The following is a 272583-nucleotide window of genomic DNA, read 5'->3' as shown; positions in this document are numbered from 1 at the left end:
CTCTCCCTGCTCTTGTTCTTAATCAGGTGCAGCTCCTACTGTCTCCATCTGCCAGCTGGAGGGCGAGGAGAAGGAAGTCTATGACTACTTCTCGGCCTTTCTCAACAGCACCAAAAGGGTAACTGCAGACTTTGTCAGCCAGGCTCTGCCTGCAGCTCCCAGATGGGTGTCGCTGTGTCTGCTGCCTGCACGTGGGCTCTTGGAGGGCTGCTGGCTGTGCAGAGCTGCTTCCCTCCCAGCCCGCCATGCCGTCACTGCAGCCCCTTGAGCCCCTGCTCCTGCTGGCCATGCCTCTGCCCCTTCCCCCTCTCTCTCTCTTCTCCCCAGCTGTCAGGAAGAGGCCTCGAAGCTGAGGTTTCTGGCCTCCATTCACACGCTCTGCAGAGCCTGGTGGCAGGGCAGGTACCTGCCTGGTTTCAGATCAGCATGTGAGCTGGTGGAGAAAGTAGGGGTGAGGGCCCTCCCAGTGGGGCTGAGGGAGGGGGCAAAGCTGGCCGAGCACTGGCTCAGTGGTAAGGACAGTACTTGGCATCTGTGCCCAGGAAGAGGGTGCGACAGGCCTCCGTGGGAACAGCCCTGCCTGCCATGGGGCCACTGCAGAGTGATGGGCCACTCTGGGTGCCAGTGCTGGCCCAGGGGCAGCAGGGCTCTGCCCGACCTGCAGACTGGTGCTGGGCAGTGGCAGCTCCTGTGCCCCATCCTGGCTGTGTTCTCCCTCTCCAGGTACTGTGGCAAAACGAGCTTCCTCGCAGCGTAGATGCAATGATGTGGCAGTAAGCCATGCTGGCTATCACTGCATTGAGGTACCTGCCCCAGATCCTGGCCGGGCCAGGGCCTCCCCAGGGCATGGGCCTGATGGAACCAGGCATCTCCCATCCTGGCAGGACCCTGGTGGCACTATATTCAGGCATCTGCTCTCTCTCATGCTTGGGTCATGGGTGGGCCAGATGGGAGGGCAGAGGGTTTTCCAGGGCTCCCCAGTTCCTCTTGGCTTTTCCCCTGAGGGGAGAGGCTAGAGACAGAAAGGGGTTCAGGCTTCATTGGCCAGGATTGCCCTCTGTCCCTGGCTCAGCAGCACGAGGGAGGGAGGAGATGCCTCCACACATCCCTTCCCCACCTCATATGGGTACCACCCTGGGGACTGCCAGCTCCGATGTCTGCAGCCACCTTCCTGGATGTGGAAGCCCCAGCATCCCACTGGCACCTTCTCTCCCTGCAGTGAAGACAGTGAAGACCTGTTGGACCAGCACCTCTACCCCTGCATCCACAGCATCCTCTGTTTTCCTTCAGAAAAGAAGATGGGCAGCCAACATGCTTCACTCAATGCTCAGGTAAGCATGGGGTGAGCTACAAAGAGCCTGCCAGTCAGTCTCTGTGTAGGTTTTCCCAGTTGGCTTTGGCTGCTGGAAGACAACAGGAGAAGAAGGAAGATCAAGGAGACCCTGAGGCCTCTCATGAGCACCAGAAGGCAGCTGAAGCCCCCCTCAGGTGGAAGGCATTCAAGCTAACTTCCTGCAAGGAAGAAGGGCTGGGGCAAGCGTGCAACCTGCTGTATCCCCTTACATATCCTGAAAACTCTGGACAGCGGGCTGGAGGTGGTGATGCATGGTGCTTTGCCAATATCCAGCATCCTGAGAGGGGAGAACATCTTGAAGGTCAGGTGTTTTCCACAAGCAGAGCTCCCTTCCTTGCCTGACCCTAAAGAGACATGACTTTCTGGAGCATGCACGCCCCCAGCCCAGAACCAAAGCACTGGCAGGACTCTGAGTGTCCTTCCCAGGCCCACTGCTCTGGCAGCTGCCCCTGCTGAGCCACTGCCCTCACTGCCTGCCCCATTCACGCTCTCCTCCCCAGATGGCAGCAGGGTCAAGATCTGCTGGGATGTGGCCAGGGTGCTAGGGGAGCCCAGCTCTAAGCCATCTTCTTCTGGCCTCCCCATGGGCTGCAGCGCAGCCGCCCTGGTGCAGGCCGCCATGGAGGTTCCTGTCCTCCTTGAGAGGGGACATGTAGCCATTTTTAGAGGAGTGTGTGGAAAGGGGCAGAGGTGGCTGGGGGAGTGGGATCCAGCTACTTCCCTGACTGCAGCAGGTCACCAACTTTTGGCAACAGTCCCCAAGGTCACAAGGCAGCCAGACCCTGTTCCCAGGCCTTCCTCCTATTCAGGGGAAGCCTTGGCGGCACGTTGTGTAAACCCTGCCAGGCACTTGGCAAAGCCACCGCTCTGGGACCCACCATCATTTCCCAAGGCACACTAGCAGCTTTTCCCTTCTCAGGCCCTGCTGCCCTTCATGGTGTCCTGGGAAGTGGACAGGCGCTGGAGGGCTGTGGGGAGGATTGTCAGCCTGAGCCAGATCCTGATGCCCTCTTCAATGCTGGTGGTAAGGGACCTGCAATGCAGATGACCTCTCAGCACCCCTCGCCCCTTCCTCGTGCCCCAGAGTAGCTGGTAGCTCTGGGCTCCCTGCGAGGGAAGCCTGGGTGCAGGACAGGGGATTCAGCAAGGCTCAGCCCTGTGCCAGTGTCTTTGCCCCTGTCTCTGGGAGCTGCTGTCTCCCATCCCTTTTGTCTTGGGAGCCAGCTCCATCCCAGGCCATGGGAGCATTTTGCAGGCCTGGCTCTGGCAGCCCTCCCTCCTCTGGGTTGCTGCCCAGCCGCTTCAGAGCTAAGGGCCTGCAGGGCTCTCAGGCCCTTCCCCCACTGCCACTGCCCACTCCCAGCCCCTTCCCCAGCCCACTGGCCCCAGGGCTCCTGCTGCAGCCCCGCAGGCCCTCCTTTCCCATGCTGTGTAGAGCTGGGCAGGGTGGTGCCAGCCCACCAGAAGGATCTGGCAGGAGGGGAGAGCATGTAGCTGCACCCTTTTGTGGAGATGGGGAGTCCCAGGGTTCCGTCAGCTAAATGCAGGTGTGGAGGACCAGCAGGCGCAGGGGCTCAAACCTCCTCCAGGCAGCCCAGTCCCATGGGCTCACGGGGAGAGAAAGCAAAACCCTTCCAGGGCTCCCTTCACAAGGAGGCAGCATACTCCTTGCCCTGGCATGGCTGGTGCAGGCTGGGTCTGCATGGGGTGCAGTGCAGGGCGGGGCCCTCCAGAGCTCTGGCTCATGCTGTGCTCGGCCCAGCACCTGGTCTCGGAGGTTAGGGCTTTTGTCCCATCTGCTGCAGCTTGGCCCTGTTACTGCTCCTTCCTCTCTCCCACAGGCCTTCAGAGAAGGCAACCCCTTCTCCAAAGAGAAGCCTCTGAAATTCCTGGGGCAGCTGATAGGGCACCTCACCCTGTCCTGTGCTGAGAAGTACCAGGAGATCAGCTGCGCTGCTGTGGAGGCACTGCATGTCTTCCATAGGTTCATTCTGCTGCGACAGAGTAAGAGATGCTGGTGTGGGCTGGGGCCTTCCAGTCACAAGGGCCCAGGCAAGGCACTGCACCACCTTGCTCCCCCTCCTCTGCTAGAGGAAGGAGCAGCAAACTCCTTCAAGGCTGGAGCAGGGGAGCAGCCATGCTGTGCCAACCCTGGGGCCCAGGCAGCCTGCCTTGCAGCAGCGACTTGGGGCCTGGCCTGAGAACCCTTGGGCTGGAGAGCCTGTGGCAGCAGCACCCCTGAGCTTCTCTCCTCCCAAGCAGAAAGCTGAACCAAACCCTCCTGCCCTTCTGCAGCCTAAGAGGCAGTTTCCCCTCCTCTCCATGGAAGTGGGCGCACTGCCACCCTGGCACATCTCTGGCTCCCACAGAACAGAGAGCCAGGCACAGACCTCTCCTTGATGCCCTCCCCTGCTGTCTCCAGCTCTCTGTTCCTGCCATTCACTGTCTCTTTCCCCTCTTGCCCAGGCTGCCAGGCAGCATGTGAGGATCCAGAGCTATGAATGGAGCAGGAAAGGGCTAGCACCTTCTGGCCCAAGGAGCCTACTGATGAAGCAATAGTAATGAGCTCTTCTTTTGCTAGGTGTCTTGGCCGTGAGGCTGGCAGGACACTCGGATGAAGCAGTGCATCAGCCATGGGGGGGGGGGTGGGGTGGCATGGCCTCCTGCCAATCAGACTGTAGGATCCCACCACCTCTCCACAGTGAGTAGCCAAAGGCTTTAACTGAGCACCCACGCAGCAGCTCCAGCCATCCTGGCCACCAGCAAGCTCTGGCTGCCAGCAGAGCCAGTGCACCATGACCCTGTCCCTTTGCCCCCTTCCTTCAGTCAACAGGGCAGCTCCCTCTCCACACTCCCATGGCAGCAATCACCCCAGACCAGCCTCAGCTGTTGGCACCTGTCCTGGAGCAGGGGACCAGCACTGCCCTGGGTTTCTCCAGAGCCAGCCCCGCTGCTCAGCTGTGTCCTGCCAGCACTCAGTGAGACACCCCTTCCATCTCTCTCTCCCTCAGATATTTCGAACCTTCCTCCTCCAGACTGAGAGAAGCAACTTCATCCTCACGGTCATGAGGAACATGGTGTACCCAAGGGTCTCTGACCCCCAGCTGGTTGCCTGCGTGCTGGAGGTGGTCTTGAGAGACTTATGCTCAGACCTGACCAAGGTAGGCAGCACACAGCCAGATTGCTCTGTGCACGTGCACTCTGGGGGCTGTTCCCCCCACCCCGATTCCGGGGTTTGGAAGCACCTCACAGGCAGCCTTTGAAGTCAGCAAAGAGTGATGGGAAGGAAGCAGTTCTTGGTGGCTGCTGGGGCCATGGCTGCACTCCACCCCACTCTATTCCCCTGCCTCCGCCAGGTGGACGAGGTTGTGGAGAACATCCATTTGCAGCTGGCGTGCATCAGCCAGAGGCCACTCCGGGACATCCTGGGGAGGACCCTTTTCCAAGTGGCCCGCTTGTCCCATGAGGAGGTGACCACTGGCCTGCTGCAGGCTTCCCTGCACTGTGGCAGGTATGTGACCCGTCAGCCTCAGGGGCAGCTCAGGACCTCTGGGGCCTGCCCAGGCAGAAAGGGTGGCGGCCAAGGTGGCCCTACTGACAGTGTGCTCTGGCTCTGCAGCACTATCAAGGCCATGTGGACCATGTTGGCCTCTGAGCCCTGCCTCGTGGACAGCATGCTGAAGATGCTGCTGCTGGCCCAGCAGCAAGACGCCAGGAAGCACAGCTTCATGGGAGAATACTGCTGCTGCCACCATTTCCTGGCTGTGAGTGTCTGGATGAGGCCTGCTCGCCCTGCCTGGGGCCACACGTCTCTCTCCAGCCCCTCCTCCTCTCCATCTGCAGCCAAACCTGGACCTCCCTGGGGTGCACCGCTTGACCCTGTGGCACACAGGCAGGCAGCCTGCCCCTGCTGCCTTCAGTGGTCCTCCACCCTCCCCGCTGCCTCCTGCCTGCTCAGCAGCCAGGAAGCCTGATGCATGGCAGCTGCCTGGCCAGAGCAGGCTGTGGGACTGGGCAGGGCCCATGGCACTGGCTGGGCTGTTCCCTCTAGACCGCAAAGCTTCACGTGCCTGTGCTACAAATGGGAGCCGAGCTCTGAGACCCACCACGGGTTCTGCCCTGGCACCTCCCTCAGCTCAGCACCCCACCTGAGCCCCCCCAGGCCTGGGCAATACCGCAGGGACATCTCTGCAGCGAGAGTGCTCCCTGCGTGTTTTCTGCAGGTAGCCTGTGCCATGCAGGAGATTCCTGGTGCCCTCCAGCAAATGTGGTTACTCTTCAACAAGCTCTTCATGGCAGTGGTCTTCCGGCTTGAAGGGGCCACAGCAGGGCTGCTGCAGCTCTGACACTTGGCACAGGGAGACCCAGCATCCTCCCGTCCACCTCCTCGGGTGCTCTGTCCATGCTCCCTGGTCTCTGCCCCAGGCCCAGAGCCAGGGCTTCACGTTTGACCACAATTTGCTCTGCGTGCAGGAGTGTGGTAAGCACCATGCAAACTCTGTTCCATTCTCTGGGTGGTGCCGCCCTGGTTGAAGACATCAGGAGGCACGGTGCCTGGGACATGCTCATGAGCCCTGAGACCTACCACACTGGTATCACTGTGCTGACTAGGTGAGAGCCTCTTCAGTCGTCTTTGTCTCCCCCAGCATTTCTCCCTTGGAGAGGAAGGGCCTCCTGCACGATCCCCCTCCTCGTGGGTGGTGGGGTGCAGGGAGCCGATGCAAGGCACAAATGCAGCCTTGCCCTGCATGACTGAGAACCCTTGGGCTGGAGAGTTAGGGCTTCTCAGGTAATGGCTGGGGCTGGCAGGCCCAGAGAGGTTTGCCTGCCCAGCTCAGTGCTGCCAATGCCTTCTTCCCCCAGCCAGGGTGCTGTGGTGTGAAGGACTGGCCTTCTGCACCTCTGTGTTTGAACAGGCAGTCATAGGCCTCCTCCAGACACAGGACTACCAGGACATCGGCACCATGGCTGTCTTCACTGAGGTGGGCCTGGTAGCAAGGGCTGGGCTGCATGCATGAGGCAGAGGGGAGGCAGCAAGGGCCCTCTGCAGGCCCTGCTGCCCCCCATCTGGGCTGTGACCAGCCCTGGTGCCTTGATCTGAGCCGTCTGGGAGTTCTGCTGGCTGTGCTGGACTCTCACTCTGCTGCTGCTTGCGTTTCAGCTCCTGGACTGCACCAACTTTGAGCACGCTGATAGCCACGTCCTGTACATCTTCAAGTTCCACCTGCAGAGCAAGAGCTTGGTGCTGCACAGGATGACACTCAAAAGCCTCGGCATGCTGTCTGGGAGACCCAAGCAGGTGAGCAGAGGCAGCTGGGCACAATGAGAGCATCCTCTTTGGGCAGGGCTGCAGGTGGTGGTGTATGCAGCAGCTTGCTTGGGCTTTGCCAGGAATCGGGAGCAGCAGGAACGGTGCCCACTGTCCCCACTGCCCTGTACAGCAGCCCCTGAACACTTCAGCCTGGGCCCTAGGCTGCATTGCACGCTCAGAGATCTTTGCCCACCTGGTGTGGCACCCTCTACATGCAGAGTGGTTTTGCCCATGTGGTCCTTGATTGCATCACAAAATTAAATTGTGTCTTTCGCATAAGCAACGACTCTGCAAGGCCTGCTGCCAGAGGTCACGCAGTGACTGAAGGATGATGACTGTGATAACATCAGGACGGCAGTCATGACTGTCCTCAGCAATGTGCTCTGCCTGGTGGACAGGCAGACAGCTGTCCCCATCGCTCTGCAGGTGATTCAGATGCTCCTGCCACTCTTTGAAAACATAAGGCAGCAGGAGAGCAGAGGCTTGGTTAACATGCCTGGGGGGCACATATGCGTGGTCCAGGGGTGGTGCGTCCATTTCCACGTGTACCCACTGGCCAGTTAGGAGTTCTCGCTGCAGAGGGAGAGCTGCAAGCATTTGTCTCCTCACCGTGGGCTTGGAGGAGCCAGGACTGAGATCCTCCCCTCTTCCTTCTCTCCTCCTAGGAGCCCAGCTACATGTGAGAGTGCTCCATCCTCCTCTTCAGAGATGTGATGGAGATTGCACCCACAAAAAGCAGATGAGGAAGGGCATGCGGAGGAGCCTGATGCTCCTGTTCTTCCACCTACATGACAAGGACCAGAGCGTGGCTCAGGTGCGGATTTCTAAGCCCTTTGAATGTGTCTCTGAGCCCTGCTCAGAGCCCCTCCCTGCTTGCAGCTGCAGAGCTGGCAGCAGCTGAGAAGGTGGGCAGGGACATTTCCTACACCTGCCCTGCCTGATCCAGCAGACCCCAGCAGCAGTGGGCAGCCACAAAGACCTAAACACTGGAGCCCCCATGGGCTTCCCAGCAGCACCTGCAGGTGTCTGAAGCCAGGGTTTGGATCCCCAACCCTTGCCGCCTCCCTGCTCTGCCCAGGGACCCCCAGGTCCTGTCCCCTGGGCAGCAGTGCCATCTCCCAGTCTCTTCCTCTCTGCAGGCCTCTCAGGAAGCCCTCCCTGGAGCTGCCAAGTTCCTGAAGCGCAGGCAGCTCAGGAAGCTGCTGGAGACAAAGCAGACATAGAGGTTTGGCGAGTGCCTGGTAAGGATGGCCCCGAAGCCCCACACCCAGCCTGGAGAAGCCCCTCTCCCCCAGTGCCCAGCACATGGGGCTAACAGCTATGCCCCTGCCCACTGCAGCAGCCCGTCGCTGCCTGCCTGCACCACACACAGGCTCCCTTTCCACCCCAGAGCCCAGGGAGCCCTGGCCTAGCTGGGCCTTGGAGGCAGGTTGGCACCACAGCACCCTGGGGAGCACGCTGCCCTCTGCTCCCTCCAAACCCCAGCACCAGCCAGCTGCTGGCTGGTCATCCTGGGTGTCCGGGCAGGGCAAGGCAGGGGAGACCAGTCCTGGGCATAGGGAGGGGGTCTGCGCCAACCCTGTCCCCTTGTACTCTCTCCAGCTGGTGAAGGACAGCAGCAGTGTGGAGGAATACCTGCACCAGAACCTGCCGTACCTGCAGAGCCCACAGGAGCCCTTGCGCAAGGAAGCCGTCAGGTTCTTTGGTGAGTCACAATCTCGCCGAGGGTCCCTCCCTGCCCCACTGCAGCTCAGCCCCAGCTGCAGCTGCTGCCAAATCCATTGGGCGACTATAGAACCCTGACTGCCTGATGTGGGGCTGGGCACCCAGAGGGCTCCCTGCTGCCCTCTCCCACCCCTGCACAAGGTGGGGCTGGTGGGAGCCTTGTTGGGTCCTTCACAGGCTTCTCAGGCTTCAAGCTCAGGGAACTGCCCTGGGCTCAGCCTTGCCCAGGGGAGGAGGGCATGTGGCCAGGCCTGTGTGGCTGGTGGGGGGGAGCTGGGCTACTGGGGTGGGCAGGCCAGCGGGATCTGACAGGTTGTGTGTGCCTAGGGCTCACCAGGTGGCAGCTGAGGGATGGGCACCAGGAGAAGCTCCAGGTCATCTACAAGGGTGAGTGAGGGCAGTGGGTTGTCTGTGGGGGCTGGCAGGGAGGAGGAAAGACCCTGGGTAGAGAGCTCCAACCCCTGCCCTAGCCGGGGAGGGCTCTGCTCCCTGCACAGTGAGGAGCAGTGTAGGCAGAGCAGAGAGAGATTTCAGGGGCACACAGAGCATTGGTGAGCTGCGCCTTCTGGCTGATCCCGGACCCCCTGCCTCCTTCCTGGTGTGGGTAGAGCTGAGAGGCCGGGGTGGCACTGGCTGAAGGGGCTCCTGAGGTCCCTGCAGATCTGGGCTCTGACCTCAGCTCTATTCCTTTCTGTCCCAGCCCTTCGAGGCATGTAGAATGACAGCAGCCTCTCAGTCTCTTCCCTGGTGACTCAAACCCTGCTGATCCTGTGCAATACAATGGCAGTGGAAGAGCCTCCTTCCAGATTCTGCCTGAGAGCGCTGTGCCACCAGCTCCGCAGGGCATGAAGGAGAAGGAGCTGCTGGCTCACCCCTCCCCACAGCGGCATGGGGAGAATGGGAAGAAAAAGATAAACTTTGTGGGTTGGGATAAGAACAGTTTACTGGGACAGCAGAGGGAGAGGGAAATAACAGTACTTGTAACAGAATATACAAAAGCAGGTGATACACAAGGCAATTTGCTCACTGCCAACCAGGTGCCCAGCCCCTTCCGAGCCGCCACTTCTCCCCAGGCCAGCGCCTTTTATATGCTGAGCACGACATCATACAGTATGGAATACCCCTTAGGCTGGTTTGGGTCACCTGTCCTGGCTGTGTCCCAAACCAGCTTCTGCTGAAAATTAACTCTATCTCAGCCGAAAACCAGGACAGCGGGCCATGAAAAGCAGCCAAATACTGAGGCAGGACAGCAAGAGGAATGCCTTGGATGGTGGCCCAGGAAGGGAATGGGCATCTGCAGGCCAGAAGCAGAGGCCTTAGCACAGCCAGCCTGCCTGTGCCTCCCACCCATTAATTAAAAGATGGTGCTGTCTGAGCTCTTCTTCCCCCTCCCTCACTGCCCTGCTGCCCCCCAGATACCTGTAGGGTACAAGGTGCTATATGGCCTTGTGGAGCCCTGCTGTTCCCCAGGCCGCTGGAGGGGCTCTGCTGGGCCCCATGTGGAGCCCTGGGTAGCCCTGCCATGCCACCCCCACCCACACCAACCCCCTCCCCCCCACTTGCAGCACCTTCCATGGGGCCCTGCAAGGCCTGGGAGAGCCCCTGGGGCTCTCTGAAGGGGTGCTCAGACCATATGTGTCCCCGAGGTTGTGAGAGGCCATGGGGTTCTCTGGAGGGCAGCAGGGCCCTGCCCAAAGCCCTAGCCAAGCCCGGCAGCCGTGTCCAGCTATGAAATCAGCCACGGCAGACCCTGTTGCTTCCCCACCTTCTGCTGACCAGAGTGGCAGTTCCTCCCCCAGGGAGGTGTGGAGAGTGGGCCCCACCGCTGGGTGCATGGACGGGGCAGAGGCCACCCACACCAAATGGAGCCATAGTCAGCCATGTGTGTGGCCTGCCATGACAGTGGCCTCTCAATGGCACATGCCACCTCACTGCCCATGGTCCCCAGGACAGGATCGGGACCCTTGGGGGACAGGGACAGAACAGTGTCAGAGCAGTGAAAATATATCTAGATGCCATGAGTAGTCCTGAGTTGCAGCTCAGAGAAGCCAACTGTCCCCAAGACACCTTCTCAAGAGGGCATGGCAGGCAGAGCTGGCAACCATCAACAAGCTAGCAATTGCCCACAACGCTGAAATTGCACCTGCAGGTCCAGCTGCTCTGCCACTATTCCTGAACACTCTAATCCACCTAAAATGCGTACCAGTTCAATTACTTTTAGAATTACTATAAAGCTCAGTTTTATCAGAATTTCAGAAATAGTTGGTGCCAGAAGCTCAGGGCAACATGGTTTCATTGCTTTCACTGCTGTTAAGACTAGTAATGCTCAAATACGATGAGCTTGTCACTCCACTCCAGGAGCATTAGTGTCCGGACAACTGGACAACGCTTACACGCATCTCTGTAGCGTAGGGCAGAAGTGAGATGTTCAGAGGTTGATAGCCCCATTGCCTGTTTTCCCAAGTGCCCAGGGCCTGGCTGGGGTGTGGTTAATTTTCTTTGTAGTGCTGTGGTTTAGACTTGTGACCACAACAGGGCTGATAGCAACACGGCAATGTTTTGGGTGCTGCTGAGCAGTGTGCGCACAGCCTCAAGGCCTTCCCTGCATCTTGCTTTGCCACCCCAGTGAATAGATGGGGGGTGCACAGGAGTTTGGGAGGGGACACCAGGCAGATGACCCCAACTGCCTGAAGAGATACCCCATGCCATGTCACACCGTGGTCAGCAATAAAAAGGAAAGGGAGGTGGTTTGGGGAGGTTAGCCAGCTTTTGCTTGGCAACTGGGTGGGCAGAGGTCTACCCCATGGGTGGTAGTAGGTGCCTACCTCTTGCCTTCGCATGACTGGCTTTGTTTTGCTTGCTTTCTCTCTTCTTCCACTTCTCCTTTGCTTGAGCAAGGACTTTAACCTTGACTCACTAGGTTGCACGCTTTTACTCCCCCCTTCCTCTTCTCCTGACCCACACGAGCAGCTGTGTGGAGCTTCACAGCCTCAGCACCAAGGCATCCCAGTTGTTTCAGTTAATACCAGCCATGAGCTACGCTTGCCTCTCCCATTCTGCACCTTTATTCTGTGACAGTCCTGCAGAGAACAACTGAAAATACAGGAATGGAATTAATCAATGGTTTTCCTTGCAAGTGACTATAATCATCAACACACAAGGAGCTGTTAATTGGCTGATGCAGAATAGAAGATGACACCCCATGTAGAAGAGAGGACAGCCCTGTTGTCTCTCGCCAAAACATCCTGGTTTTTTTTTTTTATTCAGGAGAAAATTGAACCTTACTCTTGGAAACGTAGCTCTGTCTCTTTATTCAGGGAAGATTTAATCTGTCTGGGAGGATGGCAAAGGAGAGGCAGTGTCTAGAAATAACCTGTTCCACCTTTTATTTTTTTTCTCCTGTTTTTGCTTGTGGCTTTAGGTTTGTGACACGCAGAAAGGCAAAAGGCCTGGCAGGGGATCGGCCGGCCGCAGCACAGACAGACCGGTCAATCCCAGCCTCAACAGGGCAAACCCCGCCTGTCCTTTCGCTTCACCCGCCCGGGGCGGGGCCAGCGCTGGAGACGGCGGCGTGAGGCGGGAAGCACCCCACATCCCGGAAAGCAGGTCCCCGTCGATAACGGCACCGGGCACGACTGAGACCGAATCCTGCCATGGCGATACCCGCTACGCCAACTCCGTCTCGACCTCCCTCCCGTTATGCACGGCGCGTCCCCGCCTATTCCGGTCAATCGCTGCGCGGTGATTGGCCCTTCGGCCGCCCTGGTCGGAAGCGGGTGGTGCGGCAGAGATTTGAACGGTAACGGCTGCTATCGGTGAGTGTTGCTGCTCCGGTGCCCGCTACCCCCCCCGCCTTCCCCCTCGCCCTCCACCCGGTGCCGGATCGCTTCAGAGGCCGGGTGGCCTCTCACCGCTCCCCTGGTGGCAGGGCCCTGGGTAGGCCGGGTCCGCAGCCGAGCTGGGCTGCAGCTGGCGTGGGAGCAGCGCGGAGAGCCGCCTGTTCGCTGGGCTGCCGCCGAGGCGCAACCCGCTGGAGGAGGAGGAGGAGGAGGAGGAGGAGGCCGCTGCGGCGTCCTCCCGGGTCCCGGTCCTTGCCCTGTGGAGAAAGCTGTCGTGGTAATTGCAGCTTCTGCCCGGCAGCCGCCCGCTCTCGCCGCTAAGGGTCCGCGAGGAGCCCCCGGAAGATGCCGGCGGTTTGTGCCCGCGGCGTTACGCGTCTGGTGAATTTACTGCTGCGGGAGTGCCCTTGGTAATGACAGCAGGTCGCCCCTGCGCTGGGTTGGGCTGGAGTTAATTTTCTTCACAGTAGCCGGTACGGGGCTGTGTTTTGGATCTGTGCTGAGAACAGTGCTGATAACACGGGGATGTTCCCGTTCCTGCTGAGCAGTGCTCGCACAGAGCCAAGGGCTGTTCTGCTCCTCACACCACCCCACCAGCGAGTGGGCTGGGGGTGCACAAGGAGTTGGAGGGGACGCAGCCGGGACAGCTGACCCCCGTGACGAAAGGGATTTCAGACCGTATGGCATCATGATCAGTATATAAAGCTGGGGGGGGGGGGGTGTTGGTGGTGGGGCCACTGCTCAGGGACTGGCTGGGCACCGGTTGGTGTTGAGCAATTGTTTTCGTTTGGATTGCTTGTCTTTCTTGGGTTTTATTTCTCTCTCTTTGTTATTTTCCTTTTCATTACATTTTTTAATTAGTATATTTTATTTCAACTATTAAATCGTTCTTATCTCAACCTACAAGTTTTCTCACTTTTACCCTTCCAATTCTCTCCCCCTGTCCTGCTGAGGGGGGAGTGAGCGAGCGGCTGCGTGGTGCTGAAGTTAAACCACAACAGCTCCCGACACTGGAGCTGCAGCAAATGCGCTTTCCAGTTCTACGAGTCTGCTCAGAGTGGAAAAGCGTGAACACTGGCTGCACTTTCTCCTTGCAGGAGCCGGAAGAATTGCAGGTCCCTGTTCCTCTCAGAATGGCTGTAGGTGACTATGAGGAAATTCTCAAGTACTACGAATTACATGAAACGATTGGAACAGGTAAGCTTAATCTGTGAATGCGAACAGATGTGTGCGATGTGTCTAATCACTGCAGTATTTACCTGAGTATAGATTAAGCATTACTGCAGAACCTGAAGGTCAGGGTTCAAGTGTGTATTTTGGGGGGCAGAACTCTGAAAATGTAACTGGAAGTCAGTAGCAGTGATCACTTCTCCCTATAATGAAGACATTCCATACTGTGCATACTACGTACTCCACTGTAGCTCTGAGATTATAGGCAAGAAAGCACATTATCGTGCTGAGCTTTAAACATCTCTCTTTTGAATTCTAGGTGGGTTCGCAAAGGTAAAACTTGCGCGACATCTTCTTACTGGTGAAAAAGTTGCAATAAAAATCATGGACAAACTTGCTCTAGGGGTAAGCCAAAAGATACTTAAAAGTTGGTAGCATGTCCTGCTGTTCTTGTGGCGTTCTCAAGAGCACAGGGGTGCGACATGTCAAAACCCTGCCTGCTTGTCCTGTCGGGTATTGACCGATGCTGTAGACCTGAAAAAATTTTAACAGATGACCACAAATCTTGCACCCTCTTGTGGAGAGGGCAGTGCTCTCTGGCTGTAAAATGGAGGACGTTAAAGATTATTGCAGTCATTAAAACAGAATGCCAATGAGAATACTAGCTGTTTCACATCTGCCCCTCTGGGTTTTGCTGATCAATGTACCAGAATTGTAGAGGAGTAATGGTAGAGCTGTTGCTGGGTTGGATTTGAGCAGTTGCATTATGTGCTGTCATATACGTGCTGTGAAATTTTGTGTTGCATGGTAGCCTGATGCTTACTGTGATGTACAGGCTGTCAAAGTGGTCGGCAATTTCATAGCTTGCTGTTGTGGTCTCTTAGGATGACTTGCCTCGTGTTAAAATAGAAATTGATGCCATGAAGAACTTAAGTCACCAGCATATTTGCCAGTTGTATCACGTGATAGAGACATCCAAGAAAATATTCATGGTCTTAGAGGTAAGAAATGGTGTTTCTGCCAAGGCGAAGGTTCCTGGTTTTAGCTGTAGTGGTAGATGATAACATTTAAAGATTTGTTTCATTTGAACTCTGTTATCTCGATGATGAGCGTGTTTAAGATGCTTTAGTTTAGAAATGAATCTGTTAATATGTTCTCTGTCCTTGTAAAAGCCACTCTTTGCTGTTTACCATAAGTGAAATACCTTTAACTCCTACCTTGCGCTTCAGTTATTTTAAAATAGCGTCAGCAGGATACTGGAACTCCTGTGTGGTTGTCACCTTCTGGGCAATTTCTGTCATCTGTGATGTATCCATTGCAACACATTGGGCACGAGTCGGACTTCTCTGCTTGTTTGGTCTCCCATAGCACTGTGCCAAGGCAGACTTGGGGGCACCTGGGTGCTACTGGGATGAAGCAGAGGGAATGGAAGAGTGTCCTCTAGTTGCTGGCTAGTGCTCTCGTTGTTTAGATTTCATTACTGTATTCTAAATGTATTCTCTTTTTCCTATCTTTATTCAGTACTGTCCTGGAGGAGAGCTGTTTGATTACATCATTTCTAAGGACCGCCTTTCAGAAGAGGAAGCTCGTGTATTTTTTCGGCAGATTGTTTCAGCAATTGCTTATGTTCACAGTCGGGGATATGCCCACAGGGATCTCAAACCAGTAAGCCTGAATAGCAGTCAGACTTGCACAAATAATGATGAACATCCACTTTTATTTCCCCATTAGGAGCTGGAGTAAGTTATGCCTTCTCCATTCTCTTGTGCTTAGAGCTCTTTATCTAACATCTTATGAAAGAGCATTGTTTCTACTTGCAACTACGTTCCTCAGCTGAGCTGGATGTTGCTATATCTGAGGAAGGAGCTTCCTCTGAAAGAGGAGCAGAACAGCACGCTCCAGCTTGGAGTGGAGCACAAATCTAGATTTGACTTTGAATGTTGCTTAGGCGCTTTTGCTGTCCCTTTTATTTCCACTTGGACCTGGAGAGAGACTTTGTGGTGCAACTCTGTTGTGTAAACCGTTCTGTTTTCACACCCAAAGGAAAAAGTAACACCAATATTTTAAACAAGTGGTGGCTGCACAGAGGATGCCAGGTGAGATGCACGCTACTGGACCCATCCTGTGGCTTTGCTGTCACTGCAGAGTTTAAGCATAGGTTTAGGGAATGGAAGATTTGGGTCCATTTCTCCTTTAAGGAGTTAGAATTTTGCATTTTTCTGATGCTGACATCTCTGAGAAAATTCTTAGTGCACAAGCGTTTTCCTAGACCGCTCATGAAATCTTTCCAAAGAACTTCTCCCCAAACAAAGCGTTGTATGTCCTTTTTGGAAGGCGTTGGCTTGTAGCTGGAGAGCTGAGGGATTCATAGGATCAAGTGATAACTTGGGTGGGAAGTGACTGCTGGAGGCTTCTGCTTTGAACCTCCTCCTCAAAGCAGAGTTGGACCAAGTTTCTCAGGACTTTATCCAGTCACATCTTTGACCTTTCCCGAGGGTGAGGCAGCACAATCTCTCTGGGCAACCTGGTCAGCTCTCACTGTCCCTATAAGGAGAAAAGCTTTACCTTCTTTCCAGTCTGAATGTCTCCTGATGCCCGTTGTCTGTTATTGTCCCACCATGCAGTGCTCTGAAGAGACTAGCTCTGTCCTCATGCCCTCCTTGTAGGTATTAAAAGGCTGCCATGAGATCTCCACTGAAGCTTTCTCATCTAGAGGCTGAACGAATGTCTTTCCCTCAGCCTCTCCTCACTGAGCAAGCACTCCAGCCCCCTCAGCAGGCTGGTGGCCATCCCCTGAATTTACTTCAGTTTGTCTTTCCTGTGTTGGGGGGACAGAAACTAGGTGCACTGTACTAGCTGTGCTGAACAGAGGACTAGAGTAACTTCCCCCAATCTACTAGCTGTTCTCCTTTTAACAGAGTCTGTGATATTGCTGGCCGCATTTTCTGCCAGAGCAGACTGCTGCCTCACGTTCAGCTTGCTGTCTGTCAACACCGCACCCCCCACCCCGGCCCTTCTCAGCAGATAGGGACAAGCATTCCCCATCTGGAATATGGGTTATGTTCATTAGAAACCAATGAAAATCTCCAGAGAAGAGCTTTAGATAAATTCTAGCTGCTGATGACAAGAAGAAATAAGGTGAATAAGAACATGGTTCCTTGGATACTTAGGTTATAGACACATTCATTACTGCCTTCTCTTTTACCAGGAAAATCTACTGATTGACAAGGAACATAATTTGAAGCTGATAGACTTTGGACTTTGTGCAAAGCCAAAGGTAAGAGTGCCAGTAGCTTTTCACAGAGTAGAGCCAAATCAGCTACTGCACACACATAAAAAATGCATTTTGACTTCAGAGTGCGATGCAGACCCTAAATTCAAGCTATTCGCGCAGTTGTCATCCAATCACTAACTGCTTGGTAGGGCCTTAACTGTGTGAGAGAGCAGTTAACCACATGTTATAACAAGGCTGTTAAATTATGATGAAGTGTAAGAGGAGAAAATGATCTGAGGCAGAGATCATCTTGTATGTATAGCAACCTGCTGTCACATATGAAGGCTTGTAATATAAAGCTTATGCTGGTGTACATTTTTCCCAAATAAGTTTCACTGGTGTATGGCTTTTTAAAAAGATTTGTACTTTTGTTGATTGAATCAAATAATTTATTCCAGTGACATTTAGAAATCCTCTGGTTCCATATGCTTGTGCTGAGTTGTTTAAAATTGGTTTCTAGCAGCCCTTTCTATTTGCCAGTTTAACGTGTGAGGTGGCTGCTGTTAGGAAACAGTTTAGTGGGAAGAGGGTCTCACTCATCCAAAGACGGTTACTTGCCTCAGATCATTTTGCTTGACTCAAGTTAGAACATTTTGCAGGCGATCAAGACTATTAGACCATCATCTTGGTGGTATAATGTCATCTGATCTGCTTAGAGCAAAGCCCAGGCAAAGGAGTAACAGGGTTTTAATAAGTAAGTATTCTTAGTGGTTCTTCATGAAGTTATTGCATTAAGTATTGGTATAAACAACCAGCTAGCCTCATGCCCAGTAGCTCTTGGATGACTTCTTCCGAAGTTCCATCTCTCTTCTCTTCGCAGTCGCAAAAGGAAGTATTTTCAGAGGAGGAAGAGGAGCTGTGGAAAAGGCTGCTGGGACAATAGATGAATGAGCGGTTTGGGATCTGAATGTTCATAGGATACTCGTGGTCTTAGACAATTTTTGTCTAGCAAAGCCATATATTACACCAAAGCAAAATATAAGGTGGATGTAGATACACAGCAGAGGAAAATGAAGCCTCTCAAGCTTCTAAGATGTCATTGCTAGCAGACTTAAGCTCTGTTAAAGCCAATGCCTCTGATGGTTCTCTGTGTTATTCTAGGGTGGCCTTGATTACCATCTGAACACATGCTGTGGAAGCCCGGCTTATGCAGCACCAGAGCTGATTCAAGGCAAAGCATATATTGGCTCAGAGGTATGTAGCACAGTTTCGGGTTAGGGGTTTTTTTTAATTACCCCCTCCATGTACTTAAAGGTGGTGAGGTTCAAATTTGTTCACTTGTTTTTTCTCTCGAATATGACCAGATAACATTGCCTAGGTAGTTCTCAGAAGCTGTGTGGCTAGCCTCAACGGCACAGCCTGGAATAGCACATAGTACTTTTGGCCACAGATCGTGTAGCTGGCTCTTTCATCTCCGATTAATCCTTTGCTATCGCCATTTGTTGCTCCATGTTGTAGTGCCCTACGAAAGAGTAACTTAAACTCCTTCCTTCTACTGCAGGTTCTTTCAAGCAGTGATTTGTTCTGTTAACTAGCCAACACACGTTGCAAATTTTGGTGCAGTCTCAGTATCTTGTATGCTTTACCAGGTCTGTCTTCAGCTTGAAATTTGTGTATGAAACCTTGTTCTCTGTACTGCGTGGTGTAGTAGAATTTGAGAGAACAACAAATGTGGAGTTTATCCACCTTTGATTCCATGCTTAGAACATTAGAACCCATTTATTGCCTTTTGTCAATCCATCCAAAATGCTGTAATTGTGATCCTCTCAAACTTCCTAAAATGCTGTGCTGTTGGATGGACTGAGTCTTTTTTCCTTTTACATATCTTTGCACCACTGTTGTTGGCCTCTAACTCCTGCTTGCACTTTTGTTTTGGTTTTGTTTTCCATGAAATCCAGTGCTTTATGCTTAATTCCCATCTAAGTGGGAATTACAGTATGAGGCAGTGAGAGTTGCGTGGACCTTGTTGTACCTATATGAAGAGAAGAAGCAGTAAGGCTTTCAAATTGATTGTAACTGTGCTGACAGCTGTTGTAATCAGTAATACGTTACCGTATGAAATCCCTTGTGATGAGTTTGATTTCATTCTGCCAGTGAAGTCCTTGTAGATGGAAGGTAATGCAGCAATTTGGCAACCGAAGGAGAGGATATTGGTTTTACTAGTGCTTTAGTGAATTGAAAATTGAATTTGGGTTGTGTGCTTTCACTTGGAATACGAGAGCTCTGTCCAGAATTAAGGGGCCTGCTTTTCATGAGTTATATATGGGCTTTGCCAAAGGGGGACAATATTACCTGTCTCTAAACCATTTTAAATAGGTCAGGTTTGTGAACTTCCACTCACTTTTATTTTTTAGGCAGATATTTGGAGCATGGGAGTACTGCTGTATGCTCTACTGTGTGGCTTTCTTCCCTTTGATGATGACAATGTCATGGCTGTCTACAGAAAGATAATGGTAGGTATTGATGGTGCCAGAATACACAAGGAACAGACATTGCTAAGCCCTATCAGAGGCCTTTGCTTTTCTTGTGGCAGAACCTGTTAGGTTCTTCCTGGGCAAAAAGGAATATCTACTGAATTTTGTTACACTTTTGTAGTTTTCCTATCAATGTTTTGTGGGTTTGTTTCCATCTTCAATCAGCCTTTGTGGTACTCTAGGTTGGTCCTATAACATGATAGGAAATAGAGTTTCAGGAGAAGTGTTTTCTTGTTAGTGGGCTGGATTTTTGTATCTGAGCCTTTATCTGACTTCTGCCTGTACTGTATGAAAGAGAATTGCAAATATTTAATTTGATTTACCAAAAATAATGGTCTTATGTCAGCTATTCTCTTGGCTAGGAAAAGCAGGATTCTGCATTTGCTGTTAAGCTTTTTCCCTCCCAAATGAGGAGGAAATGTTAGACAGCATAATCAACAGGAAAAGTTGAGAAAATAGTAAGTAATAGAATTCAGTACTTGGTTCTACTGCCATAAAATTTATGCTAATAAAGCTTCCAGTAAGCGAGTAGGGTAAAGAGTAGCTGTGTTGGGTAAGGACTTTGGCTTCCTCTACCTCTTTCTCCTTCTCTCACCCAGAGTCTGATAAGTCTAAAAAAACCCAAAACCAACCAAACAAAAAACCACAACCAACAACAAAAAAACACCAACCAAAAAATCCTTGAGAGTGTTCGAGGACTACTCTGGTAGGAGGGAACTGACAGCTGATCTGCACAGGGGGTGTTTTTGGGGTGGGAAACTATCGGAGCTCTAAAGTGCAGGACTAGTTCATCAAACGGCACAGCTTTTTTTTTTTTTAGTCTGGAATTGGAGTGGACTTGAGTACCTTGACAGAAGATCTGTAGGAAGCTCAGTCTGAGTTGTTGTAAAGAACTTAAAGAAGCAAAGGCTAACTGATCCAGGGAGAGTATGTGATGGTGCTGATGTTCAGATGAGTCACCGTTAAAATTATATGACTTTCGTACTTGTATAATTACAGAGTATCTTGAGTTAGAAGGGACCCATAAGGCTCATTGAGTCCAAATCCTTCTCCTGGTAGGAGTACCTCAAACTAAACCGTATGACTAAGAGCATCATACAGATAATACTAGCAAGCACTTGCATTTTCTCAGCAAAATCGCTATGAAGGGTAATCAACTAGGTCATCAATCAGACTCGAGCTACCTTTCCCTCTCTGCTTGTGGTGTGAACTGTGTTGTCTGCCCATACATTCAGAACTTGTCCTTTTGTAAGCGTATTTTTGTAGGATGACAGAAAATCCTTACGCCAAGATGCAGAACCTGGGAAATGATTTAACTGCTTAAGATATTCTCTTAAACTTGTCAATAGTTGAAATGTGAACAGACAGCTTAGATGTGGAACAGAGATCTTACGATCATCAAAGATGCATTAGTTGTGGTTGTGTAACACGCCCAGGAACTAGGAGCTGAGTAGTTTGGACTGACAGAATGCTGGCCAGTGAAACTTGTTTAAATGAACTGTGAAGACATTTAAAACTTAGTCTGGGTGCAGTCGAAAACCAATAACATCACAGGTGTTAAGAGGCAGGTTTGCTATTTCCACTCCTAATTTGTTTTAATTTTATGTGGTTGTGAACTGAAAATTGCTTGAAATGAGGACACTTATGCACTGTTGTGGAATTTAATTTCACACATTATAGATTCTGAAATTTATTGTAATCTCAACCCAGAACTATTGTTCCAAGGCGATGTAATAATCTGCTGCTTGAATCTAATTAGGATCGTATGACTTACATGCAATGTTTCTTTCCCTGGAATGTTCCACATCTCTTCATTTGGGAATACCTGAATAAATGCCTTTACTTTTTGAATGAAAAATTAAGCATGTAACGTAACTTTTGTTAAAAAAACCCGTATTTCTGGTGCGATCTCATGCATCTGGTAGCTATTGCAAGCTATTTACCTTCCAGCATTGCCCTCAGTCAAGTAGGTGCTAATTTTGTTTTTCCTTGTCACATGTTCTGTAGGAATGTATTAAAACCAAAATGCAGATTACCTGTGTTGCTTGACTTGGCTTAGTTTCAGAGTAAAGCTGTGCTGTGAAACAGCCTACAAACTATTTATAAATAGCTCATTACTAGTGTCTGTAAAGGCGTAACTTAAATTTCTTAACCTGTGATGTCAAAGCAATACATACTGTGCTTAGAAATGTGTGTTGCATATAATATGAACTGTTTTGTTATTAAGGCATTTGTAGAAATAACACTGCCATGACAAATTGATAGTTATGTTATTTCACAATGGCTATTTGCAGATTTCTATTTATATTTTTTCTCCATTTTCATTGAGAAGTAAATGATTCTTGATGGTGACTTTGGTTTAGTTTTTAGCTACTGTTGTTGTACCTCAAATCTGAAAGCCATTTTCAATTTTCTTCTAATCAAGAATTCAAAAAAATAAATCATCTGAATGAGAGAAACTTACCTGTTGGATCTGTAACCTTTTCCTGTCTGCAGTATGAGTAGAGATTGCAACTCTAGCATTAGATGTAACTTGTTTAAAAAAAGAATAGCTAGATATTGAAGATGGTTTTTTAGTGTCTGAAAATTAGTGATTTCAACGAATATTCACATTTCAAAGTGCTAGTATCAGTGATTCACGCTCCAACCCGTTTGCACTTCTAAAACTTCAGTATCAGGTTGATATAATGAAACAATGTGATAGGTAAGGGACAGTTGTGATGGAAGTGTCACACAAGCTGAGTGGGTGAAAACTGCACCTGATAATTCAAACATAACATTTTCCTTACTTAATCCAGCTGAGTTTTAGTATTACCATTAGACTTATTCAAGTCATTCTTAAAGGTAAGTTTACCTGTGCCTGCTGTTCTTACTTTTTGACTGAATACAGATATCACTATCATCCGAGTAACACAGCGGTTTCTTTTGAGCTAACTGTTCAAGGTTCATTCTAAATACTCCTTGTTTTTCTGCAGAGAGGAAAATACAGTATACCAAAGTGGCTCTCTCCTAGCAGTACACTGCTGCTTAACCAAATGATGCAGGTAAAGCTATTGCTTCTATTCAGTAGGTCTATAAAGTACAATTGCATAGGTCAAAACATTATGTTGATGAAATACTTTAAAAATATTCAGTGTTTAAACAAGAAGCTTAATTCTTACAAATTTTTGAAGAAAAAAACCATATTGCATCCTGCTGAAAATTCTTTGAGAAGAATGGGTGTAGAAATAGTTAAGCAAAGTTTAAATGTTTAAGCAAAGTCTCCAAGCAGCCTGCATTTGGTTGTTCTTACTTGTGCTATGTAAATAAGAGCTGTTTTGTTAGTGAAGCTCAGCATACTGAATATGCATTTGGGCTGCATCTAAGTAGTCTCGCCAATGCTAAATAGTCCCGAACACTTATTGTACCTGTAGGTTCTATAACTGCTCTTCACAGCTCACATGTTTGACCTTCCTTTTGGTGAAGCTATGAAACTATTGTTTGCCATTTCAGCTTCTAACCACCCTAAAATTCTCGGTAGAAGGCAAATTGTTTCTTCAGATATTGTCAATGATTTAAGTATCAGTTTGGTTTTTATTGCCCACTAGGTGGACCCAAAGAAGCGGATTACGGTGAAACATTTATTAAGTCATCCTTGGCTCATGCAGGGTTATTCTGATGCTGTTCAGTGGCAAAGTAAATACGCAGTAAGTACACTTGCCAGCTGAATACTGAAGTATATAATGTACTGTCCTCGCAGTATGGGGGTGTGAAGACGTTTCTTCAAAGATGAACTTTGAGATGGCCCTGGTTCCCTTCTGATTCTTCTTGCTGTCACAATGATACTACTTTTGATTTCTCTTGAGGAGGAATTTCAAATGTGTTTGCATTGTATTCTGCAGCTGATGCTTAATTTGCATAAAAATAACTGACTTCTCTTCAAAATGTGAAGTATTTCCACGTACGAATGACCAGTTGATTCTCCAGGCTGCTTGGTCAATACTTTAAGGTGCAAAATTCAAATGTTCTGGAGAGCATATTAGGCATGATTATGGTTTATCTTGTATCTAGTACTCACTGAAAATCGCTGCTTTGAATAAAATTTGACCCCATTGTTTGTCTTGTCTCTCTATCACTTGTTTTACTTGTGTGAGAGACAGAGGTAGTGTGGAGAGGAAGAAAAATAGAATACTCTATCTGTCAGTAGTAAGTACTGAGGAGAAGTTCCTGCACCTTGCAGCCAGTGCTTCCCTTGGCCACTGGATGCCACTGTTTCTCTAGAAACAGGACAGCTTTCCTGTGCTTGACGCATCAGTCTTAACTGGCTGTAGAAAAGATGTGCGTGTCTGATAGCTTTGAATATTTATGGAGAGATGAAAGTGCAGGTTCCGTTCTAGTAAAAATCTCATCTGCTGTCAGGCTTTCTTACTTGAATTCACAGCCTCTCACCAAGGAGGGGCCAGATTGAAGTTGTTGAAGTTGTATGACTTTTTCAGTCTATTCCCTACAATATTTAGCTATGATGTTAACTATTTAAAATACAAGGTCTAAAATCGACTCAGCCCACTGGGTTTCACAACAGTGTCAGTCAGATATGGATTATGACACAACTTAAAAGCCTCATGCTTCATTATCTGTCATGTTCTTGCAGCTGGGACATCTTGATGAAGACTGCGTAACAGAGCTTTCTGTGTTTCATAAACAGAGCAGGGAGAGTATGTTGCAATTAATATCAGAGGTAAGAAGTATATATCAGTAATTTATAGTAATTAATCACAGTAATAGAATAAATAAACTTACTGTATTAACAGACCAATGCTCGCTTATTCTCAAGTATGAAATTTTTAATACTTTCCAGATTTAAGGAGCCCCCTGCAGAACTCCAGAATCTAGCTGTAGCTTATAACTACAGTTCTGAAGTTCAAATTTGTTGTTTTTTTTTTTTTTTCCTTTTCCTCCTTTAATTGTGCTTGTGAAGTTTCCTAAACCTTACTTTTACTTCCTACCATGGTAAAATCCTTCTGAATCTCTTGAAGTCAGAGTAGACTTACAGAAATTTATAGCTGAATCACAGATGTGATTTGCTGAGTTAACTCTTTGCTTTGAAATGGTTCAGTAAGTAAGAGGAAAAGAGAGTAAGGCAAAAATATCAGAGCATCACCCAGACAGACTATAAAATGCGTTCTTTGGAGTTGCTAATCACATTTTTTTAAAAAAGTGGGTATGTTTTGTCACTTTAGAATACAAATGACAAAAGTTGAACTGACTCCTTCTAGAACAATTGTACAAATGTTACCAATGACATTGCAAGCTGTAGAAGAGACTTAAAACATGATGTGTACTCCAGCTTTAACCTAAATCCTAAAATTCTCCCTTGAAATTAACTTTTTGGACATGATAGCGGTGACATAGTTCTTTGCTTTGGAAAAACTGTTACGTTTTCCACATAACTGTAGTAGAAATGGACTTTTAAAATGTGTGTGATACTTAAGATGGAATTGTGGAGTTAATGCTACTTGTTCTTTAATTGTAGAAAATAATCTGAATGGCCTGTCTACAGAGGGAAAAGTCCTTCCAAATAGGTTTGCGGCATTAGCATAGTCCTTGACTGGAGGATTTCTAATCCCTTATAACTAATTCATACTAATTGTGCTATGCTGCAAACCTGTCAAGCATTGTACCCGTGTTCCTCACACAGAGTTACTGAAAATCATGCAAAAATTTGGTGTTGCTTGTGGGGGAAGCATGGGGGGAACTTCAAAAAAAATTGAGAGTCTAGTTGAAATATTAGCTAGACTGAATTAATAGCTTTGCAAAGAACAACAACCGTAGTCTCTTTCTTGATCTCAAGCACATAAAGTGAATCAACTGAAGTCTGAAATTACACTTAGCTGATCAAACATTAGGGTTGTGCATCAGGTAGTAAAACTTGCAGAAACACAGAAATTTTCAGAAGGCTGAGCTTACTATGTTTCCAAAGAGGAGATTAAAATAAATACTCTATTTTTACTTTTTACCTTTTTCTCCTAGTGGAAATATGACCAAATATCAGCAACATACCTCTTGCTTCAATCCCTGAAGGCTCGTGGTAAGCGTGTTCGCTTAAGGGTTCCATGTCTAACAGGGCATGCCAGTACAACGCAATCAGCAGACCTCGAGGTAAGCTTTTGGATTCAGCAGGACAACATACTGATTAAAATGCTGCTCTGCATTAACAAAGCTCTGCCTGGGAGAACAGACTGTTTTCCTAACATCAGTAAGAGAGCATGTGTGCGGTCTTGGTCATTAAATAGTTTGGTCTCCTCATGTTTTGGCAAGCTGGGCTGCTTCTATGAATTGTCATTATGGGAATAACTATTGGGAGGACATGGTACATTATGAGTACAGCACAGTCTCCCCTTGGCTAGTCATGGAAGTGGACTAAAATTGCCCATTGTCTGGCCTACCTCATCATTCCAGATCTTCCTCTGATGCCGAACTTCTTACTGCACTCTTTCACGTTTGTCTCTAAGTATTTTTGTACTTTGCCAGTTGTATTTAACATGGCTTAGTAAGGAAAGTCTTCTGAAACATCCTGGCTTGTCATCCGGGCAGTCTACTTTGAGGTGACATGGACACTACATGAGCTGATGGTCAAAGCAGAAAGACCCATTCCTTCCTCATCTGTTTCCTTCTAGAGCAATCTCAGAGAGGATTCTATTTATTTTGGGTAAAGGAAACATGTTGCTGATGTTTTTCTGATGAATTGGATTCTCAAGCGGTTTTGTATATCTTATGGCAGTAATTTCTGTTCCTGTGGTTTGGTAGCAAAGTGCAAACAGGACACTTCAGAACTTGTCTAAAGTTGCTAAATTGCTTGCAATACCGTATGTAAAATGTAGCTGTATGTGATCTCAGTGATATTCACCTGTGTTTGACAAACTCAAAAACATTCAGTAAAATTGCAGACTTCCTATTAGTCCTTCTCCCTTGAACTGTAATTGTTAACTAGCGATCTGAATGTGCTATTCTCCGCATAGAGACATGCATTCAGAATAAATACTTTCTTATGCATCTGATTCAATTGCATGTAAATCATCTCAGTTCACTCATATAACTGCTTTGAAATGCAGATGAGAATTCTAAGATTACCAGTGCTGCATAACAGATCATGAATCATAAGTGTTGCTGAATATGCATAATGTGATTTCCATGATCATGGTGGGTTAGTCTTCAAACTCAGATGATTTTTAAGGTGGAGGTTCTCTAGGTTCAGTAATGCTGATGCTGTGAAGTTACTTCTTGTCTAGTGCAGTCCTAGGTAAATTGATCTGGCTAATGCCACTATTTAACATATGCATTATGCCTTCACAGATGGTTGTGAAAACCATGTCTGCACAACACAACAATCGATTAGTCCTTCTACACCGCTCAGGACACGTTTAACTTACCTGCATGTAGATACTGTGAGTGAATATCAATGAATTTGCTGAAATACCCAACTAGGGAAGCTCTCTAGTTAGACCTGGTCTAATGTGAAGACAACTAAGCAAACAGAACCTTTAACTTAGCCAGTTTCTGAATTTGGTGGCACAAGCTTGTACGTAATACTGCCGTATTTGAAGCACTTTGATGTAGAAGGATATTCTGAAAAGCTCACCATGGCATGAATTTCATCCGGAACACAGTAGCCAAGGAATCCTATGCAGACATTTGTATTGTAATGGAACGTGATTTCAACTACAGCATCGGGCTGTTAGCTTCTTGGCTGTAGCTATCAGCCCTCTGATAAGGGCTTTTTAGTAAGGCATCATAGTAGGTTTGGTAGCGCACCAGGAAGCTCTGTTTCTGTTCCAATAGTAATGAGACATCTGATCATTGCAATATCCTTGATCGTACGCCAAGAGAAACTTACCTGCCAGCAGAACATAGCTTCCTAAAATGGTATCCATTCGAGCTGATGACTGGTAATTTAAAATAACTGTATGCAGTTTCACTGAAGTGGTATGAATCCAGTCCTTGGGAAGAGTTTCCTAAAAATAACAAAAGATGTTAGAAACTAAGGATACTGATTGCTACCTTCATGGCTCGCACAACATCCAATCTTGGCTGAAGTTATGGATCCTGTGATTTAATAAATGACAACTTTCGGGGAGATAGCAATTAGATTAAAGGTTCTGAATGCTAGTTCAAGTCCTGTTGTAGATTCCATAATCATGTCTTTTGCGTGTAATGTGTTTACCTTTATCCAGCCCCCTTTCAGACTCTACTGCATTCTTTTCTTGGGTTCTTTCCAGCTTATTATTTGGCTTGTGGTCCAAGTCTTGAAATCAAAGGCAGGTATTCTTTGAGTTGCTTTTCTTGACACAGGTCATGAAAGATGACTTGGTAATGGTGGTTTGAGAATAATTTGACATCTGCTTTTGATACAAATGACAAATCCACAATGACAATATTAAAGTCATATTATAAATCTTAGGTCACCTACATGGGAAGTCCATTAGCTGTTAATCATAATTAGGAACTTAGAAAGAAATAAGATTTATTTTTTAATGACACTTTTCTGATGAAATCTGTCTTTTAATCATGGAGTGGAATCTCAACTGAATCTTTCTTTTCAGTCTGAAAAAACTGTGACGTGCGAAGATATGCCAGACTGCAGTGAAGTGCCGCTTGCATTTGGATCCATGGAATTTTCTGATGCAGCACAGTTTGAAGAATCTCCCTTAGAAGAATTTATTCTAAATGCTCACAGAACAAAGCAGGTGTTTGAAGAATAAATACTAGTTCCTTTTAAAAAGAAAAAAATTAGTAATCTTAATCCAAAAGGTCTTATTCTCATTATACATAAAACTTATTACATATTTAAATGTTTGGTTGACCCTGGCCAAGGGGAGTTACAAAGTGGGTAAACGAATGGTTTAAATATATAGCTGAAGATAAATTGTGGCTTCTTCTAGGTGCAGGTCATGATTCATTTGATGAGAACTTGAGCTTTGACATTTGATTTGCATAAAAACAGTGTCTAGGGAATGAGTAAATGAGGCAATAAGGATTTTAAAACTGACGGGAAAACAATAAGGTACAGCAAACAAGAGCTCAGAGCTAGGCTAGAGGCGGACAAGTCTTTGAAGAAGTTCAACCTGTCTGTATTGAACCAGAAAATCCAACGAAGCAATTAAAATTATACAATTAAACCTACTGAAAATTTTTAGCTGTGTTTCAATGAACTGGTGAGAAATAGACTTTAATGTGCAAGCTGAGGAATTTAGAAGTACAGATAAAGAAATGGCAAATGACTTGAGATGTTTATTAGCAAGTTATAGAGGGAATCAAAAGTCTTGAAGAGTTTTTAACTAGCCTGTTCAATAGGCAAGCGTAGCACGGTACTTTTAACCTGCTTCAACTTCAGAATTTCTTTGTCTGTAACATTCCTGAATGTGATCAGAATACAGCAAAGAATCTCTTTTTTTTTTTGTTACATCTCGTAGCATTCAGGGCATGATGCTCAACCGGATGATTTGGAATTCACACTGTCAACTCCAGTGACAAGAAAAGTGGCATCAAAGAAGCATGAAAACAAAGAGAATGTTGATAGAGAGCCAGCTTTAAGAAATGAAATGCCCTTTGCGCTTCCCACTCCAAAGACTCCTTTTGCAAAGAGTCAGGTTGAGACGCAAGTACAAACCACGCCCTTCCAAGCACCCACCTTCAAAGGTACATTGAATGTCACTAATGAAGACTTAGAACATGCACGTTGCTTAGGAATTACTGTAAATTCAAATATGAACACAATACTGGTGTATCCGACACATCTGTTTCTGGAAGACTTAACTTTTTTTTTGCCATGTTCACTGGCCTGGTTCTAGTACATCTGGTAAGGTGCTGAGTTACCAGATATTTCTGTCTTCAGCCTGTGTAGTCCATTTTTACAAAAAGACATGGATCTTGTATGTACATTACCATTCCCTTCAACCATTAACATAAAAGCTTTTTCTGTTGATACTGTAAATGCTAACTCTGCCCTGCACATGCCAAGGACTCCTTACAATAGGAGACCTATCTGTTCCAGTTGTTCAGAAACAGTAAGTCTTTGCAGGCTGGTTCAAGTTATAAGGGATCTCGGACATACTGCTGTCTAATGACATCCTTTGTAAAGGATTTAAGGAAGTGCAATATGAAGACTAGTTATTCGAGTTTGATTTTTATCTTAAGATTGTGTGTGGTAACTTGCAAAGTTTGACTTCGTGATAAATTTAAAAAGCAAAAGTAGGTACTTCTGATATGGGAAATTCAGAAACACTGTTTCAGCTCATTTTACTAAGATATTTCTGAGAATTAAACAATTAAAAGCTAATTCTTTCTTTCATTGAAAGATCTTTGATTCGGGAAAGGTGGTATTATACTTTCTTAGAGATAGAAAAGTGGAAGTATCCATCAGAAATTTCGTGATCATCATTGTCTGGGTGCAATTCTGTAGAGAGCTGAAACTTCTAAGATTGAAGTTGGGTTTAATTGTAGCAACTCATATGCTGACTGTTTCACTTGGTGTTTGCTTCTGCACACTGAAACTATGCTCTGCAGAACTGTCACTGTGCGAGTAGTAGAACTTTTTAGGCTGTTATGTGCTGTTTATTATTAAACAGGGCTACATAAACTCACAGCCTTCATGTAAGGGAAATGGCTTGGTGAAGAACGCAACTATTCAACATAGTGAATTGCTCAGGATTTATTCTGGGACCAGTGGCAGATCAAGAAAGCAATTCTAATCCTCTTCCTTTCCAAATTTCTAATATTGAACTGCATTGGTCGCTCTAAGGCTTGACTTGTAGAGCCCTGGGGAAATCAGTCACAGTTTTTTTCTATGTAGAGTAGGCATAGTATTGTTATTATATTAAAAATATATTTTATCATTCTGAAGATACAGACCTGAGATAGAAAAGGGGGGTGGTTTAAGAAATAAATTATTAATCATGAGAAATCCTTGCTGAAGAAAAGAAAATCCTTTATGCAAAAACTTGGATGCTTTCTTTCAGAGAACCAGTTCACCACAGTCACCCCAATTAAGAAACCCACAAACCCAACAAACACAGATGAATTGACGACAGCTGAGGCTCTTCCTGAAAGAAGGTAAATGCCCAGTTATTTGTGTACACTTGTGATTTAGTGCAGGACTACCTTAATCCATTTACCATCTAGGAAGCCTTGTTACAACAGCAAGCTGTTATTTCCATTCTCTTGGTAAAAACCTTCCTAAACCCTCTTTCTACATTCACTAGAAAACACTGAAGGCAGAGAAAAGTTTTAAAACTATGCAACTCAATTATCTTCAAAATATATTCCTGTTTTCCATAATGTAAGTTCCTCCTTATTCCAGTTCCCCAGAGGGCTGCAGTTTCTATATACATGTCTGGGCTTAAATCTCAACTGATTTTAAAACAGAAACTCTCATAATACACTGCACTTGCTTTGGTTTTCTTCATTCTGTCAGGTCTGGTAATATTTTAGTGACATATCTGAAATAACTCATTTCTAAACACTGAGGAGAAATAACTGATTGATTTGTTCATGTAACAGGTGTCATCCTGTGGAAGTGGATCTCAACCTAGCTCACGTGGATAGCAGCCAAAAGAAGAGAAAAGCCAAAATATTTGGAAGTCTTGAAAGAGGCCTAGATAAAATGATCACAATGCTTACGCCAAGCAAAAAGAAACGAACCACTAGAGATCAACCAAGGAAACTTAAGGTATGGTTGCTGGAAAAATCTTACATGAAAAGAAGTATAATTATTGAAAACGTACAATGCCTTTAGAAATGGTCTTGTGAAAACTTCTGTGCGCTTTACCGCAGGCAAGTCAGATCAGTTGTTCTTACTACATCTCTGTTTACATAACCATCCCAGTTATCGGCAAGAGACGTCGTGCTAGTTTGGGCTCAGGCCAGTGACCAAAAGATCAAGGGAGGAGTTTGGCCATTGCCATTTGTATCCCATCCAAAGCAAACATGAGGGAAGCAGGGTGGTTTGAAAGGAACCCTAGCTGAAAATTTTTAATCATGTTATTTGTATAGAGATAATGCTAGCTCTCCCACTAAAAAAAAAAAAAAAAAAAAAAAAAATTATAACATTCCTGTCTTAGGTTTCTGTAGTCCGGGAGTGATATGTCTGTTCCAAGATAGTCAAATCTCAGGTTCTCTTGACATCTAAACTTAAAGCCTAAAGCTACACCTTATGAAACAATTTCTGACACTGTCAGCATAATTTTGATTTTTAAAGTTTTTATGTCACTGTGTCTGAGCCAGTTGGCTACTTATTCTTCTTTAACTAGCCATAGAAAAAGCAGTTCCTCAGTTAGTGCATTGCAGAGCACTTTTAAAATTACATTAATAATTTGTACCTACCAAAGTTGAGTCACGAGGCTAATATTGGCTTTGTAGAATGCATGTCAAATGGCATTAGCATAATACTAGTGTAGTGAACAGAATGGTATACATCACTCAAAAGCAACTAATACTCTTCAAAAGTTATACGAGGAGGAATTTATACTTGAGTCCGTAGAGGACGTGTTTGAAAAACATGATTAGCATGAAAGAGGCAAGGCTGTTACTGAGGCATCAGCAGTTTTGTAGGGATAAGTGATGTATGCCTTCAGCTGACTGGCTCCTGGAGCTGTGGCTGTAGGACACCTACTGTACAGTAAGAGCTGTCTATCTGTAAAAGGACAACTTTGTGTTTTACAGCCTGTGTAAATGGAATTCAGCTACTGTATTCCAGTCGGAAGCTTTTCCGAGAGGCACTTGTCAGAGGCAAGGTGGCAGACTTACAAGTTCAGGACATATGTTGGGCTACAAACCTGACCATCTCATCAGACAGGAGTCCAGACTGCAAATAATTCAGGAACCTGCACAATTGGAAACAAAAGCTAGATCTTCTGTCTCTAGAAGCTCTTATCCTGCATCAGTTTCCCATGTCCATATTACTGATGCATGCCTAGGGACACTGGAGTACAGTAGGGGAAGATAGAACTTTATTTCACAGTGTTGCAGTGGTTATGGCAGGGAGTTGCCTACATTTTTGGGCTGAATAAGCACTGTAAGAACCGGTCTTCTACTCTAACTTTGCATTCTCAACTGATGTACATTTCTATGATCTTGTCTTCTCGCACCTGCCTCTGTGACTTCAGAAGCTAGACAGAGTGTTTGTGGACTATTACAGTTGGCATATGCTGCTGCTTGTTACATATGGGTGTCTGAAAGTTGTTCAAGACGTCACTTACTGGAGAAGCCCATTATATGAAGTATTAGCTGTGACATAAACCCCCTATAACAGCAAACTTAGGACTTGTAAGCTAGCTTTTTCTTTAAACATGGTGATGCTTTAGTCCTAGAAAAGCCACATGGCGCCACGCCTATTCCTTGATGTGCTCAGCCTCAGCAGGCAACGCACCAGAGGCAACCTCCCAAATGTGGAGTGTGTTGTAGGGTGCTCTAAGACACCGTAGTCCTCTGCAGGAATCACCTCTGGCTACATACAAGACTTCTGATAGCCTCCGTGCTGCCCTGGCCCATCACTGCTACTTTGGGTTTGATGATGGATTATAGTTTGGATGGGCTTTGATATTGATTGTCCAGCAGTTGTTGTTTAGTGTTCCTGTTGCTACTACAATGTCTTAATTATGATAATACTGGGAAGTTGAAGCATTTCTCTCTATGGTTAGCTGTTCTGAAGCTTTCTTTATGAAAACTTTTCATAATGTCTTCAGTTTGAGGAGAAAGATTTCTTGCCTTTTTTTTTTAACGAGCTCACTACTTCTAGGCACACTATAACGTTACCACCACTCAGCTACTCAATCCAGACCAACTGTTGAATGAACTAATCGCTGTTCTTTCAAAGAAGCATGTGGATTATATTCAGAAGGGGTAAGTGTAAAATATAACAACTTCAAATTGTGTTTGTCTAAATAGACAATGCTCCAATCCTTGATAAAGTGAAATATTTACACTTACTTTCTCAGCCCCACATTGTAAAATCCAATAATTTTATAGAAAGTGTACAGGCCACTAAATGTGTGCAATAAAACTTGCCCACACAATGCAAAACAGTGTAAAGTCAGTTCTATTAGAGCTCTTTGACAGATATGAACTGATAATAGTGAGGTAGCTCTTAGAGGCTGATGGGAATTTTGTCTATCTCTTGTGAAACTGTAAATACAAAAGGTTTGTTAGCATACAGTCACGTGACCAAATCAGACAATTTGGGGAGATAATGTGGCTACCTTTCAACCCTCATTCCTGGCAGTTAAAACACATTAGCATTTAGCCAAGAGATTGGTGTATTTTAAAAGCTGCACAGAATGCACGCGCCTTTGTGTGGATTATTTTAATTTGTAGGATTTGCTAACTAGACTAAAGCACTGAGAGTAGGATCGGTTCCTATTTTTGATCATAGCTTAATGTCTGTTTCCTAATTTCCCAATGCATTAAAGAAATGTGCTTGCTTATGAATATGCATTTTCTAAAGTTTTCACTATTTAAATGATAGGCATTTTACGATGTTGGAATATCCTTCAACCTGTAATGCATTTCTAAGCTCAAAAGCTGGAAGGATACTGAATTGCACAGAAGCACCTTCTCCCATTGTAATGATTTAAACTTCACATTCAGTTTTTCCACTTTTCACACCAGCTGAGCTGTAACCGGCCTCTCAGCAGCGGTGTCTCCGCAGAGGAGTGTGGCCTTGTCCAGGAAAAATATGGGAACATCTTCCCCCCCTGTTCCAGCTCTGCACTCTGAATGGGGGTCTGTGGTTAGTGGTGCTTCCTATGGCGGGGTAGGATGTTGGTGCTACGTGCTTGTACCTGGGCGTAACGATAGTGTTCTGGGACCGAAGTATGCAAAGCTCTTGGTTCACTAAATTCTGGGTTGTTTCCCAATATTCTGAATAGCAATAGGGTAGTATCTGTAAAGTGCTTTTACTAATTAAAAACTGTACCGCAAAACAAACATTAAACAGTTCAATGATTATTCTGTTTTTCTTTTGTTTTGTACAGTTATGCCCTGAAATGTCAAACACGGTCAGATTTTGGCAAAGTGACTATGGAGTTTGAGTTAGAAGTGTGTCAGCTCAGTAAGACTGAAGTGGTGGGTATCCGGCGACAACGGCTTAAAGGTGATGCCTGGGTCTACAAGAGACTGGTGGAAGACATCTTATCTAGCTGCCGAGTGTGACTGGCTGATGCATGTGCTGAGAAAGCAGCAGTCTTGTACTGAGGCTTTAATCCTACTGTTTTAGGAAGGTCTGTTCAGAAAAGTAATTCTTTGTCACATTCACAGCTGTATTTCAGAAATCCGTCACCTCTCTTGGGTTTTTAACCATCCCTCTTTGTACATATGACTTCTCTACATTTCCTTTAATATCAAGTTTGTAATAAATGTTCTGCAACTGCAACTCTCCTGAAATAAAATTCTGTAAGCTTTTCCCCCTCTTGCATATTTTTCACGTATGTGGGTTAAAAAAAGTATTGATGTTTGTATGCTGAAGATTATCTTGGTATGTTTTCAGTTATGAAGTACATGTGGTACAGAAATAGTAATTTGCATAATTCTCTTCTTGTCTCTGCTTTAAGTAGGATTTATTGAGATCATTAATGAAGTCACAGCTGTGGTTCCCAGAGTTACACTATATGCCTAATGTTGTACAAAATAGCACTGTCTTCAATAAATGTGAAGTCAGGAGTGCTAGGATTTAAACTATGATCCCATATAAAATATCACAGTATCTCATTACTAAAGCATCACTGAGGCTAACAAGCGTATGTCCTTTCTGATGCTTGTGTTAAGTGATCATCAAAAGGGTGTGGTAAGAACAATAGCACCTTTGAGCTGTGGTGAATGGAAAGGCACTTGTAACCCTGACACCTTCAACAGTACTAGATGCGGAGCTTCAGCACTAGAAATAAAACCTGAGATGTGCAGAAGTAGTAAGTACAGATAAGAGTTGGTTGGGGTGTTGATATGACTACCTTGGGAGAAGGTACATGTCTCCCAAGCGCTCGTGTTGTCTGTCGTGTGTCAGTACTTAGCCATTAGCCTTGCCTCAGTAGCAACCACACCAGGATAACCCCAAGCAGCAGCAGTGGGAAGACATATGTTGAAGCCTTTCTCCATGCAAAGATGTCCAGTAATATCTAGACAAGCTGACAATGCGCTGCAAGTTTTTGTTGATGTACATGAAGGCTACGGTGGCATATGCCATATGTAAGCCCCATGTTATTGCCCGTTTAACTAAAGCCGGAGGGTTTTGTTGGGTAGGTAGATAGTTGAGTGTTGTTGGAAACTTCCAGCCACAGACATGATATAGCTGCTAATTAAAACTGTCCACTTACTATCCATGACCCTTAAAGCAGTAACTAGAGGGATTTGTTTGTTACTCAGTAACTGCTTTAAGGTAGAAATGTCTACCCGACAACATGCACTGGCAGCCCAGAAAGCCACCCGTGTCCTGGGCTGTATCACCAGCAGCGTGACCAGCAGGTCGAGGGAGGGGATTCTGCCCCTCTGCTCCGCTCTGCTGAGACCCCCTGCAGTGCTGCGTCCAGCTCGGGGGTCCCCAGCACAAGAAGGACACGGAGCTGTTGGAGCGAGGCCAGAGGAGGCCACGGAGATGCTGCGAGGGCTGGAGCACCTCTGCTGTGGAGACCTCAGGCTGAGAGAGTTGGGCTGGTTCAGCCTGGAGAAGAGAAGGCTGCGGGGAGACCTCAGAGCCCCTTCCAGTCCCTGCAGGGGCTCCAGGAAAGCTGGAGAGGGGCTGGTGCCAAGGGCAGGGAGTGACAGGCCAAGGGGAATGGCCTGAAGCTGCAGGAGGGGAGATGGAGATGGGATGGGAGGCAGAACTCCTTCCCTGTGAGGGTGCTGAGGCCCTGGCAGAGGGTGCCCAGAGAAGCTGTGGCTGCCCCTGGCTCCCTGGCAGTGTTCAAGGCCAGGCTGGATGGGGCTTTGGGCAAGCTGGGCTAGTGGGGGGTGTCCCTGCCCATGGCAGGGGTGGCACTGGGTGGGCTGGGAGGTCCCTGCCCACCCAAACCACTCTGGGATTCTGTGATAATTTTTTTCCAATGCCAAGATGTCGCTTTGTGCTCTTTAGACAGGTAAAAGAGTAGCGACATTTACAGTGAATTTCAAGAAAAAATAGGAATGTTTGCAATGGTATGTGGAAGGAGAGGGCTGCTGCTCCTTGAACCGTTTCTGGTTAAGAACCTTTTAGATGCAGAAGTGGATAATAAGAAAAGAGGGACAACATGAACAAAGCCAGGAAATGACACAAACCTGGCTGACAGATGGTAAGAGAGGCAGTAATGACAACCAGACCTGGTTGGTCACATTAATTGATAAGGGTGTGTGGAATGTGGTAAAGTTTATTTCGAAAGGGTTTGTGTTAATAAAAGCATACCTAACCTTTTGTTCTAACAAATTAGTGCTTAAAGCTTCATATCAGCATTTCAATACTTTCTGTACCTGACTCCTCTACCTGCAATATTAGACTCTCATTTGGTTTTCACATGTCGAAATTTGAGTCTGCTAAATATCAGGTGGAAATCAGCTAAAAATGCTGGCAGTGCAGGCGAGGGCTGTAGCTGATACGTATCTGGGGCGCTGCAGTAGTGTACAAGCTCTGTTTTTTTGCTCACTTGCTTGTTGTTTGAATACAAACTTTTCCACAAGAATTTGGCTACTGCCTGGAACTTGATCTGAATTGAAATAAGGGTAGAAGATGGAAGGGCTGATTGAATGAGGCATATTGATAACAGTCTAGCTAATGAATAGCATGATGTGTGTTTTTAGATCACCAATCACAACTGCAAAGCCCAAGGGCTGAAGAATTGAAACATTCCTTGAGGTTTAATTTCAGGATTGACTACAGAAATATCCTGAAATACCTGAACTGCCGTTGTTTAGAAGCACATTCTGTGTGAGTAACTATCTCCACCCTATGGTGACAAGACTGATGTTACGAAAGGACAAACAGTAATTAAGATATCTTGTTTCTTCCTTCTTTTTAGGCTAAAAACAACTGGGACATAATTGATTCAAGTTGTCTTACAAGCTCTGATGTGTGAAATAAGGTTCCTCTTCATAGGCTACCATCCTGACTTTTTTTGCTAATATTCCTTGCTGTGAATGAATGACATCTGGTGATAGCAATCAGAGAATGGGCAAGCAGCAAGATTCATTTGTGCTTTTTTTGAAACCAAACTGCTTCTACACTATCAGTAATTTTTTTTTTACTGAGATTGCTGGAAGTCTATTTCAGCTGATTTCAGGTGGAACTCAGAGGGAGGCAAAAATAAGGGTCAACAAATAAAGAAGCTGTGTGGATAACAAGGAGCATGGGTTGTGTGCCAAACTTGTGGAAGCCTCTGCGCAGAGGAACACAGGTCCAGAAGGTTTGCCTTGCTTCCCTGCATTCAGACTACTCTTTGCAGGCAGCCAGTTGTATGAAGTCATGCATATCAGTCAGTCTTGAAATCAACAGGTATGCTACACCTGGGAGGGTGTCGTAACTTCGTTTTCTTGGCTAGGAATCTCTTTCGGAGTGTAAACTTAATTTATGATGTTCATTGTACACAAATGCGTTCTTGGCATTACCACCAAGCTTAAGTCTTTTCTCTCCACGACGCTACCGTTCGTCCAAGTGTATGAGTAACCATGACTTACTGACACGTGTTTGGTAAGGTTGAACTAGCCAAGCTCATGGGGCCTCTGTTGGCTTTCCATTTCATCATCCTGGTGTTGAGCACTCCCCTGCCTGGTCTTGGTTCATCTTCCTTTTAAAGCAGGTGATCAAATGGTCGCTTTTCTTGTAAGTCCCTGTATGGACTTCGTGCAATAGCAACACTCTTTGTCCTCTTTCTACCAGAATTATAGTTCCTAGTACTTTGTGCTACAGATATTCATGTCCCTTCCACTGCACATGCTCTTGGTTCCTCCCTTCTGTTCCTCTTTGTTCGTCTCTAATTTTGTGTTATCAGCAAATTTCTGTAACACCTTCTACAGTTTGTGTCCAGGCCATCAATAGAGATATTTAACAAGAGTAGTCCCAGACGAATGCTTGAAAAGCCTACTAGAAGCTCTGCAGCAGATCACCTTTCATCTCTTTGATTCCCTTATCTTTACAATTCATGGAGTAATCCCTATCCTTCCCAGTGTAATCGTATTTCCTATCTGTTGCAGTACGAAGTGCCCTTCAGAAGTGCAGATCAGTTCTGCCATGTATTCTTCAGAAAACCAGCTCCCAAAGAAGGACTGGACTAGTTTTGATGTTTTAACAAAGCTATGCTGTATGTTGAACTTATTTTGAGGAACAGACAGCAGCGAACCCTCCTGCTTTACCCCTGCAGCCCATCTGTTCACATATTTAAATTATTTTTCCATTCAAAGGTTGATGTAAAGATCCTTTCTAAAGCCCCTGCTTTAAAGCTATAACACAGAAGGTATTTTTCATAGAGAGTATCACCTTCTCATTGCTTTTCTTCTCCCTGCCTCTTTTCTTCATAACTTGTCCTGCTGGATGGTTTTGTGGAGGAGCAGGCAGGTGGACGGTTCGGGTGTGAGGCTGATGATAGGAAAACGACAGAGAAATTGCAACTGGCCTGTGTTAACGTGAGCTGCCTCTAAGAAAAGTGAGGAGGTAGCTCACATTCTGCACGTATTTCAACAAGGGAGAGAGTGCAAACTGCTGCTAAAGGAACAGGAGAAAAAAAAACCCTACAAAGACTATCTCGAGCTGTATTCAAGATGAAAATAGTGAAGAGTTGAAAAACAAGCAGTAACGCCATATGGAAAGCTTATGAAATGTCTAAATGCCACCAACCTTTGTGGGAGAGACAAATAACAAAACTTTAGTTGCTTTATTATAATGTATTTGGCAGTAGCTGCCAGTCCCTAAAGCTTTAAGTTCTGGGTGCTTGAGAGCAGTAATAGTAAACGAGCTTCAAAAAAGCTTTGCATTACACTGTCCAGTCCCCAAAGCCTGCCGAACTCCTGGGAGATGTTTGCCATGACCTCAAAATAACCCCAGACGTGCCCTGATGGGTTCTGCCCTCCATCCCTCACACGGGTGCAGGCAGACTCGGGACTGCGTGGTGCTTGTTGGCGATCCACACCGATCTACTAACGATGGCACAAGAGGAGAGACCTCAGGAACCAGCCACCAGCTTGGCCTGACAGGTGTGGAGGCACTCACAGACCGGAGATTGGGTGGATTCCTTTACATTTTGAGCCCAGAGCAGGGGGCGAGATCCTTCCCTTTGGGAGCAAAGGCAGCACCTCTCCCTGGGCTGTGCTCGGAGGAGCAGGTCGAGCGAGGGGATTTTCCCGTCCCTGGGCACACTGAGGGCCCCCCGGCGCACCGGGGGTCGGATGGGGCGAGCTCCAGATTCTTTGTGTTTCTCTGAAATCAATCCAAGTAGGGTGCTGGTGAGCAAAGCAGGCAAAACATTGTCCTGTCCTGGGATAAACCTGGCTTTCAGTTCCAGCAGAGCAGCGTGCCGCTCCCGGATCTCAAGTACGTCAACTGCAAAAGCCATGCAGGTCAACGTCACAGCTGATTTTGGTGCATGGGTACATTTTGTTCGGTCAGATCTTCGAGTTTAGGTAGACTTGAATAGTGACTCACTAAAAACCTCTCTTTTTCTGAAAACGTTTTGCAGTGGTTAAAACTTTGACTAACCCAATTTTCCCAACATCAGAGATACTGGTTAGACCACAGCAACTTACTCCGTACGTTCTAGGAGAAGGAGGGAAGATTGCACTGTTAGATAACACCGTCATAGTTAGTGAACAAGGTATGCAGCAAAATTCACACAGGGGTTCGTTGAGTTAAAAAAATATATTTTTGTCAGTCAGCTCTGGGAAAACCACGTAGGCTCAGACACCCTGTGAACTGTTTCTTTGGTTTAATATGAGGGCTGCACTTCGTTAGAGAAAATAGAATAATCCACTGTCATTTTTGTTTTTATCATATTAGGATTTTGGCAGAGAATTTATTCAGTTTCCAATATATAGTTATTTATGTGCTACTAACTAGCTTTTCTGCATTCCCTAGAGAAAGCTCCATTAAAACTCTTAATGTGACACCACATATTTTTAGTAGACTAGAAAATAGTTACAATTTTAATTTAAATTGAAATGACTGTGTAATGGCTGGACAAATCATTCTCAGATCCCTAGAGCTCTTAATTGTAATTCTCCATTGTTTCTATGCATAAATTTTCTTTTCAAGTGCTCATTCTGAAATACTTACTAATTTTTTTAATGTTCTGTATTCATTTAATAGTTTTTTGGTTAACAACTTCATGATTAAACTTTAATGTTAAATATAAATGGTGGAAACAATAAGCCTATTCAAGTGTTGGGAAAATCAAGCGTGTTTATATTTTGAGATTATTTTAATTCAAGGAACTACTTTTTGCGGAAGGAAAGGGAAGGAAAAAAAGGTCTTACAGGGAATAATGAGCAGATTTCATGTGTTTCCAGAGCAGAGGAGCAATAACTGTGCTTTAACGAGCAGCTCTTCTTCAGCCCTTCCTACTGCCTTGAGTCGTCGTGACATGAAACAGAGCTTCACCCAACAACCCCCCAGAAGCCATCGACGCCGATTCGTGTTGGGCCGCCCCGGGGCACGGGGAGGAAGGGCGAAGGCAGCTCCTGCCTCCCGGCAGACTGCACCGTCCCAGCCCGACACCCCCGAGGGAAGGCGTCTGTCCCGTCTCACACGGGGTTACCACGGTTTGCGAGTCCACCTGAGACACATACGCCCGCAGAGCCCTGTCCTCAGCAGTAGCTCTTGGGGTTTGCGGTGTCTTCACTGACCACAGCCCCGGAGAGGCCACAGTCTGCCTTTCTCCACCTCTTTTTTTTACCTGTAGAAAGATTTCCTTCCAAACACATCCTGCCCCACAGCCTTAAGACCTTCCTCTCATGAGCAACCTATGACCTTCCTCTTCCTCCTCCTCTTCCTCCCTGCCTGCTCCACTAGTTCTCCCTTTTTTCCAGGAGTCTTTGACCTTCTCAGTCCCTGGAAGCTCCAAGTTCCTTTGCTTCCCACCCAAAGCCCCCTGCGTGCTCCATTCCTGCGTGCTCCTTACATCCCACATCCCCTCTGGGTCCTCTGCTGCTTCTCACAGATTTCAGTTTCCCAGGCTCTCCTTCTCCTCGCGCACACCCCTGGCCCAGGCTTGAGTCTTCTGAAATAATCGCCACCTTTCCTGAAGATGACACAAACAAAAAGTGAGATAATAACCATCTTTCTAGGGCAAAATTGTCGGTTTTATCTGCTGATAGGAAGAGAATTAGCTGTTTCAGACACTGTTGGCTTCAACAGCAAGATGAGGTTGAATCTTGGTATCATCAGAAGACATCACAATCCCAGGGAAGGACTATAAGTCATAAGAAGCTGTAAAAAGGAAACCAAATACCCCAAGATTCCCTACAGGAGACAATTCCCATGTCACACTGCTGGACAGTATTACAGCTTCGTTCTGTGGTGTGTGCCACCACGCTCGTAAGCCCATGTGTGAACAGCACTGTCCACCCCAGGGTGGGATGCAGTTTGCTCATACACACAGGAGATGAATGCCAGTGGAACTGGCGAGGTGAGGTGGAGCAGCAGGTTTGGGACCTCCAGGACTGGGACCTCTCTTGACCTACACCCGGCCTTGCCCTGGTGTGCGGGACTGGGGTCTGCCCGCAAAGGTCTGGCCAGAGAGGGGATGCCCTGCGCTTGGGCTTGCTGAAGGTGCCTGTCAGCGCGGGGCACGGAGGTCTCGGAAACCCCGGGGAGGTGCTGAGGATTTTCCAAGTTTGAGGAGGGGTATAGGAGCAAGCAAACTGAGACAAGCACGTAAAATTGCTCCTGCGGCAGAAGGAAAAGCAATATACCTTCTCTCAGGGTGAGAGGTGATCGAGATTTGCCTTGCAAAACGATGCTAGCAATTGTGAAAATTAAATTTTCATTTGCAATTTGAAATTCCCCATCAAAACTGATTCTCTTGAAAACCTTTAGCTATCTGGGAAAGGAGGAAGTAATGGAAAACATTCAGCCTTGCTCCAGTAGCCATTGACAGGGTCTGGGCTTCACAGGCAAGCTGGGAAAACGTAACTGAGTTGCTCGATGTGTCGGCCTTGAGTGCTAGCAAGGGGAAGTTTAGCAAAGCTAAGCTTAAGCTCCCAAATGGGGAACAGTGAAGTAGCTTCCTGCTGTTGGTCGTAGCATCTTCATTTTGAAACGTGGAGATCTGCAGTCAAATCTCCCAAACTCTCTCAGTATCACTGTGCAGTGACACTTTACAGCCTCTTAATGCAAATGTTCAGGGTAATACAGGTTTTCTTTTAATTAAAAGCTCAGCAGTTAGAAACTCATCCATTTTTAATTAATTGTGCAGTAATGGATTTTCAGTTTTGTTTAACTTGTGGGATAAAAAAGAGGTTTAACTTTAGGATCTGGGCTGCTGACATAAAACCTGTTTGGTACACACCTACGTAATAAAAAGTAAAGCAAACCATAATGCCACCGCAGAGACGTACTCAGTTTCAGAGAAAAAGTCCCGTGACAGGTGATTGCCGGGTGCTATGGAAAGCAAAGGGAAGCTGAACTGAGAGGGGGTCTGACGGGGTGCCGGGGGTCCTGACCCACTGTGGCGGACCCCCCCGAGGGGCAGCAGTGCAGGCGGGGGGCACACAGTCTGGTGTGGGATGCTGGACCCAGGGGCTGCAGTGGGGACGCCCCTCCTGTTCCCTCGTGCGAGCTCGTGCTAGAGAGGGGAATTTGGGAGGCTTGGGTGTTTCCCCCTCACTTGGGGGCTGACAGACGTTTTAGGAAAGATGGTGGGAGAAGGGGGTGCTCCGCAGCTGGGAACAGGCTCCTGCTTTTCTCCTCGCCGGTGCCATGCATCACCCTCCGCTCTCCCCCATTGCAGGTGCTGGCTTGGGAGGAAAAGGCTTGTGCTGCTGCTGGGGACAGCCGGGCTGGTGGGGGTTCCCAGGCTGGGGAGAAGGGGGGATGCTGGAGGGCAGAGCAATGGGAAGGGGCCGGCCCCCCCCCCCAGCAGCGACGGCGCTTCAGGCCAATGCCGCACGCGTGATCCGGCATGGGCTCAGCACCTGCACGTTCAAATCACAAGGCGTGTCCGGGCGTGCGAATTGGGAGGCTGGGGAAAGGATGTGCAAATGCACTCGGCGTGCAGAGTGGGCAGTTTCAGTAGCCCTAAGCCCGGAATCCTTGGCCCCTAATGCTGTGAGCCCACGGCCACCCAGCCGTGCTGATGCCTGGGCTGCGACCGGCGGCGCTGCCGACAGCTGGCGTGAGGACGGGCTTCAGGCACGTGGTAACTAACGTGGAGCTCACAACCGTCCCTGTGAGCCTGGGGATGGTGGCAGCCGCAGGGGATGTAGCCTGCACGCTGGTCGCTTGGGCTCTGGTGGGACGGAGGGGGACCAGGCGAAGTGGCAAGCAGTGGTGAGCGGGTTTGCAGGTCACTGGGCTCCTTCGGTGACAGCGCTGGCTCCTTGGCAGGGGTTTTCCCTGTGCCCTGGCGCGGTCCAAGCCCGTCGTCCCGGGGCAGGAGCAGCTCCACACAGCTCTTCTGAGTGCTTGGTCTGCTGGTCTGCCTTTCCCATGGAAAGCGAGCCAGGAGCCACCGCAGATCATTCTGGGTGGAAGCAGAACATGATTCTTCCTGACTTTGTTTTCAGGGTCAGGGGAGATGTTTTGTTCAACCTGAAGCGAAACACGTATCCTGACTTTCAGACAGATTTCTCTGCAAGGAGCTGATGCAGTAGCAGGGGGAGAGAAATCATTTCAATATACCTACAGTGGATGAGTTAAAAAAAAAAAAGTCAAATAACCCTAACACTTGAAAGACACCCCCTCTGCAACAGAGTGCCTTGCAGACCTGTGTTCCTCCAGAGGCGGCTGTGACCTCTGTGGCGGGCGGAGGGGGCGGCAGGTCTCCCTTTGGAGATGCTGCTGTGACTCCTCGGGGAGCTGCCGGGAGCGGTGCCTCGGTCGCCCAGGTTGCTTGTGAGTCCCGTGTCCCTCTGTGTGGATTTTTCTAATGTGCTGACTTACTTTGCCATTTTGATCAGATTTTAAGCTTGCTGGTTTTTTTTTTCCTTTTTCCTTTTTTCCTACGATTTTTCTGCAACCAGTTTATAAACTCGAGGATCAGTGGTGTATCCCCATCACCGTCTCATGTTCCTGAGTCAGAGATCTCATTAAAAATGAAGTGGTGGAAGCTCATGAGCTGTGAATCATAGCTTAGTGGGAGAATATCCAGATAAAATCTTAATGGAGTGGCTGCCTCCTTGTTATACTCCTCCTTGGACATCCCATACTGGTCACAGCCAGGTGGGCTGAATGGACCTGTGTGGCTGCCCTTTTCTTCCTTTGCTGGGAGAAGTTATTCTAACTACTTTTCATGTATATGGTTTTGTCTTAGAGAAAAAGCTAATTTCTTCTTAAAAAGACAAACTCGAGAAGTTTTACAACCGCCACACAAAGTGTTGGCGGTTGTAAAACCGCCACAGAGTGGCCATTGAGGTTTTTTTGGTGTATCAAATGGAATTGGTTAAACCTGATATCAAGGACTGTGTAAGGTTAATTAATCAAATTGATTAAGTAGGGCTCAGGTGGTCATGGGCAGGTCACGATGATCTCCAGGTTGCTGCTGGCATGCCAAGGTTTATTAAAATGATAAAGTTACAAAAGGAGAAGATCCTGCTTACTATGCACAGAACGGAAAGAAAGAAAAAAAGGTTAATCAACAAATCATAATCATATAAATGAGCACAAGCTCATCCTGAAAAGCAATTACTTTTCTGGGCAATTTCATTCAACAATGGTAGGCTGTGCTCTTGAATCATGTCTCTAGCAGAGACACAATTAGCACCAAAATGGCCTCATTATGTCCTATCAAATGTAAACAAAATAAAAAAAAAAAATCCCTTGCAAATACATCCTGTTTGGTGATTTTCCTGTATTAATACATTTTATGTTAATTTAATCATAGAATGGATCTTTAAGGATATGCCTTGTAAATAATTAGTAGAACTCCATTTAACAGCAGCGCTCCAAACCTTTCCCCCAAAGGATGCCGAGAAATGTGTTGCATTTTCTGCAACCAGCTACCTGAATATTGCTTTGGATGCAGCTTCTCCAATCTCACCATTGATCCTGCTGCTGAAAGGAGCCAACCGAGATGTTGTGACACTTGAAGTTATGATGGATTTACCTTTTCCGTAGGGTTTTGCACTTTCAACAAGACAAAAATCAGCATCTCTGCGTGCTCCGTCCCTTCCTGGCCTCGGAGGTGTGAGATGCTCGTCCTCCACCGTGGCCCTTCTCCCCGCTGCGCAGGACCTGGGAAGCTCGAGGCTGGAGCTGCCCCTGGTCCCCTGGGGACCACCGCAGTGGGCAGGGGATGGGGGACGACCACGCGCACCTCCTGCTTCTCCGAGAGGCCTCCCCCGTGCTGCTGGCTGCAGCTGACCCCATGGCTTCTCCGGGGCAGGGGCTGCTGGCCCTGGGGGGCTGAAATCGGGCCCTGGGTTTGGGGTGAGCTTCAGGGGGCTGCTGGGGGCTGTGAGTACCCTCATGGCCCTGACACTGAGCTCTCCGGTGAGCAGGACCACATCTGCCCAAGATCCCCTTTCAGAACTTTTCTCCTGTCTGTACTATATCTTGCTTTTTTCCCCTCCTTTCGCCTTTCGTCCCAGCGTTCCCCCCAAGAGGCGTTTCCCTCCCTCCGGTGCTGTGGGAAGCCCTCCGCAGCAGCGACTGTGGTGCAAACCTTCTCACTCTCGCCACCCATCTCGCCCTTTGCACGGAGCTGGGCACCTTCTCTGACTCCGTTTCCCTCCTGCGCGTCAGCCGGAGGTCGCTGGGACGGGATTGCAAAAGCCCACAGTGGCCAGAAGGGTAGAAGTTGTGATTTTCTTCCATGCAAATGGTTTGCAATGATCTCTTGCTCCTAGGAGCTGTATCTGTGCCAGAATCCAAACGGTAATGCAGCTCCTACACCCTTTGCAAACTCTTCTCCTGGAACATAACTTTTTTTGAGGGGAGGTTGTTTGGTTTTTAGTATTTCTCTGTTCCTTTGAGGTTCACTCGGGGCTGGTATGGGCTTCTCTTGGACTAGTCCTGAAAGACCAACCTTAGAATCACGGAATCATGTAGGTTGGAAAAGACCTTTACGGTCATCGAGTCCAACCGTTAACCTAACACTGCCAAGCGTTAAGTTCTTGCCATTTCCTGGCACCAGGAACTGCCTCAGGTTTCAGCTCAGAATGTGCACAGCAGAGAGGGTTTGTGTGCAGGTCTGTGGATGGAGACACCAGCCAAGGTCCATTTGGGAGAAGCCACTTCTCCGGACATGTCAGTTTTTGGGAAACCCATACAGCTGGGACCCCTCTTGGTGCAAAGGGTAGAAAAATGCTGAAGCTGCCTGTTTCACACCCTGCTGGTAATACACACGTGCCAGGAGGTCTGGTTTCTGCTGTACTTCCTGGGTGGTCAGAGGGATGCTCCTCAACACCCCAACACGCAGACGATGGCACCAGCACCTCCTGGCCTGGCCTGACTCCTTCCATTGAAACCAAGCCGGCTTGGCTGCCGGTCTGCACTGATGGAGGAAAGAGCACATATACATGGAACGTATATCACAACGGACCCAGAGACAGACAAGGCACTGACTGTGTACTCTCCATGTAGGAGCACATGTAGTTGTGTGCTCAGCACATGCTTTTATGAGTGTGCAAATTGACACTTCTCAGCCCATCCTTACAGCGTTGCCTCTCAGGTAAGACCATCTCTGCATAGTTGGCTGCTGCAAACACAAGTTCCAGTTATTAAATCCTTCTCTAGAGATTTTTTTTTTTTTTTAAATCTGGCTAGATGTCAACAGGCTGGAACGAATTGGTGGAGAGAAACCTCACGAAGTTCAGCAAAGGGAAATGCCAAGTGCTGTGCTGGGGAGGAACAACCCCAGGCACCAGAATATACTGGGGACCACCCACCTGGAAAGAGTCTCAGAAGATATAGCCCTGGGGGTCCTGAGGACACCAAGTTGACTGTGAGCCTGCGAAGGCGACCAACATCATCTTGGGCAGAGAGTCTACAGAAGGTTGAGGGAGGTGAGCCTTCCTCTCTATACATCTGGAGTGTTGCGTCCAGTGCTGGGCCTCCCGGAACCACAGAGGCGATGAAGGGACTGGAGCATCTGTCCTACGAGGACAGGCTGAGGGAGCTGGGACTGCTCAGCCTGGGGAGGAGAAAGCTCAGGTGGATCTTATCCATGTGTATGAATACCTGATGGGAGGAATGAAGATGAGGGAGCCAGGGTCTCTTCAGTGTTGGTCAGTGACAGGACCAGAGGCGGGGGGCACGCACAGAAACACAGGAGGTTCCCTCTGAATGTCTGCAAACACTTTTTCACTGAGCAGCAGGCCGAGCAGCGGCCCAGGGAGGTTGTGGAGTCTGCATCCTTGGAGATGTCCAAAACCCAAATGGACCCCATCTCTAGGTGACCCTGCTTGAGCTGGGAGGTTGGACTGGGTGCTCTCCAGGGCTCCAACCTCCAACCTCCAGCATTCTGAGATCTGAGTCTGAGACATGAGATTTTTCATGGAAAGAGCAATTTACGGAAACTTTTACTTTTTTCTACAAGAAAGGCCACAATATGGCTGGAATTTCTAAGGCAATGGAAAAACCTTGACTCAGACAGGAACAGGGCAGTGTGTGGGTAGCTGAGATTCGTGACAGAAAGCACTCGTGTACAATACTCGCTAGCTCTATGAGAACAATGCGTGTCATGGTGCCCCCCACCCAAAACAAAGAATGACCAAGTATCATGGAAAAACTGCAAATGTGAGACAGAAACCAGGAGCCACTCCACGTCTTGTGTTCTTGGACACGCATGCTTTCGTGCTGGAATAATTGGACTGCTGACATGTGTTTTCTTTTATTATTACAGCCCTTACTTGGAAGCTGTTCAAATATTTTCAGAGAGGTCTGGAAGGGGATTTGTGTCTATGCCCTGACTAAGCTTGTTGAAGCAAGAGTGCCCGTTTCTGCGACGATGCCATGAGTGCATTTGGTTTTTTGTCCTCAGCTCTGGTGCAAAATGGAAGGCTTATTTGCTATTTCAGTGAGGTGCAAGGGGACTGAACAGTGGATATGTACTAAACAGAGCTTTTTTTTTTTGCCTTAAAATTGTTTGGTACATTACCGTTGAATAAATTATTAGTCTGCTCTGACATGGACAATCGTGCATCAGGAGAGCTCTTCACTTGATTTCATTGCATGCAGCTGCATTGCATGCAGCTAAAATCTTCCAAAAAAGACCAAAGAGACCTCACAAAAGAGGCTTTGGTTCAGGACAGCACCCTGTAGCGGTAGAGGAGATACAAAGTCTGCATTCACGCATGGCTGTAGCCATATATAAAGAATTCCGTACTTGTTACCCGGTCAGCAATTCCCATGAAAATAAAACGTAACAGATTTAAGATCAGTTAAGCTAGATTTGGGAGACTGTGTAGATCTTGTAAGCTTGCGGTAAGTCACCCTGCCTGCAGGAAGGACGTGCTGGCTATCGGCGTCAAAGGGTTAAGCCTTGTCTGAACCCCTGACAACGCCAACGGGAATGTCTCAAGCGCGGCCAGAGATTAAACGAATTTGGTTCTAAAGGAATTGAAAAGTGAAAAAAAAACCCCACACCAAACAAGCCTGAACCGTACAATGTTATAGAGAGATATGTCCTTGGCTTTTTAAAACTCTTCTAGAAGAGCGATATAATTATCTGGTAAAACCTATTGGTTATCATTTTCTATTAGTTCTATAGGACACTTCCATTATGGAAGGTCACTTTTCTCCAGCTACTATATTGCATTTTGTACAACAAAGTACTCATAGGATGTGACATTTGGTGTTCTGCAAAATAAATTACGCTTCTTGTCCTGCGAAAGCCGCTAAAAATAGGCAAGAGAGAGCAGACAGTTACCTTGCAGCATATGCCATCTTTAAATGCAGGCAGGGACCCCGACTTCATGGGGGTGGGAGTCCGAACACCCGTGTCCAGCCAGCGCTTCCTGACTTGCTGATGCATGTTTTTATCTCCCGAGGGTGTCATGGTTAATAAATACCAGTTTCCACACACTGTAGTGGCTATGTCTGCCTGCCTCTCGCACACAAATGAGAGATGGAGTGGTCAGCCCTGTTCTACAGACATGGTTACACAAGGCAAAACTTTTTGGTTTCATTTGGATGAAATTTGGCATTTGGCTGGCTGATTGGCTTCACTGGGAAGTAGCTTCTTAAACTGCCGTGGTCACTGAACAGTGCCGTGCTCGTGCTGTGAATGCCTTGGAGGCACACGCTGCGGTGTGACCTGGCTCCGTTTCACGCCCAACGTCCACGTGATGTTGCGCAGGTCCGTGCTAAGCTCTGCACTAAAATCTGGCTTTGCAGAGCTAAGCAAGCGACAGGAGCTGCCGACTTCCTGACACGCGTTTCCAGGAGAAGCACTTCAAATTTTTTCCCCTAATAAGCAGATAATTGAAGGACTTCCCCTGACGCCTACTCCTATCTCCTTGCCTAGAAAGAGCCTGATGAGTAAAAAGAAGAGTCGGCAGCTTGCTCGCCAGCCTAAGTGGAATATTTCCTAGGCGGGGCTCGCAGATCTCTCAGTATCTTTGAAGAGGTGGATGCTCTCGCCTTCGGTCCCCTTTGTTTGTGTTCTCTCCCCCGGTTTTCAGGTCCGAACTCGCTTCACGGTGTTGCTGCTGGGCCCGCGCCATTTGTTAGCCCTCGCACAACATCCCGGCGCTGCACGCGGCAGATACTCATTTCTGACTTATTACATATGAATAAAAACTTGCATTAATAGTTAAAAGTAGAGTATTAAAGCTGTGCTTTACGCAGGGGTGATTGATGGCTTCCATTACACTCCATTAGATATTTTATTCTTGTTAAATGAAGAGCAGCCAACTTTGTCAAGTATTTTTAGTTCCCTCTGGTCTTATTGGCTCCATCTATTCTCAGGGATGTCCTGTAAATGGCCACATATGGCTTTGTGTCTGTAGGAGTGATGACCGTACAGCTGGCTTTCATTGCCCACCAATTTACTGGAGCCCCCTTTATTGTGAGCCTGACAGCACCAGGGAGCTTTGTAGAACTAACAAAATATATCTATTTTCTAATTGTCTATTTATCACCTTCCAGGGATTGGTGGGCCTCTCATCTGAAAGCAAAGGGGGGACGGCCTTGAACAATGATCCTTGTCAGGGCAGTTGCTCACTTTAAATTAGGGTCTCATTGCTAAATAACTAATTTAGTCCTGCTATCAGACTGAAAAAGTGGGTATTCAGTGCAAAGTGCCAACTGGGGAATTGATTATGTCTCCTCTTAGTGTGCATGATAAAAGCGCCAGACCTGCAGGCAGTAGGTAGCTCCCCCGAGGCCGGCAGCTTCCTGGCACCGAGGGTCCGCACTGGACCACCAGGCAGGGCTCCGCGGGGTGGCCAGACCCTGGCGACATGGCGCGTGCGTCGGGACCCCTGCGCGGTGCCGGAGCTGCATCCCGCTCCTCGGGCAGAGGGTGGTGAAGGAGAGAGGTTCACTGCTGCTGCTGCTGCCTCTGGTCTGGAGAAGGACGGGGAGGGAGGCAGGGAATGGAGCTGGGTCAGGAGCAGGGACAGAGAGAAGCTGCGGGGGGATGGAGGCTGTTTGTGTCATCCCAGGTTTTGTCCCCCAGAAGCAATTTGCCTGACGTCCGTGCCCACTGTGAGACCTCTTCTCCCACCAGCATCCCAGGAGAACAACCTCAGTGACCCTCATTAACAGCCACATCTCTCCCGCGTGCCCAGGCTGCCCTTCCCCGTCAGGCTCAGTCCCATCGCGGAGCTGTGGCTGGACCAGGATTTGTCACCACGGATGAACAGAGCACACAGTCAGGTCTGAGCACCGAGGAGCCTTTTCCCCAGCTGTAGCAGGGGTCTGGGCTCGCTCCAGAGGTGCCTGGGGATGCTGAGGTGCCCCTCTGAGAGATGCTCTGTGGGGGACCTGAGGCAGGCTGAGGGACAGAGGGGTGCGGGTGGGAAGGGCAGCGTGCGCTGCCGGCTCCAGGGCGTTTTAGACAGCAGGGAGTGCATTAGAAAATTTTGTTGTGTGAAACAGAACAGAATAGGCTATTGATTATCAAAATAATGTTAACGAGAGGAGAACACGTATTGACTGTGTGTTGGAAAATATCATCACACGCAAATATCATCATACAAATATTTATATAAATATATATTTATATATTTGATATGATAATACCATACATTATATATTTATAAAACATAAATATTTATGTTAAATAACAAATACCTGGCTATTGGTCTTGTAACTTTCTCCCATGCGTCCCTTTTCACGTGCAGCCTGAGTTGCCATACACCCACCTCTGCAAGTCCTGGGGACAGTTTGTGAATTCCCCGCTGAGGACTATGGTACAGACGCACAAACGCACGAGCACCCTGCAATGTACTTAGGGAACTTGGTTTTGAACTGCCAAAAACCACCCGGACCCCAGCCAAAATGTAAACCCCAGCATTGACCTCATTGAAAGGAAAATTAACTCTGAAGGCATGCAGGGAAATTGCCAGCCCCTGCCCGAGGTTAAACTAGGTAATGCTGCAAGAACCCACTGGATTTGCAGGCAACGGAAGCGGGAAAGGTTGGCCTGCTAAACTAGCAAGGCAAAAACCAGGAGAAACCAGCGGGCATGACGGAGGGTGCAAGGGCAGCAGGGAGGGTCTCCCCTCCGGGAAAAGAGACTGAAAGCAAATTGCAGCGTGCCAGAGCCATATGGGCCAAAATGACCAAATTCAGGTGTAAAATCGGCAAAATAGGGACCAACATGGAAAGAATAAATGGGGATAAGTTGTTTATTTGGGAGGGGGGCAGAAAGGTTGTACAAGACACAGCAAAGCACTTGGGGCTGCCCTGCCCAGCATCCCGGCACGGCGCAGCTTGCGGCAGGAGAGCCAGTGGTCGCCTGTGCCTGAGCAGCCCCTGGGGCAGGAGGCGAGCCCCGAGCACCCCACAAGAAGAGGGAGGATGGAGGAGAACAGGTCAAGGCCAAGCTGACAGCCATCAGATCTTTGGGTACCCATTTGCATCACTGGTGGCATCATCAGGACAGATTTCCAATGCTTTCTCCTTGGGAAAAACCTGCTAACACAGGCACTGACAAAGATGTGGGAGAGACCTCCTCCACTCCAAGGGAGTTTGCAAAGAACATCCATCAGCTTTATTCCAGCTACATTAAATGTTCAGCATAGGTGAGGAAACAAAAGGGGTTGAGATCTGTTCCTGATCAACATTATAGCAAGGGAAAAAACACTTGTGCTTATTTCTTTTCAGATATAAAACTCAGAAACTATTTGCCCAGCACTGAGCTGAGCAGCCTGCGTAACCTCAGTGCAGTCTGACTCTAAGAACCCCAGGCTGTTTCCAGTGCACAACAGGGATCCGACACATCCAGGATCCCAGCCTTTGCCTCTCCTCTCCCCTGCCCCAGCCCAGGCTTATCAACTGCAGAGAGAAAAAAAGACTTCACTGTAGCAGCCGAGAGCAGAAATATTTCACTTTGTTCTGCCTCTGCAGCACCTGGACATGGTTCCCCAGGAGAGGGACCCGTGGCACGAGCACACGAGCACGAGCATGCACTGATGTATGGGGGACACACGTCTGCCCCTTTCTCTGCGTGTCTTAGGCTGGTGCTGGCTCTCCCCTGCCTTTGGTCCAAAGCCCAGAGAAGCAATGGGCAGAGGCAGGGTCTTCCTCGCTCCAGGTCTCAGGCTCACCTGATATGTCTCAGATTTCCTTTTAATGCTGGAATTCATTACTCCAGGGAGGGAAACGGTATGAAATGGAAACACCTTTTCCTTCCTGCTCCCAGCAGTTAGCGGGGCTGGACTGCACCGCGGCTCACCAGGTCTGTCCGCGCATTCTCTGCGTGCTCACCTTGTGCTGCGCGACCCCCATCACGTCCCCCGACAGCAGCTAAGGAACTGAGCGCAGCCACCACCGTCTCCTCGACTGGCCTGGGCAGGACAGGCATGAAGGGGCAGGTCCGTTTTCCTGTGAAGCTTCAGCCTGGCAGGGCACCTTGCACTCAGCCACGGCGTCTACCATTCCTGTCCTGGCTTCGGTCACTACATGCTCTTCTATTAAAATGCCAGGGGGTTTCAAGGAAGCTGAAACTTTTGCAAAAATTGATGTCCACTTTCAGCAAAACCAGCAACCCAACACAATGACAAGCTTCTTCCCTGGGACCTGCACGCAGCAGCACCAAAACATGAGAACTCCTCTCCCCCTTCCCTAAAATACTGGCTTTGGAGATGATTTTTGCAAACCTGTCTGCCATGAAAGGCTCTGTTCCTTTCAGGATCCAGGTTATGCAAGGTCAGATTAGCAGAACACAAAGTATAACTTTCCCATTTAAAACACATCCCCATTCCAGCCCGGGGGAGTCTCAGCGTTGTGGAGGGACAGCAAGGCACCAAGTCTCCAGCGCTGCTGGAAAGCGCACGGACACCAGGCACAGAGCAGCTGCCGCGCACCGCGCTGGACTTGCAGCTCGGGGCAGCCACGAGAACAGGAAAGAAGCACGCAAGCCCTATGCTTGGTGTTGCTGTCAAAGCCATACGCTGTCATCACTCACCAGGACACGCCATGGGACACGTGGTCTGGGCAACCTACTGTGACAAAGGCAGCAGTTCCCCATCAGCCACCCGCCGCTCGCTGTGCTCAGCCCGCAGCAACGCAGCAGTGCCCACGCCACCGCTCCAGCAGGAGGAGAGCAGGTTAAGGACATGGCTGTACCCATCCTGCACAGGCTTTTCAAAAGGTGCTCCGTGGTAATAAGCTTTTTTTAATTTACCTACATCTTCTGCTCACATTGCTGTTGGGTGGCTGGTGTGTTCTCAGCTGTGAAACAATTCATTTCTGGTCTTTCAAGAATGCTTATTTCCATCTGGTGCTTTTATGTGTTTAGTAATTAAAACCAATAACCAGACTTATATCAGATACCCATTAGAAACTAGCAAAGTGACTTGTGCTGGTGACGCAAAAAGTTAGTGGAGGTGTTCAGATGCGCTTGAGTGTAAGGGGCTGGCGGAGCTGCCTTTGGCGAATGAGGATGACCCCGCTACGCCAGAGCCGGAACAGCCAGGGGATGCTTGTGGGGATAACGGCTCTGCATCGTGTTCCCACCCCCATCTGTGCACCAGCAGATCGTTTGTTTTTCCCGTGGGACAGCCAAACCATCCCACTATGCGCCTCGGTGCCAGGCTCTGCGTACGTGTCTCGGGGCAGACAACGGGACTGGATCCGCGCTAGCGAGAGGGCGAGCGTGACACCTTTACTGTGGAGCACCCGGCAGTGACCGGCTCTCTGCCCACCACGCTGGAGTTACGCCATCACAGCCTCTCCACTGAGTGTATGACCTCACTAAGCAATAAACCATGACCACGATGGACAGGGGATGACTGCATGTGTGCAGCAGGCTGCAAGGTGCTGTGCCAAAAGTCTGGCGTCACAGTTACTGTGAAAGAGAAACTGTGGAAAAAATTGCAGCAGCTCCATTTGATGTGGTCACCAGCCACGTAGCCCACCGGATACCTGAGTTTGTCCTGGTGGTGGCATGGCTAGGAGAGCTACTGAAGTCTGAGGGAGCACGTTTCAGAGGGGAATCAGCTACTCAGAATCAGGACATCAGGTGCAGGGACTGGAAACAAGTCCATTCATTATGGTCTTCCTGGCAGGAAGAACTTCATTCCACTGTGAATCCCTTTCAGCTAGATAGCACGGCAAGCCTGGCCACTGGTCCTGACTGCCTCACCACTCTGCAGGGCAACAGAAGCCCATGGGCTGCACATCCTACAGAGGCAATGCACGCAGCAGTGATCTCACGGTCTTGCTAACCAACCTTCAAAAATTCACTGTGGTGACGACAGGACAACCTACTGCCTTCAGAATACCAGTTCCTTTTCTGGGGGAAGCAAGAGAAAGTCTTGGGATACGCTACAGGATGCAGATGTAAGGAAAGATCTGTCCTCTTGGCTCCGTTGTGTCTCTCTGGCAGGTGGCTGTGAGACGTGGGAGGTGGCTCTGGGGACTGTGGTCAGCAACAGCCTCTTGCAGCTGCTTGGGCAGGAGTGTTTGTGGGTTTTGCTAAGCCACATCTCCAGATGTTTCTCTAGACGCAAGGTCAGGAGAGGGTGTGCAGCAGGTGTTACAGGTCCTCACAGTGACACAGAGACTTAACTGAAGCGGATGCTATCTCTACCTACAATAGTAGGAAAGAAACCAGGAATGAGAACGAACAGACCTCCAGCACACTCCAATTCCTGTGGGGAAAGAGTCCTTCACTGTAGCAAACCTTGGTCTGGTAAGAAGCATCCCTGAGCAGTTACAGTGTTAGTCCTGTCTATGGGTTCAGCCAAGCAGAACGATGGCCGTCAATATGCCCATGTTCCCATGGAAGGGTCTTCGGAATTTACCTATTTCCCAGGATAATTGAAGTCAGAAGGGACCTCAGAAGGTTTTTAGTTGTTTTGGGTTATGTGGCAAGGTTTTGGTAGTGGGGCGGCTTCTGGAGGACGCCAGAAGCTTCCCCCATGTCTGAAAAAGTCTGTTACAACCAGCTCCAAGACAGACCCACCACTGGCCAAAGCTGAGCCCATCAGTGATGTTGGTAGCACCTCTGCAATAACAGATGTAAGAAAGAGTAAAAACTGCTGCGCAACAGCAGCCGGGAGTGAGACTACGTGAGAGGAACAGCCCTGCAGACACCAAGGTCAGTGAAGGAGGGGCAGGAGGTGCTCCAGGCGCCTGTTGTGGCTTAACCCCAGCCGGCAGCTCAGCACCACGCAGCCGCTCGCTCGCTCCCCTCCCAGTGGGATGGGAGAGAGAATTGGAAGGGTAAGGGTGAGAAAACTTGTGGGTTGAGGTAAAGACTGTTTAACAGGTAAAGCAAAAGCCATGCACACAAGGAAAGCAAACCAAGGACTGGTCTGGCAGGACTTGTGACCCCATGGGGGATCCACGCTGGAGCAGTTGGTGAACTGCAGCCCATGGGAAGGACTCACATCAGAGAAGTTCACAGAGGACTGTCTCCCATGGGAGGGACCCCACGCTGGAGTAGGGGAAGAGATTGAAAAGGAAGGAGCAGCAGAGATGTGTGATGAACTGACCACAACCCTCATTCCCTGTCCCCCTGTGCCACTTAGGGGGAGGAGGCAGAGAAGTTGGGCCTGGGAAGAAGGGAGGGGAGGAGGGAGGTGTTTTATGATTGTTCTTATTTCTCATCATCCTGCTCTGATTTAGATTGGCAATAAATTCAGTTAATTTCCCTGACCCAAGTCTGTTTAGCCCATGACAGTAGTTGAGTGATCTCTCCTCATCCTTACCTCGACCTTTCATCTTATTTTCTCTTCCCCGTCCAGTTGAGGAAGGGAAGAGATAGAGCAGCTTTGGTGGGCACCTGGCAGCCAGGCAGGGTCAACCCACCACACTAGTCCAACCTCCTGGACTCAAAGCAGGGTCAGCTATGAGAACAGAGCAGGTTACTCAGGATCTCGTTTGGTCTTCTAAACATCCAAAGATGGAGACCACACAACCTCTCTGGGCCAGATGCTAGATGTTCTTAAGGGGAAGAAGGTTCCCCTTAAATTCTGCTTTCAACTTCTTCTTTAAACTTACTCCTCTCATCTCTTGTCCTCCTACCACTATGCTTTTGCCCATTAATGGCCTCCTTGCAGGTATTGGAAGACTGCTACTGCTATAAACCCCTCCCCAAGACCCTCCTTTTCCAGGCTGACCAACCCAGTTCCCTCTGCCTCTCCTCATTTTTGTCAGCCCATTTCTTCAGCTTGTCAAGGTGCCCCTGGACAGCAGCATGACCCTCTGCTGAATCAGCCACTCCTCATAGTTTGGTATCATCTGCAGATGTGCTGAGGGTACACTCTGCCCCCTCATCCAGACTGTTAATGAAGATGTTAAACAGGACTGGACCCCTTGGGTAGACTGCTACTTAATGGCCTCCAACTAGACTTTGTGCCATTGATCATCATTCTCTGGGCCTGGCCATTCAGCCAGTTTTCAACCCAAATCACTGTCTACTCATCCAGCTCATGCCTCAAAACCATGTCTAAGAGGATCTTTTGAGGAAACAGTGTCAAGGCCTTACTGGAGCCTAGATAGACAATATCCACTGCTCTCCCCTCATCTACCAGGCCAGTCACTTTTTCATAGAAGTTTATCAAGTCGGTCAAGCATGACTTCCCCTTGGTGAAGCCATGCTGACTACTCCTGATGAGGTTTTTTGCCCATAATAATCTTGGAAATCATTTGCAGGGATCAAGGTGAGCCTCACTAGCCTGTGGTTCCCTGGGTCTTCCTTCTTGAAGGTAGGAGCAACATTTGCTTTCCTACAGTCTTCACGGCACTTTGTCAATCACTGGAACAGGCTGCCCAGGGAACAGGTTGAGTCACCATCCCTGGAGGTATTTAAAACACACATAGATGTGGTGCTTAAGGATGTGGTTTGGTGGTGGACTTGGCAATGCTATATTAACAGTTGGACTTGATGATCTTAAAGGTCTTTTCCAACCAAAAAGATTCTACAATTCTACAGTTCTCCCCATCACCATGATAGATCAAAGATTATTGAGAATGGCCTTGCAATGACATCTGCAAGCTCTCTCAGCATCAGCTCCAATCAGCACTGGACTTATGTATGTCCAGTTTGCTTAAGTATTCCCTGACCTGATTCTCTGCCACCAAGCATGTATCTTCCTTGCTTCAGCCTTTCCCCTGGTCTCTGGGACTTGGGGGAAAATTCCTGAAGACTAGACTTGCTAGTAAAGACTGAGGCAAAGAAGGCATGCAGTACCTCAGCCTATTCCATGTTCTGTATAACCAGGTCACCCATCTCATTGAGCAACTGGCCCACATTTTGTCTCCTCTCTACTTATAGAAACCCTTCTTGTGGTTTTTGACATCCCTGACCAGATTCAGTTCTATCTGGGCTTTAGCTTTCCCAACTTTGTCCCTGGATGCTCAGACAATGCTTCTATATTCCCCCCAGGTTACCTGTCCTTGCTTCCACCCTCCATATGCTTCCTTTTTGTGTTTGAGTTTAGCTAGGAGCTCTTTGTTCATCTACATAGACCTCCTGGCACTTTTGCCCACCTTCCTACTTGTTGGAATGGATTGGTCTTGAGCTTGGAGGAGGTGATCCTTGAAGCAGTTTTCTTGCACCTCTCTTCTCTCCAAGGCCTGATCCCACAGGACTCCTCCAAGTAGATCTTCAAAGAGGTCAGAGTCTGCTCTCCTGAAGCCCAGGGCTGTGAGCTTGCTTTTCAACCTCCTCCCTGCCTTCAGGATCCCTAACTCCACCATCTCATGGTAACTGCAGCCAAGGCTGCCTTTGCCCTTCACATTCCCAACAAGCCCCTCACTGTTGGTCAGTATGAGAACCAGAAGAGCTCCTTGTCGGCTCCTTTGTCACCTGGAGGAGGAAGTTATTGTCAATGCACCCCAGGAAGCTCCTAGATTGCTTATGTCCTTCTGTGTTGTCTTTCCAGCATCTATTGGAGTGGAATGATTGAAGTGCCCATGAGGACTAGGGCCAACAAATGTGAGGCTGTTCCTATCTGTCTGTAGAGGTCCTCATCAGCTTGTTCTCCCTGGTCAGGTGGCCTGTAGCAGTGTCGTGGTTTAGGCCCAGCCGGCAGCTGAGCGCCACGCGGCCGCTCACTCACTCCTTCCCCAGCAGGATGGGGAGGAGAAGTTAACAAAAGGCTCGGGTCGAGATAAGGACAGGGAGAGCTACTTATCATCACGAGCAAAACAAACTGAACTTAGAAAAAGGGATTCATCTAATTTATTACTAAACAGAATAGAGCAATGAAAAAAAAAAAACAAAACAAATAACATCAAGCCTTAAAACACCTCCCCCCACCCCTCCCCCCTTCCCGGGCTCAACTTCACTCCCGGCTTCAACCTCCTCCCCCTCAGCAGCGGGGGGGGGGGGGAGGGGGATGGGGGTTGCGGTCAGTGCAGCGCACGTTGTTTCTGCCGCTTCGTTGTCCTCGGGGGGAGGACTCCTCTCATCCTTCCCCTGCTCCAAAATGGAGTCTCTCCCACGGGCTACAGTCCTTCCCGAACTGCTCCGGCGTGGTCTCTTCCATGGGGTGCAGACCTTTAGGAGAAAACTGTTCCAGCGTGGGTCTCCCACGGGGTCACAAGTCCTGCCACCAAAACCTGCCCTGGCGTGGGCTCCCCTCTCCACGGGTCTACCGGTCCGGCCAGGGACTTGCTTCAGCCCAGGCTTCCCACAGGGTCACAGCCTCCCTCAGGTGCCTCCACCTGCTCCAGCGTAGGGTCCTCCACGGGCTGCAGGTGGAATCTCTACACCCCCTCATCCTCCCTCCATGGGCTGCAGGGGGACAGCCTGCTTCCCCATGGTCTTCACCACGGGCTGCAGGGGGATCTCTGCTCCGGTGTCTGGAGCACCTCCTCCTCCCCCCTCCTCCTGCACTGACCTTGGTGGTACATCTCCACACTTCCCCCTCCAGAGGTAAAAAAACTTCCCACCTTCTTAAATATGTTATCACAGAGGCGCTGATTGGCTTGGCCTTGGCCAGGGGCGGGCCCATCTTGGGGCTGGCTGGCATTGGCTCTACCAGACACTGTGGAAGCTTCTAGAAGCTCCTCACAGGAGCCACCCCTATAGCCCATGCCCCCACCCACTACCAAAACCTTGCCACACAAACCCAACACAAGCAGACATCCACTATAATGTCCCCTGTACCTGTCCACTCTTTAATCCTAACCTATAAACTCTTGGTATGCTCCTCATCCATCTGCAGGCAGAGCTTCAGCTGCTCTCTCACATAAAAGGCAACTCCCCCTCCTCATTTTCCCAGCCTGTCCTTCCTGAAGAGCCTGCGTTCCTCCATTGCAACAGTCTGGTCATGGGAGCCATCCCACCATGCCTCCGTGATCCCATCAAGATCATAACCCTGCGGCTGGACGCAGATCTCCAGCTCATCAGGTTCATTCCCCATACCCCATGCATCAGTGTACACACACTTTAGAGAGGCACCACAGGATGCTGATTTCCCAGAAGGGATTTTGGGTATTTCTCCGTAATGATGCCCTGTAGGCACTTCATTACTTACATGCAAGTGCTGGAGGTGACCTTGCTTAAGCCCTGTCTGGTTTGTGCTCTGTTCCTGTCCCGTCACCCCATGCCCTTGGCTCATCAACCCTGCCCATCACTCCCTTGCCAAGCTGCTGGTTACTCTCTGCCTCCCCCATCATTTCTAATTTCAAGCTGTCCTTACCAGGTCAGCCATCCTGCTGGCAAAGGTACCTTTGCCCACTTGGTGAGGCAGATGCTGTCTCCCCCCAACAGATGCTGACCTTTAAATAAGGTCCCACGGTCACAGAACCCCAAACACTGTCACCAGCACCAGTTCTGCAGCCAATTATTGGCTTGTCCTATTATTGCCCTTCTCGCAACCTTTCCCCTCACTGGTAGGATTGAGGAGATCACCACCTGAGCCCTTGACTATCTCCCCCAGAGCTGTGCAGTCAGTTCTGATACTGCCTGGGTTGCTCCTGGCAGTGTCATTGGTACCCACATGGAAGAACATTTTGGGGCAATTGCCAGACAAGCTCTGGCAATCCCTCCACAGCATCCCAGAGCCAGGCCCCATGTCAGGCAGCAAAACGCTCTAAATGATAGATCAGGTCAGATTCTGTCCCCCACAGCAGGGACTCACCCACTACTGTCACTCACTGCTTGTTCCTGGTGGTCTTGCACAGTTCAGGGTTAGGTGGCCCAGATCCTTTGCTTGAAAGTACATCTGGCTCCTCTTCAACTTTGAGGGCAGTGAACATATTTTACAGTTGTATGTTGTTAGGTGGGGCAGGAGCCTTCCTCTTGGTGCCAGAAGCCACCAGCCTCCATCCTTCACCTTGTCCAGAGGTTTCACTTACCTTGACAGTGGGAGTAGACACTGCCTGCTTCTCCATTGCAGGTGGGGACTGAGGATCTCCAAGCTGTTGTGTCTCAGAGAAGATGCTGCTTATCTCCCTTTGATGCTGTGTAACCTGCTCATAGCTCCATCACTTGGCAGCACAACTCCACCAAGATGTCACACCTCCTGCAGGACAGGAGGACATTGCTCCTGGTCCCAGAGTGAGTCCCAGGTGGTCCCTGAAGCCTGGGACCTACAGGCTGCATCCAGCATCTGAAGCTCCATCTGCATCAAAGCCTCTGCCCTGGCCAGGGCAACAGCAGAAACTGTCTGAAACTGGTTAAACTGGTATAAATTCAGCAGAGTACACCTTCTTTACAATCTTCTGCACAAACTACTGCCTCTAGGAGCTGTGCTCTGGGCCTGGCTCTTATACACGGCTCTCCTGAGCACCAGCTGAAGGGTGATGGACCCTCCCTCATCAGGGGTAGCCGCAACACATGCTCCAGGCACCCTGGATCAAGGGCAGCTCGTTATAAGCTGCTAGAGCTTCCTCAGGCCCACACCCCTGTGGCTCCCCTTACCGTGTCCTTGCCTGACAGCAGCAGGCACCTTTGAGTTTCTTGGGCAGTTCTCGGGCATTCCCCAAAATATCCTGGACATTGTCCCCAGGGTCCAGGATCTCCCAGAGCAGAGCCCAGAAACTGCTGCACGAACTGCTGCCTCCGTTAGCTGCTGGCATGCAGAAAGCTTTGGGGAGCTTGAGGATAACCATTTGATCATTCAGGAGACAGCGGCGAGGAGGACAAGTTCTTATGGAACTAGTGAGGGTTGGGATTTGTGTTAGCTGTATAACGAACCACATCAGCAAACTCGCAGCCTCAGGTAATTGGAGATGAGCTTTGACAATTCGCAGACCTCACCCTTACCCAGAGCTGGGCACGTCATTCCCACAGCCGGTCTGGCAGGACTAAACGACTGCAGGAACGGGACTGGCAGCAGTCAGCCCAACTACCCTTCCTGCTCCCAGCCCACACGCTTTGCTGGGGCTGTGCTATGGTGTACCTGTGGGAAGAATCATCCTTGTACGCGCCAAGCAAGGTAACAGAAAAGCTGCTTTAGTCCAAGGGCACCAGAATACCCTGGAAATCCTCTTGTGAAGCCCCCGTGCCCTCCATGCAATGTTGGGCGTTTCATAGACCGCTTCTGGTTGCCACACCAAGACACCTCCTGCTGCAATGGAAGGAGAGGGAGAAAAAATACCCCAGATCCGTGAAGCCCTCACAGCTCGGTTGCAGAGGCTCACACACGTCATGGGAGGGAAGACGTGCACCTGGAGGTTATGTTCACAGGGCATGCTTGATGTTGACTCTACATTTAATTATTCCCAAGAATGTGGGGCTAAGTGGCTCCAGGGAGCAGTAATAGGAAACAAATCCTTTAACTCCTGGGTCACTTGCTGAAGTCCAGCCTAGGGCACTAGTTCCTTAAAGGTATTACTGTCTCCATGCTAACCTGTGAGAGGAATTAGTGTCCTTAAAAATGGTTGCTAGCAGACAGCTATCTATGCAATGACCCTCTAGAGTGAGTTTGCACCGCCAGTGCCAGGACGGCAGTAATGCTAACATGTATTTTGATCCCAAAAAAGAGCTTGGGCCATGAGTAAACCTCAGTCTTTGGTGCAGGTTTAGTTGCTGCCAGGTTACCCTTCTCAAATGCCAAACTCATACTGGAAAGTAACAAAAGATGTTAGGAATTTGCTTTGGTTTTTTACCAAAATTCAGAGGGTGATCTGGGAGTGGAATACTAACTGGATTGATCTTCTTAGGGGTGGTATATATTAACATGCCATCAAAGAGCACAACAAAAATCTCAGAGAGAGAATTCCCTTGAGTTATCAAAATACCAGACAGCGCAGCTACAACCAGCTCTGCAGTCGTGCAGCGATTTGATTTTGTAGTCACTCTAACTCTTCTCAGAAAGACAATTACAGTACGCAAAATCAAAAGGCTGGATTGATTAGTTGAATGCTGTCTTCTAAATATTGTGAATAATTTGCACATTCCGCCATTTTAATGGCTGCTGTTGCTCACCAGCTGAAGCTGTTGTGCTTACACTTAGTAAGGCATGATCTCATAAGTACGGTGCAGTTGGCTTCTTTGCAGTCTGCTGATACGTCTCTGGCCACCTCTACCCCACTGGCCAGAATTTGCTTAGCACCTCAATCAAGTCATGGTTTATGAGCAGGGCTCACTCGAGTTCCCAAACCAGTGCAGCCTCCATCATCAAGGTACTAGGCCTTCTAGAATTCCACTGTGTTCCATATCCATTTTCATGAATCTGTATTAATTTTTTGATGTGTTTTACATTGAACATAAAGTAAATGGGGAAAACAGACAGCACCCAGGTTGTGGCCAGCTTATCCATGTCTCAGTTCAGGTTTTGAATCAAAGTGCGGTATCTTCCATGATCATGTTTTCAATTTCTGCCAACCAGTGAAAAAAATCATACATGGGAATTAATTTAAAAAGTTGGTTTTTTTCCCCCTTGGCATTTACGTTGGCACTGCTGTGTGTAAGGATGCCTATGAAATTATACAACGGTTATGAATGGGTGTCAATTTTAAGGTTGAAATAACATTAGTGACGAGTACCTCCTCGTAGTAGTCACAATTGTCATGATAACAAGGCAGCTACAGCGTCCCACGTGCAAAGGGACCTGACCTTAAATTCAGGCTGAGCTATGCACGGTGTGCTCACAAGCCTTGCACCTGCGCTGCGAAGGGGCTGAGCTCAGCACGCTCCTCCCAGCTCAGCTGATGAAAACTTGAAATAATGCAATGACAGTCCTTGGCTTTTGGATTTCTGAAGTATCTGAAGTATTTGAAGAGGAAGATTATGAAGTGGTAAGCAGAAAACTTACCATATATTTGTTGTTCTCTGCTGCTATTCCAGAACTGCTAAAACCCAACAACATCAAGACTTTCTGGGACTTACCTCTCTGCCGCTGCAGTATACTAAGAGAAAGTGGGATTTCACTTGGCACACCGAGCACTCTGGAGTGCAGATGCCGTCGCCGCAGAGCAAACGGTTGTCATGGGCACCCACAGGATTTTAAATTGCAGTGTGCAGGGCTGTTACTGGCATCTTCCTCAATAAAAGGGCTTGCAGTTTCTACCTGGCAGAAACAAAACAGGTAGGAAAAAACCTACGGTAGAGCAGCAGCAGGCCTACCAGCGGAAGAGGCCCAGTTGTCCCAAGCCTACAGCACGCAGAGAAGTGCTGGAAATACAGAAAACATCTCTACTGCTACCCTTTTTTCGCTTCCTCCTAGCTATAGGCACAACTCATGACTGTCAAGGTGTCCAGAAAGCCAAACTTCCCTTGCTTCATAGGTCACCACCCAATGCTCAGCACCTCCTAGAGCCCCAGCTTACAAGTCTCCCTTCAAGGGGACCACAAACTGCAAGGTCTGTGCGTGGGAGCACACGCGCAGGGACGGCATCCAGGCACAAACCCAACTCTCCAGACGGCATCGTGCATTTGAGGCAACTTCTGTTAGGGTGGCTCAGTATGGGGAAGAAATAGAGGGATCTTTGCTCAGGGGAGAACAGGTCTCTCTAGCCATAATTTTACATTATTTGGTGTTTATATAATCTAATCGAGTTAATCGAGTTAATCAGACACATGTTTCATTCCTTCTGAGTCATTTACAAGTGCATTATGAATGTGCCAGGCATTTGAACAGCCTGAATGTTTCTGGCGCGTGGTCGATACTGGGATGCTGGAAGGTTCTCCCCAGCCCAACACAGACTCAGACTTTGCCTCTGCATGCTGCCTAGTGAAAACAAAAGCTAGAATCTCACAGTAATATTTTGCAGCATCCCAGCCTGTGATTCTGCATTCATTAACTTTTTATCTTAAACAACAAAGGATATTGGTTTTTATGGTCCTTTCATGTGGTGGTCGAGTCTAAAGCCACAGCAGCTTAACAACCTGGAGGTTTTTTCATTGTCTTGCTGCATTCAGCCCTTCTCAGGCTGCTTCCCCTTAGCTCTCCAGAGGTCAATTCAAGAAAAGAATTTAAGCTGTAATTTATTTATGCATCTTCTGTACAGATATTATAAACCCCACAGTTGCTGCCTTCTAATTTATTCAGGCAGTGTCCTTCACGACCTCATTGCAAGTAGATGTGTTAGAGCAGAAGCCTGTCCCGCAAGCAGCGCAACGCAAACTCTGCATGGTTGCATTACTGTAGAGCAGGCAGTGCCCGTAGCCGGCTGGGGAAGCCCGGAACGCCGGCTGGCAGCACACATATCTGCGGAGCAGAAATGGCAGAGCCAGGCTGATGACTGAGAGCCCAGGGATGATAATTACCCTTCCTCTTAGTCCTTCCGGCAAAGGCATTGCACGTGTTTTCAGCGGCAGAGCCATGGCGCGGTGCCTGCGATACGGTGTCGTGTGTCCTTTCCTCAGGCTCGTCCCTTAACGTGGCGGGTTGAGACATGAGCGAGGATGGTCCTTCCACTCCGTTTGCTGGTGGGGGTGCCTATCTTCCCAAAGCAGGGGCTATTTTTTCACTTGAATATGTAACAGCTACCTCCACCTGGGTGACAGGCACCTCCCGTGACTCTCCGGGACGACATGACAACAGCAGAGCTGCAATTTTAATAGACTCCAAGTAGTTTTCGCGGAGCGAAGCCTTAAAAACTCCCCAAGGAGAGATCATCAAGCGGAATGGTCCCCGGTGCCAGATTTATTAGCAGGCAGGACGGGGAGGTTGATGAGCCCGCGCGGCTGAGCAGACGCGCTGTCAGACAGGACTCTTAATCCAATCAGTTACCTGTCGGAGGGGACCGGTCTGCAGCTTCCAGCGCAGCACCTCCGGGGAGCACTGTGCCGCGGCCCGCCACACCGGCCGCCCCCGAGTGATGCTCTGGGCGGGGGCCAGGGGTCCCTGGGGGTCCCCGTCCTGCAGAGGAGGGGGCACGGTTAAAGCCGCACGCAGAGCCTTCTTCCCCTGAAAGGCACCGATTCTGTGTACAGGTCAGGTCCCGCTCGGGCGCAATGGGAAGACCTTGTCAAGACACAATTAAACCTCTCTGAGGTGTTTTGGTGATTTTTCTTGGGCCTCTTCACCTAGGCAATGACCTAGCGGGGCTGATGAATACATACAAAATAGCATTAGTGTATTCAAAACTGATGACCTAGATTGCCTCACCTGGGGTCTGGTGAAGCTTTTTTGCAAAGAAATTAATCCTCTAAGTGTTTTTATTGCTGACATTTTTACACAACGCTGTCAAGAAAAGCTGCTCAGGCACCCAGAATTCCTTGAACTTAGTAGAAAATTGTTTTGATTTCAGTGACAACTACTTCAGGCTCTTACTATCTAAGGTGACCAGAAATCGACGGTTCTGCTTTACAGAAAAGGCTGAGGTTTTACGACTTTTGCCTGAGTAGGACAAAGAGAGTTCTCACAACAGCAGAGCTGCCTGATAGCCCAGTGTCTTGCTAACTGGCTGGAAAACATGAGGAGTTCGAGATCCTGCCCTTTACGAGGCAAAAGTGGAATTCTTATCCCGCAATGCTGCAAAGGAGGCAGCAGAGGCTGGAAACCCAGCCCAGCACCCAGCTGCTGTCGCCGACGACAGAACCCCTGCTGAAAGTCCCAAGGAGGAGAGCCAGATGGATGGAAACGGCTGCGGAGCAAAGTCCCGAGCCCACCTCATCTCCTGTGAGGGCAAACAGAACCCACGGCTTTGCTCAGGCGTTCTGGGACAGAGCAAGTCTGCCCGCAGGTCAGGTGTTGAACTACGCACCATGGGGATGGTTTTACCAAGGAAGACTGGGAAGACTCCAATAGCGAACAACTCTGAATTGAAATAGGCTCTTGCAAGGCTCTTCAGGCTTGCAAGCCCTATGAGTAACCTTAATTGCAGTCATTAGAGGGTAAAAAAGTGTGTGTGTGTGTACATGTATATATATATACATACATATATTTGGTTTGTGCATTTTAGGGTTTTACTAGCTGCAGTGGCTAAGCCACCTCATTCTGGGAAACAAGAAAACTACCTGGGGACGCTCCCTTTGTCATGAAGCAGGCAGGTGACAGGTCCCTGCCCCTTTGTGACCACTGCTCGGGCATGCAGGGGCTCTGTCCCACGGCAGCTCTTCTGCCTTCTGGGGGAAAAGCATTAGACAGAATTGACAGCACATCTGCTCCCCCTTCTCTTCTCCATCCTACCACTCCATCCTGAAGAGGTCCATGGAGGCAGAGCACATCAATTTGAGCTCTGGGGATGTTTCCCATCACCATGTACTCTACCTCTGTGGCTCCAGTCCCCAGTTTTTATGACGGTCTGTCCATGGGCTTTTCCTCCCATCAGTACAGGAGGGTTGTCGTCAGCTTCAGCAAACTCCTGAAGCAGGGACGGCTGCACTGCCAGCTCTGCACGCTGTCCAGCCTCTCTGCACGGGCATGATGTCAGACGACTTCAGGCCTGCCGCTGGCGGTGAGGTCTGGGTGCTCAAAGCACTCACAGTTGACAATTTCTTGCAAGTGCAAGAAATTGGTCTCTCATGCTTGAATAACCCCAGGACGACATGGTGGATGGAGGGTCTGCAGAGCCCTCACTGCTTTGGGAGGGGTAGATCGCATGCGGGGGGGTGGTCAGGACTGCTGATCCCCGTGCTTTGAGTGCCATTGCCCGGGTGGGCAGGACGTGGGCACGGCTGCACTGCCGGACCGCAGCGCGGGTGCTCCGGAGCAGGAGCCGAGCACCCGGCAGGATTTACTGGGTGAAAAGCCTGGAGCACGCCAGGCACGAGCGAGCACCGAGGTGGAAGAGCCCTCCCCCGGCACAGGGACCCCAGCCCGGGGCCGCAGGAGTCACCGGGTCCCTCCGCCACCCGCTGCTGCAGCTGCTCTGGGGCTGCTCTGCGCCTCGGAACCACCCGCGCCCCCGCCGGCCCGCGGACCCCGGCCCTGCCCGCTGCCCTGCCCGCCCTGCCCGCTGCCCTGCCCGCCCTGCCCGCTGCCCCGCCCGCTGCCCTGCCCGCTGCCCTGCCCGCTGCCCTGCCCGCCCTGCCCGCTGCCCTGCCCGCTGCCCCCTGCCCTGCCCCCTGCCCGCTGCCCTGCCCGCTGCCCGCCCTGTCCCCTGCCCGGCGGGGCGCCTGGAGCTGCCGCCGGCGCCTTTCCCGGCTTCCCCCGGCAGGTGGTAGCGGCGGGCAGGAGACGCGCCGACCCCCGCACGGCGGGCAGGGCAGGCAGGGCAGGGCGGACAGGGCAGGCAGGGCAGGGCGGGCAGGGCAGGCAGGGCAGGGCAGGCAGCGCGGGCAGGGCAGGGCAGGCAGGGCAGTCAGGGCAGTCAGGGCAGGGCAGGGCACGCAGGGCGGGCAGAGCAGGCAGGGCAGGGCGGGCAGGGCAGGCAGGGCAGGCAGGGCAGGCAGGGCAGGGCAGGCAGGGCAGGGCAGGGCAGGCAGGGCAGGGCAGGGCAGGCAGGGCGGGCAGAGCGGGCAGGGCAGGGCAGGCAGGGCGGGCAGGGCAGGCAGGGCAGGGCAGGCAGCGCGGGCAGGGCAGGGCAGGCAGCGCGGACAGGGCAGGGCAGCGCCGGCGGAGCGAGCCGAGAGCCGCTCTGAGCAGCGGGGAGGACGGGGTGGGGCTGGACCGGGAAGAGGCGACCCCCGGCCAGTCTGAGAGCTGCAGAGGGAACAGCACCGTCACGACAGAACTAAACCGACCCGATTTCTTACTTTTCCTTCTTATTTGGCGAGCGTCTCTGTCCCACAGGTGCGTTACCCTTTTCCGTTTTCACGGCATCTTTCGTGACCGAAGTGCGGAGGAGGAGGCTGGACAGGGACCGGGGGCTGCGGCAATCACGGGTGACCCACCGTGGGCACGGCACTTCTGGGGCTGCACCCCGAAAAACGGGAACTGCCGTCCTCTGCCCTTTACGTCTATTGGGTATTTAAATGGGGAACCTTATTAGCTGTGGCTGGGTAGACAGGACATCACGTATACAATTTTAGTTGGGTCCAATAGGTAATTCTGGGGTATGAATTAGGTAGAATACGGACCTCTGCCTAGAAAAAACCCCACATAGCTCAGAAAACATAAAAATATTTTCCTTAGAATAAAACCAAGTTTTTCCTTAAAATAAATAAAAATCCTGCTTCATATTACACAATTTCTGTTCAACAATCATAAATTGAATATGTGAATTTGTTATTTTTCTGAATATATGCCAATAGCAATTTCTCTGTTATTTGTGAATGATCATTTCCAATGTTTTGTTTCCTGGTCCTTTGAAGAAAACCACAAATGGTTATATTTTATGTGTATATGACTCTTCAAATTTAAACAGGATTAATGACTCTCTTCTCTCCATCTGCTAGAGAACCTGCCAGGAACAGGCAGTGGTATTGCTCTTTTTCCTTCTAGTGGCCAGTGCCATCTTTTGATCAAGGAGACAATTTTTAACATGACTGAACTAATATTTCCACTTACACCAGAAAGATTTTTCTGTTTGAACTGTTCTTGAAAGCAACATCACTGGGCTCTTTCAAAGGCTTATGACAAGAGGCAGCAAGCTGACTACAAGAGCGTGGTTTGCCTGCAGTTTACATCTGATGGCTGTAAAGAACCTTGTCATGGTCTCTGCAAGAATAGAAAGCAACTTCTTGGGGTATGTTGCTGTTCTGATCCCCTGTATTCACATCCAAGGGTGAACCTCATGCACTGGGTGGTTGTTCAAGTACATGTTCGAGTAATACATTTGACAAATGTAGCAATATAAATCTGGGAAAACAGTAATATGTATCAGTTTAACAGTATTTCCAACTAAATGAAGTGACAATAACAAACTCTCCAGCACTACAAGCACAAAATCCAATGTGCAGGCAGACTGACTTTAAGGGAAGTTCAACTGAAGTGAAAACATGATTCTGAAGGATGCCAGAGATACCTAGAAACTCTGTAGTTTACAGCAGAAGCCTGGGGGCACTCTTTGCGTAATTCCAAGCTTTAGAGAGCATGGACCTGCAAAGCGTAAGTCAGCCAGTACTGCTTCTGCCTCTGCTCCTGCAGACATCCCGTTTTCCATCTATTTGTGCCTACCCTTTGCAGGGCTTGGGTAAGTGAGCCTGCAACATGTGACTTTGCAAGGCTTTGCAAGACTCCGCTCATCTCACATTTGCGTACAGTACGGTTTCATGCATTTTGTTGAGATTTCAGAAGGGCACAGGCAGTACGTGTGGGGTTGTGTAGGAGGTGCAGCTTGGACTTGCATGGGCCTCGTTTCCCAAGAAAGATGCCGCTGCACCCCGGAGTGGCGGTGTGCTCTCCAGGTCGTCCGGGTGGCCGGTGCAGGCAGGACCCGCTGGCCCTGCCTGCCGCCGTGATGCAGGGATGCTGAACTCTCTGAAACGGCGTGGTTGTGCTGCTGACGTGCAGGGCTCCACACCACCTTGCGCAGGAGCAGCTACGCGCAGCCACTTGCCGCAGCTGTTGCTAACCTCCAGTCTTCATTTTTCTGACTGTGTTCGCTGGCACAACGCCACTCTGCCCACGGCACGTGCCTTCAGCAAGCCACGGCACCTTCCCGTGGCTTGTCCTGCTGCAGCAGGCTCCCCCGAGCACCGGCCAGGGGGAAGGAGGGGAGCAGTGCCAGCACCGCAGCCCATCAGTCTCGTGGGGATGAAGGAACCCTCTTCATCAGGGCCTGATGCAAAACTCAGCGCAGTTGCTGGAAGACCTGGTTTCACTGGTTTGGGCATTTATAATGCTCCGCTCTAATTAAGGAGCCCACATTTGAAGACAATTAAGGGAACGTTACTTTTCTGTGCAGAGGTGAGGATGACTGTAGGCTCACAGACATTTTTTGTGACATGGATGTGTCTTTTGCCTTGTGCATTAATTGCTCATCAGCTTCTGTCAGGCACCATCCTATCAGTTTCCTCATTTTCATTTTTGCATTGTCAAAATCTTTCCCAAGTGGGGGGGGGGGTGTGGGGTGTGGGGTGGGGAGGGAGAAGACTAGGAAGAGCTGCCCAGGAAACATTTCTTAGCACCTCACCTTGCATTCTCCATTTGCATTGGTGGGTTTGTACCATTTTGCAAATTAAGAGCATCAACTCCCTGATCAATCAGGAACATCTCAACTGCCCATAAACACCCCCTGCCCCAAGCCAAACAAAAAATAACACGTTTTTACATTTTACTTTTGGGGGGGGTCATTTATTTAGTAGAATTCTACTTTTAGGGATATAGGAAGCAGATAAAAATGGCAGGTTTTTAAGAAATAAGTATCTTCACAAAGTAAAATATAGCGCTCAAACTTTATGAGCAGTGCAGCAAAACAGTCACAAAATGTAAGGCTCAACAAGACATAAGCCCACTTTATTCCTGTTTTCTGGCTTGAGCCAGGCAGTGCCTTTGTTCAGAACCGGTAATTTTAGGCTGAATTCTGCTGCATTTGATGTCAGGTTTGACATCCCCATGAATTTATTATGGAAGAAACAGGTTTGATGTGAGAATAGCCAAAACGCACACCACCATCCTGGGGGAGGAACCCACCCCTCCACGCTGCTGGGTCCCCATGTGTGAAGACCTAGTGCTGTCTCAGAGGACCTGGGTGGACCTTAATTAGCAGTGCCAATCTGTGCACAGCCTCAGACTTGCGTTTTGTGTAAAAGACGACTCATTGGGTTTACTCCAGTAATTAATTTTTCATTGGTTATATTGTGTAGTACATATAAATTACAACTCATTTCTGACTGTCTACCTGGATTTGAGGATTGTATTACAGAACTTCAGTTTTGTCTAAGTGGTGTTCAGGGGGAAAAAAGGAGAAATGAACATATTATGCATTTTTCCATTAATTGTGAAGACACAAAGTAAGAGATCCAGATATGTTTAACCTTACGATGTCCTGAAGTGGTTCAGCTATCTTGAGGGGAAAGGAAGGTAATTAAAAAAAATGTCACTTAGTCACAGTGTGATGTTGCTATAGAGCAGCGCACTGTCACTTTACAGGTGTTACATGACGCTAAAGTTACAGGCTTTTTACATAACTCAGAGGCTTTTTTACATGTAATTCACAAGGTATAAGCTGCTAGAAAGGGCAGACACAGAGAAAAGAGAATGTTCCCAGTTTTCCCTTTTCTTTATAGAGCAACTCAGGAATCCAGGTCTGTGGGATTCAGGCTCCCTGGGATACTTTCAGAGCTGCCTAGGGGCAGACATAGAAGTTAACTCAGAGGGGACAGGATCTGGGGATATAATCAGGATGCAGAATTTTCCCGAAGCACGCAAAGCATTGCAGAAAATGCGTGGTGCAGGTTGGGGGGGGCGTATTGCTGCCTGCCGCCTGTACTGCGTTGCAGTCCGAGCGTGATGGGGGCTGTGTGCTTGCTGCATTGGGCCAGTGCCCCAGATGCTTTCCAGACTGCTCCGGGTCAACTTCCGAAGTCAACTGCTGTCATCGTAGAGGTCTGTGCTGGTCAGGAGTGCGATGGAGTCTGACACATGAGCAAAGGAGCTGTGTGGGTGGGATGTCCTCATACAGCAGGGTTTATTTCCCATCAGGTAAGCACCAGGAGCACCTGGTCTGACACAATTTGCTTCTCTACCAGCATGCGATGTGTGCACCACAAGTGTTGGCATGGATAGGGCTCGTGTTGCCAGTCGAAGAGAGGACCGAGCCTTTGGCATCGATCTCAAGATCTTTGAGGATCATATGAACACTGTCTCACTGTCCCTGGGCATGTTTAGTCTGAGCCAGCTCCTTAAGGGACGGTGTCACCCTTGGGAGGTGGTCTGCCTCCCCCCGATCCAGGCCACCAGCTTCGACTAAACACCGGCCTTTTAAACAGCTGGAGTGCGAAAGAAATCCTGCAATGAAGAGGCTCTCCAGAAGTCATGCAATCTCTATATGTATTGGCACTTGAGCATCTTTGCAAATCTAAACCAAACTTCTCAGCTGCTGAAAATACATCTTGAGATGTGTTAAAACTTCATCCTATGAGCTGTTCTAGAAAAGTGGGATGGGAACCTTTTAAGGATGTGGCTCCAATGCTATGTAAAGAGACAAATGGAGAAGTAAAGGTTGCTGAAAGCCTAGGGATGGATAGGACAGCAAGGTCCAAATTACAAATCTGCTTTGTATAAATCTGTTTTTCCAAGATGTTATTGCTTAACAGGAGGTAGAACAAAGTGATTCTGGCATGCCAAAACACGGCGATCCCGAGAGTCCAGAGACTGGCTTAAAAACATGGCATTTCATGGGAAGAAACCAATTGGCTTTATATGCTTTCTGGGTTTATAAAGTCAGTGATAAATTGAATTGCTAACTCAATCGTCTGAAATGCAGGCTTCAGAGACTAAATGCGGACACTTATTATGGAGAAAATCTTCCCCTTATATGTCCAAATGCAGAGTGGAAACACTGTCGTTTCCCTTGGGGACATGAGAGGCATTCGGCCAGGTTGCATTTTTCTCCTGCCAGCAGAGTCAGCTGCAAGGACAAGACCAGGAAGGAAAGCAAATCAGGCTGGGGACACGGTGCCTGCAGTACCAGACCTTCCCTGCAGTAAGCGCAGCCACCCAAGGGCAGGCACTGGTGCACAAAATCTTCAGGAATAAATACCGTTCGTTTGGACCCTTGCAGCATCCAAAAATAAAAGCAATCAAGGTGGTGACGAGATCTATCTACTGCGTCTCAGCCATCAGTACATCTGAGACACCCACCCTGAAGCAGGTGGACCTCTTCGATGATGACGGATGAGAGCAGTGACAGCTCTCAGGGGACTCTCGGGAGCTGGCAGTTGTGCGACAAGTGATGACTTGCCTGGAAGGGACTTGACAAGAGCAGAGCAAATCTGCAAAGTTTGGGTTTCTCTGGGCTTTCAGTTGCCTACAGCTGTCTGTGCGAGTGGTGTGCTGGGGAACAGGCAACAGTATGGAACAGCAAGAACAAGCTGTAAAATCCCAGTTTTGTTGTTTTGTTGTTGATTGACATGTCACTGTAAGAAGGAAAAAGCATGAGTTGATTCAAATTGCCCAGCAGCAGGCAGCTGCTAATTCTCCACCTCGTCTTAACGAATGAATTCAGGAGGACCACCTCCAAATCTGTCCTGGACAGGGCCTTTCATTTGCAAAACTCAGGGACTGCAAGAGCTGCTGCAGCCTGGTGCAGAGATCGAAAGTAAGGATGCTTCAGCTGTTCAGCTTCATCTCAGAGCCCTTCAGGAGACCTCACACAGAGGGAATCTGGAGGCTGAGGTTACCCCAGGACACGGGAATTAAGAATTACAATAACATCACTTTTCAGCTTTAAGTTGTAGATGATCTCTCGGAACTGTTACTTTCAGAAAGAAAAAGGAGGAATACTTAATTGGGACCCATCACAAAACCAACATCCTTCAAGCTTTTCTTCATTCCGCTACAGCCAGTTGTTGTGGTTTAGGCCCAGCCGGCAGCAAGGTACCACACGGCCACTCGCTCACCCCTCCCCCAGCACGATGGGGAGGAGAAGTGTAACAAAAGGCTTGGGTTGAGATAAGGACAGGGAGAGCTCACTCACTAATTATCGTCAGGAGCAAAACAGACTGAACTTAGAGAGGAGATTCATCTAATTTATTACTAAGCAAAACAGAGTAGAGGAATGAGAAATAAAATCAAGTCTTAAAACACCTCCCCCCACCCCTCCCATCTTCCCAGGCCCAACTTCACTCCCGGCTTCAACCTCCACCCCCCCCAGCGGCACAGGGGGACGGGGAGTGGGGGTTGGGGTCAGTTCATCACACGGTGTTTCTGCCGCTTCTTCATCCTCAGGGGGAGGACTCCTCACACTTGGCCCCTGCTCCAGTATGGAGTCCCTCTCACGGGAGACAGTCCTTCACGGCCTTCTCCAACGTGGTCTCTCCCACGGGGTGCAGACCTTCAGGAGCAGACTGCTCCAGCGTGGGTCCCCCACGGGGTCACAAGTCCTGCCAGCAAACCTGCTCCGCCGTGGGCTCCTCTGTCCACGGGTACACAGGTCCTGCCAGGAGCTTGCTCCAGCGTGGGCTTCCCACGGGGCCACAGCCTCCTTCAGGTGCCTCCACCTGCTCCGGCGTGGGGTCCTCCATGGGCTGCAGGTGGAATCTCTACACCCCCTCATCCTCCCTCCATGGGCTGCAGGGGGACAGCCTGCTTCACCATGGTCTTCACCATGGGCTGCAGGGGAATCTCTGCTCCGGCGCCTGGAGCACCTCCTGCCCCTCCTTCTGCACTGACCTGGGTGTCTGCAGAGTTTCTTACATCTTCTCACTCCTCTCTCTGGCTGCAAAAGCTTCTCCCAACTGGTTTTTTTTCCTTCTTAAATATGTTATGACAGAGGCGCTGATGGGCTCAGCCTTGACCAGCGGCGGGTCCGTCTTGTAGCCGGCTGGCATTGGCTCTGTCAGACACAGGGGAAGCTTCTGGCAGGTCCTCACAGAAGCCACCCCTGTAGCCCCCACCCACTACCAAAAACCTTGCCATGCAAACCCAACACACCAGTTCAATCCACCTGTCTGAATGTCTGTGGTTTTGCAGTACGTGAGTAAACATGTGCTTGTGATAACCCCTAGTTCCCCTCACAACTTGGAAGGGAACTTGGAACTGCACTGGTCTTTGATACATCAGAAAACTTAGCAAAAACACATAATTGGGAAAAAATGAGTCTACTTTATGAGTCCCTATCTCTTCCAGCCCTTGCATGGACCAGTCTTCTGCAATCAAGTGATTGATGTGATGCAAGTCAAGTTACTTGCTGTAAGAAAAGGCAAAGTCTGTCCCAAGGGACCAGGGTTGCAGCATTAAGCATCCCTCCCCTTGTATTTGCTTCAGGGGTGGGCAGATGTCCTTGGGTCCAAGCCAGGCAGCTTGGGCACTGCACTGAGAAGCGTGCAGCCTTAAGTCATGGCATGCAGTGGGATTTAAAGCCTCCTTTCAGCAGATCTCTTATGTAGGGATCTGGAAAACTAATCTCCATCACTAACCTGAACCCAATTGTACCTCGTTGCACGTTGTTCAAGTATTTTGCAGGTAGAGACAAAGCCAATTTTATATTCATTACTTACAAAAAGTTAATGATAGTTTATTGAAACCAACAGAAAACTGAGGATGTGTTAAATATTTTGTTTATCTCAATAAATATTTGGTCAATTATGCTATTTTAAATATTCTTAACTTGTTGTAGATTCTCTTCAAAGACTACTAGGAGGACTGGAGTGCTAGAGGGGTACAAAAAGAACAATGGACCTATTTTAATATCAGTTTGAATTTTACTGCAAATTTTGTAGTTTATTTGGGCGAGAAGACCTGTGGGTAATTCCAGAGTCAGTTTGGCTGGTGATGAGGCTGGGACTTGGTGCCAGACACACTGCAGTGGCAAACGAATGTTTGAGCAGTAACTGCAAGACCAGGCTGTGCTGCCTGTTGCCCTGCGTGCCTTTTCCCCTGCTAATTCCACGGTCTGACCCGCTGGGGCCAGGAGCGTGAAGCTTCCTTAACATCAAAACACTCTTAGTAAATGGAAAGGAAAGGCAAGTCTTGATTATTTTTAGCTGCTTTCCATCGTGAAAGGCCCAGGAAAAAAAAAAAAAAACCAACACAAAACAAAACAAACCCCCAAAACAGGAAAGAAAAGTATCTTGACTTTGGGTCAAACAAAATCTTTATTTTCAGATATGACCATTTGTCAAAGACTTCTTTAAGCAAAGAAAATTTCAAAACAAAACAAATGTTCAGCACAAATTCAAAACATTTTTTCATTAGAAAGCCTCAATGGGCTATTCCTGAAGCTTTTTGGCTCATGGTTTTTCTTACTGGGCAGCACACACAGGATCTTCTTGGAAAGGGATACGTAATTTCTGGCATTCCTGCTATTGTGCAATACAAATGAACTGTTTATCAATAATTCACTAATGAGAGAGCTCTCAAGGAGCAGCCATCATTATTGTTGTGGGTGGATGTATGCTGCAATAACCCAAAGGCAACAAGATCTCATACGCTGAGGTCCTGCACAAGCCTATAGCACAAGGGGATCCAGGACCCTATGGCTTTATGGTCTACGAAATCACTCCCCGCAGACCTCCTCAGGCGGAAAAACCAGCCAGTGCTTGTTGACTCCCATGCCGCAGTCCAGATCAGAGTCCAGGCACAGTTTCTCCCGCCTGGCAAGCGGAAATCTGGAGAGCAGCTCGTTTGTCAGGACGTGACCTGGGAACTTTACAGTGTCTGTTTGCAGAGGCTGCATGCCCAGGGAAAGCATGGCCCCTGCAAGCTGAGTAATGGAGCAAAATCTATGTGCTAAACCACTCTTGACTCTTCACAATTCTGAGAGCGACTGTTTTGGGGGTGTCTCTGCTCAGATTTAGAAACCCCTTCTCTTTTTAGAGTCCTGCTTGCAGAGGGGCTGCTGCTGTACATGCCACGCTGCGCATGGGCAGACATTGCGACGTTGCCCCTGGTCCGTCCGGGGCTGGGTTTGCCACTTTGCTCTCTGGGTGCTGCCTCTTCCCCTGGACCAACCCAAACTTCTGACGCTGTGCTCAGCTTTGGAGGTTTCTGCCCATACCCTTGAGAAGATGTGGCAGAGAGGCTTCTGGTCTGGGTAACTTGTGGAGAGCAGCAGGCATGGTTGTGCGTCAGGAGAAGGTTCCAGGAACCAACCCACTGGGTCTGTGTCCTTGGCCATAGTATGACTGTTCAGTAACAGCATGTGGGAGGAAGAGGTGCCAATGGAAACGTGCTTGTTTGGGGTGTAAGATTTTTCATTGCCATCAACATTGACGGTTCAGTGTAGACAGATGGAGACAGAATGGGGGAAGAACCCCCCCCCCCCCCAGGTTAACCTGACCATCTGCAGGACCTGGAGCAAAGCCCCTGGCCAAGAAGAGCCCCCAGGCATGGCTCCGTTGGTGCTCTCCCCATGGTGTTGTGTCCTTGCGGGCACCCCTGGCTCCACAGCCAGTGAGGAAGGACCCCTGCGTGGGCATCCCCTTCTTGGCTGGGGGTCCAGGCACAGGTTTTGGCCTCAGCTACCTCCTGGTCCCCCCACGAGGCTGCTGTGGGGACAAACACCGTGGGCACGGTGAGCCTCCGCATTTTCTGTGTGTTTTAGCTGCAGTGCTGCTCCCTCCAAGACCATGCTAATTTTACACCAGCTGAAGATGTGTCCTGAGGCTCTCGCCTTGGTCATGTACCCTTTTAGCTTCTAATTTCATGGATTTGTCACACACCCTGTAGATTAAAACATAGTATTTTATCTCTGAATCATTAACTTTTGTTGCTTTCTTATGCCCGTTTGGATCTTTTTCTGCTCCAGACAGCACCGGTAATAAATAGTTCAATAACACATGTCCTCCTTATTTTAAGACTATCATTTATATGACTGGAAGTATGAATGTGCAGGAAGTTAACAGTGATACCATAAAGAGGCTAAAATAATTAATCACTTTGCTGTAGTTAATGGATTCAAGGGCACAGGAACGTGTACATGAGCTCCTGCTGCCGGTTTCAATAACATGCCCACGAGACAGCAAAAAGCAAAGGCGTAAGCAAGCATTCGGGATGAAAACTTTGGGGAGAGGGTATGCAAATGCCTGCGCCTGTTGAACACCAACGATACTGGTCTGGGAGCGTCTCCCAGCCTGCAAGGACCGGCAGGCAGCAGTCGGTGGGGAGGGATGCCTGGCAGAGCCAGGACCCAGCCAGCGGGGAAGGACCGGAGCAGAATGGCTTTGCCGGAGGCAGTAACGACACTAAGGGCATTCCTTCATAAAGAGAGCGCACAGCATGCTTCCTGCACTGCTGCTTGTAGATGTCCAAACTACAGGCAAGGCATTGCTAACTCATGCAGCCTGAGAAACCCTGCCTTTGCTGATGCAGTGCCACGTGGGAAATGAAACCCATCTCAGCAGCTGGGGGCAAGCTGCGGGCTGGAGCTGCGTGCCGTGGGTTTCGATGGTGCAGCTGGTCTTGGTGGTTTATGAGGTGCAGGGGGAAAAGTCTTCTGCAGTTCGTCTTGGGTCAAAGTCGTCAGCTCACCCTGCGCCTCAATGAAATGGTGTCCCCACAGAGCCCTGACAGAAACGCCCTGGGGGACGCAGACGTTGGGTGGTCGGGGACTTCAGTTTCAATGGGAGGTGCAGCCTGCAACGGGTTTGCTCACGGCGTGTGGGTACGGACGTAGGTACCAAAGTCAGCTGCAGAAGTGAGGTTAAACATCATGAAATCTGCAGCCAGCGGTGCAGTGTGTGCCTTCCACGTCCTTTCCCTGCCACCCTCTGGGACAGCTGTTGGGGACAGTAACGGGGCGGTTGCCTCTGCTGCCCCGTGGCTCTGCGGGGACAGCTAGTGAGGTGTCCCTGGTAAAAGCTTAATGGGAAGGAAACTGCCGGACCCAGCGAAGCAGCACAGTAAGTCCAAGGGCTCCAACTCCTGGGCAGCTGTGCCATCCTGGCTTTGGTGAATAAGATGTACTGATTTGAGGGGAGATCCGTGCCAAGAGCTGAGCTGAGCCTCCAAATCAAACCAAATTCCGCTTTACAAGAGCACACACTTTCCCAGGAGATGCTCGCTTCTGTAAAAATGCAACTGGGGAGGGGGAGAAGGGACCTGGTGACTAAAATTGCATTTTTGGCATGTTGAGACCGACATGCACCAATTTTAAGGGTTATTTTGGTGTAGAAAGATGGAGTTCCTCAGGTTTCCCCCTGCTCCTTCAAAGCCAACTCCCAGGTACCAGACGCAGCTACAGACATGGCCAGACCAGTCGCTGGCACGGGCACTGATGTCAGTGGTAATTAGTAGTTAGTTATCCGGATTTAAATGCTTCTCAGGAAAGATGATACTGTTATTCCTAGGTAGCTCGCTTTCTCCATCATCATCCTGGGGCTGAACTGGTTTACGACATGACTGAGCCCTGTGTGAAACCAGGCCCCCGCGTGCCACCCCCCACCTCGCTTGCCAGATTTTGTCCGGCTCACACAAGACGCCACATGCATCCTTTCTGAGCCTCAGAAAAACCTTTGCACAGCCCCTAGGACAAGGAGGTAACCAAACACGGGCTCTTCTCTACACCCCTGGATGAAATTTTACCCTAAAGCAAAGGAATTGGTGCACGGGAGGTCGGGGGGAGTGCCATATCCAGAGATAGCAAAGGAGCAGGTAGACAGAAACATTTCTACTTGTTCATTATGTGACTTGTCAGTGTTTGATTTTCCATTGTAGGACTGACTTCTCCCTTTTTCTTTTTTTTAAAAGACATTTTTTTCTGTCTTTTTTCCAGTCCACTCAGCGTTGAAGCAATGAGAGTGCTATCACGGATTACAGGCAGGTCAGAGAGGGCAAATTACTTGCCAAAATAGTCTCTCTGCAGGGTCTTATTGGTGTTATGTGCTAAGTTATGTGATAAGTCAAAGTTAGTGTTGCATAACATTCTCCCAGTACTTCTTGTAACCGTTTTTGCAGTACATGGAGTGATTCACTTTCTGCAATGCTGCTGCTGTTTTATGCCTGCTGAAACTTTCCAAATGCACCAGTTCCTGCTTCTTGTTGCTGCCTTTGTGCCAAATGCATGCCTGGTTTCACTTGACCGTATTTCTCTCAGTTATGACTAAATGCAGGTTCAATAGAAGGGTGTTCTGTTTACGCTTGCTGAATTTATGGCTCTTTAGATCTTTGAATCACAGAAAAGTCACTCTGAAACCCCTAAAAAGGGTGACTAATACTGAGCCAAGAGACCTAAAACTGTAGAGCCTGCAGGACCCTTCCACTGAGGTCTTGGTGGAGGGCACATGTCTGGGACTAGGCTGGGCAGACAGGGTAAGGCGTGCCACAGGTGCAGCACCAAAAAGCCAAGACTAACTGTGGTGATGTCAAAGAATATCCCTGTGCATTTGGGAGGGCCATGCTGTGGGCCAGTGGGACGATTTATCCTGGATGAAGGTCATGCTGGTGCGCGGTGGCAGCCCTCATGGTCTCGCTCTGCCAGGTCAAAGACAGGCGTGAAGGTTTTCTGCTGGCAGTGCTAGGTCTCGGTGGTGTAACCAGTGAGGACGAGGCAGGCCTTGAGATACCTGCAGTCCCTGGTATTAAAAAACAATCTTTTGGCATTTTGTCCTTCTCCCTGCTAATGGAGATGTTCTTGGAGAGGTCTTTGCCTCCTTGCCTTGAGTCACAGCCTTCTGGTGGCATCACCACTGATGAGGCTGCTCTGTTCACCCAGTGCGGTGGCTCAGCCACAGATATTATGTAGGTTATGGAATGGAAAAGCATAAAAACCAGCAGGCTAACCAGGCAATTACCGCTTCTGTTCATTTTTTAAAGGAAAAAAAATGTGAGGATACATTTCTGAGACTTTATGATAACCATTTCTCTACAAGTATCAGCAGCTGCTGAGGGCCACGTGCTAGGCATACGCAGGCCTACAATGTTGAAAACAGCTCTTGCTTTGTCTGTTTTAGGTGCTACGACATCAGGAGCCTTCCCTTCTTCCTTCTTGCCTGGTTCTCCATCCACTCTCTCCTCAGCTGCTCCAGCGATGCGGCCGCCTTCCTCTGGCTGCGTTCCCTTCCCCTGCACGTGTGCAAGAGGCACCAGCCGCGGCGTGTGGCCGGGGACGCTGCCCGGTGTCTGTGTTCAGCGATCGTACGTTCCTGCACTACGGATACGCTTCCTGCAGTCCCAGATGGAAAGGCAGAGCACCGTCAAGCAAGGATTCAGATTAAAGGACAAATGTAGCTGGCCAGAGTGAACAATTATATGAAACAAAGGGAAAATAACGACTAAAGATCTTTCATTGCAGCCAGCTAATTATCATGAGTTCTGGACTTAACTGTTCAGGCATAGAATTAAAAACCTTAATTATATTGTCACCTTTGTCTCTCAGCTCCCATTGCCCACAAATGAATCCATTTACTGTAACTGCTGCTGATGGGAAGAAATTGATGGCAGTCCCAGTGAGGTGGGAGAGAGGAGCTGGAAAAAAAGAAGCACGAGGCAACATGGTGATGGCTGCGCAGCTGGGTGACAACTACATTCCAGGACATTATAAATTAAGAATACTTTTAATGATACAAATACAGGTTTGATGGATCTCGTGCTTTCATTCCGCTCCCTCCTCCCTTCCCATGCTCTTGCTGCCACCAGCGTTGCCTTTTTAATTTTAAGTCGTGCCTCCTGTCAGATCATTCCCCCTCCTCTGCCCCCGGCTCCCCGGAGAACCTCGTCTGTAGCCCCGTGACATCTCGGGCGCACTCGGGCTCTGGAGGGGACGGGTGCTGCTGGAGAGCCGTGGCGGTGGTCCCTGCCCGGGGAGGGGGGTGTGCTGGTCGCAGACGGCAGCGTTGGATGCTGCTGGCAGCCACGCAGTGTCGGTGAGCCCTCCTTGCAGATAATGAAGCAGTTTGGTGCTGGCCTGAAGTCTCGCTATTTGACTGAAGACACTAGCTTATTTTTACTTTTTTTTTTCCCCCTTGGTTCTGGCAATTTTCTTCAAGACCTCTCAAATCCACAGTCTGCAAGCAGACGTGTTTCTGATGAACAAAATTAAGGGGCCTTATTAGCTGTTTGCTCCCCGGGCGGCACACACGCCAGCACCAAGCTCGGCAGCGCCGGGGCCTGCAGGCGCCGGATCCGGACCTGGCGGCAGCAGCGGTGTGTTTTTCACACACGTTGCCATGGCTACGAGGGATGAGTTAATGTGACGGAACCGGCGCGCGGAGCAGAGGGCTCGCTGCAGACGCGGCCGGTGCACATGGCCGTGTCGGAGGCAGCGCGCGTTCACACCGGTTTATTACCCTCGTGTAGCGGCAAGGCTTCCCGCTGTGGGTTTGAAAGCTTCGGCTTCAAACTCTATCCAAGGTCAGCGGTTGGGGCTGCGCTGCTGCCGCCTCGTCCCTCCAGCTACCCGCCAGCCCCCGCATTCGCCGGAGGGGCTGCGCTCGCACCCTGCACCCCGTCCTCTGCTGCGGACGTCAAAATTAAGGTTTTTGAGGAGGAAAAGTGAAATTCCCTGTTGGGCTGCCCAGACCCTGCAGCAATTGCCATGGTGTTAAACCTGGCGTTAAAACTGGCTGGCGAGGCTGCAGGGTTGCTTTCAGACAGTTTTACCAGCACCTTACTGATCACTCACAAGCATCCTGCTTTGTAGTCTGCTTTCTCTGGTATTTTGTGGCTAATTTTTTTTCCTTCCAATTTTAATGTGGAAAACTGCTCTCCTCTCTGAATATTTTCTGTAGCACCTTGTCTCATTTCCTGCAATTGCAATACATTGCACTCTGGATTTTACAGCTGGGCAGGTCTATGTTGATTTATATTGTGCAGCTCTATCTCTGCTGCAAACATTTATGTGTCTATCCCGGCTCCTGCCGTGGATGCTGACAGCTGAGCCACATCAAAACTAGTCAAGTCATTACTGCTCGATGGTTGTTGCCATAAAGCCAAAAGACCAGCCTCGGTCCAGGGGTATAAATGACGTTTACCGTTAGTGCTGCTAACCTGGGACAGACCCACGCACTTGTGCTCACAAACTCCCCGTCGGCGCCAATATGTTCCTGTGCCAGCAGAGATTCTGGCAGCTTTGAGAAACATGTCATGGAGGAAACCGGGACGGGGATTTCTGGTTTGCTGAAATTCTTTTTTTATTATTCTTTCCAAAGAGTGCAATACAAGCTACAACTTTGACAGGAAGAAAATCCTTTTTAAACCCTGCAAAAGTCCAATAGCATCTAGTTGCAATAGCTGCAATAGCAATAGTTGAAGATGTCCCTGCTCCCTGCAAGGGGGGCTGAACTAGGTGACCTTTAAAGGTCCCTTCCAACCCAAACTATTCTATGATTCTATCAGAAAGTTGCAAAAGAGCATTATAAATGGCTTAGCAGAAGAAGAAAACCTGAACAATGTGAATGAAACTGAGGAATTGAAAACATATCATTTTTACCTCCTTTGAATTACATAAATCCAATTGATTCAGTTCCACTCTTTCTTTTTATGTTATTTTTATAATGGATCAGCTCTGTGATATATTTTAATGTTGTAATAACTGCATTTTCTGGTTGACAGCTCCTATCCAGACTCCTGGAACTTTTGGAAAGCCCCCTTAGTTGTGCCTCTATATGGAAGAAAAAGTTTTAAGAACCTTTAGAACTTGTTCGGATTGCACAAGTAGTCCTCTGGAAGAGCAGCCCATTGCCGCAGCAGCGTGCAGGAAGTCTATTGCTACCCAGCAGGCTGCTATGAAGTCCCCTGGATGTGCTACTGTGTGCGAGAGCTCCTCAGCCCCTTGGAGCTCTCCTGTCCCAGCTCACCTTTGTGGGAAGCTCAGCTCTCTCTCCATCCACCTCCTCCAGCCCAGACATGCAACTGGCACCAAAGTTGCTGCCGGGGTGACCTGGAAAGTGTCAAGGGTGACTACATGGCTCTAGGCTGATGGTCAGGAGGGACCTGGGTGGTTTTCTCCTGTCACTGAAGGGCGAGAGCTGGAGGAGGAATAGGTAGATCTTGCAGGTCAACAATTGGTTATGCCCCCAGTGTTGGCAACGGAGTTTTGGTGTTTATGACAATGAGACCCTCTTAGAGGACTGAGGCTTGCTTGGAAGAGGTGGAATCCACCTGATCAAGCATGGCAAAAGGATCTTTGCCAACAGACTGGCCAGCCTGGTACAGATAGCTTTAAACTAGGATCTTCAGGGTGGGGAGATCGCCAAAACCAGGTGAGGAAGTGGTAGACCAGGATGGCAAACAAAGGGCGCAGGGTAAAGTGAGCAGGAGGGAGCTTGTAATCAACAAAACAGAGCTAAAGGGGTCTGCCCCAAGGATATCCACGTAAAGAAGGAAGGCCCTACCAGACAGAGTTATGGGGAAAGTTCTCATACCCTTTCTGGGAAACCAGCATGCAGGGGGCCCTCTCTGAAATGCCCATACGCAAACGCATGTCACATGGGGCATGAGCAGGAGGAATGAGGGGTCTGAGTGTACCATTGCAGAGTTATGATATCATTGGGACCATGGAAAGGTGGTGGGGTAGCTCACATGACTGGCATGCTGCTCTGGGAGGGTACAGGCTCTTTGGGAAGGACAAGCTGGGAAGACAAGCGGGGGGAGATGTGAGAGCAGCCGGGCTCTGTCTCGACATGGGTGAAGAGGCCAGTGGGGAAGCCACGGCAGGGCATACTTCTCCTTAGTAAGGGGGGCTCAGGTTAGGGAATAGTTAAACAGTCTGGATACATACATAAGTCTATGGTGGCTGATGGAATGCATCCATGAGAGCTAAGGGAGCTGACTGGTGTCATTGCAGTACCCCTCCTGGTTATCTTTGAAAGGCTGTGGTGGCAGGAAGAGGCTCCTAAGGACTGGAAGAAAGCAAATGTCGCTCCTATTTTCAAGAAGGGCAAGAAGAAAGATCCTGGGACCTACAGACCTGCCATCCTCACAGTGATCTGTGGGAAAGTGAGGGAGCAAATAGTCCAGGAAGCCATTTCCAAACACACGAAGAAGGTGACTGGGAGTAATCAGCATAGATTTACAAAGGGAAAGTCATGCCTGACAACCCCGATAGCTTCTGTGATGAAAAGGCTATCTCAGTGGAGAAGGGAAGAGAAATGGGTGTTTGTCTTGACTTTAGCAAGTCTTTCAATGTTGCCTTCCATAAAACAGACTAAACAACCCCAGTTCCCTCAGCCACTCATCAAAAGACTTGTGCTCTAGACCCTTCACCAGCTTTGTTGCCCTTCTTTGGATATGCTCCAGCACCTCAATGTCTTTCTTGTACTGAGGGGCCCAAAACTGAACACAGCACTTGAGGTGCAGCCTCACCAGTGCTGAGTACAGGGGGGTGGTCACTGCCCTAGTCCTGCTGGCCACGCTGTTTCTGATACAAGCCAGGGTGCTGTTGGCCTTCTGGGTGACCTGGGCACGCTGTTGGCTCACATTCAGCCAGCTGTTGACCAACACCCCCTGGTCCTTTTCCTCCAGGCAGCTTTCCAGCCACTCTGCCCCAAGCCTGTAGTGTTGCCTGGGGCTGTTGTGACCCAAGTGCAAGACCCGGCACTTGGCTTTGTTGTACCTCATACAGTTGGCCTTGGCCCATGGATCCAGCCTGTCCAGATCCCTCTGCAGAGTCTTCCTACCCTCAAGCAGATCAACACTCACACCCAACTTGGTGTCATCTGCAAACTTACTGAGGGCACACTCAATCCCCTCGTCCAGATCATTGTTAAAGATATTAAATGGAACTGGCCCAGTACTGATCCCTGGGGAACACCGCTTCTGACCAGCCGCCAACTGGCTTTAACTCCATTCACCACAACTCTTTGGGCCTAGTCTTCCAGACAGTTTTTTGCCTAGCGAAGCCAAGTCATGAGTAGCCAGCTTCTCCAGGAGAATGCTGTGGGAAACAGTGTCAAAGGCTTTACTAAAGTCTAGGTAGACAACATCCACAGCCTTTCCCTCATCCACCAAGTGGGTCATCTTGCCATAGAAGGAGACCAGGTTAGGTTAGAAGTCAGACGTGAGCCAGCAGCATGTCCTCACGGCAGAGAAGGCTGACAGTCCCTGGACTGCATTAGGAGCGGTGTTGCCAGCGGGTCGAGGGAGGTGATCCTGCCTGCTGCTCAGCACTGGTGAGACACATCTGGATTGCTGGGTCTGTCTCTGGGCTCCCCAGCTCAAAAGACATGGACTTTCTGGAGGAAGTCTGGTGCAGGGCCGCTAAAATGATGAAGGCACTGGAGAATATAGTCATATGAGGAGAGGCTGAGAGAGCCGGGACTATCCAACTTGGGAAAAGGGAGGTTCAGGGGGGATCTTGTCAACGTGTATGAATATCTTATGGGGAGGAGTAAAGAAGCCAGAGCCAGGCATTACTCAGTGGTGTCCAGTGAACAGATGAGAGGTGATGGACAGAAGTTGAAAGAAAAGAAATTTCATTTAAACATAAGAAAAAACTTTTTACACTGAGGGTAGTCAAACACTGGAACAGGTTGCTCAGAGAAGTTGTGGAGCTTCCATCCTCAGAGATACTAAAAACCTGACTGGACAGGGTCCTGAGCAACCTGCTGTAGGTGACCCTGCACTGAGCCAAGGGGGCTGGACAAGATGACCTCCAGAGGTCCCTGCCAACCTCAGCCATGCTGCGATCCTGAGATCTTCCTGAGAAACAGCTGATAGAAGACCTGATCCCTGAAGCCTACATCCTGCTGACCACAGTGCCATAGGATGGGACCTGGAGAAAAAATCCTCATGGGCACCATCCTGCACAAGAAATGGCCAGCACTGACAGGGTAAAGCCTTTCTCATCCGGGGGAAATCCTCTTACCCCTACACCTGGACTAGCAGAAATGACCTTTCTCTTGTAAAAACACCCAGAGCTACCAGGGAGGGTCACTATTGATCAACCATAGATCTCAGCTTACTAATTGCAGAGTCTTGTTCTGCACACGAATGTGTAGCAGATCCTCTTTCTTTTTGATTATCTCTGTGTAATTTAGAAATAGCTGAAGATCAGATGTGGACCAGTGCACATTATTATTGCCAATATGAGTTTAAATTGCTCTCCTTGAATTATTTGGCTTTACTTACCTTCTTCATCCTTGCTTTAATTTTTTGCGGGTTTAGGGTCAGATGCTGCCATTCGCACACAGGGCGAGCAGGTCGTTCTTACAAGAAGAGCAGGTCTGTGGAGTTCATTTAGTTGAAATGTTACAACAATTAGGCTGAAATGACAAAGTTTAAGAAAAGTCATCTTTGCTTCCCTGTGAAGATGCTTTACAAGCATGTGCTGGCCTTTACCCCAGGCATTTTCATGACTTTTAAGAAGAAAACCTCACATGTAAATCAAATGCCAGGGGCAATGCACACTTGGAAGAGGTTTCACCTCGCCAGTCCTCAGCTGCCTCAAAACATGGTGCCCAGCAAAGCCAGTTGTTCCTAAACTGGCACCTGCTCTGCGGTGGGTGGCAGGAGGCCGTGCAAAGGGACCGTCCTTTCGACTCCTCCCTGACCCTGGCACCTACAGCCTGGAGCAGCACGTGAGACACAGATCCTTCTCTGCTCAGGGGAGCTGGTAACGCAGCAAACTGAAACGCAAGTTTTTATCATGCCATCCACTGCACGCCAGACCGATGCCGATGTCCACCAGTGCCAGAGGAGGAGGCCTCTGTAATGAGGGGGTAGGAGCACACATCAAAGTCACTAAGGAAAAGTGAGGCTCTGAACAGGACTTCCATGGCTCTGCTCCTGTAGGTACCTGCCTCTGGTTTTCCTCCAAAGTGTCTGAACTGGGAGAGTGTCCCAAGAGGGAAGTTTCTGCTTTTCTCTCTCTTTCTGCCCAGCTCTGTGGTGATTGTAAACCAAACACCCAGCAGCAGCTGCCTGTGCCCATTTCTAATCTCTGCTGCATCACTGGGGCACCCTGTACACAGAGCTTTGTAAAAGAAAATACATTCACTGGGCTCTTGATTTACCTTCTGGTTCTTGAAGTATTCTTTGCTGCCAGGGGGAAGAGTTTGTCCCTTACCCTTTAAGTGAAAACTGATCTGATCATTTTCGCTTGTAATTCTAGGACATACAAGTTTAAACCAAACACTAACATACAAATTTAAGCAAAAAACTAAAAGCAATACTGGTATTGCTGATGCCCTTTAAGCAATGCATTTTAAATCTTTTATTGCAAGAGCAAGGAAGCAATGTCTTTTAGTGACTCTACAGCTGCTGCCTGAGTGCCCTCCTCAGATCTATCAGTTCCTACTTCTGGCTGATACGGACGTCCTGGCTTTGCCCTCAGAGGTGACTGTGGGGCTCTCTCCGGATGAAGCTCCCTCCATTTTGTGCTGCTGGAAGCGATGGGTGAGCTGGAAGCCGTGCAGTGCTGCTGGACCTCAGGGCTACGGCCAGGCTGCCTGTGCCTGCCTGGGGCTGCCCCGGCGGGGACGGAGCTGGATGGTGCTGGTCACCCAGAGAAGGGGATATTGCAGAAGTTACCAGAGGGAACGTGTAGCCATGTCTTGTTCATGACGAGAAGAGTATGTCTGGTTATTACCCAGCCTTCGCTAAGTGTACCAACTAATGGAGCGAGAGACATGAAAGATTTCCATAGCCCACCTGAAGTGTAATTCAAACCTACCCTGAGGGAGGTCATGATAAGTAAGATGAATTTCTGTCTTTCCTTTCTTTTACAGTACCAACCTTTGGCTTCTGAAAAGTTACATAAACAGTGATGGTAGCTGGGTGCCTTGATGAACTTGCTGACTCTCCGAGGGCTACAGATGTGTAAGATCTTGCCGGAGCCGGTAGAGACAAATACATATTTCTTGGTCCTTCTGTTTGAATATAACTCTGGGTTTAAAAACTGTAGAGAAGTGAAAGCATTTTGTGAAGCTCTTTGTGATGGAAACTGAACTGTTCAGTTATAATTACAATAAGGTCATGTCATTGCTGCTTTTTTTAAATCTCTGTTTTCCAACAAACGTTCTTCTAGCTTTCCATACTGCACTCATTACTACCTGCAGACAAAATGATGGGATGTCAGCCTGTAAGAAATTCCCTGGAAGAAAGGGGCAGATCAAAGAACTTCCATTTTTTCAGATCAAAGGATTGGTTCTGCATGTGCAGATATGCAGTCCCTTATGTCAGAGAGGATGTCACTTGAGAAAGACCTGTGGGACCAGACTTCCCAAGCCCACAGGAGTATGTCTCGGCCCCTTTTCCCAATTCGTCTTGCTCCAGCTTTCCTCCAAATGTCTTTTTCTTTTTTAACCTCTTACTTTTCCTTTTGGGATCTGAAGTGTCACTTCCTCAAATATCACGTCAATGCTGGTTTTGCAGCACAGCTCCCCCGACCTGAGAGACCAAGCGGGTTTCTTCTGCCAGCAAAAAGCTGTGGCCACCGTGCATCCTCACTGACTTTGGAGACTTGGGGGTGAGACCCTGAGCCCACAGAAGATCAGACCAAATGGCATGAAGGACACCTGAATTTTTTCTTTAACTCTCTGCTCTGAAGCTCCAAGGGCAGAAGATGCTGGCTTTTCCCCAGGGCTCTCCCTCACAAGCCAGTCTCTCTCCCTGGTGTTCGAGCATCCCTCCGTGCCCGGTGGGTTTCTCCCTCAGCAAGGCTGGGAGAGGAACCTTTCCAGAAAATCACCAAAGGCAGGCAGGCAGGCTCGGGGCCATCTCCCAGCTCAGCACTTCACTTCAGCTTCCCCGCTTCTGAATAAAGCTGAATTATGGGACATTTTACAGCTCTTGGTCGTGGAAACTGCCTCTGCCTTCCCGGGAGGTAAACGTAATGTTTTCTTCCATTACAGACTGTGGGATCATCCGAGGGTTGGGAGAGTCAACAAAATCTCAGATTCTGCAAATGTTTTGAAACAGAAGGTATTTTAAAGTGTTTTTTAAAGCCTTGCACAGTAAGGTTTTAATCTAATTGAGCAATTCTGAAATAAATTTTGTTGCCAGTAAAATGTAACCCTAAATATTCAAAAGCAGGAGATCTTTCCAAGTTACAAGCAGCTCATTAATGTCCTTTTAATAGGCTATGTGAGCACAGCCTGAGCACCGGAAAGATACGTGTGTTCCCTAATAAGGCCCTTCCTGATGACAAATAAGAGCTGCGATCCTTTGTGTTTCAATTCCCATGCCTTAATCGCTTCAGCTCCGCGAAGAGCTCCGTTAGCGGGCTGGAGAAATTGTCTCCCGTCAACAGATGTCAGTGTGCTCATTCCCACCGAGCCCGGCGCTGCGTCCGAGCCCGGCTGACCATCGCCGACCAGACCGAGCGCCCAGGTCTCCGCCGCAGAGATGGCACTTAGGGCTGGCACCACACCGTCTCTGCCTTCGCCTGCGCCACAGCCAGGGAATTCATGGGACAGAAGTAATAAGGGACTGTCGAATAAGGGAGCGCTGCTTTTTCAAAGAGTGCAAATTTTATTGCCGGAGTGAAAAATTATGGTTTTTTCTTTGATTGGATCAGCTAAACAATCTATTTTAGAGATATAACAGGAAACAAACTTTTTGCACCCTACTGAAAAAAAAAAAACCAAACCAAAACCAAAATTTACTAAAAATCGATGGATACGAAAGATAATTTTTTTCCAGAAGTACGACTGTTCACAAAAAATTCCAAATTAAGCCGTCTGTTAAACTTTAATCTAGTAAAATATGCAAAGGTGTGAAGACACATTTCCCTCCAGAATTACAGGATATGTCTCTGACAATGTCTCTCCACATCTGGATCCGTAGTTTTTAGAGGAATCTGGTCAAAGCAAAGTTTCAAGAGATTTCCAGGGAGTTTGGCCCTGGAGTTGTTCTGGCAGCAACACCTCCGTGAGCGCCATGTGGCGTGGAGCCAGCGAGTCCCTCCCAGGGGTGGGCAGCAAACGAGCGTGCGTGCAATTAACCAAATTCCCCTTTCCCTACTTTGCGACCAGTGGTGGTTGAACCGTTTTTAGTAAGCCTTTCACACGCCGTGCCTGAGCCAGCCATCCAGCTGGAGAGGATTCACCCATGGACGCTCCTAGGAAGCTGTGGAACCGTTAACTCCTGGAGACCCATGGCTGCACTCGCATCCTGTGTCTGGAGCGGCCAACTTCCCAGCCCTGCGCTTCTTGGGACCGACACTTTCCCTGGCTGTCATTTCTCCTACCCCAAAAAATGCTATCACAACCAGAGGCTGCTTTAACTGGTGGGGGTTTTTTCCTCAGTTTTTCATCTTCAGAGTTTCTAAAGACATTAGCACCGTGCAGGGCTGACAAGATGAATTCCGACAAAAGATAATTGCATGAATTCTTTGTAGCTGAGCGCTTGCAGCGCCTCGACACTGTCAGTTCCCATTTCGTTCAAACGTGTGTGTCAAAGCTGGCCGGCACACGTAGGGTGACGGGGAGTGCTCGGCCAAAGCTGTTTTGAGGATTGGAGCCCATGTGTGCTCAGGGTTTTTTTGCAAAACAGAGGCGGGCGGATGGAAATTTGGGAACCAAGGTGCATCTCCAGGACGTCAACGCCGCACGTGAGGGACCAGTGTGGACACACCAGAGTCAGAGCAGGGGCAGTGGCCATAGCGAGGGGTAGCAGGAACTAGCTGGTGGGACACAGCCATGTGTTCCCCGGGACGGGGACAAGCTCGGCTGGGGGAAGCTGGCTGCTCTGGCTGCACCAGCTCCTGGTGCTCTGCACCACGGGGCTTGGCACAGGACAGGCCTCCACCACAGCACCACTCTTCCTGCGGAGGAAAAAAACACACACACCAAAAAAACCCAAAACCCCAAAGAAATGCAGTGCGTGTGTTTCCATCCGGAGGCGCGGGGGGACGAGGATGGTTTTCTGCTCCTTCAGAAGAGCATGGCCGGGATGGGAGGCCAGTGCCCGAGGCATCACGCTGCCGTGTCTGAGTCAAGACTTTGCTCTCAAGATGTGTGATGTCTCCCACAATGGAAGTTTCCCAGTTTTACCCAACTAAATATTTTTAACAAAATCCATTGTCCATAGCCTTCTCATGGATGTGAGTGGTCATGCCCTGCCCCCCCCCGGGTTGGGGGATATTTCTTAATGCTGCTAATCGATGGTTCTCCACCCAGCAGCACGATCCTTGATTAACTCTTGGTTTTAATGAGAACATGTCCCTGTACCGTGGTTCTGTTTGCTTGCTCTGGCTGTTAGACACTTGAAGCGGATCACAGATTTTTTCACTGTGTTTTGTTGGAAAACACCAATTTCACCCAGACAGGAAGCTCTTAACATATGTGTTCATTTTGAGAAATTTGGAAATTTCCGCATAAGAAACTTCCAAAACATATTTTTAATTTTGGAATCATAATTTTAAAACATTCCAGAGCAGCAGTTTGGGATTCCCCCCCCCCCCCCCCCCCCCCCCCCCAGTTCCATTATTTTTGTTCTTGCCAAATAAGCTCACAAGATGTTGTGAAGTGATATCGAGGAATAGAAAATAATTGTATTTGAAAACACTCCAGTTCCCCCATGAAATGCGATGGTTGTGGAATGCCAATTTTCCTGAGCCAATGGCTTTACATGGCACCTCTAGAAATATTCAATTTCACTCTGAGTCAGGAGGATGACAAGTTTTGAAACCCCGACATTTCCCTTAAATCAGAAATTCCAGATTTCGCCCAGCCGAGCAGCTTGCCATGCTCCACCCGCCGGGGAGCCCGTTTGCATTAACGATGCTGATCACCGCCTTCACTGCCAGAGAGGAGCTGGCGAGGGGCTGCTCCAGAAAAACATCGTTCCCACTTCAAAGCAAAATGTCACTTTACCATTTAGATTTCCATGTTTTCTTATGTTGTCTCAGGATTTCCTCTTTTAAAGGTCTGCAGCCCCTTGCTGCTGCTCTGAGCCCTGGTTCAGGGCACCCAGCTGATTCTCAGCCCTCTGCTAAGCAAGGCTGGACCTGCTGCAGGACACTCCGTGTGTTTTCGGGGCTGTTTGCTTCAAATAATGTTGCTCTGTCCTTTGCGGGGCGCTTCACTGAGTCTTTGTTATTGCAACTCCAGCGTACTACACAGAAACATTTGGCACAGAGTGCCAATCCAGGAGGGAATACTGTAACTGTAAATATTAAATTTATTAGTTCATGTAAGGATACAGCTACGTATTATCTTTTTCAAAATACAGTTACAATTTATGATCTAGAAGCAGGTGAGAAGCAGGGGAGACCTTTGGACACCCAGAAAAAAAAGTAAGTGCGTAAAAACTTCTAACTCTGAGACAGGGAGTTTTTAATCTAGCTTGCTGACTGTCAGTCAAGCACTTCTCTCTACGTGTAATAAATGCTAAAGCAGCTAGGTTCTGGGAAGTGAAACAAGTATTGGGTTGTCTTCTGTCTTGCATAGCTCAAAAAAAAGGCCAAATTAATTGTGCACAATAGAGTGATCGCACGGACTTTGTGCTGGGGAAATCCCCCTGATGGGTGACACGAGAGCTGGCAGTGCTGCACAGCGTGCAGGAGCACGAGCTCGCTGCTGCAGCCCCGTCCCCAAGCCAAGAGAAGCTGTGGCATTGAGACACCCACGTTGAGAACCGCAGGAAAGGTATTTGAGTGGCTGAGAGGTGCGAACCCAATAGCTCGTACTCTGGCTGCAGGGTGCTGTGCTTTTAGCCAGGTTAGCAGCTGTGAGATGCACCACGGTGGTGATGCTCGCAGCCAAAGCCCAGCCCTGCCCTCGAAGCTGGGCTGCCTGCAGGGACCTGCAAATCTGCCCGTCCCTCGATCCGTCACTCCTGCAGGCCCTGCAGAGAGCACCCCTCTCTGGTGGGCACCCTTCTCCCATGGGTCCCCCCTCTCTGGGGAGTGCCTCATGCCTGCAGCCGGTGCCTGGATTTGCAGCACCCACCGCCCGAGGACAGGGATGCTTGCGCCTGGGGAGAGCCAAGCCTCAGCAGGACATGGGGCTGCCAGCAGCATGGGGCCGAGCAGGGATGGAGCCAAGCTGCAGAGCGCAAGCGTGGGGTTCCAGCTGAGGCAGAGGCTTGTGCACGATGCAGAAAAAAAAACAGAGAGAGGAGGAAAAAAAAAACAAAAGAGAGAGAAAAAAAAAGAGACAGCTTTCAATCAGCTGAACTAACTGTTGTGCATCCCTCTAGGAGGCTGAAATGAAACGTGTCGGTACAACTCTCTTGTGCTTTCCGCTTGAAGCCCAAGAGAGTGTTTTCTGCGCAGCCGGTAGCTCGGATCTGCTGGGCACATGGAGTGGAAAAGGAAAATCAGTCTGAGCTCGACCTGCAGCCTTGTGTTCATGCTGCGTAACCTTCATCTCCCCAGACCAGCGCCGTTGTCCTAGTCCCAGCCAGTGCTGGGGAAGGCGCAGGAGCGAGGAAAGCTGCTGCTGGTCTGGAGGTGTTCCCACTGCCCGCGTCCCCCCAGCCCGGCCGGGCAGCGCCGTGCCGGCCCAGCCTGCCCTGCCACCGGAGCGAGGGATGGCCAGCTCCCAGGGGTCTTGCTTCCTGCAATAATCCCGACTGCTTGGTGATGGGAGAGTCGACACCAGCAGCAGGAGCTTTGGCTCGTTCGGTTCATGGACACCCCAGGACGAATGCGTAATTGCCGGTTTCTTGCTTCAGTAAAATTTGGAAAAACAGGTAGAAGAAACACACGGCTTTTTGCTTTCCTCTGCTATCATATTTAGTCAATTCATTAACTTTACTCTCTCCCTTGCCTACCTCCAGTTAGCCGTTAATTTCAGGTGCTAAAAATGTAATTTAGTAACTGCACGAAACCAAGAGGGAGAATATAATTCACTTCTCTGCCTCTTAGGGGACCTGTTCATAAAGTAAATGAACCCAGACTTGCAGTTATATAAAAGTTGGTTTTAGTAGGGGGAAAAAAAATCAGTATAAGCAGACAACTGGCAAACTCAACTATCAAAAATTACGAGCCCTAATGGACTCAGTCAAAGACACTCTATCTCCAGTTGAAAGGGCTAGGAATTTGTCAACCAGGCGTAATTAGAACTTGATGAAGTGCTGCGGTGCCCCAGCATAATGCATGCAACGATGTGGCCTTGATATAAAGCCCTTTCTCTTCCCCATTGAATCCCTTCTGCATCCTCAGATTTATGCAGCGGCTTGGCCACAGGCAAGCGAAAGGAACGGTTAAGAGCTGACAGAAACACACCCGATGATAACTCCAGGTTTAACCCAAAAAGAAGGAAAATCTATGGATGCCCATTCAAGCTGAAACTCTAAGAAATCATTAGTAAGCCAAGTTCAATGATGATGACAAAAGAAATTTAGGGACGAAATGGAATTATTGGCATTTGCTTAAATTTGCCAGTTTCGACAGCACAGGAAAAGATCTGTGCTGGGGAGCTTCCAAAGCAAAGTATAATTTAGGGGATGCATGCAGCAGTGGGCTGCCAAGCACTGAAATGGCAGACACGGACCGATCCTCTGCCTGTGCGGGCTGCGCTCAGCTCTGCTGGTCACGGGCGGCTCCTGGCCGGGGACAGGGGTGAAACCTCCATCCTCTAGTTGATGTGCCCAGGAGCAGTAGCCACCTCCTAAGATGTCTTGAACCCGGGGTGTCTGGGGGCTTCCAAGTCCCCCCTCATCAGCAAGCCTGTGGTGGGGCCAATGCGACGCAGCTGAGGGACGTTGCCCATCTCCTGACACAAGATGCGATCCTGTCTGTTGGCCCAAATTTTCACCATCCTTCCTCAGATCAATGAGGTTGCTCTCGTGCTTCTGCTGTGTGAATGCCTTTGTGTTGGGTTGGGTGATCTCTGTTACTCATTTTGCTGAAAATTAACAGTAGAATGAGCAGGGTGCTACGTTGAAGTTCAGCCCAGGTGAGATTCATGCACAGCTGTGTGCTTCCCTGTTTTGGCACTTTTAATAGCCTAATGTATGGATTGGCTTCCCCAGCAAAGCAGGAAAACCCTGTATCTCAAATCCTTATAAAATGTCAGGCTTTGGCTTTATTTTAAAGTGGATTTCCCAAAAGCTATGGGATGGTCTGCAAAATCAGTTGTGCATCTATGAGAAACTGAGCAAAGAGAAAATCTTCTGTCTGATTGTACCCTTTCTGTTTTAGTTTCAGTTCTAAATTTTTGAAGAGCTTTTATTTGCTCCATATCAAATGATAATAAAAAAGGTACTTCAAAATGGCATATAGATTCATTTAAGCCTTATTGATAAAGTATTCTACAGCTCTTCCTGCAAAAAGAAATGCTTTGTCATTAAGCATTTTAATATTTACCAAAAAAAATTACATCATTATTATTACATTTACTTGATGTGTAATGTTGCATCTTTAATTTGTTTAAGCTAAAGCTAGTTAGTTTTAGAGCTAAGGCTTTTGACTGACCCAGAAAAATCTGTTGCAGTTGGGAAGCCCCTTTGCTGACCATTACTGGAGGACATTGGATCGGACAGACCACTGCCTGGAGCCAGCCTGTCCCTCTCTTCCTCCTTTGACTTCGTTTCAAGTGCTGTCATCCTACATTTTCCCTCTGTTTCTCCAGGGATGGTGTGCGGAGGCTCCGGCAGGGTTGGTAGGACCGTGCTGTTGCAGAGCAGTGATGGGCAGATGCAGACGGTGATCCAGCCAGCCAGCTCTGCAGGGATGCGGAGGAGGCAACAGCTGCCCTTCACCCTGCCTCTGGTTGCACATCACTCCCTCCTCGTGATTTCGGACATTTCTTTTGATCTCAACCAGGATTATGAATTACAGAGGGCATCTTATCTCGTAAGGACACTTGCAGGGTAAGGATGGCAGGGAAAGGCTTTTCAGTCTATTTTCCTTTTCTTTAAGGGCCATCAACCATTCAGTCAAAGTGCCTGTACAGGAAGGGTCTCACACTGACGCTCCTCCTCTCCTCCTGGCCCCAGGGACAGGCAAGACACTAAAAATGATGGATTGTCCTCCCACTCAGACATCAGACGAGCTGTTTACAGTGCGGTGTAAAGCCTCGCACCAGGGGAACACTTGTCGGCCCTGGAAGAGAGCTGGACAATGTAGGGCCGTGCAGGGGGACGGGAGCCGGGGAGGGGCAGGGAGCTGCTGGACGGACGAGGACCTGGCCATCCTGGGGCTGCAGGAGGGTGGAGGTTGGGATGTTTGGGTGAGGACACGTCTACTGGGGCAATCCTGGAGAGCGTTGGACCTCTGCAGCCCATGGGGTGGGTTCACCTGCGGAGGTGTGTACATACACATGTATACACATACCTCCAGGCACACTATCTTATCACCTAAATTCTCTGCTGCTTCTCATTACTGCCTTACAGTGGCAAAGCAAGCCTTCTACTTGCATCTTCCTGCTAATTGTCTTATTTGTACAAAATTAACAAAACTGGGAACATTTAATGAGCAATATAATCCCTTTCTTACAAAATATATTGGTTTTGTTCCTCCTTAATCAGCAGAGTAACCGCTTGGTCTTTGTTTCCCTGTGATTTTAAATCCTTTCCCTTGTTTAATTCAGTGAAGGAGCTGGAGCAGACTTGAGAAACTTAAAAGTCATCAAAACAGTTCATTTACTTCATTTCCATACTTTGAGCTCAGTCAAGAGCTAGCCAGCATCCCCTAATCTGTGATCCACCCAGAAGACATTCTCCTGCTCTTCATCAGCTGACCACCACGCACCTCCCACAGCAGTTTGCTGGTCTACATGCTCCTGTCCTATAATCAGATTTAAATGTATGTCTGGTGCTTCCTGCCTTTCTTTGGCAAGGAGCGATGGGGACCATCTCAGTTGTACTAGTCTTCTCATGAAGGCTGGATTTATAAAGCCAGAGTGGCTAGTCTAGGGACCAGCCCTTTGCAGAGCTCTGTGCCATGGGGCGAGTGCACTGAAAAGCAAGTGTGCACATGCAGAGCTTCTTCAGTTCAGCTGTTGAGATTGCTCAACAGACTTCATTCCATGGGGCATCAAATAGCCCTGCCATAGGACACAGTCGTGTTTGTCCACTTTGCAGGTCGCTTACTTTACAGAAGCCGTTGGGTGGTGTTTTTAGCTGGGCCCCAATTTTACTGGAAAGTATTAAGGTGGCGCTCCAAGGTTCCCCAGGTACATGGGGCATCACCTCACCTAACTGCAACTGTTCCATGAAAATTGTACTACAAGCTTAAACCCGTTTCTTCTGGAAGAGGGGCCATAAGCCAGCACCTGTGGCAGGCTGGAGGAGTGCTCCTCTTGGGGTAACAGGGCACCTCATCAGAGTGTGTCTGCTAGGGTCCGGGATCCCAACCGCAGACTTACTGGCAATGTCGTATATTCTTCTCTAAACCAGCAGCAGCAGCAGGAACGGTGCTTTGGAAATCTCCAAAGGCTCCACAGCCTGACCTGAACACTTCTACCCTGAATGTCAGGTGCTGGCGTTAATAAGGATTAGAATCATAGAATCATACAATCATTTACGTTGGAAAAGACCTTTAAGGCCATCGAGTCCAACCATAATACGGTGTTACCTCAACCAAATTTGTTCGCGTGACTCCTTCTCGAGTTTCTCAAAGGTCTGTGTTCTTGTTGGAACACCTTCATCTGGTTGGCAGAGAACTTCTCCCACACTAATAAATAAAAAGAAGTTCATAATTCATTTTAATAAAAGAATTATTCTTTTTAATTAAGATAAGCATTACACACATTCGCTAGCAGTTCCTCTATGCTTATCTGAGACCATCTTGCCATGAGAGACTTCTATCAGAACTGACTTTGCAACTAATAATGTGGTCTTTGTCACTTAACTCAGAAGTCCCTATTGGCATTAGCACAGTGAAGCATTAAGGAAATGAAATATTTTTAAAAAATGCATACCCTGAAGTTTGATTTGTTGAAAGCATTTCTTGAACTGACAAGCTACATGCCGTGTCTACGAAACCCACTGGGAACTTTCAAAACTTGAGCAGCAGTTTCTAATCACTGACTATCATTAGCATTTTAGTGAATAGATTTTTGATAAGAAAAATCTTTGCGCTGTGAAAAAAAAAAACCCCACCCCTGACATTTTTAGTGCAAACAGAGTTTCTCTTTTAATTATTCCTTTAGCTATCCTCTGGTGCTGGGTGCCACAGTGAATGATCCTGTTGTGCCCCAGCAAGGGAGCACAGCGCTCTGGCAACAAATGCTGCCACTGCCCCAAAACTTTACAGTGTCACTTTTACACACTACTGCACCGTGGGGTATGCCTTCAGCAAGGCAGAGAGTGGGTTCCCAGTGTGGATGGCACACCAGCGTTTCTGGTGGACTCCACGGCAGCTCAGTGGTGCCAACACCATTGCACTGCTGCGTGTGAGCACTGGCTGCTGCATCAGACCCGAGCAGAGTAGGTGGGACCTCTAACTATGGGCACTACCGGGAAGTACACACCAGGGCAACTTCTGCAGAGACAGCTTTGGCCTTTTGAAGTTTGGAAGAGATGTGCTGTTACAAGTTACAGACAGAAAGACAGAAGCAAGAGTAAACTGTCAGACAAGTTTGTTTCTTCCATGGGGCCCTGGAGCACGTACAGTATCATGGCAGGCAGTGAAATATACGCCTGGCGTTATATATTTCAGACACTCAGCTCTGGAGGTGTCTGTGAGGCACAGAGAACAGCCAGATAAATGAATACTGTGATAACTGGAGCAACTCGTAATTTACCAGTGCTACCACCCTCTGCTTTGGAAGGAGCTTACACATTGCTTGGCTGTAACCAGAGCTACTCAGGAAAAATGTGCTGCAGTGTCCAGGAAGGCAAACAGAAACCATGCTGCCTGAGGAGCGGCAGTTGTGTGGAGGAGGTTTGGGAAGGCAAGGCAAGGCAAGGCAAGGCAAGGCAAAGCAAGGCAAGGCTTCATCCCATGGCTGATGGTCTCCACTTGTGTCTGCAGGACCAGGGAGACCTGGCAGAGGTGAGCAGAAATCCTGGTGCTGTGGAGGACATCCCCAGTCAGGCATGCCTGACAGACCCTGTCCATGCTGCCAAACAGAGCAGAGCCGGTACTGAACTGAGCATGGAGCCATGATGCTCCACATGGCCAAACAGTCACCATGGCCCTGCCACAACCCCTGCAACCCCAATGGCTCAGGGACCGGTGCCAGGAGTTGGCATGGGTGACACCACAGTCTGAGCGTGCTGTGACCCCTCTGCAGCCCACCCCATGGGCCGCGCACCCTTCACCATGTGTGAACACCATGAACTGCGACACATTTCCCCATCTTCCTGCCAGGAAAACATCACTCTGCGGGGCTGAGGGAGAGCTCTTGCATTACTTCAGGTGCTTTAGCTCAACTTTATGTCATGTCTCTCCCCCAAAAATGACTACTCTGTTATTTTTAGCAATTATTGTAGGAGTGGGGTCAAAGGAGAGGTGGAGCAAGTGCTCTGTGATGTGATCGCAGCAGTGCTGAATAACAGCCTTTGGTTGGCACCTGGCTGGTGCTTTAGCAAGAACTCATACTGTAGTAGGGGCTGCGGCTGGGGAAAGCAGCAGCTGCACCCAAAGCAATGCCAGGTTATTCTTGAGCTGCACCTGGCAACGTCTGTGTGGAGGGCAGGACGAGGGGAGGAACGCTGGCTTGGGAGAAGGCACCAGGAAGACCATCAGGGACAGCCATTCCCTCCCAGCACTGCCTGAGCCTGGCCAGGCCCGTAGTGCTGCCTCGGGCAGACTCCTCACACGTTTGTGCCTCAGGAGATGGAAAGGAGAAAGGAGAAGAAATCAGCCCTGATCAGCAGGGTTTTATGAGTTACATGATTTCTCGTTCTTCTGAAGTCCCATCACAGTCAACTCCTTTTCTTCATAACTGGGTCCACTTGCAGTGGACCTTCACTCTTCTGGAGTCTGGCAGCCCCTGGGCTCTTCTGCCTTGGGCGCTGCAGCTGCCACCCCTTCTCCTCCTCTTCTCCCTCCCATCAGCAGCCATTTACCTTCTGCTTGCTGACATTTCTGGACCAAGGAAAGCAGATGTAATCTGTGCAGTGCTAACAAGGTGAGGAAAGGATGTGTGCTCCTCCAGCACCATCTCCCAGTCCAACACAGACACGGGCCACAGCACCGCTGGCTGTGCCGGAGCCCGGTGGAGAGGGCAGGCTGAGGGCTCGCCCAGCTCCACGGCCCTGCCTCACCTGCCTGTACCACGCCAGCCCTGCCTGTGCTGGGCACGCACCTCCCTGGGCCAGGAACAGCCAGGAGCCAGCAGACGTGGGGGGAGCAGCGCCAGGTGGGATAAAGCAAGGACCTGGGTGACGTGAGTCCCACGTGTAGCTGGTGAAGTGGTCATCCAGCATCACCAGACCCACCTTTGGGCTTCCCAAGGGAAAACATGATCTCCAAGGGCTGCTTTATTACCGGAGCAGGGGGCACAGATCCTCCAGGGCCTGGGTGCCATGAGAGGAGGGAACAGGGTGTGAGAGGGACATGGCGGGGCAGGGCAGGCCGCTGGGCAGGGTCTGAGCGGCCTGTCCCAGGGAGACGGGGGGGCCTTTGGGGTGCAGCGGGAGCAGGGAGAGAGGGGGCTGGGGCTGGGGGTGAAGCACCACAGCCAGGATGTTTTGAGGAAGGTGAAGACAGAGGATGCAAAGAGCTCAGAACTCCTTCTCCCCACTGCCTCTGCCGCCATGTGCCCAAGTCGTTGGCTGCTGCCGGCTGCCCTCCGCCTGACAGGGAGGAAGCGAGGCACTGACAGCACTCGGCAGAGAAAAAGGGATGGGAAAGCGGGAGAGGCTGGCTGCAATCCCCGCTCGAAGCTGATAATTAATAAATGAAATGCCCTGGGACTCCACTAAAGCTTCCTCAGATGACTTATCTGTCGTGGGCTCGGCAAAGCATTAAATGGCCATTTTCTGACAGAATGACTTCACTGCGCCGGAGCTTCCTTGACTTTGTGAGGAATATTTCTCCCCTCCTCCCACCCCCTTTTTTTTTTTTTTTTAAATCTTCTCTCTTTCTTCCTCCCTCTCTCGTTCCCTCTCCCTCTCTCTCTCCCTGGTTGACGGCTCTAGTTCATTTCTGCCTATTTAATTGGGCCCCGGATGAATTTACTCGACAGGGCCATTCATCATGTGGCAGCGGCTGGCGGACGAGCCCAGGGGGAGCGGGGCTGACAGCTCCGGCAGCCTTGGATGCTGCCTGACTCTGGAAGTTCACATATTTGGGCATTAGTGCAGCTATTAGTTTAACAAGCTTCGTTTATCCCTGTCACTACCACTTCAGCTTCCCATGTAATCATTTGAAATGTAGATTACTGCTAGACAAATGGGACAGAGCAAGAGTACACAGGAGGGAAAAAAAGTGACATGGATTGCTTGTTACGAGCTGGGTTTTTTTTTTTTTTTCCTCCCCTCTTTTAATCCCTTCCAATGTGAGTGCTTTGATTAACTTAATATTCACATTATTTCTACTGTAAGCAGTTTGTCACCTGTGTACACCCCTTTTTAGAAAATAGTTGGTAGGGATTTATTGACCCAAAGAAGAGGTTTAAAGCAATTACACAGGTGTCCAGGGGTCCGAGGTCTGTGCACACCCAGCCCTCTCCCCAGGAGCTGCTGGAGGTCACTCTTCCAGCCAGATACACCGATGGATCCTGAACTGGCATGGGTCTGTTCCCCGTGGTGGAAGCCATCTGAGGCATTGTTGTAGGGCGATGTGGCAAGTTTAATCAGCCCTCCCAGCCTCCGATTTAACGGCTTCTGCCCACCGTGCTGCTTTTGCCCTGCAAGAGTCAAAGCAGACCAGTGTCTCCAATGTTCAGAGAAAAGTGTATTCCCCCACTTGTGACCCTTGAGTAAAGGTGATGCTCTCCACCCCCAAACATTCAGAGGTCACTCATACGTAGAGCCAGACGTGAGGAGGCCAGAGGGGAACACAACGTCATCTGCTCTGGCTCCCAGGATGAGACAGTTTGATACCACCAGCCTTTCCCAAGCAAGTCCAACACCAGCATCCGGTTTATCCTTTGAAACTGTATCCAGAGGTGTAAACAGTTCATTTTTTTTTGCAAAGGAAAATGGTCCAGTGCTCAGTTATCTCCCCAGCTTAAATGTGCATGCTATATTCTCTATATTCTCTGTTTGTCTGACCCAACTCTTTCTCCTGTTCTGACTTTCTCTGCTCAGGGCTCTCCTCTGTCAGATTGCAAGCTTGTGCTCAAAGCTCCCACCTGCAGACCAGGTAGGTCAAGTCACTCTTAAATCGACCATTGGACCAACCAAAGGGGTTACTCCTTCTTCAGTCTCTCAATACAAGCAAGATTTCCAGGCCCCAAGTTATCCTAGGAGACTTCCCTTGAGTCATGTTCAGTTCGTCTACATCTTTTCTGACTCAGCGGTGCTTTACTTTGCAGCAGTAGCACTAGTGCTGTTCTCAGGAACAGCGTTCCTGTCTATCCTGCCATCCCTACTCCCTGGTCGTTCCCTGATCAGTCAACCACAGCTGGGCCCTGGGAGCTCTTGTGCAGTTGGTTTTGCACCTCGACTCTGTCCATGTCCCTTTCTCTGTCACTCCTTCCCAGACATGTGGGCCTCCTTCCTCCAAATCTGACAACATTCCATGCTCGTACCTGCCAGACCTTGCATTTCATCATGTGAAAGCTGTGTTGTTCAAGTAAGATGAGCACATTTTGCAGATCTGAGTGATCTACCAAGCCAGATACTCCACTAACCTCTGGTATCTGCAGACTTTACCAGTATGGGCTTGGAATTTTCTTCCTTTTCCCTGGTAGAACTAAGCTGAATTTAGAAATTCTGCTCTGGGGGAATTCTGGTCATTCAGCATTCCTGTCCACACCGGAACAAGATGAAGCATTAACATTCAGGAAATTCTTCAGATTATTTTCCATTTGAAGACACTGAAACACATAATGAGAAAATAGTCAAACCTCCCTAAAGGGAAGTTGCCTAAATTGCCTGGAGTGAGACATGGGTGTCCCCTTTGTCTCTGGAATTGCAATTATGGTGGTGTGCCTCTCGCAAGAAATGTGCCAGCAGCTCTGGTTTGGGATGTCATCACTGGCATCATCATGGCTCACTCTATTCATCTACTGTCTCTTCCCCTATTTGCACAGTAAGATCTCAAAGGTGCGGCTTGTGAAATGTTGTTATCCTTTTCCAAGCCACTGCAAAGTGACACAATTCATTTATCCCTCCCTCTTCTGCAGCTCTGGGACTCTCCTGAGGGCCTCAGCAGCTGGTGTCTTCCCCTAATGAAAACAGCTCACAGGTCCATGTCAAGCCTAGTGGCAGATCAGATCAAAGGCAGCTGATTTTCTTTCGGCAGCAACAAGCCAGGGCACTGAGCAGCTGGCGTAGCACCCAGCCACTTTCCTGTTCCCACCCGCCCAGCACAGCCAGGACAAAGAGGAAAGTCCTGGTTCCACTCTGCTCCGAATCTCAGGCTTGCACCCCTGGGTCGGCTCTGCAAAGCCCCTTAAGGTTTCCTCCTCTTCCCTGTGCTATTCCAGCCCTGTAGAGCTCGGGGGAGGCAGCAGGAGAGCAGACCCTCCTGTAACGCTGGGGATTCTGCAGGAGATCCAGGGTCAGTGGGATGGGGAATTATTCCAGAGAAAAAGTCAGAAGTGGGGGGAATGGGCAACAGGAGTGATTAATGGGTGCTCCTCTCCCTGTCTGAGCTTGGAAATTCACAGCTCTGCAGTGGCAGGGACATTCCTGTGCTTCCCTGCTGAGCAGGAGCTCACACCGAGTCCTTGGCCAGCTGTGGGCTGCTGCCCTGCTGGGATGGGTCTGCCCCAGGCTGTCCTCAGGGCTCTGCTCTTCAGAGAGTGGGAGCAAATAGGTTGGTTTAAGTCTCTCTGGCCAAGGCAGACACATCCTGCTTTCCCCTCCGTGTAGAGAGCTGCTCGCTCCAGCTGCTTCCCCTTCAGCGCAGCCCGTGTCTCTCAGCTCTCCAGCTGGGCCATCACAGGCCGCTTCATCCCTCCGTTGCTAACCACATGGAAAGGAATAACTGATCTGAAGCAGCATCACCTGGGACAGGGATGCTGCAGCCAACCATCCGTGAACACACCTGAGCTCCTGTGGTTTCGGACCCATGTCACCACCCTCCCAGCCTGTACCCAAAAATGTGTGGTGGGGCATGGGGGAGGAATCACCCATCTCTTACTTTCTGCAGCACCATTTTGGCCATAAGATAGCTTTGATGAGGTGATTTCAGAAGCAGACTCTTCTGGGTCCCACCTTCCCTGAGAAGCCTGTGACTCTGGAGTAGAGTGAAAGCTTCTATAGGTATGTTAGTGATAAAAGGAGGATGAGGGAAAATGTGGGTCCCCTCTGGAATGAAACGGGTGACCTGGTCACCCAGGATATGGAGAAGGCTGAGGTACTCAATGACTTCTTCGCCTCAGTCTTCACTGGCAAATGCTTGAGCCACACTGCCCAGGTCATAGAAGGCAGGGACTGGGAGAATGAAGTACCACCCACTGTAGGAGAAGATCAGATTTGAGAATATCTAAGGAACCTGAAGGTGCACAAATCCATGGGACCTGACAAGACACATCTGTGGGTCCTGAGGCAACTGGCAGATGAAGTGGCCAGGCCACTCTCCGTATTTGAGAAGTCGTGGCAGTCCGGTGAAGTTCCCACCAACTGGAAAAGGGGAAACATAACCCCCATTTTTAAGAAGGGTAAAAAGGAAGACCCAGGGAACTACAGGCCGGTCAGTCTCACCTCTGTGCCTGGCAAGATTATGGAGCAGACCCTTCTGGAGACTATGCTCAGGCACATGGAAAATAAGGAGGTGATTGGTGACAGCCAACATGGCTTCACTAAGGGCAAATCATCCCTGACAAATTTGGTGGCCTTCTATGATGGGGTTAGAGCATTGGTGGACAAGGGAAGAGTGACTGACACCATCTACCTGGACTTTTGCAAGGCATATGACACTGTCCCACATGACATCCTTGTCTCTAAATTGGAGAGACATGGATTTGATGGATGGACCACTCGGTGGATAAGGAATTGGCTGGACGGTCACACTCAAAGAGTTGCGGTCAATGGCTCAATGTCCAAGTGAAGAACAGCGACAAGTGGCGTTCCTCAGGGGTCGGTACTGGAACCGGCGCTGTTTAACATCTTTGTTGGTGCCATGGACAGTGGGACTTGCACCCTCAGCAAGTTTGCCGACGAAACCAAGCTGTGTGGTGGGTCGACACGCTGGAGGGAAGGGATGCCATCCAGAGGGACCTGGATGGGCTGGAGAGGTGGGACTGAGAGAACTGCGTGGAGTTCAACAAGGCCAAGTGCAAGGTCCTACACATGGGTCGGGGCAATCCCAAGCACAACTACAGGCTGGGTGGAGAATGGATGGAGAGCAGCCCTGAGGAGAAGGACTTGGGGGTATTGATTGATGAGAAGCTCAACATGAGCCAGCAGTGTGCACTTGCAGCCCAGAAAGCCACCCGTGTCCTGGGCTGCGTGTCCAGTAGCGTGACCAGCAGGTTGAGGGAGGTGATCCTGCCCCTCGAGTCCGCTCTTGTGAGACCCCACCTGGAGTACTGCATCCAGCTCTGGGGGCCCCAGTACAGGAGAGACATGGAGCTGTTGGAGAGAGTCCAGAGGAGGCCACGAAGCTGGTCGGAGGGCTGGAGCACCTCTGCTATGAAGACAGGCTGAGAGAGTTGGGGTGGTTCAGCCTGGAGAAAAGGCTGCTCCGGGGAGAAATCAATTACATCTTACCGGTATCTGAAGGGGCCTACAGGAAAGATGGAGAGGGACTGTTTATCAGGGAGTGTAGTGACAGGACAAGGGGTAATGGGTTCAAGCTGAAGGAGGGTCGATTTAGATTAGATGTTAGAAAGAAATTCTTTACTGTAGAGTGGTGAGGCACTGGCACAGGTTGCCCAGAGAGGTTGTGGAGGCCCCATCCCTGGAAGTGTTTAAGGCCAGGTTGGATGGGGCTTTGGGCAACGCGGTCTAGTGGAGGGTGTCCCTGCCCATAGCAGGGGGGTTGGAACTAGATGATCTTTAAGGTCCCTTCCAACCCAAACCATTCCATGATTCTATGATTGTATGAAAGAGACCCTCCAAGGTGCCGGCACGGTTGTCCATGTGGTGGTGTCTTCTTTTTAGGAAGGTTCAGCAGAGGACTGTTCCCCAGTCCTGTCTATCAGGAACCATCAATTTCCTGGGCTCTGATGAATCCCAGGAAAAAGGTCGCCTTTGCTAAAGTATATCCAGCTGATACCCCAGGATGGGAGGTATTTTTCTGGCAGTCATCCTGTTCCCCACTACCCACCTGACAAGTTTGAAGCACTTGGAGCTCCCACCCCCAGCAATTTTCTGCTGCACTTCCAGGACATGGGTCCACTCCAGGAGAGGGGCATTAGCAGCTCAAGTGCAGAACTGAGGAGTTTGATCAGGAGCATCACAGCTCGGGGCTGGTTTTGCAGTCACGTGCCTGGTCCAGTGTAGCCCTTGTGCATCACAGGAGAACTAGGAATTGTTGTCCTTATTGTAATTAATTACAAGCTATTAGTTAATTATTAATTAGCTATTAAGTAACCATGAGTAGTTTTAGAAGGCCTTACATGGTCGCTAATTTTGCAAGGCAGGTCTTTCAAATGAAAGCGTTTTCTACAGTCTGATGAAATGCCTCTCTGAATAAAAGCAGCAACGTGACACATGCCTTGCAAAGCCGGGGAGTCAGCTCCAAGGTAACACTCTGACTCCCTTCCATAACTTTTTTTCTTTAAAAACAGGCTAATGAATTTTAACGTACCAATTCTCTATGACCTGTCAACATCACCCAGTTCCCATGAAACCTCTTCACTTCTCTCCAAGCTAGCAGGTAGCTGGATTGCAGGTGGCAAGCTGAGCACTGCTCCAGGCAACAGCAACTTTGCTTGGTCTGCCAGTGGTATTGGCACCCGCCTGCCCTGGAGGTGTGACCCTTCCTCCTCTACTAGGAAATATGGTATTTTCCCCAGGGTTTAGTATTTGCCCCAGGACTTGCCTCTGCCGACCCTTTGCAAAACAGACTCTGCAGCACCGTGCGCTGTCATGTAGGTCCCATCCGTGGCGTTTGGGGATCTCATTTTAAGGGTGTCTGAGGCCTGCTGAGGACAGCATGCTGTTATTGTCAAATCCAATCCCAAAAAGCCATGACTACTTATGGGGATGTTCCAGCAAGAGTAGTTCTTTTTCCAGTTGTTCAGCAATGCATCGTTATTCTGAATAAATAGGAAATGTTAGAGAAATAAATGCATCTGGAAAGGAGACTTTTCTTTGCCAAACAGCAGTGTTTCAAGCATTGAGCTTCCAGAAGGGTTGCAGATGAATGAGAGTGATTTCCCATCTTGGGAAACAGATTTTCCTGCAAACAATTATCCTGACCCCAGTAAGCAGGACTTGTACAGGACAAATAAAAGCTGGTGTCTGTCACCTTCCTCTTCTCTGAGGAAATATGAATAGCTACCACCAGAAATGATGAAATGTAAACAGGTCCCACCAGAATGGCTGTTTGAACTCGTTGTCATTTTCAGTTGGTTTGACTGTTAAATTTGAGGCCCAAAAGCCAACAGGCAATCCACAGCCATTCGAGAAGTGCCGGACCTGTGTCTGCTGGAACCTCATTTAACCTCCAGCAACTTCCCTCACCATTCACCAAACATTTCTCTTTCCTTTATGCTTCAAGGCTAAAAAAAAAAAAAAAAAAACAAACCCCAAAAAATCCTTCACTCAATGTTCAAGCAGTAATTACAAGACTGGACTTTACAAATGGAACATAAATAAAATTACATAGCTAATTAAGATGTATCATGAACTGAAGCTTGTTTCCATGATACTAATTGCATATTTCACCTCCCTGTTAAATGGATTTGATATTCTGAAAATAAGCCATTTGTGTTATGCAGTGGGAGAGGTTTCAGTGAGCAGCTACTGCCCTCTGTCCAGTGGGATGTCAAACCTCCCTCGTTAGACCCGAGACTAACAGAGCGAATTGATGACCCTTTTTCCCAGCCCTACAAAGGAGTTTGATTTTGAATGTGCCAGACGTTTGTTCTGCAAGAGCCCACTTTCACCTACCAGACATGCATGTATGGGAGAGTAAAGTTCATTGAAGCAGTGGAAGTGTTTCAAATACAAACACTGAATTATTGCAACTTTTCTGCATGGACAGGCAGGTTAGAAAATTAACTTGGCCACCTCTACCTCTGTCTAGCAACAGTCACCCACAGCATTTGTTGTTTTAAGTCTATAATTACTTTAACTTTTTTAATAAGTTAAAATAAGTGAATAGGTTTAACTCTAATCATTTGTGGTTCTGTACAGTAGGCAGAGAGAGAGCTGCCAGCACCGTGCGACACACGAAGATGTGGTAATTACGGCGTTAATGTAGGGAAAGGTGATCCGATGTCTTCATGGAGGGTGTTCCTTACCAGTTTGGTGAAGTACTGAGTTCCTCCTCTCCTTGCTGTGAAAGGAGGCCAACGGCTGCCTTGCCTTGCAGTGGGGACGCAATCCTATACGCGTACATTCAGTACAAATGTACGTCCGGTGTATCTGCGGACCACTGCCTTTCAAACAAACCCCTGAAAACTGGTGCATGAGGGACAGAAACCCACAGCCTGCCAGAGGAACAGACAAATATTTTAAGATTAAATGCTTTAACTCCTGCAGTGAGGGAGAACAGAGTGTCATGCCTGTGCTGCCGGACGCTGCAGCAGGACGACGCTCTGCGACCTCGCGCCTTGCTCCATCAGAGGTGCGGGAGAGGAGGACGGGGCTCACCTGCGCTGCGCAGGGCAGCCCTCTTTCCTCCACTTCTTGGTGGGAAGTTTTGCTCAGCTGTTCGCATCTCTGGAAAAAGGACGCAGTGGATGCATGGACCAATGTACACTCCCAGGGAAAACAAGTATTTTTCCCCTAAGTGCTGCCCGTGTTTGCTCTAGTCCAACTTGCTGCCAGCAGCAAGAAAATTGTCCATGATGTGGCTTTAACATCAGGCAAGACAAACGGTGCAGATGCACATTTTGCACACCTGCTTATTTGAAGCAAGTGTTGCTGTGGAGGGGGTCACACATGTGGGGTATGAAGCGCTGTTTCAATGAAATACGGGGCACGGCTCACAAGTTGGCAGGTGGTGAAGGAGGGTGATGAGGTCCATGGCCCGGGTCCAGCCAGCAGCATGGCTGAGCGTGCACTCCCAGCCCACGTATGCATGCATGCACAGTCGCCCACACAGATTGACACAGACACCCAGAGCACACACATGAACGAAGAGAGCACCAGCGGCCTCATGCTGCTCCTTCTCTTCTAGGTAGGACAGAGGTCCACCACTGGAAATATATATACATCCCTTCAGGAACAGATATACATTCCTCCTGCAGCTGGGCACAGGCTCTGTCTGCCTGGTAGCTGCCCCCCAGGACCCTGAGCCTTTCCTGGGACAGCCCTGGGATGGTCCTGAATGGGTGTCCCTTCCTCTGAGTCCATAATTTGTGTTCCCAACTGCTTTTGTGCCACAGTGCTACTCTGGGCTTTGGAGGTGGGCCTCTGATAGGCATTCTGATGGGTCCTACGGCCCACCCGGTACTTGCACCTGCGTCAAGAGCAAAGCCAGGTGAGGAGACTTGCATACTTTCTTCAGGGATGGGTTTGGTCTGTCCCTGGCATTCTGGGCTGGGTCCTCAGACTTTCCTAAATTTAGGTTTCTTTTTTGGATTCAGAGACCACACAGGGTTTGTGGTTGATATTATTTATTGCCTTAATGAAATTTGCTCCATGAGTTATTCCAAGTGCTCAGATTTGCAGAAATCAGAGCACTCATCAGGACACTTGTGGATGGCATGAGACATGGGGTACAAAGTTTTGGCATCCTGGTTCCCATTGATTGCATATTTCAGGATACCTTAATTAATTGCAAGTTAGAAATGGATATGAAGAAACTGTAATAATCTCTTCCATGTTTCATGACCTCGTTCAACACCAAAGTGCGCTGCTGTGGTTTTGCCCCAGGCAGCAGCTGAGCACCACGGGGCCACTTGCTCACTGCTCTCCCCTACAAGGGGATGGGCAGGAGAATGGGGAAAAAAACAGACTAATGGGTTGAGATAAAGGCAGTTTGATGGGATAGCAAAGGAAGATGATAATAATAATAATAGTAGTAATAATAATAATAGTAGTAGTAGTAGTAGTAGTGTAGTAGTAGTAGTAATACAAGTGATGCATGAATACAGTGGCTCACCACATGCAAAAGGAAAATAAAACAATCCAACACCCAGCCTGTTTCCAAGGAGCAAATCTGTCTCCTGGCCAGCCTCCCCAGTTATCTATAGGGAGCACGATGTTCTGTGGTGGGGAATATCCCTTTGGCCAGCCTGGCTCAGCTCTCCTGGCTCTGCTCTCCCAGCTTCTTGTGCACCTGGCAGGGCCTGAGGAGCTGAAAAATCCCTGACCTAGTATAGACACAGCAACTACCTAGCAACAAATAAAAGCATCAGGGTGTTATCATCATTATCTTCATACTAAATCCAAACCACAGCTCTGTACGAGCTACTAGGAAGGAAAATTAATTATATTTCAGCTGAAACTAGGACATGCACAAATCCTATCAGGGCCAGGGTGCAACCCAGTCCCAGGAACACCATCAGCTTCTCTTCCCTTTGGCTCAGGGAATTCCCATCACGTGTGTTCCCCGCTTCTCACCCTGGACCCATCTCCTATGCCCTGGGTCGCCACGGAGCAGGGAGGAGACCCCCACAGAAGCAATGCTATGCTCTGGCTTCAAAAAGCAGAAACTTTTCTCTTCCGTTTGCCACCTTTTCCTCTCAACTTAGTGCCTGCTCTGGGCACAATTCTTGACGTGTTCCCAGTAATGACACAAAACAGTGAAACCAACGAATCGTGAATCAACGCCGCTTCTCACTTTCATAAAAGAGACATTATAAACTGAAAACATAAAGATCATTTTATCTTTATTAATAGTTTAATGCATATGAGAAAGCTATTTGACATTTTTTACACCTTCAACTCTTTTCTTCATGCATTGCTGAGCAGGCTGCACCCAGAGTTCATGCACTTAAATCCATTTCATAAGTCAGTAGATATACAACAAAAGGGTTTCAGGATATGGCAGTACTTAACTAGCTGTATTAAAAGAAAAAATCCAGCCATGTCCTCCCTCAAAGTTTTCTGGTTAAAGATTAAAATCACTCCTAATAATGGAATTGAAACCAGACCTGATATTTAGAGTGAGATAGATTGTCCCATTCCACTTCCTTCAGCAATTTGTTTTGAATATTCCCACTTCTTACTAGAAAATGGCTTTGTTTTGTGGTGTAGTGGGGCTGTAGTGGCCCAAAGCTGCTCCAGAGTTTTCTCTTAGCTCTTCCTTTTCAAATGCTGGTTGTCTTGCAATCAGTCACCGATTTTTGCATTTCATTTCCTTGACAAAGTGTACTGAAAAGTATGGTGTGATTAGTGCTGCAGCCAGACCGAACTCACAATAGGAAGGCTTCAAGCACAAATCAGCATGAGAAGCGATTGTTTCAGCAGTCAGACTTTGCCCATGGCCCACCTTGGTGTCGTCTCTCGTTGGCCGCACCACAGCCCAGCTCCTGGCTCCTCTCCTCTCCTCATCAGCCTCTCCCCTCTTCATGCTGCTCCCAGCCTTATCCTCTTCAGGGCCCTTTTCTGACCCACCTGGACAAGAAAAACACGCAAACATGGAAATGCTTCCCAACCAGGAGGAAAGACCGTGGGGAGATGGGGCTGGAGGAGCCTACAGGGATGGATCCTGGAGGAGACGAGTGCAGGCTGTCACTGATGTGGGCTGGCAGGGCTGTGCCCAAGGAGGGCACCTGGGTGGGCTGTGGGCCACGTGCTGGAGGACAAGCCAGGAATTAAAGTTTCAAGCCAGCTGGACTTGTGATGCGCCCCTCCTTCCTGCCCCAGCATCTGAGGACCAACAGCACCTTCCAAGAGATGTCTGTGCTGCTCTCACGGTGCTTCTCGTGAGACTTGTCTTGGTATCAGGGGTAGGGAGGACATTTTCCCACCATTTTCCCTGGTTGCATGGTGTTTTCTGATCCCGACCAGAGGCAGAACTGGATCAGCTGCCGTGCCCTGAGCTGGCGGTGCCCCATGAGAGCCCTTCTTCTGAAAGAGCATCCACCGCACCAGGAACACGGGGGCAAACCCTTCCTCTTGTCTGGATTCCCAGCGCCTCTTGGGGACCTTGTTTACTCAGATAGCAGTCTTACAAATTACTAATCAAAAAACATTAAAAAACCCACTTTGCATTTTCTGTAAGTTGTTATCCTATTCAGCAAAGAATCATCTTGTGTCTATAACTTACACAATTACTGTTCTTGATTAACAACAAAAACTGATGAGCTGGCCTTTCCAGGAGCCATAAGCAGAGTCAGCCAAGCAGAAAATATAAGTGAAGGGAAAACAATTAAAAGTTATTTTAGTTGTTACATTGGAGTTGATCGTTATATTTACATATTTTTTCTGTACAGTATGAAAATCTCCACTGCATGCACAGCGCTGCTCTTCCAATGACAGTATGTGGATACACAAAGTCAGAGTTTCATATTGGTCACATTAGTTCTGGATTAGTAAGCAACACACATGTGGCAGTTTTGAGACTTCCTTTTATAATTGTGAAATATATGAATATGGTAGAGAATGATTTTGTTAGCTGGGATATAATGCTTACAGGTCAAAGCAGTGATATGAGCCAGAGAGAACTGACTGTAATGCAGTAAGGAAGGATGTACAACTGGGGCAGCATGCACACTATTTATGAAATGCATGGCATGATACAGAAAACTGCAAGTGGAGTAGAAAAACCTCCACAAATCATACCAATAAAAAATTAGAAATCATCTTGCAAAGGCTATTATGCTGTGGTTGTTTCCTAAAATGCTTAATTTTGTAGAGGGTTGTAAATACTGGTGTCTGGGTATAATAGAATTTAAAGAATCAACCAAGGTCTTCTCATTCAAGTTTTTATTGATTATATGAAGAGGTGATAATATATTGAAAAATTATCCATGCATCAGCATCTGTTCACAGCTAAATAACTGCAGAGAGAGAAATCTAGCAAAACCAGTCAGCAGAGATTTTGTGTGAGGGAGCGATGGTGACCAGGTTGGGTCTGGAGATTTGAATTCTGTAGTGACTTCCTCTGTGTCCAGCCTGGGCTCCCCAGGACGAGAGGGACATGGGCAGACTGCAGAGTGTCCAATGAAGGGCAACTAAGATGCTGAAGGGACTGGAGCATCTCCCATATGAGGAAAGGCTGAGATAGCTGGGACTGCTCAGCCTGGAGGAGAACCCCAAGCAATAGGCTCAGGGCGATCTCATCCATGTCTATAGAGAACTGAAGGGAGAATGCCAAGAGGACGAGCCAGGTTCTTCCCAGTGGTGCCCAGTTCTCAGACCAGACAGCCTTCAGGGGTCCCTTCTTACCTCAACCATCCTGTGAATCTCTCATCTGTTTTCAGACCTTCTCCTGGCACCTAGTCTGGTACCGATGTTCAAGACAGTTAGTTGAGTCCATGGCTGCACAGCCACAGGACAGACATAAGAGCCCATCTATGAGAGGTGCTGTTGCTGTAGTGGTGCTGATCTGTAGGTCAGTGTCCCAGAGCATCATCTGTGTGCCTCCAGAGCCTGGGTACCACCCAAAGGGGCACTTCTCAGCCACTTCTTTGGCAGCATCATATTGTCTTTGGCCATGTGAGTAGCCACAAGTCAGCTGTCCAGGACAGCAGGGCATTTGGACTGTTTGCTTCCATACTGAACATAGCAGTCACTGAGTTCAGAAGGTCATTCTAGGCCTCACTTCTCCTGATAGTAAGAAAAAGATCAGTATAAAATGAAGACGTGTCATGTATCTGACCTGCTCAGGTGCTCTGGTCTTTTCTGAATCTAGTCAAGTGAGCAGATGTTTGTCAACGTGGCTTTGGCTCGGTGTCCGTGGTTTTGGCAAGTGCCAGCCAGCCCAGTTCCTCCACGCAGAACCTGTGAGACACAAGTTGTGATGGTCGCTGCTGGAGCAATGCATTACCCTCTCTGTACTGAGAGCTCGTAGTATTTAACGTATGTGTCTTTAGCTACCGTTGAATCTCTGCTCTTCACTAACACAACAACAGAATGGACACTTCCTGGTTTTCATGCTTTTGTTAGCCAAAATATAATTGAAACAAATAAAATGAAAGGACAGAAAATGAAACAAGATGGTAACATTATGGTGTTGGCACAAAGCCATGCCAAAGCAGCTCCAAAACCAGAATTTCCTGCTATCTGATCGGTTTCAGGAGCTCTGCCAGCTCAGCCAGGGTGAAGACCCTGCAGGATGTACAGAAACAGACATGTGCCCTGCTATCAGTCTTCAGGTAGGACACAGAGTATAAGAAGAAATGGAGGTGTGGAAATGTGCGGATGCTGTGGCTCCTGCTCCTTCCCACCCTTCTCTAATGTGTCACACAGGTTCTGGGGTCTCCAGCATCCAAATGAAATCAAGCAGTTTTTTGCCTAATAGAGCTTCTAGCACCAGATGTTGGTGCCCCTGCCCCATTTCAGACCATGGTTCCTGGTATGCTCTATCATCTCCTTTGTTTGAAGGGACTGAAAGATCAACTGTATTGGAAGCTTTCATCTAGGACCCCAAAGCTCTCAGGTTGTTCTCCATACATAGCAGTCTCATGCCAAATCCATACATTCCGCATCCTTCACACCCGATCTGGTTGCCTCTTCTTTCTGGAGTGAGATGAGGAAAAGAAGGATTTAAACCCAAAACCCAAGTTATTCTATATCTTCTAGCTGTACATATTCTGCAAACCCTAAGCCATTTCCCTTTCTTTCCACTTGTGCTCTCCTGTTTCCAACAGTATATGACTCATGAACCTTAGTAGTGGGCTGCCTGTCTGAGCCCTAGAGTCTCTGTCTAATGATGATGAAAAGAAAACAAAAAAAACAGAAAAAAAAATTATTCAGTATTTTCCCTCAGCATCAGATTAGTTTTTGTATTAATCTTCTCTTGTTCTTTCTACTTGCAAAACTTTATCTTCCAGCCAGCAGCCAGACATATACCAAGTTCTTGTCTGTCGTATATCAACAGCAGTGGCATCACTGCAGTTAGAGATGAAGGTGTTGACCTGCAGACAAGTAGCCTGGGTTTGCTGATGCCCAAGGGCCAAGCTGCTGACTCCACCACCCTGCTCCACACCACAAGTGCTGGCCCGTAGGATCCCTTCTTGGTGAGAATGAGAGGAGGAGTGACCTGAGCCAAATGCTTGTATCTGAAATATGTACCACAGCTTGGATGAATGAGGAGGAATATCCCCATCCCTGCTATGCTTATTCGAGTATTGCTCAGAATGAAAAGATAAATCTCCACTGGTCTTTTAGTGTCTTTAGGACTGTGGGTCAATATTACCTCCGTCCATCAGAGATGCTTCAGTTTCAGGCTGAATCTGTTGCATGATGATAATCTGGGGGCAGTCCGGCATGTTGTCCCGCTGCCTCCCTTGCTCCTCTCCCAGACTGCAAAGTTTGCACAACTCATTTTCTTTCCACTGTGCTGCTCGTTTTCTATCGTGTGCTTGCAGGAGTGATGGAGTGAGTGTGAAAGTTTAAACCTGCTTGCCGTTTCCCTTCATCCCCTTGAAAATGGCGTGTCTTTCTGTCTGAATTAGCTACATAGAGGCACTTGTTTCCAGAGGAGGGTGAGAGCAATCTGTGAGTTTTGATAGCTCTTAGTGCCGTATGATGCCCATGGATGATTGCACAGTTAACAGTGCCGCACCGACGAAATGTCTGCGTTGAGTTGTACCCTCTCTATGCAGCAGCTGGCATTGGATACTGAAGGAAGGACCAAAAGAGAAGGGGATGGTTTAGAGCAATCCTTCAGCTGCGTGTCTTCCCAGTTTCTGGGAGCTGGTGGTTTAGGTGTATTTATTGGTTTTAGGTACAACTCACAAAAGCTTTGTACGGTTGTGTTTAACACATGTAATAAAATACACCACCTCACTCCCCTAACTGCTAAAATTCAGCTAAGAGAGCAAATATGTTGCAAAAAAAATCAACCAACCAAACAGCCAACCTGCCATTCCCAAAAAACCGCCAAGGGACCAAGCTCACTCTGCAGTCTTGTCTCAGCCCAGCGCAGAGCAGGAGCCACCAGGCAAGACCCTGCAGTCGCCCACCAAAACGGCTCTGCCACAAGAAATGCTCCTCTTCCTCCTCATCCTCCTCATCCTCACCCTCCTCGTCCTCAACCTCCTCCTCCTCCTGCGCATGCTGGCTGGACACAAACTGGAGGGATGTAGGGAAGGTGCCCTGAGAAGCGCGAGGCTGCCGTGGGCGCGAGCGCATTTTCCATTGGCAGCAGTGGGAGAGGCGGCAGCATGCAGCTAGCAAAGATTTCCCTTTCGCTGTCTGTAATACAAAAGCCAAGGGAGAGCAGCGGTGTACACTCTTCGTGCAGGTATTTCAGACTGGTCATCTCAGAGGAGAGCTCCCACCACCGTCATCATTTGTTTGCTCTAGAGAAACTCAGACATAAAAGTTTTCTCCCTTTTTTTTTTTTCCTGCTCTGAACACTCCATTTTCCCCAAGTTTTTCTTCCCCTTGTTTTATCTGTTGTTTTCTCTAATTGGTATTCAAGACGTTTTGCACCTCCACTCCTCCCAAGCAGGCACACTAAACGTACTTCATTTTGCACCTTTTATAGCTTGGTAATCAGTGTGATTTTTTTAGTCAGTGAATTTAAACCTATGGTCCTGCAGTCAGTCACTGAGCCAAACAATCCAGCACCTTCTGGTTTATTTAACAGCCTCTCAAATTAGCACACGCAGAGCATCTTGAGACAAGCAAGACAAAAGATTTTTAGGAGAATTTTGCATAAAGAAAGCAAAGTATTAAATTGTGATTTTATAAGGCTAACAGGGATATACACGCACTGCCATTTCACAGGAGGCAATTAAACATGGACGGAGCTCTTCTTTTGCCGTCAGACTTGTCCACCAGCTTTCACACAAAACAGGCTGTGGTGCTCCTTTCAGAGGAGCCAGCCAAACATGTAATAGCCATACATCTCCAGGTACTGGGATACAGCCTTTGGATTTTTCCTCGCTGTGCTGTATGTCCTTCGCATACCTTACTCCATCTCCCACCGAGGCACCAGCCACTCAGTAAGTTGGCCAGTCAGCCCCAGCAGAGAATCACCAAATAACTGGGATTTCTACTCCAGCCAAGCACAGCCATCACTTCTCTTTATCTTGATTACACACAGGGAAATGGAAAGCAGGTGGCAGGAATGAAGGCAGATTATTCCTCCACCTGTATGGGATTTCTTACTCTTGCTTAAAAATACCAAATAAAGAGGGCTGCACAGTCACATCAGAAAGATGGTAGACAGACTCTTGCATAAATACAATTTGAACATGAGTGTCAAGATAAACACCATTGTAGAAGTTTTGTCAGAGTCTCCTTCAAGAGCACCTTGTGAGCCAAATCTCAGAAGTTTTCTGGGGAGACATCAGCAAGGTGCTGCTCTGGTGGCTCATTACACAGGCAGAGGAGGAGACCCCCCCTAGCTCTGACCCACAGGACTCTGCTGTCAGGGTTCCCCATGGTCCTTGTGCGGGGAGCGGGACTGGCACACGAGCAGGAGCCCCCATGCCAACCTAAGTGCTCCTCACAGGGAGCAGAGACGGCTGGTGGTGGGACTGCCCCAGGGGTGACCGCAGTCCTTCTCCACCGCGACGGCCACGTCCCCATCAGGGCTGGAGCAGGCTGGGTGTGCAGCTCTCACTCCCCTCCCCAGGAAAGGAGTGGAGCCGCATTGAAACCAGTTTGCAAACTGAACTGGAGCCCAAATGGAGCAGAGATGTGCCTCGGCGAGAAGTACCCACAGCAGGTCACGTCGGTCCCGGTGGGTGTGTGGAGGGCGGTGAGCACGGACAGCTTCTGCCCATGCAGAAAATGGTGTGTCCCCAGGACAGCCTGCAGCCCCCCCATCTCCCCCCCCCAGCACGTTTTTGCCCTTCCACAAGGAACAAGGTTTATGGCAGACGCCGGGGCCGGGCTGCGCAGACGAACCTGCCGCAGGTTCCTGCGGGACCAGTGTGCAGTTATCCAAAGACACGAGGTTGGTGTGCCAAACCCCTGCCTTCTGCCTTCTCTTGCCATATAGACACACTGAATTACATTTTGCTCTGCTAATTGAACGTTTTAGTATCGTGTGCTTGCATCAGCTGTATGTAAATGAAAAAGGCCTTAATGTGTTTGTTAATGAAAAAGTTACACTGGTATATTAAAGAAGAGTTTATTTAACTTAGTTTAATTTAAAGGCCACTTAGCACACTGAGCATTAATGATCTACAGTAAATGTATTTCTTCAAAGGATTTCTCCATTATCGGGTGTTCTTAGACAAGAGTCTACATTGCATATATAGGATTTAGATAAATTGCTGCACTGGGTAACACGGTGTGATAAATGGACATTAATTCATGCTAAATTACGATGAGATTCCTTCAGAGGAATTATTATATCCCTATGAATATAAAAGACACCCTCTGTATCTGAGGGTTTCCTGGGAAGCCAGACATTTCTGTGTGTTATACCAAATTGCAGATGTATTCATTATAATAACATTAATCATGATGACTCCATTTGTCAGTTCCACTCTAATTAAGCATTGCTGCCGTAATGGACCATTATTTTAAAGTGTTATCAGGGACTGTTTACAATGGGTTTAATAGAGTTAGGAGCTAGAATTTAGCAGTCTCCTATCAGGTGTGATTTTCCCAGCACTGTGAGGTGGCAGAGACTTACCAGGGACATGACATGTTGGGGGTGGCTGGAGCATCCCCCCCAGCCCGACCCGGGTGTGTTACCGGCTGCACCGGCTCTGCCTGGGATGGGGTTAATTTTCTTCCTAGCAGCCTGTGCGGGGCTGCGTTCTGGGTTGCTGATGTTCAGCCAAAGCTGATCAGTGCTTGCACGGCGTCAGCTGCTTCTCTTTTCCCCACTCTGTCCCACCAGCGAGTGGGTTGGGGTGGGCAAGGGGCTGGCAGGGGACAGCTGACCCCAGCTGACCCCAGGGATGTCCCACACCGTATGAGGTTGTGGTCAGCAGGAAAAGCTCAGGGAAAGAAGGAGCAGGGGGAACATTCAGGGTTATGCTGTTGGTCTTCCCAAACAACCGCTATGTGTGCTGAGGCTCCGCCGATGGGGAGCAGGGCATGAGTTCCTTGTCTTGCTTTGCTTGTGTGCAACGCTTGGCTTCTCTTATTAAACTGTCATCACCTCCACCCATAACTTTTTCTCACTTTTCCCCCTCTGGCTCTCCCCCTCATCCCGCTGTGGGGGTCGTGGCCTAGCTGTTGGCTGGGCCAACCCAACACGCCCAGGCGCAGAACCTGGGGCTGCGGCCAGAGTGGGGGCTCCTGCACGTGAACTCCATTGGTGGTACCAGAACTCAACTGGTCTGTTCCCAAGCTCTGGTTCCCCTTCTCCCACCTACTCCCAGCTCAGCTCCGTGGAGGGTGATTCTCAGAGCAGCTGCTCTCCTGCTGCTGAATGTTGGCAAAGCTTCTTCTGTCCCCTCTCAGCTTCCCAGTATCCTCCTCAAACTGAGGTCCCATTGACTCAAACAAGTATTTTCTGCTGCTTTACTTTCAAGGGCCTCATTCCCTTACCATGCTCTACCCCTGTGGACCTCCTACAGATGTCCCAGGAAAAAATGATCTCCATCTTCCCTTGACCCTGTTTCACCCAGTGGGGGATTTCTCCTTGGTCAGAGGTGTTTCATACCCAGATGGTGGAGGGAAGGGACGTGGTGGGTTCTCACTCTGTGTACCAGCGTCACATACCGCAGTATGTAACGGTGAGGTGGTGCAGCCTTGGGAGGAGGGAAGGGTCCACTCTAAAAATCCTGTGTGACCCTACGCTGACAGCACCTCTGTTTTGTGGCTGGAAGCATTCTGTAAATGGCCCAGATTTGAAGACCCTTCCATCTAAGAAAAGAGTCCTGAAAGGAAGGCTTCCTGTAAGTCCTTTTGCAGGGCTCTTCCCTCTTCAGCGTAGCTTTGCCAATCTGCACACACAGATGAGGTTATGCAGCATAACTTCTTTTGGAAGAAGTTCTCTGGTGAATCCATTTCTTCATACTCTTCTGATGCCTCTGCAAAATACATCCCATTGCTAATTTGTGCTTCTAGCCTTTATTTGAGTTTGATGTTGCTGCAGCCTGCCAAATTTTACCTGCTTTGCTGCGGGTGGACCGGTTGCTCATGTGCATGGTGACAAGTTTTGGCTCTGCATTTTTTGGCTGCAATTTTAATGCTTAGTGCTCAGTTTGAAGAAAGGGCATGGGATCCAGTCTCAGGTGTGCTCAAAGCCTCTTGTCCAGCACAGCTTTGGGGGGGTGAGTAAGTGAGTGAGGATCTTCACATGTTTGCAGGCAGAGAGGAGTCCATCCAGCTGGATGCTTTAGGGCTAATTCATGGCTCCAAGACAGCTCATCACAGACAAAGAATTTTCTTTTCTCCCTAGGGCATTTTGAACCTTTGGGGTTTTTTTGAGTGTGAAAATAGGTCATGAAATCCTGAGACAGAAGCCCCAAGTTCTCACCAGCTGCCTGTGACATTATTTCCAGATGTTCCTGCTCATAGCCATCATGGCCCACTGCAGGAATCCTGGCAAAGGGGCTGTCACTTTGATCTCGTTGTACCAGCTCCTGTGTGCCAGCCATCTCTGCTCCTGACTTTCCTGGCTGGACTGCATATTGCCCTTGTCTGCAAAATCTATTACAATACAGAGATGTTCCTTTGCTTAACCAAGGGTCTTCATTTCCTATTCATTAAAAGTTTAAATGACAATTCCTGGGCATCTTAAACAATGGCCATTTGTATGGACGCTTGAGCTAAAACCGTATTTGCATCCTTGAAGGGCATTCTCACCGAATGAAGCAGTATGGGGCCTCGCACCTGGAGAGACAGGAAGATCCCACGCCCCTTACCGCAATTTTGTCAGGTCTAATCCCACTGTTCTGCTGCCAGCAGGCTGATGTGGCATTTCACATTCAGACGTGGGAGGGCTTAATGAGGAACGGGCACTGCCTGCCTGCTGCAGGACAGACAATTTGCTCCTCTCCTAACCTAGCATGGCTGAAAGACACCAGAAGTACAAAAAGTATAAAAAACAGAGCAAGGAACGGCAATTTCTGCCACCAGCACCTTGTTGCAAGGAGAGGACAGCCACAACACGGCTCCTTGTGTCACCAACTGACAGTTCTCCTGCAAAGTCCCTTTGCTGCAATGCTGCGAATCCCCCCCCCCGAAGGCTGCCCGGGCATCGGCATGGGCTCTGGGAGGGAAAGGAGGTTGGGTTCATCCACCCCTGTGCCTGGGAGATGCACTTCAACGTATGTCCTCTGTAGGACATCCAAAGAGTGTGGTCCCCGAGCACAAGACCCCGTCTGTGGTCTTGCTGTCTGGGAGGTGAGCCATCCATTTTCCTGCAGGGGAATCTGAAGGGCCGGGGGCTTTCCTTCCTCCCCCCAAAGCCTCACCACCAGTGGTCATTGCCTATGAGAAGTTGAGTCTCTCAGGGCTCAGGGAGCAGCACAGGGGATGCCTGTCCTGCCCGGTGACACTGGGCTGCTCTGGTCACCTGTGCCTTGACGGGGCTGTAGGACGGCCAACGCCAGCCTGCAGCAATGAGGTGGGCAGAGGTGCTGGGCGGTGTCACCTCGGCCCCCACAGGGTACGGGTGCAGGGCTGTTCCCAAAAGCTGCACTTTCCAGAGAGCTGGGAGGTGAGCGTGGTGTGTAGAGAATGGCTGGTGACCCCTGGCAGGAGAGGAGCGGTGGGGCGGAGGGGGATGCACAGAGTCGAACGGGACGTGCAGCCTGGCTGGACAAGGGCTGCTGCATGAACCTGGCAGTTACAGAAAACTGATTTTTGAGCACTTTTTCTTCTTAAACTGGCTCCATGACACTACATGCTCAAGTGCAAGAACAGCCGCTCTGCTCCGACATACTGGTGCATGAAAGCATCCCCCCTTCGTGCCGCCGGAGCAGAGGGTGCAGGCGTCTTCCCAACACGGAGCCTGCTGGCCATCGAGTAAATACTGGATGCAAGCTGCTGGTTGACTAAATTCTGCCTCTCTCTGCCTCTTGTCTGTGATTAGACCCTTATTTGCTGAATTGTGGGAAGTTCTGTGAGTTCTGTTTCTCAAATTTAAGACTGGAATGTATGGTATTGGGACACACAAATACAGTGGGATTGCACCCATTCTCCTGAGCTCCCTGGAGGACTTTAACTGTCAGAATTGATGTTAATATTTATTATAAGGAGGACATTGCTGTGGTGGGTTTAATGCGTCCAGCAACTCAGCATAGCTCAGCCGCTCACCCACTCCCCCACAACAGGACGGGGGAGAGAATAGGAACAGCAGAAGTGAGAAAACTCGTGGATCGAGATAAAGACAGTTTACTAAGCGAAGGAAAGGGGAAAGCAAAACCAAACCAGGTGATGCAAAGGCACCCACCCACCACCTCCCACAAGTAGACTGATGGTGCCCAGACGTCCCCTGAGCTACAGCTGCTTTGGAAAACCTGCATCCCCCAGGTCTGCGGCCGATCACGACGCCGTTTGGTACAGAGATCCCTTTGGTCAGCTGGGGTCAGCCGCCCGGCTCTGCCCCCCACCAGCCTCCTGCCTGCCCCCAACCCGCTCCCTGGGGTCCGAGAGAGAAGCAGAGAAAGCCTCGATGCTGTGGAAGCCTGCTCAGCAAGAGCTCAGTGTTGGCGTGTTACCAGCACTGGTTTAGCCGCAAAGCCAAAGCACAGCACCATACCAGCTGCTACGAAGAAAATTAACTCCATCTCAGTCAGACCTGGTACAAACATCTTTAGTAAAACACTAGGAATTCAGAAAGGGTGAGGGCAGAAGTTCTGGACATGTTCACCATTATTTGTTTAATGTTAATTAAAATTTGCAATACCTCAGTTGCTAGAATACTGTTAAAATTAAGACAGAGAATACGGGAACGCAGCCCAAACACATGCTCATGTCAAATGAGTGGGATATTCCCTTATCATTGTTTCACAAACCAAACGCTTGGGTGTTTGGGGTACCGTGGCAGCTCTGGCCAGCACAAGCAGGACATGTGTGATGATGATCTAAGTAAATTTCTCACAACTCAAGGCTACAGGAGAGCTTTGGCTCTGGTCATGCAGACCAGACAGCAGTCTGAAGCGCATGCATGCACTTGGAGGAGCACAGAGCTGCTGCCATGAGATGGCAGGTGGAGACAAAGGTGAGCTTGCAGAAACTTCAGTAGCACCACAAATAACCCCAACGTATGCCTATGCATCCAAACGTAGATGTACTTATATGTAACTTATTAAGAATAAAAGATTCATCAATCATTAACGATAGCTCTTTTTAGTAAGGGCTCTTTTATGGTAGTAGCAGTCAGCAAAACCAATCCTGCAGCTAGTGCCACTTACACGTGGGTCCGTGCACCTCCAGACACAGGCGGGACAGGCACCAGGGCAGGGGATGGAGAGCTTGGCTCCTCTGCAGTGCCCAGTGCCTCCCTGCCTGGCTGACGCTTTCTCTACAGGCGGCCAGCAGCGAAATGGGCAGAAGTTCAGGCTGTTCCATCTGTCTCGGAGACAACCAGATATTTTTGCTTGGAAGAAGAAGGCAGCTGGTGTGAAAATCCCTGTGTCTGGGAGTCCCCTTCCTGTCTGCCCGTGCAGGCAGAGGACACCCTCTCCCACGGTGGAGGGGCTGGACGGCATGGCAGGACAGATCACGCTGACCACAGATCACAGACTGGTGGGGGCTGGAAGGGACCTCTGGAGATCATCTAGTCCAACCCCCTGCCAAAGCAGGAGCACCCAGAGCAGGTTGCACAGGACGGTGTCCAGAGAAGGAGACTCCACAACCTCTCTGGGCAGCCTGTCCCAGTGCTCGGTCACCCTCGGAGGGAAGAAGTTTTTCCTCATGTTGAGACAGAACCTCCTGTGTTCCAGTTTGTGCCCGTTGCCCCTTGTCCTGTCACTGGGCACCACAGAGAAGAGTCTGGCCCCTTCCTCTAGACACCCACCCTTTAGATATGGATAAGCATTGATCAGATTCCCTCTCAGTCTTCTCTTCCCCAGGCTAACCAGCCCCAGCTCTCTCAGCCTTTCCTCATACCAGAGATGCTCCACTCCCCTCATCATCCTCGCAGCCCTCCGCTGGACTCTCCCCAGTAGTTCCCAGTCTGTCTGGAACTGGGGAGCCCAGACCTGGACACAGAACTCCAGATGTGGCCTCACCAGGGCAGCGCAGAGGGGGAGAAGAACCTCCCTCGACCTGTTGGCCACATTGCTCTTAATACACCCCAGGTACCATTGGCCTTCTTGGCCATGAGGGCACACAGCTGACAGCAGAGTCCTACTCCAAAGCAGGGAAAGCCTCAGGGAAACCACTTGGTCTTCTGAGACCGAGAGCTGCTCTTTAGGCACTCCGAAACAGCGGCTGACTCCAGTCCCCAGCAAACCACTCAGACTGCATCTGACTTGGCTTGGAGGTTGTCTCTGTCCCACCAGGAGACCAACCCGCCTGCAGGACCGAGGCGCTCTGAGGACCTGGACCTCCCTCACCGACACAAACCTGACCGCTCCGTGGTCACTCGGCGCCCTGCCGGTCCACCGGTGCGGTGGGATCAGTGAGCCCCGGGCTGCGGCGCCCGGCCCTGCGCCATGGATGTCTTCCCGAGGGCCCCCGAAATCCCATTTCAAATGCAACCACCTGGTATTTTTTCCAAGGGATCCAGGACACAAGGTGAAACCAAGAGTGAAAGCAGGCTTTTTGAACTTAAAAAAATTACTTTTATTTTAGGAACCAATAAAATTATGGTAAATATTTACAAATAATTATCTCACATAAAGGTTACATAAAACCAAATGTCCACAAGTAACAGTCACTCTCATGAAAAGACACACAGATATTGAACTACGCCAATCTTATTGCATGTTTCTTCAACTAATCTAAAAATAAAAAGTGTTGCAGTCAACCATTTAACTTAGAATAAAATCACAAATTTCAGTATTGACAAGAAAAAGAATTGAAAAAACCAAATAAATGCAACAGAACCCCTTCAAACAGCCCCTCCCTTTTGACCCATGCCATAGCACCCCCGCTCCCCAGCCCACCTCCCTTTTTGCTCCCCAAAACAAAACCCAAAACAAAAACCCCCAAATAATGTTCGACATCTTTGGCAAATTGGCACTGCTGTAATTACATTCAAATATTATAACACACAAAAGCAACACACAGCACTAAGGAAAAAACACCAAGATTTCAAGTCTGTTCTTTTCCTACTAGAAAAAAAGAATACAAAACATACACATTTTAAGAAGCATTTTTTCATCTGTTTTGCAACAGATGTTATCCCCTACTTTCAAAGGCAATTCAACAGTTATTTTTACGAGTTTTTTTTTTTTGTAAGTTATTTTTTTGTTTGTATGTATTTTTCAAGGGGAGGAGGCTTTTATTTCTCTCCCTCTCTTTTCATTTTCCTCTCGTTTTAAAGAAGTAAGCTTCAATGCAGGCATTACAGACTTTGGTGGATACATAGATATGTATTTCTTTGATGCTAGAAGTCCCTAATACAAAGTAGTTTGTCTCTAAGAAAAAAAAAAAGCCTGTTCTTTTTTTTTTCTTGGAAAGGAATTCCATTTGCAATGAAATGAGTTTCTGTAATTTCAGAATGTACAAAGGCCACTAGAAAGTGAAAAACCAGGACAAGGTTCCTTCCCACACGGGGCTGAGCGAAGCAAAAGGCAGGTCTAAATGCCCACCGGCCATCTTCCCGTCGCGCTTCGACGGGGCAGAGCAGAAGACCCTGGACACAGGGGTCCGGCCGGGTGGTGGCCAGGGCTACTGCAGGACCCTCCCCGGGGTCCAGGAGACTCAAGCGTGCCTGCACACGCACAGACGCATGCACGTCAATCTCTGCCCGCGCGCACGCCCGCGCTGCAACGCTGCGTCGGTGCCCTGCACAGCCCCTTCAGCCTGGCTCCTGCCCCGGAGCCCTCCCGCAGGACAGAGGTCGAGCGGAGCTGACACCGACGCCAGCCGCGACGCCGAAGCGAGCAATCCTGGCAGCAGGCACCTCTTCGACATGCTTTTCACTCAGTGTTTGCACGTCAAGTCTCATTAGCTCCACCAGAAAAGCGACACTAACTGTTTTTGATCCTTTTGGACATTTTTCTTTGTCATGCTGCGGTAACGTGTACCTGTGACAAGAGTGGGTTTCGGTCTGAGGGACACAACAGGGTTCCCCGGCTGGCGTCCCCAGCCTTGTGCCGCCACCGAGCGCTCCGTCTCCAGCGTGGAGCGGTGGTGGCTGCGGCGTGGGATGTGCCCCAGCGCCCGTGTCAGTGCAAGTCGCCTGACCCGGCTCTGCCTGGTAACGCCTGTACAGGACCATCGCCTGCGGGCTGCAGGGCACGTTACCCAAGAGCTGTTAGCCCTCTAACGTCATTTTCTCAGTGAATCCAGAAGAAAAAGCAGGGTTTCCCAGCGTTTGCTGGGACAGAGTCACAGGGTGGGTCAGCTTAGTGCCATGCTACCTGTCGTGGCCATGGCCTCACGCGTCCTGGTGGCACGTGTGCGGGCACACACGCGCAGGAAAGAGCACAGCTCGGGGAGGACACTGGGTCGCAGCCGTGCAGCTGCAGCCACACGAGTTACCTCCGCTACGGGCCACGGCTCTTTGAAGCTATGGGTTGGAAATAAGCGACACCGTAACATGGCTTCCTCTCTCCTCCATGCTCAAGGACGTGTAGAATAGGTAAATTAAAGAAAATAAGAAAAGGAGTACAGCCCCATCAGTTAAGACCAGGCACGGTGGAGAATTTATCAACAGCAAGCGGCTGCCATGACCCAGCGCAGCGAGCCCACCGCGCTGCCCTCGCTCCGCAGCACCGCAGGGCTCGGCTGCGGGGAGCCGGGGGGGTGAGGAGTGCCCCAGCACTGCGCTGCTGTGAGCTCCACGGACCATCCCTCCCTGGTCAGAAAGGCTTTCTTCCAAAAACCACTTCTTAGCATGTTTCTTTTTCCTCTTTTTCCTTTTTCCTTTTTTCTTTTTCCTTTTTCCTGTTTTCTTTTCCTGGCGCTGTTGCTTCCCTTGCTGTCTCCTTCCCAAGTGCCTCAAGCACCGAGGCTGCTCCGACACCTGCAGTCCCAGCGCAGATCAGAGCACTGCTCGGACGTCTCCGCGTCTCTGCACCAACACGCACTCTCTGGCCCTGCGATCCCACAGCCCGGGGCAGTTTTCTGATTTGACAGCAAACAAAAAAACTTTTGGTCAGTGGATCCGGTCCTGGGACATCCTGAGCTCTGCACTCAGTGGAGTTGCCTAGCACTAATGCCTCCGTAGCTGAACCCTTGGTCGCAGATGCTAAGCAAACTAAGCCCATGGAGTTTTATGTCTTCTTTACAGTCGCGCTCTCACAGCGTCTGACTGAGGGTTTCCTCCACAAGTCAGTTCATGTAACCCGGGCTCGTGCCCTCCGTTGATTTAGACTGACGCCAGCGCTTTCCCTCTCCAACTCTCAGATTTCACTTCTCAGCCTGTACTTGATGAATTTATTGCTGGAGCACATACTACTGGAAAACCCTCCATCTAGCCAAGCGCATTACAGAGTTTTGTGCTGAAACTGCCTAAAGGCACTTTACGGGGCTGATTTCTGCAGTGACGCGCTGCGCTGCGGGGCGTCCCGCCCGAGCGAAGGGCAGGCAGCGCACCCCAAACCGCCGTGCCGGTCTTACTCTCTCCCCTCCTCACAGCCCCAAGGGGCCATTTTCCTCCAGCTTCCACCTCACCCAGGGACCCCTGGTGAAACGGAGGGGCTGTGGCGGAGGGGTTGCAGCAGGCCATCTCCGCCATCCCAGAGGACCACCTTCTGCCAGCAGCGCCTTTCAAAGACGCTCCCACGAGGAAGGATTCCCACGATGAAGACTATGGACAGAAAATCCAGACCTCCTGAGGAAAGCAGTTTGTAAACTCCAGGTGAAATATTCTCAAAACCAGAAAGTACTGTCAAGAAGCGTCTTTTCCAGAAGTGCGGCATGCATACTCAGTGGGCCGACTCTTACTGGCCTTTCTTGCTGAGAAGCCGTCCCAGCAGATCCAAGCGAGCCACGCTTCGGGAGCTGGGCCAGGCGCAGGTGCCCACCTTGCACGTGCAAGGGTGGGAGTTTGGGGGTTCCACTCCGGCCGGGACCTGTACGCTGCCCGTGCACCCGCATCGTCCCTGCCCGCACCCCTGGCCGCGGATGGAGCCCACCGCTGTGCCCGGCAGGGCCAGCCAGGCCTGAGCACCTCGGGTCACTTCATCCAGTGCCATCATGCATCCTTCGGGGGAAATACACCCGCCGCACCTTTCCTACATCCCCAGCCCAACCACAAGCACCGCCGGCCCGAGCATGCCAGCATCTGCCCAAGTCTTGTTGTTGGTCTTCTCAATGTTATCTGAATTGGCATAGGTCACACAGGCCGTGCCCCCGAGGACACAAATAAAAGAAACATGTTTGCAGGGCAGTACGCAGAGTGGTGAGGGACCCACACGCCATCGACGGGAGCTGCTGTTCCCTCACGGCAGACAGAAACACCCGTTTTCACCCAGCCTGGTCACCAAGCGGGTGGTGTCTCCGTAGCTGGTGTAGCTCAGCGCACCTCAGCTCCAGGGCCATCGCCTGCATCGCCGCCTGCGGTCAAACCCTCGTTTCTTTTCTCTTCTGCCAGGGTGCTGGGCGGCCTCATCCCTTCGCAGCCCGCAGCGCTGGTGTGTGTGCTCAGGCGCAGACAGTGTGCACCCCTTGGCCAGGGGCTCGCGGGGAGTCCCCATGCGACCAGCATCCAGGGACAGAAACGCTCCTTGCAGCTTTGTCACCAGGGTGCAAGCAATCACAGGGTGCTCGAAAGGGACGACCCCACAGCAACGCTTCAGAAGATTCCCTGTGTAAACTGTCCATGCTGTTATTTGTCTTCAGTTAAAAACAGGTGTGTATTCATTATTAATTGCTAAAAGATGAAAAGCAGGACTTTTCTCATTGGTAAGTTTGTCACAAAACTTACTTCTGGGTTAGGGACACAGTTTGAAGGACTCCGGCCAAGATCCCTGATGTGCTCTGTGAACATCTCACTGAAATGTCATTAAGTTGGTGGGACATGGCTGCCTCCATGGCTTTTGAGGATCTGAACACACCTGTCCTGGGAAGTTGGAACCGATGGCTGCGTTTCCGTAAGGTGAAAAGATGCCACTGGAGTTGGAGAGGGAGCTTCTCAGTGGGTCAGTGGCCACTAAGGACATGAGACACGCAGCACGAGCGACGAGGTGGGGAGGGAGGAGGAGAGGGGAGAGCATTAACTCAGGAACTGCCATTTCACAGAAATGCTTCTTCAGCTGGAAGCGAGTATTTGTGCTTGAATGTTGATCCACAGGAACGCACCTCAGGTTCAACACCCAACAACCTCCTTCAGCTGCAGCACACGCAGAGGCAGGTGCCAGCAGGACCCCTCCGCACTGCCTGCGCTGCTCGGGGCAGGTAGGGACAGTCAGGTCGGGGATAAGGAGGCTGCAGCCAGATCTTCATCTCACCGGGCCCAGGGAGCTTCTCCACTGCCCTCAGGAGGAGGGGACGGGGTCGTGCCTCTCATCCATACATGACTGAGGTCGGCTGCCCCTCGGCCTGGGGCAGGGGCCGGCTGCAGGGGCAAATCAGCAGCTCTGGCTCCATGACGTGGCCGCGATCGGTGTGGCTGCTTGGCAGGTCGTTTGTACCGCTCTCCTCTCTTCGTTATCCCCAGGAAGCCGCACATTGAAGGACAGGTCACTATTAGTGCTCACTCTCCGAGCAGGAGGAAAGAAATGTGGAATTAACAGGGCAAAATCGTGCCAGGCGCACGTCTGGACTACGGCAGCTTGAATTTGAAACGCCTTCACTGAAATGCACAGATCCCCAAATCAAGCGCCTTCCCCTTTTGCCTCAGAAAGTGCGTGTGGCCGCCCCGCGCTCGGTACGTCCCACTCAATATGTCCATTTAACAAAAATCATCACCATGGTATTTCTCCCCATTCCTCTCAGGGTCTTCATAATTGGGTTTTAGCACACAATCTATTGAGATGTAGGTAAGGTGTCAACTATTACTTAGGAATTCCTTCTTGGATGCTGCTTAACTTGAAACCAGAGAATTTGTTTCAGTGCTCATTATGACGACAAATTAACATAGATGAATATTAAGCAGTAAAATATCACAAAACTGCCCATGTCTTCAGTCGCCCATGTGTTTGATACCAGCATAGAGCGTGATCGCACACGACTGTCAGATAGGATGCTCTATACAGAAATAACATCAGCCCGAAATATAGCCACAATGAGTGTTAACCTGGTTCAAAGTTGCTTAAAGCTTACTGAATTCTTTGAATCAGTGCACCAGTTTCAAACACATTTTCAGATGCGTTTTGAGTTCATATTTGTACAGTGTTGCTCTTTATGCTTAAGCCACTCTCATACAAACAAGCAAGTATTTACAGTGGTGCTTGTGTAAAATTGAGCAGACTGATTTTTTTCTTTGCCACCAAAAAAAAAAAAAAAAAAAGAAAATTGCCTTGAGTCTCACAGCCTGTTTCAGTGTGCAGCAAGAGGAAGCCGCCCCAAGAGGGGCTGCTCACATCTCTTCCTTATCCCCAGATACAGCCGTGGCACCCACAGGCCATTAAAGCAGTAGCCAGCCGGCTGCAAAAGACATGAAGCTACTGCGTGTTTTTGATCACACAGAGCGTGAGGAGAACCGTTTCCTCCTGTTTTTTTGTTTGATTTGAGACCCAGTCAACACGACCAGCTTTAAGAACACAACAATAATCAGTTCACCAAGTTTAAAGAGCAAAATTTCAATTAACATAATCCTACTAGGTACTTTCTCCTTCCCTTGCAGCACGGCTGCCGTGGCTGCAGCAAGGTGATGCATCGCGGTTGTCCAGGCGGTGCACGCAGTCAGCGCCCGCGCCCCGGGCTCCGGCGTCAGTGGCGGTCGTAGGCGGTGGCGGCCGCTGGCGGGGCCGCCCCGCGGGCTGCAGCGCTGTAGTAGTACGGGGAGCCTGCAAGAGAAGAGACGACCGTGAGGAAGACAAAGGTGGAAAGGTGCCAGCTTGCAGCGTGTCGACACGGGCGGCAGAGAGCTCAGGCTCTCAGCAATAAAGGCCGGGTAATTAGAATAAAAATCACATTCATGCATTCTGCATGAGAACAGTGCCACCCTTGCTTTGCTTTTCTGCAGTAGGGTACCTGGTTCCCTTCCTTCGCTCAAAACATTAGTTTCATTTACTTCACCAAAAAAGTGTATTACTTTTAAGAATGGAACATCAAAATGCTCCAGCTCCAACACATTACCACAGTCTAGCTTCTCTGATTTCTTTTTTTCCCATTTGGGAGGAGGAGGAGGTTGAACCCCAAAGCATTCAACATATTTCACTTGACTCCACAACAATTCCCCTTTTCTCAAATTATTTCTGTCAGGGAATAACGCCCCAGATTTTGCTTAGCTCTGGCAGTGCCCTTGGAGCTCCGGAAAGGAGTTTGCGCTACCAGATCTCCTTTGGGATCACGACACCGTGACAGCCTCTGTCTGGCCAGGGAAAGTCCTTTGGCATCCAATGCATTTGTTAAAGGGAGAAATTGTCTTCAGAAAATATTGTTGACTTTCACTTGGTAACAAATTTGAACTCTGAAAGTGGTTTACAACTACCTCCTGCAAATAATGCCTCAGCCAACAAAGTATCTGATAGTCCATATCACAGCTTTTGGAATGGACACTTAAGCCTCAAATTGATCAAATTTATGCTCTATTTTTTGATTGAGTACATGCGTGACACACCAGAAAGAACTACGCAGGCCAGGCCTAAAGCTTTGCAGATTGATGAATGCCGAGGCACTCATCTACCACGGCAAGGCCTGAAAAATATCAGCAATGACTTCGCTGCCCCGCAGGGCTAAGTGCTGGTAGATTGGGTGATCACCAAAGGATCCCCTGAAACCTGGACGAGGATGAGGAAGAGTCTTTGACTTCAGATCAAAGAGATACCAATCTGTCCGGACAGGACCTGCTATTAAATGCATTCCAAGCGCACCGGAGAGGAAACCAACTCTGACTCGATGTAAGAAAAGAGTCGGGCAAAAAATTTTTCAAGGTGCTGGCAGTTTGGTCTCCAGATCTCCAGCAGTTTGACATGCATGAGATGCAGCAGTTTGACATGCATGAGATGCAAGACATGCTGCAGGGTGGACGAAGCCCCTTGGAAGGACTCACACTCGGACACATGCGTCTGAGAACCCCAGGCAGGTCTGGACAAGCTACAAAGAGCCAACACGAGGGACGGCTCTGGAGCAGGCTGGGCTGTAGGGTCTGCTCTCACGAGTGACCCACCCAGGAGCTGCCAGCCATCCTGAAGTCCCTGCCCTTACCCCACTTGGGACAGCAGCCCAGCAGACACGGTTGAGGGTCTTCACGACCAGGGATGTGACTTGTGACAGAGGGGGTAACTCCTGCAGCTTTGGCGAGGCAGAGGAGTGGGGCCCTCCAGGAGAAGCTGGTGCCACCAGACCTCAGTGGGGTCTGGGGACCCCTCAGCAAAGTATCGGTGGCAGCAAAGCCAAAGGTGCGTTTTCGGCTGTTCACTTCCCACCTCGGACTTCGGCAAACCCTGCTTGGACAGGTCCGATGGCCGCCCAGCACCTGGGCATGGGCTGAGCGTGGCAGAGCCCCGCTCACCTGGCTGCTCCACCACCATTGCCCCAACACACCCTCTGGAGTGGGCAGCAGAACCTAGCTGGCATGCCCTGCTCTTCGCTGAGCCAAGGAGTCTCCGCCTTGGAGGCTGGAGAACCTCCTGGCCTCCCCTCCTCTTGCACAGCCTCCAGCCGAAGGCTTTGAAGTTCACCCCAAAGCGATCTGAGTGATTGCTCAAGGGCTGCTGGTTCAAAACCCCATGCACATAGTGAGAATCACATCCCCAGCCTCTAAGAGGAAGCCCATGGACATTTACTGTTAACCGTCAGCTCAGGATGGTGGTGTAATTGCAACATGCAGGGCTTTCTCCATGTTCTCCCCAAACCGGCCTCAGTGAGCTGCCTGGAGTGGATTCCAGGGCTGGTGAAATAAGCCGTGCTGCCCGAGAGGACACCCTGAGGAGACAGCCCCGCCAACTGAAACACCTCCTGAAAGGACGGGCTCTTCCACCCCACCTCGCTGTTGTGGATCCTCTAGGATCCATCTCACAGGCAAGTCCCCCTGTTTCCTCTAGGCTGCTTTTGTCCTGAGCATCATGTCAGGAAATCAGCTCGGGCTTCACCACCCCGCTCACTTCCAAGGCAGCACAAGCCAACGCAGCCGAAACACAGAGCTCAGCCAACATCTGCTATTGCACAGTATGTGCAACGTGCTCCTCGGCAGAGCCATGGAGAAGAAACTTCTTTCTCATGATCAGAGTCCTACCACAGCATGTGATACTCTGCGGCTGCAACACGATGGGTCAGAAACAATGGAGTTTGGCTACAGGACCGTGGCTTCTGCATCTGTCACTGCTGAGGTAGCTTGTACACGGGGTCGGGGTCTGTGTTGTCCTCAGCACCATCCTCGGCGCCCCACACATCCCAATTTAAATATTGTGCAAATCCGCTGCAAAGGGCTGGGTTTAAAGAAGACAAACCAAGCTTCGGGACCGTGGTCCCAGTTGTCTAGAAGGGTCGTCTTACCATACACAAGAGTAATTCAAGACAGTCGGTGAAATCACTGGCCAGGCTAAGGATTTGGAAAGATGTTTGCAGAACTTCTAGGCAGGAGCCCATCTCACCTAGGTTTATTAACTAAAAGGTAAGTATTTTAAGCCATAATCCATGGAGGCAAAGCAGATCCCTTCAGAGGGTCCTCATCCCATTTACACTTGCAGAAGTGCACAGCTGCCAGTCTTGCGTTATCTGCTGAGGGCACCACAACTACTGTCCTGGGCTGGATGGATGCTCCTCTTCCAGATAACTGTCAGGTTAACAAGCCCCAGCCTCAGGAACCGTATTGCACGGAGTAGAACATTGGAAAGCTTCACAAGGACAGTGAACACCGTCCTCATGGGCACCCTAAAATAAACTGTGGTATATTGTGTATCCCAGCGAAACTGAAGCAATTAAAAACATGGCAGCCGTCCTTGGCCAAATGATGTCTTGAACAAGCAAAGGCAAACTAAACAGCTCACCAGACTCTGAAATGTGCCTGTCCTGCCAAGCTGGGGTTCTGGGGGTGTGCTCTGTAGCCAGTAAGCTGGGGGCCGCATTCTCGGGGGTGCCCAGTTTGTCTGTCCGTGTCACCTCACGGCCACTCCTGCTGCCCGGGAGTCCCCGGGGATCGTCCCTCGCGGGGCAGGCAGCACCTCGCAGTAAAACGCCGCATGGGTTGTGAAGGGCCGGGTGGAACTGGGGTCCTGCGCCTCCGCAGCACCAGGAGGTGGATGGGGAGCAGGGGGGTGGTGCCCAGCACCAGCACCAGCCAAGGCAGCTCAGGCAAAGGGGTGGAAAATCCCGGGAAGGGACCCAGTGGCACCAAACCATTTCACCCTGACCCACGGAGCAAGGTGTGGGTCCCACCAGAGCTGGATGCACCGCTTCCCAAGGTTTTGGGGTAAAGGGTGGTCTTTTTGGGGTCAGGGCCTTCACTTTCCCCCTCCCTCTTCCTCCGCTGCTGTTCTGACTCAGTTACAGCTACCAAAGTCCAATATTTCTCTCATGCTTTCCAAAGGCCTTACACTTCTCTCAAGTTTGATTTTTCCAGTTTGCCTTTCAGCAGTGAAATCAAAAAAGCTTGTATTTACAGTGAAAAATGAAAACATCACATCACAAAGCATTCACTCTTCCTCCCTGTCACCATGCTCCCATCCAGAACAGACTTGTCCGTCCTTCTGTCATTTTCCCTTTCTAATTCATACTACCATCAATTTATTTCTTGACACAGTCATTTCTGCTGCCTACTTGTTCTCTAATCTTTCCACAGAAACCCGCAGAAGAACTGAATCTAATCCTAACTGACCAGCTCCAAGCCCTGCCCTCGCAGGATGCCACGCCGGCACCGGCAGCCGCAGCACCGCGCCAGCACGCAGGGACCACACCTGGCATCAAACGAAACCCGCCGCGAGCAGCGTCAAGCCGAATGCAATGAACAACAATGGTAAAGAAGTTATTGCAACAAGCCAGCACAAAATTGAATCGTTTTTCTTCGTTAGACTGTGTTGCTGTTTCCCGCTCTTAGTGCACGTGGTGAGCTGGCTCCACGCCGGTGCACACCACGATGAGCTGGCAGTGACGGACGGAGCCCCAGGCCCGCACGTGGCTGCTCTCCACCACGTGCGTGTGTGCACCTCCATGTGCACCCCTGTACGGTACTGCTTGCAGGTCACTCGGCGAAAAAAAAAAAGAAAAAAGATGGTCCCCCGTCCCAGGGCAGTCCCGGATGCTGGTGGGACTGAGCCACCCCACGCAGCAAAGGCCGACGTTCCCCCACCGCAGCGCTGGCGTTGGTGTGGGGGCCACCGTGGCCAACGACCGGGCGGGAGAGCAGGAAGACGCCGCAGACCTGCAGCAGGTAACTGACTTCTTCTTCTGCCCCAGCTTCTGCCAACCACTCTGGAGGACTGTGGGTTGGTTGTTCCTCTTCCACAACAGCTACGGGGCACGGCAGTCGGGACTGCCTCGGAGAGCAGGGAGCACGGCCACCCATTTGCATCAGTGCCCGCGCCAGCTGGGGCCAACAAAGGCGGGTTCCCGGTGCAGAGGAGTGGGCAGCACCGGCACAGGGGCGATGGGGAGCAGCCGGTGCTCTGCTGGGGCCAGACAGCCACCCCCACCACCTGCACGCCAACAACACGGTCCTGCCTTCCCGTGGAGACAGCGGCTCACGCCTCTCACTGCTGCTCCAGACTCATGGGACAAAGACCGGGGACTAACGACCAAAGCCTTTTCACCGTGCTCGTCTCTCTCTGTTCCTATTCTCTTTATTCCACCCAAAAAGAATTTTTGAACCCAAGTATCCTTTCTTGCTGCCACTCGCAGATCACAGCATCTCTCCTTTTAGCTCCTTTGTACAGGTTAAGACCTGTGAAAGTCCCGGTGTGATTGCTGCGGTGCAATTCTTCCTTGCCAGCACAGGGAATTAATTGAACGTAGGTGCTGTTAAGTGCTTACAGTATTACACTTTCATCTCGGTGAAGGGAGCGGGACAGTAAAACAAACTGTGTCAGACCATGTACCAGTCCTGATTCATTTTGTCAAGGTTTCTGCTTTGAGGCTGATACTGCCAGAGCTTGCTCTCAGGAGAGAATTACTAAACGCACTCACGTATACTCCTGAGAAGAGTGGAAGCATCCTGGATATAGTTTAAATTAACCTCCTCTCCACCGCAGGTGCTCGGGCTCATCACACAGAGCCTTCTGGGTGTGCAAGGAGACTCGGAGCAGGATTTTAAGGCTCTGCCACAGATTCCTACTTGCCCTGGATTAGCAGTGGGGTCAGCGGGCGCTAGGGAGAAGGGAGTGCAGGATCAGGCTCCCAGGCACGCAGGCAGAGATAAGCGGGATCTTTGCAGGGCACAAGAGACGTGTCCGACCCGCAGCCGACAGCTGAACACGGACCCATCCTCGCTCGGGTCCTACGGCTGTACCTGGACCTTGCAGCATCTCCTGGAGCACCAGCTCGCCGGCCTTGTCCTCCAGCGCTGTGTGCCACGGGCAAGCGGGCTGGGCTTCCCCACCTCGGTGCTGTGTCACGGACTTCTGCAATGCTGACTTCTAATAAATGCCTTTCCAAACCAACAACCATTTTGCTTTTGGTGCTTTTCTGACAGAGAGGCTTGAAATGAAAGGGAATCCCAAGGTTCGGCTCACCGAGACCTCACCGCCCAGCTCCTACATGGTGCCCACGTGGCACTCGAGCAGCACGGGGACAGGCTACGCCAGCTCTCGACCAGCTCAGCAGTTCCTCAGCCAAACAGGTATTTTAAAACTACTAGTGGTCAGACAAGGGGATTCCCCCTCCAGAAAACTCCAGAACTCCCAGTTTTGTTACCAGGCTGAACTGGAACAGTAAGTTCACCCTTAGGACTCGCTGCGGAAGAAAAATTCCTAGTTCTATTTCTTTTTGATGGATCAGAATGTTCAGTCTTGTAACTCCAAATCGGTGTGTCATTGTACACTCAAAGCAATATAACATTATCTGTGCAGTGACTGATAAGATTTTGAAAATACCAAAACAAATTATTTTGAAGAGGATAAAAACAAGGAAGCTAAGATTATACATTTTAACAACTCCTGCCAGCAAAAAAATGCCAGCAGTGTTGTCATTATACTGTGAAACATTCCAATTTCAATAAAGCTGCAGTTTCTAAAGGAAAATGGTAGCATCCAAATCTTTGTGCCCTTGCCTCATTTAACCACATGTTCACAGCATGCTGCTGAGTAAACACTGCTGCAGAAATCCTCGCCAGCCTGAGGCACGAGCCTTGCCGCAGGGAGCACGCCATCCTTTCAGCCGTGCTCATACGGTGCACCTCCCACCATGGTCAAAGACGAGACAGAATTTGCCCCCAAAATGTATCATCCAAAAAAGAAATGAGAAAAGAGGAAAAACAGGAAAAAAAGGGAATGAGCACAGGTAAAAGGTGACGTGGCAGCAAGTGGCTGGCTCCTCACCAGCCTCTGTTTTAAACTCTTCTCCTGACCCAGACCTGTCCATCTCCACCGGCTTCGGGGCACCACGGGGACGTACCCTGCCCTGCATCTTGCCAGCACACTCAGAGCTCATACGAGCTCGTCATCTCAAACGAAGAGCCGAGCAGGTTGTGGGCATGACCTGCTGCTGTCGGAGTCGAAGGGCCACTGCCCATCCCTGCGGGGCAGCGCGGTGCTCTGGGATGGCTTCAGGCTGGCTCCGCTGCGGCTCCGGTGCAGCTCCGGGGTGCATGTCCGCCCCCACGGAGGTGTGCACCCACAGGCGGGAGCGCGGTGTGCAGCCCAGAGCCTCGCCAAAAGCCCTGTCTCCACGGGGAAGGGCAGGGTTGGGGCTGGGTTTTCATTTATTTATAATATCATGCCAGTTTCTTTACCGGTTTGCAAGCAAAATTTAAAAAGCCACCCAAAACCTGGCTTCCCAGGCCTGTCCGTGCAGCAGAGCTTTGCTAAAGCAGCTCTCCTGCTTCCAAAGGAGCTGCAAAATTAGAAATGAAGAAAGCACAGTGCGTGCTCTTCCTTCTGGCTAAAGCATCTTCTCCGCACGGCCAAGCCAAAATCCCGCAGGCGCTGCCGGCTGTGGCCATGGAAACTGCGGGTTTAAGCGCAGGGACTCCCCTGGCTTTGTGCAGCTATGCCCATCCATATTAGCTGGAGAGCTGTCCGCTGATTTATGATGGAAGCACTAACAAACCCTTAAATGTGGCACGGCAAATAGCAGCATTATACCAGCACCATGGCATGAGAGGCAGAGGCTGTCTATTGCTCCCCGAGGATTTGTTTAAGGACAAGAACCATGATGAATACAGCCTGGGTGGCTCAATTACATGGGGACTCAATTACTTAAAACAAAGAAACTGGATGAAAAAAGTATGACAAAAATTCAAAATTATTTCGCTGCTGGAGGTCACATATAACAGCCCTGTCATCCATAAATCTGGAAATCTCTAAGGCATGCTACTCCTGTGTTGAGAGATGACAATTAATTGGTATTTTACTTACCTCATCCATGCAAATTATGCAGGGAAAAATTCTAATTACTGCATGCTACATGTATATAAGGTCAAAGTGGGCCAGCTTTTGACAGTGGTGTAAAATGGATTATGTTTATCCTTCACATGAGGGCCATGATCCTGCATGAGCCATGGGGCTCCTGCCCCCCACCGCTTGTAGGGACGTGCCGGCGTCAGTGAGGCTGCTGCGGGGCACAGCGGCGCCTTGCAGGGAAGGGATGGATGGGGCAAACGCACGACTGGGGAGCAAACGCAACACGAGGTCGGGGAGAAATGCAAAGTGCTTGAATGAGCGAGAAACAACAGCGTGGGGAGTGATGGGGCTCGTGTGCGGCCATAAGCAACCTGGCACCCCAAGTTTTGTCTGAACAGGATTCCTTACCCTCAAAAAAATGGGGATCCTGCCTTTGGGCAACACCCCGTGTCTCTGGAAAGATTTTATGGGGCAGAAATGGGAAGACAAGAGGTTTGGGCAGGGCCTTCTTGCTGGCAAAGAGAACCAAAGAGCATTTGTGTGCCCCAATGGAGACCTGCAGTCCTGCATGGGGGCCGAGCACAGGGACTCGGAACGCACCAGGAGACGCATCCTGCCCACCCCAGCGGCAGACGATCGCTGCCGGGTTGCACACAAGGCACACCTTGCATCGATCCCCTGGGACGGCAACTTACCCAGGAGTCCAGGGTTGGGAAACCTCCAGGAGTCGTTGTATGTTGAATATTGTGGGTGGCTGTATGGGCTCCCAGAAAACTCGCTCCCTAGGTTAGAGAGAAAAAGACAAAACAAAAGATCATTTGATTTGAAACCGCAGTTACCCTTGTGGGGGAAAGGAGCTCTTCAGTGCGTGCTGTGCTCCAGCGATGGCCTTAGGAAAAGCACTCGCTCTTTGAGGAAGGGCAACATGGGTGGGCGATTATTAAATAAAGACGTTCAACCGTCTTTTATGCATCCTTTTCGTGCTGCAGCCCAGCCTTGATGAGCTGGTGGGATTTTCTCAGGCAGCCCGTGCTGCAGGAGCAAGACAGCGAGGAGGGATGGCGAGGACTCTGGGACACACCGACGGGGCTGGCCCTTGCCTCTACAGCCCTACAGCCCTCAGGGCAAGAAACACAACGCGAGGACAGGGCTGCTCAGACAGCCTCTCTGCCGGCAGGAGGTGAACCAGCTAATCTTCTAGATACTGGATACCCTTCCAGCCTCTCCAGGAGAACATGGTCTTCGTGCCACACATCCGTCCATCACTTTAACCCAAGGAGAGGGATGCTTGCGTCAGTTTCAGATGGCGTTGAAACCCTCCAGACAAAGGCACAGAAAAGGCTCAAAGAGTTATTGCTATTTAGCGCCTCGCCAGCTCCTGCTCTCCCCATCTGTTTGTTCTCTTCACATGTCACCTCCCGTTTCATACTTCAGCTGCAAGCTCTTCAAGACAGAGCCTTGCACCGTGGGGCTCTGACCCTGGGCAGCGCACCCGGCTCCACCACCATGCAAATACCAACACTGCTGCTGATTTATTAGGAAATCTTACACAAATGACAGTTTCCTGCTTTCCTCCTCTCTTTCCTCCTCCTCTCCTTCTCCCTCTCTCACACACGAATATATCCGCACACAACACAGCACAGCAGCAGAAAGCGCGGAGCAAGAGGAGGAGAGGGCTGCCGGGCTGCAGCAAGATGCTCGCTGTGACCTTCCCCTGTTCTGGTCCTCGGCGCTGGCGTGTCCCCCCCGAAACCCAAGGGCTGCTTTTAACTCAGCGGAGCAGCAGACCCCCGCCACCACGTGTCCAGCGCCCTGGGCTCAGCCCCCCCGGCCACCATGACCCACAGACCTGCCCTGGGGACCACGAGCAGGTCCTGGAGCCTGTGAGTGGCCTCCTCACTCAGGACATGGTTTTGTTGAGCTGCTGCCACGGCCCACGGGAGAGGGGACGATGCTCCGGTCAAGGCGTCGTGATGCCACCGTGCTGCCTGTTGGGGGGAGCTCTCGGCTCGGCAGCGCGGTCGGCTGTGATAGCCGTGTAGTCCCAGCAGCTGCTGTGGATGCCTGCAAATGTATTTTCTGCCAATACAGACGTAACACAGGTGGATGTGAAGATACAGGGTCGGGTCCAGGGTAGCTTGGTCTCCACATAGTGCTGCTTCAGTAAAATTGAGCTGCCTCTCAGCCTGCACCAAAGGATGCCCGTAAACACGCTGAACGTGCTGATGGCAAGAGCCGCCCATCACTGCGTTGCTCCAGGGAGTCTCCATTAACCCCCCTTCTCTGTTCCCCACAGCCCTTCGGACCCCTCGGACTGCACCCACCAGCCTCGAGCTGCTCTCTGCCCCTGGACCAGTGTCCGTGGACAGGGCAATGAGTCGAGGTCTGAAGCCAGCAGCAGCAAGCACTTCCACGCTCAGCACTTGCTGTTTTGGCCACGTTTCTACTCCAGCTCGGAGCAGGTTTTCATTACTGCTTCTAAGGAATGGCATTAATTCACCACGAGACATGGAAAGCAGAGCGGCTTCCAAACCTCCCTTCCTGGTGAAGCACATCATATCTGCATTTCCCCTCTGCTCCCTGTCGTGGATGATAGATGACTTCAGTACCTGAAGGTTACCTCCGTCACCGTGACCACTCTAAAAGAGTGAGGCATGGTGAAGCCAGCAGAGCCAGAAGAGCTGTCAGGAGCCACCCGCGGTACCAGGAACCCTGGCAAAGGTGTCCCCGTTGCCTTCCACCAGCCAGGGTGCAGGCCCCCTCCGGCAGGACACAGCAGCTCCTCTCTGGTCCCTTCTGCCTCCCCACCACTGCACCTGAGGGTGTCTGCTCAGCCAGAGCCCTCCCTGCTCACCCCTGTTCCAAATCCCCTCGGCTTCCAGCAAGTCCCTGACCCGGCTCTGTCCTACCGACCCTGCAAAGCTCACGGGCAGCGAACTGGCTGGCGATGTCACGGGTGAGTGACACGATCTTCCCCGGTCCTTGAAGGCTCACGGCCAGGTCCTCCTTCCAGCGTGCGCTGCACAAAAATCCCTTCGTGCTGTGGGTGCCCCTTCTCTGGGGAGAGGCTCGCACACCACCTTCCCCAGTGGTTTCATTTCTTCCTTTCCGCAGGGCAGCAAGAAATGCAGACATGTAGCCCTGCTTTAGTTGCACAAAACAGTTGTGCTGCCTGACCAACACGACACACGTAAGGTGATGGGATGGAGTTTCACTGCCGCGTCCTCCCCGGGAGCTGCAGGGTGCACAGACAGGGACAGGGTGGACGGGACGGACCCCGATCCCCACTGCAGGTCATTTTTACGGGGTGCGGAGCGGAGCCTGCCCAGCTCCTCGTGCACCGGTAGCACTTTGAATGACGCTTGCAGCGAGCTGCCGCATCCCTGCGAGAGCTGCGCCCCGAGGGAGGGTACACGTACCCATCCGAGGGCAGGACAACCCCCATTTCAGCTGTCCCACCGCTGTCCCTCCCCTTCGCACCTGCTGCTCCCATGCTCCTGAGGTTGCACAGACCCAGTCCGTCCCGCGCCGACACTGCGCATGCCGCTGGGTAGGCAGCAGCGCTTTCCGAACACTCATCAGCGCTGCGGCAGGGCTGCGGGTGGGAACGGGCTGACATTTCATTGTTTCATCCGCTCCTGCCTTGCTCTCCTCCCCCACCATCCCCACTGCCCTCCTCCCCACACTCACACAGACACACATCGTGGACCCTCTCTGGGGGATGCTCCGGTGCCTGTCAGGCTGAGGCTTCCAATTCTCTGTTTTTTATGCCTCAGTGGTCAGGGTGTCAAGCTCCTGCAGTACAGACCAGCCAGGAGCTCGAGGAGTCACTGAGCACCATCAGCTCGGTGACAGTATTGCTTGCTTCTTAACATACTCTGCATATCCATCAGCCTTGCAGGGAGAAAAAAAAAAAAAAGAGAGAGAGAGAAGGGAGGCAGGAAGGAAAATTAGATAAAAGAAATACGGGAGAGGGGAGGGGAAAAGGAGAAGTGGGGGAGACAGTCTCAACCCTGCTACTACCATCGCAGCACTTGGGCAGACAAATGGTACAGCCATAAGTGAAACTAAGCTAGATGAATGAACGCTGCATGAATGCCTCGTGATTCTCACCAGATATTCCAAGGTCCATCAGCTACACTTCTTGACAGCCCTGCTTAGCGGCGAGCCCTCGCCCCATTCAAAAACACAACGAATCAGCTACCCGGGGAGGTGCACACATGCACGGTGCGAGGAAAGGGTGGCAATCGGGTCCATCCCTCCTTCACGTGAAATGGTAAGCCCCCTCCTTAGTAATTCTGGCATCACTGAGACACAAAGACGCCAAACCAAGGGCTTCTGCCAGAGTTAGCCCACCTCTCGCTGCAGACCTGACTCCACACTGCCACGATGCTTTATGCGGCTGTAGCCCAAAAGGGGTCAGACCCGTCCGTCACCCCCAGCGGCAGAGGTGGAGGGGAGGAGGAAGAACAATTCCCAGTAACGCTGCCGCTACGAGGCAGCAGCAAGCCCTGGAGATGCCCTGCACTCCGAGGTGGTGGGACAGAGGGAAAGCCCCCTCACCCACAAGGTGGTTGCAAACAGAGTCTGATGGTGGCGGATGGACCTTCTGCTGCAGTCAAAACAGCGTTATCCGTTCTGCAGCACTGCGTTGCCCATTCTCCAGCGTTTTCTCTGGGGATTATCAACTCATGTTTACCGGTCTGTTTGGGTTTAAGGTAAGTTTCCTTTGTGATGTGCAAAGAAACTGAAAAGTGTGAGCTTAAAAAATCTCAAGAACCAAGAGATGAAGACATTTCATGGTGTCTCTCAAACTGCCATGACTCCAGAGAACTGCCGGTGGTCGGGGGGAGGATGCAGGCACCTCTGTGCACCGGGGCCGGAGGGTGCTGGAAACCCGCCTCCCTCTCGAAAAGGCAGAAGGATGGGGCAGATGCACAAAGCTTTGACAGAGGCTGTCCAGCCAACGTGTGGAGATCTCCCAGGATGGAGAAAGCCTGACCACTGCCACCATTCACCGCGTGGAGCCCCTGGCTGCAGTCCCATTAGGTAGCACAGTAGTAATGAACTTCTTTAGCCTTGTGTTCTTAGGACCGTGTGGCACTTAACACCAGCAGAAACCACCAGCCCAGGCAAACACAGAACATGCTTGTTACCCAGTTGCTGGTACCTCTGGACTGAAACGCAAAAATTTGAACAAATACTCAACAAAGAAGTTTTATATGTCAGTTCCAAGTTCAACACATTGCTCTGGTCCCCAGAGATTCAGAAGGCCTTGTGAATCAGAAGCTCCAGAGCCACTAGAGCTCAACCAGAACCAACCACCTACGTGAAGATAGACATATGTTTGGACACTTTTCACTGCATTTTCTCAGATACCAGGTCTTTGCACATGCATTTGGGATGGCAAGAAGCCATCAGGACCACGGGCATGAACGGTTGTATCCGTATGATGGCTGCAGGCGATACAACGTGCAGGTGATACAACGTGCCTTCCTCCCTGTGAGCACCACACGGCAGCTCCCGGTGAACACCGTCAGGAGCCGCTGTGACCCAACAGGGAGAGCAACCGCAACCCTGCGGCTGTGCCGTCCCTCCTCCGGACTCATCCCAGCCGCTGGTTTTCTCCACCGGTCCCCATTAGCTGGGTCTTTTGCCATCCAAGCTCCAGGTTTAGGACAGTGTCTTATTTAGCCCTTCGATTTGGCAGAAAATTAAAACAAACCAGGAGAAACCATGTTGAATAAATGCAAATGCATAAGGGATAAGAATGGAAGGTTGTAGGACAAAAATCAGAGTCTGGCCAGGAACAGCAACATCTTGCCCATTCCTGGTTGGGGTCCAGGGTAAATTTAAAAATCATCTGCTGTACTTGTCTCTAAGTTGGGCCATGCGGATGAACCCCTCTGCCCCTCCAGCCCGACCTCCCGGCAGGGGCTACCGGTGTCTCTACCTTTCCCTTGTGGCACAGGACCTTACTGTAACTTTTTAAAATTAACATTCTCATGACTTTTATTTGTTCTCTATCGTTTTCTTTTGTGGAAGTAATCACATGGATCATAAATTTCTTCAGTGAATTCCAATAACAATCATTACCTTGGTGGCTAAGACATGCTTGACTGCACGGGGAGCAGGGCTAAAAACCACTGCCCTGAGCCACCCGAACGCACCCACGCAGCCTGCGTACCACCCGCTAACGGTGCGAAACAGCGGCTATCCAAACGCAACCTCGACATCCAGTACACAAAGGCCACGTGTGCGACAGGGCCAGCATCACCTGCGCTGGAGGGGATACAGACCAAGGGGCAGCAGCAGAAGTCGCTTCTCACCCACCGCCCGAGAGATTGCTCCATGACCCAGCAGCCCTGGGCAGCATCCCCGTAAGGTCAGAGTGACGAACAAGTGTGAGACGCCTTAGAAAAGAAGGAAAATGGTCTGGCCTCTCTGCAGAGAACAACGGCGTATTTTTCCCTCAGTAATGCGAATCTGCCTCTCTGCACCAAGCCGTCGTGGTGGCACGAGGAAGGGGTCTGCAGCCCTGCCTGGAGAGCTGCATCCTCCGTGACCCGCGGAACTCACTCCCTCGGAAGTCTTCTCCATGTACGGGGCAGCTGGGAAACTAAAACTTGCTTTCACACAAAAGTGTAGTTTCATGTCACTAACTCAGTTTTGTAAATTTGTGACAATTTTGACAAAATCCTTCAGTTAAAAAGAGCTTAAAAGACTTAAAAAGATGTTATCCAAACAAAACTTTTCTTCTTCTTTTCAATTCAAAGAGATGTTGAGTTTTCAAATTGAGTTCAGTAAGGCTAACAAAAAATAATCCAAAAATCTCAACTGGAAAACAAGTTCTATGTTCAAAGTAAAGTCCAAAGTAATTTTTATTGTCAGGGTTTGGGTTTTTTTGATCAAACCTTGGACTTTCTTCCAATTTTAACATTCGTTAGCAACCAAGAGAATCAGTGATTTACACTGCTGTAATCTGTAAATATCAGCTGCATTTAACCTGGGGGACTATAAACCCAGGGCTTGCCGTGGGTTATCCGCCAGTAATCTGCCAGGCCCTCTCCTGCTCCCTCGCGTTTTCTTTGCGCGCAGAAGTCCCGCGGGACGGAGGACGTCAGTAACTCTGCCTTCTGCTCCATGCGCCGAGCACATCGGGATGTTAACCTGCCTGCTCCGGACCAGGCACAGAGCGGTCCACATGATACAATAACAGAAGTGCAAAAAGGGGAAAACTACCAGAATACAGCCATATTGAAACAAAACGTGTTTTGGAAACACTGTTCCTCCTGGGAAGAAGCTGAGCAGGAAAATAAACTATATATTGCAAAAGCTCATCGCGTTCTACCCAACTTATCTCAGTGAAAAAACCCAGGGTGACAACCAGCAAAAACCCCAGGACACGCAGGCAGGATTCACAGGCCGGTCTTTGAAGGGCAGGTTGGGAAATTTTCTCGAGATCGGATTATCAGAAACCGCGCCAGGAGGAATGACGGGTCCAAGACGTGAGGGCAATGGCTGCTGCAGCAAGACCCCGCTGGGAGGGAACGGCAGCCGGGGCCGGGGGTCCGCACGTCCATCGCAGGTGGTGATGCCGCCCCGTGGGAAGGCAGCCCCAGGCCTGTCCTCCTGCCCGCCGGCCACGGTTCGCACCCGACCTGCGTCGGCAGTGCGAGGGCAGCGGGGCAGCGGGCACGGACCAGGCGCCGTGCTCTTCCTGCTTCCCTAGGACGTACCCGCTGCTGGAGCGTGCTGCCGGTCTCCGGATCTCCCTTCAGGGACGGTGGCCAAGCCCCCAAGAGCTGCAGGACTCCCTGGGGGATTTGCTCCCGCCCGGAGCCCGGCGTCCTCCCGGCACACGGCTACCGCCCACCCCCACCCCACTGGTGTCCGACGGAGGATGCCGGCAGGACCGGAGGAGGCTCCACATCACGCACCCCCCCGCCCCGAGCTCACAAAACGCCGCGGCCGGCATGGTTTGCAGCTGGAAGGAGCTTTAATGAAAAAGAAACGTTTCACAAGGGGACTGAAAAATGCTAATTTTGGTAAATCTCTTCAATGAGCAGTTTTGAAAGAAGAAAGCTGCTTGTCAAACCACCTGAGATCCTCTGCTCCCAGTCTCTGGACCCTGGGTTACCTGGTGTATCCAGCAATTTATCTATTCCCAAAGGAAAGAAGTGAATAAAGCATTAATAAATGGAAAAGGGGAAATAATTTCTGCACAATTTTTTTTTTTGAGGATGTAATAGAAAGTGATAGATTTCAGCAAAAGTACAGTTCTCACAAATGATTTTTAAGTAAAACTTTCCCTACACAGAACAAAATCTTCACTTTTTGATTTTTAGTGAAAAAAAAAAAAAGACAAGCAGCAAGTTCTGAGCCCACTAAGCATCTACCCGTGTTCTTTAAACATAACACAATAAAACTATGTCAGAAATTTCATCCAGCTGTAGCCAAGACAGAGCCCCTGGAGCTGCCAGGTACTGCAGGAGCCCAGCTGACCATGAATACAGAGTCACTCACAGGATACCACGTAGTGCAATTAATGCCATGCAATTAACTAGACAGTGTCTGTACCGCCTGTTGAAAGAAGAGCCAGGAAATGTGGCGATAACTCTTAATTGCACGAGCAGCAGTGTAAGCAGCACCCCGCCTCCGTGGCTGAGCACCCACAACCCCCTCCTCGAACAAACCTGAACAAACAGTGAAATACATTTTGCTTGTTAAAGCTCATTTCTCTCCCAAAAGCAGGAGGAACAACCTGCTGGCTGGAACCCCGAATGCTTCCCACACCCTTCATGCTCAGTCACCTACAGACACTGTCGCAGCAACCCGCCGGGATGGACGAGGTGCTGCTGGGGGACAAATCCAGCTTCGAGCAGGGGACAGGGTCTGCTCCATTAGCAGGTGGGGCATCGCGCTCGGATCCAGCAGCGAGGGTACGGGGAGCCCGTCACCACCAGCGGGCTCGGGCACTGCTCTCCTGGGATGTCGGGGGCCGCGCCGTCGGCAGCAGCTTCCTCCTGGAGGCACCGAGGGTGCACGTGCCGAAATACAGCCCACGCGCGCAGACAGACACGCACCAACAGAGATCTGCCCACGTGCACACACGGGTACGTGCACACTCCTTACATATTTAGGGAAACAGGCTTGTAAATGCACTGGTAAATCCACTGCATGACTCCAGCGGATGAAGAGATCGGTGGTTATCTTCTATGACCCCGTCCACCAGTACACTACGTATCCAGCTCATGCCAGTAATGACTGGTTAATCAATGACTACAATTATGTGGTCATTGATTAACCCTTCAATGAACGGTCTAGGTGCCACCATCACCCCAACTGTCACATTAGTCTGTAGACTGGCTCATTTTTCCTACACGTCAGCCAAGCAGAGGTTTATTGCAGCTGCAGCTGGAAGGCACTTGGTCACATTCAGACGACATCTCTCCAAAGTTCCCAGTCCCACCAAGACTGCCAATTAACTTCTAATGAAGGTTCTCTATAATTTTATGATCATACAGATTGGACAGTATTTCCTCCTTATTTTATCTTATATATTAACTAGCATCTGCTCAAAGACGTACGATTTTACTTATAACGGTTCTGAGTAGGTTGTCATATTTTAAGAAAACAGTAACATGCAGATTTTTGTAACACTACCTTATTTCCAAGAAGCTACAAGGCACAGAAATCCCATCAATGACTAATGAGTTGTGGGTTAAGGTGGACGTACCTTGCTGTGAAGTCACTGTACTATTCTCGACCCGTGCTGCCTGCCATAAAATTTTAATGCCGCTTCTGACATATTTATGAAATACCTCACCTAGTCTTTGCAGGATGACAAAAAGATTTACATCTGCAATTACTGCAAGCACATAGGTTTTAGCTATGCACTTTAAACTTTTGTACACAAAGGTATTTAACTTTAATACAACAAAGGTAGGTGGTGCCACAGAGCAACCATATTGGAACTGCATTAGGAAAGATTTATCTCCTTGTACCGGGAGGACAGCTGCCCAACTCATCTCCATAGGAGATGGCATTGCAATTAATGACAACGAGGAATTTACCCCTTCCATCCCCCGGCTCCCACCCGCAGAGTCGCCTGCCCTCTCCACCAGCCTGTTGGGATGCCGGGCAGACCCAGCAGCGAGAAGCCGCGCTGCCGGCGATACCAAGCCCGGCAAGCATCGCGTGGGGCCACGCGTGGGGCCTCGGCGCCGGCGCTGCCGGACGCGGGGCTGGGACCGCGGTGCCGCTCGGTGCCTGCGCTGCAGCTGCTCCCCCCAACCAGCTCATGGCTCTCCCCAAGCCTGGTCTGTGGGGCTGCCGGCGACCTTCGCAAAGCCCCATTTCACCCTGCGCCCCGTAAAGGCGAGGGACACGGGGTGGACGAGGGGCACGGAGCACCCTCCATCCATGCAGGACATCTCTCGCTCCCTGCCCTTGCGCCCAGGCTGCCCAGGGCTGCACGTCTGCAGCCCGACAAGGGCACGCACCGTCTCGCCTTCTCTGCTGGGGACCGGCCGGCTGGTAGCACAGGTGGGACGCAAAGGAAAACCGTCTCACAGGAAGTATCAAGCTTTACAACACAGTTTCATCCCACATTGGTGGAAAAAGTATCTTGTGAGATTAAATTCTCCAAACGATGTAATGGGAATGTTGTGTTTGGTTCAGATGAAAATATTCCACTCCATGCTTTGTCCTGACTTTAGCCTGTTCATAATTTCAGCCTTTATAATGATAATGTAATGTGTAGTTACTTCCAGGAATTACACAAGTAATTTAGCTAGTAGCAGAAGTAGATATAATGTTACGAGCCATAATAACATAGCTACCGTGTGGAAATTGTGAAGGCTGGGAATTAAGCATTTCGGTAGCTTGATTAACATACATTGCTGCTGACACGGAAACAGTCTTCAATTACCCACAAACGCAGGTGTGAACGGGGGCAGGAAAGCATCTGCATGGCTGAGGGAGCATCCTCCCGCACCGGCATCTTCTCAGGCACCCCGCTGGTGTCCCCATCCTTGGTGATCGGGTCAGACCATGCCGGGGGCCGACCGCGGCTCAGCTGGGACCAGGCAGTGGCTCCAGCTACGCCAGGCGACGGCCGGGTCCTGCCCTTTCGGCTGAGGTGGCAGCACCTTCGATGGACAGAAAAGTGTCTTGTCCTCATGGAAACCCCCTGCGAGGACGAGCGCTCTCAGCTGAGCTGCTCAACACCTCGGCATCTCAGCCCTTCTGCCTGCAGGACCAGGCTTTCAGCTGGACTCCAGGCTTCAGCCACCCCTGGACTGCGGCTTGCGCACGTCAGCAGGGTCTGCCTTCCCCCTCCGGTCTCTCCTGTCATCGTGGGGAGCTTGTGCAAGCTCTGAAATGCAGAGATGCAGAGACACGGCCCCAGCAGAGATGTCAGTTTTTCTTTCTGACACCAAACACAATGCAAATGAATGCCTGAGTGACAGAAGACAGATAATTTCTCACTTGATTTTCATGGCACTGCTTTGGTTTTACACCACATCCACGTTACAGTCATCCTTTTAATGCAGAGAAAAAACATGTCAGCCAATCTCAGGTCAATCTCCAGGAGCGCGGCAGCTCAGTCCTCCGCAGGACGGACACTCTGCTGGCAAATGTTTTTAGCCAAAGCCGTTCCCAAGTAGTCTGCAGCCGTTCATCCTGGCCTCATCCAGCTCAGCCAGCCAAAAATTGTGCCAAGGATGAGGACACACGGGGAGGGGGAAGGGAGGACGGACGGGCATCTCGTCCCAGGTGTAGGATGGACGAGACGCTGATGCTCGAGGACACCGTGGCTGCCATGGCACATCTCCTGGAGGGACCTGCGCCTCCCCGTGCGTCCCAACAGCCCAGGGCACACCTCCACGGGACCAGAGTCCTCGCCGAGGGCTGGCATTACATCTCCTGACTTCAGGCAATGTGCAAGAGGGAACACTAGACAGCCTGGGCTGAGGTGGCTCCTCTGTGCTGAAGGAGGCTGGTAGGAGGATGACAAGACGGGGCGGCATCTTCAGCCCATGCCCAGCACCTCTCACCGACACAGCCAGCAGCCCCTCTCCCACCTGGGCACTGCCTATCCCACCGGGGACTCCGGCAGAATATTTATTCTGTGGCAAAGCTTCTGCATGGCAAAGCAACCTTTGCTGCTGCTACCTGAGACTGATGGGATCTGGTGCATCTGCTGCTAAACAGACACGAAGTCAGGACCAGAGTGCTGATTTTAGCCTTTTTATGTAGGAATGAAGGGGGTTACGTTTAAATTTCCCAGCTCACTCTGCAGTCAGTCCAGAGCCTGATCCCAAATCTACTGCAATCATAGGTGACAGATGACTGACTTGCAATCAAAGTGCCTCAGGGCCATATTTGCTGCTAGAAATAAGTGAATGCATCCTTCTTTCTGGAGACTTCTCACTTCGCCATCCAGGCTGTCCCTCTTCTCCTGGCACAGCCAGAGAGTCCGTGAGCAGGGCACGCAGGAGACACGTCCCCAGGCTCTTCCCACCTGCACCCCTCTGAGCAGGGGTTTGTGCCTGCCCAACGTCGGTGCACACACAACAGTTTTCCAACACAAACGCCACTTGCTACAGTTTGAGGGCCTCCACTTTAAAACTTTTTCTTTTTTTTTCCTTTCAGAGTAAAGTTGTGCTGTGGAAATGGTGTGGTCCTTGAAGTGCCTTCCTTCATTTTTACTACAGCATGTCTTTTTGCTTAAAATTTTTCTCTTAATTTGGTTTTCTTTCCATCACCCCATTTTGTTTCTTTTGCACTGATCGTATTACATTGCATTGTACTGCATTGCAATCTATGGTAATGTCCTGGCATTTTCACTTGTTTTGGTAGTCTCGATGTGTCCAGAAACTCCTGGAAAGAGAACACTTAATTCTCAAAATATCTTATTTCATTTTATGCCATAGACATCAGTTCTGAGCGTTGGAGTTTACGACAGGGCATAACATACGTTCTATGTTCAAACAGTCCTTAACTGCAAACAAACTCCCTCCAGCGATCATCTCACAGAAATCAAACCTACAGTCTCAGAAAACAAGTCCAGCGAGCGGGAAAAATGCTGAATTCAGAAGTAACGCTCTGCAGGAGAATGGCTGCAACCCTCCCTCCCCCAAAAAACCCCTCTGCACCGACCATCCTGCAGCAGCAAAGGGGGGGTGCGGGGAGCCAGCGGTGCCTGGGCGCAGGACCGGGTCTCCAGTGTTCTCCTGTGCACGCTGGAGACATCCAGTTCATCACAGGACAACCTGGCAAGTGCTTCCTAACGCCACGGAGCTGGGCAGACGTTGGTCCCCTCGGGCCGTCTGTCCCCCAGACCTGGGCTCGGGATGGCGCGCCAGAAGCCACCCCGCCGCGGGGTGCCCCAGGAGGGCGGCAGACGGGCTAGCCAGGCTCTAACGCCCGGGAGGAAAGAAGCTGCGCCCTCCCCAGCACCCACCAAACAACGAAGCCCTGGGTTGTCGGGCCGCGGACCTCAGATGTGACAGGAGTACGGACTCTGCTCTCTGACCACCGACACCGGCTGCTGCCTGCGGGGTGACGCCACGCACGCACGCGCGGTGCAGCAGGAAAGCTGCAGCCACGTCACACTCCTGCTCAGGGACACAACGGGCCATGAAGCGCTTCCCACTCCGCTCACCTTGGGGATCTCGGCGCTTGCTCGTAGTCGAACGCAGTTTGTCAGGAAACCGCCTGACTGATTTTGGTGGCTGGGTCCTGCACGCACCCAGCACGTGAGGCGCAGAGCTGCTCCGGCGCCGATCCGCCACTGGCAGCCGTGCCAGCTGCCGCGCACACCAAAGCTCAAAGCTTTGGCTCCTGGCTGTTCATAACCGCGATGCTTTTCTAATCTCCAATTTTTTTAAACTCTGGGTACTGACATAACACAAGGAGACACAAGTGTAAAAAAGCTGAATGCCCAGAAATTATAAAGCATTTTGTGTGCTCTCACATGGCTGTTTCTCTGGTCTGAGAAGGCTCATCACGAGCAAGGGGGTTGAGTTCAGCCCCGCGAGCACAAGCTGACCGGGTCAGCTCCAGCCAAGCTTTCCCACCTCAGAGGCAACACCTCTGCGCAGCTCAGGACCCCGGGCACCTTAACTGGCTTTTCGGTCCTCTGCTTCACTAATGTGAACCACGACTTCCCAAAATCAGAACTTATTTAGACCTCACGCCTTTCTAAATACAGTTAGCTTTTTCTTGTTGTGCTTCCACCAATGGACAGCTGCCAATAACGACAAAAACAGAGCAAACCGGAGGGGACCCTCACCCTTGGCACGCTGTGTCCCGGCTGGACACGAGCTCTCGCTGCTGGCACGCGGGGTGTGCATCACCCGGGGAGCTGCTGTCACTGCTGGTCTTGAGACCCAGCAGACAGCGATCTGTTAGGGAACCCCTCCTAAAGCTGTTCCTGCCTTCCCGGAGGAGGAGGAGGATGGCGGTGCAGCCTGCAGCCCCACATGCAGAGGGGAGGTGCTTGGTGCCCAGAGCAGACCCTGGGAGCTGCCTTGGTTGGGGGGAACGGACCCTGCGTGGGGTGAGCTCTGCCAACCAGCCCCACATTGGGCAGTTCCCAGCGCCAGGTCCTACAGGGCTAATGCAATTAATGAGCAAGCTTTTAACACATTTCATCTACAAGCACCTCATATTTAAATTTTTGTCTCCAGGTATTTTGGGGCAGAGACTCATGTTTGTTGTAACTGCCAGAATGATGGGGCTAAAAACAACTGGCTTGCAGGGGACAGAAAACTGTTTATTAACGTTAAAAAAAACCCCAAAAACAGCAACAAAAGGCTTTTTAAATTCTCGTTGTTGCTTTTATAATCACCGGTATTGCTTAAAGGTGGGCAGCGTGTCAGACCCCTAACACTGAATGAACCATCAAAGGGGAACAGCCCCTGTCTTCAGCTGCAGCAGCGTCTCCCTGCGGGTACGTGGGCACGTGCTGCACAGAGACAGGAGCCAGAAGGACACAGGACAGACCCGTGCCATCAGCTGGGCACCTCCAGCCCTTTCCTCCCCGTCCGCAGGGGCGGTGGGTGGCCGAGGTGCCGCAGCAGCATCCCCCCGCTGCCGGCCACGTGCCACTCTGCCCAGCGCAGCATCCTGCACAGTCACTGATGCTCCGCAAGCTCTGCAAGCACAGCCGAGCCCGGAGTCCTGGGCAGGGATCCAGAGGAAATGACCACAAACCCCGGATTCCATCCCTCGGCGCTAAAACCCCCATCAGCGACACTTTTTGCCAGGAACAGCGGCGTAACTTGAAAACCGCTCTCTGAACAGAGCACTCCCCCATCCCACGGGCAGCATTGCTCAGCTGCTGGAGCCCCAAACCCCGGCACCGTCCTGGGGTGAGGAAGGGACGGTTTCGGCACTGAGGCCTGGCTGGAAACCTCCTCCCCCCCGCGCCTTGCGGCCCCCTGGCATCGCCGCGCGCCGCTGCCGGCTGACGCGACTGATTGATTTGACTGAAGGTAGCCAAACTGTCACTCAGGAGGTGCCCCCTTGGTACCTCTTCTGGCTGGATCTACTTGAGGGTGGGATTGCCTGAGCCGCTCCTGTCAGGGATTTCACAGGGAACAAGCGGCTGAATGCGGATCTGACAGCTCGGCCGCCGAATTAGGGCTATTTGCATGCTAATTTCCACCGTGCTTAACTCACTGGCAGACCTAGAGCGAGAAGCAGCCCCTGCATGTTTGGAACAATGCTTGACTGATCTAGCTGCGTTAACGAGCAAATTATGGTAATTTTGTTATTACAAATGCATAGAAATTTCCAAAGAGTGGAGCAATACAATATGTTTTCTCTCCTCCTCCTCACTCCTAAATACGGACCCTTTTGTTTATACACACTTCGCCTTGCTTACTTATGTTTAGATATGCACAGCGTCTCACCTCCACGGGAGGAGGCAGAAATTGCGGCCGGAGCAGAGGGAGCCCGCAGCGCGGACGGGACCGGCTTTGCGAGGCACGGGACGCGGGGGAGCGCATCCTCAGGCGGTGTAAAGCAGCAGAGCCCCAGCGGCCGGGGGCCGGGAGTAACGGACCCCAGCTGAGGATCGGGTCTGTAAGAGGAAGGCGGGTTCGGGAACAGCACATACAGAGGCTGCTGGCTTCCCTACATTTCACCTTCTTGCCCTCTCCAGTGTAATTCCTAAATCAATTTAATGAAATAATATCTGACAACATCATATTGAAAACAATATAAATTTTATCTATATTCTGTGCAAGCGTGGTAATTACATTCCTGAGCAGTGAACACCAAAACGCTTCTCCAGCCTTCCAAGATCCTGGCAGCCCCTCATTCAAAATGTACAGGAGCAGCGGATAGACACATACAATTTACTTAACTGCTTCATTATTAATTAAGAGAATCATTTGTCAGTTGATCTGCAATCTGGTATTGCCCCAAGATATTTGTGATGGCACATCACTTGCTCCATCATATGTGATGGAACTTCTCTGGGATTTGTCTTCCGAGATTATAGAAGGGTGGGGAGGCAGCTTTGTGGAGCAGCCCTAGACTGGGGAAAAAACAGTAAATTTGCTGAACCAGAAAGTGCCAAATGTCAATACTTCTGTCCTTTGGCAGCAGGTCTCCTGGCTCTGGCGGTGGGAGCTGTGGGCGATTCTGCGTGCACCTGCCGGGGGGTGAAGGTGGTTTTGGGGTGCGACGGCTGGGTTTGAGCTACGTGAGCTGCCAAGAGTGGCGACAGCGACATGAAAAAAAGCAAATGCCCATAATCCAAGCAGAGATACACATCCCTGCCGTGTGAGCAGCATGAAGCAGGTGGAGCAGACGGCAAATGGACTCAGGAGTCACCTCCAGGCTCCAAGGAAGTAACTCGCAAACTTTCCACTTCACCAAAGATATGTTAAGGTTTATTTCTCATTGGATTTAGGTCCTTCTAGCACAAAGGGCTTGATGCTCCTTTCACCTTCACTGGCCACAACAGCACCGCTGCCCAAGTAACAAAGCGGTTCCAGCTTTATGCTGTAAATTCGGGTTCCAGCCCTGCCACCGATGCCCTCTGTCATCCCACATACTGCAATTCACCTTCTCTGCCCCTGTTTTTACGTGTTTTACCTCCCAGCTGCCTCGCTTTCAAATATTTACTGCTGTATGCCAGGAGATTACAAAGCGTTACCGCAAAACTTTGGCAAATGCAGAGCCAGAACAAATAACATAAACTCACGAAAATAAAGATTAATAAAGTCTTCAGGGTGGTGGAGGGACACCAAACCCCACCAACCCCCCCCACAGGGTTTATTCCGGAGCTCCCACATCCTACCTGCTGCCTCCCGCCCGCTCTGCGACACGAGGCTCGCGGTCCTGCTCCCCTGCACCCCTCGCTGTGCAAGGGGCTTGCGGGACGGCGCTGTCCCTGGCAGGATCAGGCCGGGGAAACAGCCCCGGCAGGGAGAGGCCACTCAATCTCGCTTCTCCCCCGCATGAGCACCTGCTAGCCACAAGGAAAAAACGTGTTTGAAAACCACGTGTTTTGTTTCCCAACACCATCTCCTTCTGCTTTGCACGTTAGAACTAGCATCTTCTCCTAAATAAAAATTGCTAATGACACCATTGCTATTTTTTTATGCTTTTCTTTTCAAAGCCCAGTTTTGAATGTCACTGTTTTCAGGTCCCTTTAGTCGGGTAATTGCACATAGACTTCATATAAAGGAAATTCATTTGTTCAGGGTCACTGCATGGTTTTTCATTAAAAACAAATTACCGGTGTTCAGAAAGGACATCTGGGTTTCGAGAGTCCCATTAATGACTATATTTTCAGCATCACTATTCCGGACAGTCTACCCTTTCCTGTCACCCGGCGCGCAGGGCCCGCCAGGAGAGGAGGGACGGGGTGAATGACGGTCCCGGGAGGGCAGAAGGGGTGGTGGGGTGGGGGCTCCATCCCTGGAGAGGGAAGAGGGGGGACACAGAAACGGGGCAGCAGGGGCTGCTGCACCAGCACTTCTAACACGAGAATGGGACCAAGTGTTTAAGCGAACGATCACGGCTACTTGAGCATAGCCTTTTTCCAGCTCAGCCGCGGCACCACGAGCCTGATGGCGAGGGCAAGCAGACGCTGAGGCTGGATGCGGGCACGGTTTGCCCAAGACCCTGCCTGGCTCTCGCTGTCCCGGCCGTGGGAAGCGCCGTGAGCCCCCCTGCCCCAGCCCCGGCAGGGACCCAGACAGGACACGGCTCCCGGGATGGTGGTCCTCAGAGCAGGCACGCAAGCTGCAGCTCCAGCACCGCTCCTTGTGTCTTCCCTCTGTCCCCTTGCTGATGGCCACTGTCTTCCCCACACATGGGAGGACACAGACCTTCAGACACGTCTTGGGAGCAATCCCACGGACACGAGTGGTGATCCATGGAGAGAGACCTGGCCCGGCGCTGGAAACAGGCTCGTGGCGTGTGGAGCCACAGAGGAGCGGAAAAGACCCCAGGCAAGCTGTGCCGGTCCCTGTCACCACGCCACCCCAGCCAGCAGTGCACCAGAGCCCAGGCGGGAGGAGCGGTGCTGGAGAGAAGGTCCAGCCTCCCGAAGGTGAGGCAAATACCGTAAAGGTGTGCTACGTGTGGCCAGCAGACTGTCGCTCTAGCAGCTACGCTCCCTTTCAAACACCTCACCTCAAAAAAGGCTCTGGGTCACCCACATAGGTCTAAAATCCCTACAAATATCGTGTTTCCCAGTGACATGCTCCCAAGTAGCTGCTAAAAGCCAAAACCTTTGGCCCTAAAGCCAAAACCTGCAAATGCAGGGTAAGGAGAGCAAAGAGAGCAGACACTGCTAGCAGAAGGCAGCACCAACTCCATCGGAAGAGCCAAACAGCGCTGGGGCTGCCTCTTTGGAAAGGAGTAAGCAAAGGGGGTGGCACGAGGCTCCAGGCTGCAAGTACTGGATGGGATGGAGAAGATGTGGTTTGCTCCTGCCTGCTCTTCCCAGGAGACAAAGGGAAAGCTGCTGAGAAAACACTGCTCTGTGTTTCTGAAGCGACAGAACATCAGGGGCATGATCACGGTGTGAACAAATAACAATAATACCAAATGGAAACCAGGAGATAATTTCTGCATATAGCATCTCATTAACCTGTGGGGTTCTGTGCCCAGAGGTGGTACTGAGACCACGAATCTAGGAGGAATCAATAGTGGATTAAGCCTCTAAATAGATAATGAGAACATACAGAGAGCTACATTAGACAAAATAAACATTTATAAGGGATATAAACTCTCTTGCTTCAAGGGATAAGCCACTAAACAATGAGAATTAAAGAGAAGCGTCCAGTTCGGGCAAGCTGCTCCCGCCGTGGGCAGGTGAGGACAGTGGGCAGGCAGTGGCTGTTCCCAGGACACCATGGCTTCCCACAACAGATGCTACACGATGCTGTCGATCACCTGCCTGCTCCCAACACGTTCAGGAATATTCACCAACAGTCACCAATTTTATGCCAGGTCTGCCCACGTTCTCCCTTTCATTCCCCGGTCTCCCGGAGGAGGAGACGAGCCGGACAGCCCGGCACAGGGCACGGCCGGACAGGGGATGCTGAGCTGGGACCGGGAGCAGGCACAGCTGGGGCTGCAGTGGGGTGAGACTGTGGTTACAGGTGGGAGGAGGAACATGGAGGGCAATTTGTCCCGGTCCCTGTGTGGACACTAGGCACTGCCCTGTGACAGCGAGGGTGCCCGCACGGCTCCCCCCGGCCTCCCAGGGGGATTGACGGCTCTGTGGTTAAACAGCAGCTGGGGTCTAGAGCAGGGCCGTCCCGTCTGCGCACCCTGCGTGGGCTGCTGGCACCACTGACTCCAGAGAGGGACCTGTTCTGCTAACAGCTTACTGACTCCTCTGCTCACAGTTATCAGGCAGAAGCATATGAATTCCTGATTCTGCAGCACATTTTCAGTGTGCCATAATCAAAACATGGAGTTATAGAGTGATGGGGCATTTCAGGACGGAAGGGACTTCAGCAGGTCTCTAGACCCTGCTCGGAGCAGGATCAGCAATGAGGCCAGACCAGGATGCTCAGGGCTTCATCCAACCTGGCCTTGAAACCCATCAAGGACTGGGACTGCACAGCCTCTCTGCGTGACCTGTTCCTCCACTGGACCCTCTTTGTGGGGGAAAAGTTTGAGGCTTTTCCTAATACCCAGTTTGCATCTTGCTTGTTTCAACTTACGCCCATTGCCTCTTTGTGTTAGGGGGCCCAAAACCGCACTATCCCGCTGTGAGCCTGTGAGTGCCAAGTGAGGGGGCAATTCCTGCCCTCCAGGACGCTGCCGGTTCTCCTCGCTGCCGGTGCCCACGCGGGCCGATGCTCCGCTCCCTGCCAGCCCACATCCCCACAGCCCCTCCAGCAGTCAGCCAGTCCTCAGCCCATCTTGTTGCAAAGTGTTCCCTTCCCTGGTGCAGGACTTTGTGTTTACCCGTGTTGGATTTACTCCTCCCAGCCTGCCTAGGTGCCTCCACATGGCAGCCTGCCCTGGGGCACACTGACAGCACTCCTCGGTTTGGCACCATCTGAAAACCTGCCGAGGCGTGCTCGTTCCCGTTAGTGGATGAAGATGCTCACCAGGACAGACCCCCGGCTGTACGCTGCAGTGCCGCGCGTGCTACCAGCATCCAGCAACCACCACCTCCGGGCATGACCACCCAACCAGTTGCTTTCCCATCTATCTGCCCGTCCGTCCACACCGCAGCATTTCACTTGTGCCCTGTGCTGTCAGAGCACTGTGGTCTGCTGGAACTGCACCACCTCTCAGAGAGCTCCTCTCCAGTCACGTTTATGGGGTGACAGCCACCAAAAAGACAGGAGAAGCGTACGGGACCTGTGACCTGCAGAAGGAACGCGTTTACGGGAGCCTCAAGTGATGGCAGATCTGAGTTTGTAAGCTCTGGACTGAAATCGAAGCCATGTGTTTCTTGGTTGGTTCCTTCAGAGAAAAGTATTTGATTAATTTATTCTCTGGGCCACGGCAGACATTCATGAGCCACATAAAAAAGGAAATTCCCTATTGATGCACAAGTCCCTGTCTTTGCAGGGAAGGAAGGGAGAAGATCTGAGAGTGTGGTCCAGGTGTTTTTGCCAGGCGTGGCGGGGCAGGGGGGACAGGTTCCCGGCTGCGTCCTTGCCTGCGGGAGAGGCAGGGATGGAGCCAGGGCTGGCAGGGGAAGCAGCATCTCCTGTTCAGATGAACAGTGGGGAGCCGGAGGAGAGATAAGCACTGATAAGCAGCTGAATCAACACAGCTCCTGTCTCCACTTTTCAGCCTGGAGATGCCAGGGAGCTGGACGGTCTCCCCTGCCCCGCGGGCGTGCTGCAGACCCCGGCAGATGCAGGACTAGCACCAGCAGCGCAGTGAGGGACGCGTTTACTCACAGCAGCACAAGCGATGGCAGCAGCAACAAGCAGGCAACAAAGCACCGCCTATGTCTTATCATGTATACATTTCTCCCACGTCTCTAAGCACTTAACTCACACAATTACTTAATTACGAGCAGAAATTCATGGCTAACGATTAAAAATCTTATCGAGGAAGCACATTTCTAGCAGACGCTCCGAAAACTATGATGAAGCAGCGGCAGGTCGTGAAACGAATCCCTGAGACCTGGTACAACAGGCACGTGCCCTGGCTTGGGCACGGCGATTTGGCCATTTCAGAACGAGCGGGGATGTGCCAACGGCACCAGACCGGATCCGTCACCTGCTTCTGGGTCAGCCCCTCGGGGACTGTGGTGCTTTTCCCAGCAAGGCTCTGAAACTGGTCCTGCGAAGGACAGGAGTCAAAGAAGGATTGAGCATGTGTTTTGGATGCTAGTTAGCAAATTCTCACTTAAATGAGAAGGAGAACCTACAGGAATTGCAGCTGACCTTCACACTAGCTGGAGCAGAAGGTTGTTATTAAAGGAACCAGTGAGAGGAACAGTGCAGTTATTCAATATAATGGGTCACACCAGCCTATGTGTAGTTAAAAATAAAATCTATTACCTGGGAAAATCGGCTCAGACGACTCTACATCACCGAACCCTCACTGCGTCTCCTCTGGCTGAGCCCCGCCAAGCCCCACGTCCTGCAGTTTTGCCATCCCACCCTGGCAGCTGCTCCTGAACGGCCGGTAACACCTGATGCATTGATTCCCACCACCGCAAAAAAGAAGGAAGAGCAAGTATTTTCTTTATCTGGGGAAGGGATCGGGGCTCACAGCTGGAATTTCAGCAAAAATTGTTCTGAAAGAAGGCAGTAGATTCCCACAAGGTTTCTAAAAGCCTCTAAATCTCCCTCTTCACCAGGAACGTTGTGTCCAGCGCACATGGGCTTTCAGATAGATGTTCCCCCTCAGCAGGGGGATGCGCCTGGACCGAGGGGGGTCCCAGGAGGGAGGAGGGGACCAGCGGGGCAGGACGTCTGACCCACCGGGCACAGGCACGACGGACGGAGCCTGCCGCTCCCCACGCTTTAAGGTGCGATTACAGCTTGTGGTCGTGCTAAAGAGTTGATGCAAGTTCAGACCTTCGGCTGATGTGAGCAGTCGGCTGTGCCATCAGTCAGGCAGGCCTGGCTGCGGACAGAAGAAATACACCAACAACAGTGTCTGTATGCGTGTGTGTCCATCAGAAATGGCGTGAAACAAGGACCAAACCTCACACTCCTCTCAAACAGGACTTGCTTTCAGGTGTTCACTTTTTATTCTCACTTCTCACAACCTGCATCTGATACCCACTCAGCAGCTCTTTCTGACGTTACATTTTATGAGTAAAAACTGTTTTCTACACAGTCTATGATCTAACTTCCATAGCCAGTTTCTAATTCTAATAAACACATAAAATGGTTGTTTTTTTTTTTTTCTTAACTCGTTAGCAATCTGGTAGAACCCAATTTGCCGAATATAATCAAGGCTGGTAACGAAGACTAACCCCGAAAGAGCTTGGAATCACCATCACCAACTCCCACTTTCCTATTACAGGTTTTTTTTTCCTAAATCACCACCTCCTGGGGCCATGTGATAAAATCCCACTTTGAGGGATTTTCCTCAGTAACTCGCTGACCTTGCTGACTCCAAAGAGCTGGCTCAGATGATCTGAAGGTCTTGGAAAGCAACACGGGGGAAGAAAGAGAATCCCCAAGTTATCACCACTTTGTAAATCATATGATACTTAGGGGGCAGATTCGGGATTTTTAACATATGTATTTGGGCCTCAGAATACCAGCGGTGCCAGTCACGTCCAGACCAAAAGCAGCAGAGCTCGGGGACAAATCCCAGCAGTTCTTTCAAGCCAAAACAAATGTGCTGATTTCCAGCAGTATCTGACCTCCAGCGCCGGGGCAGGAGCAAGCTCAGCTCCGTCTCCCACCACCGCTCGCTGCCAGCACCCCGACGTCGCCGTCCTACCGTGGGTCGCGCGCAGATCCTCAGCCGACAGCGACGGAGGGTTGCACCGATGACATTACGCGCCTGCGGACCCTGCTGTGCCTGCCCTGGGCGCCTGCACGCCCTCCACTCCCACTGGCCTCACAGGCAAGTGCTGGCCACCGGCCGGCTCATGCGACCCGAGGCTCCGAAAGGGGAATTACAGAAACAGAGCATCCTGAGGACAGCTCAGTGTGCCCCAGGAGTCAGCTGGATGGGCACAGTTTTGCACAGAGAAATGCTGCGGTCAGGATACGTCCATCCCCCAAGGGCCGGCGACCTCAGCACTGGGACAGCACGGAGGGACACCGCGTCTTTGGAGAAAACAGGCGGCTTAGAGCAAAGCCTGCGTCAAACGGGAAGCGCCTGGCACCGTCCAAACCGGAGCAGTCCCCAGGCTCCACAGGAGGGGGGCTGGCGGCTCTTTCAGCATCCCCGTGCAAATGATTTGCTTTGGCCGTCTGCAGGCTGGATTACTGCCGTGCTGGGGGGCCTGTTCCTCCTTCGGCAGGCCCACCCCGCACCTCCCCTTCCCCTTCCGCGCTGTGGCCTCTGCCTCGCGCTCGCCTCAGCATCCACAGAGTGCCGCGCTTTCCTCCTGAAATGCTGTCTTTTTCCTTCCTTCCCCTTCTGTTCCCCCCCCCTGGTTTGAAGACTCACCAGGCACCATTCCTGTCAGCGCTGGAGCGGAGTAGCTGCCCTGTCCGGCGGGAGGGACGTGCGGCGGGTATCCTGGGAGGGTTGTGCTTGCCAGCTCGCGACCTGAGGAATCAAACCAACAAATCACCACGTGAGCATCGCGACGAGCGGACACGGTTTTACATCTCCCCGAGCGCACAGAACACAGCCATGCATTTGTCATCGCTGCTCTGCGAGGACCAGCGTGGGATTTCCAGTCTGGCAGGGAGGGGAGGCACAGTTTTGCTTTCTCTATAAACTGCCACAAAGCTCCGACAAAGTGAGAGACGAGAAGGGGAAGAGCAGAGCTCTGCAGGGAGAGGAACGCGCCCGCCTGAACTCTGGCTGCTCGCCCCTATTCCCACGTTCCTCCAAAGCTCAGATTTGTAAAGTCAGAAACAGCAAAATGTGAAATAACATTGATCTTAATGACACTTTCCCGGAAAACTCTCCAGAAAATCACAGTGCACGTGCTGACAGTTTGCAGAGATCTGAATACAATGCAGGACTTTGTTTTTATCTCTTTTTAAAGCCAGTTAAAATTAAAAAAAAGAACAAACACAAGACATTAAGATGTGAAGATAGTTTAAAATGTAGTTTGCTGAGGTGCAGAAGAAGGGTCAGATTCATAGACACAGCCTGATCAGGTGCTCTCAGACCACAGAAACATGTCTCTTTATTCAAGTACCCACACCTCTTCCATGGAAATAACCCTGCAGAAAGCAGGCGGTGGGGTGTCCCCACCTCCCTCTGCCCCTGGACCAGGGGGCTGGGGTCCCGTCTCTCCCCCCGGCCCCGCAGGCACAGCTCCCAGCGCCGCCGGGGACAGGTCGCTGCCCGCGCAGCGCAGAGGAGAGGTGCAGGCAGCACAGCTCGCACAGCACAGCAGAAGTGACGTCCAGACCCTGCCCAGACCCTGCGTCCCCTCCAGGGATCCCGGGATAGCCGCAGGCTGCCACAGCAGGAACTGGGGGAAATCGCTGTCTGCTGCGAGGAGAAAGGGATGCTCCTGTGATTCCACCAGCAAGGAGCCACCCCTCACAACAGGGAGAACCCTGTAGCCCACCCGTGGTCTTCTCCTGGACTCCCACGGCATCCTCGGGCAGATCGCTTCTCCAAGGAAAAGTTGCCTTCAGAGGACTCTGGGGTGTGTGGCAGCGTCTACCCGGGGACACCATGGCCAGGTCTGCAGCTGGACGCGGCGCTGCCTCCCCTCCCGGTGAGCATCACACGCACCGCTCGGCCACCGCTCTGCTACGGGGACCTGCCCAACCCGCCGACCCGCCGCGACCACGCTGCTGCCGGCGTGAGGAGCGAGGGGACCCTCACGGTGGGGACTGGCCCCTCTGGCCAAACCGCAGGCTCAGCAGCAGCGGCACAGGCAGGCACGGAGCTCTGAGAAGCTGAGTGTGCACTTCAGGTCAGGGAAAGGGACCTCAGGGTGCAGGTAGCCCCCAGCATGAGGGATGCACCCCCGCTCCTCCCACCTCTGCACCGTACGGACCGCGCGGGCTGCAGCTGGCTCCCAGATGCTGTCGGCCCAAACCAGCCCGTGTGCCGGCAAAACCCACTGTGAGCGCTGGTTCCGTCACCAAAATGTGGCATGTCAGATCAACAAGGAAAGTGATGAGACTTTGTTGATTTTAGCACCACTGACAAGAAGAAATGCACAGATCCTCGTCTTCAGATCGTTTTCCATAGGCATTTGATTTTATGATGGCATTTTTTTCAAGTTTCTAGAGCTTGGAGAGGTTGAAACTAAATGTTTTCCCATGAGCCAAAACCGTTTTTGAACTTTTTTGGTTGGCAGAGATTTTGTGCCACGATTTCATTTTGAACTGATCTAAAAATAAAATTTTAAAATCTTTCTTTTTTTGTTATCGTCAAAGAAATGAGATCTCATCTGATGAGACGAGAGACAGGAATGTAAGTTATTGCAAATTGCTGCTCACCACCCCCGGGTCATGGCCACGAAGGCCGCTTCCCCCACCGCCCCCCGTCAGACGAAGGGGCCCGTGCCGAAACGCCTCGGCAGCACCTGGCATGCAGGCATCGCTGCGATGATCTCTCAGCACATGCCCCACTTTCCTCAGCGCTCTGCATCCACAAATCGGGATGCGTGCTGTTCCTCTCAGGCCCTTCCTACAGAATATTTATGGTGCATCCACATCCTGAAAGAATTTAAGGTTCAAAACAATTGATTAATTTGCTCTCCGGTTCTAGGGGGAAGCCAGATCCCTTACGGAAGGGCCTCAAGAATTCTCATTATTCAATGCAAGCAGAAAATGGCTCTTTTAGATTAAAACGTTCTCCCCTTGTCACTGCCCTGCTTCCTTCTCTCCTGCACAAAATTAAACTCCGATGATGCCAGCTCTGCAGCCTGGGGAAGGCAGAAGTATCTGCAATCTACTTAAATTTGGCCGCAGAAACAAAGTTCACCCCCAGCGCTGGCAGGGAGCACCGGCCCTTGACTAAGACCGTCCCTAACGCAGAAAAGCATCTCCCAGCCTGACCTCCGTGCTGGTCCCACCGCCCAGGAGTCCCCCGGTGACCAAGGAAGGGCCACCACCACCCTCCCCTCCTCGGCAGCGTAGTGTCACCACGGAACAGCTCGGCAGCTCGTCTCCCAAAGGTGCCCAGGTCTGTGGGCCAACAGGAGAGCCTCCCCTCCTGTCCATTGCGTCCCATGCCCAAATTAAGAGTTCTGGCATCTGCCAACAAGTGTTTACAGCAGGGTCACTGCAGATGGGCCTCAGGGAGGTGGCCAAGGGGGGGCTGGTAAAAGCCATGGGCGCAGCTGCAAGTGCTGCAACCCCACCTCGTCCTCTCAATTGCAACTGATGTCCTTCCCCCCCCCCAAAAAAAAAAGGAGTGGAGCATCCCTGTCCTGCACGAGATTTTCCTCCAATACTGGCAAGTTTCAATTGCACTGAAATGATTTATTTCAGCAAAACATTAATAACCCCGGCACAAAGAGAGGGTAAGAAGCAGCCTCCACCCCAGGGTCTTCCTACCCTACAGGAGCAAAGCAGCCAAGAGGAAGCGAACATCTGCATTTTAGCAGTGGCCACAGAGACATGGAGACCGACGTCCTTCTAGACACGTTTATTCCTAAGTACTTTCAGTCTGGGGTTTTTTAAGGGTATTTTATAGGCCCCAAGTTGGAGACAGGGAACGGGTGTCTGTGGGCAGAGCTGCCTCCCTCCCTGCCTCGCTGGGCTGGCGTCACGCAGGACAGAGCAGCTCAGCTGCCAGCTCCAGCCCGCGGAGAACCTCAACCGGAGCAGAGCTGAGCAGGATTTTTCCAAGAACAACTTCTGCCAGCGCTATGAGGCCACTCATATGAGTACTCAAATGCGCTGCTGAGATTGGCCTGGAGTGGCCCCCCTTGGAGAGGCTGGCAGCCCCAGCAGCACGGTACCTTCAGCAGTATCTGCTGGCCTGCAGCTGGCATGTCTCCGTGACGGAGGGAGCAGACAGCAGGTCCTGTGCCCTCCAGCCTGGAGGAGGAGATCTTGCCTTCTCCTTCGCCCTGCCACCTTCTCCAGGCCACCTCGCTGACCTCCTGCATTGCTGCAGAGCATCTCCAAGGGGTGCACCAGCACGACGGCTTGGACCCATCGCTCACCCAGCACCCAAAGGAGAAGTGCCTTAGGGGAGGGGGTCTAGGCAACCTGTGCGAGGGGGGCTGAGTTCCAAACGCACACGATACACCGTGCTTGTGTTACTGAAGGTGGAAGAGGTCCACGTTCTTCAAGCCAGTCAAGGTATTCTGGAGGCTCAGGAGAGCGTCCAGCAGCCAGGTGTGATGCACAGGAACTGGGCTGCCACCGCATGAGGGTGGCACGCTGCTGATGCCACATCCTATTTCTACAAGCCAGAGACCAAAGTGCCACCCTCCACCACTGCAGCTAAGCCAGCGACTGGTTTGAAATAGGTTGATGGAGATAGGATAAAAACAGTAATAACATCAGAAATGGGGTTTGGACAAAAAATGTGAGTACAGGATTACTGCGCTCCACAACCCTTGCCACAGCTTCACACAGATACAGGCAAACAACCCCTCTTCGAAAAGCAAAGACGCAGAGCAGAAGAGACCTGAGGTCACGATGACTGCCAAAGACGAGCTCATTTTCAGTTTTAAGTACTACTACAGATGAGCTGCTTTCCCTCTCCAAGTCTCAGCCTTTCCGTTTCCCCAATGGAGAAAAAATTTCACCACTTGTTCAGTGAGCTGCTGCGAGTCTGATGGATTGGAAGTGCTGCCGCACGCTGAGCAATGAGACGTTTCAAACACTTTTCCCACCCAGGTGCTGCAGCAAGGACAGACTGGCCAAGCAGCCGCTCGGGCGGGCGGGCAGGCAGCGGCGTGTGGATAAAGCATTGCCTTGTGACGGCGCGGAGCCGTGCAGGAGGGGATGGCACCGGCATGGGCACCGGCATGGGCATGGGCATGGGCATGGGCATGGGCATGGGCATGGGCATGGGCACGGGCACCACGCTTCCCTGCGGGAGCTCACAGCCAGCCACGCCACAGGGCCAGGGCTGCCCCGGGGCTCTGAGCACCCGAAGCACTTTGCACCACAGCTCCTCTGCAGGTGCTGAGATACCGCAAGGTTTGCAACACCCAGTTCTGCTCTGAGGAAAGCACTCAGCCTGGAGTCCCAGCTCCCTCCAAAGCCCCAACAAGCCTGTGTGCAGCCACCGCTGCTCTCAGGGAGCTGCCCGTGCTGCTGGGATCGTGCTCGCCTCCGGGGCTTCCCAGTGCCGGACCAGCACGGCAGAGCTCCCGCGCCTGCTGCACGCCGCAGGGCACCTGCGTGGAGGGGCTGCCTGCAAACAGGCCCCGGGCTGAGGGAGCACATCCAGCTGAAAACAACCGATACCATGCCAGCTAGACCCGTCCAGAAAGGGGCTGGGGCTGGGGGCCACGTAGCTGCAGAGCAAAGGCACTCCAGGGTCGGGAGCACCAGCACCCCAGCTGGCGTTGGGGCCAGCGGAGCAAACGCCTCTGTTGCAGACACTCCTGCACATGCACAACCATCATGAGCTCGCTACGGGGATGAAAAGTTGCACATCGTTTCCAGTCTTGGGCACATCCCTGCCAGAAGTCATCCCACGTTACTCCAAAGACCAGAATACCGCAATGTGTGGTAATAACGGCATCAACTGGCACCGTGGGACCGAAGGGCACAGCCACGTGTCAAAGTGCTTGGCTCTGCACACAGAAGACACGTAATAAATGTCCGTCCCTCCATTCACCAGGAGCTGGCAGTGCGTGTGCACTGAAAACAAGTTATCATTTCTCAAAAAGAGTGCAAATAAGTAATTTTCTTCCACAAAAGAAATTACTTTGCAGCCAGCTGCAGGAGAGGTCAGCAACACGCCTCTGAGCAGACGTGGCAAGCAGCGCTCAGCCATCGGCAAATGCCCCCGCTCCGGCACGAGCTGCCGAGGCCGGCTGGGGCAGAGAGCAGCGTGCGGCAGCAAAGGACTCTCCTGTCCCCAAACTACGGTGAAAAAAAACGAGGGAGCTTTACAGAAGCATTCTTCAGTTCACCTGACTTTAAAAAAAAAAAAAAAAAATCAAAAGGCGGCAAAGAGCATTTCCAAGTGTGTCTTTGTATACTACTCTGTGTAAATGTGAATCCAATTAACTTCAAATTTAACTACTAATGAAATTATCTCATTTTGCTATCAGCTCAGCTCTCATCCATGGCAGTAATTAACCACTGGGGGTTGTCACTCCCAGACACATGACACGAGGACTTCCCCAAGCTCAGGTGCTTCAAACCCTTGCAGAATTCATTACCCTGACAGTGTGAAAACCCTTCACTTTCAATACCACAGGGCACCAACACGGTTTTTTCCCTTTATCTAACTGATTGCCAGTAACAGTATGAAAGAAATGAACCCACTAGAGAGGTAATTAATTACTGCAAAGGATACATTAGAAAATGCAGGGGGTTCAGGTGGTGGGGAGGGGGCTTACGGAGCCCCTTTGCCGTTGCAATAGCGGGGCCGGTGATTTTCCTCTCCGAGACGCGTTGCGGGCTGCACCGAGGGGAACCGAGCCGTCACCCGTCGCTCCATGCTTAGAGCAGACGTGAAATTGCCATCAGCTCGGGAGCGTGGTCAACGATTAGGCAGCGCACTGGGTTAATGGGGTAATCCCACCTCTCCAGAGACAAAGGTTCAACACCAACAGGTCGCCACTGTTGGAACAGCCAGCCTGGCCATGCCGGTGATCGCCGTGCGTGCTCGCTCTCATCGCAGGCATCGCTGCAAGGCGTTCGCCGGTCTGAAACAGCCACCCGAGGCAGCGCGCACCCCACATCATGCCCAGCTCTGGGGTGCTCCACCAGCAGAGACCAGCGTCTCCCCGGGGTCCATCTCCCACACGCGCATCCTCTCCGCCCCTGCCCAAAGCAGGGTCCCCCCAGACCTGCCCACCTGCACAGAGCACAGACTCCCCAGCTCCACGCAGAGGCTGCTGCCTCACCTGGCTCTTCGTGTCTTTCCAGAAAACATTTTTTTAAAGTGCAGGTTTATGCTAAGTGGGGATGGAGACGTGCCGCCACACCGGCACACTGTGAACTGCCCGCAGGATCGTGCGAGGAGCCTGGCAGGTGCTTCCAGCGCCGTCCCATTCGGTCTGCTCATCTGCACCTCTCGCCCGGCAGCACGCGAGGAACCCCGACGCTGGCTGTAGCAGGGATGCAGTGTTCACGACTACGGCACTGCACCAGCGGAATGGGCAAACCCGTTCCAAAAGGCAGACAAGTTGGATGGATCGGACTTGGCTGTCAGCTCTGCTCCCTCCGAAATGACCTCGCGCAGTCTCTGAGATCCTGCAGCATGGTGGGAGAAGGACGGCGCCTGCCCCTGCAGTCCGGTTCCTGGCCCTGGCACATGGCACTGCCTTCACCAAGCGCCTGCAAGTGCCGGTAGCAGGGGAGGGGAGCTGCACTGGTGCTGCCCTGCTGCCAGGACCCCCCGGGACCATCCCACTGCCCCCAGGAGCCAGCACGCATCCTTCTCTCTATCGATAGGCGGAGACGGTGTTTTGGGAGACACTTTGTCTCCGGGAAGCAAACCCAAATTTCCAGCCTATTTACTCAAATCTGTTAACAGAACTGACTTTTCTTCTGAAAAATCCAGCATCCACTTAGAAAAGCTCTTCCCTTGCCCAGTGAAGATTTTGACAATGCTAACCCTGTTGTTTCAATCATTACCCTAAAGAAAATGTTTTGGCCAGACGCACAACCCTGCTAGCAGGAAAAGGACCGGACAAGCTCCATCAGCCGGCTCCTGCTCCCCCCCACCGCTGCCTGGGGACACGCATGTCACACCCAGGGTCTGCCCAGGGCAGCAGCGCAGGGCAGCGGAGCACCCAAACCAGAGACGAGCATGCCTTAAAATAATTATCTAGTTTTATCACATAAGAAACACTGCTCCACGCTCGGCACAACAGCAGTGCGACGCCTCCGTCATCACTGCCTCCGGTCCAGAGCCACCGCGCACATGCCCCGGCGTTGGGTCCAGCCTGAGCGCGGCTCAGACTTTACACCCGGCCAGTGCCCATGGGATCGCATCTCGCCCATTACGGAGGGAACGGAGACGCCACCGGCGCAGGACCCCAACACACCAAAATGCCGGTGTTAATGAATAACTTCCCTCCTGTGCTCATCTAGCTCTATTTGTGGACATCAAACCTAGTGCGGCATGCTTACTGCGATGAGTTACCTCTCCTGCACCTAATTAGAGGCAGATAAAACAGTGGTAACACACAGATCACCTGTAATGATTTTGCTGACTCGATTATTCTTCTGACAATTAGCTCTGGCTGCCAAAGCCTCACAGGAATGTCAAAGTCTACTTCCTACAAAGCAGGTAATGTCACAGGTGTGACCATGAAATCAATAATGAGGCATAGCTCTTGCAGAGGGCATCCAGGTCAGATGGAACAGCCCTTAAATTAAACATTGATAAGCAGAACACAATTATCCATCATGTTTAAGTGCCTGCGTGAAATTAGCAGCCGGGGAATGGGAGCAGTGGGGGAAAGATTAGTGGAGGAGGTATTGAAATGCACAGTGTCCACCGTGACTGGGGCTGCAAGGGCTTGTGACAGCAGCGCCGTAATCTGCTATCAAAGCTATAAAATTCAGATTAAACACACTGTGCTGAAACAGGCATTGTAGACGTGGATCTGTTTTTCTCCTCACCTGCAAGGCAGCAGCAGATGTCTGAGGAAGTCCAGAGATGCCCTTCGTAGCAGGTGTCTTTCCTACTCTTTCCATTGACACAACTACGCTCTTAAAAAAGGGGCAGGGCAGGGAAAAGAAAAAGGAAGGAAGAACAGTACTTTCTGGCAGAGCAGAAATGCAGTGGAGAAGTACAGACAAATACTCCAGCCTGTTTGCTCTGCAATTTCTAAGCGAGGGTCCTGGAGCTGCAGAGTGCTCTGCCCTCAGCCTCGTCTCTTCTGGACAATCTCTTCTGGCTACTGCTGCATAAAACTCCCGTCCCTTCTTCCTTGCAGCCACGGAGCTCCTGCACCCTATAAACAACCTGACGGTCCAGCTTGTCACATACTTTTTAGGGTTGCTAGCAGGAGAAGGCTTTGTCTGCAGACTGGAGCTAGGCCGCACCCTGTCATCCACCTTCACCTTCAAACTCTGTCTGGGTCCCCTTCCCTCCCATAATGATGCCAGATTAGAATTCCCTGGGTTGACCCCTCATTTAACGCACATAGACATGAATTATCGGAGGGGACGTCTGCGTGGAGACTAGGAAAAGATACTCTAGGTGGACAATGTCTCTCAAGAACCCACCTCCACGCTAATTCTTGTGTGACCAACAATTAGCCAGCTACTAAAACACATCAGCGTAAGCTAACCTTTCCCTGGCTGTCAATAAGCAAAACCTTCATGCCTCACAACCTTCCTCTTCGTCCAGCTCAGCGTGGGGACACAGGCACACCGGCGGTCTGGGCACAGCAAGGCATGGTGTGGTCGGGTCTCGGGTGCCCAGCTACGTGCACGGAGGGATGTGGGGCGGCACGGGGAAGCGAGGGGAAGCACGGCAGCCAGCTGCAGAGGGTCCCCTGCACTCCGGGTGCACGGCACCACTGACTCCAGAGAGGATAACTCACCGCTGCTGGTGCTTCATCCATCAAGAGGGCACTGAGGGGAACGAAGGGCAGATGGAGGTGAGCACAAGAAGGATGAGACCTTGTGGGAGGACATGCGGCGGTCTGGAGGCATTTTATCAACATATCCATTAAATCCCTTCGCGGGGTCCTTCCCCTCCTACACCCGCCAGCAGAACAGCGGAGGAGCAGCAGGGCACAAGCAGCTGCAGCCGGAGCAGCAGCCCACGGGAGCGGGTCCCCTGGGGAAGGCTGCAGTCTGCCCGGCACAGCCTGCCAGTCCCACACGGGCGCTCGTCCCCGCACGGTTCCTGTGTGCTTAAAACCTGCGAACGCCTCTCTGTTACTGAGGAGCACAGTCGGTCCCAAGGGAGGGGACGAAGAGGCAGACGCGGGGACACCCTGCTGCAGGAGCAATGCACCCGGCCTTTGCTCAAGCGTGGTGACGCACAGGAAAAGCGTGCTCTGATGTCGTATCAGTGCAGGAAAGCGGAGTTCAGCAGCACTGGGCAAACACGTGGCTTCCTTAGGTCGCCCAGCCGTGACCTCCAGGTTGCGGGTGCCACGTCAGGCGCGGTGCCAGCGCGGCAGGACCGACGCAGGAGCTGGGCGCTGCACAAAGCGGGGTGCTGGCCGGGGTGTCTCGCCCGTCCCTGCCAGCACCGCTCTGCCCCATCAATGGTGGGGGTGTACCCGTGCTGTTGCAGCCCCTCACTGAAAGCCACTGCAGGCTCTAGCCAGCGCTCCCAGTTCTCTTGATTCGACATCGGCAACATCGGCTCATCAAACAGAATTAGGGGAAGAAAAAAGAAGAGCAAAGCAAAGCAAGCGCGGGCAGGCAGAGAAGCCGGCGTGCCCAGCTGTGTGGCTCAGGGCAGGGGCACACCGGGCAGGCGCCGGCATCCTCCGGCACATGGCAAGGAGGACACGGCAGACCATGGACATCAGGTGCACCTTTATGCCAGAGCCAGCCAAGACCTTTTGTAATGAAATCTTTTTTGTTAAGTGACAGAAATTACAAAAAATATTGAATTGTGAGAACCTGGAGTTCACGCGAGCAGAGAGGCTGTGCATTTGGGCATTTTAACTCCAAAAGCTTCTGGGAACATTTCTGAAGATGTTAGAACATTTGATTTTCCTTAAAAAAAAATAAATAAAAATCTCATTTTCAAGTTTGGAGTGACTTTGCTATGTAAAATGTAAGCTACTGAGGACAGATACAAAAAGTGGTCCAAATAAAAACAAGGGGTACACGCTGCTCTGGGTTGGTTTTACCTTGTTTACTACTTTCAGTTGTTAAACTTTCCTCAGATCTGGGTTTTTTCTAACGGGGAATAACAGGAAAAAAGTCAAAATCTTGAATATTTTCATAGGGCAGGAAAACCCATTCCCCCCCGTCTCAATTTTGAGTACGGCTCAGCATACGCCGGCAGCCACGGAGCCCGCAGGGCTCTGCCACAGCCACGGGAGATTGGACTCTGCGTGTGCTCAACCCGAGACGGGGACCCCAAAAAGGGCTATGGGGGCACAAGGACCCGGCAGCCTCAGCTTGGTTAAGCCACTGGCTGCAGGTCCAGGCTCGGTCCCCCCCACCAGCGCGGAGGAGAAGCATCTCGCCGCACCCCAGGTTTCGGGAGCAGGGGAAGGCAGCTCGTCCTGGCCCCTACAGGACAGGGTCTGCGGGGGGGGAGGCAAAATGAGATCTGCAAGACGAGACCACCGCGTACTTCTCACTGAAATTGATGGAGATATTCAAACAAGTTTTGGGTCTGGTCACACCTTCTCTTTATAGGGAGATGAAGTGTAAAGGTGAGCACTGGCGTCCCCCTGCCCCAGGTGACAGCAAGGAGGGCACAGGGACTTTGCTGAAAACAGCCTGAAACGGGCACGGCTCCCCGTTTGCATTTGCACGGCTCATAATAACAAGACGGGAAGAGGACACGTTGTAGACAATTAGCGTGTAGGAAGTGATGAAGCAGCGTGAGGGAAGCCAATCCAGTTTGCACGGGCTCTGGAAGGAAAACTGACCAGGAAAAAGCAGCCTGGAAGCACGGATGCACAACGGTGTGCGTGGGACAGAGACACGCACAGGCTTCTCCTCCAGCTCTGGTCATACCACTGGTGCCAATTATACCGATCTGCACTTTTCACTGTTTCAAAAGGGATTCACTGCACATCAAGTGCTCTGCTCGGCAATCTGCGTTAGTTTGGAAATGACATCAAGTGTTGCCTTCAAAAGCAAAAAACCCCATGTGTCTACTTATCTGAGAGACCAGTTAGCCTCCTCCTGTCAAAGAGACATGTTAAAAGGGAAGAGAAAAGAAATCTCACATAAAAATAATGGGCTTACCACCATGGCAGATCTTAGCCTAGAAAATACTATTTTTCGGACAAGTGCAGTTCATCGTGTAGTGTATTTTACAAGTAGCAATGAAATGAAACTTAAGTTTAAAATAATAAAACCAAATAAATGCAAAAAAAACCCTCCAAAAAAAAAAAATTAAGGCAACCCCCCCCCAAAAAACAAAACACCTCTTCCTACTGAAATGCAGAAAGTGCCAGTCTGGCTGTTTTTCTGCTGCTGTGTAACATGCTTCTGCATTTCATATCCCCTCGCATCTCAGGTCCAAACGGCCCTTACACACCTCACAACCACTACCAAATTAAAGATGGGGGTTTTTTTCATCCCATTATTTCTAAAATGTACTCCAGCCAGCACACTACATGCAATGAATGAAAGAACTAGGAGAATTAAACCACGCAATGAAACAGTTTTCTGACGAATAAAGCTATGGAAATTTTAGGCTCCATTTACTTCTCAATCTAATTTTGCCCTCCAATGCACATTATGTCTGAAATGGGATCTCATGTGGTTTGATCAGTGCTCTTAACGCATGCAGAAGCAACATATTCCCTTTATTGTTGTTTCCTTTCTGCAGCACAGCAATACTTCTAATAAGAGCAGCACAGCAGGCTCTGTGAGACTGTCTCTACAGTAATCACTGTGCTGCTGGAAAGCGGCAAGATGAGCAAGAGGATCGGCAGCTCGAAAAGTTTGTGGTCTGAGGGACCCCTGTTCCTGCAAATGCAGAGCCGGTTGTTCAACACAGGACAAAAATTGAGAGAGCGACGGATTTATCACACGATGTTTAAATAAAGTATTTTTTTCCTTTTGTTTCTTTTCCAGTGTTTGAATTTTTGCATACGCCCAGAAGCTATTTTCTAGCCTCTCTTTTGCAACCGAGAGGGTTAGAAAGCTAATACCAGTTTGTGAAGAATTACAAATTCCTCTTACTGCAACGGGACTCCAAACACTGGAGCTACAAGAAAAAAACTGCTATGAGCTACGGGATGAAAACCACGGCATTGGCAGCATTTTACTGTGGAGCCACGGGTGCTCCTGCGGACTAAGGGATCTGTATGGAGGAGGTGGCTGGCCTCCAACTTCTCACTCTTCAAGAAACGACAATCCTGCACGTTTTCAACACCACCCTGCAGCTTCACGCCTGTTTAGCAAATATTTAGCAGTTAATAAAAGGGACACCATCTCAGAGCCAGCCTGAGGAGGGTGGGCGGTAGGGGCAGGAGCTGCCCTGAGGACGGAGGAGCTGCCCGCAAGGCAGAGCATCCTTCACCAGGGCCCAGACCTGCCAGACGTGCGGGGCTGTCCGGGGGCGGTTCCGACGCAGCAGCACCCGTCCGGGCAGCCCCCCTGCCCCGACCAGGCAGCGCATCTCCAGCGGCGGGCAGGGCAGCCCACCCCACCTCCTCCTCCTCCTCCGCCTCCTCCTCCTCCTCCTCCTCCTCCTCCTCCTCCTCCTCCTCCTCCTCCCCGCCCGGCAGCTCGGGGGACACTGCCCCCAGGTCCGAGGGCCTGTGGAGGGTCCCAGGGGCCAGGCGAGCTGGAGGGCTGCCGAGCCCCGGGTCCCCGCCACGACCCGCCGGGCCGGGCTGGGGAAGGGGCTTCGTGCTCGGGCCCGGGCGGCAGCGCGGAGGGACCCAGCCGGGCGACCCGGCGAAAGAGGAGGCCGTGGCTCTCCAGCCGCCTTGCGAAGGACAGCAGTGACATCCAGAGGGCTTCTGGGAGCAGTGAGAGCGGGAGGAGAAGCCCAGGAGCCACGCCAACGCCTCCGGCCCCCAGCGGGACCCTTGCAACCCTTCGCCACCTCCCACCCGGAGCCTGACGGTGCTCCGGGGGGTCCCAGCGCTGCTCGGGGACGCGGCGTGTCCAGCCCGGCTCAGGCCGTGCTGCAGCCGGGACCACCCGACGGCGGCGGGTGCCGGGGGCTGCCAAAGCTCTGCGAGACCCCAGACATCCCCCCCCCGACCCCCCCCCGGGCTTCCCCGTCCCACCCGCACCCGTGCAGACAGAGACCCCCCCGGTGCAGGGCAGCCCTGCAGCCCACCAGCACGGGAACGGGGATAACGCATTGTCAGTCAGGTGTTCAGCTCGTTAGATAAGCACAGGGAGAGAAGAAACAACAGCTTCCACCGGTCTGTTTTGCAGAGGCGTTAAAGCTGCGCAGAAATCTTCCATCTCACCAGAATCAATATTTATGATCTGCATCTGGAATTAATCTGAGATGGAGACATTTCCAATCTAGGGATCATTGCTAATGGCATCAGCAGTTTTCTGCTCTTCACAGGAAAAATATTTACATCCTAGATTTTAACATCTCAATTAGGGCTCAACAAAGACCAGATTGACAACCCAAATGTGATTTTTCTGATATTTCAAAAATGTTATTTTTATCCTGGAATAGGATGAAAAGCTGAAATCAGGCATTTTACCTGGATTCTATATGATGGAAAAGTAAAGCTTGGGAAATGTTGAGATACTTGGGTTTCAGTATTTTTCTACCAAAATTTTTTAATTGTCAAGATTGAAATATTTTGTTCTCTTTGAAAGAACCTGAATTTGAAAGAACCTCATTTGAAATCACTTTAAGACAAAATTGCATTTCCCATCTCCCCTGTGAAGCAGCAGGACAGAGTTCCTATTTCCAAGTCCCATCTCCTTCCTAGATGCCTCATAGGTAGATAGCATCTGGCCAGATGTGTAGCTCAACTGATGCACCAGGCAGTTCAGAAAACAATAAACATATGGATTACTTTATGGAAAGCGTCCTCCAGTGAGTTCAGACCAGAGGACAGAATGAGATGTGGAACTACGACTCCCATATAGCATGAAACACAGGAAAAGGTTTAATATTCTGCTGGAAATACTTCATCTCTGCCCAGGAAAGTACTGGGTTGATAAAAAATGCTCCGGTGTGATTTTTCAGCCTGAAACCTGGCCTCCCCACGGGACCACACAGCCCCTTGGCCGCCCTTCCCCATCTCCACGGCTCGTGCCTCACCCCCCGGCACGTGCGGAGCCCGACACACGGACGTTAAACATGGATCTGGCAGCGTTTCGTGGGTTTGTGCATTTGCACCTTCCCCAACACCCAGTGCAGCTTCCCGGCACCCCAGCAGCAACCACCTCGGCCACCCTCTCCCCAGCGCCGACAGATGCCATTTTTGCCAGCGCCAGTCAGTCTGGGGTTCATAGCTGGACCCAGCTGCTGAGCGAGCAACGCAGGCAAGGAGCTGGCTCTGCCTGCACTCTGCCTGTGCTTTGCCACCAGCCAGAAGTCCCTCCCTGACACCCGGGGAAGGAAAAGCTTTGCCAACTGACGGCAGCATCAGCCAAAGGAGGCGGCACCGCGTTGCTCCTGCTTGCAAAAACTACAGGTGCCCTGCCTCATTGCACCAGGGTGACTAAAATTCAGTCAAAAAATGCAATTAGGATATTTAGACATTAACCAATGCACCTTTTTGAGGGCTGTTGCGTGTTAAAAGCAGCTGGTGGGATTTTACTCCCAAGCCATGGTGGAAGATGCCCCTTCTGCCGCGTTCAAGCAGGACCAGAGCAGCCCCTCCAGCGCGGCGCCAGGACCAGGGGATGCTGCAGTGGTGCTGGGGCTGAGCTGTGGGGTACCTCAGATGCCCCCCCATGGAACCGGGGGGGCTGTGCAGCCTGTCCAGGTCTGGGTGAGATGCTCAGGGTTTGCCCAGCCCTCGGCCATCACCCTCCACGTGGCAGCTCCCCGCTCAAATGTCCCCCCGCCCGCTCCCCTCCAAGCAGCACAGCCGAGGATGGGGAGCGGGGAGACAAAAGGGGGGCGGGAGAGTGGCCAGAGGAGTCCCGGCCCATGGTGCCCGTCATGGCGTCAGGATTTATAACTGTATTAAATGGCATGACAGTCGGCCACGATAAATCAGCTCCCCTTCTTCCCAAATCACAGACAATAAAAGCTTTGGCAGTGAAAGTCATTCATCATCATAAAGACTTGAGACGTTCCAGCCATCAATTTCACTCACATCCTTAATACACTGGAGAGGAGTGGTGGAGTTTTAGGGGGGAAAAAAGAGAGGGAGAGAAGAAAGGGAAAAATAATTAAAAGAAAACATGAAGAAAGATTGGACAGGAATGATTACAAAGGTCAGAGGAAAGAGTCCCTTCAGGACAGCGCTTTTACGATGGGGGCAGAGCTGCCCTGCTCTCCGCCGGGTGTGTGCGATGCTGTGAGGTGTCCCTACAACCCCTAGGGGTCCACGGCGGGAGAGGCCGGGACAGTGTCCTGGAGGGGTGGCCGAGTGCCACGCTGCCTCCGCACTCCTGCCCAGCCCTGCATCCCTGCACGGGTCCCCGCTGCCTACGACACCTCCGTGCTGCTGAGGTGCCAGGTTCCTCCTGCTCCTCAGCCACCACCACCACGAGCTGAGGTTTTTACTGAGTTCACACCATCCTCAAAGGCGCTGACCACTGCTTCACCACTGCTTCAGTACCAAAGCCATCATTCGTAACACACCCAAGGAGCGTCACGGAGCTACCTCATCCATGGCACAGAAGGGCCCACCAATATCCTACTCATAGCTTAAGAACTTGAGAGCTTCTCCCATTAAAACCTGGGCTGACGAGACTCGCAGGTGGTGACTACGGACAAAATTTGTCTCCCGAGCAGTGAGCTGCACACAGCAGCCTGCGGCAGTGCATCCCCGAGCCTGTTAAACAGCAACGAACCCTTACACAACGGACAAGGGTGCGCCTGGCCGTGAGGAGGTGATCCCACCTCCGCACGCCCACGCAAGACCTGACGCATCTCCTGCAGCCTCGTGCGTCCTCACAGCGAGGGGCCACGGCAGCTGCCTGCGCCTCTCGTGCGCTGGGGAAGGCGGCCAGCTCGGCAATGCCGAAGTTGCGGTACAAACGTTGACTGGAGTGGGCACTGGTTACTGCAGGGTGGGCGAAGCCCTGGAGATGCTCTGGGTGGGACGTGGGAGGTGCGGGCAGCACCTCCTGGTGTGTCCTGAGCAGCCGCAGGCAAAGTGACGCAGAGCAGAGGCGCAGCTCGGCACCCCTGCGCACCACACGTGTATGCGTGGTGTGTGACATATGTGACGCTTGCCTCGCGTGTCCCTGTCACGCAGTTCAGTGCTTGTTTGTACGACAGCTGCCCCTTGCTTGCCGGGGAGCTGCCAGCGCAGCTCGCAGGGACAGATCGGCAGGGCGACCCGGTTCAACGCCCCCCAGCCAGCTCGGGGTCCAGATGCAGCTCTGCCACCCAGGTTGGCTGGGTGAAACCCTGGCTGGGCAAGATCAGGTCACATTTTGTTCTCATCCAGTGCCTACGCCGTCAGCTTGGCTGTCTCTGTGCCAGCATGGGACCGAGCCGGACCAGGATGCAATTGGTCTGCCTGTACTGGCTAGTGTAGGCAGGTCAGGCAGCACAGGACACAATTCTGCTCGGCAGTGAACAGCTACCAGACCTGTTCAAGGTCTGTACATCAGTTTGTGTCCGCATTCCATCTTTGCTCCTTCTGTCCTTGTTAATATTGTAATAAAAGCAAGACCTCTGTTTAGCACCAAAACCCAGATTTGCTGCCAAAGGGAGTCTCATCCACATCCCCCAATAACCCACACCTCTTATGGACTCTGCAATTGCTGCAGCAGCATCTGCGGGGTTCCACCTCCCCCCCCCCCCCCCCCCCCCCCCCCGCCTCCTGCAGATCCTCAAGCCCCAACAGTCCAGGACCAGCCCTTCCATGGAGGGTGATCACCTCTGGAGAGGCCACCAGGTCTGGACCCACCACCGCCGGAAACGAAAACTGCTGGGGACGAGATAACAGACGTATGTCCCCTCTTTAGAGGAATATTGCTGATGCACAAGCCCTTTTTTAGGAGTTAGTGCTCAAAAAAGGTACAGTGTCATCACAGGGCTGAGCTCAAGGAATTCAGATTGTTGTAAAGAATGTACGATGAAAAGACAGAAAACTCAGTGGGACCCCAATACTCCTTTCGTGCCCTCACTGAATTCACTTTTCAGCCACATCTGTGTGAAAATCCCAAGTCAGGTGTCAAGTCTGAGGCAGCACAGGCAGCCTCCGTCCCTGCTGATTCTCATGGGATTTCCACAGGCGATATTCCTCGCTGTTGGTAGATATGCCAGTTTCATCAAGCAGCTCAAAACCAGGAAACTTTTATTTTAAAGAAATGCCAGTGTCATTTTCTTTTTTCCACTGCATTTTGCTTTTTGCATTTTCCTTTTTTTTTTATTACAGTTCAACATTTTTATGAGAATTGACATCAAAACCCAAAATTCACACATTTTTGGCCTGATGTAATACGAAGCCATAAAGAAACAATAGTCCATTAAAAAAAAAAAACCCCAAATGGGTTTATAAAATCTCTGTTCATACATAACACAGAGTTTTCCAGGGCCAGAACTACAAGAAGAGCTCTTTCAAAATAGATAGTAGAGAAAATAAGCAAGAGGTTTCCTTCCTACCCTGCAACAGAAGATGTTCCCCTTCTCCTGTCGGAAGCACCTACACTGCTCAGCACCCGGAGGAAGCATCGCCCACCAGGCGAGTGAGCATCCTTGTGGCATGCTCTGCACTGTCCAGTGGCGCACAGAGCCCTCGCGTTGTCTCCGCTTGACCATTCCCTCCACTTGCTTCCCAAACTGCCGGGCCAACAACTCACCGTTCCCTGTGTAAATAACCTAAATCTCCCAACTGGTCAGGTATCAGATGAGAAGTACCTCGTATTTGGCCAGCTAAGGTCTCCTGTTATGGGTGGTGCAGTCAGTTTGGAGGCGTCTTCAACCACTGTCGTGAAAACAATTACCTCGTCCTAGAAACGGTATCTGTAGCCTGACTCAGACGGCACTAGACTTCATTTTTGTGCCGTACACATGCACAGACGCCAACACACCCCTCTACCCACCCACCTGGAAATATCATTTCGGTGGCTTCAGATACTCTCAGATGTTTTGCTAGTGTTGCAGCCTAAAACAGCAGTTTAGGAAGCATTTATGCTAACTGGAATGCTTTCCTTTCTAATTTTTTTTTTTACTGTTATTTCCAATTTGGAGATCTGAGACAGATTTATGGCATTTCTCTGGCTGCGAAAAACGCCGTCTGTGGACTGAATGGGCCGTCGGTGTCCTACAGCAGCGAGGCGGCGAGCCGCCCTGCCAGCCCTGCACACCCGAAGCCCCAGCTGCCGCGGGGGTGGCACGGCCGTGGGTGAGTGTGCCCAGGACCCAAACACCAGTGGGACACGCTGCGGGTGCAGCCGGCAAGGCGTTTTCCACCCACGTGTGCGGAGCTGGTTTGATGCCCAGCATTTTTCAGGGCGTTTCGAAGCGGGGTGAACACGAAACGGGGATGCTCAGCTCGTTTTAGAACAAGCCCCAGCCCTGCTGCAATCAGGACCAGCACGGGGGCCCCAGAACCCTCTTGTCTTAATCCTCCTGCCATGGCTGTTCAATTTAAAATTGTATTTATTATCCATACCACAGCGGTATTGGGGGCAGGGGGAAACAGATTTAATTAATTAGAGATTGCAAAATCCTTAAGTAAAAGATGCTATGTAAATGCAAATTGTTATTATACATGCTTTGCACCAAAACATGTTTACCGTAGTTAAATTCAACATTTAAATCCACAGCCAAACTCCCAGCAGAGTCAGGCCGTACATCATCAAAAGAGGCAGTTAATAGCCTGGGTCTTAGTGGGGTACAAGTGGCCTCGTTTGCTTTCTCAAATGCGCTTGTTCTTTTTTAATGGCAAGATAAGAATTCATAAAAATGGAAAAATTCAACAGTGTTTCAGTTAGACTCTGTCCTGTCATTAAAAATGACACTTTTGTTTTTCAGATTGGCTGCCTTTCCACGGGAGTTTATGTGGCCTTTTTTCAAGTCTTTAACATGACAGGCCCTATTGGGAGTGACGAATAGATTATTGGAAAATGCATCTGCACTTTTATCTATTAAATGTAGAGACTAAGCTGTAAATCTAGTATTATGCTGCACTAGGAACCAGCCATCTACCAACAACGATTTGCACTTCAAAACAGTCCCACAGAAATTAAAGTATAATTTGGTGATAATGTTTAAAGACTGATGAACTTTTCCACGTAGAGACAGATTATATGACCAAAACATAATGGCCTCAGAAGAAGACTTTTTATTATTGCTATTACAATTGGCCAACAAAAAAAACCCCACCAAACAACAAAGCACTTTTCCAGAAGAAAAGGCAATTTCAACAAAACCAAACCTTTTCTTTACTTTCTTCAAACTGTGTTGATTTTAAGGAAGAAGAAAAAAAAAAAAAGAAAGAAAAGGAAGAAGGAATTGTGAAAATGTTACATTACTCTTATTTCAGAAAGTTGGAAGGGGAGGTAGAAATTGTTCTCTTTGAAACTACTTTTCATTAAAAAACTGTAAGTATTTTAAATTTGAAATCGAAATAATTGAAATCTTTTCATTCAGCTAGTGAAAACACAGCTGTAAAACCACCGCTTACCAATATTTCAGCGGACATCAGCTGGACAGCAATTGCCCTGAGGACCCTGTTCATGCCACCCTCCGTGCTCCCCGCGGGGCAGGTCCATCCCACCCATCCAGGTCTCGCTTAGGCTACGTGCTCCGCGTTCCCTCAATAGTCATTGGAAAGAAACCGGCACCCTCTCAGGAGGATCCTTAACTTCATATCCAAAAATTCATGGGGTAAGTCAGCTTCTACAGGCGCTTCCTCCTTTCCATCTGGAGATCTGGCTACAGAGATGACCAGCCACTGACATTCTAAACAGTGAGAAATCAGTGAAGAGAGTCCACTGCTACATCACTCTTAAAAAGCGACGTAACGGATTCACTTAAGGGCCAAATAGTGTTTCCTAATGAAACCAGGTTCTTTCACTGCGTTCAGCAAGACCTGGGTTTAGATGTAAATTCACAACAATAAACAAACTACAACTGTAGAATCAACTACACACAAGGTTTTCACATTAATTTTTTTTTACTACAGCAATACACAAGTTAAAATACATGTCCTCTCCCCCCACAGGAATCACCAACAACAGATTTCACAATGCATTTCCCAGCATTATTAAAGCACTTCTGCACTTCACATTAATGAAATGTTGACCCCGTACCACATTTTTGCAACTGTAAAATAATAGCTGTCTTCATTGTGAACATCAGGTGTGCAAGAAAGAGTGGAAAGTCCTATTTCGCTACATATTCCTCAAAGGCATGTATTGGGAGCCTTATTTTTGGTTTTGAACTTTACATTATTGTTTCCATTTGACAAAAAAAGTAGTCACTTGTCCCAGATCATCACCAAAAATGGTCCATAAAGGACAGATCAAATAAGGTCTTCAGATAAGGGAGAAGCAGCCCTTTCTTGGCTCCTTTTAGCACCAGTTCCAGAGAGCACACTGGTGTTGAAGAAAGAAGAGCACTGTTCATTAGTGAAACTTCTGTCTTCAGCCTGGCAATAGCAAAGAGAAGACAAACCCTGGAGAGAGGCGCTGACTCGGTTCTGACAGGGGACGAGCATGTAGAATCCAGCCAAGACATGGTGAAGAAAGGCAGCGTTTTTGTTGAGGTCCACCCGGACCTTCACCAAAGGGTTCAGCCCCTGACCATTTCCCACCTTACCTGTCCACACTGATTAAACACTCTACCTGGATGTACACACCTCACCACACACCACTCCTGCCGCTTCTTACCAAGACTAAACTCTTGATTCCTCTGGAGTACCCCTAAGATACTTAACTTCCAAAGACATAAAAAGAAGTAAGCCAGATTCCAAGCTGCTTAGACAACCCCAATGTCCCCTCTTCACCTGATACTCATTCCCAGAGGGACACAGCCCTTACAGTGTTCATCGGAGAGCTTCAGTCAGGTCAGGAATCCCAGGGAAAGCTTTTGAGAGGTCGTTATCTTTGCTGGGTGGGTACAGAGCCAGGGATGAGGAAGGACAGAAGAAAAGGAAGAGGGAAGAAAAAGCCAAACAAAACGAAACGAGGGAAAGCAAAACATCCATTTTTTTTTTCCATGTTTTGTGGTGATCTTTGAGGTCCCTTCCAACCCAAACCATTCTATGATTCTATGAAACATATGTACAGAGCAAAGTGAATGGATGAGAAAGCTTCCTCACCCACCTACGCCACTGTCAGGCACTTCCCAGTACAGGCAGACCCCCAGAAGGTCCCAGCAGTCCCAGCTCCATTAATTGCTTGGGGGGGGGGGGGGAGCACTGTCCTAGAGCCACCCTGGGCACAATCCCACCAAAGAAACAATGACACACCGCTCCTCCCCAGCGATGTGGAAGCGTTGTGCCTACCACAGAAACACAGAGTAGCTGAGGTTAGAACTCTGGAGTTCATCTAGCCCAACCCTTTTGCTCAGAGCAGGGTCATCTAAAGCAGGATGCTCAGGACCCATGAAATTGGGGTTTGAGCATCTCCAACGACAGATACTCCACAGCCTCTCTGACCAACCTGTGCCAGTGTTGACCACCCTCACAGCAGAAACGTTTCTTCCCATGTAAGAGTTTTCTGTGTTTCAGTTTGTGCCTGTGGCCTCCTGCCCAGTCACTGAGCAACACTAAGAGAGTGCTTCCATTTGCTTTGCTCGCTCTCCATCACGTATAGATGCACACAGGGAAGGCTCCCTCTTCCCCAGTGCAAATGCTCCCAGCTCAAGCAGGGCACACCATCACCACTTCTAAGCTTCCATATGGAGTTTCTGGCCCCCTTCTCTGCATCCTTCTGCACAAACTGCTGCATCTGCTGCCTGCTCCTGCTCTTGCTCTCAGCTGGGTGCACTCTGGTCCTGTCGCTTGCATAGGACCCCTCCTTACTGTCAGCTCGAAAAGTGCTTCACCCTCCCTAATCAGGAGAGAGCTGGAGATCAAAGCTCAAAACACCCTTTGATCAGGATGATCATGATCAAGTGTGTTGTAAGACCCCCCCTAACTTGGGTTATGCAAAAAGTAGACATCTAGTCCAAACCCAAGGCCTGAGCTCCAGTCTGTGGAGAGAGGAAGGCATCTCCAGACTCCTCCACCCACAGGATGGTGTCTAGGGTTGCTCAGATGAATCCTTCTCCACCCCTAGGCTGAGAAGGATCTGTAGCCGTTCTTCTGGAGGTCATCTGCATCCTACATGCCACTTGTGTTCTTCTTAAAAATACAAGAGGTTCTTTCAGGCTGCATTGAGCTAAATGCTAAATATTATCAGTGTTTAATCCTGGCAAGAGATCAGCCTGGGATTTCAGAGGAGCAGCTCTGTTCCTCCTTGCTGTGGAAGGCATCAGAATCCATGCTGGCTGCAAACACGGAACTGCTCAGGGATGATCCATTTTTGGCAAGGTTTCCAGTCCAACTGCCTTGTCACTATCTCGTGCCTAGCTTCAGAAGTGACCAACAATATCTGCCATTCAACAAGACACGGCAAAACTGTGGCTCATAAATTGCAGTCAAGCATGATGGGATGAACGAAGCAGGCTGAAGAGTCAGGCAACGGGCTTCCCCTGTGAGACTGGGCACTCCTACCATCAAACACACTGAGAGAGAGCAGCTCAGGACTATACGTAACAGCAGAACAGCAGGAAGAAATGGCTTGTCTTTTAACCTGCGTTTATCCCATTTTCACATTTTTGTTTCCTAACTACAAAAATTTGACAAAATATGCAGTAATATCGAAGGTTAGACTCATTGCTGTACCTGCATTAGACACAGACCTGCACCACCCATGAAGAAATAACTACCTGGCATGAATATGACATCAAAGGTGTTGGATGGATCCACACTAAGGAAAAAGATCCCTCCAGGAGCGGAGGAGTCTGTTCAGCCAGATGCATTTACCCCACTTGCTCTACGTTCCGTTCAGCCCGAAGCCTGGGATCAGTTATGGCTGGTGGCTGAGTCCAGCAACGCAAGCCACAGCAGGCACTCTAAGCTGACTGCCACTGAGAATGTCTGTCTTTCCCCACCCCTCCCAGTGAGGAACTGACCCTGCTCCTGGTTTTCATAGAATCATAGAATGATAGAATGGTTTGGGTGGGCAGGGACCTCCCAGCCCACCCAGTGCCACCCCTGCCATGGGCAGGGACACCCGCCACTAGCCCAGGTTGCCCAAAGCCCCATCCAACCTGGCCTTGAACACTGCCAGGGAGCCAGGGGCAGCCACAGCTTCTCTGGGCACCCTCTGCCAGGGCCTCACCGCTCTAACAGTAAAGAATTTCTTTCTAACATCTAATCTAAATCGACCCTCCTTCAGCTTGAACCCCTTACCCCTCGTCCTGTCACTACACTCCCTGATGAACAGTCCCTCACCATCTTTCCTGTTTTGTTCTGTTTCTTTCTCACCTTTTTATGTGCATACAAAATGTGCAGGACATCCAATGTGTTTGGCTCTACAGGACCGTTGTCTCCAAGGCTGACCCCATGAAGGAGCACATAAGTTACACTCCTTCCATGGTGTGGTTACAAGGTTGAGTGTGGAGGATAAGGAATAACCTCTCTGTATTTGGCAGAGTCTCGGTCTCTCCCTGCACGAGCGTGTAAGCTGCGAAGCGCACCGCAGCCAGTACTCCATCAGTACAGCTGCAACAGGACACGCTCATCAGGCTGGACGCCAGCGCGTCTGAGAGTGAGGAAGAGCAGGCGAGCACAGGGGGGCAAAGCCGCAACGGAGATGTCCCAGCACAGGAGAAGACCAGGCTTCCCCGCTCCAGCCCCTGCCAGAGGAACAAAACCAAAGCCCACTGCCAAGGCTTCCTCTGCGCTGCCCCTTTCAGCAGAGCGATGCAGAGCTCACGCCAGACCCCACCGCCGTGAGAAGCACCTTCCCGGCCCCGGCCGAGGCTGGCCGACAGGCGCTCCTGGCTCTGCTAATGCAAACTGACTCCACAGCCGGGGCTGCCGCAGGTCTGTCAATCTGCCCCCGGCGCCGTGCCGCAGAGCCGCGAGAAGGTGTCAATTTAGTACGACTTTGTCCTCTCAAAGTGATACCGACCACGCTGAAATCAGCAAGCCGGAGCCAGGAAAATGCATCTGCAGGTAATTAGTAACAGTCACGGGCTGCTTGGAAACTGCTGACTACAGCAGTAATGAGCTGGGCACATGTCATTGGCTTGTGAACGGAGAGAGCACTTATGGACCGTGGCAGCAAGCAGTAAGGGAAGGGGTTTTTTCAAACTTAATATTTAACGTGGCATAAAAACGATGGAGAGAAATCGAGTGGTTCTCTAATCAGAGGTTTGGCTGGTGGTCTATAACACAACGGAGTTGGTGGATGAAGCAGTACTGAGAACCGTCACTAAATTTTTCCTTAGACATATTCTAGCAGCAAGTACCGGTAGGAATGCGAAGGTCCTTTCATCCTCCAGAAATATCGCAAATGTCTTGATCTACCAGTTTGCTAAGAAATAGAAATTTTACACGTGCCAGCGACTGCACAGAGGATCTTTTGCATCTCAACCCTCAACATTGATTTGCCACCCACACCGCAGCCCAGCAGCAAGAACAATGTGACCATAATTCACTTAAGACCTTCGTTCTCAGCTTTATTTGCATTAAATTCCTTCATGATCAGTCTTACAGACTTAAGACTGACAAAATGAACTAGACCTAGGTCTCTTCACATATGGCAGCCCAGAAAGTCTCCAGACTTTCTCATTAAAACTCATTAAGCTTGAAAGGCAGCTTTCAAAAGGACATTAGTGTTCTTAGCACAAACCCCTTGATATATGTCATATTTCAAGTTATTCACCCCCAGAAATGGGGCCTTTCAGCCCTATGCCCACCGATAGCTCCCTCTCTGTTGCAGCGCCGTGCAACGACATGTTCACAGCTCTGCTCCACACACACCGCAGGAGTTTTGATACAAACCCCATTTCCCACCAACAGACTCTTCTTGCCAGTGTTTTAAGCATTTCTTGGTCTCACGGCAGTGAAGCTGTTACAAAAGTGTTCATAATCTGTAATGCCAGCTGAGGAGTGAGGTCAACCTCTCAAGCCATTAGCATCACCAGGCACAGACTTTGGGCACTTTGCGGAGGTTCATCCAGCCACCTCTCACCTTTACAGCTGAAAACACTCCACCTAGCACGACTGAAACAGGTTGTCCCCCAAGGCTTTCAGTCACCTGCTCTCAGTTTGCTTGGATGTATCACAGGACAGCAAGAGTGGAAACACTCAAAAAAGCGTGAAGAAGTTAGAGCAACGCAACTTTCTGAATCCCAAGAAAAGACTGGAGTTCAGGTTGGCCGCTCCTCCTCCAACAGGAGCAGTTCACAGGAGAAATGCCATCATGGGTCTGCGGGGCTCGGCTCCTGCCTGCCAGACAAGGGGTTGAGGTCCAGAAGCTGGCTCTGGCAGGACTGCTCTTGTGAGTCCATGCCTGATCACCAAAGTGGGGCTGATACAAAGCCAACCTTCTTCCAAGTGTTGCCTGCCCTATCTACCACCTACCACCACCCACCACAACCCAGCCCCAGCTCAGGAACACTAAACCAGTGAATTTTATTGTAGCTTTGGGCAGACCACAGACAACAAAAACGTTGCCAGAAGGCAGAGTCCATGATGTGTTAGTAAATGTTTGTAGGACCTTGCACTCATAACCACCATTGTGTATCATCGCCCAGTTCCTCATCATTTTCAGTGACATCTACTACAGATGGAAGGCCAGTAGCAATATGCAGCCTTTGGCTACAAGTGAAAAAGGATCAATAAATATGTCTCCTCTTCTGAATCCCCTGTCCCACCAAAGAAACCGGGTGGGAAAAGAGGCGTGACTGAAAAAGTGAGTTAATTCTTGGGAGAAAATGGAGAAGTCTGTCCAGAGCTAAGGTGAGAAATGCATCACCAAGTACGCCGTAACGTACATGCCTTGTATGTTACAAAGTATGGCTGGCTGCTTAAATCCTTCTGCCCCTCACAGTCTGCACATCCCCTCCACTCGCTGGAAAGCCTCGGGGCAGAGAGCACGGCTCGGTCTATCGCATCGCCCAGCGCTATAGGGCCCAGATCACGCTGGGGGCTTCCGGGGGCTCCCAGAGCACGAGCAGCACAGAACGGCTGCCACGGGTGTTAGGAAAGGAAAAGGGATGGTAACAGTCAGACAATCTTCTCCAAAAATATATCAGAAGGCAGAGGTTTTAAAAGGGTTTTGATATGCTCGTGTAAATCTAAGTTTTATGAATGCAGGTGTTAGAAAACTCTACAGCAATATCAAATTAAAGATATAAATACCTACTGCCTTGTAAAACGTGTTCTGTTATAGCTCTCACCCTGTCACATTTAAGACCAATGGCAGGTTTTTTCTAGGCTTGCTACTCATAAAGTCTGCTCCACATTCTTGATGAGAACTATTAAATTTAACATTTGGAACTTTTGATCATGTGCAGGTAATGTCACAGGGAGAACCCACACAAAATCTGTAACGAGCTCCACAACGTCACTTCTGTAGTCAGTTTTGCTCTAACAAATGTGATCAATCAGCTCACCAAACTCTGGGGAAGGAGTAATGTAAGAAGCATGAGAAGTGCTTAAACCAGTGTAAAAGAGCAAGCTCTTTTAAACAACAGGTTTTGGCTGAACTTCAGTTTGACCAGGCGCACATCTTGGATAGGCAGTTCCTTAGAAGCAGACAGAAGCGAGGAAGCCCTCACCTTCTCTATCATCTTCTTGCCTCCCTGAATCTCACTCCTTGATAATGCAGCTCAGTAACTTCTTGCAATTTTGCCTCCCCCTCAAGGCACGGCTGCCATCAGCTCCCATCCCGCACTCCAAGTTGCGGATGCTCCCGGGTGGGAGAGCCCCAGAGAGCTTGTAACTCGCACGTCACGGGGCACGGACTCGGACGAGCAAGAGACAAACAGAAGATGAACGAAGGGTGACAGGACACCAGGCAGCCTGGGTCTTTTGCAACAAGCAGCAGGCTTCAAAGAAAGATGCATGGTGCTCTGTTGCAAACAATGACAGAATAATTTGCCTTAGGAGACATTTCTTTTTAACTTCCATAGGCTGTGCGGGTGGCTCATGACCCCAAACATGACACTTCATGTTCTCTCCCTACCTGTTGTAAGCCACAAATATCCAAAAATCCTTCTCTTTACCCATCCATCCTCCCCTAGACACCTTTCTTATCTATGAGTCTACCTCTTGAACCACCCACCCATTACCTGACAGTTATTTCAAGAAGTGTCTCCCCTCCCACGTTGAGATAAACGTGGATTTCATTACGGTTCATGAAACACTCTAATTTCATTTGAATACTCCTAAACTTTTGGCATGAAGAGCTATATTGGGTTGAAATAATTTTGTAAAAACATTTGTTTTCAGAGCTGCTCTCCTGCCAGATGAGATTATAGTGCTTTCAAGATACAATATTACTATACTAAAACCAGTATCACCTTCCATTTTAGCAACAAAATAAACAAGTACATCCAATCTTTGGCAAAACAGAGAAAATCCAATGATGAAATCTGCACCGGTTAGGCACAAGGACAGAAGAAATACACAGAGGTAACGCGCATAAGAAACACAGAGCCTTAAATTTTAAAACCCCTTTTTTCCGATTCCCACAATTGCTTTGGGATACAATGTCATCATTTTCTTACCATTTGGGCAATCTCCTGCCAAGCGATGTGGTCAGTCCCAAATAACTAGATGACCAAAGCATTTATCAAATTCTGTCTGTTCCTTAACTCTCACCCTGTGCCTGCCACATAAATGCAGACGATGCTGCATTCCTTGGACAAACAACATTTGCTTTTCACTTAAACACTCAGCACAATTACAGTTCCACAAATGGTATAAAACAGGAGCATTTGTAGGAAACAAAAGCATCCAAAATTCAAGCTAGTTTGAACTGTCATAAAACCCCATCCAGCCAAACATGCCGGGCACCTTTACGAAAAACAAGCAACAAAGCCCAGAAGCAGAGGCAAGCATTCTGCTTTTCTGTTACATCTTGGCATTCAGGATGCAGGTTTGGGGTGGAGGGGCATATTCCTTCCCGGACAAGAGGGACGGATGCTGCATCTGTTGGCTACTGATTTGTGCAAGCCATGCACCTGGCTTGCAACAGAGCTGCTATGAAATTGCAGTTAAAAAGAGACTTTTTGAGCAAATGACTCCGCATCTGACACAACCCCATAAAGGGCATCACCCTGCAATGTGCACACACACACTTCACACCACGTATCGGCTGTCGAAGATTGCTTACCTGTGACAATAGGATATGACTGAGGCCCGGGAACGCTCGCTCCCAAATCTGCAGAAGTAGGGCTGGTTATATTGGCCTTCATGTCATCTAATCCACCGGCTAATGATGCCATGGCTGAGTATTCAGTTGCCTGGAGAAAGAAACAAAAGGCATTTTAGCGATAATAAATTTACTATTCAAGAGCTTTTGCCTGCATGACAAAAAGTAGATGCAGTACAGAGCTCAAAAATCCTTTGTTCAGCCAGTTTTAAAGACAATACCCATTACACAGGGCTGTTAAGCATTCAAAATGCTCAATAAGCGGGTGTGTGTTTATCACCAATGCTGTTGGAGAACACCAAAATGGGCTTTGTTTATAAAACCGAAGCCAAACTCATCAATGTGTAACAAGGCTTTCCTTACAGAGGAAGTTTTGTAGAGAAGCAAGGGCTGTAACTGCTGAGTGCAAGTTACTTGCTTGTTAGAGAAAAACGTTGGTGCCCGTTAACCTGAACTCTCCTTATTTCCGTGGTGGCACTTGAAGAGACACGTGCCAACGGGGCGGTGGTGGGAACGGGGTGTCCCGCTTCCCCCTCTCCTGGGAACACTGCATTTCCTCACATGCACGTAAATAAAAGTGTTTGCTTAATGGATGGATTTGTACCCAACTGTTTCTAAATCCACATTATTTAAAAACAAATCACCTGACTGTTGTAAGGATGCTCTCTCATCTCATGGGAATTTTTTAATCCCATTAGCTGAAGCTATGGTGAATGAGCTCAGGTCCTCAGAAATCAGATTGCTTCTGCCCTATAACCCCATGGAAGTTCACGTAGCTGCAGCAATCTACAGCAGGTGAGGCCAACCCATACGTCCAGAAGGACTTCCACGTACATGGCAGGAAGCTTATCCTCATTTGCCTTTTCCCACGATTTCTCGTTGTCAGGATCATTCACACAAAACTGGGGAGTTTCCTTTCAAAGTTCTCCCTTCCCTGCTGCTATTTGCACTTCCAGTTTTAATCCCTTATTTGTGAGATTGCAATCATGCCTGTAACAACCAAGTGAAGAACAGCAACGGGAACAGATAAACCGAAGAACAACAGCCCTGATGCGGATCCCCACTGTATTTCTGCAGACTAAGTTAATGCTGAAGCTGTCCAGAGCTGCAGTGACGTAGGACAGCCCTGTCCCCTGAGAGTTTTGTAAGCCACCAAATCAAAAAGTTGACTTTTTTTTTTTTTTGAAGGAAACAAAAGCTGATCTAAGTGAACACATCTTTCTCCCTCTTTTGCAAGTTTCTTGGAAGTGTCTGAGAACCCAGCACACAATCTGGTATTTGCCACGAGCTCAGCACTTTGGATCAGATGTACCTGGTTGTGTCTCTGCCGCACAGTTCTCACTCAAACAGAAGTTAATTTACGTGGATGACCCTGAATTAGCAGGCCTGCGTTAATACATGTTTCTTCTGAGGACAGAACCTGCGTGAGGCACGAGTGTCACCTTGAAGCATCTCCCATACAAACCTCTTGCCGATGAACGCGTCAAATACGTTTTTCCAGTGATGAGCTGCTCAGCTGCTGGCCACCCTGTCCCTTCACCCGGCCCACGGTCAGCACTACGGGGTCCTCTGGACTGGAGGCTTCTCAGCAAGGACCCGTCTCCTACGCTCCTCCCTAACCTTTGCATTAAACTTGTCCTGTTCGTCAGCCCTTTCAGCTTATTCCTCCTCCAACGCCCTCCGTGCCCTCACACCTCCCTTCCCTTCACGCGCCCAGCCCCTTTCTTCTACCACCGCTGCCTCGAAGACGCGCAGACCCGCACCTCTGCTTCAGCCCCGCTTCTGCGCCTGGGGCGGACAGCCCCTGGCGATGCTCCCAGCCTTCCTCCTTTCCACAAGTGCAACCAAAGCTCCTTTTTCCCGTTCCAGGTCCCACCAAGGTGCATTTTTCAGCCTTCTCGCCCCACTCCACACTGTCCTACGTCTGCAACCCCACCTTCCCCCTGCGCTGGGTACGTGCACGAGCGGCAGCACCGCCGGGGTTTTTCACTCCCCAAAGCCCTGATCTGAGGAGACACTGGAGGAACAGCAGCACGGCTGCAGCCCTGCAGAGACATCCCAGGCAGCTGGGAACACGCGAGCAGCGTGGGACGGGATGGCAGCGCAGCAGAGGAAAAAGCTGTCCTTGTGCGCTGCCATTTGGCACTTCTGATGTCTGGAGGAGAGCACACAGCACTCCCTGGGGAAGGATGCCTTATTTCACCCCTGCTGCTCTACGAAAGCCGTACCCGCACCATATCCAGACTAGAAAACCTCTCTGTATCTTCCCGTGGCACACCGATCCACCGCTCCCCATGGGCAGGGGGTGAACGTGGCTTATGGCTTATGAAAGGGGAGCTGGCCACTTGTAGTTTGGGAGGAAGCATCCAGCTGTGCCAGAGGCTGGGTCATACATGGGCAGGGGGTGCACCTCCAAACCCAACAGCCAAAAGCGGCTTTTGGGGATGCCGCTCCTCGCATAAACCCAGCCAGGACCAGTCCAAGCCCCTGCCTGCAAAGCCCAGGCACCGGAGTCCGGAGCAGGCTGTCGACGTCAAAACACCAGAGCTTGCTTCCCTTCTGGGGTGCGAGGAGCTGGCCTGGGAGGAAGCAGGACCAGGTCTCACCTCTTAACTGTAATGATCTGGAAGCACCATACCAACGAACCACGAGCTTGGTCCTTCAATCGGAGGGATTGACCAGTTTGTGTCAGCAGCAAGCAGCTATCGGGGTGTAGCACACCCCGCCGGGGCCGGGACGGCGGTGCCCCACACTCACCCATGTCACCCCGCCGCGGGGAGATGGAGCGATGCGCAGCGGCACGGCCCTCCCGCGGGCAGCGCTGCCCCATCTCACCCGCTTGCAGCAGCAGCACCTCAAACTGCAGGACCGCTTCTGCGGACCGGAGGGGCTGGAAGCGTTATGGCCGCCCAGCACGGTGTGGAGGGAGAGCCCATGGTCGGGCAGCACTGCTGCAGGGCTCCAGGAGATGGAGGCGTGAGATTTGGGGTCCCTCCCCACTTTTGGTCCCAGTAGCTTGCCGCAGACAGGAGCTGTACCTCTTTTGCAATGGCCCAGCAACTCTTCCCAGAGGTAAGAATAGTGGGATTTTCAGGGATTTTCCAACCACTTCCCTGTCCCACAGCACGATTTTGCCCACATCCCTCCTCAGAGCCACCAGCAGCTGCACCGACCACGCACCGGCCACTGTCGCAGCTCCCAGCACCCAGGAGGAGACAGCCCCAGTGGCTGCTGACCCCCCACCTCCTCGCACGGTCCTGGCAGAGGAGCCAGCCCCCGTGTCACACCCACCTCTGCGGTCACAGCTCCCGCCGCAAAGCGTCGGGGACACGGCCAGGGCCGGCACCGGGCTGGCGCAGCAGCAGTGAAATACTGCACAGCCGAGAGCCAGGACTGCGCCAGGCCACGGTTGGCGCGTGGCTGTGGGCAGAGAAGGAAACGTGCTGCTGCCAGCGGCGAGGAGCTGCAGGGAGGCGAGGGTCAGCAGCAGGCATCTGCTGGCCCCCAAGGAACAGGGAGCTGGCGGTGCAGAGCAGAAGAGCCTCCACGCCAGAACCGACCGGCGGGCACTGCGTGCAGCCCTCCTCACCCCCGTGCAGGGGCCGGGGGACCACAGCAGCCCCTGAAGAAGCGGCAAGCCTTGCCGGCACCGTGGGTTGGCAGCGCCGGGCATACAGCCGCTCACAAGGGGCACAGCGGCGTCCCCTCTTCCCGCTCCCCCCGGGCAGAGCCCATCCTTCCAGACACCCTGTCCCGAGAGGAGAGAAAACCCCGGGGGGAGGCGGCGCTCGTGGAGCAGCCCCTCACCTCACAGCCCCATCGAGACCCTCCTGCTGACCCTCCCCAGGAGGCTCTCCAACTGCTCGGCGGGGCAGCAGAAGGGGTCTCAGATTTGGCTCCTCCACCGACGAGACGGCACCGCCGCCGGCGAGGAGCAGCCCGGCATGGCCGGGCACGGCCAGGGGTCCCTCCCCGCGCAGCGGGAAGCCCGACCTGCTGCTTGGTAGGTGAAAAAGCAAGAGTCGGGTGTTCGGTACCCTAGAAATTACCTGAAAAATGACTGCCTGCGGTTGTACCACGCACTGTCTCATCAGCATGGAGCACCACTGCCATAGCATGGAGGAGAGAAAACACAGACACGTGAAACGAGGAATATATAAAGGAGAGACCGAGAAGGACAAACCGAAAGGAGGGGCAAGATGGGGCCTCTCGTGTGCTCCCTCTGCCCCATCCCGCTGAGCTGGGGTGGTCGTGGGCGCCGGGCAGGGGCTGGGGCTGGGACCCCGCAGGCAGGGCGCCTGGCAGGGGAGCGGGGTGGGGAGGAGAGGGGGGGGTCTCTGCACGCCCATGGCAGCAGCACTCCCCCTGCGATGGGGAGCGGGGGGCTGCACGGTCCTGTCCCTGCCAGCCTTCGCTGCAGAGGGCAAATGGGAAGGTTTCAGCGCTGGGAGAAGTTTCACACCCACCTCCACTGCAAAAGCTTTATTTCTAAATATTACCCCCCAGGGCAGGGGAGGTGATGGGCAGATGGAGGGAAAAGGGGTGCAGGACTGTTTCAGTACCGTTTTCAAACAATTTACGTAGTGTGCCAGGAGGCAGGCTCCGTCATCTGCTGCGCTACAGCGAAGTGGTGAGACAGCCCATCACCGGCTTCACCCTCTGCTTGTCCTAGTGAAGATGCCTGAGTGTAACCCACCAAAAGGTCAACCCACCCTACATGTGCCGCACTTTTCTCTTTGAGATCTCCCTGGAATTTTACCCCAAAGTGGCAGGCACCGTGGGGAACAAGACTGGTCCCTGAAACAGCCTGGCTCTGGGGTGCCAGCGTGGGAAAGCCAGGGAGGTCCCACGGGCTGGGATGAGCCCCACGGCAGCGCTGTGACCCAGAGGTGCGACACACGCGCTCCCCTCCTGCCCCGTCCCTTTTCCAGGGTGCAGACCCCGCACCCCTCTCGAGACACCTCACCAAGCGAAAGACAGAAAAGGGGTGTCTGCTGCGCGGGGCAAGAGACCATGGAGAGGAGCCAGCTGGCGCCCGCCGGCACTCGCACGTGTTGCTTTTTGCATCTGCTCAGTTTTCCAAATCACACCTGCAAAACGGCAGGCAGGCATGAAACGACAGCTCTTGTGCCCTCCCGCTGCTGGCACGGCCATCCCCGGCCCCGCGGTGCTGCTCGGGATGCAGCGGCAGCACGACGGGGGCTCAGACCGTCGGAGCAACGCGCCAGCTTGGTCTGCCTCCGCGCAGACTCCACGCACTGCCTTCCCTTCCGATAGGCGCTGCCAGAAACGACGCTTCTCCGTGTTCAAGCCAGGCATTAGCCTGAGGTCTCCGAAACGTGCGGTGCTGTCCCCCAGGTCACAACCACCAACCCCCTGCTCGCCGCTCACGGCAGCAGCAAGCCAGACCTCATGCCTAATATCTCCAAGTCATTGCATCGTAATACTTCAAAATTAATAAATAAAGGCAGAAGTGGCGCACAACAGGCAGGCTGTCCGCGGAAACCCCCACCTCAGCCTGACAAAGGGAAGAAATTTGTAACATTAGATATGGTTCGGAGAGCTTAATCCAAAGCAGCTCTAATTAATCTCCCCAGGCTTTCAGAAACCCAGCGCCACTCGCAGCTGCACGGGCACCGGTGCTGCTCTGCTGAAATTTTATGGGGATGGAAAATCCATCCTAACGCCCTCCTCCTCAGCCGCCTCCGATCCGGACGGGAAAGGCATCCAAAAACCTATATATCAAAGCCTCGCTGCTGCCGCCCGCCAGCCACCCCTCCATTTCATAATTTACATCACATTCCCCGCGCTACCCACCGCGGCCACCGAAACCAATTCTGCTTTGGACTAAAAGCTGTCGCCACAGCTAATTGGGGCCGAACCGCAGCTTCTCTTTGTTTTCGGCAACGTTGGGCTCTTGGCTGTCTCACAGGGCAAGGAAGTTTGATTTCAGTGGTACAACCTTTTTCCCTCAGTTTAAGCGGAGTATTTCTGAATCTCCCTTTCACAAAACATGTACGTTTTTAAAAAATTAACAGCAGTGCTTCATTTTAGCCCAAATCCAATTAGGATTGTGCACATCCCCAGACATCCGTCTGAAGATAGAGGGAATTAGCTAGTGCACCCTGCCATGAACACATTTACCCTCATACTTCAGAATAACTGACCTGTTTTTGACCCAATCTTCAGATTATCTGCATGTGGGAAACGACATGCTACGTTTTACATTTCCACGCTGCAACCCATAAGCAGACGCAGCCGTTCTCAGATTTTCCAAAGGGACCCCCAAATCCAATCTAAATGCCTAGAATTTACCTGTTGTTTTTCTTTTATACATATAAATAGCTGCATTTCCATTCGCTCTTTGTTTCTCATTTTCATTTTGTTCTAATATCTGCATGTAAATGTCTGAAAATAGCATCTGTAATTGAAGATTATGAAGTATAGCCAGCTCCTGACAGGCTGCTAAGGAAGATGGATTATCCTCATTTTTCTGTAAATTTTGTCAATTTTGGAATTCATAAGCTATCAACACTGATCAAAATGTGACCGCACAGCTGTGTCAAAGCGGACGGCGCGGTGGCGGCGCGGCTGCCGAGGAGGACGGCTCTCCCCAGCCGCCCGGCTGGGGGCACGCGCTGCGGGAATCCTTCCTGGCTGCTCCCGGTATCTACGGCCCTTCCACCCTCCCCCTCCAAAAAATAATTTCAAATAAATAAATTGAAAGTACGCAAATTCTCTGGTGCGCCGATTCACATCACAAAGCGTAATTTATTGCATGTTCTCCCTTTTTATTTATCCCTAAGTAGTAAACACGATTTCCATTCAGGGGGTTCGTTATGTTCCACTCCTACCAGACAATCACGGCACACTTGAGGCAATTGTTTAGCCTCTTCCTCTCAATTTTCCCATTACTGGGAGTAAGTACTGTTGGGACTCTTTAATAGCCCGACTGCAGCCCATATCAATAACAGATGAGGTTTAATCGTCCAACACAAAAATTATTTAGGCTCAGTAAGGACATTCAATGTCATTTGCATAATGGCATTTCTATCCTGAGCACCTAACCCATCGTGCATAAACAAGGCCCTGGGACCATAAATAATAATAAATCATGACGTCCACGCTCCTCTTGCTGTAATAGGAGCCTCTCTTTGTAGAAATTATTTCAGCAGGAAATGGGCACTGTAATTTTAAAGACATGTGGCATTGCACAGGCCAGTAAATCACACCCGTGCGCGCACACACGCACGCACAGGCGCGCACCACGGCTGCCCGTGGTGAACAACAAAACCCCACAACACAGCCTGCGCTCGCCGCTGAAATCATTCCTTTTTTTTACTGTTGTTGTTGTTATCATTTCTTAGGCAGAGCTAGCAGACTAAATAAAAGCAAGGTCTGGGCAGCGCGTGGTGCCGGGCACGCGTACGGGGGTGATGGGCCCGTACGTCTGCCGTCCCTCGCAGCACCCGCTGCCCTTGAGCCCCTCCTGGAAGGTCTGGTGGGAAGAAAGCAGAGACCTGCAGGTGCTTCCCAAGCGAGCGTTTCAGCGGCCATCGCAGCCCCGGCTGGGGCAGACTCTCTCCCGGCCGGTCTGGAGGCAGAAGGCTCCGCAGACAGCCATGAGCGGGCCAGCCCAAGGGAAGGAAACGGACACGTGCGCCCCGGTGCCCTTCCCGATTTCAGCCTCCCCAGGCCAACGACAAGCACCTGGACGAACAGCGACAGCACAGCGGCGGCGAGAGCCGACCTCTGTTCTTGCCAGGATCTGCAGGTTTCATACCTTTACCCTCAACAGCTCCTTTCTCCCTCAGCACAAATAGGCCTCAGTTTCCTCCAGGACACAAACGACGACTCGCTCCAGCTCCCACCCTCCCTCCTCAGCGCTGCCCGGGCTCCGGGCTCGCCAGGCGTGCTTTCGCAGCCCCTGCGCCGGCTCCTCCCTGCCGTTTCCATGCCAGAACATCCCCGTTTGGTTTCCTGAGGAATGCAGAAATTGCACCACAAATTTTGCCGGAGCCTCCTCCCGATGCCGGCACTGCACACCCATCCTGACTGCTGCATCGCAGCCGACTGCACAGGCATCTCCTCCCCGAAACAGCATCTCCCTGTGCCCCCTCCAACCTCTCTTCTCCCAGCCCTCCTCCTCCCCCCCCAACCCCCGGGGCAGTCCCCGCTTGCTCCCCTCCAGCAACCCCATGGGTTCGCGCAGGGTGTTTCTCCTCTCCCCCTCCTTCCCACCCTCTCCTCCCGTGGCTCCTCTCCCCCTCCAGCACAAACTGACCAGGCGCCTCGCTGCCCTGTCAGCAGCCTCTTCCATCCTACATGCAACGCTGAAAAAAGGGAGCACCCGACTGAAATAAAGCATAACGCTCCCAGTTAAAATAAAGCATAATGCACCCCACCCTGGTGGAAAAAGCAGTTTGCCTTTTGTAAACCCAGCACGTAACACCTTTATGCCACTTATTGCCACAATATATTGCTGAAACATGTTGTTTCTCAGGACAGGAGCTGGACATTTTCACCCCCAGCCATAACAATTTCAGCCACAGAAGGACGGAAAACGGACAATCCTCCGTCACGGTGGCTCCGCTGCTTCCGCTGAAGCACCCAGCATGGGTAAGCAGGGAAGGAAACACAACCCCCAGCACGGTCAAGCATTTCCCTATGGAGAAATACCAACAAGAGGTATGACGGCGCACTGGGAACGCATGTGAAGTTTACACCAATATTGCCTTGCAATCTTTTTAATCCATCCTACTGACACTTGAGGAGTCTTGTGCACATTTGCAAGAACAACTTTTATATTTCTGTAACGCTTTCAGAAGAACTATCTGAAGGTATTTCACAAATGCCATCTGAGAATCCTTTCGTCCTTCCCTCTGTACCATATTTCGTATCGTGCACAATAAACTGGTTTCAAAGCAGTACCCCATGAGAAAATACCCCGGGCAGCATTCACCACGGACCAAGCCCCCCAGGCAGCCAAAGCCTCGGCAGCTGCTGCAGCTCCGGGTGCACCGAATCTCTACCCAGATGAACGCCAACAGAGAAAGCCACGGAGTTTGCTGTGTTCCGTGGCGTCTTGCAAAGTCAAAGTTGTACAAAGGCGTATCAACCCACAAACTCCGGAATTCCAGGCCACTTTCAAAGCTGGTCACAAGCACACATTCTTCCTTTTCCAAAAGACTTTCACTCTTCCTGTTGGTGTTCCTGGGAGCCAGCTGAACCTATGGGGATCAGGACTCTTCTGGTTTCTGTTCTGGGGGTGGCAACTTTCCCTGCAATGCCCCGTCAAATCCCCAACATGGAACTGACCTCATCAAAAAAAACCCAAATACACAAACACATTTTTCCAAAGTTTTTCTTTCGTTTCTTTCCTGGGAAGGGACACGATATTAAAAGAGACTTTTCATTATGATATTTTCACAGTAAAGCTAGAAATATGAGGACAAACATTGCTCTTGGAAGATTTCTGAAGCACTTTCCGGTGTCGGGGGCGCGGGGTTAGGGAGGGAGCAGGGACCGAACCCCGTGGGAATAACGCGTGCTCTGACGGAGGGCAACGCGACTCCCCGGGCTTGGATCCCTTAACCAGAGAGTTTTGTGCAGCAAACGAGATGTGCCGGGGGGGGCTTCGGGGGCTGCGAGGTGAGGGCACCCTCCTTCCCCTTCGCACGTGTGAATGGAAACCCTTTGCGGGGGGAGAATCGGGGGAACGATGTGATGCTTCCTTCCCTGTGACGTCCGCTCAGGATTAACGGGCTCTGAACCCCACTCATCTCGTGGGGTAAACCTTCAGCTATTTTTGCCCCCAGCTAATGAGCTGAGACCCGCTGACAACCAGACCCGGCCAGCATGATGTCTGGAGCGTGGAGGCTTCGGGACAAGGCGCTGGAGACCGGGGCAGGACAGTCACCCACGCCTCTGCCCCATCCACCCTGCCTGCCCGCGGGGTTCCTCGGCTTCAGAAAAAACACCTAGAAACGTCAGAAATTATCTGCACACGGGTATAGAAAACGAAGAAAACAGAGGCAGGCTGACCAGTGACTGTGGTACCTATAGGGTACCTATAGGGTACTTATAGGGTGCTGCTTCCAAGGAAAAAAGAGTCTGATGACGCCCACAGCCTGCCGCTGCTGGAGGCTCTGCACCTCCTCACTATCATGAAAGGCTCCAGCGAAGGAATTCCTATGCGGAAATATCATCAAAGATGACAGGTTTTGGTGAAACATTTCAGGTTTTATCAAAACATTCTCTGTTGGAAAGACAGGCTCAGCCAGACATGCTGCTGTTGTAATAATCATCATTTTGCCGCTAAAACGTCAGCGGCACTGGAGACGGCCGGGTGCCGCACACGCCATGAAACATCACAGTGAGAAAACAGCATCAGACAACCAGGAGGGAACCTGCTGCCGGTGTGACCCGAGCGTCTCCCGCCCCAGCAGCCGCCCGGTTCTTGTGCCACAAGTGTGTTTGGGGTCATATCATCAAACTTTTCTCTACAGTCACAAGAACCAGAGAGCAACCGTTTGCCTGACCAAAGCGCGGACGTGGGGTCTGTGCCTGCAGCAAAAAACTCCCACTGCGGCAGCCTCTCAACTCGGCGATGCTTGAAAACCACTCACCAGGCACATAATCTGATGACAATTTCTTGTGTACCTTAATTTTATGTTACTTAATCATCTCTTTTAATTATCTAGACAGGTCTCAACAACTGGTCAAACACTCCTAATCAAACACAGCGTTTGACGAGCACAGTGTTTCTGCCTGGCTCCACTCCACAGCTCCCATTTCGGAAAGGCACCCGCTGCCCCCAGCACCTCGTTCTGCCCCAGCCCTCCGGTCACGTCTCTGATCGTGACCCGTCCGGACGGAGTCAGAGCCCAGCCCAGCTCTGGGACCGCTGCAGCACGCAGAGCGAGCGGAGGAAACCCCCGCCAATCCAAGGTTGCCCTTATTCAATTACATTTTCAAGGTGAGAGGAGCAGGGCTGAAACCATCCCCCTACGTGTTCAGCTGCTCTCCTAACGTAAGAGTTTCCGTCCCTTCAGATTTAATTATTTTTTTCATTTCAGCAAATTCTGCTGCCACCAGATTTTTAAGTGGCCGTTATTCATGTGAGCAGAGAGGAATTTTGAAACTGGCCCGTTTTCTGGAAATGGCTTAGCTCCACAATTGTTTTTTGTGATCATACAACCACTTCCGTAGGTGGTTCCATTTAATCCCTTCCTGACATAATGGCAACCCAAAACTACGGCATTCTTGTGAAGACCCAGCATCCACGCTGAGCAAGTTGCTTTAGGCTGCTGGGCGCTGCATCCCAGACAGCTCTCCATCTCGTCCTGCACACTGTGTGAACCAGGCGCCGCTCTCCCGCCCCAGCCACGCTTTTCACATTGTCCATTGCAACCGAACAAGTTTCCCTAAGTCACATCACGGGAGTTGGAATGAACAGCAGGTACCTGGACATCACGGTCACAGGACAATGCAGGTTGGAAGGAAGCTCCAGAGGTCCCTCAAAGCACGGCTAGCCGCGGGGCCAGGGCTGGCTTTACCCAGCTGGGTCTTGAAAACCACCACGGATGGAGACTGCACAACTTCTGAGGACAACCTGTGCCCTGCCTGACTGTCCTGGGGGAAGAGCTGCTCCCGGGGCCCTGCAGAGCCTCTCCTGCGTCAGCTCATGCCTCTTCTCTCGTACTCCCACCATGCCCCACCGTGAAGAGTTTGGCTCCTTCCAAGGTGCTTTAGCACATTGAGATCTCCAGGTGTTCAACCGCCGTGTAGAGAGCGTACTTTGAGAAACCCGTATTTGTAAGTGAAAGTCATGGACAGATTCAGAGAAAGCCTACAGAATGAGCATAAAACAGCGGTGATTTCCAAACCAAAGGGTAGAAACTATACTTGAAACTATTCAAAGCCTGTGGGATCGAGATGTTTACCGGGGACTAAGAACAGAAGTCTCGATCCATTCTTCGAACGCCAGGGCAAGCCCTTCCCCTCAGATATAATGTGAGCAGGCTAGGCAGTAAATAAATCAACGGGCAAGCGTGTCTGCTCACAGATTCCTCTCTCCCTCTCTAACACAGACACAAGGAGGTCGGTCAATTTTGCTATAACATAATCTTGGCCGACTGGTGCCATTACACAACGTTGTCTTTTTCCACAAAGAAAGCCAGCTTCGGGACAATTCCACATCTGTTTTCCTGCGCAAGTGGAGCATCACATACATGCACACTGCCAAGTGCATGGATGACTCCCCTATTGTTTTTCAAAGGGACAAAGACTACATGAGCAATTATAATTCTACTCATCTTACTCATATATTACGCCTTGATGTGATATTGAAAATCTGACGGTGGCCAGTAAATCACCGCTCTGCTTCAGCTCTCAGGCAGAGTCTACTGTGTGACTGGCTACTGTCTGTGACTTTTCTGTAATGACAGACTTTCAATTAGCTGTCAGCTGGTGACATGAAACCTGGGAAGGAAGACTCCACTGAAGACAAAGATGTGATTTTTTTTATTTAAAACTTGCTGAGCTGGTAGACCTGGTTTACCTCTCTAAACTGAAAAAGCCTAGCTATTTATCGCAAAACACATGATGAACAAAGAGACACAATTACTCAAAGTCAGCTCGCAAATTGCAAGGAAACGTGGACACTTCTGGCAAGTTAACAAGAGGGGAAAGTTTTTCTTAAATTTCCCACTGCCATACCACACTTACGGAAGCTGTGGTGAGGCTCCTGGAGGGCATCACCCGCTGCCTTTGCAGGACTTTGTGTTCCCTTGTTGTCCCTAAGCTCTGAGTGTAAAGCTGGTGTAAAGTGCTGAGGTGAAGTTTGGTGACTGGCAAAGCATCCCCAGCCAGCATTACCTGACAGAAACGCTGCTAAAGTTGCAATTTCCAAACGGCGTTCCCCCAGACCCTCGGTAAAAAGCACACCGCGCTCCTCCTCAAGGGCATTCCAGGCCCCGAGGAGCCCCCAGCTATGCCCGGTCACCGGGGCGCTGCTCTGCCGTTGAAAGCACTGGACCTCGGCTCCCGCAGCCTCAGCCGCGCGTGTGCGCCGGAGCCGGGAGCATCACCGGGATGCCAGGGCCAGCACAGCCACCCACCGGCACGGTGCCCTTGGTGCTGCCACCCGTGCCGCGCGGCACCGACACCCCCTCTGCAAGAGCCTCCGCACAGCCCAGGGAACCTGCCCGGGGCAAAAAACACCCCCACTGCGTCCGTACAGAGCAAAGAGGAAAGAGACACGGACAAAGGAGATGTCGGAGCTCCAGGCCTTTCCTTTAACTCGGGAATTTGTGTTTTCACATATGGTCACATCCGAGAGCAGTCAGCGGGGGTGTTAAAACCCAGGAACACGCTGCAATTCCTGAAGGCATTGGCTACCTTGGTATTTTGGGATTCCCCCTCCCTGCTGGGGCAAGGGGAGGAGGCGACAAGGACTCCTCCGGGTAGGAGACGTACCCGTGCTCTGCCCCGCCGGAGCCAGACGTGGTCCCCAGGCAAAGCCACGTGAGCAGGGGGACGAGCCCCAGCAAGGCCGATGCAGCAGACTCGGAGGGAAGCACCATCAGCGTAAACCCAGGCCATCGCTGGGGCTGCTCCGACAAAGCAACAGGCACTGGGAGGGCTCTAGTTTTTTAAATACACCCTAAAATCCCGCGAACCCACGCACTGCTGCTCTCCCCCAGCTTGGTTTCATTGCGCTGATTTAGCCACACGTTGCTGGGAGGAGAGGGACGAAGCAGGCATGGCCCAGTGGCTCCTTTTATTCCCTTTTTGGTCTGATTCTTCAGGCTCTGACTCACTGAAGCCTGGTTGAGACAGCGAGACCCAGAATGACAAGAAACAGCCCGTGGGTTTCCTTACAGGGTAAGAAGTACCTCCACGCAGCGCCAGCACATCAGGGTCAGCGCGGTGAAATCCCGGCTCCGTCCTCTGGCAGCAGCTTCCCTTCAGCAGAGCAGCGCTGCCGAGGCGTTGCATGCCGGGCACTGCAGACCCCTGGAAATGCTTTCCTCTGTTGGAAAATCTTGCAGGAGAAATCCCGACCCCAGGCTGCTCACCGCTTCCAGACGAAGCAGGAAAACTGGTCACCCATGGGAAGGGGCATTGAGCTCAGGTGGGGGCACGGGGTATCCCCAGGGCTGCCTGGACATGGGAGCGGGCATCCCTTGGGTTATCCCGCGTGGGCTGCTTCCCACCTCTTTTGCTTACTCAAAGACCAGACGTTTCAATTCCAGCCCCTGCTCAGACAGACATCCCGGATGTCCACGCAAGCTGCAGGGTGCTCTTTGCAAAGATGATGCTGATGCAGAGATACGTTAGCAGGATACACGGCTCCTGTCATGCTGCTTCCCCAGAAAACTGCCCGCCATCGCAGCCCCACTGTCACACAAAATACCGGGTGTCATACAACACAGTCTGCTGTGACTGTCACCGCCCGACACGACATGTCACAACAAGGCGGCACACTCGGGGAATTGTGTTCAGACTTCAGAAGCTCGTGCACAAAAAAACCGCTTGTGAGGGAGGGCAAAGCAGCAAGGATACAAATGGGAAGTGTTGGCCCAAGGAGCTGTGCTTTCTGCTGCAGTTCTAAAAGACAAGGCTTTCTACTCATAAAAGCTGGTTTTCAGCAGGAAGAAACAACACGGTAGGTTTGTTTTCTCCTTCTTGACCCTAAAACAGAGCAGAGCCAAAGGAGGAGGTGGTGCAGCCCCCGCTGCCCCAGCAGCGTGATGGAAGGACGGAGGGCTCAGAGAAGAGACTCTGCCGAGGAGGCTTCAGCCCCTCTGCGGCACCATGGACCAGTCACTGCTCCCTCTTGATCTGCACTGCAGGAGAAACTGCTTTCCTCTCCCCGGCCATTACTCATCTTCTCCATCCAGACAGCCAGACCCTCGGGGACACTGCTCTTCCCTAGACAGTCAGTGCACAAAGCTCTCAGCCCCACGCTGCCTGTGGGGTCCTCCCAGTACCACCGTGATGCAAGTACGTGACAATCAGAGTGACGGTGACCAGGAATGAGATCCTACACACAGTCTCGTGTGCTGAAGGCTCAGCCTGCAGAAGCCAAGGGCAGTTCAGAGCTCTGAGCTCCCCGGAGCATCCGGGGGATGCTGGTGGATGGAGGAGCTCTACCCAACGCCTCTGCAGAACAACCTGTTGTTTCAGCGGGAGCTGATGGCTCTCCATGAACCGGAGGCCACGGTTGGCAGCATCGTCTCAGGGCTCGAAGGGCTTTGTGCACGAAGCAGCTCTTGATCAACCCTCCGAGGCAAGGAGATGGGGGTAAGTGCAACCGTTATCTCCAAAGAGCTGCTGCTCCTTCCCGGTGAAATGCCCTGTGTCACAGCTGAGTGCTGGTCCTCTCCAGTCTTTTTTATACCTCTTCAACTTTTACCATTATTGAAAGGTACTACTTGGCAAGAAAAAATACTACCAGCCTGAAATCTCCTTCTGAGTAGCCTCTGACTCCCTCGAAGGACACTCCCCCCATCTCTGCCTGCTCTAACCACCATCCGGCAGAGCTGGGCAGCCCCAGCAGTGAGGACATCCCCGCGGCACACACACGTTCCCTGCGACGCACGCAGCCCGGTTCTACACCACGCAAGCACTCGTCACGCTGTATCTTCCAGACCAGCAGCAAAGTCCCGAACTCAGGGAATCAACAGAACAACTGCGGCAAACCCACCGAGCAGCAAGAGCACAGCGGGGTCAGCCCAGAGCGGGAGAGCCCCAAAATCCCCTCCGGCCCCCAGCAAGCTCCATCCCCTACACGCCTGAGCACGGCGAAGGCAGCTGGGCACGCAGCCGAGCCACGGCTGCCCTGGCCCACGTTGCTGCCCGGGGAACGCGTCCCCTTACGCGTGGGGGAAGGAGGGAGCTCAGCACAGCTCAGCCCCCCGCAGCCCCCGCACGGGGTGGGGGTCACGGGCGCCCGCGGTGCTCCCAGCTGCCGTCCCTCCGCCACCCTGCCCGCCCAGACCCCGCGCCCTTTCCATTCGGTAGGGGTATTGATCTGCTGGCAGCAATGGGCTGGATAATTAGCCAGGAATTAGGGTTTCTATTACAGCCAGGAGGCTGCCCCAGCTGATTTATCACCTGAATAATTTACTGTGATTGAAAGGAAATTAAAATGAACTCCATTTGACAACTGTGCGCTTTTATGGGCTTTAGTGAAGACTCAAAAGCCAAATTAATAGCCTGGTGTTGTTTAATAGTCTACTGAGAGTAAATATGGGAAGGTTTTTCCTCTCCTGATGTGCTCTCTTAGGCTGGATTTTAGAGTTGTTTTTTTTCCCCTCCCACCAATAAAGCCACAGACTGGATCAGAGGAGGTTTCAGCTGGAAGAGGCGCAGCTGTAAAAACCGCAGAACCGTCCTCGCTGGCTGCTCCTCTCCGCGCTGCCGACGCTTGTCCTCGCCCGCCCCTTCCTGCAGGCAGAGGGGCTCGCGGTGCCGGCAAAGTGGGGGTGACCACGCAGCACCCGCCGGCTGCCCCCCAGCCATCCCCATCCCTGTCCTGCTGCCGCCCTGGCCAACCTCTGCCGGCGTGGGGCGAGGGACTGGCCGCCGGCACGGTGCGGCACGGGGGTAATGCAGCCGCCACAAACTCATTCCTCGCCCCGCGACCCCCGATCGCCACGTCCACCCGCGGAGCCGAGGGTGAGTTCTGCCATGGCACTGGGTGCCAAACCCAGCGCGGGCATGCCTTCTGCCCGGCTGCCTGCCGGACTCTGCCTGCACACGAGGAGCTGTCTGCAGAGCTGGCAGGTGGATCCTAAACTCCACTTTTCTTGTTCCTTTGTTTCTGTCCTTTTTTCATTCAATTTTAGCATTTGTGTCCGTTTGTCAAGCCACGTGTTGATTTGTTTTGCTGTTTAAGTTTCTCTTCATTCACGCAATGCGTCACACAAGCCTTGGGTAAGAGCTTGTACTGGCATGTTCACATCACTTCTGCAGGTGGCAGATCAAGAAAAGATTTCATCGAATCCTGGAATGGTTTGGGTGGGCAGGGACCCCACAGCCCACCCAGTGCCACCCCTGCCATGGGCAGGGACACCCCCCACTAGCCCAGGTTGCCCAAAGCCCCATCCAACCTGGCCTTGAACACTGCCAGGGAGCCAGGGGCAGCCACAGCTTCTCTGGGCACCCTCTGCCAGGGCCTCAGCACCCTCACAGGGAAGGATTGCTGCCTCCCATCCCATCTCCATCTCCCCTCCTGCAGCTTCAGGCCATTCCCCTTGGCCTGTCACTCCCTGCCCTTGGCACCAGCCCCTCTCCAGCTTTCCTGGAGCCCCTGCAGGGACTGGAAGGGGCTCTGAGGTCTCCCCGCAGCCTTCTCTTCTCCAGGCTGAACCAGCCCAACTCTCCCAGCCTGAGGTCTCCACAGCAGAGGTGCTCCAGCCCTCGCAGCATCTCCGTGGCCTCCTCTGGCCTCGCTCCAACAGCTCCGTGTCCTTCTTGTGCTGGGGACCCCCGAGCTGGACGCAGCACTGCAGGGGGGTCTCAGCAGAGCGGAGCAGAGGGGCAGAATCCCCTCCCTCGACCTGCTGGTCACGCTGCTGGTGATACAGCCCAGGACACGGGTGGCTTTCTGGGCTGCCAGCGCTCATTGATGGGTCAATGACTCTGGATGTTCAAATGTACCCATGACTTAGTGCCATAATTTTCAGTTACTGGACAACATAAAGTTTTGGGAAAATGCAAGCAAATATTAGCTCTTCATTTCTCATTGCAAGTCTCAGGGTATTTTAAGAAGATCCTCAGCAGTCTCTGTCCACCCAAAGGTAGTGTCCCTCAGGAAAAAAACATTATTCACACTCCAGAAACCAGGACCAAGCATATAGTCCTGCAGTTCATTCCTTCCTTCTGCTTCTCCAGTAACTGCAGTTTTAGAGTGAGTCATATTTAAAAAGGAAAAAATGGGTCATACCTTCTGGCTTTATCTTGGACTTTCCCTGGTACTGTAAGGAGGACTGTGCATCTCCATGTTCTCAGGAGCTGCATTCCTGCAAACACCCTATCCAACACAGCTCCTTAGAGTGAAAAAAAGAGATTCCTCTTTCAAATCTGGCACATACTTGGACAGAAAGTAAACCCTGAAGATTTTTGAAAGGACTTACTCTCCTCTCTTGATCAGTTCAGTGATATCCTTCATCACAATTCTCTCTCAAACAGAGGACAATCAGTATGTAACTTTGTGCAATTCTTCCTTTTTTTTTTTTTTTTTCCAATTTATTAGTAATTTTTTCAGGTTAATTAGTTATCTAAATTTAATCTGCCTATGCTTATCTCCAGATCCAGACTTATGTGCACTGCGTATTATGAATACATTTATTAGTATGCATTTGCCAGGTTACTGGTTTTGACCTAAGCCCAGAATATTTACATTTTATCCAGAAATGAATCCGAGAACTGATATTCAGTTTAGTTCTAGCTAAAAGCAATGGGAAAGCATCAGCAAGGGCCTGGGAATTATCTGCTATTAGAGGCAAGCAGTTTTCTTCTACATCGGTGACCTACATAGTGTTGAATCTGGTCACATCATGTTATGCCTCATTATGGCCCTGATCTAAAGTCTATTGAAGTCAATAGAAATATTCCTCTTGGCTTCAATGAGTATTCGATTGGACCCATGTGTGGAGCTGAAAATACAAGAGAATCCATTTCTGTCGTGGACAGAAATCCAGCATAGATAATTCTCTTCTTTATGATGAGGAAATTAATGCACTGCCTTTCCTGTCGAGCCGACCCTGCTGTATTTTCCCCTGTAGAGGCATTAATCCTGTTCTCACAGCCACCAAAAGCACGTCGGTCTGTGATCCCAGCCGTGCCCCTGCACCCGTGCAGCCTCCCATGCCCGAAGTTCCCCGGCTGGTGGCTGTTTCCCAGGCCATGATTTCCAGAAACATCTCCTCTCCATGCTGCAACTGGCAAATGCATTTGAGTCAAGGGTTGACACGAGCGATGCCGTGCGTTCGGCTAGCCCGGGACAGCTTCCCCAGGGAGCTGGGAGGAGCTCCGCCATCCCTCTGGCTGGAATCACGGGAAGCCCCCGGAGGACAACGGACTAGCAGTCAGGCAGAGGGGTTTGCTGAGGACAGCCAGCACCTCCAGCTCCTCCAGCTGGATGCTCCTGATGGACGAGGCACTGGAAAATCACACCACTCAGAGCAGCAGCTCTGTGCATAGGATAGACATGGGATGTGCAGCAGTTTGGGATAAAATCTGAATTGTCGGTGCAGCGACTACGAGCGGTGGGGGTTTGCCTGTGACAGGGGCTGGCTGGGAGTGCTGTGGTCCACCATGGACATAGCTGTACAGGACAACTCCAGGGCAGGCAGGCAAAAGCTGCTCCTCCTGTCAGTATGGCTTTGCTCCGAGGGAAGTCACACAGCCAGCCTTCCCCGTGGGCAGCGGGACTGCCCTGCAGAGCCCACACAGCGGGGAGCGGCCGGGCCCAACCACACGCGCATCAAGAGGCACAGGGAGGAGAGCAGGAGCTGCTGCCAGTCCAGGAGGCAGACGCTGTGAAGGCTTTCCATCCCTGGGACCTGAGGATTACCTGGCATTCCAGCCATGGGCTTTGGCCCAGCTGACGAAAGAGCTGCACGGTGCTGGTGGCCAGTGGCCACAAGCAGAACAGCAGTGCAGTGGTTGTGTTGCAGACACACCACCATGTGCATTTCAAAATCTGTGCCCAGAAATATGTTAAATCAGTTTTCCATCAACATTTGCAGCCAGTGCAAATAGATCATGGGCTGTTTGCAAAAACTGAGCACAAAAGAACACAAACGTGAGGGAAAGACATTAAGTTTATACACGGATTTATGTTTATAGCAGGTTCCTGTTGGGGGGAGGTGGGGAAAGGCTAGTAGAGCACTGACTTTATGGCCCGGTTACTCCCCTGTCCGTACAGACACAAGAGGACTTGACTCCGTTTGCAGTCAGCCCTCATCCTCAGGCTTCCCAGCTGCTGGACTTCACCTGCCATCGCACATTTCTCCAGCTCCACATGTGCAGGCGCCGCGTCCAGCGCTGCGGAGCGCACACCGGGGCGCACAGAGCCGTACCGCCAGGCGAGAGGTGGCAAAATGAGGCACATTACGGGACATGCCTGGCTTCTACCCCCCCGATGCGCACAGTCTGGCGCAGTCTTTAATTATACGAACCCGCGGTGGGATCCCTGCCTCACCCAGCGCATGCACTGGGCACTGTTTCCGAACAAAGGACTGTCTGACACTTTATTTTCCTGTCATTGTCCAGTGGTTGCCTTCTCTCTCAGCATTGTCTGAGCCCTTCCCTGAAGACAAGTATTCACTCCCTGCGGGTCTCTCTGTAGAAGGCACAGCTTACAGCAGATGTGAAAACTCAGATGATGCTTGTCAAGAGCACAACGTGTTCTGAGGTGAGAAATAACTCATGAGTCTCCATTTTATACAGGTGGACTGAGGGAAACGTTAAAGACGGAAAAGTAAAGGAAACAGACTGGAAGCACTCAAAGGCTTTGGCAGGGGTGAGGAAGCACTCCCACACAGTCCATCACACGTCTACCTACACGTGGGGCAATGCACACTTTCCAACAGGCAAGGCTAAATTTTGCCCAGAAAATGCATCAGGAGGACCTTGGGCAGCAGGAACCAGCCCTCAGCTTGGGACTGAGCATGCCGAGGCTACAAACGCTTTGCTGTGCACGGGGCATCTGTCCCCCCCGTGCCACAACTCTCTGTGGCCAAGGGACCGCTCCCAGCTCACAAACAAGGAGGAAGACTTGGAGACGAGCCACAAAACAGGGAGAAAAAGGAATTTCCTGTCTAAAGATAGCAATTCTTCCAGTAAAATACTTGGAGCTCTCCTCAGGTGAAGAGCGCAGGGACATCAATAAGATTTTGTGCCCAAGTAAAATTAGTGATATTCAGCTGGCTGCCACTGGACCATGTTTCTAATAAAACAGATAAGCAGTGGGTCAGCAGCTCCTACTAGACTTCTCCCCACATCTCATCTCTATGAGGAGCATCTTTTCCTTATTTTCCTCTACAGAAATAGCTCAGGACTCCATACACCCACCGCTGACCTACCTCCCAAAGCACCACATCTGTGTTCAGCAGCACCCTGGACAGCCAGATGCCGGAGGCAGGTCCTGGTTTACTGTACCAGTCTATTGCAGGGACAACTCTGGTTTTCCAGGTCGCTTCATTAATGTTCTCAGTATTTTCTTTCGCATTGATTTCTTTGGCCTTACTAACTGATCCAGACAGCTTCCCTGCTTTGGTTAAGTATCATGACCACTGCACTTGACTGGCCAAAGAGGTAAAACATGCTTCGGTAAGCAGTGGAGTTCATACTGCATCCTTGTGAAACGGAGCTAATCATACAGATCACATGCGTTCGGGTTAAAAGTTACACTGTACATCCCACCAAAAAGCAGAAGCCAACCCCAAACAGCCATTAACCACTGCCCAGCCTTCCAAAAGCAAACGACAATGCTCCAACTGATAGAACAACTAGAAGCTCCATCTGTAATTAAACTTAGAAGTGGCTAGGCAAGGCGGTTCTGCTAAGCACCTTTTGTGCATCATAATATCACATTTCTCAGCATCTATTTGACTTCCCAGAGCATGCAGAAAGTACCCTGTTAACCCAATTAATAGCAGCATATCTCACTAATCTGGCTACGCAGCCATTCTAGTCACAGCTGCTTATGTGGACCCAGGGAGAACCTTGCTCCACCAACAGCCAAATATCCCATATTTGACAATCAGCATGCTACTCCAGCACCATCCTCATTCAATTCTCCCATTCTTCCTATTAAACCAGTAAAAGTTTATCCCTGTGCAATCGCTCTCTCACTGCTGGACTCTGTCCCTTGATCTACTGTGACACGTCTTCAGAACACAGAAAGGAATAAACGATCCTCTACCATCACTGCTCGCTTTGTAACGACATTTTTGGCGTACGAAAGTTCCGCAGGGACAGATCTAATGCCACACAGCTTCGAAGTGACCCGCGCGAGAAGGCTGGCTGCGGGAGCAGAGCCTGTCCTCGCCAGTGCCACCCGCGTTCCGGCGGGACAACCACCATCTAGTGGTACGCAAAGGCCATTTCACCTCCAGGCACCGCCGCCTTGGCTTTCCTAGCGAGTTTTTAAAAAATCAAATCGACCTCAGCATCCTCAGCATCCTCCCCATCTTTTTCCAGCTTCAGTTCAGATCTGCAGAGTTCCTCAGCAAACACAAACCACAAAAACAAACGGAACTGGTGAAGAACAAATGGCTCTATGAATGAAACAACAAATGACAGATGTGAGCTTAAAGGCGTGAGGAATTTCTACTCTGCCGTATGACTTTCAGCATAAGTACGCAATTTTTCAAAAAATGTACGCCAAAACATACTCCTTAACTGGAACCACGGTGGTAGTAGGCTGCCATGAGATAATCTCCAGTGGCCCTCAAATGTATAGATTCCTCCAAGGGAATTCAGTGTCTGCCTGCAGTTTGAGAGCCCATCCACCTTGCTGAAAAGCAGGTCTAATACTAAGAACACTGAGGATTAATGGCCAGATACATCATTAAGTAGCAAGCTAGACCAATATTGGTGCTGACAGCAATATATACACTTCCACCTCCCTCTCAGCAGCTAAATTAAAGGCTGCCGCCCAAGAAGAAGAACACAGAGAGACACAGCTCATCAGTTCTTGTATGTGCTTCTGTACTGCGCCTGCAAAAATGGAACTTTCCCAAAAAATTAGTGCCAAGTCCTTCTCAAACAGACTGCTAATCTGTAGGTGCAACAAATTTACCTTCACATACTAATTGGGTGTTTCTCTCAGCAAATGGCCAATTACATGCCTAATAAGCCATTTCTGGATACAAAAATCTTATTTGTGTGCACAATCATGCTAACTATGAACGAAAATTAGGCACTGAGTTTTGCAAGTCTTCTCCTTGTTACCTCCATAGCCTGCTTTTGATCCAACAGCAAAAGCTGTGATGCTCTTCAAGGACTCATTTGATGTAACTGGCCCAGATCAGGTGTAATTTCATACCCAAACACTTGCTAATGTTTACACAACAAGTGTTTTCCTTCATTTTTTAATACTCGGTCTTTTATGGCTAACGTGCACTCGGCTGAAGGGCTTGATACAACACCTTTTCTCCATGTTTTTCTACTGAGTGTCTGAGAAATGTTTGGTGATGTCCACCAAGCAGACCTCTGCCAGCAGAAAACACATCTGGAAAACACTGAATGTTTGCAATAGTACCTGTTCTGGCTTGATGGGCTCAGTTGTTGTGAAAATGTCGGAATAATGTTGCCTCTCGAAGACTCGATCCAACACTTCTAGCTGCTGCTGAGTGAAAAGGTCTCCTCGCATCTGTTTCCGAAGAAAATCTCTGCCTGGGAGAGAATGGCCATTTGGTACTGGAGATTCCTGAATACCTTTCAAAGAGGAGAGAGAAGACAGAGCGTAAGTAGTCATCGCAAGGATGAGACCTACAAAGAAGTGTCTCATTTTATCCCTTGCATAGACGTGGGTATCTGCATGGTGACACCACGAGGGGTCTTTGAGAGGAGGTTACAAGCAAGACACATATTGCCAGAAGATGCTCTGACTAGTCTTCCATTACAGCCAATCCCTCAACGCAATTTATCACCAGCGATTTCACACATAATTTAAAGGCAGGACAAAGGATAACGGTCACATCTTTGCTTGCATCCCTTTCACGGCACCACCTGAGAGCCTGTCTGGTTCATGGAATGGATGCAGAAGGACACGGAAGGATACGTACACCACCTGATGCTACCGTCACAGTCAGCTTGGGTCAGCTCCAGCAGATCCCCCTTGCCCAGTCACCACCCGTACGCTTCAGCCCCCTCCTGCGGTACCTCAGGTCTCCCTCAGCTCCACCCCATGCCAAGCTCTGAGCTGTGGTGTGCTCACATCGGGAAGCAGGGACTCTCGGTCCAGCACCAGCTCCCGCGGGCAGCAGCTGGCCAGCTGACCTCCACAACACAGGCACGACCCGCGCCGCACTGCGACGGGGTGTCCCTGGCCTGAGTCACCACTGCAACGCCCCCAGCAAGACCCGAGCCGATGCACTCTCCTGGCACTGCCATTTCACTTTGCATTTCCCAAGTCTACTAGCGTGACGAAAGCCTGGGCTCCAAGGCACGTTTTTCTCCCTCTCCCCTTTGGCAGAGATTTTTAGGAGAAGTCATAAGTGACTGTCCATGGCTGAAAAGCCATGAGACAAGTTTGAGAAATGTTTAGATTGGCAGTTTGAAAAGACTCTTGCAATACAGGGGCTTGTTTCAATTTGCTTTTTGCAGATTCACAGTGGTTTTCTACTTTTCCTTCACCTGTCAGTGCTAAAAATGTATCTTTTATACACTGAAAGCTGAGGTCTGCAGTATTCCCAGGACTCCAGGAGGTGGAACTCCAAGAACAGCAGTAAATATCAGATTTCCTCTCCAGATGGCAACACCGCACTACACAGAGGGAGGAAACGTTTTAAAAATAGAATCTGGCTGCCAAGATAGTTTTGAGGAGCAGAATTCAAACGCATCATTAACAACAAGATTTTCCTGAGTGTTGCAGTGGACTACGGGTAGTCTGCAGAGGAATAACATCACTCAGACCTTCTCTGGTAGATTCTGCATCAAATTTTTGATGGCAAGTGTAGAGGTGACCTGCGCAGAGACACCCTGATGCAGCTGGCAACAGTTCTGTCCCCAGCCATGGGCTGGCCATCAGCAACATGAGTGATGCCCGGCGGACAAGACTTTTCACTAAGGACTATTGATTGGAGATGATCCTTCAGCACAGCTGGATTTTGCAGAAAATGCTGTGTATCCAGAAAACCAGGCTGTTTTAAGACAGGTCTTTCAAACTGGGGGACCAACACATGGAAATACTTTTTCAACCTAGCTCACTCTCTGTAACAAACTGCTTACACTGAACAGGCATTTGACGGGAGCAATTAATGCTGGAAACATCCTGCTAAATTTTAGTTTGGTAATTTAGGCAAGAACAGCCTTAAATTTACCTGTTTAGACAATCGTGCAACTTAAATCAAAGATAGAAAATGCTGGGTTTTGTAAAGTGCAAGGATCAGTTTATTCCACACAGGAAAAAAAACCCTGGTCCTGTCCTCTGAATAGAAAGTCTAAGCATGTGTACAGAGCTGTGAAAAAATACAAAGGGATAGAAGAGAGCAGTGTATCTTTAAGTCTTTTTTTTTTTTTTTTACAATTCTAAATCAAATAATATCTAATAGACCTAGTGTTGGGTTTAGTCAACCATGGCTTATAAAATTAAAATTCTGGTTGCTAGCTGCATGGTAGCAAAAGGCCGGGGAGACTCTGTCTCTGGAGCACGGAAACACTGGCTTTAAATTTCAGGTTAAACTAATGTTATTCACAATTTGGTGTCAAAGTTAAAGCTTTGTGCAGTTTTGGTCTAAAGGTGGTGATGGAAGGGAGTGAAATGATCCAAGATGTGGTATGACCTGGAAAATGTTCTCGGCGATGCCGGTACAGTTTGTGCATTGTTTATACACCCAGAGATCAGGGTAATAATGAGACCCCATCGTATTTAAATACGGAGCAGCCAACCCGCGTTTCACTGGCAGCACTTGTGTTACGGCGTGTTTGCTCTGGATTTTTTGGGGTGAATACATTTGGAGAGGAGGAGCCAGCCGAAGGCGAAGCCGGGGCGGCTCAGGACCGACACGGACAGGGACACCGCCAAGCGCCCGCAGCACCGGCTCGGCCGCGTCCATCCCCGGCTGCCCTTCCTCCAAGGGGCAGAGAGGCGGAAGACCGCCCTGCGTCCCCAGAAATATGAGGAAGAGGAGGAGATCTCCCTTTGCAAGGGAAATCTGCAGACAAGCACGGCACCAGACTCCCGGGCGGGCGGCAGCAGATGAGGTGCAGCGCTGCATGGCGCTGGGCCATACGGCAGGGCAGGAAATCGCATGGAGATGGTGGGGGGGGTTGAAACTGGAGGTCAGGATTTGGTACGGTGCCGGAAGCACCGCCTGAGCAGCCAGCCAGCGAGGGCTGCCCCCCACACCACCCACATATCTGTTCTCCGCTTGCCGCCCCGAGGACCCGAGACGGGCTCAGCCCCTGAGACGTGCTTCCCAGCGCACGCGGCTGGCTGAGATGAAGGAGCAACGCACGTGGGGTTTGCTGCCGGGAGGGGGGACCCAGGCACGAATGGGGCAGGGCTGGGACCCCCGGGATGTCTGTCACTGCACCTTCATCAGAGGGGTCTGGGAACCACCCAAACCTGCCTCTCGCCCTCATTATCGCTCCCTCTCCGCACCCTGTAAACAAAGGGACAGCTTGTTCCTCTGCACTGTGCTTCCCAAACTCGGACTAACTGCAGGTAAGTGCTGCATTTCACTGCACAAGTAAAGGAGTTTCTGTGCGCTGCACGTGACACCTGAAAGTTCGTGAAGGTCTTTGGGATGTGTTGGGCTGTTAGACATTATATAAATGTAAGATAATTACCATTAGCATTATGCATTGTTTGACTACACTAGAATATCTTCGATAATTAAAATACTGTTGGCAGGTTTGAAACACTTTGGGTTATAAATAGGCTCCAGGGAGTGGTAAAAACATTTTTCATATAATCAATGCATCCACCTAGGAGGGTTATGTTTTGTTGACAGTAGCACTACGTGTGTACCTACCCACTCTGCAAAACAATTAGTTCCCAGTCCAATGGCACCTTTCCAGAAATGCTAATGAAGAGCACAGATATAATACTCCCCTTAAGGCAAAAGAGGACGTTCTTCTCGGATAAACGTTCCATCCCTTATCTCTAGCAGATCACACCGACAGGACAAGATGCCATCAGACTACAACTTGGCTCCCATGCAACACACTTCCCTGCCAGCACCAGGCCAGCAGCACCGTGCCTCCTGTGTGCCAGCCAGACGTGCCCCGATGCCCCGGGGATGGCCGGTGCCTCCCGCTCTGCTCGCACTAAGCTCCCGCATGTGCCGGACATGCTCCACGGGGCCGCGGGGCCGCTCCGGCTGCCTCCCACCGGCCTGATCCAAGTGCCTCCCACCGGCATCCAGCCCCGCTCCGGACAGTGGCTCGGCTCCTCTTAGGTGACAGAGCTCGGCGTGTGATCCAGCTTGGGATTTGCAGCTGGAGGAATTGCCATGTCAGGCAGGTCTTTGTGTGGGGCAGAGTCCCACTGACAGCTCCTCGGTTCCGAATTCACTGGCAGGCACTAGCTAGGTGCTGGAAAAAGCAATTATTTCTCACTCCAAACTGCATGGACACCAGCTTCCCTGCATCTTACCCAGAAAAGTGACCTGTGGTTTCACAATAAAAGCTGGGCACACCTCTAAAGAAATTGGCCTGACTTGGACATAATGTTAATATTACACATTAGCAAAGATTTCCTATGGCTAGCCAAAATCTGAACCGTCTAGGAAGGGTTAGGTACAGCACAGTTCCACCTCCGAGAACAAGTACCATGCACAGTCTTGCTGACAAAAGGCTGCCTAAATGGTGTGGCTATCATCCAGAAATACTACGTCTTTCTTAATGAAGAGGAAGGTTTTTTCTGGAGACCTAAGCAAATCATAGAATTATATCATAGAACCCCAGCCTGGTTTGGGTGGGCAGGGACCTCCCAGCCCACCCAGTGCCACCCCTGCCATGGGCAGGGACACCCTCCACTAGCCCAGGTTGCCCAAAGCCCCATCCAACCTGGCCTTGAACACTGCCAGGGAGCCAGGGGCAGCCACAGCTTCTCTGGGCACCCTCTGCCAGGGCCTCAGCACCCTCACCGGGAAGGAGTTCTGCCTCCCATCCCATCTCCATCTCCCCTCCTGCAGCTTCAGGCCATTCCCCTTGGCCTGTCACTCCCTGCCCTTGGCACCAGCCCCTCTCCAGCTTTCCTGGAGCCCCTGCAGGGACTGGAAGGGGCTCTGAGGTCTCCCCGCAGCCTTCTCTTCTCCAGGCTGAACCAGCCCAACTCTCTCAGCCTGAGGTCTCCACAGCAGAGGTGCTCCAGCCCTCGCAGCATCTCCGTGGCCTCCTCTGGCCTGGCTCCAACAGCTCCGTGTCCTTCTTGTGCTGGGGACCCCCGAGCTGGACGCAGCACTGCAGGGGGGTCTCAGCAGAGCGGAGCAGAGGGGCAGAATCAGTTTAAAGAATCAGTTTAAAGATCAATTTAAGGACTTTGATAAATTGTGATCTCATTTTTTTTAGCATTTTTTTTACTTGTACAGTCAAATACTTGTCCATGACATGTTTTCTGAAACAGCAGGAGAATATTTGAAATTGCTAAATATGCATAAACCAGATTTTTAGTGATACTGACCACATAACTCACTTGATTTAAAATAGTGTTTTGCTTATACATTTCTAAGACTATGGCCCAGAATAAGGAGAGCAAAGGACCCTAGACCTTATCTTTACAAAACACTAGAGCATGTTTAACAGCCCTGAAGCTTAGTATTAGAAGAAAGAGAAAGATCAACGCCACCTTGTCGTCTTTACTGAGAGAGGGACTACAGTGCAATTTAATCACCGCGTTATGAGGCGTCACTGACATAGCACGGGGTAGACCCCCCGTCCCGGGAGTGCAGCTCCCGCGAAGGTTCTGTGCCCAGTGACAGCAGCTGAGAAATGGGTGCCAGCCGCAAATACAGCTGGAATAATACTTCCCATGTCATTAGTGACAGTGATGGACCATGAAGTGCACACCTCTGTGGTACATCCGTCTAATGCGATGCTCTTCTGAGGAAAAGGAGAATCGTCCAGTTTCAGGTTTTCAGGTTGTTTCCTTTTTTTTAAACAACGTGGGTTTACAGGGTTAATCAAGGAAGTAAATAGCTAGTACCATGAACAGCCCATATTCATAAAGGACATGGTTTCTGTCTCTAATTTGTACTGTCCAACTTCATTACCTGGTATCATACCTAATTACTCCACCTTATAGGGAAACGCAGGCTAATTAGGAAGGATGTTATTCACCGCACTTAAAACATTATGAAGCAAATGAAATATTACCAGGAGGCAAAAAGGTGATTTGTTTCCATGTAGCACGCCTGTAAATTAGTCCAGAGAAGATAAAGACTTTGTTTAATTACCATTTGGAAGGCTTTGTTTAAAACGTAAACTGAATTTTCATGCCACCTTCTCAGGGTTGTGTGCATTGGGCAGCCTCATGCTGTTCCCGGTAAAGCGTTAGTTTCGGGACCACATTCACAGCCAGAGATCTTTGCATTTACACTATTTGAGTTTTCTAAGCACTGTTATTTATCTTTTTCAACGGACAGTATCACTAAAAAGAAGCTTTGTATTTTGAAGTGTATATAGCTGATCATCGCGCAAATATTTTCAAGAGAAATCACTATATTTCACGAAGATGGGTATGGGTTTTGCCGTAGATCACAGTGAGAAAGAGGGGGGAAAAAAAAGATAAATCATCAGAGATCCAAAAATACTTTTCATTTGGAGAAGATATCAGGCCATTTCGGTGGCACTGATGGAGTCTCTGCTCCGTCTCCATTACCCACTGAAGGCAGCCGGAGTCAGGAGCTGACTACGCTAGATTATATTCCCTATAAGATGGTCACCAATATATATATATATGATCTTCAACCTCTATTGATTGACCAATTTCACAAGCAAAGACTGGTGAAATGAAGCTGAAATGAACATCATGCTTTAACTCATTGAACCCATCAGGCCTGAGTTAATCTCACTGCCCACTGTCTCTGATAGAATTCAATTGATCAATCATGTTTCGGTGATAGTACCATTTCAGTGGCTTATTGCTTCTTCATTTCAAGGCTTGACCTGTTAGATATACTTGGACCAGCTCTGCTCCTCCTGGAGACACAGAGACCAGCGTCTGCCGACGGCAGCGCGTCGTCCTGCCTCCGGGCTTGGAAAAACTTGGGGGGGGGGGGGGGTTGCTGAATACTCCCACCTTTGCCTTCTGTTTTTATGGGTATTTTGCCAATTTTGCAGTCAGGATGGGTGTGAGGACACAAGGAGCCTGCGTGGCCCGAGCCCCAGCCCGCTGCTCAGCGCCTGCCGCATCCCGCCCCACGCCGCCCCCCCCTTGGACCAGCACAGAAAATACCGGTTTTGTGGCACATCTCCACCCCAGCCCTGGGGTACGGCACGCTGCAAACTGGCCCGTGCGCACACCGTCGGTACGTACGCGCATCGCCCCCCGGCCAGGCTGCCCAGCACGTCTGCAGACCCCGCAGCAGCAGGGCTGGCCGGGGGGTCACCACGCCAGCAGCTAGCACTGGATGGCGGGGGGTCTTCAGCAATGTCCCACCTCCTGTTTAAATGCATGACCAGCCTGATATCCATAAAGTAGGATTTTGCACTTTACAGGGACAGAAGTGGGTTAGCGCTTAGACACTGTTTAATTTAGAGTTAAATGCACTACCTTGCTTTGCTAACGACTATACCTTTGGAGAAGAGCCCAAGGACTGATGAAAAGCATGCTTTGCTAAAGAGTACCTTGAAGGAGAGCTGAAAACTGATAAAAAGGAAACATTCTGCCCCAGAAGGCGCAGAGAGCTGGGTGATTGCCAGAGAGGCCTGAAGTCAACAAAAATCAGCAGTAACGAGGGGAAAGGGAAAGGTGGCTGGGGAAGTTCACAACCACCTACCCAACTAAAGGACTATGCAAATTACCCCACACACACCCTCAAGGAGCATGCCTGCTAATTTAAATATGCTTGACCAATAGGAGATGATGTGGCAATTAATAACCAATTAGTGTGAATTTAGGTGGGTTTTTCTAATCCTGTAACAAGATAAATATGTGGTAAATTCTGCGTGTGGTGTGCTAGCCTGGTGGAATTAGCACCTAGCACCCATCTCTGCGCAGACGTGAAATAAATAAAATACCTCTGCTCTGTGTGTCTATTGGCATACTGCACGCCGGGTAAACGATCCCACTTTTGGGACAACAAGCCCGGGTACACCCCCCTGCCCCCAGCCTGGCCTCCTTCCCGCCCTTTGCTCCTGCACAGCCCCGGCGCTGCTCCAGCCAAGGGCCATTCGGACTCTGCTGCCGCCGCGGTGCCAGCCGCCCTCACCCCCGCCAGCAGCAAGTGGGGGTCCCCAGATCCCGGCAGGGTGCCTGCAGCCCGTGCGCCGCCTCCCGAACCAGGCTGCGTCTCCCTGTCTCCCAGTGGCAAACCCTCACCGCACCGCACCGCTCCCGGCAGCACCCGTCTGCTGTGCGGAGCACGTCTGGCAGTCGGCTGCCCGGTGCCTGTACGCCCAGCGCTGCGTTTGCACCGGCTCCGGGAAATGGAAGAAGCAAGACAGAAACAGCTGAGCTGCCTCGTTGGCCTGTCAGCGCTGCTCTTCCTAAAACGCTCAGCAGCGCAACAATTAGCACTTTTATCACCAAGCAGACGCCTCTGGTCTTTCGCTGAGAAGTGACGGAGCTCCTCTCCGCTGTGAGAACATTTGTCTCTGCTCTCTAGGACAGCTGGAGGTCCTCCCTGATGTACGAGCTGGAGCCACGCTGCATACCCACAAGATGTACGAGCCGGAGCCGTGCCTGTACACCCACGGCGTTGGTGCCACCCCACAGCGTTGTTGCACGCTCAGGGTGCAACTCCACAGCTGAAAAACTGCACCACCAAGCTGGTTATGGGCATTGCCAAAAAAAGGGGCCTTTATTTAACAGGACAGATTTCCCGTGAGATTACAGCTCATCTCTTCCTACAGTGATTTTAATCCTGCAGTAGCCACATAGAAATTTTATTATATATCTCCTAGTTTGTGTGAGGAAAGCCCTGCAGTCTACCCCATCCCACACTTCCCTCTGGAGCAGTCAGCAAAGGTGTGGCGGGACCTCACACCTGGGCAGCCCTAATGCTTGTGAACCTGACAGCCTATACATCTGAACAAACACTTGTGCAAATAGTGCCACTGAGTGGAGCCAGATTGCTTGTGCACCTGCAAGGGCTGTCAGCGGGACAGACTTTGCTCACGCCACAAGCTTTGCACGCGCAGGACGCAGCCCCGTGGCTGCTGCCCACCGCACGGTTCGCAGGCAGGCTGGCGGTGCGTGCGGGCTGGAGGGCTTCCAGCCGGTCGGAGCATCCCGGGGCAGTCCCGGGCTGGCTCTGCTGCCCACCGGCTCCAGCCAGGGACGCGGAGCAGAGCCAGGCGCCCTGGGCTCTCTGGACCATCCCATCCAATGCTCCGGGGCAGCGGCAAAGCTCGTGCCCACCCCAGCGGGGGTCTCAGCACAGGGGAGACAGCGATCTGCAGAGCAGCGAGGCTCGTCGTCATGACTGTCCCAAGCCGGCAGGCCGTCAGCCCCCACGCAGCACCCTCGAGGAGCCACGGTCATGCCCACAGCCACCGGCCCTGCCATGAGGCAGAGCTCATCCGACGGCGGCTCGAGGGGCTGGTGGAGCTGCTGTGAGTGTTGTGACTGTTCTTCTGATGCAGTTTCATGATTAAATAGCAGCAAGTTATAAGTCAGTGATACCTCTACCCCCCTCAGAGGTCAATTCAGAAGTGCAGAGACGGAGGGTAAAAGGAAGAGGCTGAGCGGGACGGAGCGGATGCTCCGAGCCCCCTCGCACACAGCGGGCACGGGCAATGGCCCTGCAGCCTCGGGGGACTGCGGGCACCTGGACCAGCCCCCGGGGCAGCAGCACCCCTCGGGCGGCCGCAGCATTGCATAGGAATGGGCTTGTATTTCTGTGGCTTCTATAATATTTAAGAGGAGATATAACTGCAGTAACTGTATATATAAAATAAGTCATGACAAGTTTATTAACAAACGATTGCAAGAAACTGATCCTTTTCCTAATCTGTTTTTGCAAGCCGCAGAGACGTGCACTTTATTTCATGTACTCCCAGCTCAAAGTACTTTTTCAAATGGCTGTTACAACCTCATTGAAGCTATTTTAACATAGTTTATACCTACTTCCATACCATGCTATAACACATCCTGTCATCATTTCTTTCAAAAAATCATTTCTAGGTATGCTTGGGTGCCAGGGACAGGTTGAAGATGAAATTGTGCTCTGCGTATCTTTGGAAATGTGAAACTGGCATCTGGTTTTGATCGACTGGGAGAGGATTTACACTCTGAAAAATACTGGGAGACCGAAATCTGACAGCCAAAGGAAAAGTGGTGGTGGGACATGCAAACACAGCCCAACGGGGTCTGTGCAAAGAGGAGTGACCGCTCGATGCAGCAATGCTAGGGCACTTGTTATCCTGGTCGAGCGAAACACAGTGGACACCAGAGCAGATAACGGAGCCACGGGAGCCAGCGGGAAGTTTGCACGCCGCAGCGGCTGGCATTGCACACCCTGCAACAGCTACGGCCCGCGTGAACCTGACAGAGGCTGCCAAACTTCTGCCCTCCCCAGGCACCGACATCCGATGAGAAAAATACGGGCTATTTATGCAGTTGCTGTCAGTCAAAACAAAACTTTCCATGCTAGCTTAAAACAGCAAAGCAAAGTTCCACCTAACAAACACCGTGAATACTTCACAAAGCACTCACTGGGAAAGTTACCCAGAGAAAATGAAAGCGGTGAAGAGCTCACCCACATCCCACCCACATGATGACCCGAACTTAGGAGCACCAGGAGCACTGCTGCATCCCAGCAGGCTGACCATGGGCAAACCCCGGGCGGGCTCTCACTGGGGAGGAAAGCCTTCCTCCACTGCACTGCCAAAGACCATGGTAAAGCTCCTAAGAAACACAGAGGATTCCCAAACAGCTATGCTACTCCTCCTGAAATGCAAATTCCTGGCAAAACATTCAAACAGTATCACCAAGCTGTGACAAGGCTGGATTTACTACACGTAAAGGAGAGAGAGGGAAAGACTGCAGAGGATGCAGCTCGCTCCACCGGCAGCACAGCTGGAAGCTGCGATGGATGCTCTGCACTGTCCAACAAGTGGAAGGCATCAGTCCACAGTCTCCATCCACTCAGCCACAAATGGCACTCGCAAAAAAAGCTGTTAATACCTGCAGACCTGTCCATAAATTAAATAAAGCCTCATTTTACAAAATCAAGAACTGGTGGTCTCAAGCCTGCAAATGTGCATGCTTACAATGAAGCAAAGAAATATCTCAACTGAATTCAGCAGAATGGCTTACACATGTAATTCAAACCACAGGAAAAAAACACCATTACAAAATATAATATAATATGCACCTATAGATTTTTACAAGTTACACAAAGCGTGAGTTTAATGGTAATTTTATATATTTTATCCACATGCATTAGTCAAGCAAAATTAACTTTTACAGATCCTCCACAGCTGTGTCATGTGGGTTTTTATGCCTCAAAAATTTCTGTTTACTTCTTACATCCAGAAGCTGCATCTGTGCATCCATCTTCCCTCGGCTGCACTTTCTGTCTGCCTGGACACAGGTGCGCTCTCCCACACTGGGACAAGCCACAGGTGTCCCCAGGCCTGGGTCCGCCCTGCCATTTCGTGCTTAAACAGCACCCGGCGCAGAGGCCAGGGTGCGGGTGCTGCCAGGCACGCTGCCGTCACTGCTGGCTGCGCAGCATCCATCTGCTCGACTCGGCAGCACCAGCACAGCACGGCATTTCCCCACGCTCTGTCCTTCCCTGAGCGGAGAGGTGGACGATGGAGAAGGTCCATCAAACCAGCTCCTGAAGGAGAGACGCTGACGTGTTTCTGGATCCCACTGAAGTCGGGTGCTGCCGTTAACCAGAGACGGGAGCGCGGAGCGTGGGTGGTGAGACGATGCTCCGTCTGCGCCAGCGAGCAGCTGCCCCACTCACCACCATGGCTCACGATGCGGTTTGCCGCCTGCAGCGTGCTCCGGCAGCTCCCACAGCCAGGGAGGTCTCCCACCGGTGCCCAGGGCACAGCACCGACGGGAGGTGCTCATGGCTGCAGCCCTCCCTGTGCAAGGGAGCCTTTGGGGGGGGGTGTCCCCAGCACACCGCTGCTGCCACCACCCCGGCTCTCACAGCTGCCGTTTGGGAGATGCTATCTGCCCGTGCGGGAGATGCTGGGAATGAACAGGGTGCGCAGAGCCCACGGGTCTCGGCACTGGTGCGACCGGGCAAGCACGCAGACACACGCTCCGCACTGCAGACACGGGGTGGAGGCAGCGACGTGATGAGTTCGGCAGCCTCAGCACCCTCCTTCGCTCCTGCAAGGCTGTACCAGTCAAAGGGACAATGGGAAATTCAGCCATTACCATTTCTGACCCCCACCTAATTTTGTGGTGAGAGGGAGGAAGAGGAGGAGGAGGAAGAGCTGCACACGGGGAGCAGCCCGCAGCCTCAGGTCAGGGGGAGACGCTTTCGCAGCAGCATCGGCACTCGGTTATCTCTTGCAGGTTGCTGCGGCACGGGTGCCGGTTAGTCCCCAGCAGACACGGGGACCCGTTTGTGTGCCGAGCGAGCCCGGCTCCAGCCCGCAGGCTCCCGGTCGGCGCAGCAGCACGGCTGGAGGCAGGCGGCGGGGAGAGGGGCTCGCAGCACGGGCACGGAAAGTTGTCATGTTGGTTGGTTTAACTGCAGAGGCAGTTCAACGTCATGTTTGTTTTTATTATCACTATTTTAGCTTTCTAAATGCATGCATGCTTCCGTGCTCTTGGCTTTTTTAAAAACTGCAGAACAGAAGATGACAAAAAGGCAGTCGGTGACCCAAAGAAAATGACGCCTCCCTGTATATATTTGTATCTTATGGTTCTGCCTTAAATGTTCTGATGCACTGGACAGGGAACAAAATTAATCAGCCAAGATTTTACTTTTAAGGAAAAACAGTGTAGCTCTTTGTTAATTACCATAATTAATTAGTGTCATCTAAACATTAATTATTTATCCTGCAGTAAACTCAGCAATCTACAGTACAACTCCCCTGACCCTGTGCTTATCACATGGATGCACTTATGAAGCGAGTGCGGCACGTGTTTCTGTTGTTTCAGGACCTGCTTTCATTCAGCGGGAGGTTGAGTGGGTCCGTTTTTGGGCTGCACCATGGCAATTCTGCCAAGGATCTCTCAGGTGGGCAAGCCTGTTCCTGCAGCCTCACCCGAGACAGCCCCACCACACCACCAGCTGAGGCTGCCCTCTCGCTCGCGTCTGGGACAGTTTTCCTAAAATCACTTATTCCCCTCCCATCTAAGGGGATAAATCCTCCAAGAAAAAAAAAAGTAAAAATTTTTAACATATCTCTGTGTACATATATATATATATATACACACACACACATGGCTAGAGCTTGGCAAATAATTTTTACAGACTGCCGGATCTGAATGTTCCCTCTCTGTTCCCGACAGCCAGCTGTTGGCACACCAGCACGTTCTGTGGATCAGCAATGGTGGTCTGAAAGCGAACGTCCCGCACGGCCAGCGCGGCTCTCGCCTCCGTGGGTTCACTCGGTGCCGCAGCAGCCAAGGGCAGGGGACGCGATGCTGACTGCGCTGCAAACCTGCAGCCACGGGGGAATTTCTGACACTTTTTTACAGGAAAACACTGATTGACTGAAACTGAATCTTGCTCACCAGTGGGGACCATTTCTGAAGAAGTGCATGACACAAAACTCTACTGGGGAAAATCCTGAACGTGTCGAGAGAGCCCATCCTGAGACTGCCAAATGAAAATTATTTTAGCTCTCCAGGTCAAAATCATTTTCGTGTTTAAATATAATGTAGTCAGCTTATATGGAGTCATAGAATCACAGAATCACTGAGGTTGGAAAAGACCTTTAAGATCACCGTGTCCAACCGTTACCCCAGCACTGCCAAGCCCACCACCAACCCATGTCCCTGAGCACCGCATCTTCACGGCTTTTAAATCCCTCCAGAGATGGAGACTCCACCACTGCCCTGGGCAGCCTGTCCCAGGGATTGACAACCCTTGGGGTGAGAAATTTTTTCCTAATATCCAATCTAAACATCTCCTGACACAACCTGAGGCCGTTTCCTCTCATCCTATCACCTATGTATCTGTATGTAGATGTACTTGCGGAAGTATTAAAAAGTCAACCAGCCTTCACTCCTCACCACTGACCCTCCTCGCCCGCCACGCGCTCCCATTTCAGGAGCATCCCCTGGCCCGGGCTGGTCTCTCTCCAGGTGTCAGCCCTTCTTGCAGTTCACTGCACCGCTGTCCGTGCTTGTGCAATGCTTTCTGAGCCATCCCTCTCACTGCTAGTGCAAACGTACGTAACTGAGAGACTGGATAGCCAGTCTGCAGCACAACCAGGGCACAGAACAGGTATTAAAAAAATGTCAGTGTCTTAGGTGTAAGCAAACTCTTAGAATTATTTTCTACAACTTGTGCAAGACATCGTTACTCTTCACTGTAATTATTGTCTAAAATACTTTATGCATAACAAAAAAAAAATGTTTAGGGGGAGTTAGCAGGTGTTTTCAGATAAACTAGTTTCAGTTAGTCAAAAACTGAAAATGTCTCCAGCTTTGTACTTTGTGACAAACAAAGTACAATGGTACATTTACTGAACAGCTCAGTAAAAGACAAGCATTTTTCCTTTAAACACATTTACTAAATCTCTAGGAGGATTGGTTAAAATTTTTCATGGTTTTACCTCCCCAACTCTCTTCTTGACTTTATTCCCTTTAGGAAGAAAGAAAGCACACTCAGGATGCACGCTGCCTGACATTTTTCTTCCTTACACAGGTGTACGTGCACATACATAATCATTTACACATGGCCATGGGTTCTTTGCGAGGTGCGCGCTGCAAAGCTGCGACCGCCTTCCCACACCCCAGCTAACACTAGTGCCGACAAGACAAAACCACGCACGGTTCACAACAGCGACTGATTTTTGTGCAGCAGAGCACCACTCTGCTTCCAGGTGAAATCTCTGAGAGAGATCTTTTTCTTTTTTTCTTTTAGAAAAAGAAAAAAAAATAAAGAAAACTTGTAATGTACGAAGCTAACTCTGCTATCGTTGCGCAGCAGGCACAAGGGCAGTGGCCGGGGGGGTTGGTGCAAAGCGGAGGGGGGGCTGGGCAGCGCAGCCGTTACCCCCACCCAGTATGAAATGAGGGGTCCCTCCACCAGCGCACCAGTCACGGATTTCCCTCTCCCCGAAGACGGTGCGGCAGCTCTGCCCGCAGCGCAGATGGACTATGGACCCGGTGTCTCCTCCGCCACCACCGCTGGGATGAACCGGGAGCACGCCGCCGGCACCCCGCGCCCGGCATCATCCCCTCGCCGCCCGCGCGTGCCACCCCAGTCCCTCGAGCTCCGCTGACTCCCGTCTGCCGTCGCACCCGGGGGCTGCCCGCCAGGCCCCAACGCCTCCCCGTGCCGCCGGAACGCGGGCACCGGTCGTTACCATAACACACTCAATTGTTCTCAGCGGTGCTCCAGCAAATAAAGCCATTAATTACGGTCTCTCCCTCAGCCGCCGTTGGCTGGAGCGGCAATCAATGCGCAACCCCTCATTGCCTGCTCTTGGGGAGCGGAGACAGATGCCATAAAAATGATCCGCAGCCCACGCCGAGCCCCGCCAGCGCGGCGGCAGCAGGCTGTGCCCAGGAACGGCCACCACGCTGCTTCCACATGCGATGCCGTATTTATTTGGCCTGCCGCAGCCGTGGGGGAAGACATCCCATTAGGCGATTATTTTTATCTTATAACGTCAATTTACTTATACTGATTGGCTTCCTGCCGCCAAATATCAATTAAATTGCAAATGCCTGCTGAAGCTTATTTTCTGTCTCTTTCTCTTTCCCCCCATTTCCCTTCCTTCTTCTCTCTCCCCTTCTTTTTCTTGAGAGAGAGAGAGAGAACCCTATGTTCGAACATAATTTAATTTATTTCCCTTTCCATATCTCAAAGGAAAATCTATATCTCCCCCTGGAAGGCCATTTGCCCTCTGTTATTGGGAGCTGAGGTATCACAGTACTGGGCAATTTGTTTCAACCGGCTATCGGCAGCCCATCAGGACTCCTCAGGACCTCTGCCATCTCAGTGCAATTGTATCTGGTATTGCCATTTATGATTTGTTTTTAATAGCCACCAGCACCCACCGGACGGACGGTTTCGGTTCTCACACGGTGTGCCCAGCCCCCTGCCACCCGCCTCCTCTCCCGCAGTGCTCCTCAGCTGCCGACGGAGACCTCCGCTTCTCCGTCACCAGGACCCTCGTTAGCTCGGCGGCTGCTCCCGGACAGCTGTATTTCGGGGGGCGACGGGGCGGGCAGAGCCGCTGGAGGTTGCAACCGTTCCCATGACGCGCAGCTGCGTGAGCGGGCTCTGGCAGCGGCAAGCGCAGGGAGCAGGAGCTGGTGCGGTGGCCGCAGGCGAAGGGACGGGGGCTGCATCTCACACCCCCCCCCCCCCAACCACAGCAGCGCTCGGTCTCCCCTGGCCTGGGGAAAGGTCTAACCAAGACACGGCACCGCTGGTGCAATGTGCAAGACGCCTTGCTGCTGCGACCTGCCAGAACCGGTGATGACTGCTGGCACAGGGCCCCAAAACATCCCGCTTCACAAGCAAACTACCACCCCGATGTCCTTCCACGGGGCACAAGTCCTCTGCCCGTGCCTGCAGCGAGAGGGAGAGGGGATAGGACCAAGTCACGCTAGCGGGGCTGGAGGGCTGGCGGACGAGCAGCAGCGATAAAAACGAACGTGTGCACAGCCAGCGGCCAACGGCAGTGGTGGGACCTGGAGGGTGACCAGGCAGGTAAAGCGGAGCAGAAGTGCAATCAGAACCAAGAGCGCTAATCAGCGATGAAGAGGCGAGGTCCCTCAGATGCAGAGCGTTCCCGACCCACGGGCACTGGGCAGGACCCAGCCCCACCTGCCCAGCCCTGCCCACCCCACCTCCAGCTTCCCAGGGGCGCGTGGGATCACCCGGGGAAAAGCCGGGGGGAGCAGAAGCCCCATGGAAACGGCCCAGCAGAATCATCTGCAGCCGCTCTGGGTGCAGAGGGAGCCCTTACTCAACGTCCCCCGTCACCTCCCTGTGCTGTGCACAGCCACCCGGTCCATGGGGAGCACAGGGCACACAGAGGAACAGCATGAGAACAGACACATCCCCACGCATGATACCATACCCACCAAAAGGGAAGGGATCGAATCAACCTGAAAACAGAGACAGCTGTGCCCGTCAGGCCCCCGTGTCTCTTGTGCGAGGCGGTGCCAGTGAGGATGCCCCTCCTGCGACCAGCACGAGATTCAGCCGCGGCTCCTCCGAGGGCAGGACGGGCTCCCGGGGACACACCGAGCTGAGCTGGCACACTCACCAGGACTCCAAGCCTTGGCTCTTCCACAGCGCCGCTAGCAGCCTGTTGCAAGACTCATCCAGCCCCTGGTGCCTCAGTTTACCGGCTGATGAAGCAAGGACACTCTAACAGAACACGTGGTAACGCAGTAAAGATCTCCTGTCTGCAAAGTCCTACCCGTTACAAATTGTCTGTAGTGCACCCAAAAATTCTTTGGCACCTTAGAAAAACAGAGGTGTGTTTATTCGGGGCTGGCCAGCTACCAGAGCGACCGTAACGGTGTTTGCAATTATCTCCACAACAAGGTTTTGCACAGAAGCCGTGCGGGTTTAGCTAAGGCTGGTTTAAAAATCTGGGCCCGTGTATTTCAAAGACGTATTCAGAAAGCAAGAGAACGAGCTATGAGGAACACACCGCTGTGCGTATACACACCTAGAACTATCTCTGCACATATAGACACATATATACTATAGGTATACACATGCATAGTGACCATCTATATTCCACCGGCCCATCCATATAGCTAGTGCCTATGTAGAGATGCTCATAAAAAAATACCAAGGGTAATAGGAAAGACCTCTGCACCCTTTGCAATGGCGATTATTGACCGGTTCGTTCAGTGCCTGGTGGAGATAGTGCGATTGCCTGGGATGCACCTTGCAGGTTTCTAAACAGAAGGCTCCAGAATCAATTTTGTGGTAACTGGTTAGATGTGACCAGCTTACAAACTCAGCATGGGCGTCAGGAAGCAAATTCAAGCAGCACCATTACTTTTTTTTAAATATCAGAGGGGAGGAAAGCCTCCCGGCTGGGAGAGCCACAGGACAGAACAGAGATTAACGATTTTGGCTCATTTTCGTCTCCAAAGTGACAAACGGGTGCACAGCAGGTGTGATGCCATGGCTGGTGGTGCAAGGCGATGCTGAAGCTCACAGCCTGCACAGGAAGATTTGTGTCTCTCCTGAAGTGAGCACAGCGCTGGGAGCTTCTGCGGAGCGAGATCGGCTTGGCCGGCGACCGCCACTTCCACCGCCGTCTGCGGGACCTGGCTGCGCGGCGACGACGTGCCGAGGGCAGCCCCCACCCGAGCCCGCTCCCCTGCGAGTCTGCACCAGCTTCTCCCACAGCATCCGCAGCCCCGGCTTTCCGGGAGAAACGCTGCTCTGCAGGAAAGGGCCTGGGGCGGACAGAGGACATGAGCATCCCGGGAAGCTGGGAGAGAACCGGTCCCTGGTGGCCACCGTCGGCCAGGGCTCCCGCCCCAGCAGTGGCCAGGGGAACCGCGCACGGATATTCCACTGCCGAACCAATTTTCCACTCACAGAGTGGTGAAGTGGCACCGGTTCTGTACCACGGAGCCAAGATGCTGACCCAACGGCTCCGTTTTCATCCATGGCATCCTAGGAGGGAGCGTACCTGGGAACTTACCTTGGCTGCCAGGAGGCTCTGGGACGGTGACCTGGCAAACGGGAACAAGACCAAGAGGTCCCAGAGGTTTACACTGATTTCACGTGGCAGACACTAACCTCCCAGAGAACCACGGACAGATTTCTCAGTGTCTCAATGCTCTGACCTCCCTTTTTAAAGTGAACTGACCCATTAAGGTGCTGTGGTGGTCAAACCGTCAGGCACCAAATGCCTCTGCGACAAGGACTGTGTGAGTGTAAGAACGGCAAGCATGGGTAAACTGACGAGTTAGGCAAATTCAAAACTCAAAGCCACACACCTAAACAGTTCCAAAAAAATACCTTCCTTGGATTCAGGCATGCCTGTAATTATGTACCTCCCATCCTGGACCACCTGCTCTAGTCCTTGGCCACTCTCCCCATTGCCAGCCAAGGCGATGACGGATGGGGACCATTCTCTGTCCCCCCAACTGGGCCTGGGCAGGCAAAGATGGGCTCTGTTTGACACAAAACCTCACTCTTCCAGAAATGCCACCTCCTGCGTCCTCCCACCTGGGAGGAAACCTGGGCGAGAATGGGGAGAGAACGGCCGGGACCCAGTTCTCAGGGAAGCAACTGGAAAACCAAGGAATCAGAGGAGGAAAAACCTGCTGCATGACTATTTCTTCTTAGTCGAATTACAGAAAAAAAGTCAGGCACTGTCAAGCATGAAATCTTATTGGGACAATAGAGATGGAATTGCCACTGCTGACAGCAATGTTTACAAGGGCATCGTGTGTCGATGCCGCTCAGCATGAAACCAGCAGCCCCGTCTAGCTCTGTGAATTGTAACAAGAGACAAAATGTCCCATTTGGGACAGGTAGGAATTGTACCACCAAAAATAACCGCTCAGGTGTAAAATCCATTACAGGCAGACGGGAGGAGATGCAGAGGAGCCCCGTGGAGACGGCGGGAGGCTCCCGAGCTCTCTCCAGCCGCCGGAGCTGGCGAACGCCGTCTCTGAGCCTGGGAGAAGACTCGCCGGTCGGTTTGGGGGCTTCCCTTTGCCCCAAGCCGAGGACGAAGCAGAGGGAGGAGGAACGCACCCTTCCCCACACTACTAGGCACCGACCCCAAACCAGAGGCATCGTTGAAGGGCTTCCAGTCAACACGCAACGTACTGCACCAGCTGCCTGTGCTTCGAGCTCTTGTATCGGACCGTCAGGAAACCCGTACCATGCCTGAAGGATCGGAATTATTTAACAGCCTCCACCACAACATCTGACTGACTCAAAGGAACTGTACGCAGGCAGCTGCAGCCCACCGTGCCCTGCGACCACTGCTCGCTATGAGACCTTCCAAATTAAGAACAACCTGACACGCCCAGAGGCAGCAGCTACAATAAATTATATTACAAGGAAAGTGAAACCAGAAGGAATACCTTGACCACAAAGCCCAACAGTAATTGCTCAGAATTAAAAGGGGGCTGAAGCGTGTTTAGTGAGTGTAAGACGTTCTGGTGTCTTCACCTGAAATGCTCAGCCACCGTGAAGCCTTTGATGTACGCACTTGTGCGCCCAGTGTCTCACGGCTTCTCCCTTGGGGCTGTGCCTCTCTCTGTCGCGACACAATGAAACGGGAGAAGAGGACACGTATGGCAGCCATCAGAAGTGGTGCTGTGGAGGTGAAACCAGCTCGCACCAGCTCCTGAAGGCAACACAACAGCCCCCCAGGCAAAACCCAGCATCCGACCAGTTACTGCTTTGACGAGGCAAAACCAAGCTCTGCCGTGCGAGATGGCCACCACTCAACCAAAGCTGTTCTTCCAGATGTTTCCTCACTGCAAGTTTGGGTTTTAGATTGCATTCTTCACTTTTTTGACTAAAGGTTGACATGACTTGTGTAGAGCATCTGAAAGAATCACCTTCCCTCAGTGACACCACCCTTCCCACAAGAACAGCATCCCTACAGCACTTGGTCTGCTCATCAGCATCCCTGACGTTCAGTCCTACAAGGGACCTTTTCTCTGGCTCAGCACCTGTTTGCAAGATGTTGGAGTACCACAATGTCGGGGCTGCAGAAGTTCCTGAGCAAACAAAGTGCTGGCAACGGCCACACATCCTCACCAATCCTCTGACCAAAGAAATTCAGAGAGCAGCAGATGCAGCCCTCAGACGTTTCACTGCTTCGGCATCCCGGTACGTGGCTACCGGGAAGCTATTTTATGAAGATGAAGCGTCCGTGTGATCAGCAAGCTGTCACCTTTCGCTGATGTTAGTCCCCGACAGATTTCCAACTCCCTGACCAGCACTGCAGACACCTCTTTTGCCATGCTACAAATCAGCCAGATCAGTGCGCAGCTGATAGGAGATTTTGACTGGATTTACCTCCGACACGGGGCCCAGGGAGGCACCTCAGCTAAAGATCCTTGGTTCCCAACCTCCACCTGTAACGTGCAACTGCAGCAGCAAAGGAAAATCAGTCTCCTGCTACAGCCATAACCTTGAAGTAATTACCATAAGTATACTTTAACTACAAATATCTCTCAGCAGATTCTCAAAGGAGACTAAACATGGGAAAACGCCACACTCAAATTTTCTGGGCATCTGCCAGAAGAAAAGATGCTGGTTGCTTTCAGAAGTCCAAGCACTTTGACTGCTTTTCCCATCTCTGAAGTCATGGTCATTGTTACATGGATGGTCACTGCCCCAGAAGCAAGAACACACAAAACGAGGAACCAGCCATGCAGGCATCCCCATGTACACGCCAGTCTCCACAGCTGAAGTTCTCAAAGAAAACAGAGAAAGCAACAGCCGTGGCTCTGAAAGTGACTCCAAGGAAAAGCTTTTGCAAAGTTGCTCCAGAGTTATCTGGGGTGCACCAGCACGAGTGCTGTGCTGGCCCCTGTCGCGACAGGAGAGCTGGAGTGCAGGGAACAAACCTCAGACCAGCTGGGACACCTGCCCAGAGGTACAGACAGTAAAAAAAAAAGCCTAGCTGAATATGAAGTGGGGAAACAAGTCAAAACTCATCCTCTGGTGGAAGTTCAGCAAAACACCAGTGGAACACTCCATCTATGAGACACATGTATGTGTTATTGGGGCAGGCAGGGACACTCTATCTCTGGATTTTCCCAACTACATCCTCATTTTCCATCTGCAGACTGCTCAAGAAAAAAAAAAATAAAAAGAGGAGGGATTTGGCTTTCTGTGCAGCACATCTGGATGTCCTGCCATCTGCTCAAAGCTCCTGCCGATTGCTGATGCTGCTGCTCTGCCTGGACTGCTGGACGTCTGGGATGTCGTGGGCTCGGCCGGCGCAGGGCAGGCACAAAGCCCGAGCACCGGAGGCTGACGGCGTGTGCCCCGCACATGCCAGCTGCACTGCAGCCACTGCAAAATGCGTCTTCCCCTGTTTTCATCTGCCGTTCCACGGCAGAACAAACCCTGCCCCAGGGTTTTGTGCTCCATCATGGTGCACAGCGACTAAACCGCTGTCTTTTCTAAGTACTACAGCGCTCTCCAAGTTTTGCTGTATCCTGGTCACTATGCCATGACAAATTTGTAGAGGTGGTCTTCTTGGCTTAGGTACATCCAGAGAACACAGACATCCTGCGGGTATGAGTCCAATACTTCTGCAAACTCAGGATGACCAGCCATTCACACAATTATTTAAAAACCACACCGAGCGCAAAATGAGGTCACCAAGCCTGGTGCAAATAATCCCATAGCTTGTGTTGCATTTTCTTCCAACATTTGTTGAATAATGAGATAGATTTAAAAATAATGGGACTGTTCCGCAAATGCCAGGAGAGGCCAAAATTGGCAGGTTTCAGTCAATATTGCACAACTACCTCTAGCAATAAATAACCCTCGGTGCACAGAGTACACACACAGGCCGTGACAGACAAAAACTGAACCGGACAAAACTTCCAGTCTCAGGACACCCCAGTTTTTTGCATCTCACTGATTTTTGCGCTGTCTCCTTACCGGGAGCTTCCCGATCATCAACAACAGCAATTACAGCTTAAAATATTAACTCTGGCTCTTCCCAAAGCACCGACAGAGAAAGTGGTTTTCCACTATCATTCAGGATTTCAGGAGTTTGTCATTTCAGCCAAGAAAATAATTCTGACTTTAAAATCCCAATAAGCGTGACTCAAATCTCGAAGTAGCTGCGACAGAAGCAGATTTCAGCCCCACACGATAATCCTGGCGCTAGCCCTGCATTTTGTGCAGCCACGGAGGAGGTAGCTAGCCTGCCGGTACCCACGGGACAATCCCAGTTACTGTTCCCGCAGGAAGACGAGCAGCCTCAGGGGTGGGACGGAGACCCTGGCCGACCCGTGTCCCCGCACCGCGGGCGCCCCGGCGTGCAGAGTGAACAGGGGACGAGGCGAGGGGAAAACCATCACCGTTTCTGGAGCCACAGAGGAAGCCTGACACAGAAATACGAGATACTCGGAGAGCTCCTGCTGCCACGGAGGTGCCAAATCTTTTACTTAACACTTTGGCGTTGGACCTTTCGCGTGGGAGCAGCCCCGTGTCTCCCCACGCACCCCCGGCAGCCGCCAAATCTCTCTGCCAGGCAAGTACAGGCTGAGCCGGCCGCAGCTCCCCCGAGCTCCCCTTGCACGCTTGGAATGGAAGCATTTATTTTAACGTATTCTGACAGACCCGAGCGATGCGGACCTACACACAAGGAAAAAAAGGGAAAACCCAGCGTCGCACGTTGCGACACAAAGCGTGTAGCGCTCCTCTCACAGAAACACCTCTCAAGCGCATCCCTTGAAAAGAAAGTCACAAAAATAGCCAGGTACACCAACAAAAACCCAAATAACAATCTTTTCTCTTCCTGGTTTTGTTCTTCAGTTCTCTCACTATTGTCATTTGCAATGAGAAAAGCTAGCTGTGAAAGTCTGTGAAAAATATAATAAATCCATCCTAAGACAAAACTTTTATCACATCTCTCTATATATTTATGTAGGTGATAGATACATGAGAGGCATGTACATACATGCTCAGTATAGACGCATAGGTACATACATGCACTGGAACTGCATCTCGGTATTTCCTCCTCTCTGGATGCTACCAATTTCTCAATAAAATCAGAATGGTTCATCTCGCTCATCACCTTTCTATTTTATTTTATATTAGCATTTATAACAAACATCCGTCAACATTGACACGTCCTGCTTTTCCACAAAACTGCTTTTTCTTTGGAAAAATGCATTCCTGCAAAAGAATCCCGGCCAGCCCCAGTACCGGCACCGTCAGGATGGTCTGACAAGGCATCTACCCCTAAACTGGATTTTAGCTAAACCTATATGAAGAGGTTATTCCTTGAAAAGCATCTAGCACTCGACAGCTCCTGATGAGAACAGCTGGAGCTACAGCAGGGCTGTAAGGAGTGGTGGAAGTCTGGGCTTTTCATTAACATAGCTCCGGGAAAATGCCCACTCCCCCAAAGCCGGTGGCAGAGCGGCGGGGCTTCACCCCGGCGCTGGAGAAGAGCTCTCTAGAAAATAGGGGCCCTGGGGACTGCATTAGGAGAAAAGTGACAAACACGCTTGACGTGTGCACAAGACAGCCGGTAACCTGCTCACTCGGAAAGGGCAGCTGTGCTGGCGGGGAGTTTTCCTGCACTGAGTTGTGAACACGTAAAACCACCCACGGGCAAGAATCGCCGGCAGCCGGGGCAGAACCAGCCCATCCCTCCGGACTCCACAGGCACGAGGGCACAGGGATGTCCGGCCCTGGGGACGGCTGCCTGCAGCCTCTGCCATCCGCTCGGCCATGCCCCCCATCCACAGGGACCCCAAAGAGGTCGTCCGCTGGCACCGGTACCCCTGAGCGGAGGGATGCAGGCAGCCCCAGGCATTCAGCGGGGACCTCACGGGATGTGCTCGTGGCTCAGGGTGTCACCGGGAAGCACACGGATGGCTGTAATGGCATGGGATGCTCCCACTGTGCTACAGAGCTGAAGGGATTTGTCCGAGCGATGGAGGACCTCAGCCTGCAGGCTCCATCACTCAGCTGGGCAGAGGTTGGTCCTTCCCTCCCTGGAAACATCATCCTGCCTCAACAGCACTCATGGGAATGCATCGCCCTCACATGTCAGAACAGCTCGGATGTGTGCTGAAATGGCTTTTCATTTCATTTTCGTTAATTTAGACGTGCAGAACTTTCTCAGAAGCCCAGACTACACCATTTTAACAATGCTGCAGCTGAGATCTGAACTGACCTAAAAATTTATTATTTTTTCCCTAGAATTTCATGGCAAATGTCAAAACAGTCTCTTCCTTTTGTCAGAGAGAAATCCTGTGCCAGCCAAGTTCCACTTGCTAATGTCCTGGATGACCAGCTCAGCACCGATAACCCCACGGATGGAGGGTGGCTCTTGGGAACACCCAAGGGTTTTAGTCTGACACCTTGTGGGAGTCAAACTCCTCCTCCAGACACCCACCACCACCCATGGGTGACACCGGCACCACCAGCGTGGCCAGAGGCTGGTGCCACTTCAGCACACTCAGAATGCCCGGTGTAAGGTGCACGAAAGGTAAGCGCGAAGAGCGAAACGAAACAAAAGGCCCAGTGTTATGGGAGATAATATCCATGGACTCAGGAAAAAAGCTTTTGATGAAATTTCAAAAAATGAAAATAAAACTTCCACCAAGCCACAGATTGCATTGGATATAGCACAGATGAAGCCACCACTGCAATGTAACTAGCAAAGTCTGGATCCAGCTCTAAAAGGATGATTTCAGTGTCCATGTGGTGAGGGAAAACGATCTCTTTCAAAGAGCTAACGAACCAACGGGACAAACAGCTCACCCCACTGCAACACCGGGAGAGGATCCCTGAACGCAAAGGACGATCTGCATCAGCAGGAGAAATTAAAATCAGTGCTTGCTGACCTTGCAAAACCTCATTTCCTTCAAAGGCTTCATCTCATTATAGTCACTGGAGCTATCCCCAGGAGTAAAGACAACTCCAGTGAGTAAGCACTGCTGAAGTGGGCCTAGAAATTATTAAAGCAAACTCCAGCACATCCCTGGGACTCTGCAGGGGGTTTCTTTCTCTTTAACCACTGCATGGACTTGGATGACTCCACCTGTTCTGCCTGACCACCGGCACTACAGAGAGTTTGGTTTCTGGTTTTCTACGCACTTTTCCACCACCTCTTTCTGCCCCTCGCTGACTCAGCAGCGGGGTCTGCATCCCCTCATGCTCCAGGCCGGCATCGCCCCTGCAGCGCGGAGCAGCTGGGAGGTACGGCCGGTCCCCCCTCCACTCGCTCGGCAGTCCCACTGTGTACCCCTCCCCACGCGACACTGCCCAGACTTACAGGTCGGCACTTTGGCACCATAAAGTTCAAGTCTCTATTGGCTAGTGACTTTCATCTCTCCATAACCTCCTGCTTTCTTCCCCCCTCACAGTCTTTCTGGTTTTGACTGTTTTCCTTGTGGTTCAGACCCCCAAAGGCTTCAGTCGTTTGCACATCACTTGCCTGGTGCAGAGGACCCCAGGGAAGAGCTGCAGAGGACAATATCGATCCCCACCACGCACTGCCAGGCTCAGGTCCTTATCTGGGGTGAGAGCAATTACAGGGACTTCTGCAATTTAACCCCATCAGTGGTCAATTTCTGCACTGAACTCCATCACCCGCTGGCTGCAACACGTATTTTCCTCCTGCTGATGCCCCGGAGCGTGGACAGGCAGTACAAACACATCTGTACAAACACATCTGTGGGCTCCTTCCCCTCCCACGCTCCCACACCAGCGACCATCCAACGCCCCGCGGTGCCCAGCAGTGCTGTGACCCGCTCATTCAGCTCAAACCCCCCCAGGCCAAAAGTGCCTAAATCTATTCAGGAAACTCCAAGGAGTAAATCTGGAGTGTGAGGAGATCCCAACCCCTACTCGGGAGAGGAGAGGGTTGTCACACCAGCGCAGTGTCTCACCAGAGGTGTCCTGGACGAGCAGCACCCAGGGAGCAAAGCCAGGATCCGTGTCCCAGGATCCTCCATTGCCAGGGGAGCTACAATGAGATCTACTTTGCGTTTATGAAGACTTGGGAAGCTGTGGCCAGAAAGGGGGGTTTGCACACTCACCGCTCGCCCCATGACTGGCAGGGCTCTCCTGATGGCCCCTCCAGGTGAGCCGCAGGCTGACGCAGCAGCTCGCAGTACCCAGGGCTTCAGCCCAGCCAGGACATCCCCGTGGCACGGTGCTCAGCGACGCGGTGGGAGGTCTGTGCTGGCAGGAGGGATGGGGGGCACGGGCAGGACAGTGGGACCAAGAGGGCAGAACGGGCAGATGTTTGTGTCCACCGCAAGAAGACAGAGCAGCAGGATGCCCCTGGACATGATCCATGTGCCGCACGAACACACTGCCGGTCATGGGGCAGACCTCAGATGGGGACAGAGCTGCGGACATTGCGCCTGACCTTACTCAGCGGAGCTGGTGCCAGCTGGGGCTCTGGAGTTCAACGTTTAAAGAAGTGGAGCTAATCCAAAGGGGGGAAATACTTTGCAAGCCCTCACAGCAATCTCCTAGAGTCGGTGCCCTGGAAGTGACATTGTGCCTCAGCCACAAGAGGAGCTGACAGAGGACCCTTGCAGCACCTACTCAGAGTTGTGCTCCCTTTCAAGGCTGACCATGTGCCGTGCAGCCCCCAAGGCGTTTTGCCCACAGCCCTGCCAGCCTCTGCCTAGCTGCGAGTGCAGCTTCTTGTTTCTGTCCTGCTGGGAGAACATGGGCCTGGTACGGAGGAAAGGCACAAAATGCAGAAATACTGTCTGTATTATTAGTCCTCGCTCATGTTTAGTCATGCTTCCTTCGCTTTTCCTGGTCTCTCTCCCCTCCAGACGTGTCACTGACATTTGTGAGTGCAGAGCACTTTGTTGGCTGGTCTCAAATGCAGGGCATCTCCCACACCGCTGCAGCGTCAGCACCGTCGGAGATGCATCCAGCAGCATCGGCCGTCTGTGCAGGTCAGTGCTGCTCAGACGGCCAAGTGTGTCTAACCTGGGGCATCCCTGTGCGAAAACGTGGTGATTGTAGCGTTGGGTGGTTTGATAAGGCATCGGTTTGCACCACTCCCAGTTTCTTCTCATTACCATTAGCGTCTCTCCCCCTCTTGGAGGCTTATCCTTGCAAACAGAAGGCAGTGACCCAAACACCTTATATATACCAAGTCTATAGAACCCCAGCCTGGTTTGGGTGGGCAGGGACCTCCCAGCCCACCCAGTGCCACCCCTGCCATGGGCAGGGACACCCCCCACTAGCCCAGGTTGCCCAAAGCCCCATCCAACCTGGCCTTGAACACTGCCAGGGAGCCAGGGGCAGCCACAGCTTCTCTGGGCACCCTCTGCCAGGGCCTCAGCACCCTCACGGGGAAGGAGTTCTGCCTCCCATCCCATCTCCATCTCCCCTCCTGCAGCTTCAGGCCATTGCCCTTGGCCTGTCACTCCCTGCCCTTGGCACCAGCCCCTCTCCAGCTTTCCTGGAGCCCCTGCAGGGACTGGAAGGGGCTCTGAGGTCTCCCCGCAGCCTTCTCTTCTCCAGGCTGAACCAGCCCAACTCTCTCAGCCTGAGGTCTCCACAGCAGAGGTGCTCCAGCCCTCGCAGCATCTCCGTGGCCTCCTCTGGACTCGCTCCAACAGCTCCCTGTCCTTCTTGTGCTGGGGACACCCGAGCTGGACGCAGCACTGCAGGGGGGTCTCAGCAGAGCGGAGCAGAGGGGCAGAATCCCCTCCCTCGACCTGCTGGTCACACTGCTGGACACGCAGCCCAGGACACGGGTGGTTTTCTGGGCTGCCAGCGCTCATTGACGGCTCATGTTGAGCTTCTCGTCCCCCAACACCCCAAGTCCTTCTCCTCAGGGCTGCTCTCCATCCATTCTCCACCCAGCCTGTAGTTGTGCTTGGGACTGCCCCGACCCATGTGAAGGACCTTGCACTTGGCCTTGTTGATGTTTAAAGGCAAGGCATTTTTCAAAGAGTTCAGTTGAGAAAACAAAGCACAAGCACCTACATCATCACACCAGATGCTGACAGCAACATAGGGTTATGGTTGGTGAGAATGGAAACAAAACAACTTGTACGAGTGAAGGTCTCCTGCTATGCTGGTTTAAATTCCCCAAACACCTTCACTGCTGAGAAGACTCTATACCAGTGGATTTGAAATATGGTCTGTGCAGCTGTTCGGTGCAGGTATTTAAATGTGCCAAACCTCTTCTGCAGCAAGGAGTGGGCAGGTAGCAGACACTCGCATCCTGCACAGCACTTTGCTCAGGATGCCCTGCTTGATTTGCTTCTGACGGCGTTTCCTGGCCAGGGCCGGGGCCAGGCCGGCAGTTTGCAGTAAGGCGCTTGTTGCTGCACGTAGCCTTTTGCTCTAACCAGCTGTATCTGGTCTAGCACAGCCTGTGTCCCTGCGAGGAAATGCTCTTATCCTCTGTGCCATCACGGCTGCACCTGAGCTGAGCAGCGGTGTGATTCCCCTCCTGTGCCAGCCCCTGCGTTAGCAGACACTGGCGGAGAGGACGCCAGCTTGCACAGCCCAAAGTCACGCCGGCGTGGTGGTAACCACAGCAGGATAGGCCAGCTGAAGTTTGTGCCTGTGCACCAACAGTCTCTTTAGCAGCACAGACGAAGTGTCAGTGACACAGCAGGCATCCTGGACCCATGGAGCAACCACTATACACAAACAGATTTCAGCCTGGCTTGGCTGCTGCTCATGTTCACACACTGCACCTATTACCTGCCACTATCAGAGATTTCCGCACATTTCAGTGACAAAGTGAGGGCATGAGCATACTTCTGCATCAGTCAGGCTGTGGGTCTTGGACCGGACTAAGCTGCTACAAGCATGTCAATGTCTAGACGTGCAGAATCAGGTGGTTGGTAGAAGACTTACAACTAGACATGAAGTTCCCCACACAATATGCAGCATTTGCTCCAACGGTCATCCTTCCCAAGTAGGGAAATGGTTTGTGTTTTGCATGAAGCAAGGAAAAGCCGTAAGAACGCAGTATGACATAATTCTTCCAACCACTGTTCATAAATCCACTGGGAGCTGGTCACATCTCTCTGCGAGGGTGCAGGAACTGACCCTCTTCCCCCGACCCCCAGGCCAGCCCTGACAGCGACCACCAGCCGGAACAAACGACAGCTGCCTGTGCTGAAGGCAAAGCGTGTGTACAGAGAGGGGGGTCAGAGCGAGCAGCCCCGGCCCTCCCGGACTGGCAAGCAGAGGGCTGTGCACGAGGGGCAATGGTGCTCCTCCACCGAGCTTGTCCCTGTGGCAGCCGGCATCGCCCCCCCACATGCTCCCCTTGCTCCGGCGTGGTGAACACGCTTAGAAAGGAGCAGCAGACACAGTGTGCCTCTTACGGAGCACAGGGCTCTTGTGGAAGCAGGAGTCCTGGGATTTGCCTTGCTTTGACGGAGAGACACCGCTCTCCTGCAGAGACAGCAGCAGCTCACGAGGAGATCCCAGGCGAGAGCCGTGTCCCGTGCCTCTGTCACGCCTGCCTGCTTCGGGATCCCGCGCGGCTGGGACAGCGCGAACACCTCTCTGTTGGCCTTAAGCCCTTCGGCCAGCTCGCTCGTACCGGCAGAGCTCTGCGGCACGCAGCATGGACACCAGGGCTAGGGGAAAGAGGAGTGAAGGGGGAAGGAGGGGTGGGCTCTGCCTTGCCGTGCTCCAGGTAGCAGACACTCCCGTCCTTTCACGGGACCCTCAGATCCTCCTCCAGAGCACTCATCCCCAAAATGTGCCCTGCACACCGTCTCTGGCCTGGACTTCTGTGTGCCGGCCTGGGGACGCAGCTGCCATTCGCCCTCCTCTCACTGCTCGCCAAGAATTATTTAATCCCGTTTCAGAAAGCTTTGACTTCCAGACAGGGGATGCTCAGCACTTCCCAAAATGCAGACCCTGTCAGGTCCACTGCGGGACCGTCACCAGCTGCCCGGCCAGCTGTAAGCTGGGAGTGAAACCAGTCCCTGCACTGCTGCTGGCTGTAAGCACTGGACAGAGCATCCAGCCCGCTCCGGCTCACCTTTGGCTTCCCTAAAACACGCCCCATTCACTAGCAGGCAGCTCAGCAAGACCATTCTGCACCTCCCTGCCACCCACCTGCACCTCTACAGCTTTTCCCCGCGCTGCAGGGCCAGGCAAACGCGCAGCCGCAGAACTCGAAGGAGGCAATCTGCAGGCAGAACAGCGGGACCACTGCCCAGCAGCCTCCGCTGCTTGAGGCTGCAGCAGCTGCCTGTATCTCTCTGCCTTGTTACGGAGCAGCCTGCTTCTTGTGTCAGCCTCCAGTAGCATGTTCTTTAACCACAAGTGAAAGCAACTGATCCCCTGCAAAGGCACATCTGCTCCAAGTCCATATTACAACAGGGAAAAAAATGACACCTTCAGCTATATAAACCAATAAAGACTGTCTGATTTGGTTTGCCCCTGTTGCTACCCAGCAAGCTCCCCACTGGGTTAAAGACTGGTGACATCTGCTAAAAAAATGTCAAGAGTGAAGAGAACAAAACTGGGTAATGAATCACAGCGAGCACTCGATGCAGCTGGAAGCCGGAGGAATGAGTGCACCCCACTTCGCTCCCCGGCCGAGGGGAGCCGGGACCACCGGACGAGCGCTGCGCAGCCCGTGACTCCCCGTACCGTATGCAGGGAGGCGCGGCAGTAGGCGCGCACCTCGCAGTCGCTACTGAGAAATGGCACGACGTGGCAAAAGACACAGTGCAAGGGGCTCGCTACAGGGGTAGTCTCTCCCCGGCTCTCCGAAGTCAGGAAATGTTAAAGTTAACTCTGCCCCCTTGTGCATCTGCGTCATGATACAGGCCATAATTAGACGGCACGCTTCTCTTCCTCACAGCAGAGGCTAGCGTACATGATCCACCTCCCCGTCACCTGCAGCCTGGAGCCTTGGGACGCCTCCGTGGGTGCCTCGCGCCCGTGCAGAGGGACCGTGTGCTGAGCAGCATGGGGACGGGTTATGGACGCTCCTGGGGATCCCCTCAAACAAAGATGTTGAAGTATCTGTTATGCCTCTCCAAATCTGCAGCGCTGAGCCTATTATAAAAGCAGTTTAAATGGTCTGCTGAGGACAGCATTACTGTCCAGCTTATAAGCTCGAAAATCATGACTCATCCTGCCAAAATGTGGCGGTTGTTTTAGAAATCACGTGCTCTTTTCTAAATGTTAAATGGCAAAAGCTGGGGAATTTCTCAGCCCTGCTTCTGATCTTTCCAAGGAAACATGTAATTCTTTCCTCTACAGTTAAACCAGAGTCTTCTGTTATCACAGGCAATGAAGCACCGGCGCTTCGGTCCGGACAGGGCTGCGACAGAGCAATGTGGTTTCAACACAGATGGCCTCTGTCCTAACCTGGCTGATGAAATACAACATTTCTGGTTTAATGCATATATTTATCTATGCACTTGTGGCCTTGATTTGGAAACATAAATCAGATGTACTATCACAGAGTTATCTAACAACAGCATATTCGGCAATTACCTGAGCACAGGGAGTTTTAGACTCCCACCACCGGACCAGTCCCCACATGGCTGAAATTGGCCCTACAAACCTCTTGCGGTTTTTCCCCGGTTTCAGAAAATCAAGCACTGCTCTGTGAGCTGACCGGGCGTTTCCACCAGCACATCTGCAGACACTGACCCTGTTTGCACAGCTCGGGCACCAGGCTGCTCGCCCCATTTTAGTTGGGCTTCCCCACGGGTTTGGTTAATGCCAGTGCGGCTTCTGCCCACCTGCCCACCCACCCATCCCTCCATCCCTGTGGGGCCGGGCAGCGGGGGCGGCGGGGGCAGCAGGGTATGTGGACCCGCCTGGCTGCAGGGTGGTGCTGGACCCGCACTGGTGCTGCAGGAGCTGGGGACCACGGGAGCTTCACGGCAAGGGGCAGGAGCCCAACCTGGCAGGCAGGACAGCATCACCCCCACTAAGAGCGAACGGGGACCCTCAGCGCACCGGTGCTGCCGTGGGGCGGGCAGCCACCCCTCCTCCAGGTGCCCTCCGCAGCCACAACCACAGCATCCCCACTAAGGATCTGGTGTCTCCTCCGCTATCACACGCACGTCCGCAGTCGTGGCCTCATCTCCTCTCTGTAAGCTCTTACTAAACGAAAGGGATGCTCTAATTTAAAGGCACTTTTAGAAAACACAAACGCAGAATTTCTCCTTTTCCCTTCCACTGTATCCTCAGCATCCTTCTCTCCAAACCAGTGTTTTCATTAGGAAAATGCCCAGGACGCAGAACAAAACAGGACCATAAACCCTGCAGCAGATCTGAGGAGTGCCAGCAATGTCCAACCCCAACCACACCATGCTTGTTTCCACTCCCCAGGGCTGACAAAAGCCCCTGGCGGGGGGGACCTGCAGAGGTACAGCATGGCAGACAGCTCTGCTGTTCCTTTTCTGTCTCTTCGTGGATAGGGATGCCTCATTTCAGGTGGCCACAGAGTCAGCACAATGGTGACTCTTCCCCTTTTCACTGGCGGAAGGGAAATGTTCCTCAGTCAGGAGGAGGGTCTGGTTCAAAATGGTGACACACCCCCAGTACTTTCTGAAACACCCAGACAAGCCCCTGCTCCTCAAAGACATGCTGCCTCTGCTACCAGGTCAAGACGAAGGTCCCCCGATGGGCTGTGACCTTGGCAAAGGCCTGCCGAAACAGGACCAAACGCCCCCGCAGCAGATGGTGACGAGGGGCGTCCGCAGCTCCATCACATCACACGCACGCAGCACCCATCCTGTCCCGCCCCTCCCAGCCACACATCAGTGTGCACCAGAAAACAGCCCCCACTACCTTCATCTCGCTTGCGCTTGTTGCTCTCGGTGCCGGGGGAGGCGATTCCCAGGATCCCGCTGATGGAGTAGGACGAGCCGGCAGAATCGGTGCTGACGGAGGACACCTGGGTCACAGACCCCGTGGAGGCTGCAAGGCAAGGCCAGGCGGTCAGCAGGCAGGACAAACACGAGCGTCAGCCTCCCCAAAAGCCAGCGGTCACCCCTCGCCCCATCGCAAGGGGCCAGGGCCATGCACTGCAGAATGCGGGATGCTCTTCCTTTAGCGGTCTGTCACCCCGACCTGAGCGAGGCACGACGGGAAGGCGCATCGCTCGGGCCAGCGGACACCGTCAGGCGATGCACCAGCCCATGTCATCAGCAAGGTGGATGGAGCTGGCTGGGCGCACAGCCATGCAGAGAGAGGAGCCTCCACAAACGGGCTGCGCGGCGCGGTCCCGGGGCAGGCTGCCAGCCTCCTGGTGCAGGAACCTGGCGGGAGCAGGCAGCCTGCATTCGCTGCGCTTGGTTTGCTGCCCGCAGCCTGCCCGCCCAAGCCACCAGCCTCCAGCCGCTGGCAGCTGGGGCTGCCCAGGGACGGCCAGCTGTGGGTCATACGGCTGAAGGGCTCTGAGGCTCCAAGAAATATGAATTAAATCTACTCTGCTTTAGCAGAGCTATTGGGAAAGGGTGCTAGCTGTGTCCAGCCAAGAGGGGTCATTGATCACAGCCAACACAAGCCTGGAGATGTCGGCCAGGGCTGCAGACACTGTGTCCACGCGATGCTGTGGGAGTCCAAAGCTGTAAGCACGCAGGCAGAGGAGGCAGCACCGCCGTCACCCCCATCTGCTCACAGGCTGAGCCTGCGCTGGCACGTCCCCGCATCCCAGAAAGCCCTGTGCAGCCCCGAGCACGGGGTGGGGGGTCCTCTGCTCTGCAGGGACCACACTGACGGCCCCCAGCCACAGCCCACAGGGAGCCGACCTGTGTGGGGAATCCCTGCTGCCCCCATCAACCCCAAGCCCTGAGAAACAAGATTCCTCTCCTCCGCTGTTGTTTTCCTCAAGGAGACACATCCCCTAAGCCACTGTAGCAAATCCGGGGATGCTTTTCCTCCTCCGAGATTGTCTTGGCATTGGAGAGAAAGGCTCAGGACACGGGGCTGCACCATGATTTCTGGGGAAGCCCGGAGAGTTCATGCAGCTCTGCGTCTCACGGCACCAGCCCACCCTTGCCAAGGGGGGCATCAGGCATTTACCCGTTTCGCAGGTGACAGCATGAAGGCAGAGAGGAACCAGGGCCACCATCCCACCTCCCTTCTGCCTACGGAACAAGGTCCTACCCAGTCCCCGGTGGCCTTTGGGGAACAAGGACAAAAAGAAAGCAGCCCCGAGCCCCAACCAAGCCCCTCCATCCAGAGTGGCCCCCGCAGAAAGACGCCATCGGCCTCGTGAAGGGCTGATGCCGCCTGTCCTAGGGACCCCCTCCGCCCGCATCGCCTGCCTCGGGACGCAGCATCGCTGCTCTGCGGCTGAATTAAAGTTTTGGAAAGTTTTGCTACCTCTTCACTCAAGACTGCAAGTGCACAAAGAATTATGGAAGGGATGGTTGATAGATGAAAAAAAACACATTCAAAACTACTTACTGACTAATGATGCAGAAAATGTTATGAATAAGTATCCCTTTCTTGATTTATTACTTTAATTATCTGACATTCTATAGACCCCCATTAGTGGGGGTTTTTTGGTTTAGATTTCAATTTTCTGTCTCATGGTGAAAGCTATTTATCATAATAATCAGTAAAATTCAAAACCTTTTAGCAGTATTTATAAAATTCATTTACTATGTTCAGCCCTTGGAGAATGACAAAGAAGGCGCATTAGCACGTGTGCTGAAGTGTTTTATGCAGAATTATCTGTCCATAAGAATGATTAAAAGTTCTTTAGAATATTTGTAATCCATTATGCTTTTTTTTTTTTTTACATTTTTTAAAAAAAAAAAGTTTTCTTACCTATGCTGTGACTGGAGGCTGGGACCTGCTGATTGGGTGGCTGCTGCACCTTCGTCCGTATGATCCTGTGTGCAGTTGAGAAGAAATGACTACTTAGCATTAAGCACACAATTGCAGGCGGCACCAGACACTATTTTTTCAGTTCAGGACACCTACATCAATACAAAAAATGCCTTCCTGTGTATTATCCCCTCATCATCCACTGAAAGATCAAAGTTTGGTGGGTGGACCCAGGACCACGCTTTTGCCTCCAGCCCCTGCCATTAGGGACCTTTGGGTGACGGACTCCTACATGCTCCTCAGGATGCTGCAGAGTTTGCTGCGCCGGTGCCTTTGAGCACCTAGTCCGCACCTCCCAGGAGAGAGATATCTATTGCTATGTGGGCACTCGTTGGGCCCAGCACCCCCTTCGCAGGGAGCTGGACGTTTCTGAGTCCAGGCGTCCCAGCTGGCTGCGATCTGCACCCTTGGGTGCTGGGTCATGTTTGCAAGGTTGTCCCCAGACCACCCTGGGTACAGAACTCACACAGCTAGAGGACTTGGATGCCTCGGAAAAACACGTGCTTAGCCAGGTTAATATTAAAACAAAAATGTGCTGGATTAAATACTAATTTTAAAAGCTGAATAACTACATTGTTATTGCTGGGGACAGCCTCTGCTCTGATTTATAATGATGTCAATCAAGAAAAACTCGGAGACGCAGATAAAGCGGAAGGCACGTGTTGTGTTGCAGGACAGAGAGCAGCTGCTAAGAAAAGATGGGGAGATGCTGTACCAAGTGCTCACCTGCCGATGCACTGTGAAAAAAGAAAAGACGGGGTCTGAAACACCTCTGGAGATAACACGGTTCTGCCACACACTGCAGCAGAATCAAAATGGGCTTGAAAAAGGCACGTTGCTCACTCACCATACATCTCCCTGCCCGACGTGGTGTTAATGCAGCAGTAATGCTGCAGTAAGCGTTTCTCCTCTCTTTACCTAACAAACTCTTCTCTGATTTCTGCCTGCCATGAATTTGGAAGTGGGGAGAGGAGGGGAGGCATGAGATGCAGTCATGGGAACAAACAGCAATTGCTTGCTTGAACGTCAAGCAAGCGGCGTGAGCCAGTGGAGGAACCACCACCGGTGATACCGGGCCCCATCCCAGAAGAGGACATGCTGCTGTCCCTTTCCCCTCCCATCCCTCTGCGGAGCCTGAGGGAGGCTGGCCAGCTTGGCTGGCTTGGTCTGATAGCAAGCCATCTTTCGGCTGCCAGACCCAGAGTGAAGGTGCTGGGTGTTAGACGTCACTGGTGGATGGGTCCCCGGCAGCAAATTCCCTGGCCACGGGCCGGAGCAGCCAGCCCGGCGTGGGGGTCAGAGGGAGCTGTGCAAGCAGCTTCGGTGGGGGAGCGCAGGCAAAGACCCTGCACGAGCAAGAGTGGAAACAACACCCTGCACAAGGGCTCCTTGCTGTGGTGGCAAGGGAAGGGTGTCCAGGTCCTTCTGACACACAAACATCTTCATCTCCGGAGGGACAGAGGACTGGAGCACTTCGAAGCAGCTGGGCAGCTCTCGGTTTATTTGAGCAAAACTAATCACAATGATTAATTAAGCCTTAATCACAGAGAGTTGTTCCTGCTGCGGAAGAGTGGCCTATTATTAATATTAATGTTATTAATTAATAATAATAGTTATTATTCACTCATATACAGGGGCAGCAGCTCAAATTTGTCTGCTGAAAGGCACCCTCAGCAGCAGGGATGCGCTGAGCACAGCCTGTCCCAGCGGCCCCAGCGTTCTCCAAGAGCAGCAACGGCTCCCCGAAGGGAACAGCACGGCCCCGGGGATCGCCTGTGTCTCCTCGGGGGAGGCAGGGACAGGGAGCAGCGAGGCGGCTCCGTCCTCCCCTGCGCAGGAATGCCAACTGCTCGGCTTCACCCTCCCTGCGTTAGGACAGGAACCACCCTGCGCGATTTCGGATGGGTCCAGGTCTGCAGTGACAGGGCAGCACCTGATCTGCACCTCAGCGGTCAATAAGGGCATCGTGCCTTCAGAGCAGGGGTCTGCATCCTGGGCATGTAACATCCCTACCAGCAAAGCCTTGAAGTATACACTTAATTTTAAATATGAGGATAAATCCCACAGACTGCAGCGTGGAACTGGGAAGATTTAGCATTAAAGCCGTGTGTTTTGACGTGAATTGCAGGTTTATTGTCATGATAGTTTGGTCTGGGTTTTCAGGCTGTGTTCCTAGGCTAGCAAAAACAATTCTCTGGGTAAACAGACTGACTCAAAAAGACTGCATGTATTTTTAAAAAAGGATTTCACACCTTGAAGAAAGGAAAAAAGATCTTAGATGCAGTCACAAACAGGTGAGAAAGAATGAGCTTTCCAGCCAAAAGACTTGGTGGCAGATCATGAAGCAGGTTTCTGATGCAAAGGGAGTGGGTGTGTGGACATTATCAGAGTGGAAGCACACAAGGACACAGCAAGAGGTTGAATATGGAAACTGGCTCAAAACGCGACTGGAAGCTACTTAGTGTGTCATTGTTCTAGACCTCTGACTGCATTTTTTGGTAGGTTTTTGGAGGATGCTTGAAGTCCTACTACACAAACATGGGGCTGCTCACAGCAGCAATGCTTCTCACGTGGCCGGGCTCGAGGTGACTTTCACGGAAGCAGAATTTGCCCTTAGTTACTTGAGGACAGTCAGAGCGGGATTTTCCTTCCGTTTTCCCGGTGTCCATATTATTTCTCAAATCCTTTTCAAAACTGAAAATGCCACGTCTGTAGGGTTACTGAGTGCTGCTCTGGAGCCGCAGCGAGTCAGGAGCTCCCAGGCAGCGGCAAAGGCTGCGTGTGAACTGACCCATTTTTCCTCTTCAACATGCGAACGTATGACTCAACGTGCAGTTCGGCAAGGCAGAGACACCGCTCCCTGCTAATGCTGGGGAAGCCACTCCGGCTACTCAAGCGGCAACTCCATGAATGCAAATCAGGTTGGGATAGCCAATAAAAGAATATTGCATCAATTTATTTCACGTCCATGGACACAGATGGGACTTTATAGCTAGCTGCATTCAAAGAATTTGCATGCAATCGCACAAGTGAAAACCATCTCACCGGCGTGGTGAGGTCGAAGCCCGGCACATAGCATACTCCTGAGTGAAAATGAAAGGACTCTGCTTGCCAGGGGTGTGGGTGTGCATGAGGCTGCCCAAGCACTCTACCTTCCAAGTATTAATCCCATATTATTGGTCTGGCAGGGCTGGGGACATAAGAGAGTATTCCACCGGGTTTTTTCAACACCAGCTTTAGACATCCTTTGGCTCAGAAGGAAGCAGGCGAGCACAGAAGGTGTAACTGAGCTGGCAGTAGGTCAGCTTGGCTCCAGACTCCTCTGCAAGCCCAGTTCTGCCCGGCAAGGTCGGGGCAAATCTGTGGCTCCAAATGAAATTCTGCTGCATTTTTACAAAAGCAATTCAAGGTCACTTAAGTGCACCATCCATGTAACACAGAGACGGCTGAGGCACTCCAAAGATACCGGCCAAATTCCCCCAGGGATATTCACGCTGATGGGAGCGGTCGGCGGCCGGCACAGTTCTGGGCCAACTTCAGCAACACTGAGCAGGCATCAAGCGGACAGAAGTGGTACCTTAAACCTGTGCCTTGGGTCCCCTCCTCCAGGCACCCGGACCACCCTTTTCCCAGATGAATGCCACCCCACTTGACGGCTGCCTGAGCTTTCCCCCGGGGAGGCACGTCCCACTGAGCCCCCACTGAACCCCCAGCCCGTCGAGCAGAACTGAAGCCTCATTCGGAGAAAATACGCAGGATCATTACCAGCGAGGATTGCAGCTCAGGGATTGGGGAGGGCGGAAAGGACGGGAAAGAAGTAAAGGCCAGCAGCAGAACCTGCCCACTCCTAGGAAATCTTTGTAATGTGTGATGCTCTGTCTGCTGAGGTGAGCCCACAGCTGCTCCCCAAACGCATCACGGAAACACATGCAAACTGCATGTCTCGTACACAGCCCAAAACACCCGGTCCTACTAACAAATGAGGGATCTGTGACAGCGGTTCCAAGGAGCATCCCTCCCCAGGACCAGACAGATCTTTACCTGTTAATGGAACTGACGCTGGGCACGGTGTCGTTGTCACACACTCGCTCAGCAAGGAGTCTATCCCTGATCTCCCAGGCAAACATGGTGGGATTTTGGCGTTTGTATTCTGCGATTTTTTCAACGACTTTGGGTGTGGCGACCTTTGGTTTTGATCCTCCAATCACTCCAGGCTTAATACTGCCGGTTTCATAATACCTGGGACAACATCCAAAACAAAGCTTTAGTTATCACAAATAGACAGAGAACATGCTTTGAGATTTATGGAGAACATAATTTCAAGGTAACCAAACCCCAGCAAATCCTGAGATACATCTTCACTTTCACATACACATTTTCTGCCCATGTAGTGCTTTATCACCTAATAGATTAACTTATAGTAATTGGAATTGGGCCTCGGGATACAATATATATTTTTCTGTAATAGCAAGACAAAAGAAACAATGCAAGATTAAAGGGCATGCTGGGATCCAAAATTAACTGAAAATGTGTGTTATTAATCAGCGGTACTGGCAATAATAGAAACAAATCACACCAAAGACCACTTTTTGCGGTGGAATTTTCTGTAGTAAATTGCTGTTTCTACAGAAATTCTCTGTCATTAATATCTACAGTTTGTTATCATTTCACAGTGAAATGAAGGCTAGGTATTGTATTTTTACTTGCACCTCCGGAATAAATATGCCATCATATGTTTTTCCCATTTTATGGTTTTAATATGCATATTATGGTCTTAATATTTTTCACAGCATATTATTTTTAACATTATGTTTTTAGTAGTTTCAATCCTAAATTTCAAGGAAACAGGAGCTGCCCACATTGTGGAGGGGTCCAGCCGATGTGGGAGTTGGTTCCTGTGACCAGTCCTGCAGCCCTTCCTCGGGTACAGCATCTTTACCCACACCAGCAGCTCTGCTGGTGACACTCGAGGAAAAGAGGAGGACTGGATCCCTAAACCGACAGAATTCTGCCAGATTTCTTCGTCTATAAATCACATAAGAGCAACTGCTCCTGGTAGCATTGTAATGCACATCGCGGCTGGGATCCCTGGCCCTACAAGTCTCCCCCTTTTAATGCCTTGAACATGCTGCTACAAGCAGAAGCCGTATCTTATCCATCGAGGGCCAGAACGGAGACCACGAATGAGATCGTGCTCCTCTCTGCTGCGCTGCCAGGGAGCACAGCGCACGAGACACTCTCCCGGCCATGCACTTCTTTGTATCTTGTGAATTGTCTTGCGACCAGATGAAAAATAAACCCCGTGCCTACCTGCAACAACTGCCCTGACCCGGCACGTCCTTTCCGTACACAGCAGACCTCGACTTCATGAGCCGTTCGACCAGACGCCCACCGAGCTACACGCTCTCAGCAGCTTAAACACATCCAGTCAGCGCTCTGCGCCCACATTTCTGGTAGGGAGCTCAGAAAAGACTCCCAGGTAAGAATATAAGACTGCTTATTAATATATTTTCTATGCAGCTACTTGACATGCCCATCATATGAAAAAAAAGAAAATTATTCCCCCATCTTTCCAGCATGAGCAGAGCACAAACAGGCTGCGCAGCCAAAGTCTGTCTCACTGTAACACGCAACCATGTTCATCAAATTTCTGCCAGGCTACCGGTTAACAATCTTTCTGGAAGAGCTCTGTGTGCAGGGCCTCAAATTCCTTCAAAGAGACTGACACCGTGTTGTTGGTACATGTTTTCAGATATACTGGATGCAGGCGGGGACTCAGTTCTACTAGTCTCCACGAGCCCTTTAAGCAGTATTAGTCACAGAAAGCGTTGAGTGTCAGGGATGGATCAACCCTCCTGGTGTCCCCAAACGCAGCCCGGTAGCGAGCTTTAGGGCAGGGGGGTGAAACTCAGCTCCTCCCAGGCTTACTGAGGACGTGACAAAATGATGGCAAACTCAAACCACAAACCTACTAACACCTTGCACCCCTGGCCTCAAAACCTTTGTTGCTGGCACCTCTCCCGGGAGGAGGATGTAGAAGGAAGCCAGACAATACTGTGAATGCCACCAAATAAAAAGTCATAGTTTTCTTAGTTCCAGTCAAAACCACAGATTTCACAAACATTCCTTAATGTTTTTCTCCAACAGTGCCTCGCTGCACCGTGACATAGTGCCTGTCGACTGCCCCGCGACACAGGACAGCCCCGCTGAGCACAGCATCAGCCAGCAGCTCGGGGAGTCATGGCTGCACAGACAAGACGGTGCTTCCCACAGTGACTCCGCCACGGTAGGTAAGCCGTGACGGCAATGGCCCTCGCCAACACGATGCTGCGGCAGTGGCGAGCTCACCGGGGGACACAGCCCTGGTGCCCTCTGGACAGCAAGACCTCCTCTCCCGAATCCTCTAACCAGTGCCTATCAACCCGCGCTCACTGCCTCGAGCCTGCAAAGGCATGCACACGTCAACGTAAAGACTCGCCTCCCACGGGAGGGTGCAGGATCGGGCCCAAGCCCTTTTCCCCGGACAGCCGGGAGAGGTCCCTGTGACGGGGGACAGCTTTCGCCCAGCGAGGCTGCTGACGCCTCCATCCTCTTCGCCTAGCAATGGACCTGGGTGCAGCAAAGAGCCTGCAGGCTGCATAGCAAGGGCATCCCTGACTCCCGTCTCCATTTTAAAGGCAAGGACGGCTGCAGTCGGCTTCATTTTATGCACATCAGGTCCAGGCCTTTTGCTCCCAGCAAGTTGCCAATGCAGGTGAAGAGTGGGCACCCCCTCCTCCGAGGGGTGAGAGTTTCACTCGCGCTGCAACTGCTGGTTCCCTGCCTCTGCATGGTTTTTAAGGCTGTATTGAGGTCTGAAAAATTCCGACCATACAAATCCAAATGTAAGGATTTATCGTAAGGATTCCCATTTTTCACACACATGCAGGCACATGCAAAAACACACACACATAGAGTTGCAATTACAGTGACGTTTTACCCACTGTAATTATTAGTTATGAAAATAATGAGCTATGAAATTCCAATTTATTGTTGACAACTTTAATGACAAAGCTCTGGAGCTCTTAGCTCTATAGTGCAAATGGTAGATCTATTCAAACTATCATCAGAAGTAAAACCGTCAGACATTTGCCTGGTAGATAAATAAATTGCCCCTTTCTTAGCTGCATGTTGGTCCTGATGGAAGTTGGTGGCCAAGTCTGCTGCAGCGGAGAGCATCACCAGCCGAACCGCGCCAGCCAGGCTGGGAGCAGGAGCCTGTGCCGACAGCGAGGCAACGCCGCAACCGAGTGAAACAGCCCGCGATGGGCGGGCAGGCTCAGAGAAAGCCCATGGAAAGTTTTCCTCTCTGAAACAGTAAAGGCACCAGTCCTCTAACCCACACTGGGCAGAACGCAGGAGAATGCATCTCCCTGCAACGCGGGCATGACAGAAAGCAGGGACGCTGAGCGTAACCTGCCCGCTGGCTCGTGCGGCTCTCCGAAAGCACGCCGTGCAGGGCTGCGGAGGTGGTCCTCGCCAGATAGGTAAGAGGAGGCTGCGAGGAAAAGAGCACCGAGAGCGACAAAACCAGAGGCCTGTGGCTTTGCCAGGTTAGTCCGATTCTGAACACTTAAAGGGCCATTGAGAGATCGTAAATGCTGCTAATCCAAGCACATTCCCTGCTTGATACTACAAAAAACCCCTGCCTTAGCAGTCTTTGCAGCTACACTATGTCCAGGAAAACAAATTGGTTAAAAATTGGAAAAGAAAGGGATGGTGAAATGAAAATAGTAAAATTCTAAACAATAAAGTTAACTGTGGAAGTTTAGTAAATAGTTTAGGAATTAACTTTTCCAGATTATCAAGAAAAACATATTATTCCCCCCCCCCCAAAAAAAATGTTATCCTTAACAGTAGTTGCTCAAGTATCTCAGAATACCTGGTCTCTAAAACCACCTTAATACTGTAATTTACACAAATTATATTCAGATTTGTTCACAAGATACAAAGAAGCAAGGATGGTATTTTTGACCTGAGTCTATGTCAAATTTTAAAACAAAATCAGGAAACCATATGAATTCGGAGTTTAATTTCTTGTTGCCATAGTGGTTTGAGCAGCTCCAGCCTGAACAGAGGGCTACTCCCAAAATAGCCAAAATTAAGATGGCTAATAGTTAGTTATGGTATTCCATGCTCTAATTAAGGACATACTCCAGCACAAGAGTAGCAAAAGACATCAAATTAAACAGTGGGACACAGTGCGAAATAGACTTTGTGAACAACCGCACGGCCATGTTGATGTGTATATATCATATAGAATTATATTATTACTAAAAGAGAGTCGTCCTCAGAAAGCAAAATGAGTAACTTGCAAAACTTCTATTTTTTTCCATTTTAGTGAAGATGACTCACAGGCTTCTCTACTTGTCCAGAACAGAAACGTATGGGATATATGCCGTTATACACAGCAAAGACACCCCACGTGGCATTTTGCGCTTTGTGTTCTAATTACTTATAAGAAACTGTGAAAGGGGCAAACCAGAGATACAAATAGTGGCACTTTTTTCCCAGATCAGGCATACAAACCCAGGAGAGGTCAGGAAGCCCCTCTCCTCACTGGACTGATTTCCTGAGGTTTCTACTATTCTCCATTTGTTTGCAGCCCTCAATTAAGGGACCGGCATTGACACTCTTCTCTTGACGGACACAGAACGATGCGTCGTCCCCCCCTTTACCTGCCAAGTATTTTGCTGACGCAGCCGTGGCTGACGCGGAGCTGCCGGGAGATGTCACACGGCCGGACCCCTTGGTGGGCAAGCTCCACGATCCTTTGGCGAACGACATCTGGGAGGGGGCGGCCGTTCACAAAAACACCCCCCAGCTGATTCACGCCTCCATGTCCTGGAACACACAGGGGAGAGGGAGAAGGGCAGAAGAGGAAGAGCTGTGTGAGAGTTGCGGGACATTTCTCCATGGCAGACCCCCAACTCAGCACGCCCCGGCGCTGGGCATCACCTCCCCAGCATCGCCCCGGCCTCCAGATGCTTTTCCCCGGGCGCTGTGGGACCCGCAGCACGGAGGCAGTCACGGCTGTGCTGCCTGCACTGCCGCAATGCCACTCGCCGGAGGGGAGGACCCTCCTGCATCAAGGCAGATCGGGCCCCGCGCTGGGAAATGGCCACGGGAAACCTTGCCGTGATGCCCGGACAAGGGCCACCCTCCTCCCAAAGCCAGCAGCCGCTGTCACCCGACTGCGAACTCCGGGGGTAGGCCTGGTGCTGCCCCGTGGGAAGAGGCTGCTCGTGAGCCTCTGCCTAGGAAGCCAACTGAAAATAAGGCTGGGTGTTTGCTCAGCCTACACACTATTTGTGTCTAAGCACAGGAGGGGATACCTGAAATTAAATACGTATTGGGTTTTTTTCCAAATGCCTTGACTTAGTCAAGAGAAGAAAAAAAAAAAAGGGGGAAAAAAAAACCCCAAAACAACCCAGAGCATGATTTCTGCTCTTATTATTTACAGCTGTTTTGGCAGATATTTTCATCCCACAAATGAAACAAGACCACTCAGGCAAGCCCAGTATATTACTGCTTTTTGAGCAGACTTGCACAGTTCACCTTTAGCAAGGTGAATCTTGTATCTGGTGGGAAATGGGACCCACTTGGACAAATAGTAGTGAAACTGCATAAAACCCATCAACATGAAATAATGCTATGTACCAAGTGAGGAAATATAATTAACCCTCATGTTGTTAATCATCCAAACTACAGAGGAGTGAAGAAACTGAAAACAAGCAATAGGGGCAGTACAGATGCCAATTCTGTAACAAAAATAATTTAGAAAATCTGTCTGTTTGCACAGAGCTGGAAGAGTACTGAATAAGCTGACAAGCCAAATGCCTCCATTTAAAAAAAACAAAACAAAAAAAAAAAAAAAAAAAAAAAACAAAAAACAAAAAACAAAAAACCCAAAACCCCAAAACACAACCAAAAAAAAAACCCACAAAAGAAAATAAAAGAAAAAAGAAAGAAAGATTATATAGAGGTATTTTTATTTAAATCCGGTCGTTTCACCATTGATAAACTGCTGTCAAACTTTGCAAACACCTTCTCAAACTGTCAGGACACACAATGACTCCACACGAACCGTGTGGCCGCTGAAGCCCGAGGGAGCAGAGCAGCGCCCGCTGTGCCGTCCCGCTGCGACAGGCGGACCGCTGCCAGCGCCGAGCCGGCCCCAGCCGCCCCTCCCGGGACGGAGCTGCTGCCCCCGGGACGGAGCTGCGGCCCGAGCGGGGACAGCTCGGTGGCTGCGGCGGACGGAGAGCGAGACCGCGGGCTGCGCACCGGTTAGCGGCGTTAATTGCACCGAACCACGGACAGCGCAGGCGAGGTGAACGGCAGCATCCTGCGGCGGTGGTCGGGGAAAGGGAGAGGAAGGAAGGAAGGAAGGAAGGAAGGAAGGAAGGAAGGAAGGAAGGAAGGAAGGAAGGAAGGAAGGAAGGAAGGAAGGAAGGAAGGAAGGAAGGAAGGAAGGAAGGAAGGAAGGAAGGAAGGAAGGAAGGAAGGAAGGAAGGAAGGAAGGAAGGAAGAGGAAAAAGAAGAAAAGGAAAAAGAAGAAAAGGAAAAAGAAGAAAAGGAAAAAGAAGAAAAGGAAAAAGAAAAAGAGAAAAAAGAAAAAGAGAAAAAAGAAAAGAAAAGAAAAAAGAAAAGAAAAAAGAAAAGAAAAGAAAAGAAAAGAAAAGAAAAGAAAAGAAAAGAAAAGAAAAGAAAAGAAAAGAAAAGAAAAGAAAAGAAAAGAAAAGAAAAGAAAAGAAAAGAAAAGAAAAGAAAAGAAAAGAAAGAAGAAAAGAAAAAAAAGAAAAGAGAAAAGAAAAGAAAAGAAGAAAAGAAGAAGAGAGAGAAAGAAAGAAGAAAGAAGAAGAAAGAAAGAAAGAAAGAAAGAAAGAAAGAAAGAAAGAAAGAAAGAAAGAAAGAAAGAAAGAAAGAAAGAAAGAAAGAAAGAAAGAAAGAAAGAAAGAAAGAAAGAAAGAAAGAAAGAAAGAAAGAAAGAAAGAAAGAAAGAAAGAAAGAAAGAAAAAGAAGGAAAGGGGGGAAGCAAGCATGAAGACATGCGTTTCTTTAGGGCAAGGGATGATTCTGCCCCCGGAGCCAGTTCCCAGCCGCCGGCAGCCCGGCGCAGCCCGGGCCTGCCCAGGCCGAGAGCATCCGAGCCTGCAGCCACCGGGGGAACAAAGGCTGGGGCCGCCGCCGTCCCTCCAGCCGCGCCGGGGGACCCCTCCCCAAACCTGCCACCGCCTCGGGAAGCGGCTCCGGCGCCGAGCCCGGCTCCCTGTCCGCCCGGGGTCCCTCTCCACCGGCTGCCGCGCTCCCCGGACGGCTGCGGGAGGGCGCCGGGGGCCCCGTCGGGCCGGGGGGCTGCGGGGGCGGGGGAACACAAGGCTCTGGCCGCCGGCCCGGTACGGGCCTGGGGGAGCGGGGTCGGTGCTGTGCTCCGCTCGCCCCTCCGTGCCCCGCTCCGCAGCTCGGAGCCCCCCGCAGAGAGCGGGGACGGGGCGAGACTCGGGGGCGCTTTTGGGCGGGGGGAGGAGTCCCGGCGAAGGCAGCGGAGCCCCGGGGCAGCTGCGAGCGGGGGAGCTGGGGCGGGCGGAGGACGAGCCGGCCCGAGCGGCGGCCGGTCCCGGGGAGCCGCCCGCGGGGGTCAGGGCCGCCCCCCGCCCACCTCGGCGGCGGCCCCGGGGCTCTGCCCACGCGGGACGGGGAAGCCGCGGGGCCCGTGGCGGAGCCAGAAGGGGCCGAGCTCCCGCTCGGGACCGCCCCGGCCGCGGTGTCCCGGGCTGCGCCGCCGGCCCCGCTCCCCCCGCCGGCGGCAGCCCTCGCCGCTTCCCGTCTCGCCCCCGTCCGCCGCCGCCGCGTTCCACCGGGGCCGCCTCGCCACCCCCCCGGGGAAGCCGCGGGTCCGGAGATCGTTTGGCGACGCGTGTCCCCGGGGGCTGCCCCGCTGCGGGCGGGGGCCAGAGCGAAGGCACCGGGGCTTTGGGGGTTTTTTTCCCTTCTGTTTTGCCCCGAAATTCCTGCGGAAGTTATCGATTTTCTACGGCCGCGAATGATGGAGGGCGCCGCTGGAACCCGCCGCGGCTTCTCCTGCCCGAAGCCCGTCCTCCGTGGGGCTGCGGGTCCGAGAGCGCCGCGTCCCGCTCGCCCCCGCGGCTGGGCGGGAAGGGGTCCTCCGGCGGCGGGGGCTCCGCGTTCCCCCCGCGCCCCGTCCGCGCTTAAAGTTCTCCTTTTAAAAAATGCGGTTGGGTTCAATGAGGGGAGAGAAATAAACGCGGTTTTAAAACGCCGTGTTTTCGCGGGAGGGAAGGTCCGTTTTCACGGGGGCGGCAGAAGCGCGTTACCGGCTGCCATCCCTGCCCCGGACACCTTCCGAAACCGTGCGACGGACAGAGCGAGAGGGGAGCGGGCAAACAGCGAGCGAGGGGAAGGCGGAGAGAGGGACATTTCCAGCCCTAGCGCTGGATGGTTTATTTTGCAAACAAATTTCTTTTAGCTAAAGGGCTGCGGTGCACCAGGAAATGAGATTAGTTCTACCTTAAATTTCCTCGCAATCTCTCGCCGTAATGCAGCGTTTAACTCACCGTGAGAGAAGATGTCATTTCACATAACACTGTGCTAATGGATAAGTCTTCCCCGACCTCTCAAGCACAACAAATCTCAGGCAAGCCCATCGCGCACGACCTGTTAACCAGTTCTGCTGCCCGCTCGTCCTCTGCCGCGCTGCTCGACGCGGAGCTCGCCCAGGAACTCTGCTCTGCCTTTCTTTGGATGGTTAAAACCAAAAAAAATCTTCCCTCCAGCCCCGCTCCCTGCCCTTCGTAATTGTTTGAGGGTTTTTTGTTGTTGTCGTCGTTTTTAGTTAGCGAATATCAAAATGTTGAAATAGATCGAGAATATCGTATAGCAAACTTTTCCGTTCGTTGGAAATACCGGGCGGCTTTCTTTCCTGAGATTTGATTTAGGGGGAAAAAAATATATGTACACACACACATATATATACACACACACAGACGCAAAGACACAAACGTGCGTGCATATATATATATATATAGGTAGATATACATATACGGTTAGGCGTGTGTGAATATCTATGTGTACATTTAAACGCACATTTACATCGGCTCCGTCCCTACGGGAAAATAAACCACGGACACGCTGCCCGCAGCATCCCGCCGCCGGCTGTCCACCGGCAAAACCATCCCCGCGGCGCGGTCGCCCTTCCCGAAGGGGCACGGCAGCACCGGAGGCTGCGGACGGCCGACCCGGGCCGGGGGGGACGCGGCAGAGCAGCCCCCGCGCTCCGGGGCCGGCAGCAGCCCGGACTGCCGTTCGTCCGGAGCCCCCGAGCCCCGGGGCGGGCGGGTAGAGCCGACCCGGCGGCCCCGTCCACGATCGCGCGGGGCCCGTCGCGGCCGTGTCAGAGAAGTTGAACTAGCAGCCTACTTACTATGCATTGCTGCAAACGGGTCGTGCTTACAGTGTATTTCCATCGGAGCGGTCCGGGCCGGGGCGGCCTCGCCGAGCAGGTCTCGATTCGCCGGCAGCGCTCGGGTTTGGGGCTGGGGGAGGGGGCCCGGATAAACAGCCGGAGACCGACCCCCCAAAAAAATAACAAAACCAAAAAAAAAAAAAAAAAAGGCAAAAAAACCCCCCCAACAAATCCCACCCAAAACCAAAAAAAAAACCACCAAAAAAACGCCGAAGAGTCCCGCCCCGAGCGGGGTCGCGGTATCCGACAGCGCCGGCCGAGCGCGGCTCCCCGCGCCGCTCGCAACGTCCGGTGACTCCGTCGGGGGGGGGGGGCAAGGAGCGGCCGCCCCGCGCTGCGCCTCTGCCCCCGGCCGGTCCCCCGGGCGGCCGCCGAGCCGCGGCACTCGCCTCCCGGCTCCGAGGCGGCGCCGGGCGCGGAAGGGGCGGGCGTCTCGGTCCGGCAGTCGGGAGCCCGGCGCTCCCTCCCCGACGGCTCTTTGTGCTGTCGGCGCCGGCGGCTGCGCGGCGGCGGCCGAGGCGGGCGGCAGCGGGGGCGGGCGCCCCGTCCGCGGGGCTCGGTCCCGGGGCGGCGGCGCTCTCCGCCTGTGCCGCCCACCCGCCGCGCCGCTCGCAGCAACTCGCGGAGCCGGGCGGGGCGCGGCGGTGGGCGAGGGGAGCGGCGGGGGAAGGTGTGCGAGAGGGCGGGGAGCGGGGCGGGGGCCGGGATCGCCTCGCCTCGCCGCGGGCCCCGCGGGACCGGGGGCGCCCCGTCAGCGGCCGCCGTCCGACCTGGAGCGCCGGCGGGGCGCTCCCATCGCCGCCGCCCGCCGCGGGCCGCAGCCGCCCCCCCCACCCCACCCCACCCCCCCACCCCCCTCCCCGCCCGCCGTCGGCCACCGGGCTTTGCCGGGGCGGCGCGGCGCCTGGCTGGCTCGGGCGGTGAGCCCGGCGCGCTGCCGGCCCGCGAAGGGCGGCGGGGGTTGTGGCGGGCGGAGGGGGCGGGAGCGGGGGCGGGACGCACGGGGGCGCGCGGGGCGGGGCGGGGGGGGGGACGACGACTCCCCCGGTTACCGACGGCCGCGCGCGGGGACGCGCAGCTCGGTCGCGGGGCGCGGGAGCGCCCCGCGGCCGAGCTGCGCGCCCCAGCGCGCCCGCGGAGGAGGCGCGGCGGGCGGTGCTTCAGCACCGCACGGCTGGACAGCGGCGGAGCTGGGCGGGCGGGGCCCGGCCGTCAGTCACGGCCCCCGGCCAATGGTAAAAGTTAACTTGCCGGAGCCCCGCATTGGACGCCGGGCGGCGCCGCTGCCTATTGGCGGGCTTCGAGCCAATGGGGGAGGGGGGCGTGGTCGCACGCCCTCAACGGGCGGGGCGGGGGCGCAGCCACGCGAGACCCCGGGGGGGGGGGCGGCGCGTCCCCGGGCCGTGGGTCCCCCGACGGGGGGGGGGGAACGGAGAATCTCGCGGCCGTGGGACCCCCGACGGGTGGACGGCGCGCCCCGGGGACGTGGGTGCCCCGACGGCGCCCTGCTCCGGGAGACCGGGCGGCGGCCGAGGGCGCGGGCCGGGGTCGGTGCTTTCACCCCGCGGTGGCGCAGGGGGTTCGGGGGGTGGGGGGTGGGGGGGGTGTCCCCGGGAGGGCCGCGCTGGCGGGGCGGGAGCCGCCGCGTCCAGGGCCGACGGGTTCCCGCTCTGGCTGCCCAGACACGGGGCCTGCCCCTGGCGGCGCTGGCTCCAGGCCGGGGCTCCAGCCGTGCCGGCCGGCCGGGCTGATCCCCTCGGGACGGGCCGTGGGGGCACGGCAGAGCCCAGCCAAGTCCCCCGCCCTCGGCCTTGCTGCCCGGCTTTGCCCGCCGCCCCCCGGGCTAGTGCCCCCCCTACCCCCCGGCCCCCTCGGGGCATTGGCCGCGGCAGGGCCGGGCCGGGTCGTGTTCCCCCCTCGGCGGCGGGGGACAGGGGGCCGCTGCGACCGCGGGCGGCGGCGCGGGGAGGGCGAGCGCCGGACGAGTTTTCGTTGAACGCGAAACTCCCGGGCGCGGCCGGGCCGCCGCCGCGGGGCCGGGACTTGGCGGGGGTGGGGAGGGTGGTCCGGCCGGGGCGGGGGCGCAGCGGGGGGGCGCCGGGCCGGGCCGTGGGACGGTGAGGGCATAGCCCCGCAGCCGAGCCCCGGCCGTCGGGCCGGTCGCCCCCCCTTTCCCCCGTCGCTGGCCGGCACCTCGGCCGAGGGGGGCGCGGGGACCGTGAGGGGCCGCGCCTGCCTGCGCGGAGGGGGCAGAGCGGGCGGGCAGGGCCGGTACCCCTCCCTGCCCGGCCTTCATCCCTGCCTTCAAACCCCCCTCCTCCTCCTCCTCCTCCTCCTCCCCCGCGGGGCACTGCGCTGAAGCCCCCCCCTACACACACACACACACACACACACACACCACCCCCCCCCCGGCCCGACAACCCGCAGGGAAGCGGCGGCACCTGCCGTGCCCGGGGCCAGCGGCGGCAGAGGCCTCGGGGTGCCGCGCTGCACGCGCTGCCTGCGCTGCCCGCGCTGCCCGCCGCCGGCCGGGGCAAAGCTGCCGCTGCCGCCCAGCCCGCCGACCCGGCCCCTCCCGACCCGGCCGCCCCCGCGGCGCGGGGCGTGCGGCGCGCCGCCATGAAATGCTTTATCGATTAAACGATTATTCAGGCGATTTAACTAATAAAAGGCCCCATCGATCGCTTCGGAATTGCATTCCGCCGCCGAGCAGCGAGGTCGCCTCCGCGCCCACTCCCGCACCCGGCACCGGCCCCACGGCCACGCCGCCGCCACGCTCCCCGCGGGGACCCCGGGACGAGGCTCGCCCCGCACTCTCGCCGGTCCCCGGTGCCCGGTGCCAGTCCCCTCGCCCGCCCGGCCAAAGCGCTGGGCCCGCGGACACCCGGCCGGCCCCGGCGCCGTCGTGGGGCCGCTCTGAGGGACACGGGGGGGGGGGGGGTGTCCCGGCGGCCCCCCGCGCCGCCCCGAAGGCTCCACAGAGAGCGGACACCCCCCCCCCTCCACCCCCCCCCCCCCGTCCGCCCCGGCCTGGCCCCGCCGCACCCGACTGTGCCCCGCACTGCAGCCCACGCGTGACCGGCTGCGGAGGGCTCCCCGCGGCTCCCAGCCCGAGTCCCACCTGTGCGGCCGGCCCGGGGGGTCGCGTAGGTTTTCTCCAACTCCATCCCGGCTTTTCAGGACTTGGGGAACGGACAGAGAGAAAAGTTTCCACGTTCTGTTGTTATCGCCGTCCTTTTCCTTCTTTTTTTTTCCTTTTCTCTTTTTTCCTTTTCTTTTCTTTTCTTTTCTTCTTTTCTTTTCTTCTTTTCTTTTTCTTTTCTTTTCTTTTTTCTTTTCTTTTCTTTTTTCTTTTTTTTCCTTCTCTTTTCTCTTTTCTTCTCTTTTCTTCTCTTTTCTTCTCTTCTCTTTTCTTCTCTTTTCTCTTTTCTTTCCCTCTTTTCTCCTTTCTTCTTCTTTTTTCTTTCTTTTCTTCTTTATCTTTTTTTCTTCTTTATCTTTTTTTTTTTTCCAGAGGCTCTCGCAGGTTAGAATAATTCAACTCTTCCGCTCCCCGCCGAGCTTTTGCAGCTGATCACTGAGCTGAAACTAAACGTTTTAGGTGGAAAAAAAGCCTCTGAAGGAACCGTGAAATGATTAAGAAACTAAAGAGCTCCTCTCCATGTGAGATCATGTCCTGTTCTCTAAAACATCACAAGATGTCCCCAGACGCAGCCAAAACCCAAGAAAACTCTGACATCTGTTGTAGCAGGAATCAAAGTTTGCTCGCAACCAGCCGCTCCCCGAGCGCTCCGCCGGCTGCTGCACAACGGCGGCACCGGCACCGGCACCGGCAGCGGCAGCGGCACCTGCCCGCGCTGCCTCCGCCAGCCCCAGCCCGTCACCAACTTTTCAGCAGAACCGACTTCCCCTTCCCGGGCCGGGGGATGACGCCGCAGCCCCGGGGCCGAGCTCCACGGCGGGCCGGGCCGCCGCGGGGGCGGGACGGGGACTCGCCTGACAGTGCCGGGGGGGGCGGCGGAGAGACCTCCAGCTGCCGCATCGCCCCCTGCCCTGCCCTTCGCCCCTGGCTTGGGGACAGCCCCTAGGCCGGAGCGGAGCCCGGGGGGCCGGGGGCGACCGGCCCGGTGGCGGTGCTGGGGGGGGGGGGGGGGGGCCGGGGTGGTGTTTCCCGGCCCGGGGGCGGTCCGCTCGGGCTCCCCCGCGCCCCCCGTTTGCACGGCGGCCTCCCGCCGGTACCGAAGCGCGGCTGCAGACCCACGGCCGCGTCCTGCAGGCCTCGGCGGCGCGGGTGAGGGCGGGGAGAGGGGAGGGGGCGAATTCCCGGGGCCTCGATCGCTCCCAGGTTTATTTTTCAGCAAACGTGGCTCGGGGGCGGGGGGGGGGGGGGGGGGGGGGATAAAAAAAAGACGGCGCTCCCGTCCCGACGGACAACCGCCCGGCCAGAGGTGCTGCCCGCGCTGCTCCCCTCGCACACCGGCGCCCGCAGCCATGCGCCCACTGCCACCCGCGCACACCCACGGCCTGCGGCCTCCCACGCCGCTGCCCGGTCCCTCTCCCACGGAACCCGCCAGAGATGAAACCAGTCCTCCGGCGGGGGACGCGGGTGGGTTCTGCTCCCCTCCCCGGGCTGTCCCCGCGCCCGGACCGCCGCCCCACGGCCTCCGCCACGCGTGGCGAGGACAGCCGCGCCCTGGTGCCGAGCGGCCGCGGGCAGGGGAGAGGAGTGGGGGGCTGCAGGGAGGGGACCTCCGCTGCTTGCAGGCAGAGCGGGTCCTGCCGGCCGCGGGCAGGGATGCCCGGGGGAATGGGCTTCTGCCGCGGAGCCGCTCGCCGGGCCGGGCCGGGCCGAGCCGAGCCGAGCCGAGCCGCACCGCCGGGAAGGAGGGACATGCCCGGATTTGGGGACGCCAGGCCGGTAAAGGGGCTCCCGGCCGCCTCTCCCGGGGCAGCCCCGCGCCCCCCGCCCTCCCCGGGAGCTGACATGGACGAGACTCCGTGTCCGAAACCTTCCTTTCCCCTCCCGCCCACCCCTCCGCTTCGGGCGCCGTCGCATCCGAGGGCCGGCGGCCCAGCAGCCCCGGACGGCTCCGCAGTAGGGCCGGGGCCGTGCCCACCGGGACCCCCGGCCGCCTGGCTGTGTCCCAGCGCGGCTGGAGGGAGGCCGGCTCCTGCCTCTCGCCCTTTTGCTTCCCCTTTCACCAACGTTTCTTCGCTCTCATTTGCTTACACAAAAATAGCCGGCGGCCAGAGCCCGCTTTCCGCCGGCTCGCCCCGACATGCGACCCGCTGTGTGAACAGCCGCTCCGGCATGGCCCCGGGGAGGGGCGGCCCCAAACGAAGAGCAAACCCCCGTCCCTCCAGACGCCCTCTTCGCCTCTCCCGGCCACGCCGGCCCACGGCCCCGGCAGCAGCCAGGAGCCCCCGAGCGCTTCTCTGACCTCACGCAGAGAAATGAACGAAAAACAGTTTATTGTCCTAAAAACAGGCCGCGGAGCCGCCCGCTCGCCCTGGCCCGAGGCGGAACGCGGGGAGGTGGCGGAGGGGCCGCAGCGGGGGGGGGCGGCACGGCCCCGCACATGTGCCAGAGCGCGGCGGGGTGCGCAGCGCTGCGGGATGTGCCCGGGGGCCGCCGCCCGCCCCGCACCGCCACGGCCGTGCCCGGCCCGCAGGCGGGCCCCTTGCCCTCGGGGGCCGCGGCATCCCGGGGCCGTGCGGGGCCTGGCCCCGCGGCCGCTCCGCCGGCTGCTCCGCCACCGCTCGGCACGGCACCCCGGCTGCCGGCACCCCGGCGCCGCTCGGGCATCCCCGCAAGCGCGGTAACGAAAATAGCGCAGAGGCTGCGCCCCCGGCTCCCTGCCCGCTGCGGGGGAGCGCGGCGGCTCTGGGGTGCGGCGCTTGGGCTGAGCCCCGCATTGCCTCTCCGCTCCGTGCCCCCCCCCCGGACCCCCGCGCAGCGCCCCCAGCCCCATCCTGCGCCCCCCGCTGCGCCGCGACCCGGGGTGGGATTTAAGGCCGGGAGTGGGAAACCCGAGCCCCGCGGACGCCCAGGAACAGTCCCCGCTGTTCCCGCACAAGGACAACTCTTCCGGCGGCAGCGGGGCAGGAGGCGGCCCGGAAGGACCCGCGGGCGGGCGGCCGCTCCGCGCAGGGGTCCGTGGGCAACGCCTGCGGCTGCTCCCGCTGAAGCCCCCGGGAAAGGGACGATCGGGAGCCAGCGCACCGCAGAGCCGCAGCCGGACTGCTGCGCTTTCTGTACGTGAAGGGAAGAACGGTGGCGCAACAGAAATCTGGTTTTGGACTTTTCCAAGGACAGTCGTTGTTGCCTGCCCTCTCTCAAGTGATGAGAAGGTCATAGAGCAGTCCTAACCTTGTGTCCTTTCATCTTTGATAGCCCCCACCCCCACAAGGCTTACACACATACTGCAAACCCAGGCATTGCTCAAGGCTCGGCGTAACATCGCAGCCAAAACACCTCGGTCCTCCAGAGCGAAATACTTGCATCGCCCTGGCTCGCCAGGTACCAGCCTGCTCCGATCCTTGGACAGCCTCCCTTTCCTGAGGCGTGGTTAATCCTGATTTTGGGGAAAGTGGAGGGGCGGAGGGTGCACAGAGCATCCAAAGCCCAGTACCACCTTTAAAGTTATTTGCGTTTTCTCACATTTCTGTAAAACATACCGACACCAAATGTGGAAGAGGGGGAGCGCTGCTGCAAATGATGATCTGCCCCTCAGCCTAGGCAGGATTAGAGGGTGGGACGTTTACTGTTTTAGAAATAGCTGCTGCTTCTCTGCAGTGCCATAGTCTCGTTTTCCTCCGATGTCTGTCATTTTAAATTCAAAATATGGAAGATCTAGTGGTGATCATGGCCCAGTATGTTCCCAGAGATAAAACGGAACTCTGAGGTGAGTAGGCTAATTAGACTGAAGTAATTTAAAGGGTGTTGGATGGGCAGTCCTGTCAGGTTGAGAGGACTTTGGTAGCATAATCCAATACCCTCAGTGATCTTCAGAGAGCTGTCCAAGGGAAGCCTTCAGGACATGAGGCTTGAAAGAGGAGAGCATGGAGAAGAGGGGAGAAGAGGCATCCCGTCAGCAGCGGCGTTTTCTTGGGTGGTCCACGCAGAAGAGGTGCTCTGTGTCCCCCCCCCCCGCCCCCCATGAGATTGATGGGGAGACATGTCAAC

The 272583-nt window shown here is 51.5% G+C and overlaps 2 protein-coding genes across 9 annotated transcripts; one reads left to right on the top strand and one right to left on the bottom strand.

Annotated features, from left to right (window-relative positions):
• The first annotated feature begins 11928 nt into the window (after positions 1–11928).
• MELK (maternal embryonic leucine zipper kinase) lies at positions 11929–34579 on the top strand. Of its 5 annotated transcripts, none has more exons than XM_075740429.1 (18): positions 11929–12205; positions 13327–13426; positions 13719–13804; positions 14284–14400; positions 14921–15064; positions 16608–16676; positions 17775–17867; positions 19028–19126; positions 22123–22191; positions 22735–22833; positions 23778–23864; positions 25157–25285; positions 27727–27870; positions 28597–28822; positions 30142–30235; positions 30683–30851; positions 32919–33022; positions 34153–34579. In XM_075740429.1, exons 2-18 carry the CDS (start codon positions 13363–13365, stop codon positions 34328–34330), a joined length of 1971 nt encoding a protein of 656 aa, XP_075596544.1. In that variant the 5' UTR covers positions 11929–12205; positions 13327–13362; the 3' UTR covers positions 34331–34579. The 5 variants fall into 5 exon arrangements, with proteins under 5 accessions (XP_075596544.1, XP_075596542.1, XP_075596545.1 ...); XM_075740427.1 differs by having other exon boundaries at positions 12073–12205; positions 30680–30851; positions 34153–34454; XM_075740428.1 differs by lacking the exon at positions 11929–12205 and adding an exon at positions 12512–12639 and having other exon boundaries at positions 30680–30851; positions 34153–34454.
• A 93165-nt stretch (positions 34580–127744) lies between these two features.
• PAX5 (paired box 5) lies at positions 127745–268706 on the bottom strand. 4 transcript variants are annotated; one of them, XM_075739786.1, is made up of 11 exons: positions 268519–268706; positions 260590–260755; positions 255914–256111; positions 251813–251877; positions 249824–249952; positions 216610–216785; positions 197375–197431; positions 193287–193416; positions 164539–164640; positions 141135–141221; positions 127745–132789 (listed from the first exon to the last, which is right to left on the bottom strand). In XM_075739786.1, exons 1-11 carry the CDS (start codon positions 268562–268564, stop codon positions 132713–132715), a joined length of 1233 nt encoding a protein of 410 aa, XP_075595901.1. In that variant the 5' UTR covers positions 268565–268706; the 3' UTR covers positions 127745–132712. The 4 variants fall into 4 exon arrangements, with proteins under 4 accessions (XP_075595901.1, XP_075595902.1, XP_075595903.1 ...); XM_075739787.1 differs by lacking the exon at positions 197375–197431; XM_075739788.1 differs by lacking the exon at positions 249824–249952.
• Between the last annotated feature and the right edge of the window lie 3877 nt (positions 268707–272583).

This window comes from Balearica regulorum, chromosome Z (genome assembly GCF_011004875.1).
Source record: "Balearica regulorum gibbericeps isolate bBalReg1 chromosome Z, bBalReg1.pri, whole genome shotgun sequence".
NCBI lineage: Eukaryota > Metazoa > Chordata > Aves > Gruiformes > Gruidae > Balearica > Balearica regulorum.
Note: the sequence above shows the minus strand (reverse complement) of the source record. Positions and strands in the feature narration are given on the sequence as shown.

What these genes read in the sequence shown, in the direction of transcription:
- MELK (XM_075740427.1), top strand. Translation starts at nt 13,363, where the DNA reads ATGGCTGTAGGTGACTATGAGGAAATTCTCAAGTACTACGAATTACAT. An exon ending in TGTTGCAATTAATATCAGAG is followed by an intron (nt 23,865 to 25,156) that starts GTAAGAAGTATA and finishes TTTTTCTCCTAG; the next exon opens with TGGAAATATGACCAAATATC. An exon ending in ATGCTCACAGAACAAAGCAG is followed by an intron (nt 27,871 to 28,596) that starts GTGTTTGAAGAA and finishes TACATCTCGTAG; the next exon opens with CATTCAGGGCATGATGCTCA.
- PAX5 (XM_075739786.1), bottom strand. Translation starts at nt 268,564, where the DNA reads ATGGAGTTGGAGAAAACCTACGCGACCCCCCGGGCCGGCCGCACAG. An exon ending in CCCCCGGGCCGGCCGCACAG is followed by an intron (nt 260,756 to 268,518) that starts GTGGGACTCGGG and finishes TGTGTGTTCCAG; the next exon opens with GACATGGAGGCGTGAATCAG. An exon ending in GTCATATCCTATTGTCACAG is followed by an intron (nt 164,641 to 193,286) that starts GTAAGCAATCTT and finishes TTGATTCCTCAG; the next exon opens with GTCGCGAGCTGGCAAGCACA.